Below are 288,358 nucleotides of genomic sequence, written 5' to 3' on the forward strand. Positions count from 1 at the left end.
ATTTTGTCCTGCTCTTTGTTAAATGCTGTCCAGTATTTCAATTAATCTAAAGAGGGGATAACTGTTGTTTCCTCATCCTCTCCCATAGAAACGAGAACTGAAGCAGTTTCAGTTTTTTTTGTTGTTTTTTAGTGCAATATATAAAACATGAACTAAAAGAAAGGAAATTATCTGTGGATATATCTGATAAGTTTAATAATCTCGATGGAGTTTAAAAAATTCCACCAGATGGAGCCATTATCGGATCATAGGAGATTAATCTCAGTTATTTAAACCAATCATTGGGGTGCAGTTGGGGGAAATGCATCAATAAGAAATCACGATTTCGGCGCACATAAATCATAATTAAACTAATTTAATTTAGGTCAATGTTCAATCTGGTATGAATATGATGTGGTAACTTTTTTCTCTGTACAACATTGCCAACATCTCTTGGAGCTCCCAACTACTTTTTGATGCCGATAAAAGCAGCAATTTCCTTAGAGACGTTTTTTTTTTTTATTAAATCGAGTTAACTTATTTTGTTAGAATCATTTAATTAACAAGCAATGTGGTTATGGTTTTTTTTTCCTTTTTTTTTTTTTTTTTGCCAAAGCTCTTAAGAAAAAAAAAGTTTTTCATGACTAAGTTTTTATACACTGTCGCTGTCTGCAAAGTCATTTTTGAAATCCCTTTCTATCCCGCATACAAATTTACCATTTCTTTTTTAACCATCTTAATTGCATATTATCCACCAAAGAAAGAGATGGGAAAACTATTTTATTGTCAGCTTTGGTTACTTAAACGAGGAAATATTAAAAAACTGGTAAACATCAATATGTACAGTATACGCCAAAATAATAATCCCACCTTAAAAGGGTAGTTTTGAAATGTAATCCTTGAAAATCAATAAATGTGTTTGTAATGCTGGCCCTTTTAGGGAGATGAATCAACCAGGAGAGATGCAGGTCTCCTTAATCGTTAGGGATGAAAGAGAGCTGGGGGAATCTCTCTCTTTCTCTCTCTCATCTATTTTTGTGCATGCACGTTACTCTGCCAGATAACGAAAACAAACTGTCCCCGCACTTATGTCACCCGGAGTTTATTTTGCCCCGATAGACAGTAGCTAATTAATTCTAGTGAAGGTTGAGAGCAAAGAGTAAACAGAGTGCCCCTGTTGAAGAGCTAATGAGATGGATAACGTGTACGATATTGCCCCGCTGAAAGCTTCCTATAATAGCGAAAGTTAATGAGTACACATGGTCATGCTTGACGAATTTCATTTGGAAAAATAAGCCACGTGATTCACGGTCATACAACGGGATAAATGTCAGCTTCAACTATGGCTGCTTCCGTAATTATTTTTCTTTCTTTCATGCAAACAGTGCTTTGGCTTTCGACAATAACAATTAAGTCAATTCGTTAAATTATCGTTTTTTTTTTAAATCGAGGGGCGTCGTGTCCTCCTTTTCGCTTCTAATTAATTTTTCTAATGCGGAAGTGTTTAAGGTAAGAATATTTGCAACACGATGTTAATGACGTTTTCACATGGTGCCCACTGAAATGAAGGCACCCCCCCCCCTAAAAAAATTACTGGGGTATTTTTGTATTTCTTCCCACATAAAATTATATTGAAAGAATGGCGTAAGAGAAATTTTAGACCTTAAATAAATAAATTAATTAATTAATCAATAAACTAACTAAATAAATTACAAATAAATAAACTAAATAAATAAATTTTAAATAAATAAATAAATAAATTACAAATAAATAAACTAAATAAATAAATTTCAAATAAATAAATAAATAAATTACAAATAAATAAACTAAATAAATAAATTTCAAATAAATAAATAACATAAATAAATAAATTACAAATAAATAAATTTCGAATAAAAAAATAAATTTAAAATAAATAAACTACATAAAAAATAAATTTCAAATAAATAAACTACATAAATAAATAAATTACAAATAAATAAATTTCGAATAAAAAATAAATTTAAAATAAATAAATTTCGAATAAAAAATAAATTTAAAATAAATAAACTACATAAAAAATAAATTTCAAATAAATAAACTACATAAATAAATAAATTACAAATAAATAAATTTCGAATAAAAAATAAATTTAAAATAAATAAACTACATAAAAAAATAAATTACAAATAAATAAATTTCAAATAAAAAAATAAATAAACTACATAAATAAATAAATTACAAATAAATAAACTAAATAAATAAACTTTACATAAATTTGAAATAAATCAAAATTTGGAACTAAAAAGTTTTAAAGGGACATTTATAAACAGCTTTATTTATGTTTTCAAACAAATGTTTTTAATTAAAAAATGACATATCTATTTATTAAAATCATCACTCACAGTAAATTGTTGCTGTATAATGTACTTCAGTTCAATGTATTTTTTAACAAACATAAAATATACACGTATCTGTCGAAATAAATTATTTTCAATAAGGAGAAACATAATTCAAAAATCACGTGAAGTGAGTTAGGATTAATTAATTAATTTAATAAAATATAAGAATTCATTGGCTTCTCAGTTCTAGTAGATGCCGATAATTTCAAAACTAATTGTGACATAGTAATAGTCTTTCCAAAACAGAATTTTTTTAGGCTCTCCACACACTAAATTTGCATAATTAGAAAGTTTAAGAGAATAAACGTAAACTTTTATTATTTAACTGTGTCATAAATATATATTATATTACATAATCTCTTTTTTTTTTCCAGTTACATTGTCCGTGCAAGTTCAGTGTGTCTAATACTAGAGGTACGCCGACCGGGTTAGCCGAGTGGGTAAAGTACCTGCCTGGCAACCCAAAGGTCGCGGGTTCGATTCCCGCCTCGGGCTTGGATCAAAGTACTGCAAAAACCTTGGGAGGTGCAATATGGCCACAGAACCCGATGCGCCAACAACTACCAAATCAAAAAAAAAAAAAAAAAAAAAAAACTAGAGATATACACCGATGTGTACTATGCTATAAAAAATATTGGGATCCCATTGGAAAATCACACGGGATGTGATTTTAAAAAAAATTGTCCATTGAACTAATATATGAAAAATAACGAAACTCGCCAGCTATTTAGATGGATCTCCTGAGATGTACTCCTTAACACTGTATCCAAAGCTTCTGGAAGCATTTCTGATCGGTTTATTTTGGAAATCAACTTGCCAGATACCATATTTCAAATAAATAAATAAAAACACCTCCCACTTGATGATTAACTCTTATATTAGAGCCATTTAAATAGTGTTTTTAATCTTTCAGCTATTTTTACAAACTTGATTTGTATTTTGATATACTCGTGTTTTTTTAATACTTTTCTGTATTGCACTTTTCTAATATGTGTTTGCATATTCCTTTTTCTCTAGAAGCAAACGCCGTCTGGGTGCATATAACTGACAGTCCTTTATGATACAACAGTATGCGCAGGGCAGTGAAAAACTCACTCACCTAAAGACAGCCAACGTACTATTAACTTGTGAGTAGGAGAACGTGCTCCGACATACTTAATGCATTCACACCAGAGTGAAAAGAACAATCGATTTGCTGTCACCCTCCTGCGTGACTACCGGTTGCTAAGCGACAGTTATTCGTTTTAGATATTCGACTTTTTTTTTTTTCTCTCCTCTACATATGACATCAAAAATAGCATTCGGCAATTTTTTTTAGAATTTTTCATTCAAAAAAATTAACAAAATAAGCGCATGTTATGTTATTTAAAAAATATTAAGAAAATATTTTTTTTTAAAACCGTTTAATATTTTTATATTTTGAAATGCACCTTAATTTCAGAAACTTTAAAATTAGATCCTAAAAGAATTCAAGGTTTTTTTAAATGTTAAAGCGAAAACCTGAAATTCATATCGATACGTTGATGTGAACCTCGATTATCCGAAGTGAAGGAGACCTCCTTGGATAAATTGAAAGTTCGGATAATAGAGATCAATTTTTTTTTATATTAATTTATTATTTACAGTAACTACAAACGAAGAGAGTATTCACAGAATACTTTTCGAAGTTTTAATAAAAAAAAAATAAACACTATATGCACCAAAAGCATGGTTAAATGGAAAGAACACGAAAAGTGTGATGTATGCAAATCGAATACATGGGATGGAAATTCTACGCCACCACGCATGTGGGTGTAAGAAGGATTTGTGAGTTGTTATCTTCCTGAAGAGAACTTGTTAGGTAAAAGGCTATCCACCAGAAGATTAAAACATCGATTTATCGCGGTCATGAAGCCTACATACGTCTGCAGTCCACACAGACGGAATGAACTGGCGTTAGATACCACGTCTAGATTTTCATCATGTGTCCATGGCGCTCGTAGGCGGTCGCTGAATCCCAAGAAGTCGATGTTGATATAGGCGTAACTCACACACGCACATTCATTCTTCAGACAGAGGATGATAACGAACCTTAGTTACACCGTGGCGCATTAGCGGGGATCGAGTTTGATTGACACTTTGATTCTCTGATTGATGAAAGGATTTATCTCCGCCTCCACCCTGTAATAGCAATTCTCAGAAAGGAGTCGTCATTTATATTTTAGCGTGGATTTATTTGGCCCTTGTGTCTAACGCACTCACTCGGTTTGCAGTTTGGAAGCGTATATACTAAATGCTTTTAGTGGATTGTTTTCAACTTATCAACGTCGACGATAGTTGATTAAACTCGACGAAAAAGATTCGGAATGAAGTGTCGCAAGGTCATCCACCAAAATCAAAACACGTTTCTCATCGTGATCATTTAAAAAAAAAAAAAAATCAAACTCAAATTGTGTCACAGACTATTCCAACAAACAGACAGATTTCGGTCACAATATAATGATACGGGTACAAATATTTACAAATAATAATAAATAAAGGCAACGCACACCCTGGTTGCTTCAAGTATCGCGGTGATGTCCTCGGAACGCGTGTACACAAGGACGATGTAAACGAAAAATAAAACGAAGAGGAAAAGAGAAGAAATACAACCATACCTCGATACCAACTTTCTTCTAGCTGCGAAGGAAATATATGCAAGAATCTAATTTATGTCCATTGTAGATCTTGCTTGGAAGAGAAATAGAAGATAGTTTTTGCTTTTTCTCCTGCCGAGCTGCAATCATGAAGTCGATATACATCACGTCGCAACAGCAAGCAAAGCCTAACAGCTCCTGTGGGATAAGAAATAGACAGAAGAGAGAACAATCGTGCAATATATTATGGCTGTAAAGTTGGACCATTACCGTATCATAAAGTTAGGCGCATGTTGTAGTAATATCCATGCATCATAGATATTGCTCTCGATTTGAACTTAAGAATTCCCGATGATCTACACCACTCCAGACATTGGACACCCTTATATGGTATAGTCGGAAGGTAGCAGCCGATTATCAAGAATACTCGATTCTTTGGGTTATAAACATCTCCATTTAGTGGCACAATTTATTTTACCTGGTTGTTCGATATTATTGGAGTTAGAATCAAATATATTTATCGATTGGCTGAGTAGGTGGATATAAATTTCGTATTTTTTCTTTCTAAATATACACATTTCCAGTTCCATCTATGAATCACTTCATTTACACTCTGCAGACATAATCCGTTAAAATTCCTATAAAGAAAAGACGAAAGAATTGTATATAAGGTGGGGAAGAAACTCATCTTGAATCTGTACTTCTCTACAAATCAAAATTCCAAGTTTAGCTAGCATCCTCAACTATCTCGACATCCATCTCTAGAATGTGTGTTTGCAGAAGTAGCGTATTTTTGATGGCTTCTATTTCTGCCACTACATCGCCTAGTAGCGTTTTCAAGTACCCTTTATTTCTTTTCTAACAACGCAAGCCTCCTTTGCAATATATCGCGGACGCTATTTTTGCCTCACTTAAACAGCCGAAGAAACAGTTATGGCCAGCTAACATCTCCCACAATGAATGTGCACAACATTTGTATGTGTAATATAAACCCTCCCTCTTTCTTCACAAGTGGCAGAAGGTGTTCGTTATACAAGTGTATTTCTTCAGGAAAGGCAGATTTATAGAACAACACGATGTTGGAAGAGAAAGAAAATGCCAGTGCATCGAAAATAAAATTTAAAAAAAAAGAATAAATACTTCAAGAAATGTTACAAAACGTCAAGACAAAATAAATTCAATTCAATTATTAAAATCGTTTAAAACAGATTCGCAACAATCGTTGGTATTGTTTTAGTACAGATTCGCAACAATCGTTGGTATTGTTTTAGTACAGATTCGCAACAATTGTTGGTATTGTTTTAGTACAGATTCGCAACAGTTAGTATTGTTTTAGTAAGATTCGCAACAATTGTGTGTTATATCATTGTTGTTTATTTCTAACAATTAGATATGATATTTATATAGTTTGTAGTTCTTAACAATTGACTATGGCGTCATTCTGTTGTTCGTTTGCTGTAATACTGGAGGTGATCAATTTCCGTCACTGTTTATTAGTTTGACAGGAAACAGATAAACGCCAAACGACAGAACGTACTTCCTGTGGGAATATAAAAAACGGGGTTGATTGAAAAAGAAGAGGAAATAACGAAATTCTTCAAATATTAAATATAAAAAAGCCTACAGGAACTGGTCATTGTCCTCTAGCTGCATTTGTGATAGCTCGTGAAATAAATACAATCTGCTAGACATCTGACGCCCATATCGACGTGACCTTTTGCGGCGATTTGCCGTCTGCAGTTCTGCCAAGTATCTTGGGATTGCTTCGTTAGGTTCATATGGCAGGTGGAGATTACGGCATACCAGTCGGAGAATAGAAAAGATCAGCAAGGCGAATGTTGAAATCATGGCGTAATGGCAGATTCACTTTCCTTCAGAGCGGCGACTTAGTGTGAAAACCAGATTCGTCCATCAAGAGAAAATGGCTGTCTTTGATAGAAATCCGCCCCCCGTTTAGGTTACATTTTTAAAGAGGGCTCATTTAAAACCTGACGAGAACTGACAGCTTTTTTATTAGTAAATAAGTCTTCGGTTTTAATCGGTATTAACAAAAATAGCTGTCAACTGATAAATTGTTGCATGACGTCATCATTTAACTAATGATTGTTGCACTAGTGCGGAAAACGCATGCGCTGTGGGCTACAGTATTCGTTTCTTAATGTACGGCAGGAGTGGCCAACTTAATTTGTGATGCGATCTACTTTTTTCCTTCAAAATGTGCCGCGATCTACCATCTCAAAAATTTCATTGCACAAGGTGCACAAATCGAGGGATGACTGTATATTTAAAATTCGTCGTGATCGACTGGTAGATCGCGATCGACTCGTTGGCCACCCCTGATGTACGGTATTGTATTCTGGTATGAAATAGTAAACAAAAATGACAAAGAAACGTTTTCTGCTCTCCAATGCCCGGTAACCAAACACACCACAATCATCCTCCCAGCAGCTACTCGATACCTTCATTAGTCAAGATTAAACTGTCCCGTTTCTCTCTCCCCCCCTCATAAAAGATGTAAAGTAGAACGGCCATCGATTCAGCCATGTTTTTTTCCATCTATTTTACATAGAGATGGATGGGCGCTGACGAAACACGAAAAAACCATCATTATTTTTAAACTGTAAGAAAACCCGGGATGGTTAGTTGTCATGAAGACATACATCTGTTTCTTTCTCATCTATCTCCTGACAAATCACTAGGTATCGGACCTTGATGCTCTCCTCCATTATGATGCTCCTCTATTAACTAGATTTGTTCCGTCTGACAAGAACTTTATTATGTTTGCGGTCTCGGCCAGTGAAAAATACGATATGTCTGGTTAATGGATTGTACTGGTCGTTTGTATCAAAGCAGACAGGTCATCTGAACCTGCTCCGATCTCAACAATGCAGGCGGAGACAGCGATTCACAGATAAGTTTATCGATCACTGAATGCCACGGATCTGTTCCTCTCCGCTCACTCTTAGTAAATCAAGGATTGTGTCTTTGTTGAAGTCCAAGAATCCTTTTCTCTCTCTGCTTCTAGATGACCAGCTACTGTTAGTATTTTGCAGAATTTATCCTGCTACTGTAGCTGAACTATCGATTTATATTTCTGTTTATTCCCCTAAAGGCTGGTGTGCAAGGGAATGAAAATTCCCTTGTTGAAAGTTCCGCACGTTGGAGAAGTTAATTAATCATTGAACCACGAATACACATTTTGAAGCAGGATTGAGACAAGCAGTCACGTGACACAAAATTAAAAATCGGACGGATAATTACATAAATGGCAACAAATTAGCATCAATCCATTCATTTCTCAACAGGAGACGTTGTATACAGCTTAATGTATGAGCACCTTGGATATCGCTAGGCCTATAGAACGTAGCGAAGTTTTATTAAAAATTAATTTAGAAAAATAATGTCTTGCCCGACCAGTAGTTTTCTACGATGTTTAATCCTCACCGTTTCCCGTTCTACTCAACTGATTTTTCTTCCCTGTTCCATTCTCTCTTTCCGTCCTTCTGATTTGCTTCTACTTTCTACGTGTCACCGAGCAAATGCATCACGCTGTTAATTCCCAGCCAACTAAATGAGACAGTTGCTATCACAACAGTAATTTAAATTCTCATTATAACCAATAGTTACCACTGTCCCTTGATCGCAGTGACTTCAACACCTTTCCATTCTTTTAACTTTGCGCCCGTCAGAATTGCACCATGCCTATTTTAAAACCACAAGTCACGTCCCATTCTGACTGTTAGAACGCCATCCTGACACACGATCACAAGAGCTGCTAATTAGCGTCTGAAGTTCGATATGCAGATGGGATCCCCCAGAAAGGTTGAAACCCACCCGATAGCTACTGTTTGACATCATTAATATTAATTAGCAGACGTCGAGATAATTTACTTTTAATTACGGTTTAAATTACTATGTTGCTCTTTCCCTTTCTCCCCCACTCTGAAAAACTCCAAGATATTAAACAGAAGCGGACACAAAAAGAAACCCAGGGGGTGGAAGAGGGAAGAAAATCGGATAACATGGCAAAAAAAACTCATTTTCTTTCTTTAATATTTTACGTAGCTATTGTCATTCATGTAATATTAAATGTCAGGACAATCTCATTTATCCAAAGGGGGAGGGAGTTGAGTTGCATTTATTTTGCTTACGCCTGTCATTATTTATATTCGTATTACATCAATGCCAACACTTTCAAGTCTACCCAGCTATGAAATTCGACACTACTGCCCTCTAGCTGTTATAATAAATGTTTGTAATAAATTACTCGCCGTTATTTGAATTCTCAGATGGGAAACTGAGAAAAACTGAATTTTGCGCCACCTACTTTTTTCTTTCCTTAAGGCTTTTTAATATTTTTTAAAATATGTTTGATGTCACATATTACGTAACAGATGCACGTGTTTCGTTGACATGGCAACTGTGGAAATATACAACCGGAAGTAAACAACAGGACACGCCCTTGAGCTGATATCAACAATTTTCTACTAATGGAAACAGAATGAAAATTTAATTATTTATTTCATAATTTCTATTTTTTCTGTTTTTCTATTTTAATTTTAATAAATTTAAATGCACTCCATTATTTCTTTTCTTTTTTAAAAAAAATATGTAATTTTTTCTGTCTGTTTTTCCTTTCCTTCTATTTATTTTTTTTTATTTCGTGAATCAATTTTACGATCTAACATTCTTGCCTTTAACCTCCCTCACTCGCATCTATTTATCTGTCTATCTATCTTTCTCTTTCTTCGTGTAACTTAATTTTCATTTTTTATTTTCAGCTAATAACCAGTTAAAATTCCCCCCTTTCCCTCAATATAGCGCTATCCTGACCACGACGACCTGTTACTTTCAAAGATTAATGGAATTTTAGTGGGCAGAACTCTTCTTGAGGAAAGAATCCCGATCATTTATTATCCCTTTACATCCTTGTGCCAGAGACCGATGATTGTTTATCGAAACGTATGACACTGTTTTCTGTGTGTGTGTGTGCCCTTCCACAGAGGTCTTATTGCTTCACACAAACTATTTATTGAAAAATTAATCATATCATCAGTTACTCCCTGTCTTTCCTTTCAAATAGGATTCAGCAATCACTGATGCGACCTCCAAGTGGATAGAAAATCAAGCAAAAAAATACGTAAAATGTACTAGACGTTCTCTGAAATATACGGAATAAAGAATTCAAGTCCAGGTTTGAACCCGTCTTCTAAAATCACGATTCTGAAATATATAAGAATTTTTTTTTTATCCAATAAACGCAAGATGGCGTTCTGATGGTGTTGCCCTCAATCTCAACTGCCCGTAATCTAGAATTTAAATAATCTAAACTTAAAAAAAAGACCAAATTAAACTTTTTATTCTATATTTATTTATTGTATTTTATTATACTACGTGCTATAAAACACCAACCGTGGGGTGTTTCTGACATACGTTAAAAATTCTGACACTCCCATCTGTCACTTGAGTTGGCAATGGTATTTCAGTCTCCTGCTTCTTGAACTTGAATCTGTGTGATGCGACAGTTGGAAGTGTCACTTCGAACAGCGGTGGCTACTATCTTCGAGAATATAAACGGCAGTCCAGAAATGCCAACAGATAAAATTCTTTTCGTATCCTTTTACGATTCCGCATCTCCACTTCGGCGTCCTCTTAGACCTGTGACCTATATCTTTATAAAAGCCAAGATGACAGATGGTCCGTCACAAACTTACCGAGTGACATCCGGACATATACTCTTCCACCCTTGACAACCCTACTTCAAACACTGACGAATGTCTTGTTTTCGAAGAGATGAAAGGTCATCACGTTTCTTTCTTCTGCCAAGACAGGTTTATGTTCCAAGTGGAAATCATCTGTATTCTTCAGGTACCATTTAATATTCTTTGTAAACAATAATAATAAAACTTACAGCTACGCAACAGTCATAAGAGGGTAAGCGAATAAATAAGATGAATTTATATATAGCTTCAAAACAGTTTATTCCAACAAGACTGGATTTTAAATCCTCGTCGCCATATTGGAAATTTTTACCTCCTCTGGAAGTCTCGAAAAGTTGTGTTTTTTTATTATCCTGGTAATATTGCTTATCTGTCGTTCGCTATACTTCTTTTTAAGTGAAAGAGGACATTAACAAAGGATAAAAAAAGCGAAAGCTAGGCGCTTGAAATTTCAACAAATATCTAGAAGATATTGACGCTGGTGGCAAGTCCATCCGAAATACCCGACTGACATAATCCTTACCAAAGAAAGAACAATACTTGAATGACACCTAGACGGAGACAATTGGGCTGTGAAAAGACACAAATTTAAGCAGCTTACAAAAGGATTGTAGTCTTACTTCTACTACATGAAGTCTCCTGTTCAAAGCCAGGGATGAACTGCCTCTGAACGCTACAGAAATGTCAATAGAGACGTACAGAAAGCAGCCTGTCTCGAATATTCTGTTATTAAACCTATTGCAGGAAATTGCTTTAGATGTCAGCAACTGATCAGAGAGGAGCCCCTCTAGTGGACAGACCTGTGTGAAAGAGACAGGATAGATATTCTCTTTTAATAATGTCTGCTTGCTGCCATTTCTCTGTTAAAAAAATAAAACCATTCAAATAAAAAAAGTGTACTTCCGATAACGTTTGTAATGGATAAGGGAACGTAGGGATGGTGATGTTTTTGCAGTGTTTTAGTCTTGGTATAAGTAGCGGAAAAATTATCAACCATTTTACTGGAAAACAACAATTTTGTATCGATATACAGTATTATAGGAAATTTCTATTTTTGTAGATGCATTATAATCAAGAGTACAAAATATTGTAATAGCTGACGAACTAATTAAAAGAACTAAATTTCCCTGCAATTAATGTGCTTGGGGCCTTCGAGGAGAAAATAGTACGACTGTGACATTGAAATGTCAAAGTGTCACGTCTGTACGTCACAATTCAATGTCACTGAAGATCCCCAGCTCGACGATTGGTGATGTGATCTGAAAATGGAAGCGGACTGATGCCGAAACCGTCACGAAAAAGACCCGGAAACCTCCGAAGCTCAGGGAACGTGGTAGGAGATTTCTGCAAAGGATCGTTCACTGGGAACACAGGTCGAAATTTTCGCAGCACACACACGGGCCTTCAGTGGGTTGATTGGGACCCATGTGAGCACCAATACAGTGCGAAGGACGCTGCGTAATGTTTATTACCATGGTAATACCCCGGCTAATGCCAGACGCCATCTAATTTGGAGTGAGGTTAGCCATTTTTGGACTGCAGACTAATAGAAAGCTGTTCTTTCAAGCGACCAGCCACAGTACATGATCTACCAGTCAAGATTATTGAACTCTGGATATATTTTTAAGAAGATCACAATAATGATTTAATAGGTGAGTCTAATATTTATCATTTTATCAATTAATTAGATCTAAATCCTGGTACAAGGAAGAATACTCTCCTCATGGAAGAAAGGCAATGAGAAATTGCAATATTTATGCAAATTTGATGGTGATAGCACCTTGTGCTTTTCCTTACTACTCATAGTATGACTAGAATACCTATTTCCCCTAACTTTCAATGCGCCTTGACCTACGGACAAGCGGATTCGACAGCGGTCTGAAAGCTGTAGCTTTCAGACCGCTTGTGGACGCCTTATGGATATAAATAAAATGTTGGGCTTCTTGGATATTTGGTATTTAAGTTGCGCATGTTGAGCTTACAGTAAATCCCCATATCTGGCCGTGTTTCACTATTGAATCTTAAAAATAATGCTCGAGATGGTGTAAGGTAGAAAAGGATTTATCTCAGCAAGAGAAAATTCTCAACCAGAAGTATTGATTGAATGACAAAGGATTTCGTGTCATCTTCTACGTTTATGCATGTGTTCCTCCATATGGAAAATTTTAGCCTCGCTTTTTGTTCTTGGAAAGATAAATTCCTTTAGTGTTTTCTCATCTCCGTTAAAGATGTTACACCTGGCTGTTTCTTTATCAACTATCCAGATTTATAGATGTCATAAACATTTAGCAATAAAGGTGTTCCCAAATTTCATAATGTTCGGTATATCAGAGGAGGCACTAAATATACGCGTTGGCCAACACTCGGAGATCGTGTTGAACGTTTCGTTGGGGGGAAATAATAAGGTTGACTTCATTCAACTTACAGGGGTATTGGTGGCACGTGTTTCCGTGATATGGCTTACAAACACACATGGTCATAATTTCTATTGCGATGTAATGAGACTAAGCCTCCAGAACTGAGATAATCTCCATAGGAACTGCGTGAAAACACTACTTTTGGCTCTGTGAAAAGCTTTTATTGGCGTTCTATGGATTCGAGTTGAATTTCATGACCTGCATGGCCAGGTTTATGTCTTTGGCGTGTGACCAGGTGGTTTAATGTGCTTGGAGTACACCACAGAGAAACATTTCCTTAATAATGCATAAACAAAATAACAGTTTAGTTCAGTGTTTCCCAACCTTTTTTTTACCATGCCCCACCTAAGTCTTTCTAAAATTCTGATGCCCCCTATGTAACGTTGGGAAACACCGATATACATATTTTTTATATTCAAAAATTGAATTATTTCCTAAATGAAGCCTAATTACAACTTGTTCAGGACACAAAACTTAGGTTTTAGGAAGAAATCATTAGGAAATTATTAAGAAAAAAACAGTAAGTAAATTTTCAAAACATATAATGGACAACTAAAATTCAAGTACAAAATAATTTATATGAAAGATTTTTTTATAATATTTTAATTTTTAGTAATTATTATTTAATTGTTTAATAATTTCAACATTCCATGTGAAGTCACTTCTAGATGAGTGCACTAAATTTAGTGAGACCCTTGTGCTTGATGCTTGCCGCAGAGAGATTTTATATTGGGCTCCAATTTAGTCAGCTTCAGTCTCAAGTCTCCCCGTTTTGTGATATCCAGTCGATTTCTTTTCTTTAGGAACAAATCATTTATGGCACTAAATCCACATTCAGCTAAATATGAAGATGGAAACGGTAACAATAGCTCTCTTGCAAAGTTGGTTGAATTTGGGTATTTAATTTCTGTTTCATCACAAAGCCATGCCATCGCTCCTTTTATATTGAATAAAGTTTTAACTGACTCATCATTTTGCATTTCTGAGAGTTCTTCTTGGTACTGCATTGATACATCAGACAAATCCACTAACATTGGTTGCATCATCCAGGTTGGAAAATCAATTTGTTTTAAATCAGAAAACCTTTCTTTTAAATCAGCGGACAGAATTTTCAGATGATCGACAATAACAAGTACAGCGGTATCAGTCACTTCACATTTTTGCAGCCAACGAAACTGTTCAAAATTTTTGTTACAAATATATTTTTGACATAATTCAATAAATGTAATGAAACCAAATATCTTCGCTTTTGCATCGACGAGAGTTTTATTTGTTCCTTGAAGTTGTTTATTTAATATATTTAGTTTTTCAAAGATATCGGCTAAATAACTCACAAATGCTTTACCATCGACCGTTAACAGATGCTTCATTTCAGGTTTGTCACTTAAAAAGTCACTAATAGTATCAAATAGTTCCATGAATCTTTTCAAGCAGTTCCCTTTCGAGAGCCACCTTACTTCAGTGTGAAGTAAAAGTCTCACATGGTCTCCATTTTGTTCTTCACAAAAAAGCTTGAAGAGACGCTCACATTTGGCATTAGCTTTAATAGCATTGACACATTTTATAACTGATTTTAGTACTTCATGAAGAACAGGCGAAATATTTTTAGCTACCAAGTTTTCCCTATGAATAACACAATGCACAAGAAGCATTTCTGGATTCTCATCTTTCATCAATTTTAAGCAGCCATTTTTCTTGCCCATCATATTAGGAGCACCATCTGAAGCGCAAGATGTTATATTTTTCATTGGTATATTATTGTCATCTAAGTAATTTTTTAGCTTATTATATATATCTTTGGAGGTAGTGGTGCTCTCTAATGATTTACAGAATAACATTTCTTCAGCAAAATTACCTTTATCAATATATCTCACATAAGTTATCAGTACGGCTTCACTGTCTCTCAAAGTTGATTCATCCATTTGCACTGAGAATTTTCTTGTTTTCAGCTTTCCAACAAGTTGTATTTCAATATCTTCACTCATTTCATCTATTCTTCTGCTAACAGTATTGTTATTGAGTGGCATAGCTTTCACGTCTTTGTCATCTTTTTCCAGAACTGTTTTAAGAAATGCTGATATTGATGGTTTGATTAAATTCTCTCCTATAGTATGATTTTTCCCAGATTTAGCAATGAGTAAAGAAATTTCATAACTAGCCTCAAGAGAACGATTGACAGTTGCAGTATGAGCAATAAACAGAGACTTTAATGTTGCTCTTTTTTCAAAATTCTTCTTTAAAGTTTGAAAGTAATCTAAATCTGAATTTACATGAGCATTATGTTTCGCCTTCAAATGCGCCTCAAGACGACCTCGCTTCATTGATTCGTTGGTCAAGCATTGTTGGCATAAAAGACAAAAAGGTGACCTTTGATCGTGGATAGCGGGTATGAAACCAAATTTTAAGTATTCCTCTGAATACTGACGAACTTTTTTTTTACTTGCACTACTCATTTTACTGCGCAACTGAAAGAAATAAATATAAGATAAATCAAAAACTAAAAATAAACTATGCATTAAAGTTAATTTAATTTTATTTTAATATATCAAAATTAATTATTAGTACGCTTTTTGAATGAATAAATCACACGAATTACTGAATTCGGGCTATTAAATCTGTGGTCTCTGTGAACAAGCAGATAAGTCTAATTTGTCAAAAATGAGATAAGTGCACTATAATAAAGTATTTATTATTTACTATTATGTGACACGCAGCTATCTTCGTTATTGTAGTTTTAGCGTGAGTAATAAATATTTGTATATTCGAATATATGCGTGTTTATATGAGAGTGTGAAGTTTATTTTTCCTCTCCTGCAAATTCGAGTTTTTGGACTTATTTGCTTATTTACTGAGACCACAGAAATACATATATGACAAATACATACCATTGTATATCACGGTTCTTCATTAATAATAATTCTGTGCGTGGACAAAGTAATTTTTATTTTAATCTGAGATCGTCAAACCTATCCAAATGTACAGTCACGATGCCCAAACGAGCGTTTGTATGAAAGGAATTACCTATTTCATATAACATGCTGAGTTTGCGGTAGGCTACAGTAGACAACCACTTTGCTTGCACATTGCATATGCCATAAGCAATCGTCCAATACAGTATGTACTATTCCTTCACTAGGCATAGTAAGCAATACTCTCCGAGCAAACTGTAGTTGATATTACTCCAAACTTTCAAGTGCAGCTCTATAGAAAGTACAACATTTAACGAATGCTTATTTAAAATTGAGATACCAACAATTCTTCTTTTGTACAAGTTAAATCATAGTAGGCGGTTGTTTTAAACTCTAGACGAGCAATTTTTGAATTGCCCCCCTGAACAATCAAATTGCCCCCATGTGGGGCGTGGGACCCACGTTGGGAAACACTGGTTTAGTTCATCGCAAAACCAGAAGAGTTATTTCGCGAACTAGTAAACAGCAGTCGTTTTAATAAGTATAGAAATTACATTAAGCTTTGCAACTTATCTTAAAGAATCATCATTTAAATAAATAAAAGGCGTCTAAATAAATTTTATTTATTATATAAAATTATCTTTATATTTTCGAATTAAATGAAATTATTTTCTCTTCCATTTTGAGTTCTTATAATTTCTTGACTCGTAAATATAACTTATTTGTTTTTATTAAGATATTTTGTAAATTGAGAAACTTTCACATTCTCGAACGATTTCGAATACGTAATGGCACTTTTAGTATACGCGCATGCGCATAAGCTCTAAAGAAAGATCGTGAAGTCTTTTATGTAATCAATGTCTTCATCTACAAATACGAAAGTGAAGCCAACAACTAGCCCATTTGCCCCTGTATTAGCATACAATGGCTGATCTTAGCTGAAAATGCTCATTATTAACATAACATGACAGATGGTATTAGCTAATGATCACTAGTGGGAAGGAGAATGGTGAACATTAACGTGTTGGCAGCCATTATGATTATGTAATGGTTTATATTAGCATATTAAGGGCAACATTAAAGAGGTAATGTGCACGTGAGACATCATAACGAGTTAAAGACAGACGGATAAACTTTGCTTTTCACACTTGCATTATATTCTTCGTTGTACTTTCGAAGATAAAGCAACTATTAAAAACACGGTGACGTTCTGGTATTTGGCTAAAATAGTGCGCAGTAAATATTTTGATTTTTAACTTTTTTTTTTTTTAGTTTAATAAGCACAAAGCATTAGCGTAATTTGCTTTTCAAAACTGCGCATGCGCGATAAAATCTCGAAAAAAAAGATAATAGAACTGTACATTGTTTTGTATGAACAGGAAAAGCTCGTGTTGTGTTGGGGGAGAACGCCAATGGAAAATCGTCGGTGTGAGTGACATCCGCGAAGCCGGGGTCAGCGGAGACAACGGAAGCTTGTTAAAAGTGCTTTTCTTTCTCTAAACTTGATTGGCAGGTTGGACTGTGCAGACGATGGGTACGCGATTCCCTTCCTAACTCAGACGCCGGATTAAGAAGGATTCGTCTGTGGTCTCCCCCAGGCATCATCCCTTCGACTGCTGTCCCTTTATTTATCCTCGAAAAGCTTAGTGAGAGGATATTTTCAGAGATGCACGCTGATCCTCTCAACGTTACAACCGTGGATGGTAAATGAACAATGTAGTGCCACCTGGTGTCGGAACTAAGAACTAAGTTAATTTTTTTTTATTGAACCACTGTAGCTACACGAATGGATCATACTTCCAATTTTAAAATAATAAAGAAAATGAAATTATAAAATTTTTGCTTACTATACATTGAATATTAATAAGTAGGCTTTATGAATGAACTAGTTGTGAACGAATATTTATAAACAGACTTCTTTTTACACGATATCCAGACACCACACTCTTCTTGGGATATATTTATTATTATTAGTTCATCCAGCATACATCATCTGTATTATTACTAGTTTATATCTGCCTTTGCCTTCAGTAGTAATTTTCAGAACTTAAAGGGAAGTTAAATTATCAGTGTCTCCCTTAAGGCGTTAATTAAGGGGTTATAGATTCCTTTGGTTATGGAAAAATACAGTGGTGTTCAAAGAAAGTGCATCACCTAGGAATTTAATTCTAACCATTTTTCGAGATGGTATGTTACATTAATGACTAACATCACAAATAGAAATGTAAACGAAAGATATTTATTAATAGTTAAGGCAAAGCTAAGTAATATTTGACAGGTGTTATCAAAATATTCCAAAATGAGCATTTGCAACCTTTATACGACAATTATGGCAAAAATGTTATCAGAAGCCCTCAATTTATCATTTTAAATGGAAAACAAAATGAAAAGTTCACCAGGCGCAAACTAATATTTAGTTGAACCGCCTCTGGCCCTGATGACAGCAGCACACAGTCTAGGAATTGGCAAGATCGATTTCTGAAGATAATCAACTGATAGTTCGTGGTTCCAAACAAGAATTATGGCTTCCTGGAGTTCACGAAGGGTCTTTGGTTTCTTTCTGGCAACTGCAGATTCCACACGATGCCAACAGTTCTCTACAGGATTCAGCTTCGGGCTGTTTCCTGGACAGCTAACAGTTGTAATGGACCGTTCTTCCAACAATTTTTTCGCCTGTAACAAATGTAAACACATTACTGTGGAACATCTAATGCAGAAATGAAGCTAAAGTAACTACAGAAGTACCTACTTACACTTTTCTCCCAATGACAAGGAGCAGAGTCGTCCTGAAAGATGCAGTTACTTGGCAGGTTTAAATGGTCTCTAATGGTTGGCAGCAATTTGCCTTCCAATATAGCCAGGTATCCATTCGCATTTACGGAACCTTTTATAAACGGCAGGTGATACGAAATGAACCCCCATATCTTTGGCTGGTAGGGAATTTCACTTTAGGCACCATACAGTCTGGATGGTATTCTTCACCACGTCTACGGCGAATCGTTTGTCTCCCATCAGAACCATACAGGTTGAATTTCTTCTCATCCCAGAAAATAACTGACTTCCACTGCCCTTTGACATGCCCCTTACACCAAATTAATCTGACCTTTTTCATTTTTGTGTGAGGAGGGGCGACAGAAGTGGACTTCTTAGGACGACGGGCTACAAGTCCATTTTGGAAGAGGCGTCTTCTGACTATTACTGCACTTGCTACCACTCCTGTATGTTCTTCCCATTCTCTTTTCAGCTCAGACGAAAAAGCTTTACGGCATAAGCGCTTCAAAATGCGGTCCTGTTTCTCCCAGTAGAGACTCGTTTGCGTCCGGTTCCTTTTTTTCCTATCAGCAGAACCAGTATTCTTGAGTTTGGAAAGAAATCTACTCACTGTCGACTGGTTACAAGACACTCTATAAGCAATATGAGGGGAAGAACATCCTTCCTCACTTAAAGCAACGATAGCACTCTTTCTTCGTGGCGTCAACTGCACGTAGTTCGCCATCCTGACCCAAACAAGGAATGACTGCAACTCTTGCAGAGTGTGCTTATATAGCTGACGCAATATTACGTCATCATTTACGAGTGTCAATCTTACCTGATGCAACCGGAAGAAATATTGTCATTATTGGACGACAGTTACAATTTTAAGGGGTGATGCACTTTGTTTGAACACCAGTGTATGTTCTGGCTGTAATTATATATTTTACTGGTGTCTTTGACGCTGTCTGTCATGACAGTATTCTAATGGCACTTAGGGAAATGCAATGTCCAATACTATTGTATCAAACTATACAACGCTGTTTAACTGGAAGGAAAATTATACTTAAGGCAAAGCATTTAAAATACGAGAGAAGTCTTCGGAGAGGCTGCCCACGGGGATCTGTATTGGGACCACTATTTTGGAACCTGGTGCTTAACCTATGGTTACAGTTATAGGTTCTAAACGCATATAAAATTGCATATGCCGATGATTTGTACTTTTTTTGCTGATAAGCAAAAAAGTACACTTACTATCCAAAATATTGATGTAAACGGTTCATTCCGACTTGGCTAAAGGTACGATTTAAATACTGCTCCATTAAAAAAAAAAGATGTTCTTTAGAGTAACCAAATAACCCAATACCTGTGTAAGTGGATTTTCAGATACCCACGGAAAAAAAAAACCCGTCCCTTCCACCTTTTGCCCGACTTTCCGAAACAGCTCACATTGCCGAAGATGTGAGAATGGAGGGGGGGGGAATACAGCCGGATGCAACCAAATGTGGGCCAATTCACAAGGGAGGTATCTATGATCGTTAATCTTTCCGGATGGTCATTGTTCCCTCATCGAATCTGCGCTGATCCTCTGACAAATGGCTCACCTGGGATATCCCTGGTGATCGATGATAAGATAATACCAGGAACTATAGAGGGTATCTTCGAGAGGGTCATGTGACACGGGAGGCTTGCTGACAACGACAGTAGGGAGAAGATCTCTGTGTTATTCCCGCTCACATCACCATACAGATCTAGAAGTATCGATTCATCCGCTAAATGCACGATAGCCCTTCGTTTCGACAACCCTATTTAGTTTCCAAACGCCGAATCCATAAACATGCGCAATTAATCCCAACTCTTTTGTTATTAAATAGACTAATAAGTATTAAAGCAGCGATGGAATCAGAGTCGGTTATAATTACAAGCTGCTCACTGGGTGCAAGGCTGAAATTGTCAACGCATCGTCTGCAAGGGTGAAATTGACAACGCATCGTCTGCAAGGGTGAAGTTGACAATACAACGTCTGCGAGGCTGAAATTGACACTACGTCGTCTACAAGGCTGAAATTGACACTACATCGTCTGCAAGGCTGAAATCGAGAACACATCGTCTACAAAACTGCTAATTTTGATTCAGTTCGAGCGTGCGCTACTGGTCACGTGCTATAAATTAAGGACTATAAATAAACAAAATTGCCGATTTCAGTTATCTGTACATTTTAAATGCGGTTTAAATTTATAAACCTTGTTTTATTTATTTTCAAAGCAGGGCAGCTTCCTCTCCCCCGAGTTTAGCTGTCTCTTTCCGCCCACTGAACTGTCCTAATCCCTGTGGAGGAGATGCAGACAGTTCATCGCAAGTCGGTGTATCTCCATCAAAGGGCCTTTTGGTTTCTGCATCACATCTGGAGGATGGTTTAAATCCTGCCGACTCCCCCCCACCACCAATACCACCCCTACCGAGTTCCGTCGCTGTTTCCCATTTCAATAGCATCGTTTCGTCGTCACTGGCACCGGACGTAAACAGTTAGCATTAAACCATTCGCTATCGAGCTTCTAAGAAACCCGCACGGCGTTCGGATGCTGCGGTCGCCATGACAACCCACGTACACTCGTAATAAGGGCAAGACGCGATATTTAAGATCTTCCTCGCATGCATTCGGGTTGTAATTTCTCGTGTCCAGCATCTTAAAGCGATGAAATAACAAAACGCGAATATTACGCGCACTTAAGAGACCGCTATTAAAGGGGGAGGGGGACAGGGGGTTACAGAGAATTCGCTCACGGAACGAGAAGCCATTGGTGCCACGAATACCTCCGACGCAATTAACATTGTTCCTAAATACTTGTCTTTAAGTGAACATCGTAATGACGGCCGTCAGTGGTCTGCGTCATCCCCCTGCCTCGACTAGTAGCGTCTCTTCGGGGCCCCCCACAACAAAAAAAAGTTGTACTCCCTCTCGGGAGGAAGGGACTGTCGAACAGTACCCAATTACGTATTCTGGTTTCATATAGGAAGCATAATTACGTCTGATAGTAAAGAAATGAAGAAAATCCTACCAGAAGTGCCCCCAGTGAGCAAATCGGTAACTATTTGTGCAAAACCCTCCCATTTGTAAAGCATTTGGTAGAAGCTGAAAATCTTCTCCTTTCACGTTTCTCTTTATAAAGGGAAGTCGACTCACCTGGGTGTAAAACTATAATGACCTGACGTCTATTCGCATCGGATATCTGCGCACTGCGGAATCAACAGACCCTTCGGTAATGCGGCGCGGAAGTTTAGACCGGAATCTTTTGAGATACTCCGAAATGGAGTGGGGATGGTGGGTGGGTAGAAACTGTGTAATGGGTAAGTTTGCCTCGGCAACAGACTCATCTTTGGTTAGCATAACAAGCGGACTGCGTACGGAGTCCCCGCTCGCAATACGATAAAGGTTACGACGAAGAAAGGCCGAGGGGTGAGGGAGGGGGTAGATATATAGTATAAACAGCGCGCATCCAGTTAGGGAAAAACGTGTTGAGATAAATTGCTGATAGAAATCGGAAATTCTTTTTTAAACCTCAAACTCGTTTTTTAGAGTAACCCTCCCGGATGCTGGTGGAAAAAAAGATGGCCACTGATAAGGGAAAAAGATTTGGAAGAATTTGAGGAGGGGGCGGATGTAGGTTAGGTAGCGTATTTCGATGTTTATTCCTCTTTCCTGTAGCATGTAGATGTTCTGTTGGTACAATTGTAGCAAGTTTGCCGCGGATATATTTTCGATCTGTGCGGAAAAGTTAAATCCGCAGATATCTTTTGAAGAGCCACAAAATACTGTTATATCCGCGGAGTTTTATTATATCGTCGTGTTATCTTATTATATGGTACTCTGTGGATGTGCTATTGTTACTCAGAATACCAAGTTCATATTGTGTTTATTATATCTGTGCGAATGTTTATGAGCCAAGTTGAATGTAGTAGCAGTAGCAGTAATAGAGGAATGTGATGAAAGAAAGCAAGCGTATGAGCTTATGTAGCATCAGCAAAAAAAAAAAAAAAAAAAAAATCACACCATACCCTCCAATTGCCTGTCCAGTTCCTCCTTAAATTTATTTAACCTATCAACTTCCACAACGACAGATGGAAGTTTGTTCCAGCAATTAACCACCCGCTGGCTAAAGGCAAATTTCCGCACATCTATTCTACATCTGTCCTTTCTTAATTTGAACTTATGTCCCCGTAGGTTGGTAATCTGAACAAGTGGAAGGATCCCATCAGAATTCAGCGTGCTCAACCCATTCAAGGCCTTATAGACCTCAATCAGATCACCGCGCAGGTGCCTAGTCTCCAGCCACTGCAATTTGCAGAACTTAAGCCTATCTTGGTAAGAGGATCCCTTCATTCCCCTCACCAATCTTGTTGCCCTTCTCTGTACACGCTCAAGCAAATCTACATCCTTCCTAAACTGAGGCCTCCAGACCTGTACGCAGTACTCAAGGTGTGACCTAAAAAAATCCTGTATATCATTGGACAATACCCCATGACCTACTCTGGCAGCCTGTGTGCATTGCCCAGAAAACTTCATATCTGACTGCACAATTACTCCCAGGTCTTTTTCATTTTCTACCACCTTAAGTGTAGTACCACACAGTTGGTACGTTTCTCTGGGGTTACTTCTACCCATATGCAGTACTTTGCATTTGTCAAGGTTAAACTTCAGTTGCCACTTCTCAGCCCATCTGACCAAAATTTCTAGATCCTGTTGCAGTAACACACTGCCATTACTGTCATTATCAACCCTGCCAACCTTTGTATCATCTGCAAACTTCGACACTAAGCCTGATATACCTTCATCAATATCATTGATAAATATACAAAACAACAATGGTCCCAACACCGAACCCTGTGGGACTCCACTAATAACATTACTCCACGAAGATCAGTGTCCATTGATTACCACACTCTGTCTTCTGCCACTCAACCATCCCTTTATCCATAGCAGCAACTTGCCCTTAATGCCACACTGCTTCTACTGTACAGCAGTCTTCCATGTGCAACGGTATCAAAAGCTTTCCTGAAATCCAAGTATATGATATCAAAATTATTTTTTTCATCCAGTTCCTTTGTAACCACATCATAGTATCCAGTCAAATTTGTCATACAAGACTTTACCATAACAAACCCATGCTGTGCCTGATGTTGTGCGGAATGAAAAACCCGATGGGACTACGTGGGACGCCCTACTCCCTGTAGATGCATCTTGAAATTTCAAGGAAACTACTAAACTGCCGGCAGCATTAGAGAACCCTGATATACAATGTCAGTTAATCATTTGCGCAGACGCATCAATTACTTAATTTCGTATTTAAAAATTAACTCATTAACTCATTTTATTTCGTAAACTCGGTTCATACCCTTCGAATGACGTATTTATCTTTGTAGATTCAAAACTCGAGGCCTATATCGTGAATAAATATACACTAAGTTGGCATTGCATCAGTACCACCTAAAACCTCGTAGGGCCATGTTATGGCCGTAACATAATCCGCACACGTCTTGGCACGTCCACAAGGTGTTGCAAGGCGCCCTGTTGATAGGGCCACCCACGCGTTGCACAATGTATCCAGTAATAGCCGCAATGCGCGTCTTACCCCCCACACTCCATACACATTGGAAGTTGGGAAGACCTTGACGCTGATCCATTCTTCCTTGCGAACCACAATATTTATATCCGCCGTTCCCGACTTTTATCCTTCACCAGCACATTCCTACATAAGTTTATATTCACGAATTCCCATCTTCAGAAAAAATAACAATCTGCAGATATTATTTTTGCGATCCGCAGTAAAATTATAATCCGCGGACATATTTTGAAATCAGCAGAAAATATATAATCGGTGGAATATATTTTGGAGACTAGAAATCTTGTAGTCCGCAGTGTTTTGTGATTGGATGTGTCTTCTAATTGGGAAAAAGTCCGCGGCTATATTCTGAAATCTGCAGAAAAACTTATGTCCGCGGATATGTTTTGTTAATCTGCGGACACTTTTAGTCCGCATACAGATATCCGCGGATTTTATAATAAACATTTATTTGTTTTATGGCAATGAAACCGTTTCTTTTCAGTAAAATAACGCTATTTTTCTCTCCGCGTTCCTTTCGCGTCGTCTGTATTTGGGCATTGTTTTTCACGGCTCACAAACGGGCCGGAAAAATGTTTGCTTAGTTCAGTAGGAGTTCATAAAAGTGTCGAGTTTACAGGAGAGTGGAATTGCGCTAAAGCGAGATTAATGGAACATGAAAATGCTTTTTATGTTATCTTAACAAACAGCCGTAACACGCAAATGTCGAGACACCATTCGAACGCTAACAAAGCGACCAAGAATCGTTAAAATAATAAAATTTCCGAGCCGTTAAATCGGCGATAAGAAATAAGGAATGGCATTCATAGTCTGCCTCTGGTTAGTCTCTTTCATGAAAGCCATTGTTGCGTCTGATGTGTTGTTGCGTAACAATGGCAAACATTGTCACTCGCGTCACGTGAAATAATAGCAATTGACGCAAAAATTTTTTTTATTACTTCTTTCGTCTGCAGTTTATTAAATCCCAATAATTATTGCGTTTTTTTTTCGTCTGCTTACGTTGAAAAAAATAATGAGTTCGCTGATTTGCTTTCAGACGTGTTATCTTGGCAAAAGGGATAAGAAATGTGGAAGGTTTTTTTTTTTTATTATTTTTTTTCGTCTGCCACCAAAATGGCTTTAAAGTAAGTAACTGTATCTTCTAATAAATAATGCATGCTTGCTTGGCAGTAATGGAGCAAATAACAACTGCTTAAATTGGTTGCCTAATCACCCGCTTCGGGCTATTTTGCATGGCGGTGTTGAGTTGAAGTTCGCGTTGTAAGTTCGCTGATATCTTCTCGCTAAGTCCAGAAAACAAAGTCGGAAAGGCGTTTAATCCAAATGCTCTTCACTTTCCCGACTCCCCCTTTTTTGTGTTTACATCTTTTTCTTTCTCTCATTCTATTCGTCTTTCTCAATCCTCAGTCACTTTTCTTTATTATGCTATTTCAATGGTTTTAAGCATAACGGCTTGATTATGGCCCCATGACTTAGAAGCCGAACTGTGTAGAATCAGTTTAGCTTCTAAATCGACATTTTTCGCTAAATTTAATAATAATAATAATACCGATGAGATGGCCATAACACTCGAAACGTCCAACTGGGTTATGAAACTGCATTACAGACAAATATATAGCTAAACAGCCTTCTTAAGAGACTTGCTGTTTATTTGCAATCACAATCATAATTTTATCGGCGAGGGTGTATTGTATATAATTTTGTAATGTTTTAATTTTTAATTTTTTAAAAAAAATTTTAAGAAAAATAAATAAAAATTAAAAGTAATTTTTAAAAATTTTAATTAAAAATACTAAAATTTTTAAAAAATTCAAATTTCATTATTTAAAAACTTAAAAATCCGTGGACACGCTAAGTAAAATACATTAGTTTTGAAAATATATTACCGGATTTTTTTTTTTGGTGAAGTTTTAGTGAACTTCCTGAACGCTGTACACAAGTTTTTGATAATCGAAAGCTTTAGACGAATGCTTACATTATTTAGCATGTAATTCCTACATCATCTATTTGTCTACTGACGAGATGGCAGTAATCCCAGAAACGGTCTGGTTATGGATAAATAGCATGATACTTTCTCTTACAAGAAGTGCTGTTTATTTGTAATGAACCATCAGGCCAGCTCGTTAGTGATCATCTCCAAACTGGACAAAATCAAAGTTTACTATAAACACTTTTACATTCGAATTTGAAACTCCATTAACATGTCGGCTGCCATTGCCAAATATTTCGCGCATGCTCCGAAGAAGTACTCAAGTCAAAGAATCCTGCAGCATCGATACAAAGTACTCTAAACGCAACCATCAGTTGAAATACCTTTCGGGACATTTAACAATGAACTGGTACAATCCTGTTCGCTACACTATGGATGTTCCTCTCCGCGCTACTCTACGCGTTCTGTTGACCCAAAATGAATGACCTCCTCCCACCCCGGCCCTCCCTCCCTCCCTCCTTCCCTCCCTCACGGTCCCTTTCAACCATCCTTCCCTTCTGACACGTAAAAGGACTGGGACAAAAAAGCCTTTTAAAGTGTCGTCTTTAAAGTGTGTTTTACCTGCAAATCCCAACAGGGGCCGCTATAGTCCTCGCGATCGTACAATCCTCGTGCCGCGCTTTAAGGGAAAAAGCGTTTCGCAGCTAATATTGTTCCGAAAAAAGCATATTTATTGCTCACCGATGCTTCAAAGATCTTTTCTTCGCTCTCCGGCCCTCTTCGTCGATATTGAAAAACTTTTCGGATTTTCTTTTCGCTTTGATGCCTCCGCAGCTAAGATTTCTGTCTTCCTCAAAACGCATTTCGGTGGTGCGATGCCGAATAAAATGCATTTCGGCCCAACACCCGTAAACAGCGGGAAGAACGTAATAAATCGTGCAGATAATGTCTGTCGACACATCTTGCCGATTGGACACACGGGTACAAGCGCGCATGCGTATTCATGGGATTAATACGCAGTTACAGTTCCACAACCTTCCCTTTGCCAAGTTACGATGAATCCGTTAAAGAATTTTACGGCACACCAATATGCCTCGGCACACTAACATTCCAATGCGAGACAAATAAATCTAGTTCCAGCTCATTGATATAGTTCCATTATATCGATTTAAAGACTCGATACAATTTTTGGTAACTCAAAACACATGGGAGCGCTGTGATTTCCGAATGAATAAAATAACTGAGGTTAAAATATAATTAATAAAAGCAGCAGATTTCTTTATTCTTTGGTTTTTGATTTATTCTTCTGTTAGAGACAAGTACACCGAGTGGACATAAATCAAGGGATACCTACGTAGTAACGGATAAGCCTGCTTTTCTCCCGGATAAGGGCAGTCACACGGCGGAGAATTGAGTCCACTAGTTCACGAAAGCGTTCCACAGGTATTTCCATCCATGCTTGCTGCACCGCTGTCCATAATTCCGTCGCATTCCTGGGTAAAGGATCCAAAGCTCGAATGGACCTTTTCACAGCATCCCAAACGCTCCACAGGGTTCATGTCCGGTGAACAGGAAGGCCATTCCGTGGTGGTAAAATTTGCGGAATGATCTTTGAACCATATTCTAGTTACCACGGCTCTGTGGGGAGGAGTATTGTCCTGCTGGAAGAATCCATTGCCTTGTGGGTGCACGATGACCATGAAGGGATGCAGTGGTCTGCAAGGATGGACACGTAACCTGGACCGTTCAGAGCTGGGTCTAGACGTACAAGAGGTCCCAACGTATGTCAGTTGAACACGCGCCAGACCATTACCGACCAGCCACCTGCCTGAACAGTTCCTTGTTGACATGAAGGGTGCATAGCTTTGTGCGGTTTCCGCCAGATACGCACCCTCCCGTTCTCTCGAAATAACTGTAAACGTGACTCATCGGATCAGAATACCCGTCTCCAATCATCCAAGGTCCAGTGCTGACGTTCTTTCGCCCAGTTGAGGCGTAGAGTCCTGTGTCGTGGTGTTAGCAGAGGGACTCTGGTGAGTCACGGTTCCCATAACCTATTGCGGCTGCTCATCGCCTGATGGCCATGGTGGAGACGTTTGTGGAATCTCCCTCGTTGAAGTCGACGGTGATTTGTGCCACTGTCGAACGGGGATAGTGCAATTTCTGTCCCACCTCCGCGATAGAGTTACCCATGCGTCGGGCACCCATTATCATCCCTCTTTCAAAGTCGGTTAACTCACGAAATTTATCCATACTGACATCGAATTACCGTCTACGTGAATTGCACTGTACCTATATACCTGCTAAGTGTTGGGTTCGTCCACTAGCGACCGTTGCCCAGGAACAAGGTATTCCATGAACTCTGTCCTATCAGTGTATTTTAGAATGAATAATGTGTTCTGAAGTTATGAAGTTTCACGCACTAACTTTGAAATAAAACTAACTAAACTAACTTTCCACATAGAAAACGTGGAACAGAAGAGAAAGGCAAATGTTGTGAGGTGCTGCCATCTACTGCCTACTACAAATACTAATTTAATTTTTGTCGTGCTACAGCGATGCATAAAAATAGTAGAGGACTATCAAACCTGGAATTGTGACTTCTAATTAGAGTGGTTTATTCTCTAAAGCACTGAGTGCACTAAGCACCACTAAGACAATTGTTTGATATTGAAATTCTCTATTAGTTCGGGAAAAAGCTTTACCCGAACACGGATGGATAGAAACTGATGGATTTCTAAATAAGACAGAGAGATTTATGTTCCTTGGGGAGCGGCTGTTCGAGTTCTGGGGATGCAAGCCTTGTGGAAGATCTTATTTATCACTGTTGGCAGCTAAAAATGAACGCCAGTACTACTCTTCAAATATTTCGTGAAATTTTTATCAAATGGAAAACATAAAAATAAAAAAATCATTTTTTAATGAACATGTTTAGAATTGTATACTGAATGGTTTGATTTCAACAACTTAATTACCTCTCTTTGATCAATAATACTCTTAAGGACACTTTTAAAAAGTTAAAAGTTTATCCAACTTTTTTGACAGATCTAAACTCGTCTATTAAAAATGTTATGGTTGGTTGCTATGAGTCAAATCTCTTATCTTTGAAATTATCAGTTTCACTGGTAATGATTTTGACTTCCAATCTAATGATATTCGAGTGATCAGTAGCGAGAGTGCAATAGCACTTTAAGTGGACCGTAGTTCAAGCTCGCGTGACCACTAAAATGCTCTTCATATCAAATCCAGATCTTCCTCCTCTACAAAAGTAATCTTAGTCAAATTTCTGATTTGATCGGTTCGCCTTCTGACCACTGGTTAATATAAATAGCAGAGAATGCGTTCTCAAAATTCACAAAGACCTAATCATCTTCCGAATTAAAATAAGCTTTTAAGACTTGGCACTATTCCAAATCTACCACAAATTATGCAAATTACGTACACATCATCAGGAGGCAGTAATTTAAAAAAGAGTTCTCTATTTCACAAGGCCCTCAAAACGAAAAATAATAGGATAGATTCCACAAATAAAAACCACTTGAGAGCCGTTTACAACGCAATACAAGAACATAATAATATGGGGAAATGAGAATTTGTTTTCCAAAGTCCGAAATTATCTATAAAAATTAAGATATGTTTAACATGAAGACGTTGGAATGAGTTTTTGCTTAGATCTTCAAATTCACTTCTATGAATGGTCCGTGATAACTTACATATTAAGAAAGATATTCTAATTTGGGAAGCTGTTAACTATAAGGAAGAGAAATTTCATTGGGGAGGGAAAAAAATCCAATCCATATAATAATTGAATATTTGCATATAATATAGTCAGATTGGCCGAATGGTCCAAGGCGCTAGACTTAAAATCTGGTCCTCATAAGAGGGCGTGGGTAATGACAAATGAATGTTACACCTTTGAAGCAGGAGTTTTCTTTATCGTGGGATAGAACATTCTTCCACGAATTTGTTTTATTTTTTTTAGTTAATGTGTACTCTCGTGTCTCCCTTTCGTATTATTATCATTATATTTTGTTGGCGCTCCAAAACACAAGTTTGTTTCAACCATACTCGAGTATTATGCGTGACTTATTAGAAATAGTATTACCCATATTGCAAGAAAGCCACAGACTTTTTCTGCATTGGCCAAAAGTATAAAGTAGATATGGAAATACAAATTACGCGTTTCCCTTCTCACAAAGTTATCTATCCAGTTGACCTTTAAATTTCTTCAAATCGTCAGCCTCGACCAGGGATGGATTGAGAGCATAAAACTGACCAGGCAAATATCCACAAGCGGCAATTAAGTTACGTAAGAATGCAAATTTTTATATGCATTCTGGCCACACCGGCCCACCGAGATTTTTCCCGATGTTCCGGCGGCCCAATCCGTTCCTGGCCGCGAATATCTGCGGAGGAAACCTGTTCCAGTAATCAATGGCTAAAAGAAAACTTTCTATAATCTAGTCTAACCTTCTTCCCCTGCAATTTAAATTTATGGCCCCTGGTTCTGGAATTCTTTCTAACAGTGAAAATTCCACCTTCATTCATTTTACTAACTACTCTCAGAACCATATAAACATCTCAAAGTGGGCGTCAAATCAAAGTTTGGATTCGAACACAACGCCTAGATCACGATGGCTGGACACAATTGGAATGAGGGTGTTGCCGACTGAAGGCTGGAGAGATGAAGGAGTTTGCTTCAGTGAATACACCATGAATTCGGACTTAGCAGGATTGATCTTGAGCCAGAACTGGCAGCGGTAAGATGTGACTGTGGTGAGAGTGTTGTTAATTTCTGCTTTTACCAGGTCTAGGTCTTGACTGGGGATGATGGGAGTGAGTATCTTGATGTTATTCGCATAGCTTGGGAGGCACCGAGAATGTGCAACAAGTGAGGAGATAATAGATGAAAACATAAGCCCCAAAAGGACCCCTCCTTGTGGGACTCCTGCAGTGATGGATCTTGTAAAGGTGCAACCTCCTGTATGAAGCTTTATAACTCTGTCATGCAGAAGAGAGGAACGAAAGCACAGTATGTTCCCTGTGATCTGGAAGTGGCATTCCAGGAGAGTGAGAAGTTGGTTTACTTGGACGGCATCAAATGTGCTCTCAATGTCTAAGTAAGAAATAACTAGTTCTTGCCTTTTCTCAAATGCTGACAAGATAGCACTCGTGGTCGCTAGCAGATTGGTGATCGTTGATCTGTGTGGAAGGGAGTAGTGAATTTGGGCAAGATCTGCTTAGTGAGGATGGGGAGTAAGGACTTCTCTAGAAGCTTCAGCAGGCTGGAGGAGTTGGAGATGGGTCGGCAGTGTTTAGGTTGCGATGGCGACTGAACTTTAGCTAAAGGTTTGATCAGTTCGTTTTTCCACTGCTGTGAGAAAAACTGGTTCGAGAGTAACTGGTTGAAGATAATTAAAAGTGGCTGAATAATGTACGGACTTAAGCATTTGAGCATGAATTGGGGAACTCCATCATCACCGGTGGTTGACGAGTCAGGTAGAGAATTTATGGCTACGATCAGCTGTTATTTTGTGATCTGAATGATATTCAACACTTCATGCTGGGTGGGCCCTATTGGTAGAGCCAGATCTGAGTTTGGCACAGGATTACGGTTAAATCTTGTGACGAAATCGAGCCACAATTCTGGGTAAAGTTGCAGAGGAAAGTGAAGGTTCACTTTCTTGCATGGAATTTTCCTTTTAGCCAGATCACGGTTAACATACAATTTGATTGCCTGAGATTTCAGGCGGTTGAATTGAGCCCATGCCCTTGAATAAACGATGGGGGTAATTGACATTTTGCGACCGTTTCCATGTGCGACGGAGCTGTTGCTCCAGCTGGAAACTCATTTTGAGTTCTGAATTCCACCAAAGTGTATATGGACTGATTGTGATTTTTTTAGAGGCAGCATATTTGGCAACCGTGTTGATCCAGTTTGTGAGAATGTTCACAGCTAGTTTTGGGTCACAAGTCTCTAAGGCCTCCCAGGGAATGAGAGAAGCGGCTCTGATTGTTGTTGTAGTTGTAGTTGAATTTTAGGAGCATCGGCGACTAAGGCCATGTTGCTCGGGGTAATTGTCTGTAAATTGGGTGTTCTGAGGTCGATTTTCTGTTTGGTGGACAAAAAACTCGATTTTCCAGGATTAAAAAACCACGCTACCTGTGCCTGAGACCGACCGAATAACTGAGAACTCAGCCACGTTGTGAAAAATACCCATAAAAATTCCTCCCGTCATCGACGGGATTCGAACTCAGGTCTTTTCTACTTTGAGTGGGGAGGACGGCGATCCTACCCACAAGGGCTCTGTAAGTTGTGTGTGTGTGTGTTCTGTGGTCGATTTGCTGTTTTCTGTACGAAATCCGTAGTATCCTAGAGAAAAAAACCAAGCTACCCTCCCCTAAGACCAATCAACCGCATTGTGAAACAGGCCCATAAAATTTCCTCACATTATTGACGGGATTCGAACTCAGGTCTTTTCCACACTGTGTGGGGAGGACGGCAATTCTACCAACTGCGCTACGCACGCGGGTAAGGATTGGTTAGTCCTGGAACAGGCTGTCACAGCAGTTTCATCTTTTAAACAAATGGCCTGGCCAGTTAACTTTTGAGGAGACCATCTGTGTGTAAGTAGTGCACTACCAGGGAAACTCATTGCAAAATCAAGTTGATCTGCTGTGAGACTTAAGATTGCATTATCTGTGCAGCTTAAATCCTGCTGGCGGCAGGTGGATAGCACAGCTTGTAGAATCGCCGTCCTCCCCCTACCGCGTGGAAAAGACCTCAGTTCGAATTCTGTCGATGATGTGAGGAATTTTTATGCGCCTTTTTCACAATGTGGCTGATTTAGTCGATCTCAGGCGAAGGTAGCACGGTTTTTATTCCATAAACTCGGTCTTTCGTCCAGCAAACAGGCGAATCGATCACAGAACACATGCAATTTACAGGCGTAATATCAATAACAACAGCAGGCGGTAAAAACAGAGTAAAGGACAAAGGTACTCCTGCATCTCATAAAGAAAAAAAAATACATGTTTTTTGCGTGGATTCTTAAAGATAAATGCGATTGTTGTTACAAGTGTCAGATTTTAAAGAATTCCCCGTTGTAGAGTGCTGGATTTTGTAGAGTTCACTGCATAGAAAGAAGAATCTTCGTGAACTTTTTAACTTAAAAGCATTTTCACTTTCAGCATTCAGCTGTACTTGTACGGTGGCGCTAGTTACTAATGGCCGCTTATTTTTTGGGGTTCAGTAGATTACGTTTTGTTTTTTGTAATTATTCTGTGGTAGCTTTCTGCAATTATTTGCGTAATAATAAGCTCCTGACCGATGGCTTGTTAATTTGTTTTTAAGTAATTGGAATCCATTTAAGGGTTCCATGAAATGCTTGTTTTATAGTCTTGCGCATTGTGAGACATGACGTACTTTACTTGCCAAGTTTCTTGGCAGAGATCCCTACGAGACGGATTTTACCCTTTAGCCTTAGGGGAGGATTTACTTTTTTGCTAAAACTGATTACTTAATTTGCATATCAATCCTTCTTGGAATTTAGCTGGTGTCCAATAATTTTCAGGTGAGGTATTATAAAGAGAAAAACACGGGGAAAGAGGGAGAGTGGGTAGTTTTTTGCTATTTCTAATATGACTTGGTTTAGTTCGATAAAACGTTCATTGGAATGAGTACTGAAATAATAGAAAGGAACAAAACTTTATTTTTGGCGAATTTTACATTTATTAAGAAATGTTAAAGTAAATGTTAAGTGGTTTTGGGGAACTGCACTGCAAACATTTTTATAGTAGAACAGAATTTAATCACCACCAAATACGGAGGATGTGGAAAGGTCAGGGAATGACCACCGCATATCCCGGAGCAATATGGCCTTAGTTGCTAATGCTCCTAAAAAAAAACCAAATAACAATAACAATAACAGAATTTAATATCAAGAAGGCACGAAAACTTTGTTAGTTCTTGAGACAAAAAAGGAAAAAGTCGAAGCAGGTATATAGAAAAACCATCATAATTAGTTCATTCTGCTCTGAAACAAAACAGAAATGATATACAAAACGTTTGTTTCACTGGATGAAAGTGTGAAAACTTAATTAAAAAAAAAATGACTGATTGCAGGCTACAAAAGGCCGCCCACAATTCTATATTAATAATCTAGCCAGATTCATCAATAATTGGCAAATTTAATCTGGGAAAAGCATGGTTTAAGAAAATACAAAATCTGGCACTAGCAAATCAGAATAACAATAAAGATAACTAAGCTGGAAAATGGAAGCTTGTTTGTTTAGTTTATATTTATTTCTGTTTGAGGTTGGATACTGTTTTGTCTAAGATGAAACCATAACAAACCTGATAATGAAAATTGGGGTGAAAAATGTTACATTTTCTTCTGGTATATACTAGGAGAAAAAAATTTCACCCCAATTTAAAAGCAAGTGCTCTAACAGATTATGCAGTAAATTTAATTTGTGAATTAATCCTGGCTTCTATAAACTGCATTCATTTTTATTTTATTTTCTCCAAATTTTGAAACATTTCTAAACTTGTATAAAGTGCCAAAATATATTAGAAAAGAAATATAAAACAAAGTTGTTTGATGTTTTCATAACATTTTACATAACTCCCTCTACAAAAGGGGTAATCATTAGGTTTTAAATTTGGCCAAAATGCATTACATTGATTTAAATAATTGCATACGTATAGTATATTTGAATTTGTTTATAGTTTATATCTTGTGATTTTGTATTGTAAATCTGTATGAATATTTACTCACATATAAACTTTTTGTTAGTAGTATATGAATTTATACATAATGCACTGTAATAATTGCAGTTCAAAAATAAATTAAACTTTGTTAGTCATGTTTCAGCAATAACATCAGAATCCATTAATACCTGTACTTAATCCTTCAGTTTGTCTGAAATTTAGTTATTGGAATCTAGTCTCATTGATGGTTAATCTTTAACTTAGGTATACTGTTGGGAATTTCTTTAATTTGGGTAGAACAGCTGTTCTGGGAATAAGTTGTTATTCTTACCACTACTTTGCCAATATTTTTGATAATAGCTTTGTAACATTTCACAGTTGCAGGGATATCTAATTTTATGATGACAATATAAATAAAAGAAAGCATTAGTTTGGCTGAAACAAGAAGAAGAAATGAATCACTTATAAGTTTATCAAGTGGAAATCTGCTGTACACCAATGGAAACAGTGAAAGGAGTGAAGGTGGAGTTGGGTTTCTGATCCATAAAGATTTTAAAAACAACATTTTGGAATTCAAAAGTACATCACCAAGGGTGTCAAGACTAATACTCAAGATTTCTAAGAGGTGCAAGCTAAAGATTATAATGATTTATGCACCAACATCGAGCCATGATGATGAAGAGGTTGAAGAAATGTACACTGAAATTGAGAGTCTTCTAGATGAGCAGAAAACCCACTACACTATTATTATGGGAGACTTCAATGCTAAGGTTGGAAAAAGGCAAAACAGCGCAGAAAGAGGAACTATAGGAAATTTTGGAATTGGTGAAAGAAATAAAAGAGGTGAAAGACTTGTGGAATTTGCAGAATCTCAAGGACTATCAGTAATGAACACTTTTTTCAAGAACAGGGTGAACAGAAAGTGGACATGGAAGAGTCCAATGGATTAACAACTAATGAAATCGACTTCATCCTCACTAACAGAAGATATATTGTGAATGATGTTACCGTCCTGAATAAGGTAAATGTTGGAAGCGATCACAGAATGGTAAGATGTACACTTGATATAGATGTAGGAAAGGAAAGGAAAAAACTGACTCGAGTAAATAATACAAAGGTCGTTGAAATAACAGAGGAGGAGAAAAAGCAGTATGTACTGGAACTTAAGAACAAGTTTGAGCTTCTGCAGATTGCTCAGGACCAAGATATCGATGAGGAATATTACAACTTTCTGAAAGTGATAAAGCCCAAGAAACCTAGAGGGAAACAGAAATCCAAAGAAGAAAAAATTAGTCAAGAAACACTTGTCATGATGAACCAAAGACGACAAATGAAGAACAAGGAAAACACTGACAGGGAGAAAATTGAGTATACTGAGTTATGCAAAGCCATTAGAAAGAGACTCAGAGAGGACATAAGAAGATTTAACACAAGAAAAGTAGAACAAGCATTAAGGGAAAACAAAGGATTTAAATCAGCAGCCATGAGCAGTAATACAGAAAGACAAATGATACTGAAACTGAAGAATAGCGATGGTGTACTTATAAACAGCAGAGAAGGCATAATTCAAATAGCAGAAGACTACTATAGAGAATTATACAAGGAGCGAGGGAATGATACCAGCAGTGGGGAAGATGGATTGCAAAGTAGCAACACATACGACATACCCGATATTCTTCCTGATGAGGTAGAACATGCATTGAAGAAAATGAAGAATCGGAAAGCCCCGGGTGAAGATGAAGTTACTGTAGAGTTGTTAAAATTGGGAGGAAGAGACATAACACAGAAACTGGCAAGGCTCTTCACAAAGTGCATTAGAAAAGGTGTGATGCCTAAGCAGTGGAATAATGCAATCATAGTTTTGCTGCATAAGAAAGGAGATAAATCAGAAATTGGAAATTATAGACCAATTAGCTTGTTATCCCATATCTATAAGTTGTTCACAAGGGTCATTACTAACAGATTAGAAAGAATACTTGATGAGAATCAACCGAAAGAGCAAGCTGGCTTTAGGACAGGATTCTCAACTACGGATCACCTTCACGTAATATCACAGCTAATGGAGAAAGCAAATGAATATAAAACACCATTATGCCTGGCATTTGTGGATTATGAAAAGGCATTTGACTCCATACAGCATAAGGCAATGTTTCGGGCACTGGAAAGACAAGGCATAGATACTCCATATATTATGATTTTGAAGAAAATATATGAGAGTGCTACCTCCTTTATTAGACTAGACAAAGACAGTAGGAAATTTAAAATTGAGAAAGGAGTTCGACAAGGAGACACAATATCTCCGAAGCTGTTTACTGCTGCCCTTGAGGAAGCTTTCAGAAGATTAGACTGGTCGCAGAAAGGAGTCAATGTGAACGGAGAGTACCTAAACCATTTACGATTTGCAGATGACATTGTGGTCATAAGCCACGATCCCAAAGAATTAGAGGAAAATCTTAATCAGTTATGCACAGTTAGTAAGGATTTTGGACTAAAGATGAATATGGCTAAAACAAAAGTAATGATGAACAAGTATGCCACGGAAAGGGAAATAATGATTGAAGGAGCAGTAATTGAAAAGGTGGAGTCATATACTTATCTGGGACAAGTTATTAGCTGTAATAATGATAAATGGCTGGAAGTCAAGAGAAGAATAAATTTTGGATGGATAGCATTCAGGAAATATAGTCACATACTGAAGGGCAATATCCCAGTTTGTCTGAAACGTAAAATAATGAATCAATGTATACTCCCCACCATGACTTATGGAAGTGAAACTTGGGCACTCACCAAAAGAATGGAAGAGAAGCTAAGAACTACACAGCGAAGAATGGAACGAATTATATTGGGAATCAGACTGTTAGATAAGAAGAGAAACACATGGATTAGGCAGCAAACTCAAGTAAAGGACATTCTTATCAAAACTAAAGAACTAAAATGGTCTTGGGCAGGACACATAGCTCGAAGACATGATGACAGATGGACTAAGAAAATAACAGAATGGTACCCAAGAGGAGTTAGAAGAAAACCTGGAAGACAAAGGCGGAGATGGATAGATGAAATTCATGAGTTTTTGAGTAGTAAATGGATGGCCAGTGCTCAAAACAGAAGGAACTGGAAAGTTGCTGGAGAGGCCTGCAGTGGATTGAAAATGGCTGATGATGATGATGATGAATGCAGTAAACTGTAAAATCTGGCACTTTAAAATCCAGAATTCCTTAAAATTTATAAAAATGACATTTTAAAATCCATTAATATTGAGAAATTGTTAATGTCTAATTCTTCTTCTTTAAATTTATTCAAACTACCCATTTGCCCACCACCAAATGGTAATTCATTCAAATAATCAATTACTCTCTGGCCGAAAGCAAATTTTTACTTATCTATTTTGCAGCCATTAGCTTCTTCAGTTTGAGTTTACTTCACCCCCATCGTGTCCATTGCCTGAGAAATAGAATACGTACCATCATTGTTAAGTTTACTGAATTCATTTAAAGCCTTAAACACTTTAATCAGGTCTCCTCACAGTGCCTAGTTACCAAGTACTGGAATTTGCAGAACCAAAATCTTTTGCAGAAAGAGTACCCCTTTGTGTTTTTAACTAATCTGGTTGCTCTTCTCTGCACCCTTTCAAAGAGATTTACATATTTCTTAAAACGAGGCTTCCAGACTTCTATTTGGTATTTCAGATGTGGCCTAACCATTGCCTTATACAATAGGATAATCATCTCTTTGTCCTTGCTGGAAACATTCCTCTATATCATTGACAAAACACCAAAAGCTGTTCTGGTAATCTGTCTACAGTGCTCAGATAACTTCATGTTGGACTGTACAATTACCCTTAGTTCTCTCGTTCTCCAGCACCTTGAGTGTAGTACTACCTAATTGGTATTTTATTCTGAGATTACTGTTTGCCTAAATGCAAGGCACTGTATATATTAGAAGTTAAACCTCAATTGTCACTTCTCAGTCTATCTGCGTAATTTATCTAGGTTTTTTTTGTCACTACCTTGATTCCTATCATTAGCCACCCTGCCAATCTTTGCCCCAGTATTACACTAATTTTGAACAGAAGGAAAGGCATTGTCAAAAAGTTAGTCAAATGTTTAAAAGATGAGACCACTATGACAGCCTGTTTCGGGAACATCTGATCCCTCATCAGATAGTAAGTGGTCTGCAGCGATGGAAACACAGATAAAACAGTTGTAAAGTTGTAATATAGCTGCAGTTATCTGTTTTATCTGAGTGTTGTCACTAATGATCACCTGCTATCTGATGAGGGACCAATTAATCCTGAAACAGATTGTCATAGCAGCTTCATCTTTTAAACAAATAATTAATTAAACTTTTGGCAAAGTTTTAAAGAAGTGCAATACCAGGACAACTTGTTACAAAGGTTAATTTGTTTCTGCTGTGAGAATTAAGACCATTGCATTATCAATGCACTGCTGGCCACAAAAGCAGATGAATGGATAAGGTAGTTCTGTAAACATTTTATAATTTGTCTGAGGCCATATATTATATTATATTATAATGCTCAGTGTGTATAGCATAAAAAAAAAATGCATTTAATTAAATTTATGGTTAATCTTTTCCATAAATGACTTGCTCTTGCACATAAAAAAAAAAAAAAAAAAATTTTTTTTTTTCTCTAGCCATTATTGCTTGTAGGCGAATGGCTAAAGTGGGGAGACAAAATAACAAGTAGCTCAAGGGTCCCTCACTTGGTTTCCACTATGCAATAATTCTGTAGAAGAGAAGACCTAGCCAGAGACTTTGAGCTGCCTGTTGTTTTTTGCTCTGCTATAACATTGCGGCAAAAATGAAACTTTGTGATCTTATTACTATTACATGTAAGAAATTGATCGAATTTCTCCACAGCGCATTATTAAAAGCAGAATGCCACGTAAACTGAAGATTGCCTTGTTATGATTGTTCCTTAAGAAAAATAGTTAAGTTTTTCTTATTTTCTGTGACTGTGTTCGTCAGTTGTTCATATTTAAGAAATTTAAGCGCTATTTATAGGACTATCAGCACTACATTTTATATTTAAAAGATAGTGCTGATGGGGACTATCTTTTAGTCAATATAAATATTTACAGATGTAAATAAGTTCACTTGTTAGTGCTTAATATTCATTGAAATGTGCTCCAAAATTGCCCATCTGTTAGGTATGCCTCTAAAATCTGGAAAATTTACTGTAATAATAACAATAATAAAATTCATTTTAAAAATATTTAAAAAGTTATGTCAAGCTGAACATTTTATTTGAAACAATAAAATGTTCAGGTTTTTTACTGTACACTATACCTGTACCATTATGGAAATAAAGACAAATCAATGCAGACTTTTTTTTTTTTTTTTTATGTGAACCCCAAACACGAGAGGTATTAGAACCTATAGTACTTAGTACTGTGCTTGGGTTGGAGATTGAGAAGACGAAAGAAGATATTTGTTGACATTGGACTTGAACTTCTGTAGATTGTAATTTTCAGGAAATACGTATGAAGGAAGGTTGTTCCAGAAAATGGCAGTTGAATGAATAAATGAAGAAGATGAAAAGTTGGTTTTGTGGGTTTGAAGTTGGACAGTAAATGGATGTTGGCTGGTGTCGGCACGTGTTCGGACTGTTTTGAAAGAGAGAGCGGGAATTATAGAAGCTAATTCAGAAGAACAGTGCCCATGGAAGTATCTGTAGAAGAGGCATGCAGCAGAAACAGTGCGTCTATGAGACAGCGAGTGGAGAGACTCTGTTAGAGATGAATCATTAATTAACCTAACTGCCCTCTTCTGAATGGAATCAAGAAGCCTGAGAGAGGTTTTGGGGGCACCACCCCAGATGTGGGAACAATATTCCATGGCAGGGCGAATTTGCGATTTATACAGAGTGAGTAGCTGTTTGGAAGAAAAGTAACGCTGAGAGCGAAAGAGAAAACCAAGTTTTTTAGATGCAGAGGAAGCAATATTTGTAATGTGCTTGTGCCAAGAGAGATTAGAAGTCAGGGTAATCCCCAAAAGAGATATATCCTTTTGCCTAGAAATTGGAGTGTCACTAAAGATAAGCATAGGAGCAGAAGAATCCTTTTTGCGAGATATAAGACAAGACTGAGTTTTAGAAGGGTTGAAATCAACTAAGTTGTCTTTGCCCCACTGGAGAATTACCTGAAGATCGGCATTTTAGGAATTGGTACCAGATTTTCGAGAAGTTGAAGCTGATTGAGCAGGACAAGGTTTCTCAAAATAGAAAGTTGAATGCAATGTGCTATCATCGGAAAAACTATGGATAGGATTTCCAGTCAATGGAAGAAGGTCATTGATATACAAGAGGAAAAGAGTGGGGGAAAGAACTGAACCTTGGGGGACACCGGCATTAGTGGAGAAGTTAGAAGACAGAGAGCCATCAACCATCACCCTCAGTGAGCGATCAGAGAGAAAACTGGATAACCAATTACTAAAAACAGTTGGCAAACCATAAGATGGAAGCTTGTTTAGAAGACCTTTATGCCAAACACGATCAAAAGCCTTTGAGATGTCAAGAGCAACTACTTGTGTTTCACCGAACCTTTCCATTGAATTAGTCCATAAATGGGTAACATAAGCCAGAATATCACCAGTGGATCGACACTGACGGAATCCATACTGGTGATCGTTGATCAGACGGAAAGTTTCTAGGTAGTTTAAGAGTTGGCGGTTAATTGATTTCTCCATTACTTTAGAAAGAGTAGAAGTAATTGCAATGGGACGATAATTGGATGGGAGGGATTTGTCACCCTTTTTAGGAACTGGCTGGATATGAGCAAATTTCCAAGCAGAAGGAAAAACACCTTTAGAATAAGAAAGTGAAAAAAGGCGGCAAAGAATAGGAGTAAGTAACTTAAGTTAAGTAAGTAACTTATCCTTTTAATGAGAAGTCTGTAGTGAGGATTGAAGGAAACAAACCATGCTATCCACATGGTTTGAGGTTAAGTGAGGCAGTGCCAATAAAATTAAAATTACTTTAATGCAGTACTTGCATTTTTACTCTAATAATGATTTCAACTTACCATTAGGAAATAAAATTTAATAACTTGATTGAAATTTCATTATTTAAATAATTCAGTGAAATACCTCCATTTGGTTTTGCATTAGCAATTTCTCCCTTGTGTAGGAATGGATTGGTCTGTGATGCTGGTGAAGGCTCAAAATTATGAACAGGTGATATAAGATTGTAGTTTGCATGCACAGCAATCAGTTTTGTGTCTGTGAGGAAGAATGGGTCAGCATCGAGATCTTACTGACTTTGAATGGGGAATGATTGTGGGGGCAAGACTTGCAAGTGCCAGTATCTTGACAATATGGTTAAATTCTGTTCTGTGGTGTCATGAGTGTGCTGTGATCAGTTCAACAGCAGTCGAATAACCAGCCAAAAATCACATATGTAGGGTGATTCACTACCAGTGCAACAAACTTGCAGGAGGTGTAGGGGGCACAAAGACGAATCGGAATCACATAGCATTGCAGGGTCCAAAATGCCTTTGTCATGCGGTAGAGGACGTTGAACAGGAGGTCGCGTGAACAGCGATCCTGCTGGAAGTCAGCATTTGCGAACCGGTTCCTGAGGCAGTAGAATGGACGAGTATTCAAACGTTGAACTGGCCGACATGCACCTCGCATATGGAGCTGCGGACTGTAACGGGCGCGCCGCTCTGCGCTTGTACCAGGAACGTTTCCCGCACAGGCGTGCTCCTCATCATACGATTTTCGCACGTGTGCACAGAAGGTTACGTGAGACTGGTTGTTTCACAAGAGGTACCATGAATTGAGAGCGAGCGACGAGGATGCCAGACAATGAGGAGAATGTCCTACGTCTTGCAGAAGGCAATCCGAGTACAAGTACTCGAGCGATAGGCCAACGATTGGGTATTTCCCAATCCACTGTTTGGAGGATACTGTCAACAAACCAAATGAGTTCATACCATCTGCAATGCGTCCAATCATTGGAGCCTGTGGATTATCCACTCCGGAGGACTTTTGCCACTTGGCTTCTTCAACAGAAACGGTTCGCAAATCTGACTTCCAGCGGGATTGCTGTTCACGCGACCTCCCGTTCAACGTCCTCTACCGCATGACGAAGGCATTTCGGACCCTGCAATGCTATGTGATTCCGATTCATCTTTGTGCCCCCTACACCTCCTGAAAGTTTGTCGCACTGGTAGTGAATCACCCTGTAGGTGTCCCTCATGTGGTTGATGCCCATGGTGTGCATCTTGTAGCACATCACAGTGGCCCACCTAGTACAATGTAGGAATAGCCAGACCAATATCCACATGGGCTTGTCAGTGTTTAGTGTTACAGGTCAAGTGGCACTGGGGGTTCCCCCCAACTCCATGCTATCCACATGGACTATGCATCCAAACTTTAGCTTGTATAGGCTATGACAATCGATAGCTGTCATGGTATCCATGCATTTTTCTAGACACAAGAAATTGCACTGTGGATGACACTTCAGCACCAACACTAGACTACTGACGGGAAATATGTCACCTGGTCTGATGAATCCTGTTTCAAACTCTATCGTGCTGATAGGTGTATTTGCATTTGGTGAAAGCAACATGAAGCCATGGCATCTAGCTGCACTGTTGGTGTTTGGCAGGCTGGAGACTTGTGTTATGATTTGGGGGACTGTTTTCATGGCATGCTTCGGGTCCTCTGATTGTTGTTAATCAGTGGCTTAATCGTAATGCCTACCTTTCTATTGTTGCTGACCAAGTACACCCCTTCACAATGACAGTGTATTCAGACAACTCCAGTGTCTGTCAACAAGACAATCCATGCGACAAGGACTGGCAGGTTGATAACTGGTTTCAGGAACATTACAATGAATTCTTCATCCTGCCATGGCCACCAACTCTCACCTGATCTCAACCCAATTAAGCACATTGGGACCTACTGGAGAAGGACACTCAATTCTATGACCATCCACCTGACAATATGCAGACATTACTGGACACATTGTGCAATGCATGAATAGCATCACATCACCCTGCAACACCTTGTGGAGTCCATGCATGAGCTGTATTACTGGCAAAAGGTAATGCTCCCCCATGATATATTAGGAAGATGTTTTTAATGCAAAGCGAACTCAGATTAAGTAAATATGTTAAAAACCCATCTAAAAATTCTGAGCAAAAACTTTATGCCATCAGAGTTTAATAAAATGATTGCACTTTATTAATTATTCTTTTGCTTCTTTACTTCAATGCCAACCAAGGATTGGATGTGTACGCTTCTGTTTCCTTGCGCCTATTTTAACTCAGTCAACGCTTACCTACTTCCCCCCTTTTAATTTTATTCAATTTAACAATTCAACCTAAATATTAACCACGCTGCCTAAGTAAGCCATCGCAGATTAATTCAAGGTGAGTACCGCTTTCTAAGCATTCGCTATCCTTTACTAGTCTATTAACACGGTACTTGAAGATCTCTAAAACATCGCATTGCACTTTATACTCAAAAAAACTTGGACTAATGTCTATTTCCCCCTTCTGCCCAACTGATTTTAAGCTGCAGTGAATATTATAATTGTCTTAGTACTGAAAATAGAACCACCTTCTGTGCCACTACTTTAAAACAAAAGACGTGGTCTTGACTAAGTTTCAATATAATTAGATGACAGAAATAAATGGTGTTGACAAATAATGGAAATAGTATACAAATAAATGCAGATATAGCCTTTCCATGAGAAATCTTCAGCAGGAAATGGTTTGAGGTTAAAGTTAGAGTGAGGCAGTGCCAAACAAGAGCAGCTTTCTGTAATTTTCATGTACCATTTAATAAAAGAATAAGCCGTAGTTAAGTCTGGGGCAAAAATTGCAAACTTTGAAAACTATATAAAGTCATTGTACATGTTGGACATAGCCTCTCACTTCAAATTGAAAAAAAAAAAAAAAAAAAAAAAAAGAATGAAAAGTCTGCTTGCCCACCAATGAGACCCCACTCAGAGTCAAAACCTGGGTCTGGGTAGTGGCCATACACTTTAAATAAAAAGCAGCCTACCTTTTCATTGGAGCAGTGCCTTTTATTTAGAGTAGTGTAATACCTAGACAACTTGTAGCAAATTATCTTCTCAATATCAGATTTATGCACTAAAACATAACAGCACTAAGCTATGTACAGGAAGAGGCTATGCTTGACATGTAAAAAAATAGTGATAGTGCTTGGCATGGGAGATGTTGGATCATTATCGTATACTGACGATGTGCTGTGAAATAGTGGATTGCAGGAACTTTAAAAATTCCAGAATAAATTAGATAAAAGTTGTAAGTGATTTGGCATAAAAATTAGTTACACATAAGCAAGCTATGAAAACAGAGATAAGAAAAATTTGGAGTGAGACTTAATTTTCATTATTAGTAATTTTGTATATCAGAACAATCTTTGATGAAAGTAGAAGATTAGAAATGGAAATAAATGGTAGCATAAGAAAAGCAAGAGGTTTAGGAAGCAAATTAATTTTTTTGTTTTGGGCCAAAGAGAAATTAGTTAAAAGAGTAAATTAACTGTATGTAAACTTTTTAGGCCAATTTTAATGTGTGGAACTGGGTAAGAAATAAAGGAATTTTCAAAAATTAGAATCTTTACAAATGAGAATTTTAAGAAAAAAACAAATTTTAAATCATATTGTAAATTTTAGACCTATTTATAAATGAGGAGATAAATAAGTTTACAATTATCCACTCTAAGATAAGTGAAGCAAACTTGAAATGGTTGAATATCGAGAGTGAGATGAATACAATAAGTATTCGCCCTTAATTTTCACACCAAAATGCAAAATACAATGTTAAAAATAATAAATGGAAATTTTTAATTGCATTTTTAAAAATTAAAAATGTTTACTTTGTACTTGCTTGCCATCCCTTTTCTATTGAATCCTTGAAGATGCAAAATGGAATTTCTGTATATTTATTCTTGATATGTGTATGGCATATGTATATTTTCTCAACTAATTTATTGTGCAGTTATTTTTAACTATTATTTTTAAAAATTACAACAGTTTTATCGTGCAGATTTAATGTTCCATAAGATTTTTTTTTTTTAATGTTTATTGTTGCATTACCTTTGTTACTTAAGATCTGCTGTTAAATAACTTGCATTATTCCTCTGCTGCTAATGTGGTGTCTGACAGATCCTACTTTTTAAAACTTTACTGTTATTTTTTAAAATTTTTAGTGAAATAAAATCCTCCAATATACTTTTGCCCACCAGTATTCTGTAACTGATTATACATTTTTGATATACAGTATTATGAATTTTTTTTTTTTTTATGTTTAGCAGGTGTGAGCAAAAGTGTCTGGCCATGTAGAATTACTGGAATCTCACAGATACTACATGAGAATAGACAACTCCTATTCTCATGTGGTATCTGTGAGATTCCAGTAAGAGCTTGTAGAGCTTTGGTTTTGCAGACTAAATGGAAATAGCTGACAAAAACATAGCCATTCACATGGCATCTGCCAGATGCCACACAGAAGTCTGTTTCAATTCAGGGGATGAGTGAACTTGAGAAATACGATAAGAACATTCTTTATTATTATTATAGATTTCTCATATTTTGTTAAACTCAATTACAAAATATTGAGATTTTGTAATTGAGTTTAACAAAATATGAGATTTGTAATATAATTTGTAATTTGGACCTCCCCTCCCCCCGTTTTACAATATTAATCTGTTCCAGAGACACCACTGTATCGTGAAAAGATCTCGGAAGTTGAAATCTTTGCTATATAACTAAGCTATTTATCTCTCTAAAAGGGCATTTTTATAATGGAAATTTATTAGTTTTATGCAAATTTATGTCAAATAAGAACAACACAAAAAAATCACTTCAACCAAAGGATACAAAAATAAAACACACAACCAACATATTAACAAATGCTGCTATTGGCTGAGAGGAAGGACCATGTGGTTTGGTCAGAGACAATCGTAACCCTTCATAAAATGAAATAAGTAGGTGCTGGTTAATGTGATCACTGGTTAGTAGAATCAGCCGCTTCATAGAATCAAATTTCAAGAAACCAATTCAAATCATTAAAATGCACTATACTTTCATCGTTATCATATGTTCGGCTATAAGAAACAATTTTGAATGCCTTTGTGATTTTTCTAAAACCCTTTTCTAAAGGTCACTACCATAAAACAATTTGCAGTTTGTGGTTTATTGGTTTTTTCTGTTGGTGCAATCTATTATTAGCAGGTAGTAAACTTGATCTTATTGCATTTGCAATAATACCGATAACTGGAATTCTGTGTGTTTTTACATTTATAATGGTGAAATGTGTTTCCCCCTTCAGTGAAATCTTCACTCATATAAAAAAAAAACAAATTTTCAGAATCTTCTCTTCATTCCTATTTTTTAAGCTTTGTAAACTTGTTACCTCACTTGCGCATATAATGTTTGTTACAATTTGTGTGTGCCGAGTTCTTTGTTATTGATTGCTCATGTTTTTTACTGTTTTAAATTTTACAACAAAAAAAAAAAAAAAGTCAGTGAACAGAAATTCACTTATTTAGTATGTATATATTACAGTATTAATTAAGCTATGCATATAAGCAAAAATTTATTTTTATTTTGCTAACCTGTGGAAAATATTCTTCCAATTTTCACGTATCATTTAATTTTATTAATATGTAAGGTAATAAAGTGTAAATTTGTGCTTTATATCTTTACTTTTATAGCCTGTGGATAATATTCCTCCTATTTTTGCTTATTAGAATCGCCGTTTAATAGAATTAAAATTCAATTCGCAAACGTGATCACAATGACTGGCGCTTACTAGATATCTTATAGTGAATGGTATATTAATAGGGAGTGTCCATTGTAAAGTGATTTGATTGTACAGTGAACCAATTATAAAGTGGGGGTCCACCGTATTTGTATAACAAATTTTGTTTTTCATAGCAAAAGGATATGAAGTCATATTAATCTGTTATGTAATGTCATTACCCTACCTGGCATATGAAGATTCATAATAAGCAATATGTAAAATATATCATTTCATAGTTAATATATACAATCAAGCCTCCCAAATCCAGCAATCTTGGATTTGCTGGATTTGGGAGGCTTGATATAACAATAAAACAAAAAAAGTGAAAAATTCTGCATTTCTGTACTGCAATTCATTGTACATTGTAATGCACAGGTGTATTAATAAAATAAATTATTTCTCCTTCCAAAATATACCACACACGGTTGACAAATCAATGCCAAAAGTTCTATATAATCACTTCAATGTTAAGTTCACTTCAATGTTAAGTTTCTTTAATGGTGCAACCTTTTCCATAGTACCCTTTGTAACAGTATAGTAGTTTTGCGACTTGTCAATTGTTTGGAGAGCTTCTTCAATTGAGGCCGCAGTTAGCTGATCTCAGGCAGAGGGAGTAGGATTTCCTTGTGAGTTATTCTGGGTTTTTCAGGCCACACAATATGCAAACCAGCCTGTGAACACACTTCTACAGATAATACATATGGTGTACATTACTGATGTGCCTAAAATCCAACAACAACCACTTTTTCCATAATAGATAATGACCCGTGTTTGCATTGTGAACTAAGACAATCCTCTGGACCACTTAATGTTTTTTTGAGCTGCTTAGTCAAATACAAAGGGATGAAAGTTACCATACACTCTAAATGCAGTTTAGTGTTCAGTGAATACATTATTATATCAGCTGAATGCTTTATATGTGAATCACAGGGCTTTACAACCCATTGCTATTTATCAGTGAGTTGTTACTCTCATTCATGAATAGCAGTAGACAATACTGTGACTTTCTAACAATTTTTTTTGCTGATGCTGTATAAGCTTGCTTTCTTGCATCATATGCCTCTACTAATGCTAATCATTTGCCTGGAATTAGTGGAAGTGCAGTAAAAACTTATGATTCTGAGACTATCTCCAACTTGTACAATCAGCTGTGGTGCACTGTATGGCGAATGGCCAACCCAAGAACTAAATTTATTATTGCTCCATATCCCTGGAGCAATATGGCCTTAGTTGCTAATGCTCCTAAAAACCAAATAACAAACAAGCAATTGATCAGCATACTCAATTATTGTTGTTAGCATTATCATCTTAGGCCATATTCAGTTGCTTGTAGTGGCTGCATTAGCTGCGTGGTCAAGTAAAAGGGTACATTATTTTTAGTACATGTGTTTAGTTGACTGTGGTTCAAATTTGCATGACTACAAAATATGATCTTTTGTATTTTTTTCTATCGTATAAACTCCTCTGACCTTATGTGATTATCCTTGAGTATGAACAGAAAATTTATTTCCTATGTCTGTGTAAGCATGTTGGTTGTTGTAGGGTTTTAGGTGCATTGGCAACTTCGGCCATACTGCACTTTATATAATGTTTGCAATTGTGTGTTCTGTGGTCGATTTGCTGTTAGTTGGATGAAAAACACGAGTTTCCGGGAGAAAAAACCATGCTACCCTTGCCTGACTTAGCCATGTTGTGAAAAAAGACCCATAAAGATTTCTTGCATCATTGACGGATTCAAACTGTGGTCTTTTCTGGTTATGGTTCAATTTGCATGTTGTGTGGGCTAAAACACCCAGGATAGTTTGAGGTAACTATGCTACTCTCTTGCCTGAGATTGTCTAACCTTAAGTGGAGAGGCCTTTAATAATTTTTTCATTGGGATTCAAACAGAGGCCTCTTCAAATGAGTGACAAGTGGTGAACACTGTACTCTCATGGAGGACATTTGCTGTAAAGTGAAGTTAGCTGTTTAATTAAGTATGTACTACATGTGTATATATATATATATATACACACTGCCCTTTGCCAACCGGGCTAGCCGGGTGGGTAAAGTGCCTGCCTGGCAACTCAAAGGTCACGGGTTCAAATCCCGTCTCGGGCTTGGATCAGAGTAGTGCAAAAACCTTGGGAGGTGCATTATGGCCACAGAAGCTGATATGTCAACAACTAACAAAAAAAAAAAAAAAACCACTGCTCTACCATTAATATCAAGGCATCCCTCCATGGATGGGGAAACAGGTCCTATGCATACAGTACGTCACAGAACCTGCTATAAATATGCACACTGGGCTTCAAACAGACAATTGCAAAAGTGGGCATGCAAGATGACACGTTCAACAGAATTGATCACCTCAACAAATGCTAAATGCTTAACATGGTGTAAGGAGCGAGAATCCTGGACTGTAGAGCAGTGAAAAACAGTCCTATGGACAGACAAGTTGAGGTTTGCGCTCTACCAGTCTGATGGTCATTCCTGAGTGTGGTGAATGCCAAGGGAACAGTTTCTTCCTGATTGTATCCTCCCAACAATGAAGTCTGGTGGAGGCAGTGTCATGGTATGGGAGCTCCTTTCATGGTTTGGCTTGGGCCCATAGTCATTATCGACAAAACCATGAATGCTGTGCAATACCAGGACATCCTGGACAATTATGCGCTTCCAACATTATGGCGATACTTCGGGGAAGGCCCATACTTGTATCAGCAAGACAATGCACCGTGCCATACTGCTTGGGTCGTAACAGAATGGTTTGAGGACATGGGTATGGACATGGGAAAAGTTGGATTGGCCAGCCCAGAATGCTCATCTGAATCCTATCGAGCATCTTTGGGGTATTGGATTGCCGAGTACGTGCATGTTGAAATTGCCCAAAGAACAAGGCCAAGTGGAGGAACATATCACCATTTATAAAAAGCTGGTTGAGAGTATGCCACGAAGATTGAAGGCCATCAATACAACAAAAAAGTTTCAGCACAAAATATTAAATAATACAATAAAAGCTCTTTTTTTTTTTTTTTTTTGTCTAAAAGCAGGTGTCCGGATATTAATAGTAGGATATATATATATATAATTATTTTTATTTATTTTTTAAATTTTATTATTATTATTTTTTAAACAATTCAAGAAGCCAAAATTCTGAAATCTTTGACATCACAGTTAGTAGAGTAGTAGGGATGCTCTACTCTAGTGGTTTTCCAAATTTTTGACTTACAAATTTTCAAGAAAAGTTTTTGTGAACCTACTTCCCATGCTGGTTGAAATCTTGCAGTATAGTATGCTCCCACTTATTTTATTAAGGGGGATATTAAGTCACAAACCATCACTGGCCTGCTGTCAACTGTTTTGGAACTACTGGATGTGTTGCAGCCATCTACTTATATTAGTTTTGGCCCTTTATTCCAAATATTTTTTACCAACACCTGCATCTAGTGAAATGCAAGAAAATTATAAAACATTAAATATCTTTCTATTATTGGGTCTAATGTAAAATGTGGATTGTAATGAATGACACCTATTGCACAATGAACTGCATCATCCAGTGTTCATTACAAAATAAGTTTTAAAAATACATAATTTCAAAAAAGTGTATTGTTTTTTATAAACAATAAATAACTAGATGAATAATCACTCAACAATAAATTAATGCAAGTGAAATCCTAGAGGTTTTTTTTTTTTTTGTGACATTAAAACACTGATGAAGAAATGAATTCTACAAACATATAACAAACTTATCTATTTTCTACATCTATTTCTATTTACAAATAAATACAACTGGTGTAGTTCCAACACAGAGTGCTACATTCGGTGATTTCAGTTAATCTAGAGACATTTTCTCATCACAAAACAAATTACTGCATCTCTTGCTTTTTTGATGAAAAAGGTAATTACCACCAAAAAAAAAAAAAAAAAAAAAAAACTATTTCTCAATTTAAATTTCAACATTTAAAATTGTCATTATAAAAATTAAGGACAATATTTTCATGCACTGTATTAAACAAATTTAACCAAACTAAAGCTTAATAAAGAAACAGCACATATGTATACTATACAATTGTTCCTCAAAGATGCCATAAATATTTTCTTTTTGATAAGGAAAATAGTTAACACTATTTGGAAGGTTGTAAAGAGGACAACTTTACAGCCTTCTTCATATAAAACCAGTGATAACCTGTTGTGATTATTCAACTTTTTCTTTTGAACATATTATCTTTACCTTATATTTTGTTAATTTTCAAATATTTAAAATTTTAATTTTGGTTTTGTTTATTTTAGAAAAAACAGCACTATTTATACACTCCCTTAACACATCAAAAGCAATTTTAAATCACTTATGTTTTCAGCCCTTAAATATAATTGCTAAATGGAAAAGCCATATATTAAGAATGTATTTCATATATAAAGTTGACTCTGCTTAATGTTGGGGAAAGATTACATAATGTAATTAAGAAAGACAAGTCTTATCTTATATTTTGCCACAGTAGTGAAATTTTTAATAATTTGCAACTTCGGTACCTGTCATAGCCAGAGCTAAGTCTAAGGCGCGAATGTCACAGGCAGCTGTTTTGGGGATGAACACTGATCAAATGTATTCTTTTAAATTAAACATTTTTTGTTTTTGCAAGAGACCAGAAATTAATAAGATAGGTAGAGGGGAAACTGCCTATGGCGTTACATACATATTAATATTATGATTGTATATTGAATGTGTTCTAAAGGTCAGCTTTTCTGTTTTTCAGGATGAAAAATAGAATTATCCAGAGTAATTCATGCATACTCCACCCTAAAAATAGTTTGGCCCGCCCCATTTGAAAAACTTTTTTCAAATTGGGCCAAAAATCTCTTTTCACTACAGACTTAAAACTTGGACCTTTCCAAATAGGAGACGGGTCAAAACTAACTGCACTGTTGGAGGTGAGGTAATCTAATGCAATTGTTGTTCCGATTTTTTGCATATTTTCTAGTTTTAGATTTTCAAAGTCAGTGTACAGTAATATACCATAACAATGAAAATTTCACCATAATAAAAATATTTCCACAATACCAAGTGACTTTAATTATGAATGCTTTGTAAATCTCATTTGCAAGAAACTATTTCTGAGGAAAATTCAGTACAACATATTATTTTAAACATCCACCATGCATTAAATATATTGGTTTACAAAGGAAAATGGTATGTGTTTTTAAGATGTCCTTTTAGTGGTATGGTATGCAGGTAAATTAAAAAATGGAGCATAGTAAGAAAAATAAGCATAACCTGCATGGAGTAAACTGTCTCTAATTTCTTTAAGGACTAGAGGTTATTCTGTGTTATGGTATCTCCTGTACAACTTCCTTAGTAACTATAAAGATAATAGAACAGGCAAATGTGGTAACTTTATTCCACCGAGTTTTTACTTTAATCTTACTTTTTAATATTTAAGATACTATGCTATTAAGTACAGAAATTTCTTTATTGTTCAAGCAATTTCTGAATTGGACAATTAATAGTTAATCAATAGGTAAATTTAATAGCTAATGCTAATAGTTAAATAATTTAGTAATCAATTACAAATAAATGAATAACAGCAGATACAGGCATGCATGAAATGCTATCATTATTACACTGTTAGCTTCATATACTAAGACATTGTTCAACAAATTAAACAGAGCAATATGTTGTTCATGTCTTAGTGTGTGAATATCCATTGTTATTTGCTTATTTATTAATTGATCACTATTTTGTTTAACTGTTAGCATTGTATAAAAAAAAAAGCTGTCCAATTGAGAAATTGTCCGAACAGTACATAATTGCATCTTAACTATTAAAAACGTCCCTGAATAATATTAACAATCACTGAAGAAGTGGTACAGGAAGTACCACAAAACATCTAAACTATGATATCATCAGTCATGTCCAAAACTCATTACTTAGAACATTATCAAGTTAAGAAATAAAGAAAAGGAAAGTACAGTAGTTGCTATGTGGAGGGAAAAAAAAAAAAAAAAAAAACAGAATGTGGCAAAGAATTCAGTATTACATCCTTCTGTTTTACTTCCTGAATCATCGTTCTCACATTCAGTACTTTTCTTTTTTTTTTTAAATTGTGTTTTGGTAGGCAGGTAGTGTTCATCAGTACCTTTCCACAAAAACAGAGTGGCAATGAATTTGCTTACCAGTTCCATCCCTCTCCAAAAAAAAAAAAAAGCACTGTTGAAGTTGAATAAATTATTAAGATATAAAACTACAGTGAAAGAAGCCTTATGGTAAACTCTTTCTGGTTACAATAAAGCCTTATATTTTTATTATTTCAAGGTCATTCAAAATTGCTTTACAAATGTATATACCCTTCTGCAGTACATATATTGTCCTTTTTTTTTATTATTGATCTTAAAGTTAACCCTTAAGTAAAATCAGTAAAAATGACTACCTCTGTATATTAAAGAAATGCAGCAGAACATTATTTAATCTTTTAACCTTGACTTCGCAGGCTTGCATGATTTCAGATATTTCTTGTCCTTAATCGACTCGGTCCATCCAGTACCTTTCAGCAAAGTGTTTCCTTGATTTTTTCATTGGAAATTCCAGAAATCTTTGTTAGTTATCATGCAAACAGGGAAAATGCAAGATTAAGTTGGGCCTAATCACAATAATTATATGCACGTGTTGAGAAAAACTCAAATTTAAAATTAGCACCATCTCTTGCATCCAATTATTGAAGTGCACACCATTACGTCAGCAGATCCAATTGTTACACTCTGGCTTGGTATTACCAAAGAGTCTGGCTGGTGTCCAAACTGTTGAAGCATGTGGGTTTTTTTGATTGATATTTTACTCATTGACATTCCAGATAATATTCAAAACTTACAAATAATGGAGGTGGTGGAGAACGTGTTTAAAGTGGCGTGGAGGTGTTTTATTTAAAAAAAAAAGTTTTTAATATAAAAAGTAACATTAGCTGATATACCACCAGTGAGTCAACACTAATTCAATCCATACTGGCAATTACTGGTCAGATGAAAGGTTTTGAGATAATGTAAGAGTTGGTGGTGGTTGGGTTTCACCATTGCTTTGGAAAGAGTAGAGGTAAGCACACTGGAATAATAATTGGAAAGGAGGGATTTTTCACCCTTTTTAGACATTGGCTGGTGAATTTCCATACAGAAGAAAAAACGCCAGTGGAATAAGAACGTGTAAAAGGTGGCACAAAACAGGTGCAAGCTCAGGAGTGTAGGTTTTAAAAACAAGTGGAGAAATGCTGTCAGGAGCTGGAGCTTCCTAGGGTTGCTCAAAATTCTTCTAACATCTTTCAAAGATCATAGGATGCACTGAGTGGAGCGTGTTTAGTGTGGTATGAAGTGATGTGCCAAGGTCATCAATATGACAGAAGAAAAGTAGGATTAATAAGTCAGCATTAGCACCATCAGGCTATAACATAGGTCGAAGTACACAAGTTGCAGCCAGTAGCTTTGGTAAGAGACCAGAAGGCTTGAATCACTTGGATCAGAAGCAAGTTTTCTACTCTTAGCCTTTTCAAAACAGAATTTGGTTCATTCTATCTTGAACAGCCTTAACCCAGTATTTGAAAACCAAGGTTTAGATAAAGGCGATGAGATTTTAGGGTGGGATACAACGTTTAATATGGAATATCTCCAGGTGAAGGTATATGTGTATGAAAAAGGATAATAAAGAAAAGAAAAGAAAAAAAAAAAAGTAGGAAGAGTTAAAACTAGATTAGGCAGCAGACAAAATTCATAGAAGTGTGTGTGTGTGTGTGTGTGTGTGTGTGTGTGTGTGTAACACCTGTCCTTTAATTCAACCTTGTTATACAGTTACATTAACAATTATTTTCTTTTTGGATTAATTTTTTTTTTGTTTTAATATTTTTAAATCTCTGTAGTTTAATTATTATTTATTCTATAATATACTGAAAATAGTAAAGGTTTGTTTTTGTTAAAAAGAAAGGTTGTCCACGTTACTTATTAAAAGGAGTGTATACTAGGTTTATTTCAAAGCTTAAGGGTATGGGGATTTGTTCCCCTGTATTTGTCTCGAAGCTTCTGATCATAATAGAACTTTGGCAAAAGTGTCTTTCCACAAAGATGCTAGGCTGATAATTTTAATTATACTATTAAAATTGCCAGCATAACTTTTTTTTTTTTTTTTTTTGAAAGACACTTTCTGGGTGAAGGAGATCTAAAGAAGTACTCCTTTGAATATAACAATAAAATAATAACAATTTTAATTAAATGTAAGGAAGCCTCAACAGTAACTCAATATAGTTCATTAACTCGATAACAAATATAAATACAAGACTGAAAAGGGAAGCTACTAAATGTAACTTTACTTAAAATAAGTTTTTAAGAAATCTTTTCTTTTTTTATAGAAATTAAAGATGCTTAAAATAAATTTTTAAGGATGAAACACTAACTTAAAAAAAATACCAAAAAAAAAAAAAAAAAAGAGGTGCCTGACATTTAGCATTGCAGCACTTTCTAGGGTAGACTGAGTAACATACTGATGTGTTTATTTGCAGAACTGAAAGCAAAACTAAATAAGCAACATGCCATAAATATGAATCTGAAAGTGACGGCAAATACACTAAGCAGAGTCAACTAAATTCTTGCAAATGATATGTTTTATAAGTATGTCCATTACTTTACCTTCTCACATAAACATCAATAAATCTACAATCTATAATTATAAAAGTATATTTTATAATTTCCTTGCTGATATCACAAATATTTAAACACTTACACTTTCATTAAGTTTAAACAACAGTATATGATCAGCAAGGAGGAATCAATTCACTTCTTTTACAAACTAAAATGCATCTCTTAAACATGGAAACCTATACTATTAAAATTTTGTAATACCCAATGACTAGATTGAAAAGCGTACTCTCCCAATTTCTTCAAAAAACCTGGTTATGAAAGTTAATATACAAGTAAAATAACTTTAGAAGTTAATAACAAAGTAAACAAAGTACAAAAGGTTTGGTTACAAATCAAAATTATTATAAAATTCACATACACTGTGACACTGTAATAAGGTAAAAACTTACACTAAAATCTTTCTGAATTGAGAAAATGATTTTGGTTATGATGTGCCCCAATGTTGTTCTCCACACAGGATTTTCTATGCATAGAATCCAAGCCAAAGACAGCTTACAGATACCACCTGTCCCAAATGTGATGATATATACAAAGCCTGTATTGTATAAAAATGGAGTAATTCCATCAGTTAGAATTTTCTGAATTACAGTATTTTCATATCTTCAGAGTTGTTGAAATATTGATTTGTTTTAGAGAAGTCCTGTTTGGCAACAATTCAATTTACACATCCATTTTATTCATCACAATATTTTTTTGTCCTAACCGTAGGAGTAAATTCATCTTTGGGCCACTGGTAAAACCTAAACTAACTGGAGACAATATTTATACATGACTATCTACAATGATTTCACCAATCTGTAGTGCCACCTCACTGAATGATGGACGTTCTTTGGGACTCGGACTCCAACAGTGGACGAGGACCTCCCTGAGAAGTTCAGGAGCACCATCGGGTGGTGACCATTTTAATTCTTGGTGTTTCAAGAGCTTCAACACTGTGTCATCCAGCATTTCTTCTAATGGTAAACTGGCTTGAGTAAAAAGCTCCCACACTAATACAGCAAATGCCCAGACATCACTCTTGGTAGACCACTCATCTTCAAACACAGCTTCTGCAGGGGACCACCGTAGTGGAATTACCTTGTTGTGATAACAGCAATATTCTTGTGCATATGTATCTCTTGATAAACTTGGATTACTGATTTTGATATTTAGACGGGAGGAAATGAGACAGTTTCTTGTTGCCACATCTTTGTGTATAAATCGATGATTAGATAGAAATTCCATTCCCAAAGCAACCTGGTGGCATATTCCTAGTATCTGAGATAATAATAATGGAGGTGGTCTGGGTCCTTTTCTAGGATTATCTTTTCTAGTGGCTAGGAGAAACTGCTTCAAATCACCCTAAAAGTAATGGAAAGATTACAAGATTAAATATTGCTTATGAGATTTATGAATATTTTACAATTGGGAGTATTCATCAGAATATAGATTATTAAACTTAATTTGCATTATAACAAAATTGTTAATCATTTTCCATTGTTGGAGTGTCATTACTTGTGTCTCATATTTAATGGAACAATTAAATTTTTTCAAAAGTCTAGCACAGATTGGACAAGTCATTGAGAACAAAGATATGTAGAATCTTAGACAAGAGTGACTATTTATTCAGATGACAGGCTGGACAATGGAGTTGAGATTGTTGTTATACAAATCTTGTTATATAAATCTTATTTTCATCTGCATAATTGGTAACACAGAAGTGAATGTTTTATTTTAGCAAAATAAAGCTACCTAATAAAATCCTAGCTTTATAGCTGAATTAGGAAGGCAATTACAATTTGTCATTTGTAAATAATTACAAATTGCAATTTTCTACCTAATTTTAAAAATCAAATACAAGAATCGTAATGCAAACTGATAGCTTCATTCAACGTGCATTAAGAAAATGCTGGTATAATTTTTTCCCAGATATCAACTTAAGCACTTGATGTAGTTCAAGAACTTAGTATTATTACACAGTATTACTTCCATCTGTGTGTTCCTATAAATATCACTATATAGTAATATAGTTATATTACTATATTACTGTTCCAAGGCTTTTACATTTACTTGGTCTTATTAAAGATATTATTACTGATTTTAATACTGAGGCTGTCATTTTGATTCTTTTCAAATAGCTGGAATTACTTATCATTGAATAATTGAGCAATTATGGGACCTTCTTCCTAGAGATATCTTTCAGATCTTGTCAAAAGAGTTTAAATTCAATTTATTCATTTCTTTGCTTCAGAAACTGCACTTTATATAGTTGGTTCCACCTACGCACACTTAGTTTTCACCATAATCTACTTGACTCTCACATTTCACAGTATGTTTCTCAGGTAAATGGTCTTCATCACATTCTACATACCTTTTCTTGGAAGAAATTATTCTTTGGCAGGGGTCCAGTATTTTATTCTATGAAATTAATTAATTTTCACCAAGTTGACATTTTCCCTAAAGAAATTTGCTCAGTAAGCTGATTCTTGCTGCACCAAATTTTAAAATTTTTTGCTAACATCACTCTTATTTCATCTTTTCTCCTATTCGGCTGTTACTGATGTTTAGCTTGTGCCCATTTCATTATGGTGTGGCTCGCCCTGGCCTCAGCTGCTCTCAAGTTCCAAAAAAAAATTTAAATCACTCACTTACTCTTTATAGTTTATTTGCATTCTATTGCTATTGTAAATAAATTCTTGATGGGACCACCCTTTCCCCCCCGTACCAATCTTGTTGCTCTTCTGTGCACCCGTTCCAGCATATCTCTATCCTTTCTAAAATGAGGCCTCCAGACCTGTATGCAGTACTCAAAGTACGGCCTAACCATTGCCTTGTACAATGGAATAATTGCCTCTTTATCCCTTCTAGCAAATTTCCTGTATATCATTGACTAAACCCAATGAGCTGTCCTGGCAAGCTTCCCTGCCACTACTCAGAGAACTTCATTCAATCAGATGAGAAGTTTCTTTGCCAAAAACTTCTCATTTGCCTGATTTCCTATGTGACTTCATTATAGACTAGTTTTATATCTACCCTAGACTTCTATATCACCTGTTGATTTATATGCATCCCATGTAATTTTCTTCTCTGCCACAAGTCTCGCCAGTTCATCTGGCATCCATTTAAATCTAAACCTCGAATAATAATCCTTAGTTGGTATGAAAAGCTTAGTAGCATTGTACAATTACTTTCCTGAATGCTTCCCATTTAGAATTTGCTGTTGGTATCATCAGTTGGTTCCGCTGCATAAAATTTAAAAACTGTCTGAGACCACTGTAGTCACCCTGAGGAAAGCAAAAGCCCTTCCCTTTATTCTTGATAGTTATGTCATTAAGTAAATCTCATATAAGTGCACTGTGATCACTGCCACCAAGTGGGTCTTTTACCTGCAGATTCTTAATGCATGAAAAATCATTGCTTATAATCAGATCAAGGGTACTGCATCCTCTTCTTGCCTCTGTAACATTCTCCTTTAGAAAACAGGCATTCAATGAATCCATAAGTCTTTCTAGTGTGTGAGTGGCCAACCCACAAATTCCAGTCAGTATCTGGAAAATTAAAATTCCACATTATAAGACATTCTAATTTACTGGCCCACTCTATTTCTCTGTATAATTGTTCACTATACTCATCACAGTTATTAGGCCTATAACATACGCCTACTCTAATTTCTGTTTTCCCGGTGCTTATATCACACTAAATTGATTCAACATTGCACTTACTACCCATGTTAACTGGATGCAGTGCCAACATTCTTCAATTAATATTCTAATATTCTTCTTAACTAAGAGCATAATCCCTACCCCCTCCTTTCCTTTCTGTACACATTGTACTCCTCATATTCAAATTCTGCATCCCTCATGTCTGAGTGACACATCTCCATTATCCCTAAAATGTCTGCATTTGGTGACTTAATCAGTACTCCACATTCATAAAATTTATTTACTATGCTTCTAGCATTAGTGTATATGATATACATGCACCTGTTTTTATACTTAATTGACCTAACAGCCCATGTATTTACTTGTTCAGTGATGACCCATGTCAGGGCTTGAAACATCTGACACCTTGCTTCCCAGGCCACTGCATGTTCCAGAAGAAGCAGCATGCAAGAATCACTTTCACCTCTGCCTGCAGCTTTAGTTAATCTATTAATCTGTGTATCCCTCCAAGCCAGCAGGTTTCTGACCCATCTAACACTGCCACAATGGCATCAGCAAATATTCTTGTATTCCTTCTATTTAAGTGTATCCCATTCCTGTAAAAACAGTTTTTCCTGTTAACAAGCACAGACCATGCTGAGAAAAATTCTATCCCATGAACCTTACACCAGGGCTGAATTGATTTATAAATATTAATACATTATTTGCACTTATTTTTGTTTAGATTGATGTTATATATAATTTTTTCCTTGTATATTTTTCCACATGAACTTGAATTTGTAATTTGTCATTTTATTATATATATGCTCCATCAAATAAACCAGGCACAATGAGTTTTCACTTTTGTGTTTCATTAACTCATAACAACTTGAATTCTGAAAGCAAGTATATTTATGACCAGGAGCTTTTAATCATGTTCCATTGCTACAAAGCAAAATGAAAAATTTTAACAAATCTCAAGAGTTATCAGAATGGCTGAACACCAGGGATAAATTTAGTTTAGCAGGGGAACAAAGTATTTTTCCACAGGAGCCCAATCTGAACCACTTCTGCACCTCCCTTCCCCCAAGCTGGCTAGAACCTCATGCACCTGTGCATAAATCTGCTCCTGTTGAACCATTCTCAGAGTGACTACCAAAAATTCTAGTTACACGTTAGCAATTCAACTGATTAAAAAAATCTCTCCGTCGGAAAGCCAATTCAACAAAGAGAGCAAACATGATTTTAGTTTTTTTTTCAATTCACCCAATGCAAACAGCAAAAATTACACGCAAAGAAATCATAAAGCAGAATTGTGAAAATTGATAGTTATGAAACTGAAACTTAAATGTCGAAGAATTCACTTAAGTTGAAATATGGTCAAGGAAGAATCTAGATATTCGAAATTACGATGAATTCAAAGATGGACTTGAACCTCATGATTTTTTATTTTTAAAACATTCCTATCCATTCATATTTCCTACCTATTGATTAGCAATAGGCAGGAAATTTGATCTTATTGCTTTTACATTATCAGTTTATCTACACAGTTGAAAGGTCATTCAGGAGAGTAAGGCAAGACCTGTATATTTATTTATCAGTTTAATACCTGTTTTTCATCTCTGGATGATAATTTTGCTAGAAGAGTGTTCGTAGGTTATTACAATTCATTTTATCGAGTAAGGAAAATATCTTTTAAGATATTGTCTGTAGTTAATGTATTGTTGTATATGCACACATTAACTTATACAAGTGGTTAAACAATAAACATCACATTCTAAAATTAACAGTTTATTTCTAAAAGGAAAATAGTGTTCAATAATTTGGAGATGCTGATTAGGGAAAGCAAACAGCAAGACCATCCAGTGAATTCTCAAGATTTAAATGGACAAGCCTTCATTGTGTAGCCTAGAGTTGAAGAAATGTACAGATGATTTTCTGTAATGACCTTGAGGACCTGTGGTTTTTTTTTTTTTTTTTTTACTAGAATTACTTTTGAGATTAATTTGAAGAGAATTACAGTATTCCACTATGTTGTTCGGGAATAATAAATTTAAATATTAGCTTGAAAGTCTGCTTCTAAAACAATTCCTTATTCTTCTTGTTAGATTATAAGACAATATTTTGCCTGCAAGTGTTATTCATCTGTTGGGTAATCAGTTGCTTATGTTTAAACTTCTAGACAGTGATATTTCCATGTTATGATGGAAATAGTATAATGGAAATCTATTCTCTTTGCCAAGTATGGCAAAGAGAATTGACTTTGACATCGTGGGAGGGGGTATTTAAATGCCGATTTAGACTTATCATCCATTGCTGCAACACATGTACACAATTTTGGTATGAGTAGGTGCAGATGTTCAGACTGCAGATGCATAAAGGGTGACTTCTGGTTTGTGACACATTAGTTCTTATGTGACAGAAGACCCCAGTATACAGCATAAAATTATTTTCAGATTATTAAAGTGATACTGAAAGTGAGACTCTTATCCCAAGTTTTACCCAGTTCCTTATGAATTTGCTCCATATTGATAAAGATGTGAATATCATTTTTGACAACACATTTGAAAAAAGTGAGTTGTACTGATTTTTTTTTATTTAGATAGAGTCCATTGGAATAAGATAATTATTTAGGTTAGGAATGATTTTTTTGACTCAAGGCTGACCTTTTGTAAAGAATCAGCTGTATTCAAGCAAATGAATAACTTGAGATCGTCAGCATAAGCCAACAAATCGGGATTTTCTGATAAAAATGGATATAATGTTGTTGTAAAGAGTGTTGAGGATAAAACTCCACCTGTATTAACTTTAAAAACCTAACTGTTCACCATTGCGGTTAACAAGCAGTAACCTGTTGGTCAGGATTACAGCCAAAACCTGAAAAAGATTCCCAGTAACATTGATATGAAACTGCATTTTGTGTAGGATAGTGTTTATTGAGAGGTTATCAGATGTCACCTTTACATCAAAGATTATTACATCCAATTTACTTTTAGAGTTAAATGCCCTTTGTATTTTGAAGAGTGTGGAGCAGGTTAGTTGATAGTGAATCTTCCACTGATAACATTATGTTCATATGAAGGGCAATGGCCAAAACAATGTTCAATTATTCTTGTATGGATCACTTTTTTGGAGAACTTTCAGTAGAAAAGAAGCATCCAACAGAGATTAGTCTGTAATCCTTCAGACATTTTAGGGATTTGGATTTTGTGACAATTTCTGGTTTGACATAATATGATTTCCAGATTAAGGGTGTAGAGGCAGTTTTTTTAGCACTTTGTTAAATATTTAGCAAAGGATATCAATAATGTAAGTATTATCAACCTTCAATATGAAGAAGGAAAATTTCTCCCTGCTAATTCTGGCTTAATTAGAATGTTTAATTGCCTTTATTGTTGACTCCTTATAAATGGGAGTTACTGCAGGGTTGAACTTGTGGTTTTTTTTAATACTCAAATTGCATTGTAATGTGGTTATCTTCATGATGGAATGACTCATATTGCAGTTCTCTACGTGTTCACAGTATACATGCATATTTTCTTTTATGCTTGCAAACTATGTTATAGTGTGCAGCCATTTTCATTTTTAGAAAATTGGCTTGCACTTTCTTGAAATTGTGAAGGTCTTGGTTGGCTCTGTTTCCCCCCCCCCATCTACGGAGCGCTTTTAATTTTTTCAGGCAGGTACTTTTTAACACAGTAGAGAACCACAGGTTCTGTACTGAGTTGGTTCTAGAAGAAACATAGATAGCCTTAGATGCTAGTTCATAAATTCTTGAAAGCATGGTAGAGAGATTGCTCTCCACTTCCTCAAGTGGGAGTTTACAAATGTCTTCCCAGCGTCTCCGTAGCCAGGCGGGCAGGAGCAGCAGTGCCTAGCACACGCCTCTTGATTAGACCGGGGTTCGAGCCTGTGACCACCAAATACGGAGGATGCGGAGAGGTCAGGGAATGACCACCACATATCCCCGGAGCAATATGGCCTTAGTTGCTAATGCTCCTAAAAACCAAATAACAACAACAAATGTCTTCCCAGTTATAAGAGCTTAAAAAGGTTGAGTATTTTCTTAACATTCAAAATTTAATGGAGAAAATTTTCCACAAGGTCACAGAATATGCTTGGGTATCTCCAAACTTCATAGAACATTTAAAAGAAGCAAAATTAGGTCATTCTTTCTATTCCTGGTATGTATTGGTTGCATGTTCTGATGATATAATTGATAGAATTCAGAGTAGAATTCCATCAATTATATCATCATAGAACTCCCAAGGAAAATTGTTTCTAAAATTGATTGACAACTTTAGTGAAGACCAAAGATGTTTATAGTTCCATTTTAAAAATAGCTAATCAGCAATTTATCTTATGGTTTTTTTAAATTAATATAAAAAAACTTGAATATAAATTTAAATTTCAGGTTAAGATGGTTTGCACATTAAATGGCAGCCAGAAGATAATGAAGTTGTAGGGAAGCATTGGAAGAAGGACAGTAGAGAAAAGAATGAGACAAATGCAAGAATGGTATTATGGAGGATAAATATGCTCTTAATAGAAGAAATGGGATGCTACCCCAAACAGTTGGGGAAAATCTTAGGGTGCTAAAGACTTCACTCATAATTAAATTCAAATAAAATTGCAACAACTCAATATTTTTATATATATCATATTTTATTTTTTAGCATTATTTTGTAGCACAGCTTTTTTATTTTATCATATATTGAAATGTTATGATAAAAAAACTACAAATTATTCATATTTTATAAATATGATATTTAACTTTGAAACTTACCCAGTCACTGTATTCTGTAATCATCAGAAAAGGCTCAGCATCTCTGCATACCCCAAGGAGTTTACTTACATTGTCATGGTTTAATTTGTGAAACATGTCCATCTCACGTTTGAATTCAAAATGCACATTCTCATCTCTTGTCTGCAGTGCTTTTACCATCACAACACTTTCACCTTCACCTTCACGAATACCTCTGGCTTTGGCAAGGAAAACTTCACCATATTCTCCATGGCCTGCAAATATTTATATTGCAATTTAAATATTTTGGTTTTCTGTGTGATGAATCTGTAATGAGCTTTGATACTACCCTAAAAATGCTGTGTTATGAAAAGAATAACATTTCATTTGGTTCTAATAATTAGGACATTTTGAATACATGAAATGCGACAAGAAAGTAATGAGATTGGAATAGAATAAAAATATCCAGTATGAATATATTTCTTCATCAGGCAACTAGAGGCACACTGAAGTGTGACACTGGCAATTCCAGTAGCCATGACCATTTAGAATTGCACTGTTATCACATGTGGACATGCTTTATGCATCATGTATTACTTCACCATCAGAAACTCCAAAATGGAACAACCTGTAAACATCAAATTTTGCATAAATCTGGAGTAAATCCAGCTTTATGCAAAATTTACACTTGAATTAGGAATCCAGATGAGATCCATAATTACCACAGAATTGAATAAGAGAAAAATTTGTGCTCCCACCTTTGGCATTTTTAGCCAAAAAATGTATTGCAGTGCTCAATCAACCGCTCCCCATGTATTCTCCTGATTTGACTCCTGCAGACTTATTTCTGTTTCCTAAGTTGAAATTAAAAAGTCACCAATTTGATATAGTCCTTGACATTCAGAAGAATGTGAAAGCAGAATGAATACTATTGAACAGATAAGTTTTCCAAATTTTTTCAGTTAGTTTGAATGCCGTACATGCATTTTTCTTTTATTTCAGTCTCATTACTTCCTTGCTGCATTGAATATGTATAGTGTCAATAACTGAAACAATTTATAAATTTTAAATTAAAGCGATGTTAAGCAAAAATTTAATTGTTACATCATATTTCAATGCCAAAAAGAGAGCTTTGACAAATTATATTGTGTTGTATCTAGAAATGGGATTTATTAAACTACATTCTGATTGAGGTGTATAAGGCCTTAATGGGTTGAGCATGCTGAAATCTAATGGGATTCTTCCACTTGCTCAGATTACGAACCTAAGGGAGCATAAATTCAAATGCCGACCGGGCTAGCTGGGTGGGTAAAGTGCCTGCCTGGCAACTCAAGGTCACGGGTTCAAATCCCGCCTCGGGCTTGGATCAAAGTATTGCGAAAACCTTGGGAGGTGCATTATGGCCACAGAAGCCAATGCGCCAACAACTACCAAAAAAAAAAAAAAAAAAATTCAAATTGAGGAAAGACAGTTGTAGAATAGATGTGTGGAAATTTGCCTTTAACCAGTGGGTGGTTAATTGCTGGAACAAACTTCCATCTGTTGTTGTGGAAGTTGTTAGCTTAAATAAATTCAAGGAAGGAACTGGACAAACTTTTAGAGGGAATGGTTGTGTGAATTTATTTATTTTTATTATTATATTTTTTTTTTGGCTGATGCTACATAAGCTCATATGCTTTCTTTCTTGCATCACATGCCTCTATTACTATTACCATTACTAATTTTAGAATTCTTCCCCCCTCAACTCTCAAATGTGGCAAATTGGTCTCAAAATTTACCAAACAAGGTGTTCCGCATATGCAGCGCTATTAATTCAAATGCTAGATCTTTAAGTGTAGCTTCTTATGCTAAAATGAAATTTGTGAGGGAAAAACAGTGGGATATATGCTATTGGACTACAATGGAAGAACTAAAAGAAATACCTATTCTAGATTATACACTGGTGTACAAAGTTAAGTTATAACCATAAAATCTGAGATACAGAAAAGAAGGTACTTGATGGAATTCTATCATAACTTTTGGGGAAGAATATTATCATATAATTCAGTTATAAGAATATGCACAAGAAACACGCAAAAGTTTGATGAAATTTACAGGTAAAAGTACTTTGCCGGGACATTTTTTACGACGCCAGAACTTCCAATATGACTCTGTTCGTGATTCAATTAGTGATTCTAAAGAAATAAGGTCAGGTTCTTCCCCCCCCACACACACTTCGGGAGGGTTTCAAGCTCCCGTGGGATTTAACTTCTACTCCAGACCGATAACATCCACTGTCTGTTTACCGAGCGAGAAACAATACAAATGCCATTACGGCAAAATACTTTTACCGGTAAATTTCATCGAACTTTTGTGTGCTTCTCGTGCAGGCTTTCTTTACCTTAGCCGAATATGCCTTTATTTTCATGATCATGACCAACTAAAACTGATGGCCCAATTTTGCATATTTAGGCAATTGGTCTCCCCAGCAGCAAAATAATTCTCACAGCCAACTTTCATGCATTTACAAGGTTGGTGATAAAGGCCTTGCTATAATAAATCCTACTCTACATGAGCATATATCAGTGCATGAAGGATTCTGGGTGGCTGCTCCATCTGAAAAAAAATATCTCTAGTTTGAAGGAATTTTTCAACTAGTTGTACTATACGTGGAAGAGCATTACCACTTATTGACAATGAATTCAGGTCTTATGGCAACATTGAAAGCCTCACATAGGATCTGATCCCTGAAAAGTCAATGTATTTCATTCAGAGGTGTAGAGATCAGTGTGGCTGTTTGTCATGATGCTTCATCAGACCATTGTCATGACTAATTACCTTTCCTGACCTTAGTGGGATGGGAGTGTATTCCATTTTCTCTCTAAGTGAGAACATGCAAAAAATATGTTTTAAAACTGAATCTCAATTTATCTTAACCCTTTACAATCCAGAATTATTTTCAGTGTTTTTCTTGTGCAGTCCAGCTGTAACAAATGATTTATTTTGGGTTTGCAAGCTGATCTATAAAACTGCATTGTAAAACATTTTAAATGTCAATTATCTGTGCGATTTTAGTGTGATATTTCTTAACTTTCAAAATCTTTGTTTTTCTAGAGCATGTCTCACAATACCAAAATATTTCTTTTTTTCCCTACTTCTACATACTACACAATTTTTCTTCTTATTTGGAATTTTATCTTTCATCACAAAGTGAGGATGGACATTTAATGTCTTCTTCTGCACCTGACCTCTATAGCCTTTTTGTAGAAAGCTGTTTATTTTGGACATCTACTATCCAAACAAGCAACTTCTTTTTAGAAGCTGCCTGTGACAAATGTTCTTTTGAGATAGATCTTGCTGTATTCATCAAGATGAAACTTCACAATTGAGACTTCTAAAACTTAGAAAAGCAACTTCCTACATCAATCACGTCATTGATATTTTATTAAATGAATAACTAGCACAGTTATGGTGATGTAATGGTCAGCTCTGTCCACAGCACTCATATTTCTTGTGTGTTCACAAAATTAACTGGCTTTTGCTCCCTCTTTAATTTCTTGTTGTTACTTTAATTCTGGTATTACAAAAAGCATAGGTATGGTTCTTTTATCTTCCTCTTAATGTATATTTAGTTCTTGAAGTTCTGTTAGATGGATACTAGCAGAATACTTCAAAGAATATTTTCAAAGTTATGTTGTGTAGTTTTTCATTCTAAAATTCTTTGGGTTTGTTATAATTCCAATCTATTTTTGTTGTTGTTAACAGAGCATTACAATTCATATTTTGTAAATGTTGATTTTAAATTACATTATTAATTAGAAAAAGAAAAAGCCCTTTAAGTCTGTTGGATATATTATTATTTTTACCTTTCCATATGTTGATTTATTTATATAGCAAATGAATTTGTACAGGATATAGAAAAAAAAGTAATTCTATGAGTTTAACATAAACAAACAAAAATTTTATTAGTAGACATACCTAATAACATCATAGTTTGTAGATCTTGTCTGGGAAACTGCAACTTATCATATGATGACTTGCTTCTCTTGGAATGATGAGAATGTGATCCAGAGCTATGAGACTGTAGTTCACCATCACTTTTGGTGGTTGTGCTATCTTTAAGATGATTTGGGGAATTTTTATCTTTCATTTCAGCATCTTGTAGAATATCTCCATTATCACATTTTGCAACTAAATATACATTTAAAATATGAAAAATTTTAGCTCTTAGAATCATTTTGCAACTAAATGTACATTTAAAATATGAAAAAAAATTACCTCTTAGAATCAGAAAAGTGAATTCAGTTTGAAAAAAAAAAAAAAAAAAAACTAGGACAAAGCAGTAAAATTTTCTGCTCAAAAAGTCATTAAAATTAATTACGAAAAGAGAAAAATATGTAAAGATGCAAGTTCCAATATATTAATTTTGTCTTTAAAGACAAAAAAAAAATAATAATAATAATAAATATAGAGAAATTGAGAGTTTAATTAGAGATGTATTGAGAATGGCTAAAGTAGAAGTGAACATCATGATTGGCAACTCCCTAGTTAAAAAAGTCACCCAGCGTAAAGATTTGGGCCTCACCTGGGATAAAGACCTTACGTTCTTGCCTCATTTCAATGCCACTTGGAAAAAAACACATGTTGCTATATGGGCAGTGAAACAGATCTCCAACTTCCATAACCAACATCTTATCACTAACTATATTCTCCAATTCCATTGTGTGCCTCAACGATATGGTCCTCGGCACCTCCATCTTACCAAACCAGGTTACTATCCCTGGAATACTGGATTTTAAAATGGCTAAATAAAGTTGCATGCCTACCACCTACAATCTCAAAATCTGTCATGCTTTCTAATCTAAATACCTTGGAAGTATCATATAATCTCCAGGAACCTCATGATCTTCGCCCAGCTTCTCTCCAGAAAATTAAGCTCACCTGATATCTGGGATATCATTGCTAGACCGTCAGGTCATAATAGAACCCATACCAGTGCACTACCATTCAGATCCAAGCTGCGCAGCATGACATCTCTGGATAGCATGTTTCCATTTAATTCCATGGAAATATTTAACAGCTTATCCATTGACTGTCAGAAGCTCTGCAAGGACAAAACATACAGATCTGCCTCTCTGGCAGATATGTATGCCCTGGTCAAACTGTAGGTGATATAACTTCCGGGATGCTATATTATCTACAATTATGTATTTATATGGTATTTATGTAATCAGATGCTGTTTTAGGCCATGTATTGTATCAATTAATTTGAGTACTCTGTACATAGATTGTAAATAGTATAGCAATATTTAATTATTCATTATTATCATGTAACCCATGTCCTCTAGCTGGATAGCTGTAAAGGGACATTTCTTTGGAAATAAAATGATATTAATAATAATATTAATGCACAAGTTGGCATATCAGCCAGTGTTAGCTCATCATAGAAGGAAAATGATGCCCAACCTCCTCATCTGAGAAAACTAAGAGGAGTATAGTAAGTCCATTAGACTGTCATCAGTTATCTCCAAGTACTGTTTCAGCAGATGAATTTTGGCAGAAATATTATTTTGTTGATGGTCAAAGCACTAATTAGACATAACACCGCATATCTGTGATACTAATTACTGCAAAATTAAATGTATGTGGAGATTTTCACTGCCACAGTAATTATGTATGTGAGGTAGCTAAGATATAGCTTGCCTGCTGTAATTTCTTCTCTTCTCTGCCCATATCCAAACAATATTTTGTGATTGCTTACTATCATAATTGCATTATGTATTTAAACAAACTTAACTGTAAATCAGGATATGATTTACACAGGAGACTCCCAAATTTTTTATATTTATTCACAGTATCCTGGTTCAGGCTATCTCCAAACTTTTTAGTAAAAAAAAAAAAAAAAAATTGTAATGGTTATTCATTTGTAGTTTTTATAACTACATCTGTATTGCTTTATAGTTATTGTCATGAATCTGCACGATGTTATACTAGTATTATTTCATCTAAGCACCATCCAGTATACATTTTATTGGCTACCACTCCTTCAATTTATTGTATCATTGTTTTTATATTGAATAATGGGCACTATTGAAATATAATCTATTTTAAGCAGTTTAAGTTGATGGCTCAGTGTTTTTGTGGTTTACCTTGGCTTTTTTTGTGAAACGCGGTAACATGTAATAGTTTTGCAGAAGCCGAAGGCTGAACACAGTATTCAAGGAATTAGGATACCTTGAATACTGAACACAGTATTCAAGGAATTGCGAAGATGGGAGAAATCCCAGGTGCCGTCTGACATGAACATACCTTATATTCAAGGAATTAATAATTAATATATAGAAAACCTCAGAACAGGGGAAATCTCAGCAGAAGGGGGAGCACTCCCTCCGTCTGATATTGGTTACTACAGTTCTGACTGAAGGTCTTTAAGAATTTTTTTGCCATTTCTGGTGGGATTCAGACCTTTTCCATAAGAATGATGAGTGGTCTAAGCATTATACTATGACAGAGGATGATAAAGAACTTCCCTTATAAGGGAAAGGAAGAAACAGCACAAACTTGCACTCAACAAAAAAGGGTCTAGTCAAGCATATAAATACCGAAAAATATAAATTTAATATACATGAGATGATTTTTAAAAAAATCAGAAAATTCATTTTAGTTTGAAACCTAACAAGGTTTCAAACTAAAATGAATTTTCTGATTTTTTGAATTTTCAAACTGTGCTAAGCACTTATGCACATCTTTTTTTATTACACATAGTTGCCCAATTTGGTGTTTTTAATTACACTAGTCGCCTATTCAGGAAAATGTTTTCTTCAAGTAGCCACTAAAAAATATGGATATACATGAAAAAATAAAAAATAAATAAATAATAATGCAATAAACAATAATTGCAAGTAAGGAAGAAGAGAAAGTAATATTTAAGGCATTAAAACATGGGCCATTTCAATTGCTATGACTTCACAAAGTGAATTTTTCCACTATATTTATTATGGATTTGCAGGATGTATGAAAAGATTGCTCTATGGTATCCCAATGTTTTGAAAATTGTTAATCGTAAGATATGTAAATCTATGCAGAAGCAGGTTGATTCCCAATTTTTTTTTCAGCTTCTTTTGTAACCTTCAGATTTTCCATACACACACAGCAAAAAAAATGTAATCAATTCGATTCATTTTCAGAGAGGTTTCCTCTCTGAAAATGAATCTCATCTGTTGTTGTGGAGGTCCAAAACTTAAATAAGTTAAAAGCAGAACTAGATAAGCATTTGTAGTGAACGGATGGGTGAAATGGGAAAGTTTTTTTTTTTTTTTTTTTTTTTGGCTGATGCTGCATAAGCTTAATTTCTTGCATCATATGCCTCTACTAATGCTAATGCTATTCGTTGTCTTGACCACCACTTCAAATGCATGAATTTCTTGCATTTGAAGTGGTGGTGAAGACATCGAATAGCATTCGATATCTTGACCGCCACTTCAATAGAAAATGAATCAAATTGATTACATTTTTTTTTGCTGTGTGTGTGTATGGAAAATCTGAAGCTTACAAAAGAAGCTGAAAAAAAAATTGGGAATCAACCTGCTTCTGCATAGCACAGATGGACAGAGAAACATGAGAGCTCACGTGCAGGAATGTCATTAATCCTCCTATTGATGTGTGTGTCATTTTGATTTCTCATATATGTTGATATTCCAAAGAGTAAATCCTCATAAGTTAAATTTAAAAAAAATTACCTATGGCAGTTTTTTTATTGTAAATATCAACTTTTTAGGCAAAAAAGTATGCATGGTATTGAATAAACTTGGTAATTTTAATACAAATCCTGAAATATCTAAGGTGGTTAATGGAACTACCGACTGACCCTGTATCCATAATGTAATTTCTCATTCAATTCCAGAATCTTAATCTAGACAAACAGCAAAAGTTATGGAACTTTGACAAAATTAAGAACTGCAATCCAGGTTCATATAAAATATGCTTAACTTTTTAAGAGAAATTTATTAATGTGTGTTAAGATATATAATGCATAGTTGAACTAATTTAATTACCTTTTGAATCTTCTCCCAGACTCAGTCCATTTTATAGTGTGGCTACTTTTTAAGAAAAATGAGACAACTGGCAAAACATCAAAAGAATCAGAAAATTTAGTTCTTGGACTGGCCATTCACTCAATTAATCCATCAGAATTAATTATGCAGGGTACGGATTTCACCTCAGATCCATAAAATTTTTTTACTGTACTCTAACTGCTTCTGCATTGATTACTCAGCTGACCACTTGCTGAATTGTCTGTATCCACTACTTGGGCAGTAGTTAGATAGTTCTCAGGCTACTTCAGTTTATACATAGTGAATATTAGTTGTGCTATAGCTTATACTTCAAGCTTTTCTTAGAACTCCATGTTTTGTCTGGCTTTATTCATTATATCTGCTGTACATGAATGTGCACCCAGCATGCCCTTTATACTGATTAAGAAGGCTGTTTTTCTTAAAACTGCCTAACTAAATTCCAAATGGTCTTTTTTGTTGGTGCATTTTATAAATCAAACTTTATAAAGAATTTTCTCTATACTTTAACCACAGAATTTCCAGTTTTATAGCACCCTTTCACGATGTTGACTCTCTTTGTACTGTAGGCCACAAATGATGGTTGGGGTTAAAATGGAGCAGTCAAAAGTTGCTAACATAAATTCCAAATATGTATTTAAGAGTCTTTAAAATTAAGTTCTAAGGATTAGAAAAAATAAAAAGGTTCAATATTAATTGAACCATTTTATTTTGATATATTGGATCACTCCTGATGTTTTTTGGAAATTATTTTAAGCTCTATTTTAAACCTGGCAACTTTTTCCCAGGAAAACAGAGCTCTATCGCAAGGTCTGTATAGTCACATATAAGGCAATATATACCATATGTATGTATACAGAGTGAATGAAAAGTCACTAGGACTTTTCATTCACATGCAAACTTACATAGAATATTTATTCCATTATGTTTAAAAGAATTTAATACCATATTCTGCATTACAGTTTTTTATTATTAGAAAATTTGATACCACTACAGTTTTGTTTACATGAGTAAGGGCTAGGCAACTTAGTATCAGCAAAAGTGCAAATAATGCAGCCAGATATAGAGTATGGGAGTCAGTAACAGCAGTCCAGAGATGGTGTTGAGCAGAACAAAGAAAGAATGCAACAGCGAATCCTAAAACCATTAATGGTTACCAACAAAAGAAGGCAATGGAATCTGTGGCTGATAAAAAGGTGCAATGGAAGACCATTCAGTTCTGTGTCAGATGAAAATTTTTAGGTAATACAGACATTTTTTTAGTATTAGTAGTGGCAAATCCACAACAACAGATGGAAGTTTGTTCCAGCAATTAACCACCCGCTGGCTAAAGGCAAATTTCCACACATCTATTCTACATCTGTCTTTCCTTAATTTGAATTTATGCCCCCTTAGGTTCGTAATCTAAACAAGTGGAAGGATCCCATCAGAATTCAGCGTGCTCAACCCATTCAAGGCCTTATACACCTCAATCAGATCACCACACAGGTGCCTAGTCTCCAGCCACTGCAATTTGCAGAACTTAAGCCTCTCTTGGTAAGAGGATCCCTTCATTCCTCTCACCAATCTTGTTTCCCTTCTCTGTACATGCTCAAGCAAATCTACATCCTTCCTAAAATGAGGTCTCCAGACCTGTACGCAGTACTCAAGGCGTGGCCTGACCATTGCCTTATACAGAGGGACAATCACCTCCTTTTCCCTGCTAGCAAAATTCATATATATCATTGACAAAGCCCCATGACCTGCCCTGGCAGCCTGTCTGCATTGCTCAGAATACTCCATATCTGACTGCACAATTACTCTCAGGTCTTTTTCATTCTCTACCACCTTAAGTGTACTACCACCCAGTTGGTATGTTTCTCTGAGGTTACTTCTACCTATATGCAGTACTTTGCATTTGTCAAGGTTAAACTTCAGTTGCCACTTCTCAGCCCATCTGCCCAAATTTTCTAGATCCTGTTGCAGTAGCACACTGCCATTACTGTCATTCACAACCCTGCCAACCTTCGTATCATCTGCAAACTTCGACACTAAGCCTGACATACCTTCATAAATATACAAAACAACAGTGGACCCAACACCGAACCCTGCGGGATTCCACTAATAACATTAGTCCACAAAGAGCAGCACCCATTGATTACTACCCTCTGTCTTCTCCCACTCAACCATCCTTTTATCCATTGTAGCAATTTATCCTTAATACCATTCTGCTCCAATTTGTACAGTAGTCTTCCATGCGCAACAGTGTTAAAAGATTTCCTGAAATCCAAGTATATGATATCAAATTATTTTTTGCATCCAGTTCCTTTGTAACCACATCATAATAACCAATCAAATTTGTCAGACAAGACTTTCCCTTAACAAACCCATGCTGTGTCTGAATTATTGCTGCAGTCTTGTGGGGACCATAAGAGTGGCTTACAAGGAGTCCTGAATTGATTCCAATGAATCCTTTCTTTTGGAACTTGGGGGGGGGAACCTTTATCACAGAAAAACAAGAACTCTTGATTAACTGGAGAAAGTTGTCATGAAAGTAACTGACAGTGTCCCTGTGGACCGTCTTTCATGTTTCTGGTACCAGTAGTTGTGTGTGGATCAATCTTGTAATTTTGTAGAAAATGTAGTGGTCAGATTGAAAAGGTTGTAGATATTTGTTGTCTGTATTGGATGTGAATATGTGTAAAGGCAAATGTCATAGAATTGTATAACAGACATCGTTTGATTAAATATTTTATGTCCCACAGTACTAAAACAATACTTTTTTTTAAAAAAAAATAGGTAGTGACTTTTGTCAAGGCTTGACAATTGTGAAAGCCCCAATTTAATTTTGTTTGATATTCAGTTGTGAAATTAGTCCTTGTTTATCAACTAATTGTGATGATTAGTTTTAAAAATGCATGGTAAAAATCTCCTTAATGTTGTTTTTTATTTGGCGTAAATATCCATTTATTTACTGCATATTAATCATAAATGTAAAGATATTTTTCTTTATTACGGCTATAAAATCCAATGAGAAGCATTAAGCTGTAATTAAATGGTTGTTATAATGCATTAACAATTAGCAAAGCTTTTCCCAGTCAAGTACCATGTGTTGTTCTTGACAACTTATGGAGTGAAACTTTTGTTGAGAGAGAGGTGTTTTTTTTTCTTGTAGGGCCACAAAAGGGCTATGGGAAGAAGTAATGGCATATTGTCAGAATACTGTCATCCTGTTTATTTATTTATTATTTTTTTTTGTTAGTTGTTGGCGCATCGGCTTCTGTGGCCATAATGCACTTCCCAAAGTTTTTGCATTTTACTCTGATCCAAGCCCGAGGCGGGATTCGAACCCGTGACCATTGGCTTGCCAGGTCGGCCTGTGAATCATGTGAACTTTGCTTGGGGAATTGCAGATATGTGTCCAGTATTGTAGACTGCCTTGTCATGCAAATTTTCATTCTATTAATTCTGCATAAGAGGGTGCTACATGTGTCAAGTGGCTGAAACAGCATTGAAATCTGGAGCATATTTCTTGCAGTTTGCACCTACTTTTCATTCATCTGTACATAGATGCGTAAAGGCTTGCAAAGGAGTGCTTTTCAGGAGTAAGTGTTTGGTTATCTGACAGTTAATAGGTAAGCAATTCTATTTGTTAAGTAATTTACTTGAGGCATTTGTTCATCATATGAGTTCCTCAAAAGCCAATTAATCTTATGAGCACTTGCCCACTCAAATCATTCTTGGGCATCCTGACAGTGATAAGTGTCAAGTATGCATTAAAAAGGTTTAATACCAGTACTATTCAGTGGTTGAATTTTATAGCTGAAAAGACCAATACTGATTTACACATGTATTTGTGTGCTAGTGACTAGTAACTCTGCATTGCATGTCACCCTAGAGTACTTAAACTTGTACTTAAATGCTCTGTGATCCTGTAAAGATCACATGGTCCTATGTGAGGCTGCCATTGAGTTTGATATTTTGTACAATGTGTTGAACAAAGCATAATGTTGTTTGATAACATCAACCCCAGGGGCTCACATCTGGTGAGTATGGGCTTGGCACACCCAGGGTCCTGAGCTGGATATCATCATTTTTCTCTTTCTTGGTGATTCCCTTCTACTTTTCTCTCTCTCTCTCTCTTAGGGTAACTCAGGAATTTTTTTTTTTGGCTGGTGCAGCATAAGCCTCGGGCTTACTTGCACCATATAGCTAATAATAATAAAACATAACTGGTCATGTCACTGCCACTATCAAAAGACTTGGAACACAAAAGCTGCAGGCACTTAGAACCTCATACATTTCTTACTTCTTCATAATTTCCAGAATTTTGTGACCCTTCAATAGCCTCTTCATTTTCATAGTGATTTCCTCTTATATATTCTTTCAACAGTCTGAAAAGACAAAATCTGGATGATATGAAGGGTGTGGGCACAGTTTCTAGTATTCTTTGTGAATTCTACTGTTGTCCAGTGAGCAGTATGGTGTTTGATATTATGCTAAATGGCACTTTTTTTTTTCATCAGGACTTATTCAAAAGTGTGTGCTTCGGTTTCTGGAGTAAACTGATACAGTGAGTTGCATTCTCCTTGTGGTAGGAAATATACATATAGAACTGTTTGGAATTCAGAAATAGATTTTTCTGCAGAGGAATTCTTCAACTTAATGCAATACTGGTAATCCTGTGGAAAGGTGACAAATGTGTGGAGTATTTATTTCCAATATCCTTTTTTATTCTCCGTAACTTTGTTTGCTTTTAAAATAAATGTGCTGATATTTGGTACCATGTGTATCTGTGTAATGAAATCTAAATACGCTACTCTTCAATTAAAAATAAGTGCAATCTGAAAATGGTTTCTGTACCTTCTTCAGTAGCCTCTGCTAACAGTCTTGCCTTTCTGCGAGCTCTCCGAAATCTGCACCAGATCATTAATCCAGTAACCAATATCATATACACAGCAGCAGCACCCAAAGTTATTGTAACAGTTTTAGTCATAGTATTATCTCCCTGATCACCATTGAATCCTCTTCTGATATGATTAGGATTATAATATTCAGCACCTGTATAAAAAGAGTTAAATTTGGTTATATCTGGCTGCTCTAAAAGATTTTTTAAAACAATCTACTTTAAATTTCATTGATTAAATTTAGCATTCATTACAACATGAGCATTAATAAAACATTATTAATATTAAAATAGTAAATATTATTAATAATATTATGCATTATTAATATTACTAATATTATACATGTCCCAATAAGATATTTGTGACTGCATAATTCCTAATGTGTGGCCACCCTACTGGGGAAACTACCTTTAAACACTTGTCTATCATATCTATTAATAAATCAGTCTCTGTATGCAAGAGGCGTTTTATGATGTTAACTGAGATGTGTTTGGAAGAACACATCCTGGCTAATATCATAAAATTTCAGGAAAGTAATATCTTTTAATGTTTTTCCTAATGCTCCAGTTTTTGATTCTCTCACAGGAGAATTTAAATAAGCAGACTTTCAGAGAAGATGAATTACTTAATGAAATTTTTTTTTTTTTTTTCGGCTGAATGTTTTTACATTGTTAACTAGAAAATTAAAAGGTTTTAATTTCAAGATAATGAAGTTTAATGTGTTGTTTTTCTTGGAGACATTGAACACCTGGTTTTCAAAACAATGTACTCAGTTTCCATACAATGAAATTAGTGATCAGTGTTTAACACACTCGCTGCCACCTAAATTTGAGAGAATGTATTTAATGTGGTGCTGCAATTATGGAATGTTGAAAAAAAAAATTAGCATTCTGACATTCTCAGGATTCCAAAAATTCATAGTGGTTGAATATTAAAAGTTTGGAATTAATTGCTAAAAACAAAAACTTACTTTTGTGCTGAGCTGTAAATCAGAACAAATCTTAAAATTTTTATAAAAATAAAATTTATTCATGTACATAAACTAATATCAACTCAGGCGCGAATTTTTTTTTTTTTTTTAGGAGCATTAGCAACTAAGGCCATATTGCTCCGGGATATGCAGTGGTCATTCCCTGACCCTTCCACATCCTCCTTTTTGGTGGTGATGGGCTCGAACCCCGGTCTAATCAAGAAGCGTGTGCTACGCACTGCTGCTCCTTCCCACCTGGCTACGGAGGCGCCTATCAACTCAGGCAAAGAACAAATAAAACTGTGACAAACATTGTTGCAAAGCATCCAATCAGTGTGCCAATACCAAGTAGTTGTTAATTTCATGTGCCTTTGCATTTATGACACTTGTCGGTTGACCGCTCATATGCATAATGACACAGTGCTTTTTTATGCTTATATGTATAAAGGTGGTACAGGACAAATAAGTACAAATAGAGTGCAGTGGGCACTATTCGTGCATGGTATTGAGCAAATATAGACATTGGAAGCTGGCATGCCACCCAGCGTAGCAAGAAGTGAGTATTTTGATTCTTTTTTGTTCATAATACACACAAAAAAAAAAAAAAAAAACACCTGCATATTGTGCCAGTTGGGAATTAAGTATCCTTCAAACAACCATGTAGAAAGACATGAGAAAACATCTGTCTCTTCTGTCCTTAAAAACTGCAACAATCAAAACACATAACAGTGGATGAACTTCGCAGGGTTAAGGTAAAAACTCACTATTATCACTCCACGTGAGCTCACATTTTATTAAAGCACATTTCTTGAGGTCACTGCCATAAAACAATAAAATCAATTTGCACTTTCTGGTTTATTGGGCTTTTCTGTTAGTGCAATTAATTATAAATGGGTAGTAAAATTGATCTTATTGCATTTGCAATAATACCGATAGCTGGAATTCTGTGGGTTTTTATGTTATTATAGTGAAATGTGTGTCCCCTTCACTGAAATCATCAGTCATATAAAAAAATAAATAACGTAACGTTAAGTCTGAAGCTATGTAAGTTGGGGACTTATTGTGACAAAAAATGTTAGACAGATAAAAAAACAAAAAAAAAAACTTACCATGCACTACTCGCATGTCCAATACGATGCTTCCGTTTATTTTGTACAATGCCGATTTTAAATCTAATAGCTTCCCTTTATTTTTTACAATGTCACATTTGGTTTGGTCACCAATATTATAGTGGTTCTTTAGAGATTTAACAGATACACCGTTTTCAAACTTTTGAATAATTTCAAGTTTTTGTTTAATTGAAATCACAACTCTTGCGTTTGCCCATCATTTTTGCGATTTCTAAACAAAAAAAAAAAAAAAAACAGCGGGGGTTGCAAGATAATAGGTACACTAATCTCCCAATGACAACTTATAACGCTGCTTCTTGTCGCTTATTTACTTACGACTTGAAAAACACCTGTTTATACCTATTCCATTTATTACTTGAATTTTATGATTTCTTGTTGTTTTTTTTTTTTTTTTTTCCTTAGATTTGGAATCTTGAAGTGTCCAGGTTAATCTGATCCCAATAAATCGAGAGTCTGCTGTATAAATAAGCAACTCCTGCATTTCTGGAAAGTCCATATCTTGGCTACTTTATTCACTTGATTTTTCACTGACGGCATCTGTAGCCATTTTAAAGAAAAGGATATGCAGGACAATATGTTACGAAATTAAATACCACCTGATTTATTTATGAATACAGCATATATTTAACTTGAATAGAGTATATATTTAACTTTAACCTTTGTTAGAATACATGTGTATATAAATATTCTCTCATGTAGACCCTGAGGAGTACACATGCATTTACATATATGCTTTTCAAGGTTAGGAAACATATGTATATGCTTGTCGACCTTGAAAACATAATATTTAAGGTTGACAAACATATATATTTGTCAACATAAACAGATAGTACTTTAAAGTACATTATTAGTAGTGGCATATGATGCAAGAAACAAACACTTAAAGCATCACCCAAAAAAAATCTTCACACATCACCTGTCCATTCACTTCAATAATTTGTCTAGTTCCTTGAATTTATTCAAACTATCCACTTCCACAATAATCAACCACCCACTGGCTGAAGGAAAACCTCTACACATCCATCCTGTAGCCATCCTTCCTTGATTTGAATTTGTCTCCACCTGTGTATAGCAAGAAGAATGTCATCAGTATTGAGCTTGCTCAATCCATTCAGAACCTTAAACACCCTAATCAGATCACCACTGCATTTTCTTAGTCATTTAAAATAATGTCAGTGTCTTCTTGGGTTATTGTCTTGAAATCTTATAGTAAGTGCTGCCATCTCTTATCTGTGTTTCTAAGTAATTGTAGACAGTTTATAATAGATGGTAGAAAAAAAAAGAATTTTTAAAATCTGAGAAGGAGCTTGAACATCTCAGCCACTGTTGCTTGATTTGGACCTGCAAGAAGCCAAAACTCTCTGGAATTCAGCCCCAGAAGTTGATCAAATTGAATCAAGTGATGCAGAAGATATTATGGCAACAAAAAAGAAGTAACAGAGTTTTTTTGCAAATTTTTTGATTTTTGACAATATTTAACTCTAATTTTGGGTAACCAAGTCAAAATAAGAAAAAATTTAATATTTAAAAGCATTTATGTACAAAGTTTTCACTTTTACAAATTTTCAAAATTATGAATTTTGAAATCTACTTCACAGGGCTGCTTGGTGGAAAATTCACACCACAGGGCATATATCTTTATTCATTTAATTATAATAAATTTTTGAAATTAGGAAGCCCATTTTGAATTACCTTGTTTATATAGGTTTACATGAAGAATGAAATAATTGTTAATTTACTGTAATAAATCAAATTAGTCACGACTTACTTCTTACTGTCAAACTAACTTCTGCTCTCTTGAATCCTCCACTGTTTCCAGCAGTGCATCCATATTTTCCATTGTCATCCATATGGACTTCTGAGACATAGAGGGTCCCATTATGGAGGACCTGGAAGCGCTTCTGATCAAAACCATTCAGAACATTATTCTTGTCCCACTGAATAGTAGGAAGGGGATCCCCTGCTGATTTACAGTGAAGCATTGTTGGATATCCTTCATATGCATCAGTATCAACAGGTTTTATGGTAAATTTGGGCATTACTGAAAGTAATCACTAATATCAGAAACAGACATAACAGCATATAATTCTGCATTTCCTTCCAGTTAGAGAAAGAAATTTAAATACTATTTAAAAAATTGATGAAATATAAGTGACAAAAAATTAGCATATATGAAAAATACTTTTTAACCTGCCTGTGTCAATATTAAATAAACTAGTGATTAAATAACATTTATAGATTTTACACTTTATTATAATTACACATATTATTTGATAATTTTTAAAATAGTGCAATTTGAATATCATTCAAATCACTTTCTATTACTGTATACCAAAGACAGTATAACAGAAGATAAAGTAAGTTATTCAAGAATATATTAATAATTTCAATATTTATATTTTAAAAGTGTACTTAAAATAACAGTGTTGATCAGTAGGATGGTTCCAGTTATTTTGTCAATGAAAATAACTGCAGTACTTAAGATCTAAGGTACCTATTTACACCCAAGTTTGTAGCCCACATATTCAGTCTTTCCTGATATAGGCACTCTTTAGCAAATCTCAACAGGTGGATTTGCCCATCTTTAGAAATTTACATGAATCTTTGTGTTTTTTAGCTGTGTCCTTCACACTTGGACACATTGATCTAAATGTTTCACAACAGTCTTATGCAGTGAGATTATAACTTCCTCTCTATAAGTGGTTGTCTGATAAATCAACAGGACACAGGACTTGATGTCTGCTTATATTATTGTAACCCCATATCCTTTTCTTCTTCTACTAGAGCACACTCTCCCAGAGAGTAAGTTATTTTCCAATTCCACCTTGCATTGCATTTTGAAACAGTAACCAATAGTTGCTGCTTACGTGGCCATGACTGAAGCCCATCTTAGTCATCCTGAAGCAGTGTTTCTTAACACTGGTCATTAATCACTCCAATCAGTCACTCTCTGGCTGAAAGGAAGTTTTTGTACATCTGTCCTGCAACCAAGCAAGAATTAGGATGCCATCAGCATTTGGTCTACTAAATCAAATAAGGTCTTCGGCACTTCAATTCAGGTCTCCTCATGGGTTTCAGCATTTTGGTAAAGGTACCCTTTTGTGCCCCTGACTAATCTTGCTCTTCTCTGCACCCTTTCCAACATATCCACATCTTTTCTAAAATGAAGCTTCCAGACCTGTATGCAGTACTCAATATGTGGCTTACACACTGTCTCATAGAGCAGTATGATCACCTCCTTGTCCCTGCTGGTAAAATTCTGGTACTTCACTGACAAAACCATGTGAGCTGTTCTAGCAGCCTGTCTGCATTGATCAAAGAACTTCATGTCAGACTATAATTACCCAAGGTTTTCTTTTCCTTCTCCACTAACTTGAATGTGGCACTACTCAACTGGTATAGTATTCTGGAGTTACCACTTTTCTTATGCAGTACCTTGCATTTTACAATGTTAAACTTCAGTTGTCCCTTTGAAGTTTTCTTCCGGCTCCACAGCCCTTCTCCACCCTCATTTTTGTTTTTCCAGTGCTTGTCACGCCAAACTGCCTCAATATTGCACTGGCCATCCATATCAACTTGGTGCAGTGTCTTAGATTTTGTGCTTCTTAACCAAGAGCATCTCCCCCCCATCCTATCTTGTCTGTCTTTTCTGTTCAGCTCTCCATATTCAAATTCTGCATCCCCTATGCTTGAGTGATGGCATGTTTTTCTGACACCCCTGCAATATTTACCTTTGACGACTTAACCAATACTTCAAATTCCTCAATTTTATTACCTATATGAATTAGTGTATAAGCAAGTATACATGTATCTGTTTTCCCTCCTAGTTACTCTAATGCATCCCATGTAAATGTTTGTCACATGAGAACTCTGCTGGCCTTGTAATACCCCACACCTTGTTTTCCTGGTTGTAGTATGTCCCAATAAAAGCAGCACAAGAATCATTTACACCTGTCTGCAGCTGCTGTTAATCTGTTATTTCATGTATTTCCCCCCCCCCCACAAGCCAGCAGATTTCTGACTCAATAGCATTGGCAAATACCCTTACACCCCTTCTATTTAAGTGTATCCCATTCCTGTAAAAACAGTCTGTCCTGTTGCCAAGCACAGACTGTGTTGCAAAAAATTCTACTCCGTGAGTCTTGCACAATCACTCCATGGCCAAATCAATTGACGCAGCTCTCATCATGTCCTATCCTGTCTGGGCAGAATTGCAGAAGCTTTCAATCTTAACCCAACTTTTGACTATTTTCCCAACATTGCTTTATATTTGTTAAGTAAATCCTCAGATCTCTTCCTCTTAATATCATTAGTACCAATAAATATGTACAAGAATATCATCTTTTGTGCTCTTAAAAGATGATAGCTGCTCTACAACATCAGAAACTTTTACCCCTGGCAGACATTCCCTGGTGGCACCTCCGTAGCCAGGTGGGAAGGAGCAGCAGTGCGTAGCACACGCTTCTTGATTAGACCAGGGTTTGAGCCCGTCACCACCAAATACGGAGGATGCTGAAAGGTCAGGAAATGACCACCGCATATTCCCAGAGCAATATGGCCTTAGTTGCTAATGCTCCTAAAAACCCAAACAACAACAAACATTCCCTGGTCCACTATCCTTTTTGTCCAAAACATTTCCCTTTTCCCTAATAATGGAGTCACAGACATAATCTTTAAAGGCCTTTTCCCCACACACCACATTTGCAGCTTCCATTAAAGTTTTCTTAAATTTTTGCCTTTCTTCATCTAAAGTTATGTTAGATTCAGGAATGTCATTTAAATTTTCAGCAAAAGTTTCAACATTTAATGGTTTTTGACAAGTCTAAGAGCTTTGATTTTAACACTTTTTTTATACCCCTTATTTTTGGTGCTAATACCATTTTTAATTTGTTCAGGACAAAGTGATGGTCATTTCCAATCCACTATATACCCTTTTATGTCTTCAATAATTATTCTCTATGGTGTTATAGTCAATTATGCTTTCTTGTTTCCATTGTTTCCCTCTACATCAATTTTTGGTGATATTTATGCTGAAATACTGTGTTTATAGTTAAGAGTACACTGTGTACACCCTTCTCTCCAAATTTTCCTAAAATTTGACTACAGATGTAATTGTCATTTCTTACCATTACTATTCTTTCTTTGTCATCACTTTCTGCTCTTTCTGAAATATTACAAAAAAAATTCTTGTTTCCTCTTTTCTTTAGCCTTCAAGTAGACTATATATGCACAGAAAAATTTCATCACCCAAGTTCATCTTAAATTTTTCCCACATTGGTCAATTGAACTTTCTTCAAAACTACTCGCAAAGCAAACACTATTGTAAACCTTTGTACTGTATCTCACTTTCAGAATAAACTATTTTATGATTATTGTTTAGCTGCAACTCCCTATATTCATCCTGTTGGTTTCTACAATACCTGCTGTCCTGTGCCATTTAAGCTTCTAACGTTGATGGTATTAAGAATATAAATTTTGATGGGTGAAAATTCTCATTATATTTTCCCAAAAGTATACATCTCCCATTTACACGATTTTTCTTAATGGGAAAAAACATTTATTTATTTGGTTCCTTACTTGGATTATTCATAAACCAAAGCCCCACGGCCTTGGTGATAAACCATAAATAATCATTCTTTGCACTTAGGAAAGTGGAAGAGGGGCCTGTAACAGCTAGTAAAACTAAACTTCATTATGTTCTTATACAGTTTTTTAATGCTTTCAGTTTGATCAATGTTTGAGTGTAGGAAACCAAATTGCAGAGGTGTATTCCAAAAGAGGAAGAATAAGCATAGAGTAAAGATTTTTGAAAAGAATGGGACAGTGGCAAAACTATAAATTCCCCTCCTCCCAGTTCTTTAATAGTAGTGAACTAACCAATATCATCATAACAACAGTTTATAACAAAAATATTAGCTGCTTACCAATAACATCTACATGTATAGTTGCATTGATGATTCCCTGAGAACTTGTAGCAATACAAGTATATTTTCCGGAATCTTCATTTCTTACTCCATTAAAATGCAAAGTTCCATTTTCATCTTGAATGTGTGAAGGCCACTCAAAAAATGGCTGTCCTTCCTTGATCCATCTCACAACAGGTTTTACAGCACCTCTGGCCTTGCAATAAATTTTTGTATGAGAGTCAAGTTCTAACTTCTTACTAACAGGAGGAGGAACAAACTTTAGTCTCTCTATAAAAAAAAATAAACCATCCATCATTAATAATTTATTCTTAAATTATCTCTTAATGTGAAAAATAAATTATAAATAATTTCACATGCATTGTCATTATATTTCTATTAATAGTGCTGCAGAGGCACAGCTTCAATTTTTGGGTCTTACTCCACAAAATAAAAGGGACTTAATAAGAGTTTTAAATTACATATTTTTGCACTATATATTTTTAAATATAATGCAAAAATATATCTATAATATTTCTATATATTTTTAAACACTGCTGCTTGTGGTTACTATGTAACTTTATATAACCATTATATAAGAACAACAAAGATGTTTGTAAAAATCATCATTATGTTATTTGCCATATAGCAGGCATATAAAAAAGGATAATTTATTATAAATGTCCTTTAATGGGTCAAGAGTAAAATAAATGATATTCTTGCCATCAAAGATCAAACAGGAAATAAAGCTTGAAAAAGTCAACCAATACAGGATGTCACTTAATGTTGACTTAAAGTTTAACACCAGTCATACCAAATTTTAAGGAATAAATAAAGTCTGTCCATATATATACATTAAAGTAATTGAAAAAAATAGGAAAACTCTGGAAAGCCAGTGAGATAATGTCTTTTTTACTTCCAGTTATTCCTCTGTATACCTGTTTTTTTTCACATATGGCAGACCTTCATTTCTATTTTATATATATATATATGCACATGTTTATATATTTATTTTTATTCAGTTTACAAATTCCCCACTTCTAGAGCCAAGGCATCATCACTGCTCTGGGTGATATGCTTTGCTGCTCTAATTCTAGGCATAATTTCAGTTAAAAAAATAATAATAAAAATAAATTTTTAGTCCTACAAGCACTAAACCTGAAAATTAAATTACTACCAGAGTAATACGTTATGATATGCTAGTGCAATGTTCAAATGTTATTTGTATTTAACTTACAAAAAATAGTAAGGTGAACAAATACCAATAAAAAAAAAAATTATATTATTTTGAGCCAGCCTTTCACAGAATTTGTTTAGAAACACAAATTTAACTCCAAAATAATTTAGAAATTATTTAAAAGCATTCATAAAAGCTATTTATCAAAATTAAAAATGATCCAAAAGCATTTTGCTGTGTGCAATGCCAGTAACTTATCAAAAGCCATAAGGCTAATTAATGTTTTTCATGTATAATGTATTGAATTTTTTAGGTAATTTCAGACACTTTATCTTACTAAAGTTCTCTAAATGCTCAGATATAAGTCCCTCTTCTCTCTATTTTATTAAAAAAACAGGCAGCCTTCAATTTGCTTACAGTGAAAATTCCCAATGTCTCACAATTCTATAATTGACAATACTGATGTTAACATAAGCAAGCTTGGAAGTTTTATTAAAAATAACAAGCTAGTAACACATTCTGCAGCCCACCCAGAAGAAATGGATTACTATAACAAAAAATGTAATCTAGATGTAACCAAACTATTTTGACTATCTGAAAAGCTATTGTTCAAGACATAGGTCAAAATAAATGACAAAAGGAGTGTTGAATTTAGTGACAAAACAGAAACTGTTCCTAGGGCTTGTCTTAGGAGAAAAAGAAGCATTTGGGAACAATTAGAAATGTTTTATTAGTAATATTACAGAAGCATTTTATAAAGGAATAAATAAATATTCAAAAATGTTTATTTTTATAAATAAATTATAAAAATTTATATGAAAATTAGTACGTAGTAAATCTGTTATTTGTTAATAATGTTTATTAGCAAAAAGGCCCCGTGTGTTGAGAATAAGTATAATGAAAATAAATCTTGTCGCTACTAAAGAAACGTAAAAGTATTACAATAAAATAATGTACAAAAACTTATTAAGAATAGCAATAAAATATATACAGATAAATGCTAAAAGTGATAAAAGTACTAAAAGCAATAAGAACAAAAATAAAATATACATAAGTAGCTTTCATCGTGATATGCCCCTTTATCAACTTTCGAAGTTGATAAAGGGGCAAATTGCTCCAAACTACTTAATGTGTATTTTATTTTATTTTTTAAATTAAAAATGTAATTGTTTTAAAATTAAAATGTAACAGTATTAAAATTTTATTTTAATACTTTTATAATTCTTTGGTAGTGATAACATTTGTTTTCAGAGTGCTTATTGTATTTTTTTTTCCATTTAATTTATTTCATGATAAGTAAGCTAAAAGGTAGGATATGAAAACTGAGTTTAGTTTTATGGACCCTGTTTCACCTGGTGTACAAAAAAACTTTCATTGGCAAAATCTACCTTTCTTTCTTTGTTATATTTTTCAGAAAAATAGCTAGGTCAACAAATACCAGTAATAATAAATATCCTTTTGATCCTGCTTTCAGTGAACATATGTTTAGAAACAATGAAGACACTTTACCAATAATTTAAACTTGCTTTGTGTTAGCTTTATATGCGGAAAAATATTTTAAGTATGCTTACCTTTAACAATCAAAGAAGCTCTTTCTGAACGCACAGCAGCAAATCCAGTAGTTGTAATTTCGCACATATATTCTCCAGAATCAGAAAGCATCACGTTCTTTACTATTAAGGTTCCGTTGTGTTGGTGCACAAGAAAATGTGTTCCCGTTTCTTTCACATATTTTTCATTTTTCAGCCATTTTACTGATGTTACAGGAAAGGGTGAACCGTTATAGTCACATGTCAGACTTGCAACTTCACCTTCATCCACTAAAACACTCACTGGCTGGAGAGTTATTGCAGGAGGTGCTAAAATAATAAAATTAATTAACATCTCAAATGCAAATAAATTCAAGCTTTGCTTATATTTTAGTAAATAAACATTACAGAAATGTTTTTATGTAACTGTACATATTCTTGTTATTTACCTTAATCTTTAAAATTATGGTATGCTTTCCGTCAGTATTTGAAATACAAGAACATTATATATAACCATACAAATGAATTAGAATGAGAGTTAAAAATAAAATAATGCCAGCAGTATGGCAAGACAAGAGCGAAAATAGTCTAAATTAAACTTAAAAATCAAACTAAACACGGAGGGTAGAGAGGGGTAACAAGAGTAATAATATTGCAGCAGAAAATCTCTAAGATAATTTAAAACATCTAATTATAAGAATAATAATTCATTAAATTTTGAAAGCTAATTAAAATAGAAATTTAACGGCGCCCCCTCTGACAGGCACCAGGTTCAAATTTATGTGAAATATTACCAACAGAGATCTAGACCACTACAGTAAAATAAGACAAAAATAAACCAAAAATAGACTGACCATTACGCCCCATCTCAACAGAGGACCACAAGGCCAATAATGGTCAGGGAATCGCTGCATTTCGATTGCTAGACAAATAAACATTACAGACCATAGTTCATTTTTCATATATATATAAACTGGTTAAGATTACTTTTGTCAGCAGTGTGGCTTTGCACTGGAGTGCTCGTATCTGTTCTATTTTTAATTTTCGCTGCATCAGGACTACTGCTATTCAGGCCCTCTGCATTGGCGGTTTGATCTGGGGACTGGATGGCAGACTGATCTTTCGATCGACTCGCCTTTGCGGTGATTTGTCTAGCAATCAAAATGCAGCGATTCCCTGACCATTATTGGCCTTGTGGTCCTCTGTTGAGATGGGGCGTAATGGTCAGTCTATTTTTGGTTTATTTTTGTCTTATTTTACTGTAGTGGTCTAGATCTCTGTTGGTAATATTTCACATAAATTTGGACCTGGTGCCCATCAGAGGGGCGCTGTTACATTTCTATTTTAATGCTTTCAAATTTAATGAATTATTATTCTTATAATTAGATGTTCTAAATTATCTTAGAGATTTTCTGCTGCAATATTATTACTCTTGTTACCTCTCTCTTCCCTCCCTGTTTGGTTTGATTTTTAAGTTTAATTTTGACTATTTTTGCTCTTATCTTGCCATACTGCTGGCATTATTTTATTTTTTTTTTTATTTTTAACTCTCATTCTAATTTATTTGTATGGTTATATTTCAAGCATCATGTAGAGGAATATGCTTTTTGCTGCCTCTGATGTTTGCTGTACCTTTTTATTTTATTATTTTTATCATGAAAGATTCAGTTTCTAACTATTTTAAATGTTATTCAAATATATATATATATATATATATATATATATACACACACACACACACACACATCACAACTTACTTTGGCTCCTGTTACAAATAATAATAACTTTTTTTTTTTATTATTATTTTGCTTGTTTAACCTCTAATCACAGAAACTAGATCCTTATAAGTAAATAAGTTCAGGTCTTTTAAAAAGGCAAGGAATTCTCCACAAACGCTTTTTTTTACTCAAGAAATGACCAGGTTATTGTGAGGAAAAAAGTTCACTGCACATGATGAGACATGGAGTTTTTTCTTCTATACATGTAAAGTACTTAGATTACACACAATTTACAAATGTAGCATATGATGCTTTATCTGTTCAGTGTTTACTTAGAATAACCCAAACAAAATCTCATGCAATTTAATATCATTCATTTAAGTTGTACGTTAAGCAACCACAGTAAGAAGGACATTCTCACATAGTCAACTGTAATACTGGTTAACTTTGTATGTTCATGTACCAAATAAAGATGTCTATATAAAAGAAAATAGGTTGGAATTACTGATTTATTATTTGTTATCTTTTTTTGGTATTAATTGATCACTGTTGATTTCTTAGATCATAAACTGAAAACCAAGTAATCTATGCTTTTCAAATTTAAAAAAGGCTTGAATCTTCAATAGACAGAACCTTATATATAAGGTTAGGTCGTACAGACTAACAGTTGTACTGATGACCACTTCATTGTTGATGAAGTGAAGAAAATAGAGTAAATTATCTAGTAATTTTTAAAAATATTATAAAACAGTAGTAATTTCAGTATAAAATAGATAATTGGTTAGTTAATGCAGGTAATCATGACTGTATTTAGCATCTATTAGAAGTCACAGCTTACTCCTCCTGATTAAATTTTTCCTGATTATGTATCCCAACATTACCAGTGTCAGTAGCAAATAGCTGCCATGCTCCTGCATCTGATATTTCCGGTCTCTCTCTAACTATGCAAGCCTAGTTTTAGATATGTTTCATAATGAAGATTCTTAAGAGTACGTTCATGGTGTATGCATCCCTCACATGGTGCAAAGAGCATGTGAGAGACAGGCACCATTTACCGTAATAAATGGTGCAGCTGCAGTCGTAGTTTTTCTCCAGTGTGAGGATGGAATCTGGATTCCATCCTCACACTGGAGAATCACTTAACGCAGTCATGTTATGCAAACATTGATTGTCTTTTCTGGGTACGGTATCTATACATTCACAGAGAAGTGTTGACATAGTGTGGCTCAGGACCATCTTCACCTAAGAAATAAAAAAAATTCAAAAATGTCTGTCAGGAACATTTTATCCAAGGAGACCAACAAGCAATCCTGAAGTTAAGCAGCATGAGAGAAGCAAGGCACGGTTTCAGCAAATGAATATCCTCCATGACACTAAAGTGATTTCACCATTTGTTGCTCATTTGGATTCAAGTGCTGTGGTAGACTGGCGGGAATTTCTGAAGGCTTCTTTAATTGGGCTGTAGTTAGTCAAACATTGGTGGAGGGAGTAGGGTTCTCTGTGAGTTATGACAGGTTTTTCAGCTCGCACAACACGGAAATTGGCTTGAAAAACACATAGTAGTAGACATGATACGCATGGTGCAATATATTCTAGGTCACTGATACACCTAGTACCCAACAGAAACAACACAGTAGCAGAAGAGCCGAGTGGGTAAAGTACCTGCCCGGCAACCCAAAGGTCGCGGGTTCAATTCCCGCCGCAGGCTTGGATCAAAGTACTGCAAAAACCTTGGGAGGTGCAATATGGCCACAGAAGCCGATGCGCCAACAACTACCAAATCAAAAAAAAAAAAAAAAAAAAGTAGCAGAAGCAGCATCAAGTGATTGATCTTTCAGTGCCCTTTGCTTGTTTTTTTTTTTTTTTTTTTTTAAGGAGCATTAGCAACTAAGGCCATATTGCTCCGGTATGCGGTGGTCATTCCCTGACCTTTCCGTATTTGGTGGTGACGGGCTCGAACCCCGGTCTAATCAAGAAGCGTGTGCTACGTACTGCTGCTCCTTCCCACCTGGCTACAGAAGCACCTAGTGCCCTTTGCACACAGAAATCCAAAGGATTTTTTTTTTTCAACTTCCCTCAGCAACTTTAATCCAGTAATAAGTAAAGTGTGCTTATAATGAAAGTCATCTGTGTGAATGATTCTAGCAACTTGTGCAACTATTAATGGCATCTGTGCTGCATTTTGAGTATTACCATGCAAGTTGCACATGAGCTAATACTTGTAAAGTGATTTTATTAGCCATATTTGTTTCTCTTCTGAATCTTTAGCACAAGGGCCTAATCTCAATCATGACAATAAGCGTGCTGTGGCCAAATTTGCACGAGGGAAAATATTTAAACTTTCTTTCTGTATAGCTATGGTGCAGTCTTTGCCTGCATCATAGCTATGGTTCAGGCAAAAGATGGCAGTATCAATATACCATTTATTACTATTTTAGACTTTAAACAGGTAACTCTATCAGTAATTAGCAACATTTCAAATCAATTACTTACTTGATACATAAAGGTATACACTATTCCTCTCTTGTCCTGATAGATTTTCTGCTACACATGTATAATTTCCTGTATCATCCTTTTTCACGCCATCAATAATGAGTCTTGTATCATCCACTCGGATGTGGCCGCTATCACTGATCACATGACCTCCTGGATCCTCCCACCATAATCGAGGAATGGGATGCCCTTCGGGCCTAACACAAGTAACTTCAAATGGACTATTTCGTGGTATCACAGTTAACTCATTAGGTACAAGACGAGGCTCAAAGGAATCTTCTTCAAATTCTTTTAAATCTATAAATCAATAAAATATTTTAATAAATTACTGTTTTTTTTTTGTTAGTGTGATATAAATTATTAAACAATTGTATAAGAAGAAATAACTTTGTTTTATACGTTAAGAATCATTATCGTAAATACCTTTAAACAGAACTGTCCCCCTTATGTCTTTTGATTTATTAATTTTTTTAAACATTTCTATAATTTTGGAACTTTAAAAGGTACAGTGGGGCCCACTTATATGGTAGGTTAGGTTCCAGACCACCACCAAAAAGTGAAACATAGCCCTTTTTTCACTTGCGAATGCATATAAAAGTCTAATAACATGTTTACGCTATGCTATCATATACTGTAAAGTGTAGCCATTATCAACCCACTGCAGGATGGAAGCCTCCTCAACAATTCATGCTGAGGGAAATGGACCATAATCTGCCACGCTGGTCCAGTGTGGTTATCATACGCTGTAAACAGACAATAAAACGGCGCCCTTCTCCGACTGGGTTGCTGAGCACATCATGCCGAAAAAGCAGAATAGTGAACATGGATATAATTGAAAACCGCTGTTTTAGTGGAATGCTGTTAAGCAGGACCTTAGTGTAATCACAGAATAAACATATGCTTGTATTACTTTTTGTACCATGTAAAATGCAAATGTTTTTTTTTTTTGAGCATATCACAAATTAAGAAGGACAGCTCAAAAGGATAACAGAGTAAATTTTAAAATCTGGCATCCTCAGGAATTGAGAGGTGCCAAATTTTAAGGAGATATACCTAGTAGTTGAGAAGATCCCATTTCAATAAATATTAAACACAAACACTTAATTGCATCTGTAAACATTTATGACTATTTTCTTCTTTCATCTATTTTTGCAGGCAGAAGGATTTAAACTGCATGGATAATATAATGGTTTTAATTCTCACAGCAGAACAGAGTTGCCTAAATATTACACTACTTTCAACAGATAGTTTTAGCTATATTATAACTTTGAAAACGGATTTTGAAACCGCATGGCAACTCTCATCAAAACACCTTATTTTTAGTTGTTTTGTCTGTATGTTGTTACTGGAGACCACCTGGCATATGATGAGGGCCCAGTTAATCCTGAAACAGGTTATCATAGCAGACTCATCCTTTAACAAATATCAAGCTATCCATTTGAAAGTAGTGTAATACCAGGGCAACTTGTTGCAAAGACAAGTTTGTTCTGTTGTGAGAATTAAGACCATTACATTATCTAAGTTTTTTTTTTTTTAAATTCTGCTGGCCATAAAAAGAGATTAAAGGACAATGTAGAGCATCTTATAAAAAAAAATTTAAAAAAAAAGAAACATGTCACTCTTGTTTTGCATGGATTCTTAAAAAGACAAATGCAATTCTAGATATGGGTGCCAGATTACTTCTTCAGTATATCCCGATTGTAAAATATTGATTTTTTTTTTTTTTTATATATGTGCCAGATTTTACTGTATTTGTGCAGCAAACGCATAAAAAGAAGAATTCAGTCAGATATATAAAGTTAGAATAGGGGATGATTATAATCATTAGTCAGATCATCATTTACTGAAAGGCCACAATTTCCCTTCTCAATGTCATAGGCCTTCCATAATTGTTCAATGATGTGTTTTTTTGCAGTTAGATATCCTTCTTGATGCCTTTTAATTGCATCTTTTATCATCAATGAGATGATAAAATGAACTCCTAATTTTTATTTATCAAAAGAGGCAGTACCAATACTAATAATTATCCTTGAATGGTTCATTAAACTAAACTTTATCTTTTGGCAAATGCAATGTATATATTAGCATTCAGTTGATTCCAATCAGATTTATTTCAATTAATTACTAAATTATAAGTAGAACACTCCAACCATGGATCACATGGCTGTGTTGAGGCATCACTTATGGTCTCTCATCTTTGAATAATATCTTCCACAGTGCAGTTTGGCAGGTTCAAATGAGTTGCAGATGCATAGAAAGGTTAGTGATGTCTCTTCCAACTACTATTCCACGCTGACCACAACCAATACTGCTTCTAATATACTGCTGTACAGGCATACCCATGAGATTTATATTGGTAACACTGAGCTGAAATACCTGCATTGGACTTCTGGCACAAGAAAATATTATTTGTGGATGGAGGAGTGTGAAAACTTTTGGTCATACAATGCATATAAACAATTAATATATTAAAAAAAAAAAAAAAAAAAAAACGCTGTACAATACTTTATCAGCATTTGAAATACTGAGTAATTTCAGTGTAATCTACCGTGTGAGTGCACAATACAAATCTTTACCTTCTTTTGCTTTGTTGTTATTCTGCTTTCTGTTCCATTCCTTGTGCCACTACAAGCATAGCACTTTTATCAGGTTTTTATTTCTCCTCTGTTTTGCTGGATTTACCAAATCAATCCTGAAACTGTTGAGAATCAATTCTGCAAATTTCGCACAAGCACTTTACTAATGTACCTGCATCGAGTTTTTTTTTTTAAATTACACTTTTCTGTTTTTTTTTTCACTGCATTACTCATAATATTGCATTGTGTCAATTCCTTATTGCACTACCATTACTACAGCTGTTTAATAGCCTCTTGTATAGGATTAAGGTTAAATAAACTTTCATCATTGTATAAGAAGCTGTCCATTGACAGAAATTTTTAAACAAAGATTACTTGGCGAGTACACCACCTAGATCAGCTTGGGACTCTTTTCAAACCACGAGAATTATCAGACCATGGAATGCTGAATTAAACGAATTCAAATGTAATAATAATTTATCAATTATTATTACACTTGAAAAGAGATCATGCACAATGAGTGAAGTAAATTTAAATGCAGCTGCCTGTCTGAGACAACTGAGTTGCATTTATGGATGAGCAGTAAAACCAAGTTCATTGTTTTGATGCATTTATATAATGTGGATTCAGGAAAAAAACTAACAGAAATGTATGAAAATATGTTTAACCCTCCAGCTGGTACAGCAAATTCAAATCCACCAGCAAACACTGGTGAATTTTAAACATGAATCAGTGCTAGATTTCTTTTCTTCTTTTCCTTGGTCGGATTACTCTTTCAAAACTTCTGATGTCAACGTTTGCTCAGATCGTGTCAGTGAAGTTATTCTTGAAGTAATGTAATCCTTTATCCCACACTCCACTTTAAAATCTCATCCTTTATCTAAACCTTGGTTTTCCAATAAATGTGCTAAGGCTGTTCAAGAGAAGAATGTTGCATATCGTAATTGGCTCGTTTCCAATTCTTCAGTTTCGTTTTCTGCCTACACCAAAGCTCACAACAATTGTAAAGCAGTTATTAATTAGTCCAAACTAGATTTTGAACAGGCTAAGAGTAGAAAACTTGCTTCTTACCCTAATGGTAGCTAAGCATTCTGGTCTCTTGCCTATTGGCTGCAACTTTTGTCCATCTCTGCTCCCACCTCTGTCAAAACTAGATGGTTCTATTGTCACTTCAGCCAAGGATAAAGCTGACTTGCTAGCATCCCATTTTTCTTCCAACTCAAGTGTTAATGATCTTGGTAAAACACCTTTCAACCATTCAATGCCTACTGTGGTCTTCCGTCAAAAATATGTCAGAAGGATTTTGACAAATCTTGATGCTAAGAAAGCTCCAGGTCCTGATGGTATTTCTCCACTTGTTCTCAAAACCTGTGCTGCTGAACTTACTCCTGTTCTTTGCCACCTTTTTCACTTTCTTATTCTAAAAGTGTTTTTCCTTCTGCTTGGAAAGTTGCTCATATCCAGCCAGTTCCTAAAAAGGGTGACAAATCCCTCCCATCCAATTATCGTCCCATTGCAATTACTTCTACTCTTTCTAAAGTAATGGAGAAATCAATTAACCGCCAACTCTTAAACTACCTAGAAACCTTCCGTCTGATCAACGATCGCCAGTATGGATTTCGTCAGTGTCGATCCACTGGTGATATTCTGGCTTATGTTACCCATTTATGGACAAATTCAATGGAACAGTTCGGTGAAACACAAGCAGTTGCTCTTGACATCTCAAAGGCTTTCGATCGTGTTTGGCATAACGGTCTTCTAAACAAGCTTCCATCTTATGGTTTGCCAACTGTTTTTTGTAATTGGTTATCCAGTTTTCTCTCTGATCGCTCACTAAGGGTGATGGTAGATGGCTCTCTGTCTTCTAACTTCTCCACTAATGCTGGTGTCCCCCACTCTTTTCCTCTTGTTGTATATTAACAATCTTCTTCCATTGACTGGAAATCCTATCCATAGTTTTGCTGATGATAGCACATTGCATTCCATTTTCCAGTTTGAGAAACCTTGCCCTGCTCAATCAGCTTCAACTTCTCGAATATCCACTACCAATTCCTTAAATTCTGATCTCCAGTGGGGCAAAGATAACTTAGTTGATTTAAATCCTTCTAAAACTCAGTCCTGTCTTATATCTCACAAAAAGGATTCTTCTGCTCCTATGCTTATCTTTGGTGACACTCTGATTTCTTGGCAAGTTGATATATCTCTTTTGGGGATTGCTCTGACTTCTAATCTCTCTTGGCACAAACACATTACAAATATTGCTTCCTCTGCATTTAAAAAACTTGGTTTTCTTTTTTGCTCCTGACATTACTTTTCTTCCAAACAGCTGTTCACTCTGTACAAATCGCAAATCAACCCTACCATAGAATATTGTTCCCACATCTGAGGCAGTGCCTCAAAACCTCTCTCAGGCTTCTAGATTCCATTCAGAAGAGGGCAGTTAGGTTTATTAATGACTCATCTTTAACAGAGTCTCTTCACTCTCCGTCTCATAGACGTACTGTTTCTGCTGCATGCCTTTTCTACAGACACTTCCATGGGCACTGTTCTTCTATAATTCCTGCTATCTCTTTCAACACAGTCCGAACATGTGCCACCACCAGCCAACATCCATTTACTGTCCAACTTCAAACTCAGAGAACCAAATTTTCATCTTCCTCATTTATTCATTCAACTGCTGTTTTCTGGAACAACCTTCCTTCATACGTATTTCCTGAAAATTACTGTCTACAGAAGTTCAATTCTAATGTCAACAAATATCTTCTTTTGTCTTCTCAACCTCCAACTCATGCATGGTACTAAGTACTATAGGTTCCAATACCTCTCATGTTTGGGGTTTTCCTTCTTTTTTATCATAGTCAAATAAATAAAATTCACACTGATGTAATTCAGATAAATATTTAAGATTTTATGTTTTGGTGTGATTAACTGGTTAGCTGTTACCAGTGTTAACAGCTAATAGGTTAATCAGCATTCAAAAAGACATATGTATTGGCTACCATCATAATATTCTTTACTAAGATTACTGCTTCCATTTGGCAACAACCACAATATGATCTGACACACCCTTTGAAATTGAATATTTTGTTCCATCTAGTTTTGATTAAACATTGATTTATTTTAATGATACAATTTTTGTGAAAAATTTTTATACCAATACAATTTTTGTTAATTTTTGTCAACTTCCAATTGATAATTATATAACGAGAAATTTGAGACATTGTAAACAAATTGTCATTTTTCTAATAAGTACTTACATGCAAGACGAAGACGGGCTACATAAATCTGCTGTGGTGCTTCTTTACTGATAACACTAATTCCTACACATCTATAAACACCTTCAGTGTCTTTATCTACGTGTCTAACAATTAATGTTCCATTGGGAAAAACTTTAAACCTGTAAGAAAAAAATAAGAAATAGTAAGAAAGGCATATGAGTTGGAAATAAAGCTTAATACATTTTAATTATGACCTTGAAAGGTGATTAATGACACATGAGTATGAATAATATATCACCTTTCCAAACAATATTACTGGAAACTCGTATGAATAAATATCAAATTATCATAATACAGTTAGACTGACATTTCTTCCAATATTAACTATAAGGATATATAAGTTATTTTTTACCATAACAATCATAAATGCAAGGTACTAAATATGGGTAGCAGTAATACCAGATTAACATGCCAACTCTGTGATACTACACTCAGGGTAGTGGAGAATGAAAAAGACCTAGAGGTAATTGTGCAGTCAGATATGAAGTTCTTTGAGTAGTGCAGACAGGCTGCCAGGACAGCTCATAGTCAATGATATACAGAAATTTTGCTAGCAGGGATAAGGAGATGATTAACTGATTGTATAAGGCAAGGTCAGACCACATCTTGGAGTACTGCATACAGGTCTGAAGGCCTCATTTTAGGAAGCATCTAGAGCTGCTGGAATGGGTGCACAGGATGGCAATGAGATTGGTGAGGGGAATAAAGGGGTGCTCTTACCAAGAAAGGCTTCAGTTTTGCAAACTGGGAGTCTGGAGACTAAGCACTTGCGAGATGATCTGATTGAGGTAGCTCATTGCCAATGTGATTCTAACTCTTACTGTGACTACACACATAAGTAAATTCAAATTGAGGAAAGATGGTTGCAGGACAGATGTATGGAAGTTTGCCTTCAGCCAGTGGATAGTTTGAATAATTTCAAGGAAGAACCAGATAAAATGCTGGAGGGAATGGGCAGATTTTTTTATTTATTTTTTTATTTTTTGGCTGATGCTGTAATGCTCTATAAACATAACATTTGCCAGTACTAATACTAATAATCATGTGTTATTTAAAAAAATGTGGCAGTTACTTCATGAACCCTACCCACATCAGGAACCTAAAATTAAACAGTATTCTTTACATACCATATCAATACAGCCAACTAATTTCTGGCACTATATTATCCATATTGTCTTAGATTCAGTCACAGGAGGTGTTCTTCTTGACATAGCTAGAGGACTATGAAATATCTTTTTATTTATGCTTATTTTGATTTTGATCTTCATGTTACATGTGGTTTAGAGTACAGTTTTTTAAATATTTTGGTAATAGAAGAAAACCAGTATGGTAAAATCCTCAAAAAAAGAAATTAAAAAGAACCTCAATATCAATGGCCAGAAATTGACTAATGAGAAAAAACCAATCAAAATGCCTCATGTTAAGATCTGTCAGGGAACATTTCTAGAACATTAAATTAAAATTATTTATCAAATAAATTATGAAAGTCGATCAACTTACTGAGAATTTAATGCAAACTGAACATGGATACTGTGATCTTGTTGTTATATAATTTTAGATGCATCAATGACACACACTGCATTATCTATTATTTCTATAAAAGTAGATGTTAACAGGAAGATTTGCATGTTGTGCAGGCTGAAAACCTTGGAGGAACTCATGAAAAAAACCCTATTCTCTCCACCTGAGATTGACTAACTGCATCCCCGATTGAAGAGGACTTTAAAAATTCCACCAGTCATGGATGAGAATCGAACCCAATCCTCCCGAAATGAGTGACAAGTGACAAAACTACTATGCTGTCGTGGACGACAGCATACAGTGGATTTTGTTATAATCAGAAGTTACTTAAAATGAGAAGCTTACAAAATCCATAAAATTCAAAAAAGTTGAATTAATTCGAAAGCTTATTTATACTTGAACTTGCTTCATAATCCTTGTAGTAAAACTGAACAGACAAATTCCTAGACAAATTAAAGCATGCAAATGAGAACCAAATACTTTTCTCAATAAACATCATTTTACATTTAATTGACAACTTTTTAGAACAATTGAGGATGACCTTCAAAAGACTTGTTATGGCTCCTGGTTTTATATTTCATTAACTTTGCCGATGTAAAAAGTGTGCACATTTCTTAAAAGGAAATATTAATATTTTAATTTTATTACTCGAAATATTTCGAATTAAAGCACAGAGGTAACATGCTGAGTTGATATAAATATGCATCTGGTATTAATTCAGCTATTTAAGCAAGCTTGGAGAAATTTTCATAAATATAATAGTTTAATCTGAAATAATTCACTTGATAATTTTAAAATAAGTGATTTTATGCATTTAATAAATTGCACTGTATTGCACATACACAAAAAAAATGCTGAATTTTTGCTTCATCATTGTGTTTTGAATAAATTCAAGGAAGAACTAGATAAATAATTGGAAGAGATGGACAAGTGATGTGGAAAGTTTTTTTTTTTTTATACTTTATAAGCTTGCTTTTTTATATCATTTTCCTACTAATACTATTCCAAGTGATTACATTAACATAAAAAGAAATATATCATTCTCGTTCTGAATTTCACATGCTGAAAATTCTAGACTGTTCAATACTCAAAAAATATGCACAGAAAAGTCTCAGATGAGTTGGATCAATTATTCTTTTGTTTTTAAAGTATAATTAATGTCTGACCTCTTCAGGATAATCGAACTAAGTTAAAATTAAATAAATTCTGTTATAATGTATTAAAGTAAAGAAAAAGACTTTAAATAGCATGAAAAAAAAATTAATCTATTTAATTTTAAAAAATAAATAATAATAACTTATACATAAAAATTTGGACATTTACATATGTATGTATATTCAGATAGGTATTTTACTGCAAATTTTATGTGGAAAAAATTTTTAAATAATTTTTTAAAATAATGTTCAATCGTATTTCCTTATATCACATTCTTCTTGGTTGTCTGCCCATTTCAGTGATGTTTCTTTTTGTTGACATTTTACCATAAAAAACAGAAAAATAATAAATCGCACAGTGTCGGGCTGATATTACTGTATACCAAATCAGGACCTAAAGTAAATATAATATGAAATGAAGAGAACAACATATGTCATGGAAATTTGGGTTCACGGAAGTGAATAACTAAGCTCATGGTTTTGAAGAAAACCCATTAGTCCTAATACGATATGTCAGCAGATATACAACGTAAAAAAAACCAGACATAAATACTCTTGTAGCGTAATAAACATTTGTCCCAAATACTACCATTGATTAAAAAAAAAAAAAAAAAATCAGCCTTTCAAATTATTCTGGATAACCAACATTCTACTATAATTAAAAAAAAAAAAAAAAAAAACACACAAATCTTATAATATTAAATAATGACAAATTTTAATGTCCTAAAAATGATATTAGGTACTTAAAAGTTAACATTTACCAATTCATCCCTTGATATATACTAATAATAAAATAGTATTACCTAGAAGTGTTAGTCAGAGGAACGTCACTGGACTGAGTGTACCATTCTGTAATAGCTGCATTTTCATAAAGACAGCTAAATATGGCAGTGTCACCTTTGCGTACAGTGGCATCATTTGGCAAAAGAGTAATTTTGGCAGCTGTTTCACCTATGAGAATATAAATTTACGAAGAGAGGAGTTCAGATTGAAAACCCATTACTTTGCGTCAATATATAATATTTATATGAATAAACATTTAATAGTTATTTAAACAATAATACTATTGCAAAATAAGTGCAAAGACATCACAAAAATTATCAATGTTGATAACGCAGACCTTTCACGTATAGTGTGGACAGACAGAAGTCATAACCACTGTGCTACCCATAAGGATTGGCTAAATGAAGCTCTACGTCAATAAAATATTGTCTGACACTATAATGTGATATAATAAATACATTTTTAGTTTGTCTTTTAATAGTTTTTTGGCATTTACCTATAATTTTGATTCTGCAATCCATATATACTTTAGTAGTTATATTTAAAGAAATGTTGAAATTATTAATTGTAAGTAATAATTTCAGCAACTTGTATTCACTTCCAGATATAAGTGAACATAAAAACAACTCATTAAATTAAATTATGAGAGTATTCTTTAGAAATTTCAGAAAATCTTAAGTGAAATAAATACAGATGAAAATTCTAACATACTTGGTAAGGTAAGTGCAAAATTGTCAGTACTATCAACCGAACCAACTTCATTGATGGCACGACATGAATAGATTCCATTATCCGTGGCAGTTAAACTGGCAATGTGAAGTTTCTTGTTGCGGAATGATACCCGTTCATTTCGGAATAGTCTGATCCCGTTATGAAACCATTCAAATCTTACTTCTGGACTTCCTTCTACCTTACAACGAAGAACCAGCTCATTTCCTGTTTGTAAATCACTTTCGCTTTCCGGACTTTGCAACTGTACTTTTGCATTATCACCAATCCCTAAATTAAAAAAAAAGAAAACCGTGTATCATCATATTAATATCTTTATAACAAAAAAATAATACTTAATAATGCATAAAACACACCAACATTTAAGTAGCTTAAAAAATGCTTTTATCAATATATCAGCAATATTAAATACCAAAAAAGGATTTATTTTTTGGATTTTGCACAAAAAGGATTCCATGTCATCTTGATAATGACTGTTTTGTTTTACTCATTTTCAATTGATGAAATTTTGCTGTGTTACTAGAATAATAGTCTTTTAGTGTTTGCTGACACTAAAAGACTATTATTCTACTGACACATATTTTGAAAATTATGTACTTATTTATTTTATATACATAAAGAAATGCCCAAGGAAATCCATTAACAATCATATGCACATCTCTAACTTAAGCATATATATTTTATGACTATGTTAAAAGAACCGAATCATTCTACATATAGTACAACCTTACTGATTGCTTATTTGCTAATTAGCATTATTATTTTCAATTTATTATAAGGTAAATTGTTTTTTTTTTAAATTTCACACTACAATACACAATATTTAATTTATTTATAAATCACACATCCCACAGAAAGTTGTCTTCCTAATACAGATAACTCTCGTATAACACGGTAGTTGGGTTCCTATAAAATGTGTTGTGCGAAGCCGTGTTATACAGGACTAAGAAAAAGTACAAAAGGGGGAATTACGTTCCAAAAGCTAACAGAAATACACTGTTTCATTAACAAAAATAAAACATTCTAGATTTCTTGTATCTTCTGCTCTCTTTAAAAAATCAGTAATCTGGGTTTGTTTGCTTTTGCTTGATAAATCTTTGTGAATTTCATTGTATGGAACTAAGCATTTTTGAAGCTCCCTTTTGAACTTTGCGCTCCTTTCTTTCAAGAATCTGCATTCAAAAAATAAGATTCTAATTGCTCGGCTAACTTTATGTCTTCCCGTATGCTTTTTAGTGTAAAATTTGGAATTTTAGAATTTATCTGCGCTATCATCTTCTGAATTGATTTGGTTTTACCTCCGGTGCCATTTCCACCAAATCCGCTTTGCCAGCCTCTTTTTCTACCAGTAATTCTTGAATGTCCTCAGGAATCATATCTTTTTTTATTTTTTTAAGAGCATCGGTGACTAAGGCCACGTTACAGGAAATTGCATGTGTTCTGTAGTTGATTTTATGTTTTGCTGGACGAAAAACTAGAGTTTCCTGGAGAAAAATCCATGCTATCCTCACCCAAGCCCAACTAACTCAGCAACATTGTGAAAAAGACCCACAAAAATTCCTCCCATCATCAACTGGATTCGAACTCTGGTCTTTTCCACTCGGTGTGGGGAGGAGGGCAATTCTATCAACTGTGCTACCGACAAGGACTTCAGTAATCACATTATCAAAAAACTTTCCCCTCCTACTGACGTAGCAAGTTCTACTATTTTCAGCACCCATGCACTCCAGGTCCTCACTGGATCTCTTTCACTGGACCTGGAGATTGTTCATCATGGGTTGCTTTACCAATTAGCCAAAGGAAGAGAAGTTACCTGTGCTGGTTTCACCACTGACCCAGCAAATAATAGAAACACTGAAAAGAAGAGACTTAATGAACATCTAACAGACACCTGGCAAGAAAGATGGCAGACCTCAACTAAAGGTGCTGTCACCAAAAGGGGGTAAGAGGCCCTGACATACCTCCTGGATGCCAGGGCCTCTTACCCCCTCACACCTGGCTGGTTTTCACTGGGACTCTATGCTACCTACCTCCTCACTGGACATGACACCTTCCAGAAAAAACTACATGACTTCAGAATTTCAGACTCACCCCGCTGCCACTGTGGAGAGGATCAGACATGAGAGCACCTTGCCCACAGCTGTGAAATCTACGACGACTTCAGGAGGATCTTAATAACGAAACTAAGCTTCAACCACCAAAACCAAGAACATCTCAACCTACAGACTGAAGAAACTTACTGAGCCCTGACTCAATTTGCAATGGACCTATTTACCAGGCAGAAAGCGCTACCACCATCATAGTATCCAAATCAATAGGTCAAAACAACCATGGCTGTTAATGCCTTGGACCAACTTACACGAGACTTGACCAACAAACCAACCGGAGTACAGAACCCAACTTGATAGACGGCTCCTCCGTAGCCAGGTGGGAAGGAGCAGCAGTGAGTAGCACACACTTCTTGATTAGACCGGGGTTCGAGCCCGTCACCACCAAATACGGAGGATGCGGAAAGGTCAGGAATGACCACCGCATGTTCACGGAGCAATATGGCCTTAGTTGCTAATGCTCCTAAAAACCAAATAACAAACAAATAACAAACCAACTTGATCCCTCACATCTCAAGTAGTCAACTGGTCTCCCCACTTGGTTGGGACAATAGTAGCAGTGCAAACAAAGAGAGTCCTCACATACCCTGACAAATTCCTCATCATTGACTCCTGGACCAACTTCACCCCACCAGACGTTACACATCTCATCAAGAAGAGACCTAATATTGGTCCCTGGACTTGACCATACTATCTTGGACTCCCAGTTTTGACCTCTCCACTATTCGTTATCATGGACTACGGGACCAGCCTTCAGTCTGGATGCGAGAGACTCACCAAATGGAGTCCCAATGACGACACCTAGACTAGACCTTCCCAAACATGACCCATCCACCAAGTTGTCAGCTTCTACTGACTGTGCTAGCCATACCCTGCATTTGCAGGGTATCTCTCTTTTCTTCTTCTTTTTTGTGGTTTTCTGCCCCCCCCCCCACTCTTCCCTCTGCTGACACAGTGTGACATTGAGCAGGTCAGACTATCAGCAGGGGCCATCTTCCCTGTCGGCCCCTTCCTTCTATTTCCTACCCTCCAATCTTCTGCCTGCCTTCCTTACTTTTCTCTTCTTCAACGGGATTTTTATATACAGTATATATATATATATGCCCCACAGGTCTAAATCTAAATACATCAAAATTATTTCCCGACCTATTTCGCACTAGAACAAGTTATCAGCAGCGAACATCCCTACGCTCTGTTAAAATTACAACCGTTGCTCAAGAAACAGTGATTATCTCATTCCCAAATCTGGTCCTAGCCACTGAAATCCCAGGAAAGTAGTTGGCAGGACCCACCAGAATACTCTAGCATCAGTGGTACACCTGGTCAGCCTCCCTGTGGCATGGTGTGGTAACGTTGGGTCCCACTAGGGACTTGGCGGCTAATAGACCGTAGGAACAAAGGGCACAACACACGATCCCCCATACCCTCAAATCTCTGGCCCGATACAACGTACACCCGCGGAGATGGGAGAAATCCTTTTCTCCCATCTCCGCGGGTCTTTGGCTTGGAAGAGGTTAGCAAAATCCATTTATTGAATAGTACGACGTCACAATCATACTTCCTGCAGGAAACATGATTGCAACAATACAAATATTTGACCACAACATTTGCATTTCCGTTACATTCCATTGTTAGGTGCCGCTATAGATGTTTTCACATCAAAAATAATTAACGTAAGCATACATACTTTAACAATGCAATTAACTGCCCGATTTGTAAAACATGGTCGCGTTTTTAAGAACGTTAGCATATATGCATAATGCGCGCCTATTGCCTTCATCACGCGTGCTAGCATGTAACAACTCAACTCTCAGGATGGATTTACATGGAATGTATATTTGGGAAAGATTTGTTGAGAATTTCAAATATTATTAAAATCGGACTAATGGAAATGCTACAATTATTATTTCTTTGTCCGTCCAATTGTAATTAAATTTTATATTTCGTTCTGTAAGAAAGATTTATCAATTTTTTTTTTTTTTTTTTTTTTTTTGGCTAGTGCAGCATAAGCCTCAGGCTTCCTTGCACCATATAGCTAATAATAAACTATGTTTCATGAAAATCATTTTTTTGGAATACAGTATAACCCCAGGGTGAGTATGGGCTTGGCACACCCAGGGTCCTGAGCTGGATATCGTCATTCTTCTCTTTCTTGGTGATTCCCTTCTACTTCTGACTCTCTCTCTCTCTCTCAGGGTAATTCAGACATTTATTTTTCGGCTGGTGCAGCATAAGCCTCAGACATCCTTGCACCATATGGCTAATAATAATAATAATATCACAATGGCTATCCATATACTGTAACTGAAGCACTGGATATGCTTGCTGACATGCGCAAAAACGAAATTTTCTCTGTTCGCGCATAAATATTCCTTTTTGCTCTAAATCGTGAATTATTAACGTTTGCTAATACGTCTGAAATGAAATATTTTTTTTTTTTTTTTTGTTGTAATGAACTTATGTTTTGCGCAAACCTCAGCAATTGATTTTTGCTGAACAGCATAATCATTCGATGGGCACGCTCTTTGAGGGGATTGGACTCAAATACGATTAACGCTTGTATTGATTGATTTGTTGTAAACTCCACTGACTTGCTGGTTGTGCCGGAGTATAAACAAGGATTTTAGGTACAGCTGAAATCCATCGATATCATGATAGACTGCCCGCTACCCACCTTATGATGGTGGTGGCGCGGCTGCCCCACTAACCCCCTTCCCTCAAGAGGAAAGTCCGCAGCGAAAACGCTGCGGAGTTTAGTCTACTCGCGTCCCTAGCTCTATCAAATTTTCGTGTACTCCTCCGTGTCGCGAAAGGCGGTTTGTCTGTTGTGAGGGGAAAACCGGAGTCAATCCCGGTGAAAAACCTCACGACCACGGTTTGAGATCGGCAAACTCAATGCTGAATTCCCCTGGGAAAATTCCCATACGGGCAGTGCTGGAATCGAACCCCGATCAGCTTTTCAGCAAGCCAGCAACGTTGCCACAAGACTACCGTGGCCCCGTATGCTCTCGCTTTAATTTCGGTATTTCACATCACATTTCTCACCAGTCGCGTGACGTCATTGCTAAACTTCCGTTACATTCCATTGTTAGGTGCCGCTATAGATGTTTTCTCTTCTAAAATTTAAAACCATACCAACTTGTATAAGAAGAATATATATAAGGCAAACTCTTGCTTTAACAGATTTCAGAAATAACAGTGTCCACTTAACTAGTCATGTCATGTTCCTCATTCATACATCAACCTGAGGTTACCCTATAGACAAAAGTAATTTAATAGAGACTTCAACGATATTTTATTGTGGTTTGGAGAGGGGGAAGTACAAATGGAGTGACACAGCAACAACCTCAGCCTATGGGTTAAAATAATAATACGTATGTATACATTGGTGCATGAAGTTCACTTTAACAAAAAAAGTTAAATTTTTTTTTACCAAGATATAAGAAATATAAAAGTGGTTAAATATTTTAAAGGTTTAGGTGACTTCTATTGTATTCGATTAAAAATATACAAACAAAAAATGCCTATTATGGGAATTGAATTGTAGCCCACAAAAGGGAATACTGACGCACATCTAATATGCCACCATGTCTCACGAAAATTAATGCTAAAATGCCATATATAATGGTACTCAAAAAAGCAAAGGCACAAACAAAAAAATTATTGTTACATTATGACAAAATGCCACTTATTAATAATGCTAAGGAGAAGGGACCTGGGACCGATGTCCCACCCAGAACATCCTTCAATTGTGTTGCGAGTTTTGGCAAAACTCCATTGAATTCAATGGCAATCGCTCTTTAGGTGTGTTGTGAATATAGCACCTTGTAAATCAATTTGTGACTCAAGTGATAAAAGACTAGGAACCATTGCTACGTCTAGCTGACTATTTTCTCTCTCTCAATATACATTATTGTTCGTTATTGAAGAGAACCATGCCTCATTGCTCTTGGCACAATCCAGTGGGCTTGTTTGTGTATAGGAGTCAAGGTGACAGACATCAATGCCCTTGTATGTTTTATAGGGGTCAAATAAAATTCAGGGGGGGACATTATGTAATTTGTGAATGGCCCCTTAGCTGTCAAGCCGCTTAATTCTCCATCTCCACCCCACCCCGGCGGCAGCACAATAATTACGCTAGTGAACGCATCTAAAATACAAAGTGAGCCCCCAACTCCACAACTATTTTGAAACTACTGTTCTGGTGTATACGAAAAAAACTCTTATGAGGCCAGGTCACTTTTTCATTCCTGTGCAGACATAGTTGAATACAAATGGGAAAATCTGAACAAATGTTTTAGGAAATAAAGCTGTGTGCAGGAATTTCGTGCATATTCACTTATTCACCACTAAAGGAAGCGAGTTTAATTAAACAGACTAGTGACTCATATCAATCTCACAAAGACAATTGATAAAGTGCTTTTTTGCACGCCACTTTTTGGTCGGATTATTTTAAGCAGTTGTTTCGTAAATCCCCCTCCCCACTTTGTCAGCTTCAGTTTCGAGGATTGGATCCGTTTTTGTCTCACTTCGGTCGTGATAAGCATTTTCAATCTAGTTGGACGCCACCCAGAAGAAAAAATTACAAGAAAATGGGCAGTAATGTCTGATGTGCATTCTACGAAAATTTTCTTTGCGATCGTTATTCAATTTATAGGAAGGAAAAGATGCACCACACAGTATGTCAGGGCGATAACAGGGTTTGCTAGCATGAACTTTGCATTGTGCATTTTCGAAAGCTATCCATTACTCATTCAGATTTGAATAATGCCTCTATTACTCATGCAGTGAAACGTATAACATGCTATGCTTTCATCCGTGACGTTTCATATCTCATATGTGTACTTTTAGGCTAGCAGAAAACAAATGTTTTTTTGCTAGACAGAAAAACAAAATCTTTAGCGTGAAGATCGCCAGAAATTTTTCTAGGGGTTTGGGAAGCACGGTGTAAAAAATAGCAAAAATAATAGTAATCACTACTAACCAAATGCAGATAGTTTTTGCTTTAAATCGATGTCTTTCTTTGAACCGCGAAGTATATCGAAATACTGTAAATCGAACATGTTTTTTGGATTCGATTGGATTTTGATTAACTACTCATTAAAAACAAAAATTAAAACAAGAAAGTAAATAGAATACAGTAATACCCCAAAGTTACGCGATAGGTGGGTCCGACGAAAATCGCGTAAGTCGAATTCGCGTAAGTCGGGGTACAACTTTGCATATAAATACATATAAATTTTGCTTAATTGGGACCAAGGACTAACAAAAACACTAGTTTAGAAGAAAAATATTAATAAAATTGCAGTTCTTTATACATATTAATACAAAATATGTATTAAAAAATAAATGACTTACGTAAAAAAGTTATTTCGATGTCGATGGCTTCATAAAATCTAACAAATTCGTCTGACGACACAGCGCGTTCTTTTTTTCACGCAGAATTTCTTCGTAGCAAGCTAATAATTTTTTTATTCCTTGCTTTGTAGCTATAACGCGTTCTTCGTTGGAGTCTGTTTTCTAAAATTTTTAAGCCCTTTACAATTGAGCCCTTTTCAATTTTCAACCTGTCAAGTTTTCAATTGTCGTGTGCTTTTCGCCGTTGCTTCATTTAGGCCTGTAGCACGTGCAATATCACATGGTCTTTCATTTCGCTCAAAGCGTTTCACAATTTCATATTTTTTCTCTATCGACAGAGGTGGACTGGCCATAAGCCTTACCGGGGAAACCCCGGTGGGCCAGTGTGATTTTGGCCATAAACCATAGTATGACGCCACTATAAATTTTCCCGGGTAAGAATTTTTGACCCAGTCCGCCTCTGTTTATCGATAATTGCTTTTCTTTTTCTCTCTGAATCTGCAGTGTCTTCACCAGGACGCTTCCTTTTCACACCTTTTAATTAAGTATTTTACTCATTTTTAGGGAATAAAGCGCAATTACAAAACGAGGAGGCACGCTTGATACGCAAGCTGCGCGCATGTAGCAACTGAATAAACAACACCATAAAGGCAGAGATACACTATTAACACCTCACATTTCTAGGGGTTACTACCATAAAACAATAAAAATCCAGTTGCGTTTCTGCTAGTGAAATCTGTTATAAACTGGTAGTAAACTCGATCTAATTGCATTTGCGATTATACCGATAGCTGGAATTGTGTTGGTTTTTACGTTATTATGGTGAAATGTGTTTCCCCTTCACTGATATAAAAAACATAAAAGCAGCAAAGTTGAATTTTGTTCATCTTTCGCTCTCATTCTCCGCCGTCGCACCGTATATCGATAACATATGAAAAACGACCTTGAAGATAGTGGGCGGCAGCGTTGCCAAACGAAAAAAATCAAGAACCGCGTAACTCCGAGTTCGCGTAAGTCGGGGTAGCGTAAGTCGGGGTATTACTGTACTGTACATATGTATTGTACTTAGTGGCGTAACTAGGGTGGGGCACGTGCCTTGGGCGCCGCCTTTTTATGGTTAAAAAATGCAAAAATTTCAAAAGAACAGTTTTCAAGGGGCGCCATTTTTTATTTGCCTTGGCCGCCATCAACCCTAGTTACACCACTAATTGTACTGTACGTTAAAATTCATTATTTGCATATTAGTCATACCAAATCAAGGATAGAAGTCCGAACAGAATTTTGCTTCTTCTCTTGATAGAGTAGGGCATTATAGCAGCGCAAAAGATATTCAATCTTACGGTGACCAGACGTCTGATTTTTGTGTAAAGGTATTTTCTAACTAAATATACGATGTTAAAATTAATAATATATAATTTTGTACGCAACATTCGTACATTTTACATCTGACGTCGACATGCGGGGACATTGCAATAAAGCATAAATATGAACTGTGTTCGACTTGCTCAATCATGACTTACCTCACATCGTAATGCAAACAGAAGAGGCCCGTTATAACGCACCAATATATCTAAAAGGACAATAACCGAAGGGGGGGAAAGTCTCGATGGCAAAATTGAATGCACAATATGCATGACATTTTTAAGCAGCAGTAATCGTGGTCGTGCTGATAAAAAAGTTTACTTAAAATAAAGAAAACAAACAGAACTATAGCGAAGAAACTATAGAAATTCTGGGCCTCAACGCGATAGTCCAATGGATTCGCCCTATTTTCTTAAACAACCATACCCAATCAACCGACGTGTCCTCTGAATTTTTTGGGCACCTCCGCAGTGGTACACCTGGTGATACTGCAGTTTCACCACTGCAAGTAGGTTCGTGTAAAACCATTGCACCCAGCAAATGCCACCACTAATTTCACGAAAAGGGCACAGTAAAACCACTATTTTGCCGCCCCTAGAGTGCTGACGCCTGAGGTAGAATTCTTAATATTAACATGGGCCAAGGTTACATGGCCCCAACTTCATAGTCCTCAAAACCAATCGATTTTTTCTTTTAAACCAAAGAGTATTCGAAGGAAGAATTAATTAAAATACTATATAGTGCTATCCAGCTTTCCTCACTCAATTTTATTAGCAATGCTGCCAAGAAGAATGGATCTAATCTTTAAATAAAATGAAATTCAATAACGAAATGTTAAAAAAAAAAAAAAAAAAAAAACAAGAAAATGCACATTACTTTTGTAGTGTATATTTTCTTGTTTATACTCCACCACAACCACCAGGTCAGTGGAGTTTACAATAAATCAATACAAACGTTAATCTTATTTTAGCAGTCAGGCTTCAAACTCGGTCCACCAAGAGCGTGTGCTGCTGCACTCCGCTACGGCAGGCACAAGCCAAAGCAATTAAGGCCATGAAAGGGTGCAGGACCAAGTAGACCCCACCAGTGAAACGTTGGTCCATAGGCACCAAGGGTCCCAGTACTTGCCAAAAAAAAAAAAATGTCCAATATTAAGCAACGACTGCCACCTGCCTGAATAGTGGGCACCATGCACGAGGGTCCATGGAGTCGTGGATTCCTGCATTCTCCATATTGTATCACATAGACGGGCAGATGGGGTGGTCATAATTCAGTGATCACTGAGTGTGTGTTGGCGTAGTGTTTTTTATTATTATTTTTTTATTTTTGAGCTTTCACCTTTCTAAACCTTATGAGATTTAGCGCTGTTTTCACAAATAGGATCCAAAGTCATAATCAGACAACCTTTTTCTTTATCATTCGTGGTGTTATTATAATACAAATATAAGACGCAGAACGTACAAGATATTTTTCAATATTTACAATGCACAGAATTTAAACTTACAGAAAGATATCGGGAAATGTATCTTTTTTGAAAAAGATTCCAATTGATGCCTGACGTTCTTTTAAATTACTTATATTACTTTAACCTTTTATAATGTGATAAATTCTTTCGTTTTTAATTCTGCCATGGTTAATTAATCTGTTCTGTAGAAAATATTTGCATAAATTGCGAAAGTTCCAATTAAAACTCGCATACGCTCTGGAGTCCAACAAAAGATTCTCAAATCTCGACAGTTTGTTGATGAAAGTGCGAGCTAAGCTCACTTTTAAATAATCTATTCTAAATGATAAAAATCTACTACTGCGATAAGATTTAGGATATTTTCAATTTAGAAATAGAATAATTTGAAAGACAGGAAAGGGGAAATAAATTGAACTATTTTAAAAACTCCTTTTTTAATAGGAGCCAGCGGAAAGCGCTGAAACACTATTCCTCCACAGGGATTTAATCAAAAGATTTCTCAAGCTCCCCAACTCCACACGGTGCTTTTCGCTTTGTAGCTCACTCCTATGGAACATGACACCGTCAGGAACAAGGAGGAAGCCGAAGACGAGCCGTCAATCAACGTCGCACGTGCTTCAGCTACAAACTCCATCTCCCATTACGATCACGCTAATGCGATGTGTCTAGTAGGGCAAACATACAGTTTACAGATTACACAGGATCTGAAGAAATCTATGACGAATCCGGTGTACGGCTGGTCCATTAAAAATAACTCATTTCTTACAGATACGACTCAAGGGAGTAAGAAAAATAAAATAAAATGAAGATGGATTCAATTTTCTTTTTTTATTCTTCTATAATATTTGCTTCATTCCAGTTCAAACAAATTGACCCGTGAGAGAGAGATATTAGTGAACTGGCAAATACAATTTAAAAAAAAAATGTCAATACAAGGTGCGTTGAGATAATGATCCACGGAGTCATATTTCAATATTATTACTAGCGTGTCATTCATTCAGGATTTTGATAACAGAAATAGATATGCATCGCGGGTCCCAGAGAATCAAGTTGAAAAAGAGACTCATGAAATCAAGTTGAATGCACCGCCTGGGAGTTCTAAGAATGTTCTGTTTTTCTCCTGCATTAGTAATACTAATGATGCGTTGATACTCAAAAAAGAAGAAAAAAAAATCTATCTTGGTATGTAGATAATGAAGACAGTATGGCCATTCTCTTTGAGGGAGACGTGCGACGAGAAATATAGTGAAGAGAGATATAAACGTTTCGTTACACTGCTATAACAAAAGTTAGGGCTCTCCAAAAGCTTCCATTGCACTGTCCTGTTTCTCCATCCCAACCAAAAATATATAAATAAATGCAGGAGCGCAACCGTTGGGAGGAAGAAGGGAGGCTGCAAGAGTCCAGTTGGATCCCCCAAAAATTCGTATATTTTATATATTATCAATTCAAATTATTATAAAAGCCCTACTGTTAGTTTTATTGCTATCCATTTTAAGATATTATCAAAAAATATATAATAATAATAAAAGGAAACTAGACTTAGTTTTCTAAGTTTATTTTTTTGTATGCGCAATAATAAATAAATATACAGTACTATAAAAGTAATCATAGAGATTTCAACATTCCACCAAAACAGTTGTGATTTGTATACCAGGAGTGGGCAACCTTTATAAATGGCGGGCCAATTTTTTTTTTTTAGCTTTCCACGATTTTTAGGATTATTAAAATATTGTCATAAACAGTTTTGTTATTTATTGTAATATTAAATTAAATAAATTAAATGCACGTACATATAATTAATTTTATTAATAAGAAAAACGAAATACAAATTCAAGATAAAATTACAAAATGCATATTAACAAAATACAAATACAATATATATTTTTTTATAATATTTAATGAGAAATTTGATACTGTTTATTTTTTATCGGTGAATGGATATCTGGATCGATAACAATAAGCAGAGTATTTTCTAAATTTACATCAGAAATTCCATTAATTCAAAAAATATATAAAATAAACGGCCCGCGCCGTTTATTATATATATTTGAAAACGACCGCGGGCTGGAGGTTGCCCACCCCTACTGTATACCTTAGTCATTTCATACGAAAAACGATTTTATCGTAATTTTCAAATATAAAATGTGTGCTTCAAGTTATATTAAGAGTGGTCAAAAAGTTCTGAGACGGTGCATAAAAAACATCGGTAAAAATTTTATTTTATTTTATTTGATTTTTCAATGTATTCACGCCGAAGTTCAATATATTTATTGCATTTAATCTGCAAAAGAAATTAATCCATCAAAATTTTATTTTAATAAAAATAAAACAATAATAATAATTCTTCGAGCTGAGAAAACCAAGCTCTTCATCATCTTTAAAATGAGTTTAACGAAGATGAAACTTGAGGTTTCTGAACAAATAATAGTCACTTGGACCCCAATCTGACCTGCACGGGGGTTGTTTAATTGTTAGAATTCACATTCAAGCATTTTATCATGTGCAAACCGGGATTCGTGCACTGGTGCATTGTCATGGAGAAGCAAAATGCGATAAGAATATCAGGCATGACCAGAATGTTCAGGTGTTGTTCATATACAATCTAAATTTCCAAAATTGTCTGATGTAAAAGTGAAAGGTGTTATATTTATTGGTCCAAAAGATCGGCAGGAGTTGGCTTCACAAGAACTTTCGAAATGCCTTGTAGAGAATAACTTTCTTGATAATGTTAAGGGTGAAAATTACAATAAACTAATTGACAAGCTATGAAAAATTACGAAAAATTGGAATGCCAAATGTCAATCAAGCTCCATTACTTTCACTTTGATCTGAATTTTTTCAGGCCAAATCTGGGCGATGTTGGTGAAGAGCACGGGGAGAGATTCCACCAGGACATACAGTCAATGGAGAAGAGGTACGAAGGAAGGTGGGCTGAAGCTATGAGGGATGACTATATCTGCTTCTTGGTTTCACATTTTTAAGGAACTTTTTTTTTTATTAATCCTTGAAAGCTTTTTCTTTTTTTATTTTAAGTGATATAAAATAAATATATATATATATATATAAAATATACACATCGCATGCACGCGACTGGCAATACCTGTCTGTTCCTTAATTGGCTTAGATAATCTACGTTGGTGATGATCCACTTCGGATATTCGATATTCCGGTAATTTTATAATAAACAATTTTTTTTTTTTATATGTCACGGACTTTTATTACCTTTAAACGTTTATCACCTTTTATTATCCTATCGCTCACCTTGTGAGCGATATTCCATTGCAGAAAACATTTTTTTGCTTTTAAAAAACCATTCCAGAAGAATTATCACATTCTGTTTAATGCGCGAAAATCTTTCCTTACATTAAGCTTTCCAATTTAAGAGAGAGAAAGTGTTCAGATGGAGTCCCTGTCAGGAAGGCAAATATGATAAATAGGCGGCTAAACTCTGAAAGGAAGAACAAGTTTCTAGGAACAAATAGGGTGTGTGAAGTGGAAAAGCAAGGCTACGAAAAATTCTTCGCATATTGACGGGATTCGAATCCAGGTCTTTTCCACCTGGTGTGGGAGAAAAAAGGCCTCAAATGATTATGCCACTGTACTACCTCGAGGGCCTTCTAGAACTATGTTGTTGTTATTGAAGGTTTTGGCACAACGGCTACAGCGGCCATATTGTGCTTTTCAAATTAATATAACAGTTTCAAGTTTGTAAGTTTTTAGAAGTGAGAGAACAGCCTATGTTCTTCAGAAAGGAGAAAAATTCATGTAGGTTTGTTTCATTTCCCAAGATATGCTTCATGGTTCCTGTAAACTTCTGTGAGAGGAATGATTCTAACCTTTTCTGCTGATAAGAGCAGTCAAGTTATGTTTTACTGAGAGAACATTATGGGGGTGAGTACACTGTTGAGGGCCTTCGTTTCTGAGAAGGGAAAGATGAGTTATACGAGTGTCTAGTGCGTGCTCTTGCATTCTTCTTTTCTTACTTTCCTGGTGCCGGAGGTCTAGGAGGATGGCTGGGTCTTAATTTCTCTAAGTTTATTATTGCTCTACCTTCTTGCCATATATTTTTTCACTGGGAATGATAGGTTTTTCATATAATGGTTTTGTTGTCTTGCACAGGAATCTTCATATCAATTACATTTGAATTTATTGTTGTTTTGCTGCTAGAACTAGGATCTTTGATTCTGTTAACAGTTTCATTAGTTTTACTGTAATGTATGTTTTTATCGAAAAATCGGTCTTTTTACAATTAATTATAAAAATTTATTTTAATCAAAAGTTGATTAATACAGTAGGTTTTGATTCCTAGTTCTTAATATTTTTATTTACTCTGAAAAACAATTTGGATATTTTTAATTAAGAATGCTGTATATTGAATTTTTCCTTTCGACGTGTCTTCAAAAAAAAGTTACCAAAGTAGATTCGAAGATTTGGGTTCCTTATCGAACAGACGGTTCTGCTGTTTTTTGTGGGAAATCAGGAAGCTGAGGTCCACCATTTAAGTGGATTTATTCTGGTCATCAATCATTCTGAACAGTTTAAATTTAATACCGAACTATATCGAACCATTACTTGGGAAAAACCTACGTTATCTGGAACACCACGCTGTTAACGGAATTCAAAAGACTACAGGAAAGGATTGCTAAGCAAAGTTTAAATTATAGTGGTATTGTTTGTTATCAGTGGAGCACCCACGGATTTCGACACCTTCCCATTTATACATATATGGATTTTTTTTTTGTTTTTGTTTTGTTTTTTGTAGAAGGCGGAAATCCGCTGATCTACCCTAGGTGTCTAGCATTACTTTATCAAGCCCATACAATTGAATCTGATATTGGTTTATCAACTCCACTTGTATAGAATTGTATATTATATGTCAGGACATAAATGAGATAGCATCGTGTCGAATTCGTGATATAAAGAGTTCTTGGATCGAGATAAAGAACCTTAGCTCTTCACTATATTTTTGTTTCGTACAAGATTTGTAAAAACGTTAAGCACCACCAAAAAGCAAAGAAACTTCAATTTCACACGAGATCTATTCAGTGCCAGAAAGGACATAAATTCATCCGCGAACTTTTAAAGGGTAAGCATTGGAATGATCTAACACTGACAAAATAAAAAGTCCGATTCTCATGTATCTCCCTTGACTTTAATGGGCTTAACTATTAGTGTTTTCTTCGGTTAAGTTTTTTTTTAAGTCTCCAAAGTAGTTAAGGACAAGAAATGTCCGTATATTATGTTTTTAATTGCGCGTCCATAGGCTAGTGTACCTGTTTTTCTGGATGAAAAACCTGCGTTTCTAGCAGCTATAACCGTGCAACCTTAGCCCAAGACTTGTACGGCGTGTCTGGGGAGGGGGAGGGAACTGGACAAGTCCGGATAAAAAATTCATTCCACCTTGATAGGAATATAACTGAGGCTGCTAAAACTGCACATGTGGTTTTGTCGATGATATACAGGAACTTTGCTAGTAAGGACAAAGATGAATATCCCGTTGTGTATGGCCATGGTTAAGCCACATCTTGAATACAAGTTTGGAAACCGCAATTTAAATTTTAGGAAGGAAAATTAATTGAAGTGCTGAAAGTCTTTAAAGGGTGATAAATTTAAAGATGGTTGCGAGATAGATGTGCGAAAATTTGCTTTCAGTTAGAGGGTGGTTGACAGCTGAAACAAACTTCTATCTGGTGTTGTAGAAGTAGGTAGTTTGAATAAATTTAAGAAATAATTAGCCAAAATATTAGAGGGAATGGACAGATGAGGCTTTATGAAAACTTAAAAACAAAGCCTCTGCAACAGATGGAGTCTGGAGCCATGCTTATTGCAAAGTTAATTACCTCTGCAAGCGATTCACCAAACTTAGCCAACATAATAGTTCCTATCAACAGAGAAAATTCAAGAAACCAACAACAATTCAAATCCAAACTCTCCAGACTCAGACAAAATGGACAGAATGTTCCCCAATGCATCCCTTCACCTCATAAATTATCACAATGTTGACTGCAAGAGGTTGCTCAACTCTGAAGCCTACAGGAGTCAGATTTCCAATCAAATGATGAGAAATAAAAACAGCTACCTGCCTGCAACCCAGTAAATGCATCCGAGAGCCAAATGTGATGTTCTGCAATATATATATGGAGGAAAATCTGGCAAACTACCTAAGAATTGAAAAATTTGCCACAGTGTTATCCGTAAGGGGCTGTTGCTAGTGTTTAATAAATTATGGCGAATATCATAAACGAATTGTTATATACAATATACACTTATAATAAATAACACCCTGCTATATCGCGTCTGACGTCACTGTAACAGGTGTGGAACTTTCCCATCACCACAATAAGCGATGATGACTACAAGACGCTAACGATCCACCAGGTTCTCAACACGAGTACACTAATAACATCAGGAGCTTATAATTTGGTACCATTACATGTGTTCTAATAACAGAAGTATAAACAGTACAGTACTTCCAAAATATAACAGATAAGGTAATACAAAATTAAAGATAAGACAGGTCAACAATACTATTACAGAGTCCTAATTACCATCTAGTGTTCTCTCATCCTCCCACCAACCCAAACTTAATCAATAATTCCGTCTGCCCTTTTCTTATTGTAGCCCTCAGCAACTTGAGAACTGTGAATCTGAAGTGTTCGTTATTTATGTACATTAACATTAAATCTCGTCTGTCACGAGGATTGTTTAGCAACATTATAAGCACAAAGTTTCTCGAAACGTTCATTAAGTCAGGGCTCTCTAAATAATAAGTGTTCCTGGTAATCCTCAAGCCAGCAATTCAGTTGGAACAATAAAGCACCCACACAATTAAAAACAGTAAGATTAATATTTATTAAGTACGATGTGAACCTAAAATAGACTGCTTCGAGTTTATCTCTCTGCTGATGTATTTGTGGAGCTGTCCTAATGATAAAAAGGATAAATTTCTATCCTTTTACGAGGGTCTAAAGGGGTTAGTTAATTATATTTTCTTGTACATTCGAGGAGTCTCTGTAAGGTTACAGATCTATCTCGTACACAATGTTCGACTAATTAAAATTATAATAAAGTTAAAGAATAAATTTATGCAAATGCGTTCTCTTCTATTTCGTGCAGCATAGCAGATTCTCCATATCTCTTAAGAGGATCACTTATAATGCTCGGGCTCTGCATGCATAATTCTACACAGTAGAATATATTTGGAGCTTTGCATATACCAGAAGAAGTCATCGAGCCAACGTATCTTCTTAATTTGTAACCAGAGTAATAAATAATGCAATTCAAGATGAATGAACAAACGCAAAGGACTGGTCTACGAAAGTGGAATCTAGAAATGTATAGTATATGTAAATATTTCTTAAATGCAAGAGTTTGTGATGGAAGAAGAAAACTTTGCACTTCCAATTATTGCGAGCGTTCATCTCAGGTTTCATCCATTTTTAAAGTCACTTTTGAATACGGTGGAAAAATCGATTTTTCTCATACAACGAAACGTATACTTGCTGAATGCCATCTACTCTTCAAGATAAATATTTTTAGTCGAATAATCAATTAAACAAAAAGCTCTCTTTATGTGATAGGTACCGCCTCAGTGCTTTTAAGGATTAAATTTGAATAGCTTAAAGAGGATTTTTTGTTTTCTTTTGTGTCATTTTTTAGGGGACTTTTTGATGAGCGTAAAAATTACATGAACGTTGAAAATAGCTAAAATCTCATTAATCTCATTTTTATACCACTGAAAGTAATTAAGCTTTTAGTATACAAGGCGTTTTATTTATTGAGCTGTTTCTTATTTTCTCTCCGTCATTAGTGGATTTTTCTTTTCTTTTCCTTTTTTTTTTTTTTTTTGTATATCAGACTGGTGATCCAGAAGATATACGACTTACCCTTCTTTGGGGAGAAAAAGCAAACGTGCAATCTTGCTTTCATCTAACGCAAGTGCAAGGTAAAAACTGACAGCTCACGCACATACACATATATACACCGGGTGCGTGAAACGAAGGGATGACCTATCACAAGACGAGTTTGGTTTGTGAAAGAATTTACATCACTGAAGACAGTACCAGAAATAATTCATATATATAGAAAAAGAGCATAAATCCATTCATTCCTCCAACAAACATAATATCCAATGCTTCAGCTACAATACACGGCATATGGATAGCCTATGTATGTGATATGTATAAAAAAATAATAATTGTCCGATTTTAATGAAATTCGGAATGATCCACACGCGGAGCGAAATATAAAATTCGAAATCGAGTTATTACATGCGGACGGACAGACAAAGAAATAATTTTGGGATTTCTATCGGTCGGATTTTAACGAAATTTGAAATGGATGAACAAATCTTTCGATAAATCTTTTTAAAAGGCTCAAATATAAAATTTCACGAAAATCCATCCCCTGGGAGTCGAGATGTTAGGTACGTACGGACATGGCGAAGACAATAAGCGCATTATGTATATACGCTAACGTCATCTTACAAGTACAGATCAACATTCTGAAAATCTATATCGGATCCTACAAATTTTGATATAGCGGCTAGGGATAGGAGTCGGAGGAGGGGCAGAGTTGGTGTTCATTGCTTCCTGCCTGAAGATGCCAGTTGCCAACACTACAACATAACAAATCATAACACTTATATAAACGGCTGGCCTCGGCATTTTTCCTCACTATAGAATATAGATGACCCAGCGACAAATGGGGGGAATCCCAATGTTCGTACAAATCTGAGCACATTAAATAAAATAAAATCTGTTTTAATTATGTTAAATGCAACTTTTGTAATTTTAATTTCTACTAAGCCGGTAATACCATATATAAATTACAGAGCTTCCACTTTCCGAAGTTGCTGGTTTGACGATATCAATCACAATCGCTCTGATATTATTGGACGATTCGTTGATAATCAAACTCTGTGATGTACGTTTCTCATTCGTTGTCCTTAATCATGACTAACAACTACTGTTAATTAAACTGTGCATATTTTTTGATACGCACGTGTCAGCGAATAACTTTAGTTTAAAACAAAAACACTCTTTCAGATTTTAGGTAACCTAACCTTCTTTGCTAACAAATATATACTTTAAAATATTTAATACTATTTGTTTGTAGAATTTGATGAAAGTGTTTTTAAAACTGAAGTCATCATATTCTAAAACGTAAAAGAAAAAAATACTACGATTTATTTGTCTCTTGACTTGATATTTATTACTCTGTGGAGCTACACATTTCTCTCTTTCGAAAGAAAGTTTATTCCTTTCAGAAAATATATGGTACCGTTGGAAAGGCGAAATCTGCTTGTCTTTTATTCGTCTGGCACACTGTCAATCAAACAACATGTCGTTTGCTATATTGACAGCTAAGAGGAAAGTTGAACCCGTTAGTATTAGATTTAATGGACGCGGGGAAGGAAGGAAGGAAGGGGGTTCTCATCATATAATGCACACAATTTATTGGGATGAACGTTTGAATTGCATGAGAAATAAAATCTGACCTTTTGATCAAAGTCATAAGTTCAGCGAAGTATTTTAATAATTCAATAATTATTTATTATGTTCCTGTCGTAAGTTGCAGTAAATAACTGACATAACTTCATGCTAAACTAGAATAACTAGGGTAGCAGTCGACAGAAAAGCTGCAGATCGTGTTGAAAAGCGAAGAATGACAACGCTTTTAAAACCATTAAGAAACAGGGATATCACAATGGTTCCAGTAGCAGATGGGAAAAATTTGGGAGTTAAGTATTAGATCTTAGATTCGGTTAAAATTTAAGAATAAGGAATTCGTAGTTTCTTTCCTCTGGCGAGAAAGAAATATATTTCAGAATACAGTGGTGGTCAAAAAAAGTAACATTTGTAGTGAAACGTATAAGATATTGTTTGATTACGGTCATTTTGTTTGTCGCAAAACAAAGGTATTGCATCAGATAACGCTTCTATTGCATTAGGCAGTAATTGCAAGGTATTGCATCAGCCGTTTCTGTAAATACGGCGTTGGAAGGGTATGCCTGTTCATTAGTATCCTGTTTTGCGGAGGTACATGGCTCCATATGTTCAGTTGACACCAAGAAAAAAAGTGTACTTGTTGCTCTTTCCCAGGAAGAAAGGGCTTTCTACGCGTGCTATCGCTGATAAAATAGGCTGACACCAGTCAACACTTTCTCGGGTGCTGAAATTAAAGCGTGAAACCGGTAATGTGAAGAGAAGACCTGGATCAGGCCGTAAGAGAGTGGCTACGCCTCCCCAAGATCGATATTTGAAACGGGTATGCCTTCATAATCGCCATGCCAGTGCTCCTGATCTAAAACTGGACTTTGAGATGGCCTCTGGTGTTGAAACAAGTGCACGAACTATCCAAAGACGGCTTTCGGAATGTGGTCTGCAAGCCTATCGGTCCAAGAAGAAGAAGAAGCCTTTGTTGACCCAACAAATGAGGAAGAAGCGACTTGCTTGTGCTAAAACGCATGTTTCATGGACAAAAGAGCAATGGGACACCATCATCTTTTGTGACGAATCGAAATTCAACCTGCATGGCTCGGATGGGAAGCGTTATGTCAGAAGAAGAAAATCGGAGGCATACCATCCTGACTGCATAACACCGACTGTAAAGTTCCCCGCCGGTCAGAGGGTCTGGGGATGCATAAAAAGCAAAGGGGTGGGGCGAATTAAGTTTATTAACGGAACGGTGAATGCAGAAACCTACACTGCTGTCTCGGAGGAGTGCCTGAAACCCGTTACTGAGGATCACCACACAGATCTCCAAAACTGCATTTTTCAACAGGACTCAGCACCTTGCCACACAGCAAAATTGGTAAGTTTTATGCCATTTAGATTTAATGATGAGTGTGTCTTCTTGTCTCACAAGGCTTAAAACATACACCAATGTTTTCCCTCTTTTTCTCCCTTAAGGTGCTGTTGTTGTTTTTTGGTTTTTAGGAGCATTAGCAACTAAGGCCATATTGCTCCGGGATATGCGGTGGTCATTCTCTGAACCTTTCCGCTTCCTCCGTATTTGGTGACGGGCTCGAACCCCGGTCTAATCAAGAAGCGTGTGCTACGCACTGTTGCTACTTCCCACCTGGATACGGAGGCGCCTCCTTAAAGTGCAGTCATACTTCAGAAATGATGTTTGTCTTCTTGTCTCACAAGGCTTAAAACATACACCAACGTTTTCCCTCGTTTTTCTCCCTTAAGGTGCAGTCATACCTCAAAAATGCTGGCATTACAGTGTTTGGACTGGGCCGGCAACCATCAGATTTGAACCCTATTGAAAATTGCTGGTACATAATGTTGTCTAAAATTGCTCAGAAGAAGCCAACAAGTAAGATTCAGCTGCAGGACAGCATTGTAAGGGTGTGGTACCACGAAACTGGGCAACCGTCCAATTTCGTGGTACCAACCGTACCACACCCTTCACCCAGAAGTTTATTAACTCTGTGCCAGATCGTTGCAAGGCTGTAATTGCAGCTCGAGGAGGAACGACAAAATATTGAGGACTTATTTTGCTGAATTACGTTAACTTGTAATTTCAGTTTGTACACGTAAATGCAATAAAATGTATGTTTGGTTGTTATGATTGCCATCTGCATGATTTCTCATATTTCTGTTAATTACGCATTTTACCCTTTGGGAAGATATTTATGGCAATTAGGTATGTCAGGTGGAGTCTTTTATTGGATTTCATTCACAGAGATATATATCACATCTAACAAATGCATTTCGAACATTTCTGCAACCGACAATGCAGCGCAAACCACATTAATTGCAAAATTCACAAGTGATGCAGTTTGTTTGTGAGCAACTGTAGCTTCAAAAGTTGAAGGTGCAATTTATGTTAAGCAATTTGTCTTTTGAATGAGGTGAAAGGCTACATTACATAACCCTTTCCTAAAAATGGTGATGCAAGTGAAAAGACTGGTGAATTATCTTAAGTTTCAGGCTTCAAACCAGTGAGGATCTGTTGAAATAAAGAAGTTTCTCTTTATAATTACACCGGCAATAGACCCGCAGACACTTTTTTCTTAATGTCTTTTGACAGAAATGCACCAATTTTCGGTACCATTCCGTTTTACTATCCAGCTTCACGAAAACATTCAAATGAATCTCGAAACGTTGTCAAAATTGTGTTAAGTTTGAGCAATCTTTCAGTTATAACGCTTCGGTATCTTAATCCACAACACGCAGAATAAGAGAATTTATTTTATCAATATGATCTTTACCCTTCTTTCGAATAAAATAAAAAAATATATATTATTATGTTAACTTGTAAGACAGAATCAAATACCATTCGTGTCTTATGGGTTAAAATTTGCAAAAAAATAATTATCTATTTATTATTATTATTAATTAATTCTAGCCACAAAAACAAATGTCCACAGTTTATTAAATTCGATGAAGGATCTAATCCATTTAATTGCTATGCAAAAATAATTCTAATATCAGTATTGGGCAATCCAAGTTGGTAAGCGATTGGCTCTCTAAAATCAAAAGGACTTAAAGCGAAACTGCGTGTATTAAGTATAATAATAACGTGCCAGTCGGCAGTAATTCATCTTTACAATGGTTTGCAGATATTGTACCTTGGTGAAAGTGGGTTAGGAGCTCATAGGAGAGTTAAAAAAAAAAAAATGACGCACACACAACATGCATACTAAAAAAGAACCAAGTGGCCATAAATTTTATTATAAAGTGCTCTTAGCTGTCTTCAACTGCGATTCACTCATTTACTAGACGCGCAGGTTTACATTATTAAGTTTACTTAACCCCTACCTTCAGGGCCACATGACTTAAGTCAACGAACTCTAAAAGGTAGCACAGAGAAGTTCTGGCGCACCTTTTGGGATGCATCAGTTGGTGCAGTGGTGGAAACGTGGAAAAACAGAGAATGGAAGACGCATAAAAGTTTCTACTACCAAATGCATATTTACTTATTCTGGAGAGTCTGAATCTCACTCTCTGTCGGGTTTATTTAAGAGGTCACGCACACTAATGCATGGAAAAACACACATCTCAAAGACCTAAATGAATGTTTAAATATGCTAGCAGTCGGTTCGAGCTTGAAAAAAAGAGTTTGGCAGTTCCGAAGCCAAATTTTATCGCTGGTTGAATATTTGAAACGCCATTATAAGGGAAAGGAAACGCTGTACCTTAAAGTATACTCACTATATCCGTTGCTGTCTTTCTTTTATCTTCAGAAATGTTTGCTTATATCCAATGATTTCTTGTCCTCCATGATAGTACTGAAGTTTGGTTGCTTTTACTTTGTTTGGAGTGATCTGCGTTTACGTATAATCGTTGACCGAAACAATTTTTAAGGGCCTCTTAAATCACAGCCGATCTCAAACGAAAGGAGTCTCCCTCACCAACCATGATGTATTTCCGATGCTAGCACAACAAGCAAATCGGCCAATGAATACACACTTGAACAGATAAAATACATCTAGTCTTGTCAGCATGGAGATTAAAGCCCAATATCTTCCAGTGAAAGACCCACGAGGATAGCACAGTTGGTATAACCACCATCCTCCTCACACCCTGTGGAAAAGACTTCAGTTTGAATCCCGTCAATGAAACGAGGAATTTTTTTTTTTCCTCACAAGGCGAGGATAACACGGTTTTTTCTCCCGGAAACTCAGGGTTTTCGTCCAGCAAAACAGCAAATCGACCACAGAACACACGCAATTTACAGACAAATATATACGGCGCAATATGGTCTAAGTTACTGATGCGCCTAAAAACTCACAACAACATCTTCCTGTACAGGAGAAGGTCTGCGGTACTGTAGAGGACCAGAAATGTCCGATAAGGAATGCTTTCTTAAACTACTTCAGATTAATTCGCAGACCACTACGGTGTTTACTTTTTTTTTTATGTGAAAATATCTACAGGGTGTCTCAAAAATATTGGTTCAAACGTTTAGGGGAGGTAGGTAACATCTAAAGGAATGTGAATCGCATAGGAACCCATAACCGGAAACGTCACGGGAAAGTAGTAGCAGAGGCACAAGAAGCAGAAATGACACAAGACAGCAAACATTTATTTGACATAATATTAACAATGGAGTACGAGATGGATGCATTTCATGATGTTACAACAGATGCTCCAAGGTTTCACCATGAGATGCAATGCATGCGTGACACCGACGCAGCATGGATTGGCGGACACGGTCGAACACACCTGGAGTTTCTTTGACAGTAGCAGCAGCGCAGACGAGTCTCGCCACGAGATCTATTTCCGTCTCCACAGGCGATTCATACACGATAAATTTGAGGGCCCCCACAGAAAGAAATCAAGGCTCGATAAATCAGGTGAGTGTGGGGGCCAGGCAACGGGTCCACCACGGCCAATCCATCGACGCCCAAAACGCCTATTCAAATGGACACGAACACACCTTCCATAATGGGCAGGTGCCCCGTCATGTTGAAACCAAATGTTGCATCTCACATTTGCTGGAACATCGTCAAGTAACTCTGGTAGAACTTGTTCAAGAAAGATCCAATATTTAGCGGAGTTCATGCGGGATGGTAACAGGTATGGGCCGACTAAGCAGTCACCGACCATACCAGCCCACACATTTATTGCGAAGCAATGTTGTGCCGCATGGGGGTGCACACTGTGTGGGTTGTCGTGAGCCCACACATGAGCATTGTGCTGATTGAATAAGCCTTCCCGAGTGCAATAAGCCTCATCCGTGAACAAAACATAGCCTAGAAAATTCAAATCTTGAACACTTTCTTGGAGAAACCACTGCACAAAAGCCACACGTGCAGGATGATCTTGGGGGAGCAGTAACTGAACCCTTTGGAGATGAAATGGGTGTAAGGAATCGTCGTGCCAGACATACTGTACACTGCAACAAGACACTCCTAAGGCAGAGGCAACGGCACGTTTTGCTGGTAGTAGGATTATTCTGGACGGCATTCAACACACTTTCTTCCATGGCGGGAGTTCGCGTCGAACGTGGTCTGCCCGCACTACTCCTGTTACCTCTAAATGACCCATAATCGCACAAATTTTGATGCACACGCGCAAACAAACGGTGGTCCAGTCCATGTCTGTCTGGGAAGCGTTCTCCATAAATTCGTTGAGCGGCTCGTCCATTGCCCTCTGCTAATCCATACACTAGGACTAGGTGCATGTCTGCCAGCTCACAGTTCGTATTTCGATGCATGCTCTTCGTGCGGCGACTACTGCTTCAATGAGTAAACCAGAAATTTTCCCTCTCCCGAACTTATGAACAGCGCCGTGTACCGACTTACGGTGATGTTTCCGGTTATGGGTTCCTATGCGATTCACATTCCTATAGATGTTACCTACCTCCCCTAAACGTTTATACCAATATTTTTGAGACACCCTGCATAGTAGCACCTAACAATGGAATGTAACGAAAGTTTAGCAATGACGTCGCACTAGCCACGCGACTGGTGAGAAATGTGATGTGAAATACCGAAATTAAAGCGATAACATACGGGGCCACGGTGGCCTTGTGGCAACGTTGCCGGCTTGCTGAATAGCTGATCGGGGTTCGATTCCAGCACTACCCTTATGGGAATTTTCCCAGGGGCATCCAGCATTGAGTTTGGCGGTCTCAAACCGTGGTCGTGAGATTTTCCCCTCACAACAGACAAACCGCCCTCCGCGACACGGAGGGGTATACGAAAATTTGATAGGGCTAGGGTCGCGTGTAGGGTAAACTTCGCAGCGTTTTCGCTGCGAACTTTACACTTGAGGGAAGGGGGTTAGTGGGGCACCCCCGCCACCATCATAAGGTGGGTTGCGGGCAGTCTATTTAACAGACATATTCTGCTGCATGCATTGCAGCAGGGCCAAACCCCAGAAACTGATTTTCTGGGGTTTGGCCCTGCTGAAAAATATAAATTCATTACAAAAAAAAAAAAAAAAGGTAGTTAATGTGTGCAGAGCATTTAATTTCAGGCGTGTTAGGAAACGTCTAACCATGTGATATATATTAAAAAAAAGAAAGAAAGAAAGAAAATAATAACTACTGGAATTCTATTGGTGTGATTTTAAAGAAACATAGGAAGGGTCGACAAATCTTTCTCACAGAGGGAAATATAAAATTTCAAATCCATCCAGTTAAGCAGTAGACAGACAAAGAAATAATAACTGCAGCCTTTCGATATTAGTTCGATTTTAATGATATTTGGATTTCTCAGCAAATCTTTCTAAAAGGTTCAAATGTAAATCCATCCTGAGAGTTGAGTTGAGTTGAGGGAGAAGCAGGCGTGGTGAAGGCAACAGGCGTATTATGCATATATGCTAACGTTCTTAAAAACGAGACCATATTTTACAAATCGGGCAATTAATTGCGTTGTTAAGGTACTTGCTTTAATTATTTTTGATGTGAAAACAACTATAGCGGGACCTAACAATGGAATGTAACGGAAATGCAAACGTTGTGGTCAAATGTATTTGTATTGTTGCAGAAGTATGATTGTACAGTATGACATTACTATTCTACAAATGGATTTTGCTAATCTGTTTTCACATAAACCATCTTTCGTGAGTTAATTTTTTTTTTAAAGTGCTGAGAAGTACGTGTCTCTGAAATTGCTGACAGCCACATTCCAGGTTACATTCCCATCGTGCAGTTTTGAATTATAAAGGTAGTAACGTAATTCATTTTATTAATTCAGTTGCTTTATTTGATCGTCTTGTGTGTGCAGGAAGGAATTTTTGTTTTTAACGAGTTAAACCATGGCCAGTGTGTTGTATACACTTTCAGAAAACGAGTGTTAACAGCTTTTCTATGATATAAGTTTTGATGATTCTAACAAACTAAGGTTCAGCGTGATTTCTTTACATATGAAATTTTTATTAGTTCCAAATGTTGTGTGATTCTATCTTTAATCACTCGAACTTCAAATTTAGAATATTTACATTCTGTAATGCAAAACTTCCCATTTCACAAATGCAAAAAGAAAAAGAAGAAGAAGAAAAAAAAAAGGAATGAGATCATGACATCGGTGAAGCAAAATCCTATCCAGTTTGATTAGATCTACCCATAAAGAGATCCAGTTCTGTCTGGGATAAATCTAACGTTACCATAAGACTCTTATAGCAGCGAAGTATATTTTTTTCTTTTCCCCCCCTGGTTAATTCGATCTACGACCAATCTAAAAGCTGTAGAGATAAATACATCGGCCAAGTCATTTGTAAAATTCGCCAGCTGGTTTTGACAAGTCATCTTTTCTCGCCAGATGACGTCTTGAAAAAGCACACACGCGGTAACGAAAGAATCTAACTTCTATTTTTCTTTTGTCCCTATTCTTTGATAGAGCTTAATTTCGTCTCATATATGATGATGACATACCATCATCGTGTAACTGGCAGCATTAATACTCTTGGGAGAACAATAAAAAATAAAATAAGGAAAGAGACAGAGTATATCATTTTTCGCTTCACTTTTTTCTCATCGTACTGCAAACACTACTTCAAATACACTTCAAGGAAAAAGGAAAGGCTAATCAGAAAATTTTCAACTGCGCTGCAAAAGTTTCGGCATGACGTCACAAGTCAAAGTTCATTTTGGTAGCTTTGCTTATTCTGTACTTATCGAGGTATATTCGTGTGGTCTCCATATGGAGGATCCCAAATTTTACATTAACAGAAAGACTTATACGAGATTAAAAACTGAACAAGAAATCTTTACCAAAACTTCACATTCGAAAATATAGATTTATTATGCGTGAGGGAAGAAACTGGGTGGTTGTCGAATAATAACTGGTCTTAAAACCCTCCCAGGAACTAAGAACACAATCTGACTTTTCTTTATCAAGTAATACCTAAACATACTGTCATTTATGTATGGAGATAACTCAAAATTTTACTTGGGAGGGGGGATTGTGGGATTTCTATTTAACCAATTCTAAAGAAATTTGGGATGGTGCGACAGATTTTCCCAAAAGATCCAATTATACGATTTCGTGAAAATGTAATCACTGGAAGCGAAGCTGTTGCATGTGGACGGACGGACGGACATGGTGAAGACAAGTAGACGTTTCATGCATTTATGAATGCACCTAAAAAGGTCTCGTGGAACATGGGTCCACCTTCTTGTTGATTAAAGCTTCTTAAAACTTTATTAGTCAAATAAAACCAACAATCTTTTATTTATTTATTAAGTTAAAAATTTTGCTAGAAGTTTCCACTTATTCACCAACCACCATTTCCTTCAGATAGTACGTCGCAAAGACAACCTAGATTATAGCCAGCATATTCCACTCGAACCAAACCACTATTTCCTCCTGTTTTTCTACAAATGTCAGGTGCCCAGCTATTACGTGCAGCCTGTTGTCGATACATATGAGTCACGTAAGTCACCAGGACGCAGTAAAGAAAGTGACCTTTGTCGGTTTTGTGTTCTCTCTGGGTGGTAACATCGATTTTTTTTTTTCTGTGCAAATCTACGTTGTCGCGCTGCCTTACTTTGGTGTTGCTAACAGCTACATCCCCAGTGGGAACATTTATTATATGTACTGCGTATTAAACTCGACAATCTCTTCTTGCATTCCTGAGAATATTTGAAAATATTTTGGCTGTCATTTAAGACAATCGCCGAATTAAACTGAAAAATTCCAGACATACATATAATTGTTGTTTGTTGGGTTGAGCCCTCGTGAACTTTACGAACTGACTGCAAGAAAGACGTTAGTGCTTCTATATATAGAAAGAAAGAGAAAGAAAAATAAAAAAACGAGAGCTAGCTAATAGATGATTTTGCGCAAATGAACATACGGAAAAACTTTGCCAACTCTTACTAGACATCTTTAACTACCACATTATAATTCCTCCCAATTTTTCTGTCGGTAAACAAACAGGCAGTCTCATTGTGTGACGCGAAGCTTGAAATATTTCACAAAGTTTCCAATTAACTGGGAAGCATGTCTTTCGTCGTAGTCTTTAAAAAAAAAGGCGCAACTTTCTCCCTAATTCTCAAATCTAAGGTTATTTGGCCCGGATATCGCCAAACTAATGTATATATTGTTGTGGAAATTACACTCCCGTCATGCATTTCGCAAGGGAAGTTAGCAAAATCGTTCACGCAATGCAGTGAACCTCCTTCAAACCAGGTAGCGAAACTACCATACCGTAGAGTGAACAGTGTGGAGGGGGGGAGTAGAATTTGTGGTTTGTCTCTGTTTAAACCATGCCAATGTGGTAATGTGAACAATAACAATAAAAATATAGTAATAATACAAAAAGCAATAAAAATTTATTGTTTCAACTATTGTCTTCACCACGCCTGTCCGTCTGCCCTTCCGCATGTAATAACTCAACTCCTTGGGATGGATTTTCATAAAATTTTCATTTGTCCAGCCATCCCAAATTTCATTAAAATCATATCAATAGTAAATCCAGCAGTTCGTAAAAACTGAATTCTTAGTGCATAGATTTTCATTAAAGTTTATATTTGTTACTTTTAGAAAGATTAGTCGAGCCTTTCAAATTTCTTGCAGCTGAAGCACTGGATATTATGTTTGTTGCCGTGCGCTGATTACAGAAATAAATGGGCAATATGGCGGATACCCAGAAACGATTTTTTTTTTTTTTTTTTTGTTATAAATCATTAATTATTACTACTTGCAAACGCGCTTGAAATGCAACGTACTGCGTACATTATATGTTGAAGTTTCGAGACCTCCTTCCTGATACCGTTCGAAAGAAAAGACCGGAAAAGTGGAATTCCAAAGTCTGGTTGCTTCACCACGACAATGCACCGTAGCAGTCGTCGCTACTTATACAGTACTTTGGCCAAACATGGAACTGCTCAAATCCAGCAACCTCCAATTTACCAAATATGACTCCATGTTATTTTTTTGTTTGTTTACACTGAAAATACCCTGAAAGGATGTCCATTTGACAATAAGTAACACGGCAGTTCAGCTTCCAACTTTATAGAAGGCGCCCAAGAGTGAGAATATCGTTGGTCCAAATGAGTAGCCTCAAAAGGATAGGATCTCAAAGGGGATTAAGTCCCTCCCCTGTAAGCGTGGTTTAATCTCACTATATTTTAGCATTCCGGATGCTTTTTGAAGAGGCCTCGTAGATTCAAACTATTGCATCTATCACTCGAGACCTTAAAACTTTTTACAGGGAGTGTACATTGACGATATGCTTTTTAACGTCGATTTTCAGTCAAGTGGAACAAAAACCTCGGACAGTAGAGTATCGAGAAAAGTGTGTTTTGTTAGAGAAAAAAACGTGCTGAGCATTTCAAGAACATGCAAAGAAAAAAAAAAAAAAAGTGACAGTATGCAAACATCGTTACACTTCAAGCACTGCACATGTGTCTCAAACTTTCTCTCTCTCTCTGCAGAGGTACTTGAAGTGATAACAGACGGAACGCAGCATGTGTGTGCCATTTATCACCGGGAGATTTTTTTATTATTTGTTTGTTTGTTTCCTTAACGATCAGTTCTTTCTCTTGTGTCGCCGTTTTTTTCTTCTTTTTTCGAAAGTAATACCGTAGAAAAATCCTCCGGAAGAAGACTGCCAGCAGATGGCAACAAATACATCCAGCGTAGATTGCTACATGAACGAAAGAGGACGAAGAAAATATTTTCAAATGAATGAAAATGAGAACGTGATGTTGCAGATGTCTCGGTGTCGCTGACTGTGATATGATGAATGAACTAGCAAGAAGAGCTTTCAAACGCGTCGCTACTAAGATATTTCCGAATAGATATTTTCCTGACCTGTCGCTATTGCCGTAGGCAGAATAATGATTGACAGTAGCCATAGCAACTGTCACCATAACGGTTGCGAATGTTCCTGAGTGCTTTGGGAAAAAATGCCGAATTCCATTTTAAAAAAGAAGCATCAGATGAAGAGAGATGCACGAAGAAGAGTTTTATGATGACGCGGGGCCATATTCGTGATGAATCTCTGCTAAGCATTAGGCAAACAGATGGAATAATATATCTTCATAACGATAAGCCATCTGAAGAAAATGAAGAGTTTCATTTGTTGAGAGTAACGAAGAGAGAGAGAGAGAGAGAGATGTGGGTTACTATCATTGGTGAAGCTACCATACTACCAGGTATATGAACTGAACGAGAGTTGTGAGAGGACAGAGTTTGTAGTTAAGTTTATGTTTACAATCGACGGACAGTATCTCTATCTTATAATTATCCCGTGAATGAGATATACCGTGCTGCCATCTGGTGTAAATTTAAATGCCTGAAACAAAAGTAACTCGCTGTGCATGCGCTTTTAGATTTTTTTTTAAAGAGAATTAATTATAATCTGATTGTCAGTTGTGCGACTGGTTTTCAGGCACAAAATAGGGGAAACAACAACAATTTTTTACAGTTTTTTAAAACAACTTACATAGCAAGAAAATGAAACGAAAATAAATAAATAAATAAAAATATTAATTTTTTTAAGGTCATTCCCCTAACCTTGAGGTCAGAATATCTTGAATAAAACAAGTACAATTAAGCGTTTCACAATAGCTAATCTACCGGAGTCAGCAACTTTTGCCTACTACATCTTTTATTTTTTCATTTTTGATAATTTGTTTAAAACTCTACTGTTTTTGACCAGTCAGCAGTTTCCAAATTTTGACTACTACGCACACTGCACGCAACTTGGAATGAATCCTGCGGATCTGTAAACTGAGTGTATCCTATGGTTGGGTTTGTTCGTTTGATGAGATGAAAACTCAAGTTTTTGTGGGAGAAAAACTCCATCTGCACTCGTGAGCGACATCTTTGTTCACTTCACGATTTCACTTGCAATTCCCTCCCCCAAAATATCGAAATAGAACACGTCAACACACCCGAAAACAATAGTGTAAGGAGGGGACACAACACCAAAGAGTAAGGGTTAACTTTTGTTTCCTCCCTTCAATTCAAAACAGAAATAAAAGATGATTTTTGTCTGTTGGCTTCCCCCCACCTCTCTCTTTCTACCCTATCGCTATGCATTTTTTTTTTTTGTTAAATTTCTTTTCGTATCACAGCACTTCTTTTTTAAATGTAATAACTTTTTTACATAAACAAACAAAAAAAAATGAACAAAATATTCCATAATTAATTGAAGAACTCATAATTACATTTAAAAATCTTAAATTACGTTAAAGTTTTATTTTAAGCAAACATTTCATGAATGACAACACCACAGTTCAGAAACACTTGCTTAGATCAATCCTTCCCCCCCTCCCCCACACACACTAAACAATTACTATTGCGACAAGCAATAGTAATTACTTTTCCTTCTCTAAAACTAGTTTACTTAGTAATGATGCGCTCACTCTACACACGCACGCACATGCGCGCGCGTACATGCACGAGTTAGAATGTTGATTGAATCAAGTTTATAAATATTTCAATTATGTTAAATCACTCTGTAATTTAAAATGTTTTTTAACGTTACCTGACCTTTAAGGACACTCCCTTTGGCAACTGGGCTAACAATAATCTTCTATATTTCATTTATTCGTTTTAAGTTTGGTAGTACCGCACAAAATCCAATTAAATTGTGAAATATTTCTGGAATGCAGAGAGAATACTACTACTGTAATTTAACTAATGAAAAATTCATCTTAATATCAGAGAATTCTGGTTATTAATCCATTTTGCATGAAACTCCATTGTTTTTCCTCCTTCGTTTTAAAAGGCAACACGTTCTTCGCTGGTGATCGAAAATAATGTTTCCCCTGTAGTCGGTGACGCGTCTGGAATCATGATAGAGAAAATTCAAGCGACAATTTATGGATTTATCGATCAATAAATGTTTCAGGAAGTCATTTGGATATCGACTGATACATTTCTGTAGAGTTACAACCACACTATATTCGGAAAAAAATATAAAAAAAAGTTCCCAAATCACCACATTTCAAAAACGACTACTTTTTCACCAAGAACGATTGTTGCTTATCAAAGAAACTGCGCGTGGAATCATGGGAAATCCATGCGCTACAGCTCATTTGGAGAAGATTTCAGATTTTCACCCGCCTGAGGTGAATCTCAAAGTGGAAAAATAGTCGGTTAGAATGTGAATAATGGAACTTTTTAACGCAAAAAAAGCAGATACTTTTCACGTCGAGTAAATAAGTATTTCAAGCGTTTTCCAGATTCCAGTTTAAATTATAACGGATGAATTATCTCGTTTACATCGCACGCAAATTATCATGACAAGCAAAAAAAAAAATCTAAATTCTGACATTTACATTTTCTCCGAAGCGTGTCAACCAAACTACGTCATCATCAACACCCAAGCAACATAATAGCGAGAAATCGATATATGGCAACAGCTTCCCCTGTTCTTGCGTGCCCACCTTAGACGGCCAATAGTGCACGCAAGTCTGATGTTCCCCTTCGTAGTAAAAGCGATATCGGAAACTCGGGGACATTAATAACTAACTTCGCAATGTTCGGACGGGTTTTTACAAATTTCTCCGAGAAGCGAATTTCACTTGAATTCAATATAGCTTCTTGTAGTCGTGTCGGGTCTGGAGATTGAAAATAAATTTTATTTTAATACTTCCCCTTCGTAAGGGCATTTGTCATAATTTTTGTTGAGCGTTGATGTGTCGCGTGAATTTTTAATTTTTTAGTTTTACAATATTTATCGATTTCGCATCCTTGGCCTTGATGATCGAGTTATATTTATTATTTTGTTTTTATGTCTTTTATGATTTTAGTGTTGTAGAATGTATTTTGTCCTTGGCGTCATACTTCCATCTATTCTATCCCAAATAAACAAATACAGTATACGAAACTTTGTCAACGGTTTCAATGCCTTATCACCTTACGAGGAGATAAAAATACGGTTAATCAAACGCGACATCTTGGCACATAAAAAAAAAAAAAAGAAAAAGAAAAAGGGTGTGGATAAATTTGTGCTCATTGGTTATCATTTCTTTGTCTCAATGCTGGTCCATGTCCAGATAAATCCAATTTCGTTAAAATCGGGCCAACAGTATTTTATTTTATTTTTATTTTTTTTTTTTTCAACTTATATTCTGTTAGTCCATGGTAATGATTGGCATAATCGAATGATTTGTAGTTACTAACTTCTTATCATCTGAATGATACAATTGGATTATTTAATTTTGACTATTAGTTAAGAAAAAGGGAATTACCTCTATGATGTCCTGTAGAACGCTTCTGTGCTGATACTCTCCGTCGTTGAATTAACTATGCAAATAATTTACACGAATTCCTCACACTCGTAGACAAAATTAATGATCCAATGCACCACGGAATGGGAGACCCGCGAACCCCAAACCCGACCTCAAAATACATCGAATCACCAACCGAAATCTTTGAATGAGAGAAGACAAGGAAATACTCAAACACCTGGTCGTCGTGTCCCCCCACTTACGATGATACCTGGAAACGATAGTGATTCACCCTACTGGTTGCCCTCAAAGATTTGGGTTGTTATTCGATGTATTTTGGGGTCGGGTTTGGGGTCCACGGGCCTCCGATTCCGTGGTGCATTAGATCATTGATTTTGTCTACGAGTGTGAGGAATTCATATAAATTATTTGCATAGTTAATTGAACGACAGGGAGTATTAGCACAGAAGTGTTCTACAGGACACCATAGAGGTAATTCATCCTTTTCTTAATTAATTGATATATACCGTAGAACATATTGAGCCACTGCAGCTCTGACATCTATTAATTAATTTGACTATATCATTCGAGTAAAAAATGAATGAATCATTCGAATGATATGATTATATTGAAAATAATCGATTGTACTCATCACTAATCCCTGGAAATATTTCAGGATAAACTCCAATTCCATAGCTTTTCAGTCCTCCCCCGCCCTCCCATCCTTACATAAATCTACGTTATTCATTTGATCTTTACCTCTCGGATACTGCTTGTATGTATGTAGCTAATGGGTGTCTGTAAAAGAGTATAAAAAGTAGCATTTAGTTATTATTAATATTTTAAAAAAGGGTAAAATAATTAATTAATTATGGTCGTGTAAGATTTTTCTTTAAGGTATCAACACTCGCTGCTTTGAACTGATATACTGTTAACCCCAGGGGCGTATTCAGGGAAGGGCAAAGGGGGAATATGCCCCCCTAAACATGCGTATATGTGTTTCTAGATCTATCTAAAAAAAAACAAAAAAAAAAACATAAACCTGGTCGTCATGCCCCGCTTACGATGATACCTGGATATGATAATGGTTTACCTATTGGTTGCCCTAAATACAAACCCTTATTCTGGTCCCCCGGAGGTTGCTCATTAGGTTTTTGGACGAGTTTCCGGCACTTGCCTGGAGGGACTGTCTTCCCCCCCCCAGCCAATAGCATGCATTTCACTACAGCCACAGCCTTCGACTTTCAGTCTGTCAGCATCTCAGAATTGATTGCTGCAGATTCCAAAGTTTTCTGGTTTATCTTTTTTGATACACCATCTGCTACTCCTTGATGATCAATTGGAAATGATCGAAAAAATTATTCCGCCCGTATTTTCCAGGGGAATGACATTTCAGCAGTCCCAAGGAAAATGGAACATCCAGATTGTGATCTACCAACTGAAGCAAAGCAATTTTTCTATCTAAACAATAAAGCCATTAACAGTCAATTTTATTCCAAACACGCGAAGACCTAATATTATGAGGCATGATGAATTCAGATAAGAGTCAAAAACCAATTTGTAATGGTAGTATTTTGCATAAAGCCATTAACTGGATAAACATATTTTATTTCTATATGGAACAGGTGACTAAACACGCATGAATTCCCACGTGATCTTCCTTAATAGCCAAAATGGATGGACACCAATTAATGGAGGAGAGAAAAGGACTGACGTTGTGGCTATTAAAATATGTGCGAGCTCCTAAAATTGATAAATTTACATTCGCTGTGAGATTTCTCCTACAGTGGCGTGTATTAAACGATAACGTATTCATGTATTCGCTTCCAACCCACTACCTTAAGTGATTTTAACTTGTAACAAATCAGTAGAAGTTTTCATTTTTTGGTCACTTTTTTCTGTCAATAATTATTTACAAGAGAAACGCGACAATTTGTATTCTTAGGATCAAAAGCGGTATTTGATTAATTTTATATTTTTTAAAGAGAACCGATAAATAATGATACTTTTAATAATTAATCTTTTATTTTTAAAAAATCATATTAATCTGAAATAAAAGTGTCGATTTCGGTGGCAAAAGTATTCCATTTTTCATTTGTGAAGTCTGGAAATTTATCGATCGTTTACTCCTTGTGCTGTTTATTCCGTGTATACTCTCCATTAGATGCAGATTCGCTTTCTTCAATGTCTGTGCTTTAAGAGGACAGTAATTTTTGTCTTTATTATAAGATTAAAGTGTGTATGGTGGGAAGGGGGGTACGCGACGACTGAATAACTACAATTTTTATTTGTAGCGTTTTATCATTTTTGACCGCGTGAGACAGAAATTAAATTACAATATCCTAGAGACTTGTAGGTTGAACCAGCCCTTCCTGAGTGCACACCAGTAACTTAAAGATTTCGGCTACTTGAAAGAGATAACTCGTGAGATACGTTCTTCGAATTACGTTCATCGTTCATTGGCCTAGCGTGTTGTCAACAAAGAGCATGCTAATACTTCCCATTGTTTGGCTGGGCATATTAACAGGAGATATGATCTTATCGCAAGCACGATAAGCTTTCTAGCTTATTAAAGAGACATTACTATCTTATTCCGTTTTTGCTTGGTACTAGATGAGGTATTATTGATTTCTTCAGGGCGCTGACAAAAAAAAATGAAATTCTTAGTTGAAAGAACTGCATGCCCTATATTAGGGTGACCAGCTGCAGATGGTCACAATGGGACAAAATGAGTTTTAAGCCTATAATTCGAGAAAGTTTAGAAACAAAATGGAACAATCAGAACTTCGCTATGTTTAGATAATACGCGCTTCTTCAGAAACAAACTTCGGAAAAAACAATGACCACTGACTATCAAGATCTCTTAAGACATCACCATTCTTCACTTTCAACTCTTCTAACATTTTTAAGAAAAGAAAAGTGAGAACTAAATACTAAGTTTTCGTCAATTTGAAAATTTTCCATATCAATAATATTTTTACGCATATCTGGCACTTTCTCCCAGAGTGGTACTTTTTAATAGCATCCATTCCCAAAATTTGAATTTAGTGAAGGGTTCAGCCCATTTTTTCAAGTATTCACAAGTCGTTTTATACATATCAAGTATTATTTTTAATAATATTACGACTTTTAATAATTTTTTATTTAATTTTTATCATTTTACAATTAATTTTTCAAGCTCATAACAAATTTTTCTTCAGTACGTTATAAAGTTTTAAATATTATAGAGATATTAAAAATTATACAGTTCGGCGAACTAGAAAAAACGCATCTTTGAGCAAGGCTAAGGGACATTGCAAGGCAGACTGTCCATGGGCTATGTGGAATTCCGCCTTTTAGCTCACAGGATGGCACAATGGGTGCACTTAAACTCTGCAACAGGTTGCTTATAAATATAAGAGAAGTAAGGGGAAAATATGCCCAGCTGTATCCTTATTATTATTTATTTTATTATTTATTTATTTTTAGAATCAGCTCTTGGTGAACTTAACACGTGAAACTAATTGATTTGAGGACCTTTTCCGAGCTAATCAATATAATGAGACTCAGATGCAGACAGGGTTTGGACGAAGGGGCAAGTAATTTCCTCCAACTCTTTGAGTTTTGAGACTCAGGTGGCCTGTCGTGGATAATTAATGGTATTCCAATATTGCTTCAGTTGCAGTGGAAGTTTACTTCGTCCTTAATTGAACACATTATAGTCTATTTATCCATGGACGAAATTTGGATAGTGCGAACACTTTCGAACAATATAATTATGGTGGTTTGGACTACCAGGTGGCAATTAATTGACTTAGAATTATGTACACTAGTTCCTTTATTTGAAATTTAAATAAAACAAAAGCTATATTTTAGAATTTGGAAATCATTTATCACGACACTCCGATTTTCGGGATTTTTAGTCTTTCTCTTTTCAGACATCGTCAAAATTAAATAAAAAAATAAAATAATCCTAGACTGCCCATAAAATAAAGACCCTGAAACAAATATGTTATAAAGTCTAGTGTCTGTCTATCGACGGCCTAAAAAAATATATGAAGTTGTTTAAAACTGGGTGAATGTTTTAACCAACGTTCACCTTCTGACGATGCTCATGGAGTACACATGTCAGAAGCTGCATATTACAGTATCATATGGAAAACACAATCTTACAAGAAAAAATAGGAGAAAATCGAAGAAATATATGAATATCATGATTGAAATCTGAACCAAGAAAAATTAATTATTTTTGGGATTCGAACCAGACTCCTACAAATTCTATTTATAAAGGGCAATTATAACCGATTTGCTTGTTGTGCGGACTGAAAAACCGTATCCCCTCCGCCTGAGATCAACTAACTAGAATCCCGATTGAAGAGGCCTTTAAGAATGCGTCCACTCTCCGATAGGATTCGAAAACTCTCCAAACGAATGGCAGAGACAGGTGTGATACTCTTCTTGTACATAGTGTCATTATGCAATCCTTTTCATCTTAATTTTGATATAAATAAAAGCAAATTTATTCACGCACCTTTTCTTCCTTCTAAAATTGATCTTCTACACGCAGTGCTGTAATTAACTTAGCTTTGTCTGTATGTAGACTTCATTAACTTTGATTTACAATATAATGTCGTTTACCGTACAATTGTTTTTTATCATACAGTTTTCTGACGTGGTCTGCCTGCTCACTTATATTACGAAAATCTAATAGCATTTTCTTAGATGCCAGAACTCAGATTAGTCACTTTTTTGAAAGGTGACGAGAAGCAGCAATATTTGGAGAATTATTAACTGAAAAAAGCTTAGAGGAAGCGGAACAAAATCAGTTTTCAGCTTTTATTAAGAGAGATAATATAGTTTTATTTAACTTATTTCTAAATAAAATACATAAGCTGATTTCCATGATTAGCAATTTCACTGCAGCGTCAAGTTTCTACAGTAAAAAAAAACAAACAATTTTTTTTTGTGTTGCATCTATAGCTTGCAAATAATCTAAGCATTCAGTAAACTTTAAAATCCGACACCCTCAGGGATTGAGAGGTATCCTTAGTGGTTGAGCAGTGTTAGAATATTTTTAATAAATACTAAACATAAAACAATGAACTTATTTACATCTATAAACATATATAATGACTACTTTGTCCTTTCCTCTGTTTTTACGGCCACCAGGATTTAAACTGCATGAATAATGCATGGTCTTGATTCTCACAGTACAGCAAACTTACCCCTGTAACGAGTTGCCCTGGTATTGCACTACTTTCAAAGATCGATTTAGCTATACGTATTACATCTTTGAAAACTGGTTTCGTATACCGCATTGAAGCTCACATTGAACTTCTTTACAACTGTTCTGTCTGCCAGTTATCACTAGAAAACTCGCGCTGTCTAACGAGGGATCAGTTAGTACTAAAACACGCTGTCGTATTAGTCTGATCTTTTAAACAAATGGCCAATTAACCTTTTGGCAAAGTCATGTTTGAAAGTACATAGTGCAATAGCAAGGCAACTCAGTGCAAAGACAATTTTTTTTTTTATCCCACTATGAGAATTAAGACTTGTGTTATCTATGCAGTTTATATATATTATTTTATTATTATTATTATTATTATTTTGTAAAATGAGCCAAATTTTAGAGTTTACTCTACTACAATATACAAAACAGCTTCTTTCATATTTAACAAACCACAACATAGACCATTTGAAGAGCTTTCACTATTCCAAGTATATCTGCCGATTCTCAAAAGATGTAGATCCTCTTCGTAAACATCTTTCTACGCACACTACTTATCGGTATAATAAAGACGGCAAAGAAAATGAGAGAAGGACGAAATACCGCACTAAGAATAGACAAGAGGAGATCACAATTGCATGCGGTGAGTCACTGATTCATCTGGTAAGAGGATTAGTGGATCGGGTCGTATAAAACGTTAGCGAATGGGATTCGCGGTACTTATATATGATGTGAAAGATACTTGGGTGAATAATTAGGAAGACATATCTGTCAGAATGATGAATGATACTCGGTCCGAAATGTGGGACGCAGATGCGAAAGAAAGGGAAATAGGGAGCACTGTTTTCTTCTTTTTTCCCCCTACCCTTCTCCCGTATTCTTCTTTTGTCAGGTCTGGAACTATGCGAGCTTAGAATGTCTTGTTAAACCTAATTTAGTACTTACATATTGTTACAGATTGGACTGTAGGCCCACTAGAAAAGGAAACTGCAGAACAAAGACGAAATAGATGTGATGAAAAAAAAAAAAAAAACAAGAACCTTTCACTTGAGTATGTTATCTTAACTGCTTTGGAATAACAGCTATTCATTAACACGAGGCCACAGAAGCTCCGCTGAAGTTTCTTAGATTCTCAATTTTTTTTTTTTTTTTTTTTTTTTTTCCATCGTTTGTTGAGGAAGGAGATAGTAAGAATTAATTTCCTAAAGGTTACACTAAAAAAAAATCCAATCAGCCACTGAACATAACATTGCACATCATACAGAGCTCAGCCAAAGAAAATAATTACACAAATTTGTAAAATACTCCGCACCCAATCACTGTGTGTACACACACATATTTTATATATATGGAATATTGTTCCCATATCTCAGATGGGTTCCGCAGAACCTCAAGAGAGCAGTTAATGAACTTTCTCTCACAAACTCACTCTACTCCTCTATCAAATACTTTCGATTTCCGCTGCGGCCTTTTCTACAGATATTTGCAGGGGTACTGTCCTGAATTGGCATCTGTATTCCAACTGTTTCTTCGAAACCAGTTCGAACACGTACGTAAACTGGCCAATATCTATTCATGGTTCAATTCTAAACTCGTTGAACAATTTTTTTTTCTTTACTTAATTTTTTCAACTTCTGTTCCCTTGAATAACATTTTTCCTTATTTATTTCTTGACAATTAAAACTTACAGAAACTTAAATTCTCCAATGTCGACCACCTTTCTTCAGCCGTCATCCTATTTTTTATATATACTATATATATATATACTATATATATATATATATATATTTTTTTTTTTTTTTTCGAAGTTAACAGAAAAGTACGTTAATACAGATGAATTTATTAAAATAATAAAAACAGTTACAGAATATTTGTATCAAAATATAATATTCAAAAATATTTAATAGTTAATTTAATTAATGAAGTCGTTTATGCTATACAAATAAATAACACTACACGATAATATGTACGCGGATATAAAGATAATAAATCATATGGTTACAATATTTTTACAAAAATTAAAAATATTATATATTTGATATTAAAAGAAATATATAATCCTTGATATAACCAAAACAGTACAATATTAACTACTCATCATTTGCATTGTCTTCTGCTCATGACAGTTGTTTACATTGGAAAATTTATTTTCATGCATATTATTTTGAAAGTATCGCAGTTTAAGTTTCGTATTTAAAAATTTATAAATACTATAAACCTATCCACAAATTAAATGCTTCTCAAAAGCGCAAATCTTTCTTCTTTTTTTTAATTACATAACATAATATGGCAGTTTTAACCTGCATAATGCTATAAATGACAATTCAAATTGCCCAAATATAATTTCATTTTTATTTATAGAACTTAAACGTACACAGTTTATTTAAATAAATTATGAAACTGAATTCAATAATAATAATAATAATAATAAATAAATAAATAAACTGTATAAAAATAAAGAGAAATTCTAAAGCGCTCACTGAATTATCCAATGACATTTCGTTATACAAATAGATAAAATCTGCGCTAAATGCGATTTTATTGGCTGGTATAAAAGCCATCAGCGAGGTATTAATATGGAGTAACATACCACCGTTTCAAAACGGTTTTGTCATTTCTATGATCTTGTCAAAGGTTACAATAAACTCTTTAATATATTAATTAAAAGTGTCAGGCGCCGACAGGCATAATCTCACCGATAGCAGAAGCGATCCTCCTAAAGTCATAAATCTTCTAGGGATTACTTCTACTATTATGGTCAGCAATTCTCTATTACAGTAAAGTTTTTCGTCCATTAAATATTGATGATTAAGCCATTATTTCTTTCGCTTTTTTTTATATTCGCAAGCAAAAAACATCTGTGCGAGAAGCAGTTTAAGGTAAGTTCACTTTTTTTTTTTAATTTATAAAAAGATTACCAGAATTTGAAAACGGTACGCCTCATAATTTAATTGCCTTTTAAGATTAAGCAAGGTTTTAGATTCTTTTAAAATTAAACAGGAGACTTGAAGGGTCAAGAAGCCATGCTCTATTCCTAATCAATTTACAGAATTCCAAAAGAGATATCCCAATTCAGCTATTGTCCGACTTTTAGTTACACGTATTGTATCGTACTGTACTTTACAGAACAAATAATTTTCGAATAATTCTGCTTCATTTATGTAAACATTGAACTCGTAAAAAGGCTTACTGACTCATTTAAAATTATTTCGTTTGTTCCTAAATTGTTTAATATTTGGCATTGGAAATTAATGTTTCTTTTCCCTTGAGTGTTTATTTTCAGTAATTTTATTAGTTTTGAAACTTCGATCCCAATGATATGCTTGGCTTTACTGAAGAATTTTTATACTAAATTATTTTCAAAAAAAAAAAAATAAATAAATAATAATAATAATAGGCTACAGTTGATGTACTTCTTTCACGAATTTCCTTGTTGTTGGGATCATGCAAATCGACCATCTCGAATAAACCCTCACATCTTTGAAATCCCTCCCTTTTGCCCACTGATATATCAATAAATCTTGCTTGATAAATAGCGCTTGCTTGTCACTTGACGATTTTCAACCACAACGGAAGAAAGTGGTATATTAATTCATCAGAGGGGACCTCTCCACGCAATGAAAGGCTCATAATGAAGGGCAAAGATGGTGAACCCTTATGGAGAAAAGCGAAATCCTTTTAGAAAGACCAGTTTGCTGATCATAAATCAACATTGAGGAGGAAATTCTTGAAGGATTGAAACCAGTAATGGTTGACGGTGATCCGAAGCAAATTCTGTCAGACATGCGATATTATCTTCCCCCCTCACTCAATCTTGGTTGGCATCGACTTTTTGTAAAAATTAAAAACAAAACAAAATAGGGATTCACTTCATAACAAAAAATAAATAAATTATAACATTTCGTACAAAACTCAATCTTTTTTAGGCTCTAAAATATCCGACTGGGAATTTCTTGATAGCTCAGTTCAGACTTTATGGCTGTAACTTAACTTTCAAACACCAGTACCATATGTTTGTGATTTATTTGTTTTTGGATTTTTCACAGGTGGGGACTTAGGATCATAGGACATCAGTATGTTGTGTTCGTAAATTGTGTATACTTACAAAGCATTTGACTGGATGAAAAACCAGTTTCCGAGGGTTAAAAAAAAAAAAAAGACCTTCGCCTTATACTGACCAACCTGGTCACGATATGCAAAACACCGATAAACGTGTTTCGCTTGTCTAAACGGGTCTGGAACACAGACCTTTAGTGTGGTGTGATATTTTTAAAAATATGTTACAACACTGATTATTTTTAAAATTCATTTTGTTACAGCTATTACTTATTTTAATTAATTCAAAAGTAAACACTTAAAGACAGATAAATTATATTACGTCCCGCGTAACTAGGGTGAGGAAGGTGGGGCATAGTAGTGGCCCAGGAAGGTCGGGCAGTACCCTGGGCGTCAAATTTACAGAGCGGCCATTTTTATGGTTAAAAAAAATGAAAAAATTTCCAATTTTTGCATTTTCCTAGGGGCGCCATCAACCCTAGTTACGCCACTAGTCCCGGGTTAAGTTTCAAAGCCGACTTAGAGTCTAGTCGGATTTCGATTGACGAAGTCTGTAGTCAAACCGCTGTGAGGAAATAGTTGACATATTTCCTCCTGAAACAGAGGTGTAGCTGTCACGCTGCGAGAATTAGCAAAGCGTAAAGGCCCACGAAGAAGGACAGGGGAGTTTGTCTCGAAACATTTTTTAAATAAATATTATAGAAACCTACTATATCAGATAATAATATTATTATATAATAGTAGGGAGCCACAATACATTATTTTTTGTGTGTGTAACGGTGGCTAGTGTTGAAAGATTATTTAGTAAATCAAAAATAATAAGACTACTAAAGAAATTCTATAGAACAAACGAGATTAAAGCTAATACAACTTGGACTCGTGCAAGACCCTAAATGCGCCTGTGGAGCTGACAAGGATTGGGCGCACATCCTTTATGATTGCCCCAAATACCACAGCCACAGAAGTACCCTTATGACTTAAAATAGGACCACTTCCACGTGATGAGCACCTTTTATATCTGAAGAGACCTACTACACGGCATTTGCGGACTTCGCGAAACAGGTCTTTGACATTAGGCGAAGACCATGATAACCCAAACAGTGACAATTCCTTTCCTCCATTAGCGACTTGTTTAGTTGGGAGGACTGATGACCCTGGTCTGTCAGAACAAGTTCCCTACCCATGTAAGATTATGAGAAGTGTACGTTAAATGATGGAGAGAATGCATGTGGTAATGAGTGCATTTGAATATGAATTTATTAAGTATGTGAGGGTGGATGGGTGCGAGTGAGTAAGCGTATTCAGTACAGTACTTGTTTATGTAAATTTGAGATAAAATATTGAATATGTTACAGATGCGAAATTGTATATAGTATGATATGGGATATTATATTATAATTGTAATAGTATTACTAACTTGTATGCAAATTATATGAGTATGTGGCTGTGTGTGTGCTGTACATGTTTGCATGCTAAAAACTTGATTATGTCTGTGAATGTAAACATGTGAGTAAATACAAAGTTTGCGTAATCCAGTTGGAGCTCTCTATCACGGCTGCAGTGGGAACACGCATGCTGTATCAGTAAACGCCAGGCGACGAGTGAGCTCTCTATTACGGCTGCCATCGTAGAGTACGCTTGTGAGCGAATGTAAGGTTTCAGTGGATGTCTATGCATCGCCACCGTAATAATATTACTACGGTGGCGACGGTCTATGTCCGTTTGGAGCTTTCTATGATGTCCCCCGTGATGGGAACAAGCATGAGCAAATGAAAGGACAATGTTCAGCCGAAGCTGCCTATCACGCACTGATAACTGCTCGAAAGAAAACATAGGAATGAAAGGGAAAAAAAAAAAATCTTGTCGAATGAATGAATGTAATATATGTTATAAAATTATACCCCTTTGCTAGATGTGATTGGTGGGAACGTGTGTTCTCTTAACCTGATAAAAAAAAAAAAAAAAAAAAAAAAGAAAAGAAAAAACTCTTAGCTTAAGTTCAGTAGGTTAAGATGTTTCAAAATGTGGCAAGAATGGAAGGTCATGTGTGTAAACTATGCGATGACCGAATAAACGCTTGTGATTTGTTACAAAAAAAAAAAAAAAAAACCAACAGGTGTGTGATGTAATATATATTGCATATATTATTCATTTTATTTATTATTCATGGGACGAATAACATGTCTGTGTTTAGGAGGATACGGTCTTGTCTCCGAGTGAAGGAAATGACTGAAGCAAGATAAATGTATGGGAGGAAGTCATTATTAATGTCAGATTGTTGTGCTCCTCTAAATATGTGTACAAAAAATGTATTCCGTGTATATGCTTGCACAATAGGTGGTGAATGGCCAGTATATATGTGTTGTGTGTGTGTGTGTATGCCTGTTCTGACAGGCCCCACCCCAACTTAATTACTGAAGTGTGGAACCAACTGGGGGAACCACTCTGCTTGCTGACATCATGCAGCATGATATGGGACTTGCTGACCGGCTAGGCCAGTGCGAGATTAAATTTATGTGCTGATAACCATAGCGGCGACCTTTCCTCTGTCATCCTGGTGATCGCTGCTCCTTAGCTGCTATGTGGCCAGAAACAACAAAACAAGACAGCACACTTCGCAGACATAACGCCATACTCATGTCTGGCCATTTTACAGAGTATTCATCACAGTGTACCATGGTGGAGTTGAACTAACGTTTAGGTTGTTGTTGTTGTTTGTTATTTAGGAGCATTAGTAACTAAGGCCATATTGCTCCGGGGATATGTAGTGTTCATTCCCTGACCTTTCCGCATCCTCCGTATTTGGTGGTCACGGGCTCAAACCCCGGTCTAATCAAGAAGCGTGTGCTAGGCACTGCTCCTCCTGCCCACCTGGCTACGGAGGCGCCTAACGTTTAGGTGCCGCCGTACATAAGACACAACACATGTCGCCCCCTGGCTCTGTGACTTTGGTTCCCTAAACCCATGGCTTTGGCCAACTCTAATTTTTCCAGGTGGGACTCTACCACCTTAAATCTTTCCCCGCTTAATAGTCCTCCCCTGTGGAGGATGGGCTCCCCCACAGAGTGCCCCTCTCTACATTTAATTTCCTATTTCTTGATGGAGACCTATCATCCACCCTCTTTACCTTCACTTTTTCTCCAAACTCAAACTATCACCCCTCCCCGAGCTCCTCTTCCAATAAAAACTTCCAGAATTTTTTTTTTTTACTGGGGCCCCTCCCTGGCAAACTCAGACGATGTTCAGTGTTCATCCCAGCCAGAGACCTTTCACATCCTGCTGCCCACTCTACCTTCTCGTGGTGCTGGATGGAAATTGGGGACTGTGGTGTTCCTGGGCCCCTAGACCAAGTGGCCGGAGGAACAACAGGCCAACTAAATGACAGTCTACACAATAAACACACACTCTCTGACCTTTACTGAAGTTTGTTATAGGGTCACAACGTTTACAATGCGGAGTAGGCAGTAGCGGAGTAGGTCACCTCTGCCTACCCACAGAGGCGACTCTCAATAAGAGTCGAAATCATGGTCTAGGTAATTGTATACATTTTAAATCAATAGCAATATATTTTGCTACTAATTTTATATTTTTCTATTGGAGAAGTGTTTCTTGTTTAGAGTAGTGCAGTACTGAGGTAACTCGTGATGAAATTGTCCACAACATGAGAACGATCCATTAAATAAGCAAACCCAGCTATGTACGAAAGAGGCTACGCTGGACATGTAGAATGAATTATAATAGAATAATAGTAGAATAAAAAGAGGCTACGCTGGACATGTAGAATGAATTATAGAGCTTTCATACCTTGAGGCTTTTGCCGTACACTTAACTGTGTGTACAGGCACATATAAATTAGGACATTAAAACTTGATAAAAGACCAATGTGAAATAGTAAATTGACAGGGCATGGAACACTTCATCATAACCCCGGCTTTCGCGGAAGGATATAATCAGCGTGGTTTGATGTACTTTGCCTGCTCATGAGGTCATATCATGGCGTCTGTCTCAATACATTCTGAGACACTGAGGTAGCTCTTTAATAAGGTCATTAAAATTAATTATAAGTAATCACTCTAAAAATAATGTACGTTATTATTGTTATTATTATTATTATAAGAAAAAACAATAAAAACTAAATTTCAATTTTACATCGCTTAAAAGTTAATATATAATACATTTAAATTTAAAACTTTACTTGATTCTTAAAACGGTTTCACATAGGTAACATCCAGTTTCACTCTACCACATTATGCAAATAATTGTTTATCCAGAAAGCGAGATTTCTTCTCTTCCTCTGTTCTATTAACTGGTATTAATTAATTTCCCTTAAATCTTCTGCATATGTAATTTTTATTTTACAAAAAACCTGACTTGAATATGAAGGCAAAAACGTATGATTAAACACACAAATTAACTTAAGTCTAGCATAAATATTTTTTATAATTCAAGTAATTCCTTTATCAAGTAGAACGAAATGTTTGTCCTGAGGCTGAATTAATTAAACCTTCTTCAACAGACCTACATTTTTTTCTTTTTCTTTTTTTTTTTGCACTTTCGATAACTTATTTTTAAACGACGAACTTTTAAAAAATGTAATTTGCGATTCCTTTAGTTTTTAAAAGAGTTTCAGCAATTATACGTTCGGCTAGAGATATTATTATACTGAGAGGGCTCTGCGATACTTTTTTTTTTTTTTCTCTTTTCACTTCCGCAGAAAGCCTACTATTAGCAGAATATATTAAAGCAGTAGTAAAAATATTCACTGATCGCTTTGCAGTCTCACATTTCGAGTATCATCCATTACTTGAACATGTACACGGCCTCATAAAACCTTATAAAAAAGCGAACACAAATTATCTTTGCAAAAAATAAAATAAATGAGATAGAGAAAGTGGAGGAAAGGGATGCTTCGCGGCTTAGAGAAAAATAAATGTAGGTAACACATCTAATAAGGGTCGATTACAAACCATGTCATGTTAAGATAGCAGCCTGTTGAAATAATTTGTAATTTCCTTGTCACTGACGTACTCTTTCCAAGAGAAAGTCCAACGGCATAATATTCAACGAAAGTGATGGCCAAAGGATCCGACATTTGGTGTAAAAAAAAAATCAACTTGCGAATCTATGGATTCGTAATCGGTAGATCATCAACTTTTCCAGCGTGCCCAAGTAATTGCTGAAATTCACAGCCATTTTGCAAAGAATGGGCCAATCACTCAGTCACGAAACTGACCTCACCAGGCATTTTGGATGAGTTCCCATACAGTGTGGACAGCATGGTGTAATAAAATCCTTAGCAGATGTGACGCTGACGTTGAAACACCAATGGTTCCGCGCTGAAGGAATCATCTAAATTTTAATATACTGTACATGTTTGGCGAATTAGTAGGCAGTTCTAAAAGTCTTAGAAGTTATCCAAGTATAATTAAGGACATTGCGTGTTTCTTTAAACAGTTTGTAAGAAGAACGATCGATAGTTGCGATGGTGGTTCTTTCTTAGTTGTTCAACAGTTTTTTTGGATGAGTTTAAAATTTGGCCTGAACTGACCATTCAGCACGCCGCACCCTCTTTGTGACTACGCCATTTTCACTAATTTTCCCACGTTGAAAATCTTATTAGCACAGCCTTGACGCTGTGCTAATTGAGAAAGCTGGGCCTCATTAAAAGCGTGCATAAAGAATTCAGTGATACAGTGTTGTTGAGGGGCAACCTTGCATCAGTGATATACTGTAGTTTTAATGACCAGCTTTATACGAATTTCGTTTTTATATTCTTAGATATGCCTCCATTATTTTCATGATTAAAATTCTGGCTATTTTTGATTCTGCTGGAGAGATTGTAGAAATACGTTTGATATACGGTACTTGAACTAGTTGGTTGATATCTACTGTTTCCCCAGATGCAACAGCTCAAATAAACTTTAGCTGGTTTTTTTTTTTTTTTTGTTGTTGTTGTTGTGTGTGTGTGTTCTAAGACAGACTGTCTTATTCCATCTTTATCTACAACCAACTCATTGAATTATTTATAACAGTGCTAAGATTCTTCAGCACCACTCAGTTGCCTCTTTATCAATTCTTCGTATAAACAAGCTACGATGGCTAATTGATTGTATCGACGCAAAAGTGAAGTTTCTTAATGTATAGTGCAGCTCTGCCAATTGACTATGTGCTCGGGCATGAAAGCGTCTCCCTCTCTCTCCATATCCCACGAAACAACCTTCGAAGAAGGTCATTAATCAACAGTGCTGCAAGGGTCTGGAGTCCGTTGAATGCCACTCGCGCTTAAGCACTTTGCCACTGTTAATCAAGCATTGCACTGGCTGCTAATTCTACACGATCTCCTGTACACACGACCAGTTAAGAATCCCTTCGAGCATTCTGAGAATATCAAATTTGGGAATTTTCCCACACTTGTTTACGGCTGAAGTCTCAAGTATAACACTGAAGAAAGATCAGTTTACTTCGTACTATATTTGTTCTCGTGCTTCAGAATTTCGACTTGAGCTAATCTAAGAGGAAATTTGTTAATAACAGCACTTTTTGTACGTTTAAACTTTTTTAAAAATAAAATTCAAATACTCTAACTTTTATTAGAAATGTCCATGTAAATGCTAGGTTCTTTAGATTATATGAAAGTTCTACCTTCCGAATTTTTTTGTAGTCAACATACGAAGCTCGTGATACCGTCTCCATTCAAGAAATCAAACTTCAAAGTTGTCGAAGTCTAGTATCTAGTGGTCGAGCTCTAATAATAATCTCTATGGCAGTCTGAAATTTTAAGAGATCCCTTATACCTTGGCACGCTATCAGTCAAACAGTACGTCGTCTGCAAGGTCCGTGTCTTGGGTTCCCTTAAGGCACGGGCCCTGCGGAGTTTGTTGAAATAAAAGCAAGTGAAATTTGGATGTTATGCTATTGTATTTTTTTCTAGAATGACCAAACGTGGTGGGAGATATTAATCTTTAACTTTTCCATGCAGAATAATAAAGCACTGGCGTCTAATTTCATAAAAGTGAAGCGGGAGTTTGCGATACGATATTATTATACTCTATCCTAACATAAACTATGGGCTTCGTATGCTCCTATTCTGTTTTGCCAACTGGGTTCCATTTCTTAGATCCGTCACTGATCGTCTACTTGTCGTTATTTGGTTCGGGATATTGGCAGACAATTAAAAATGAATGGTTTCCTTTGTCTGGTTGTATTCTTTGCACGTGATCTCATATACGCATATTCTAAGTATGAAGTCTTGCATGCCAATATCATGAGTCAACCTTAAGGTGCAGACGACACACTGTTCGATTGACAGCCTACCATGCCAATGAAAGACAAGGGCATCTTCGTATTAGGCACGATTATCGCGGTCTTTTAAAATGTTTCTGTTACCAATCAGCAATCTTGCGAAACCTAGCAGAATCAGTAAATTACACTGGTGTGCAAAACTTAAGGACCAACACTATATCTAAATGTTACAACCACAAAATCAAACGAAACGGCCTGTGGCGATTTTCATAACTGTGACCGTTCAAGTAGAAAGCTGGTGCACATGCAAAAATTTGAATCGTGATGAGAGGGCTCACATAAACAGATAAAAGCCGCAGTTCAGCAGTTATAAATAAAATAAATTTTCTGTTTATACTCCGGCACGACAACCAAGTCAGTAGAGTTTACAATTAATCGTCAATGCAAGTATTTATCGTATTCAGTAGTCACGGGCTTGAACCCCGGTCCACTCAAGGAACGCGTGCTATGCACTCTCGCTCCTGACCACTCGGCTACGTCAGGCCTGCAAATTACAGAATGGTGAGCACGATTGTTTTCATACAGTACTACAGACAACGAAATGGCCAGTAGACAACATCTGGATGACTTTACCGGGGTCGAATAATTGGGAAACTCGAGGAAGGTCGAAGTGCGAGGAGTGTGGCTGCAGAGTTCGGTATCGCCCATTATACATCGTCTCAGGTGCATGGTCGGCCTTCAGAACAACAGGTACAGTTTTTCGAAGGACCAGTGGTGATCGTCCACGAAAAACAACGCCCAATGATGACTGCTATATACTCCTACAGGCCAAAAGGGACCGACAACAGACAGCGGGATCCATTGCAAACCAGCTGCACAGGACACAGGATATCGCGGTTTACTGTGGCCAGGCGACTCCACAAAGGTGGGCTGTTAGCCCGACGGTCAGTACGCTGTGTCCCTTTAACAACTGCCCATCGGAGACATCGTTTACAGTGGTGCATCGAACACGAGGACCGGACAGCAGCGCATTGGGGTAAGGTACTCTTTACTGACGAGGGTAGATTCAGTCTCAGCAGCGATTCTGGACGTCATCTAATCTGGCGAGAGGTTGACACACGGTATCACCCCGCAAACATCACTGAAAGGGATCGATATGGCGGTCGAGGTGTTCTCGTTTGGGGAGGCGTTATCTTGGATGGACGTACACAACTCCAGATACTGGAAGGCGGTACTGTAACTGGTGCACGCTACTGTACTGAGGTAATGTTTCCCCATGTGCGTCTTGTCCTAGGTGCCATTGACCCCGAGTTCGTGTTTATGGATGATAACGCCACACCCCATCGCACTGAAGCTGTTGATATGCTTTTGGAAAGTGAGGACAGTATTCGTATGGATTGGCCTGCCCGTTCCATCGATCTAAATCCCATCGAACACATGTGGGACGCTCTGGGGAGACGCCTAGCGGCACGTCCACACCCACCAGAAATTGTTCACCAGCTGAAGATGGCGCTGACAGAGGAATGGACGATGTTACCGCAAGAACTTATCAACAACATTGTTCTAAGTATGGACAGGCAGTGCAAAGCCTGCATCGACATTAGGGGTGGCCATATCTCCTACTGAGGACCACCTCTCCATCTTTGGCAGTGATGCATCTGTAGTGCTATGTTGCCATTTTTGAATAAAGTCCCTCTGTACCGTTTTGCTTCCGTTGTTGTTTCCTTCATCATTTCTGTACCTCACGAGGTTCCTTTGGTATGCTTTTCCCATATCCAGGCCACTCCTATGAGAAGCTACAGGTGAAAACCTGACTGGTCCTTAAGTTTTACACACCAGTAAAACTTATTTCTGAAATAACAGTTCAGCGCTTCGTATGGCGATGTTTCTTAAATTTAAGCAAGATGAATATTTTCTTTTATCTGAAAAGCAAAATTGGGCTTATAATTTTATTTGGAATCCTTTCAGCACTGTAATGAAGTTATCGGTTTCAACATTTGACGAAAGAACTAAATCAAACACAGCCCTCAAAAGAGTCGCTAGCGTTCCAATTAGTGAGCACGTGATAAATGTAGTAGGTAAAGATAATTTATTACATCAACGATGATACAACTTCGCGTGTCTGGATGGGATTTATTTTACAAATTTAGTTACCGCCCTCTAGACTGATCCGAAAATTAACTGCTCGCATCCTGCGCAGGCATGCACATTTAATAGATAAATATCGTGTCGTTTATTATATTAAGGATGTACTCGGAGATCTCTTGAATCGTACTTGAGACGTTGAATGCACGTGTGTGGGCGCCAACTGAGTTTTCTGTGTAGCAATTTGCTGTTTATTTTACGAACTGTAATGAATGCGCAGTTTCTGTAGCACAAGATAAACTCCTTGTTTACACATAAATTGTTCCAAGCGTTTCTAATTTCCTCCCGGAAGCTCCGTAGATACTAAGATAGAATTTTACATGCATGAGGCGTGTTGGACACCGGTAGGCCATACGGAAGTCAAAATCCGTGCGTGCAAAATGTTCCGCACGGAAGATTTTAACACTCCGCCCCGAGTTCCGCTTGCCGACTGCCCTTCGAAGTCTAAGCGTGACACAAACTTCCTCCGCAGACAGCCTCATTTTGGCATGGAGCTCATCAATAGGTGTACACAAGCCAAACCCGGGATACGAGAGTTTCTTCCCCCCCCCCTTCTTGAAATGGTACAAAGGCGCCGTCTCACTTGACGTTCCTCTACGTCCTGCACTACATCATGACAAGTAGCCTCTGTCTCTCTGCACCATCCGTAGAGTGGAGGGGGAAGAAGGGATCCAATCAGTCCGTCACTGACAGGGCTCAGCTGAAACTAATCAACGAATCTTCGTTTTCCCCGGGGGGAAATGGAAGCCGCCAGAAGGAGGAAGAAAAAGACGAGGGATCGTGGAGGGCGGAGGGAAAGAAGAAAAGAAACTGGAGACAGCTCGCGAAAGCACTTAATTCGATTCACTTGCACAACGAAGATCCATGGGCTTTATAGACACCGTGTCCATTAGTGGCCAAATTCTCTCTCCTCTATAATCTGGTCTTTTCGCTTCGCCCTTCTACCTTGCAGTGATGGCTGAGAGTGGACGGGCGAGAAAAATTATCCACACGGCTATTTATCACATACTACACTGACTTGTGAATGAAACTCATCTTCCAGTTCTCCCTGCCATCGACGGTGAACTTAGTACTAGTCTGAGCGCCATCTAGCGTTGCTATTCTAGCAAGGTCGTACTGATTTCTAAATATCTTAGGGTTCGTTAAACTTTTGTGATTTAAAGATCCCCTTCTTTTTTTACCTTTTTCCATCTTGAATTAGAATTCCTATTTCAAAGATAAATCATATATCATTCGAAAAGTGTCAATCAGTGGAGTTTACTAAGTATTAACCAGAATTTAATGGTTAATTTTTAAATACAAAATTAAGTAGCTTATGCGTTTGTGCATTACGACTAACTGACAATGTAAATAATGATACTATAAGCTGAATGACAAAAGTGGAGCTCTCGTGGATAACACACCAAGTGAAAAAGACTCGAGTTCGAATCCCATCGATGACGGGAGGAGTTTTTATGGGTCTTTTTCACAACGTGGCTGAGTTAGTCGGTCTCAAGCGAGGGTAGCATGGTTTTTTCTCCAGGAAACTAGGGTTTTTCGTCCAGCAAACAGAAAACCGACCTCAGAACACACTAAATTAACAGACAATATACACGGAGCAACATGACCTTATTTGCCGATGCGCCTAAAACCCAACCACAATAACGGGGGAAGCAATAATGTGATGAATAAAGGAGTTTCATGTTTGTTTTTATTACTTTGGGTATATGTTGTTAAGGGGAGGGGCATCACGACCAAGTTTTTGAGTGTTTTTTTTTTTAGATAGACCTAGGAACACTTAAACGCATGGTTAAAGGTGGCATATGCCCTTTCTGCCCTCCCCCGAATACCCTCTTGCCTTAGGTTAACTCGTTAATTTACGCTATATTTATTTAACTTCGTGTTTTTTTATGCGAATACACTAAAAAACATAATGGTTTGAAATATTTATTTATTAAAAAGTAATATTTTTAATAACTTACATAAATTTACGCTATAATTAAATAAATTAAAAAATGCCATAGACACATAACATATATTGGGCAACTGCTTCCATCATGGGCCGTCGGGTTCAGATTAGCACTTCATCAGGCACTAGGCAAAATATTTTTCAAATCTATTGGGGTGTGGGGGGAAATCCTCATTGTTGTTAGCAACAACAGCAGCCTCTGTCCAAAAATTTGCGAACTGAGTTTAAAAAAAAAAAAAGCTTAAAAATTATTTGAAGCGAAATAAATAATGAAATAGCAAATTGATTATTATCGTACGATTTCTTTTTTGTAATGGGTTAGAATAATATATATTATATGATAACAGATGTTTTTCCACGATCTTCTAAAGTAATTTACTATTACAACTGTATTTTATCTCCCCGCAAATTCAAAAGCAGGAATTTGCTAATTCTTTTAGTTAGTTTTCAATTTTCTTTTAGAAAACTAAGATTATTCAGACAGCTGTGATTAATTGAAATTAATTCTATAAAAAAAAAAGAAAAAAAAAAAAGAACTGAGAAGCGATATTAAAAAAAAAAAAAAAGGTCAATTGTTAACAGTTATAGAAAGTACAATGAATAAAATGCTATAATAATTTTAAGTTGATCGGTAAATGCAATTATTTTAAGTCCTAACAAAGAACGTCAAAGCGAGACGAATATTGTTCATCAAAATCCAAGCTACCATTTCGTCGATAGGAACTTCATCAGGCTTTTTGTAAGGGTTTACTAGAGTAGTTTCAACTCATCCCCAAAGAACCGAACCAAAAACCGAGTAATTTTCTATGATTCTCTGCCTCTCCCAAAGAAAATCCTGGGTATTCCACTAGAGGGAGCAATCTTCTCGCTAACACTTGCCCTTTCTGGGATCATTTAGCTTCAAACCCAGACCAGGATCATACAATGATTTTTTTAAAGTGGTGTTATAGCAAACAGCCGTTTGCTCAGTATGTCCGTTTTGCATGGAATTGTGCCAAGCAAGGCTGGAGTTAGCATTTCCTCCTCATCTTTATCCAAAAGAGTAGGATTGGATTTTTCGAAACTGGTATTCAATAAGATGGTGCCAAGACATACCACGCGATTGGGGGTGACTGTTTTTGTGGAGCGGCTGTCCTTGAAGCTCTGAAAACCGGTATTTGAATTGTAAACCTGAAGTTGTCATCTGTGTTAAAACGAAGAGGATCCCATTAAGTCTTTCAAATATTTAGATGCCGTGTCACTTGAAGCTTTTCAGTGCTGAATCGTTCATGAATTGATTATATATATTATTAGTGTCATGCGCGCTATTGATCTCGGAAAGAGATGCGAGAGGCATTCTGGAGCGTTTAGTAGGGAGGTTTCACTTATTCATAACACTTTTCACACCAAGGAAACGGATCGATAGAAAGTTATTTTCTTAACTTTATAAAAACGGAAATCCTCCGACTGGGAAACATTAATAATGCAAATACTTTGACAATGCACAAATCACTTGGCCTCAGCTGGAGCTGCTGCAACACTTGTGGTCGCCGGTGTGCAAAAGAAAATTTTCATCTTCCCTCTGCCCCCACACACAAAAAAAAAAAAAAAAAGGTTGCTTGGGAATATTTGGTGAATCAACTGTACTTTGGCCATCATGCGACAGCACGTAGGTAATAATAAATAATCATTTATTGTTAAAGATACGGACAAGCCCATCACGGTTGTGTAGCTAGCGCCAGTAAGGCAACTAAGACTTTGAGGTGTCAGTATATTGTGTCCGGAATTGGGTGATTTTTTTTCGTTGGTTCGGTGGAAAAAAAAAAAAGTTTTCGGGAGAAAAACCACGAATCTTTTGCATGAGTCCGACTAACTCAGCCACGTTGTGAAAAAAGCCCATAAAAATTTCTCTCGTCATTAACGGGATTCGAATTCGGGCCTTTTCTACCCGGTCTGGGTGTGTGGCGATTATAACCAACCATTGTGCCGTACACACCTAACATACCTTGTTACAAACATTATCTTCGCTAATGTTTGTAATAACACAGCGCCATCTATACAACAGCAGGGGTAATTATTTTAATTAAATCCTTACTTAAATACAGTACAATATTTGTTTTCTAGCACTCTACCAGTGCATAATCCAGTTTATTTATTGTCCGTAGGGCGTAGATGTAGTTAAAACGTTCTGCGAATCTACTTACATGGTTTCCAGAGGTTCCATTAATCAATTGGGTAGTTATGGAGACACAAGAGTTTGAAGAATAACAAGGTAAACATTTATTACTTATTTATTGTTACATTATTTATTTATTTATTAACGCTTAATAATAAGTGTCGTGTGTTTTGTATTCTTTTCTACTAACATTTGCGAATTATGATATATTTTTCCCTTAAGGCGCATTCGCAAAATCGTAAAGCGCCTGTTAGCGTCAACGTGTCCGTCCACACGTTTGATACATTTTTCAGCTTTTGGATGTAGAAGCTTTTTTGGTCGCTTTTGTGCTTTCTTTCAGTTTTACTGTATACAGGGGCCGTCCCGGGATTTTTTTAAAATGTAGGGGTCCTAAAACGATGTTCAGGAAAGTTGATAAGCTTTAATCATCATATAACAGTAAAATAATAATAATAATAAATAAATAAAATAACACATTTTTATCATAAGGGATAGAGTCCTTTTAGCCCCTACTTGAACCCTCCCTGGTTTTACAGACTGATTTTAGTACGCAAAACTATGTAAGCTGGCTGTAGATATACTAAACCTCAGATATATCGACAGATGGACAAAAGATTCTTCGTTTTTTACATAAAAGTCGAAAAAACTTAATTCTCACCTAATATAAACGGTATCAGGAAAATTAACCCACCCTACGTCACGTGACTTCACAAAACGTGCTGCATCTAAAGTGCCATGTATAACTGCTGTAAAAATGATTGAATGTATCCACTTTTTGAATGTTCTGAAGTGTAAACGGAATTTTGAATTTAAAAAAAGTAATAGTTAATTGGTGTTTAAAAAAAAAGCAATTTATTGAAAATTTTCCAATTATGATTTTTTCACGCGAAAAATCCTTCAAAAAAAAAAATAATAATAACTGTGCGTGCATTGAACGAATTGTGTTATGTTAAGAGGCACTGCCACCTATCGGGAATAAGTACAAATGGCTTTATCAACAATTATTATTAAAAATAAACCTCTTCAGTTATGCAGTAGGGTGTATGCTCACAAGGTGTACCCGTGGCTTTTATATTCCTTAGTTTTTAGAATTAAGAGGAATATTACGCATTTTGAGACCGCCTATGACGAATTGCAATGCTTCGAGTTGTGGGAAATAAATATATGGAAGTTTTTCCAAGTATTTATGGAGAGCCAATGGACAACAGACTTATGGAGGTAAGTACAATAAAGATTAAAAAGAATAACTAATTAGGCTACTTCACTGTTGTTTTCACACGCAGTTAATTTTTACACGCAGGATGCTCTTAAATTTGCGAAAGGGCTGCACTAAACCGTGGACGACTAAGTAGTTTCTGGTTTGGATAACTCAGCCTTTTTTCACGAGGATATCCGGCGGGTATGATTAATAACACGAAGGGGCACGGACAAAATTCGTAGCTGTGGTTAAGATAATGGCGAATTGAAATCAAACTGTCTTAAAATAAAGTCTATGTAGAAGATAAATGAAGCAGAAACTAATGTTTAACACGCGTTTATATTAATGACGAAGCTCTTTCCCTTCACTTGGATAAACCGGAAGTCTTTTCCTCAGCATATCGTATAAATGACTGAATTATCCTTCAAGCTTTTTAAATCCATTACAGAACACCGAAATCTGCTTGGAGTACAGAAATTAAAATATCTCTCCTTTAGAAGTGCAGCCTGAGGTATAAAATGGCGCCCCCTGGTGAAGTCAACTTTTAGTGCCCAATACCATCGCTTTTATTTTATTTTATTTATTTCTTCGAGCACTTGGGCCTTTTGGATCATGGCGACCCTGGGCAACCGCCCGGTCAGCGAGTACCTCAAGTCACCTCTGCACCATCCTTTCCTCATCACTCCTTCCCTTCCCGGTCCTGCAAGCCTTTAAAGGATAAAATTTTTTTTGTGTGTGTGTGTGTGTGTGTGTTCTAAGGAGGTGGGTCCTTAATGGAGAAAAATAAATAATCCTGAAAGAATCGTTGCTGTCTTGACTACTCAAGTATTAAGAAGGTAGTCAATTACCGTATTTATACATGTAGTCTCGCACTTTTTTTATGCACCCTCATTTGGGGGGGGGGGGGATTTTAAAAATCCTGCAAGTTTTTTGTGACATATTTAGTATTTCCATTTGCAGCTAAATAAACGCCAAAAATTTGTGATTCTACTTTTCATATTCTTCAAGAGAGAGCAGCAAGAAATACCCGTACACTACATAACTACTAACGTTGTCGCCAAATAATAAATTATTTACCTAAAAAGAAAGAAAATCCGAAATTTAAATCAAGAACTGCACTTTTAAAAAACGTTAGCAATTTTCACAGTAAAATGAGTCGCTAGTAATGAAAGTACGATAACTATTTAGGGAAAGTTACGGTATTTAAAAGCCTCCATAGCCGAGTGGTCAGTTAGTGCAGTAGCACACGCTGTTTGAGCAGCCCTGGATTCAATCCCCCTACTGCCAGATACGGTCGATCTGCCAACCCGCACTGGCCCAACATGGCAGATTATGGTCCATTTCCATCAACATGAATCGTCGAGGAGGCTTCCATCCTGCAGTGGATTGATAATGGTTGCAAGTAGGAGTGGGGGCACTTTGAACGAAACTGACCAGGGGGGGCGGTCTGTCAATCCTCCCTTCCCCCACCCCGCCAACCCTCCCCTCTCCGAGCTCGCGGTCTGCTTCCCCCCTCCCTCCCCTACCCCCGAAACACTTTGAACCAATTTTGTCAGCGGGTGGTCCGTCGACCTACCCCTCACCACTAGGTGGCGCTGCCATCGAAACACTTTGAACAATTTCCAGCGGATGGTCTGGCGACCTTCCCCCTCCCCTACCCCCGAAACATTTTGAACCGATTTTGTCAGCGGGTGGTCTTCCACCCTCCCGCTCCCTACATACGCCGCCAGGTGGGGCTGCCATAGAAACCCATTTAACCTAGCTGACCATGGGCAGTTTTCCACCCTCCCCCTTCTCACCCCCGCCGCTAGGCGGCGGCACCGTCGCACACTGTTAAAACATGCATAGTGTCTTATGACGTCATAGTCCTTTGAGGTAATTCTTGGAATTCAAAGAGAGGGTTTTGTTCCCCCATGAATTTGAAAGTGTTTTTTTTTATATTGCTGCTGGATGGTATATTTTTAAAAGAATTTTAAATGAGAAGACTATTTTAAACGTTATTTTTAGGCAATAAATTAGTGCTATTCATGAACAAATCAATGGTATTATTTTAAGCATTCATGACCAATATTTTAAACATGTTAATTTTAGGCAATAAATTAAAGTATTCATGAACAAATCAGTGGTATTATTTCAACATAATTAAAGTAGTTTAACCTATGGTATTTTTTAAAGTATTCATGAGCAAATCAATGGTATTTTTTAAGTATTCATGAGCAAATCAGTGTTTTTTTTTAAGTATTCATGAGCAAATAAAAGGTATTATTTGAATATAATTAAAGTATTCATGAACAATATTTTTAACCAATGGTATTTTTAAGTACTCATAACCAACATGTTATTTTTAGGCAATAAATTAAAGTATTCATGAACAAATCAATGGTATTATTTGAACATAATTAAAGTATTCATGAAGAAATCAATAGTATTTTGCCAGTTGAAAGTGCTTTTAAATATAACTTTTAATGAAGACACAGAATTATAATGAACGAAGTCTTTTATTGAACACTGTTAACAAAATTATTTACAAAGGAATCATTATTCTGATAAAATCTTGACACAGCTCTCTCTTCAATATGCACAATGGAAACTAATAATAAAAATGAGCACGTGCTTGGTCTAACAACATGGATCTCAGTTCAGATAACATTGAATTTACAGCATTGAATATTTGATAAGAATCGAATTGTGAGAAGAGTCCTTTACCTTTCTTTTTCCCATCGAATTCACGAACAACATCATAAGGATATACAGTCTTTAAATATAATTCATAAATATCGATGAAATTTTCATCCTCGGCGCCGTTCAAGAAAGTATTGGTTTGGAAGAGTTTCCTTTTTAGGAACACATCACGAGCTTGATATAAACGTGAAACTATGATATCACCCATAAGTTTGAAGATAGCCGCTTCCTCCTGTAAAAGCTGTAGTCGTTTTTGAATGGATATGGTTTTAATTGATAAAGTTTCCACCTCTAAATCATCGAGTTTAACATCGTGAATATCGTTGTTATCTATATAACGAATAGTCAAAAAACCGTTCCCACACACTGTTGCCAGATTTTCACTTATTCTGCATTCGGTGTCTTCTTTTTGGTTCAAATATTTTGTAAATTCCGGAAGTTTCTTTAGAAACAGCATCCATTCTTCACACTTAATAACAATTACTTGAGAATCGGACTCCAACTGGACACAGGGTTTAAAATTTACAAATCCAACCCGGACAAGCCATTTTGAAGACACAGAGCGATAGAAACTGTAATAGCAAAACTTAGACGCCATGGCTGGAGAGAGAGAGAGAGAGAGAGAGAGAGAGAGAGAGAGAGAGAGAGAGAGAGAGAGAGATGAAACGAGCACAGATCAAAAACCCTTTTTAAACCAAATATCACACTAGTTTTCAGCCAATCAAAAAACAGATGCGTACAAACATGTTCAATCGTGATTAAAATCCTTTGCATGGCCTAACAAGTCTTATGATGTCATAATCCTTTTGGGGTAATTCTTCGAATTCAAAGAGAAAGGTTTTGTTCACCATGCACGGTATAACAAGTCTTATGACGTCATAGTCCTTTGGGGGACAACACAACTCCTAATTAAATAGTTTATTTTTTACATTATTTTAATTTGTTTTGTAGCCAATAAAAAAATAATTGCACGTTTATATGAGCGCAAAAATAAGTATTGTGATCAAATAAACAAGGGGTCGTTTCAAGCTGAATTTCCTTTCTTTGTGGACAGCCGATTTTTTCTAAATTAATTACAGATGCATTGGTATATTTTGACAAAATGTGTTTCTTTTCTTCTCCTTTCACATAAATTATACTACACTTTGAAGTGACCATATCCAACCACATCCTTAAATCTTTTTGTTGAATGAAACCCGAATTCCATGGTAATTGATGACAGTTTTTAAAAATCCAAATATTTTGTCTCTTAATTGCGTTTGGTAATTCATTCCAACCACATGGCGGGTACATTACATTACTAAATAAATTTTCACCGTCAAAAAACCCAACTTCCTTTATAAAATAATTTCCATCAGAATTTAGAAACATCTGGAAATCGATGACTGCTGATTTTTGACCCATTTCCAGGAACTGTCTGTGCTCAGTTGACGTCGATGTGGTCCCACATTTCAACATAAAATCGTCCATGTCGATAATCATACAGATCTTTGAAACATCATCGACAACAACACGTTCAATTACCTTAAAAGAAAGAGAGTGGTTATTAAAACAATTGTAGATTTTTTCAGTAATTTATTACAAATATAACCTAAAAGATAACGACACCGAATTGTTAAATTTCACATGTACAACTAAGAATATGAAAAAAAACTGTCGAAAGAATAAGATTACCATATTGACAGGCTGTTTAACTTTTTGGAAAGAAAAATAAAATATATATCACAAATGTTCATTGTCCCTGTCCAGCCTTTACACATCGCAATTTTTATGAATTTGGTGTGCATTATACACAATATTCTGCAAAAGGTTACATTAACGATTCGACAGCTAAAGCTTATCGATAAACAATAAAATCGTTGTGCTATCAAAACCGTATCGTTACCATGAAAAAATAATTTCTACTCTATTATTAGTTGAAAAAAAAAACTAAAAACAAATGCATGCTGTTCAATTACGATAAATCTAAAATTCAATCTAAAACAATGAATCATAAAGATCTTGTATTTATAAAAATATCAGCAAAAATTTCAAAATCAGCAAATTTAATTTCTTATTAGAAGGTTCTCGAAGGTATCAAAAATGCACTAGTCACACCTTTACACGTCCCATTTTTCGTATGAATTTGGTGGACATTATACACAATATCCTATAGATTAATAATTTGACCGTTAAAGAATGCGGAATTTGTAATAAAAATTTATCGATAAACAATAACATCGTTGTGATTTCAAAACCACCTTGTTACCATGGATAAATAGCAATAGAAAACACATTCACCTTATTTCTATTGTTAACAACAACAAAAAAAAAAATGAATTTTTATTAAACAGGTAAACTAAAGATAAAAATTCAAATATTATAAATAATACTTACAGCATTGGATTCCATATCACCAATTACAACTGACAGCAACCAAATAACAGCAAAAATCATGAAACGCAACAAGAAAAAGTGATCGTCTCTCCAAGAACCATCGGATTTATATTGAGCTTGTAATCACGTGATACAAAACTGACATTCCTGAAAGAGCCATTTCCAAGAAAGCCACATCTACAAAAAGATTTCAGATAAAGACAATTGGAATGGAAAATTATTTTATAAAAGAAACTATTTGATGGAAAAATTTTGTTGAACAGCGTAACACACATCCCCGAATAGCGTAAAACTCAAACAAATACAGCCAAACCTCGGAAAATCTAAGAAAAATTATGTAAAAAATCTTAGTAAAATGTTTTTCAACATTTATTTAAGATTGAGACCCCCATCGTAATCCACACAAGAGGATTACGGTGTCCCAGCAGATTAAAGCCTCATGATTCAAAAATATATAGATCGTCATCACCAACTCAAGGGCATTAATAATGATTATAACGTTCTTGGGTTTTTTCTCAGAATTCCAATAAGCTTACACATTAACATGAAAAAACAACGGAAACTGTGTACAAGTAATTAATGGACCTTTTAAAATTAGACAAAATGATCAGAAAGAGAGAAAATAATCGGCTTTTAAATACAGCCAAACCTCGGAAAATCTAAGAAAAAGTATGTAAAAATTCTTAATAAAATGTTTTTCAACATTTATTTAAGATTGAGACCCCCCACCCACACAAGAGGATTACGGTGTCCCAGCAGATTAACGCCTCATGATTCGAAAATATATAGAGCGTCATCACCAACTCGAGGGGATTAATAATGATTATAACGTTCTTGGGTTTTTTTTCTCAGAATTCCAATAAGCTTACACATTAACATGAAAAAACAACGGAAACTGTGTACAAGTAATTAATGGATCCTTTAAAATTAGAGAAAATGATCAGAAAGAGAGAAAATAATCGGCTTTTTCTTCCATGTACCCAAGGAATGTGTTTGTGAGATTTTTAATTAAAATTTGCTTACACATCACAACATTTTTGTGCTGTCAAAACATGAAATTCATTCATCACAGTAAAAATCAGGGTGGAAACACACAAAACATTGTCAAGAGACAGAAATATAAGAAAATTAAGTAAAAATATCTTAAATAATACAGCTTCAACATTTATTCAACCCTCAGACCCCAGCCACAACTTCACAAGTTCTTAACAACCCCCCTCAAAACGATTATGGTGTTAAGACACGCCTAAGGTTAAAAAAATATTAACCGTTATCATTGGAATAATCAATGAAATAATCATTGAAATAATCAATTTTAGATCTTTTGTGTTTCCAGGAATTCCATCATCACTCAAAATTTCAGAAATTACACATTTGGAACCAAGGGAACATATTAGAATTAGTGAAAAATAATAGGGTTTTTTTCAAATAAAAAAGCGTTTTTTGTCTTATTTACAATCAAAATTTGAAAATTTGCATGTGTGCGACATATAGACAAATAACTTTGCTGGTTTTTACCTAGCAAAACAGTAAAAAGATTATATTTTTAATAATAAAAAAGACTTTCAAAGTACTCTGAACAGTTGAAATGTTAACAATTTTTGGACCTGTTGTTGCAGCAGAAACATGAAAATACACACACCATACTGTAAAATTAACAATGACAACAGAAACTATACTTTTATGAATCTATCTGTATAACAACTGATGGATTTTCATATGCACACACTCATACAAAAGATGAGCAAAAGTAATTTGAGACAAAAATCTTGATTTAACAAAGCTAGACAAACACAACATACAAGATGAGGGCAAAACGCCATACATGTGTTCAAACAATTCTAAACTACCATATTTAAAGTGCGTGTTACAATAAGAAAAACCAGCAGTGTGTTACAATAGGAAAACTCACCACAATTTTCCAGACACATAAGTAATTTTGAATCTCAAAGCAAACAAGAGATCCGAAACCATTGTAATAGCAGTAATAATCACCCCCCCCGTTACAATCATCCTTATTGATGTATCAGCAGATACCGTGTTTATTACATAATTCTTCATTTACCAATGTAACCCCTTATTTATATTTGAAAAAGGAAAAATTCGAAGCAAACGCATGAAAATTTAAGATAATTTTAACTGGAAGCGTATACATTTGAATCGTCACACATTTAATTTCATTATTTCGACTGAAATTAGCCGATTTCTGCCGAAGGCAATTAGGCTAACACACACACTGTGTATGCTATTTTCACATTCACGCTGAACCAAAATAAACCTGAAAAATAAAAAAAAACAGCTGCAGATCACCGGCTATTTTACACACGCTAAGACCGAACAACACCAACCTAAGTCAAAGATGGGGTGCATAAGGAACAAACTTAAAACGGGAAAATTACACCCACTAACAATGCTCCTTTTTCATTTAACCCTGATCACTGTGGGACCACAAAATAGCTCGTTGCAAACGAGCTATTTTATTTAATAAAAACGCTATTTTGTGGTCCCACACTGTGGGACCACAAAATAGCTCGTTGCAAACGAGCTATTTTATTTAATAAAAACGCTATTTTGTGGTCCCACAGTGATCAGGGTTAAATGAAAAAGGAGCATTGTTAGTGGGTGTAATTTTCCCGTTTTAAGTTTGTTCCTTATGCACCCCATCTTTGACTTAGGTTGGTGTTGTTCGGTCTTAGCGTGTGTAAAATAGCCGGTGATCTGCAGCTGTTTTTTTTTATTTTTCAGGTTTATTTTGGTTCAGCGTGAATGTGAAAATAGCATACACAGTGTGTGTGTTAGCCTAATTGCCTTCGGCAGAAATCGGCTAATTTCAGTCGAAATAATGAAATTAAATGTGTGACGATTCAAATGTATACGCTTCCAGTTAAAATTATCTTAAATTTTCATGCGTTTGCTTCGAATTTTTCCTTTTTCAAATATAAATAAGGGGTTACATTGGTAAATGAAGAATTATGTAATAAACACGGTATCTGCTGATACATCAATAAGGATGATTGTAACGGGGGGGTGATTATTACTGCTATTACAATGGTTTCGGATCTCTTGTTTGCTTTGAGATTCAAAATTACTTATGTGTCTGGAAAATTGTGGTGAGTTTTCCTATTGTAACACACTGCTGGTTTTTCTTATTGTAACACGCACTTTAAATATGGTAGTTTAGAATTGTTTGAACACATGTATGGCGTTTTGCCCTCATCTTGTATGTTGTGTTTGTCTAGCTTTGTTAAATCAAGATTTTTGTCTCAAATTACTTTTGCTCATCTTTTGTATGAGTGTGTGCATATGAAAATCCATCAGTTGTTATACAGATAGATTCATAAAAGTATAGTTTCTGTTGTCATTGTTAATTTTACAGTATGGTGTGTGTATTTTCATGTTTCTGCTGCAACAACAGGTCCAAAAATTGTTAACATTTCAACTGTTCAGAGTACTTTGAAAGTCTTTTTTATTATTAAAAATATAATCTTTTTACTGTTTTGCTAGGTAAAAACCAGCAAAGTTATTTGTCTATATGTCGCACACATGCAAATTTTCAAATTTTGATTGTAAATAAGACAAAAAACGCTTTTTTATTTGAAAAAAACCCTATTATTTTTCACTAATTCTAATATGTTCCCTTGGTTCCAAATGTGTAATTTCTGAAATTTTGAGTGATGATGGAATTCCTGGAAACACAAAAGATCTAAAATTGATTATTTCAATGATTATTTCATTGATTATTCCAATGATAACGGTTAATATTTTTTTAACCTTAGGCGTGTCTTAACACCATAATCGTTTTGAGGGGGGTTGTTAAGAACTTGTGAAGTTGTGGCTGGGGTCTGAGGGTTGAATAAATGTTGAAGCTGTATTATTTAAGATATTTTTACTTAATTTTCTTATATTTCTGTCTCTTGACAATGTTTTGTGTGTTTCCACCCTGATTTTTACTGTGATGAATGAATTTCATGTTTTGACAGCACAAAAATGTTGTGATGTGTAAGCAAATTTTAATTAAAAATCTCACAAACACATTCCTTGGGTACATGGAAGAAAAAGCCGATTATTTTCTCTCTTTCTGATCATTTTCTCTAATTTTAAAGGATCCATTAATTACTTGTACACAGTTTCCGTTGTTTTTTCATGTTAATGTGTAAGCTTATTGGAATTCTGAGAAAAAAAACCCAAGAACGTTATAATCATTATTAATCCCCATGAGTTGGTGATGATGCTCTATATATTTTCGAATCATGAGGCGTTAATCTGCTGGGACACCGTAATCCTCTTGTGTGGGTGGGGGGTCTCAATCTTAAATAAATGTTGAAAAACATTTTATTAAGAATTTTTACATACTTTTTCTTAGATTTTCCGAGGTTTGGCTGTATTTAAAAGCCGATTATTTTCTCTCTTTCTGATCATTTTGTCTAATTTTAAAAGGTCCATTAATTACTTGTACACAGTTTCCGTTGTTTTTTCATGTTAATGTGTAAGCTTATTGGAATTCTGAGAAAAAACCCAAGAACGTTATAATCATTATTAATGCCCTTGAGTTGGTGATGACGATCTATATATTTTTGAATCATGAGGCTTTAATCTGCTGGGACACCGTAATCCTCTTGTGTGGATTACGATGGGGGTCTCAATCTTAAATAAATGTTGAAAAACATTTTACTAAGATTTTTTACATAATTTTTCTTAGATTTTCCGAGGTTTGGCTGTATTTGTTTGAGTTTTACGCTATTCGGGGATGTGTGTTACGCTGTTCAACAAAATTTTTCCATCAAATAGTTTCTTTTATAAAATAATTTTCCATTCCAATTGTCTTTATCTGAAATCTTTTTGTAGATGTGGCTTTCTTGGAAATGGCTCTTTCAGGAATGTCAGTTTTGTATCACGTGATTACAAGCTCAATATAAATCCGATGGTTCTTGGAGAGACGATCACTTTTTCTTGTTGCGTTTCATGATTTTTGCTGTTATTTGGTTGCTGTCAGTTGTAATTGGTGATATGGAATCCAATGCTGTAAGTATTATTTATAATATTTGAATTTTTATCTTTAGTTTACCTGTTTAATAAAAATTCATTTTTTTTTTTGTTGTTGTTAACAATAGAAATAAGGTGAATGTGTTTTCTATTGCTATTTATCCATGGTAACAAGGTGGTTTTGAAATCACAACGATGTTATTGTTTATCGATAAATTTTTATTACAAATTCCGCATTCTTTAACGGTCAAATTATTAATCTATAGGATATTGTGTATAATGTCCACCAAATTCATACGAAAAATGGGACGTGTAAAGGTGTGACTAGTGCATTTTTGATACCTTCGAGAACCTTCTAATAAGAAATTAAATTTGCTGATTTTGAAATTTTTGCTGATATTTTTATAAATACAAGATCTTTATGATTCATTGTTTTAGATTGAATTTTAGATTTATCGTAATTGAACAGCATGCATTTGTTTTTAGTTTTTTTTTTCAACTAATAATAGAGTAGAAATTATTTTTTCATGGTAACGATACGGTTTTGATAGCACAACGATTTTATTGTTTATCGATAAGCTTTAGCTGTCGAATCGTTAATGTAACCTTTTGCAGAATATTGTGTATAATGCACACCAAATTCATAAAAATTGCGATGTGTAAAGGCTGGACAGGGACAATGAACATTTGTGATATATATTTTATTTTTCTTTCCAAAAAGTTAAACAGCCTGTCAATATGGTAATCTTATTCTTTCGACAGTTTTTTTTCATATTCTTAGTTGTACATGTGAAATTTAACAATTCGGTGTCGTTATCTTTTAGGTTATATTTGTAATAAATTACTGAAAAAATCTACAATTGTTTTAATAACCACTCTCTTTCTTTTAAGGTAATTGAACGTGTTGTTGTCGATGATGTTTCAAAGATCTGTATGATTATCGACATGGACGATTTTATGTTGAAATGTGGGACCACATCGACGTCAACTGAGCACAGACAGTTCCTGGAAATGGGTCAAAAATCAGCAGTCATCGATTTCCAGATGTTTCTAAATTCTGATGGAAATTATTTTATAAAGGAAGTTGGGTTTTTTGACGGTGAAAATTTATTTAGTAATGTAATGTACCCGCCATGTGGTTGGAATGAATTACCAAACGCAATTAAGAGACAAAATATTTGGATTTTTAAAAACTGTCATCAATTACCATGGAATTCGGGTTTCATTCAACAAAAAGATTTAAGGATGTGGTTGGATATGGTCACTTCAAAGTGTAGTATAATTTATGTGAAAGGAGAAGAAAAGAAACACATTTTGTCAAAATATACCAATGCATCTGTAATTAATTTAGAAAAAATCGGCTGTCCACAAAGAAAGGAAATTCAGCTTGAAACGACCCCTTGTTTATTTGATCACAATACTTATTTTTGCGCTCATATAAACGTGCAATTATTTTTTTATTGGCTACAAAACAAATTAAAATAATGTAAAAAATAAACTATTTAATTAGGAGTTGTGTTGTCCCCCAAAGGACTATGACGTCATAAGACTTGTTATACCGTGCATGGTGAACAAAACCTTTCTCTTTGAATTCGAAGAATTACCCCAAAAGGATTATGACATCATAAGACTTGTTAGGCCATGCAAAGGATTTTAATCACGATTGAACATGTTTGTACGCATCTGTTTTTTGATTGGCTGAAAACTAGTGTGATATTTGGTTTAAAAAGGGTTTTTGATCTGTGCTCGTTTCATCTCTCTCTCTCTCTCTCTCTCTCTCTCTCTCTCTCTCTCTCTCTCTCTCCAGCCATGGCGTCTAAGTTTTGCTATTACAGTTTCTATCGCTCTGTGTCTTCAAAATGGCTTGTCCGGGTTGGATTTGTAAATTTTAAACCCTGTGTCCAGTTGGAGTCCGATTCTCAAGTAATTGTTATTAAGTGTGAAGAATGGATGCTGTTTCTAAAGAAACTTCCGGAATTTACAAAATATTTGAACCAAAAAGAAGACACCGAATGCAGAATAAGTGAAAATCTGGCAACAGTGTGTGGGAACGGTTTTTTGACTATTCGTTATATAGATAACAACGATATTCACGATGTTAAACTCGATGATTTAGAGGTGGAAACTTTATCAATTAAAACCATATCCATTCAAAAACGACTACAGCTTTTACAGGAGGAAGCGGCTATCTTCAAACTTATGGGTGATATCATAGTTTCACGTTTATATCAAGCTCGTGATGTGTTCCTAAAAAGGAAACTCTTCCAAACCAATACTTTCTTGAACGGCGCCGAGGATGAAAATTTCATCGATATTTATGAATTATATTTAAAGACTGTATATCCTTATGATGTTGTTCGTGAATTCGATGGGAAAAAGAAAGGTAAAGGACTCTTCTCACAATTCGATTCTTATCAAATATTCAATGCTGTAAATTCAATGTTATCTGAACTGAGATCCATGTTGTTAGACCAAGCACGTGCTCATTTTTATTATTAGTTTCCATTGTGCATATTGAAGAGAGAGCTGTGTCAAGATTTTATCAGAATAATGATTCCTTTGTAAATAATTTTGTTAACAGTGTTCAATAAAAGACTTCGTTCATTATAATTCTGTGTCTTCATTAAAAGTTATATTTAAAAGCACTTTCAACTGGCAAAATACTATTGATTTCTTCATGAATACTTTAATTATGTTCAAATAATACCATTGATTTGTTCATGAATACTTTAATTTATTGCCTAAAAATAACATGTTGGTTATGAGTACTTAAAAATACCATTGGTTAAAAATATTGTTCATGAATACTTTAATTATATTCAAATAATACCTTTTATTTGCTCATGAATACTTAAAAAAAACCACTGATTTGCTCATGAATACTTTAAAAAATACCATAGGTTAAACTACTTTAATTATGTTGAAATAATACCACTGATTTGTTCATGAATGCTTAAAATAATACCATTGATTTGTTCATGAATAGCACTAATTTATTGCCTAAAAATAACGTTTAAAATAGTCTTCTCATTTAAAATTCTTTTAAAAATATACCATCCAGCAGCAAAATAAAAAAAAACACTTTCAAATTCATGGGGGAACAAAACCCTCTCTTTGAATTCCAAGAATTACCTCAAAGGACTATGACGTCATAAGACACTATGCATGTTTTAACAGTGTGCGACGGTGCCGCCGCCTAGCGGCGGGGGTGAGAAGGGGGAGGGTGGAAAACTGCCCATGGTCAGCTAGGTTAAATGGGTTTCTATGGCAGCCCCACCTGGCGGCGTATGTAGGGAGCGGGAGGGTGGAAGACCACCCGCTGACAAAATCGGTTCAAAATGTTTCGGGGGTAGGGGAGGGGGAAGGTCGCCAGACCATCCGCTGGAAATTGTTCAAAGTGTTTCGATGGCAGCGCCACCTAGTGGTGAGGGGTAGGTCGACGGACCACCCGCTGACAAAATTGGCTCAAAGTGTTTCGGGGGTAGGGGAGGGAGGGGGGAAGCAGACCGCGAGCTCGGAGAGGGGAGGGTTGGCGGGGTGGGGGAAGGGAGGATTGACAGACCGCCCCCCCTGGTCAGTTTCGTTCAAAGTGCCCCCACTCCTACTGTTGCAGTTAATGTTACTTAAAATGATTTCAGACTCTGTGATCGTCCTAGTTCTTGAAATTGTAGTAATCTTACCCTCACCAAATTCCTAACTTCCCTATTATCGCCCACCAATTCTTATTTATATCTACCAGGTTGGCTTTTAGGCGCGTTAGCATATATGCGTAATGCGCCTATTATCTTCACCACGGCCGTCCGTCCGCATGTAATAACTGAGCTCCTAGTGGATGGATTTTCATGCATTTTATATTTGGGCCTTATAAAAGGATTTGTCGAGCCATCCATCCCAAATTTCGTTAAAATTAAACCAGTAGAAATCCGATAATCAATATTTCTTGTCCTTTTGCATGTAATAACTCTATTCCGAAGTGGATGGCGTTTCATGAAATTTTATATTTTGCTCTTTTTGACAAATTTGTTCAGCCTTCCAAAATTTTATTAATATCGAACCAATAGAAATCCGGCAATTATTCTTTCTTTCTTTTTTTTTTTTTTGACTTTTTCCCCCCTTAATGCATTCATATGGATTATCCAAATACTGTGTATTATCTATATGACATTTTTGTTGCCATGCGCTGGTTTGAGAAATGAATGGGCAAGGGTGGAAGATGCGCAGAAACGAAATGCTCTCAGTTCACCCATAAATGTCGTTGCTTTTTGCTCCTTTTTTTTTTTTTTTTATAATTTTTTTTTGTTTTGTTACTGCTCAAACGATTTCAGCTAAAAATTAATAAAAGGTTGATGCGACTTTTATATAGAGAAGTAAAAACTATATTTATTTACTCCAGTTGCAGCCATTGTTATGAAAGCGACGAGTACGCGAGTAAATACGGTAAACAGAACATTCGCAATGAACTACCCCAGTATTGCTTCATCCGTAGCAAAATAAGATAATTGGTTACTCAAGCGTGTTACCTGGAACAATTTTATTAGAAATTAAGTATCTCTTTTCGAGGCCAACCACCTCACACGATATCATTTGTATCCTTTCGGACTTCTTTATATTGTTTTAGTCACCCGCACGCTTCGCTGACTTTACTCGGCACACACAAGAAGCGTTAATGAGTGTCTTTTACCTCATTCGCCTCCTCGTCCGCTCTTAAAACGCCGACACGATCAACCAAACGTCACCGTACAAAAACACTTTTCGAAACGACTAAAGCACTTCAATCCATCGTACGTTAGGCCATTAAAAGAACACACACAGATGTCAGTAGCGAACTATTTTTTCTCTCGCGTCTTCCTCCCCCCCCCACCTCCACCTTTCCCCCAGAGGAAAAAAATCCACGCGAAGAAACCATTCTCCAAGATTACGTAGGACCATTGGGAGCACTATTCGGCAACCTCTGTCACTCCCGAAACAAACCTTTTCGGTCTTAAGATACGTCAACCGTAACCACTAATGCCGCTGCGTTCGGTTTTTATGACAGCTACGAAGCCGTAGTGTGTGCTTTGGCCCAACATAACCCAGCCATCGATCAAGTAATGTCTGTGACAGCAGGTGGTAATATGCGGTATAATACTCTCTCTCTCTTTCTCTCTCTGCCGCAGCTATAACTACGGGCGGACACAACAAAAGGATTACCGGAAAGGTAACAAAAAAGAAAAAGAAAAAAAAAATGGCTCTCATTATTGCGCTCGAATCTGTAACGATTCCAAAGTCCCGGTAACAAAAAAGAATAATAAAACTAATAGCGAGGTGTTCTAAAATATTAAGTTTTTTTTTTTTTGCAAGTGCACTTCGCTCAAGCTGGGCTACTTTTATGCCCATTCTCGTTCCATCGCGCGTGACTACGGTACTGCAATAAGTCACGTGCATTCTAAAAAAAATTCTTCGAATCTGAGGAAGTTGCATCTGTTAAGAATTATCTGAGCTGGCGTGTCTCTTCATCATTGGAGGAAAACGCGCACGTGTGCATAAATATCTCTCTCACACAGTCCAGATTTTTTTTTCTTTCTTTTTTTTTTTTTTTTTTTTAATGCGTGTATTTTTTAGCTCATTCGGTTGCGCTGAAGATAGCAAATTCGAAATGTTTTGCCACATCGGAGTTTCTGATATATAGTTATTCGGAACTCTCTCTCTCTCATTTCAAATTCAAAGGTAATGAATTATCTGATCTAAAGAAGAAAATAAAAGAAAAAAACTTCATATTATGGTCCTATTTTTATGAATTTTTAATAAAAAGATGTTAAAAATTAAATTTAATTTAATACCTGTAAAATTTATTAGTTAAATTATTATATTTAATAATTACTAAACGTATTCGGAGACCTTTTTATATGTATAAGACACATCTTTAAGATCTAACTGTACAAGGGGGGGGGGGGTTCAAAAAAGATCCGTACTCACCCAGAAGCAGTTGTGATAAAAGATTGAAACAAACACCATGTACAGTATTACACTAATTTAAACATAGTCACCACACAAAATAACTTATTTTTGCCACCTTTAAGTACACTTCTGCAGGCCAGTTTTGTTGAAGTCCTCTGACTGTCCTTCAAACCACGACTTGGCAGCAGAAATGATCTCATCATCAGCACCAAAGGTGCTGTTGATGAGATCATTTCTAGTGAGGTCCACGAAAAAGGGACTTTGGGGCAGGAAAGAAGAAATCCGGGGGTGCAAGGTCGGGGGAAGAAGTTGGATGCTTCAAACCTACATAGTATTCAGAAAATTATGGTAAATTTAAGGAAATAAACTTTAATTTCATTATCGGATTTTTTATATATATATTTTTTTGTTCCTTAGAGATCACCGAGTTTTTAAATTTTATTAAAAATATTTGTATGCTATAGATCCTTGAATAATTTAAAATAATAAAACGATACTTTTCTTTCACACTCTCTGCAGTCTTAATTTCTTTTTCTACAATATTTGGTTCATTGACAGATCCTTTTACACCCAGAATTTAATCACGAATTTATCTGATAGTTACAGTATTTTCTCTTTCGCTATAATTTCCTTCATTGTGTTTCCTAATGCAGATCTGATAAAAGAATTTGATTACCGGGTCCAGAACGTTGTTATTAGACAGAAAATTAATTCAGTATATTGGGAATGCAGTAATCCCTCCTGTTAGGTTTCAGTTAGCTGGTTAATTTGTATTGCTTAACCGGTCGCACGTTCTTAGTGTAGTGTTTCAGTTACTGAACTTGTAACGTATTTAATACAGTATATATTTGTATTTGGTAAGTGTATTTATTACTTAACATTTAAATGTGTATTAAATATTTAATATGGCGTCTGAAGTTTCTTCTATTATGTTAATCTGCTAATTTACTAATGGCATGGGAAGTGTTTGTTGATGTTCAGATTTCTGTCAGAATGAAACTTTTGAAATGTCGCTTTAAAAGTATTGTGTATTTTACGTTGGGTGGTCGGGGGTTAAAGTGAGGATCCTTGTACCGTAATCTATTACTCATATGTGGCAGCAAAAAAAAAAAAAAAAAAAAAAAAAATCAAAAATCGATTTCGAAACCTAACCGGTCAAATCCTATAAATGAGCGGATTATTCCATATTCTATAAAGAATTTTATCGTAATAAAAATCGCAGTTACCTTGTATAAAGTCATTTAATATGATTAATATGAACTTTAAAGTTAATGTAAGTGTAAAAATCAGTATTTCTCCTTTAATTTTTATATAAAATCTACATTTTAGACTTTTATTTTTCAATCTAGCGGAGTGCCACTAATTAATCTCTTCTAAAGACGCTAATTATTGGGGTTCTGTGTAAAGTGAAGCTTAATTACCAGGGTTCTGCTGAAATTCTATTTTAAAAGGAAGGAAATTGGCGCACGAGAAATTTTAAGAACTATTGGCCTAGAAAATGCGGAAATCAGGTGATATAAAAGCACTACTTTATAAACAACCGACAATCGAGAGCCAGTAAAGGTCGATTATCGAGGGTCCCGCCCAATTTATCGACTTAAGCGATGTAATAATTTATACACGGACTGTGTTTGTGTAGTGACTCATATCTGGGAATAGCTCCAAGGAAACCCTACGCCGGATGAATTGCGGTATTTTATTAATAATGTAGCCGAATACACAACACCCAGTAGGCAGACGCTACCAGTCACGTGACGTATCCTTTTGACCCGCGTTACAATAACTTGTAACGAATATACTGTAGTCAGTATGTGGGAAACGAGATAGCCGGAGAAAATGATAAAGATAAGAATATATGGAGGCAGAAAATAGAAGGCAGGAGATAAGAAAAAAGAAAAGGGAGGGGTTTTTTCGGTGTCTGCATTGTGAGTAATTTCCTTTGCCCCATTACGCGCAGCTTGCTCTAAATTGCAATGTTTAGCCGAGTTAAAAATACTGGGGGATCGATGCAACTAATGGCTTTCGATGCCCCTATTGTGTGTGCCAGTTTAGAAGAGAAAAATTCACGAAACACCTCGTGCAGACCACTTGATAATGCGTTCAGCATCTCGTGTGCGTGCACAGTTGAGAAATACCAGTGGCACGGTGTTCCCAGCTGCCAAAAAGAGCACGTGCACACCACACCCACTTTCCGATGAATCGCAAAGTTACGCTAATCGAAACACACAGAAACCTCGCTCTCTGTTGTTAGCTAACGGGCGCCAGACATTTCGTGCCCGGATGTTCGGAATAGGAAATAAGAACTGCGAGTGAGAATACCCTTTAATATCCCTCAAATACTGATTGATTTATGGTCATCCGTTGCTGTTTCTTTTCCTGCGACGAATTTAAAACAAAGTTACTTAGCTTTACTCCTCGACATAAAAATGCACTAGATTTTGAAATTATTACAAACTTCTTTAGTATTGCCAGTGAAAAACAGCAATAAGTATGGTGGCGCTGTACTTGCTGGGTGCAAAAAAAAAAAACCAAACCAAAAGACATACTAAATCTATATTTAGGAAGGTACAAAAATCAGAGGATTTTTTTTTTTTTTTAATCGCCAGTTAACGCTGGCCTGTTATTTTCGAGGTGGACCTCACAGATGTAGCGCCACCATTAAAAGAAAAGAGAATCCAATATCGAAGTTGTCTTCTATTTATAGACCCTCCTAGTATTTATAGAATTTTTATATTAACGTTCTAAAGTGAATATATTATAATAAAACTAAATAAAATCATCCTTCAAAAATCCACATAAAATCAGATCTGTTTTATATATATATATATTTTTTTTTTTTATTATTGTCTGTATTAGGGCAGTTGTATAATTTAATTATTAAATTAATTTCCGATTTTTAGTCTAATTTTAACAAACTGATAAAATGGGAGGGATTATTCGTAATTTTTTCTTATATCCATAAATTCCTTACGTCGCAAAATGTATATCACATTTGTATTAGTAAAGCCAAATGACAATAAAATAATAAAATAAATAGAATATTCCTACTACAGTATTCACATTCCCACAATGTAACCACCCAATTCTGATTTGAACTTAGCCAGGCTCACTGCCTCTGCCATTGGGAGGAAACCTATTCTAGTGTTTAAAAACTCTCTGCCTATAATTTCTTTTTTTTTTTTATAAAATTTATTTTGTAACAAAATGTAACATTTTCTGCAAGATCCGCATATTTATAAATTTTAGAGAAAATATCCGTATACACGAGTCCTCTCAGGGGCGTATTCAGGGGTGGGCATATGTCTCCCTTAACCAAAATTTTGAAATTAAAGAAAAAGAACGCAGAAGGCGTTCTAAAAAAAAAAAAAAAACTCAAAATCCTGGCCGCCATCCCCCCCTTCCCCCACACGATGATTCCTGGACCTGGTCCGTGCTCCCCTCCCCTTACGATGATACCTGGATACGCCACTGGTTCCTCTACAGAAGGAACCCACTGAAAAAAAGAAATGCAGCTCGTCAACTTCGAATTGTCTTCTTAATCACCATCTACTAAATCCAGGGGAACAACCTCCTCTGACCGTTTGGTCGTCCCGGAGTATAAACAGAAAATTTAAATACATGTACATAAATAAATAAATAAATTTTCTGTCTTTACTACAGGACGACCACATAAGGTTAAAGGAGTTCACAAAATAGAGAGAGTACGAGAACGGCGCCGTATTTAGTAGTCATGTTGGTTTGAACAACGGGCACTCAAACGCATGTATTTCTGTACCTTTTTACTTGACCACTCTGCTAGGAATGGGAGTTCCCTAACAGGGAGAGGATGGGGTGAGAGGCGACAATCACACTAATCCCCCCCCTCACGACTTATAAGCCAGAGCAGAGTTGTTCGTCAGTGATGTATACAGCTGGAGCTAGATTTCTAGCACTTATTACATGGGACGAGATACATCGAGCGAGAAAGATGCTAATGAAACAGGATAATTGCTCTGTTTTATTCATAATGGAGCTTTAGTTGTATGATATAAATTGATCTTCATGTTGACAGAGGCCTTTCTAGTTAGGTATGTAACTAAGGGAAGTTTGCTGAGTGGAGGCAGAGGGATTTGGCTTCTGTAGTTTAGTCACTAACAAACTGATGCAAGTCAACATTAAGGTACTGGACTAAGGTGCTTAGAATATGCATCTCTAAGGGTTGCATGTGGGATTCCCCACCCAGCCCTTTTCCATATGTTGGGGAATAGGATTTTCGATGAAAATCTTTGCTGTTAGAATCAAACAGATGGATTGCCCTAGTTTTTTTTTGGCCACAAGTAGCCTGAGGCTTCTCAAAATGAGCACTCGGCACTCGTAAGATCACAGTAACAATGGGACAGATTCCAAGCCTCTTTTGGCGCACATCACATCTGTGGGCGAATCCCGAACCAAAAACTCTATCTGAGTGTCTGGCTAAAGTTCAGGATCAACCGACAAATATGTTGACTATATGGACATTCCCTCAATGCACTGGACTGATGAGTCGACTCTTTACTCGCCAAGTTCTGTTTAACGTGCACAAACTGGAACTTTTTGGCCAGTGTAAGAATGTGAACATATACAGAAGGCGGCGTCAGTGCCCTGGAACAATTTAGTTGCTTTTGTAAATCTCTCTTGAAGCGTATGTCCGAGCTTTCAGCGGTCACATTGAACGTCCTCTGGTATAGCATCGCGCTCCAAACGGAATGTTCTGAATTACTACGTACAGTACTTCATTAAAGTTGGTAAACATAGACTTTAGTGGAGTACGATACGTAATGAATTACTGTATGCTTATTTCATTTATTTCTTATTTTTATCTTATGTTTATGGGCCGCTGTATTGTTCCTGAGCGATAATGACGTCACGAAAGTCCGTAGTCGAATAACTGGATAATGGTGCTTTAAATCCAGAAATGCCTCTAAACTTTTTTATTTTCGTATGGAATATCCTTGTTGAACTCCATTTCAGAATCACCTTGAGCCATACTGGAAACATTTAGACTCATAGAGTTGGCAGCAAGACAAGAAAGATGAAGGTATCTGACGTAGTTTGATTTTTTTCCTGGACTCAACAATAGAAAGGAAAGCATTTGCGTAAGTTTTTATTGATTTAGGGACAGCTTATGATAGGATTAGGAACAGCTTATGACAGAATAAAAAGGCCCCTGTAGCCGAGTGGTCAGGAGTGGGAGTGCACACGCTCTTTGAGTAGACCGGGGTTCAATCTCCTGACTGCTAAATACTGTCGATCTTCCAACCCGCACTGGACCAGCGTGACAGATCATGGTCCATTTCCCTGAATATGAATTGTTGAGGACGCCTCCATCCTGAAGTGGATTGATAATGGCTGCTGCCATGACAGGATTCCATATGTGGTTATCCTATGAGTGCTGTTAAAAAAACTGCTACCAATGGAATATAATAGAATTATTCGGGATACATATAATGCGACAAATTTTCAGGTGAGAGTTTGTCTGCAGTAAGTCTTGCACTGAATGGGAGAGCACCCTCCCACTTCCATCCTGAAGTTGGCCTTATAGCACAGTTTTAGAGAATCAGTAGAACCAAAACATCTGGAATGTGATTTTGGCAAGGCAAAAAGTGCAGAGGGAATTCTGATCAGGATTGACCATCATGCAATATAAAAAGACGAGTATTCCAGATACGTAGTGTGTGCTCTAGGGGTGGCGAAAGTGATGAGGCTGCAATAAAGACAGATCTCGGCATATGAAGTGTAGGCGAGGTAATGCGGTGGCAACGATACTTAGAAAGACTTTTTTTTTTTGTGGTATGAGGACAGCTATGCTGTACAGTGTTAAGACAAAATAGAAGCAATACGAGCAAAGGTTATAATATAGGCCGGGCTGCAGTTGTTGAGTAGAAGATGATCAGTATACAAAGTAAGGATAGAATGCAGAATTGATGTTGGAGATAACTTCGAGGTGGCTTCAGTCGAAGGGAAGTTTCAGAAGTTCAGATTTTGACATATCGCAAGGGGAAAAAAAAGTAGAACAGCTGGGAAGAGGGCGACCGAAAAAGATACAGCAAGAGGCGATAAGAAAAGATATGGGAAACGTGGGATTACAAAGGAAATGACTCTTGGATTACAAAGGAAATGACTTTTAACAGGAAGAAATGGATGGAGCGAACTCGAAGGCTCTCAAATAGTTGGAGAAATGACATTACAATGATGATCAGGTAATTTTTACCAGTGAGCACAAAATATAAACCGCAAAATTCGGATGCATCACCAGCTATGCATATGTGAATTAAGTGTCAAAGAAACTAAGGCTATGAGACGTTTGTATGCTGTTTGTAAATTGCAAGTATTCTTCGGTCGGTTTGCTGGACGAAAAACCCAAGCCTCCACGAGATAAAACCATGCATCGCCCACCCGAGACTGACTAACTCAGTCACATTGTGAAAAAAAGGCGATACAAATTCCTCGCGTCACTGACGGATTCGAACCCAGCCCTTTTCTACCCGGTGTGGGAAGGATGGTGTTTATGTCTACTGTACTACACGCGAGGGCATCAGCTATGCAGCTCCGCATAGTTCGTAAGCTCTTTTTCTGACTGTAGGCTGCCTCTCTCCGATCACTAAAGCATCTTTCTTATTACTTTGTTGCCCTTTTGTTGACTGTACTTTTTACCTTCTTTTCTTTCGGGATGTAATTTTTCACTGTTGCGCTTTGTAGCGAACATGAATTACTGTTATAATTTTCTTTCTTTCGCGTGCACACTTTTCACTGAATACTTTCAACTGTTCCTTAAAGTGAAGCTGCTGATTTTCTTCTTCTTCTTCTTCTTCTTTTTTTTTTTATTCTCCGAAACACGCAAAAATATTCACGCGCGTGTTCTTTGTTCTTTTCCGAAACAACGGTTGAAAGATCCAAATGACGAAAAACATCATCGTCTGTACCTGTTTCTTCGTATATGTGAGACTGGCTGCCCTTTTTCGTTTGCAATATGAGCGATTTGTTAAACTTCCGTTTCATCGCACGACTGCATTCCACTTCACATTATTCCAACTGGATGCTTGTGAGAGGGCGAGGAAAAACTCACCTGACAGGAAGGAGATTCGGGTCTCTAGTTGGAGGATTTCAAGTTTGGACAGTTTCCTTTTGCGGTGATCAATCTTGATTTCTTTGGTCAACGACTTCGCTGTAAAAGTTGTCTGTGAAGTGAAGAGAAAAGTTTAACAGAGATATTGGCAGAAATTCTGAAAAAGTAAACACGCGATGCTTGTTTATTTCCTCAAAGTATTCCAATTTACACGAGTGTTTCGCATTCAAGTTGGGGGAAATAAACAAGGGTTTCAATCCCAATTATTTGGTTTGGTACAAAAGTGTTTGCAACAATAAGAAATATCCATGCAGTTGGAAAAACAAATGGAAAATACAGACACTGAACAAAATATTAGTCACACGTCTCATTTTCCAATTAATAATGTATAATCCTTCCTTCAGCACGAATCATTGCATGAATTCTCGTTAGTAGGGATTCAACTAGACCCCTACTTCAACTATAGTTTATATCAATATTAGGACACTCTGTAAACAATTGAGCCCATAATTTAGGTTTCGTGGATGGCGTTGTGATTTCACTTTGTCTTCACCTATATGTTTTTTATAGGATTTAAATCTCGTGACTTGGATGACCAGTTCAAACACCCTACCATTCCCTCGTGTCACTTCGAAACAGTACAGTTATCATCCTGAAATACAGGAATATCGAAATCATGAGTGTGCCCGAATTATTCATCAAAAAAAGCACAATCTGATCATCCAGAATATTTGTATAGCTAGATCTAGTTCATAATACTAAAAAACATTTTCAATGCATCACCTATCTACCACAAATCTTACTATACATTGCACACGGTCTAGATGAAATGCCTCATTGCTTCTCCTGTGAACTCCGTACCATCGTCATTAGAGCACAGGAAAAATTTGGATTTGTCACACCACACCACACCAATCGTCAAAAGTCCATACCTTTTAGCCCATATTAGCAGGGCTTCTTTTATGCGCAACCGTTAAATTTGGTCTTTTTCTGGGGAACCTACTCCAATATCCATGTTTTTCAATTCTTTCCACAGTGTTCTCTAAGAAATCGGCTGATAAAGTCCTTGGTTAAATGTTAACAGCAGTTTTTCCTTTGTTTGAAATAATTTTTCGTTTACCATACGCGATATTGACGCCGATCACAATTTTGCTTCTGATTTCCAGCTGATTTCGACTCGTACCATTTCTTAAAAACCGTTATTACTGTTCTTTCGGAAACATGAGCAAAATCCAGCTACTTCTTTAACAGCATGTCCTTTATACCTACCAGAGGGTACCACTCCTTTTTGCAGTTCAGCTGACATATTTTCTGCAGCCCATCTGTCGTGATGGAAATCCTTTGTTCTTCAGTCACAGGTGGTATACATATAAATTGAGAAAACTGGTTAACCTTATACTCTAATTTCAGTGCTTCAAGCAAATATGCACAGAAGATACACGTGTTCGATCTGTTATGTACTCTCGCCTAAAAGTTTGGACTCACAGCTTATGACAACAGTTTTCGTTAGTTTTTTTTTTTTGAAATTAGGTACAATGTAAGGTTTAATATAAAAAACAACACACTACAAAGTATTCTCCACGAGATTTTAGCAATGCCTTACACAGACGTGGCATTTGATTAATTTTATAATAATGTCTTGACTAACATTATTCCAAGTGATCTTTCCCATAAATTTTGTAAAGATGGGCAGACTTCACGGACTTGAAAATCCCATAAAAACTCAATTGGGTCAGGCGATTGGGGTGGCCACACCATAATTTTCAATACCCCTTCTGTTGTTTAGTTACTAGAAAGTTCCTGCGGGTCATTGTCTTGTTGTAATATAAAATTTCTTCCACAAAGTCGAAATACAGAGGATTTTGCATTATGTTCAATGTTTATATAGCCTTCTGTTCTTAAAATTCCTTCAATTCTGACGTTGTCACCCGCTCCACGAAAAGAGAAGCAACCCCAGATCATGATGGAACCACCACCGTGCTTGACTGTAGGCATTAAACGATGCAGCACCATTTTCCTTCAATTTATCGTCTCAAATAAACTCCAAACTTGGATCCAAAATTTCAACATTTGAAAATTAAAGAGTGGAAAAACGTACCGTGTTCCACAATATGTTTTTCCGTTCTTCAGTTGTCCAATGTTGATGGAATAATTGTCCAGTGTTGATGGAATAACTTTCAGTTGTCCAATGTTGATGGAATATTTTTATTAAAATAGGACCAACTTGGTCCTATTTTAATAAAATAGGACCATTTTAGGACTATTTTAATAAAATAGTCCTAAAATACCACAAATGACTATATTTTTGCCCACGGTGTCTGTGTATACATGCAACTGGAAAACAATTCGGAAATATATTAGTGCAAGTATTTAACTGTGAAAAATGTTAGTAAGGTGAAGAGGACTCTCGTTGCCACTAAGATGTAATTGAGAATCAACCAGAAAAGAAAACCGCTTATAAAGACATTTCTAACCTACACCGTTCCCTACGTGTGAATAAAAACGGCATTTCTAAAGGAACACGGTCTCTTTTCAAGCTCCTTGGGACTTTTTTTATGCAATCTAAAAGTACTCCCTGTTTCCCTCCAAGATAAATCAAGGTGCGTTCAAAGAAAGAACGAAATCGAAGAGAACTGCGGGGACAGCACAAGAGACTTATCGAGTGGGGATTTTGTACGAACAACTCTCTGTTCAAATTCGTGTCTAAATGTTCCCTCTTTCCCCAGAAAAAGACGGCGAGCTTCTTAGAAAAGGCCACCACGTGCAGCGACAGAAAAGACGGATAAGACCAAGGTTTTACAGAGGGACTAATGGATGCCGGTGGGGCTGTGACAAATGGAGAGAAGGGATTAGCCCTTCAATAGATCTGTTCTCTTGATCACTGACAACGGACCGAAACGACCGAGGGGCGTTTCGGATAGGAATTGCCTCACTCCCTTTCCGTGAGTTTCTAAGATGGTTTTTGTCCTCAGTATCAAGACAGCTTTCAGCAGGCGTTAACTTCAAAGGGTCTTCGGGAATCCTTATAACACCTCAAATTTCGATTTGCTCCACCAAAGCGTGAAATGAAGACGATCAATTGGCTCGGACATCCAGTTTCGATCTCGTTAATTTCTTTTGAAAGCCTTTTATTTTTCTTATCGGTAGATAAGAAAAAGAGTCGGAAGTGAGAAAAAAAAAAAACACGGACCGAAACTGTTTTCTTCCGTAACTGTAAAATAAATGTTCTGGGATATCATCAGGGACCATTTAAGGCATTATAGCGGATCACGCTTAGATTTTTTTAAACTTCGATAAATGAAAAACTCAAAATAAGAAGCAATACCAGAGATTTAATAAGTTATTGGAAGGTAGACCATTTCAGAAAGTATCATCTGAAAATTTCTGATTCTAGTCGTACACACGGCTAGAGTAAAGTCGGGCAACCGCACGCTATTTGGCCCTCCCCATCCCAAGAAATATTGTAAAAGGCGCATAACGCATTTAACCGACGACCATCAATGTTCAGAAGTGAAACGCTGGGTTACATTGGACAACTTTTTTGCAATCCTACGAAAAACGCACAAAAAACATCAAACAGATTATCCTACAGAGTACATTGGCGTGATTTAAAATGCTAAATAAATGAGACAGTCTGATAGCAGAACAATTTTCGCCTTGACTACGAGTTGCTTTAATACTGCATTACTTTTAAACAAATAGCTTGCCAAAAAGGTGACATTTATTTAAAATATCAGACTGTTATGACAGCCTGTTTCCCGAGGGCCAAAACGGCATTAGCTATTTTTAATTTCAAAGCTCTACCTTCACACAACCTACCTCGTTGCATTTCACAACTTCGTTGCCACTATTTTGTCAGAGAATTGTCACCAGAGGTTATCTGATGAGGGGCTCATAATTCCCGAGGCTGTCGTAGAGCGTCTCTTATCTTTCAAATAAATGGCAAATTAACCCTTTTGGCGATGGTTTGTTTAAAAATAGTGTAAGGCAACTCGTGGTAAACGCAAAGTTCGTTTTCCTCTGAAAATTTCATTGATTTGTTTGAATATACGCAGTTTAAATCGTAGGCATTTAAATGCTGCCTACCACAAAGGGGAACGAAATAATCCTCCTACTCTTTATAAGGAGATTTAACAAATATTTCATAATTAAATTTAAAGTTCACTATTAAATTTACAGTGTGATTAGATATCGTTAAATGAGATTGAGAAACATTACTAAAAGTCAAAATATTTTTTGTTGTTTCTAATCTGCTCTGCGTGGTAGAGGTGCGCCGATTTGACCTGCCATAATCCGTGCAATTAAAAAATCATTATCCGATTGTGCAACAAACCGTTTTCATAATGGAAGATCTGAAGAGCGATGCTTCTGATAAGGTATCAAATAGTGTGAAATAGTACTCTCTTGCCATCTAACGTCAGTTTGCCGAAACTTGAGTGGTTGTAGGGTGGTGCTGCCATTCCACGAATTAAGTGATCAGCCTGGGTGTACAAGAATCTTAATTTTTACACTACAAATTTTGTATTTATAATGTTCAAGTTTTTAAGTTCCATATTTCAGATTTTTTTAATCTTTTAAATTTTTGAAGCTTCATTTTTAAATTTTTTAGATATTTTGAATTTCTTTTTGATGTTTTAATTCTTTTTTGATTTCGTTTTTTTTAATTTAAAAAAATCCTTAATTTTTGATTTTTTGTTTTAAAAATATTATTTAAAACGTTTCGTCGTTTGGATCTTTTATATTTCGCTTTTTAGTTTTTTTCTCATCTTTGGGATTCTGTTTTTCAAGTTTTTCTTTCCATTTTAGAATCATAACTATATATTTTTTTTCAAATGCAAAACCAAGTTCTTGCAGAGTGGAAACAGATCAATACCTTAAACTGTTTCTCTTTACCAACATAAACGGAAGACACCAACGTATCCTTCTCAGATATTCAGTAGATTCAAAAGCCACATAAACATAGAGTAAGTAGGCAAATAAATCAAAAGTGTGGTTATTCGTGGGTCCATATCAGCCGCATCGAAGTGAACATTTTTCTTTACGCTGCCACAACACATTACGCATATTTCAAAGCGATCGTTCTTATGCAAGGCACGAGAAGGGATCGCCAAAGTCCGTTTCTATAGTCGGAGGTGCCTTCTACCGGCACGGTCTGTTGACTTGGGTGTTGGAAGCATGTGGGAGAAGCCGAGCAATATTTCACTCGACGCCAAAAATGTCGTTGAATAGCGGTTTCCATTAATGTGGTCGTGTGTGACAATCCAATATTTCGTCTTGGTTACCGTATCCATAGGAACGAAGTAAATACTACCCACAGGGATTTTCCCTGGGCGAACATTTACGCAAAGCCTTATTATTGTAGGCGTGGCAGTTCCGAAAAGCCTTTATTTGTGTTTGTTTTTTGTATTTTTTTTTCCAGAGGTGTAATTTTATGTAGAATTTCAACATAATAATTCGTTTAAGTTCTACAGCACTGTCTGTGGCCGTTGCCCGTGTGTAGGGTGTTGCTGTATCCCTGAGTAGGCCCCTCAGGTAAGCGGGAACGAGGCTAATTCAAAGGGGAGTGTACTTTAAAAGGTGTGGAGGTAAGAACTCGAGTTAAAGATGCGTTTAGTGGGCCCAGGACCCCCTTTCCTGTATAGCCTACCAACCAAAGTGCATTAACGTTATTGGAGTCTGTCCGTGCATGCTAACCAGGTTGTCAGGTCAGGTAGGGAGACCGGGCCGCTTGCGATTGCCTCGGGGTTGAAATGTGCAGCAGCCCACTGAGATTTGGAACGCTCGTCTTCGGATATACTGCCTGCCTAAGGTTAAGGGGGGCGCGTCGATCAAAAATTTGCAACTTAGAAGCTGCCAAGATAAGACCGGTATACAAGGACACCGAGCAGAAAGATCGGAAGGAACCCGGTAGGGATGTGGCCTTGATTTTGCTTCTTCTTTCAGCGACATGTCAGATAATCATGTTGTGTTATCACTCGGGGCTGGTTTTTAATTGAACCAATTTATTATCGTTCGTAATTCCGTGTCATTTTACCGGACCACTGCATTAACCATCAATCAGTGCAGCGTGTTGCCAACAAAGCAACAGTGTAATATGATTTTCGCCTTATTGTTAAAAGCCTTTTTGAAAAAAACAGTCCAGACGTCGCAGTAAAAGTCCGAGAGAGAGAGAGAGAAAATGACAGGGTCACGTGATCGAGTGTTCTCTCGGTTGTGTCGTAGAATATCGATCGTTCCAATGAAAAGCTGCTATCTCGGTGTGAACATCAAGTGGTCCCTCCACCGTCGTCGTCTGCATGTTTATCCCTACGCCCCAGTAGCTGTTGAACAAGGGACGCCTAACAGCACGTGCAGTAACCCTCAAGGGTACGGATGTCTGCTGCTTCTCATCTCCTCCCCCGTTTCTTTCTTCGACGCTCAGCCTTTTATCGGAGGGACGGGATGGGAGGGTTTGAACGGAGCAGTACGGAAGAGGCGACAAAGGGCGAAGGAGGAAAGGGGGGGAGGGAGGGAGGAAGGCACGATCGACTCTCTTGCCGATAGGCAGATTGGTGCGTTTTGTAATTTCCCTGCCTAATCTTGTTCGCATTCCGTCAGTGTTTACTGAAAAATGGTACCGGCCAAGTTTTAATCTGATAACCACATACGGTGGGCCTTGTGGCTTTAACTGTTCGAAATACAATTACTACACACACAATGAAATTTGGAGTTTAATTATGTACACAATGCTCCTGCATTTATCACCGCTTTCCTTTTTAACCTGTTCACCCCGCAAAACAATATAACAGCGATATTCAATCCACTGGTGGCCATGACAGTATTGTTGAGCACGAGCGTAACAATACTAGGCGTTTGGTGCAGGTTATACTATTGTAACATTTCATGGGCGCACAAGACTTGCGGTCCATTGTCAGCAATTATTTTTATGTCGATTGCACTAATTGCAAACAATCGAATAGTCTAATAGCAGACGCCAACGGTTTGGGCGCTGTATACAAACTGATCGATTATTTCTTAATACTCCAAGCGTTATGCGGTATTAATTTAGTGATCCGGTTTTCCTGGTACAGTTGAAGCTGCTGATATCGTGCAAGAGCGGTTGCTTCGTCGAAATGAAAAGAGACAGGGCCCTATCATTTAAGTTTTTCAACAGATGCAACGTATCAAATTAAAAACGAGCGAGTAACAGGTCTTTCAACAGACTCTAGAGACATAAAAAAAAAACAAAAGCTACCTAAACAGACATGTCTGAGACAGACAAGAAGGGGGTTGCGATACAAACTGGGGATGGTATGCAGAGATTCCTATCAACGGCATCGATCAGTTACGGCATGAAAATGCACGAGAGGTTATTAATACAAGACCCCGCGGGTTTGGGAAGGAAAATCACAAGGGACGTCAAAGCGGCAAAGACTACCTTTGAACAGAGAGATGCGTAATCAGCTTTTAGCTGTCAAATCAACATAAAAACACGGGTGGAATCTGATTATTTCGAGAGAATGCCCGTGTGGACACAGGAAACGCCTTATCTGCGTTGCCATTATGATTCTGCGTTCTGACAGCTACCGAAGATAAAGCTGACAAGTAGTTTAGACACAATTAATGGAGGCAATGACCTAGTTCCTCCAGCAGACAGGGGAAACCTCCGGCACTCGGGGATAATTACATAGCCACCCTGGCTACGTATTATGCGGGGAGAAAACTCGCCGAAATAGCCCCCGGGCAATGCGTGAAGCCGATCTCCACTGTGGTCCTGTTGAAATCGAAGGTTTAGCATGGCTGGTTACGTACAATCAGTTGGAGTTGAAGGATGTGGGTGGGTCAGCCGGGCTCCGAGTAGGAGGACAAGTGATCCTTCACAATACCTGAGCCAGTTACGGTAATGCTGAAAGACGGATGTGGAGTGATGTTAGCTAGTTGCGCTGCAGATGTTCTGAACGTAAAGGCTCGGTGATCGAAAAGCCCAGCCACCGATTAGAGTTAAGCAGTGTTTATTTTTGTATTTTTCTGGTAGCTGACAACATCGAATTCTTTTCCCTTTGAATGCGATAAGTATGAAACCGCAAACGTTCTGTAGCCCTTTTACATACTTGTATATGACAATTCATCATTACCCAGAATAATTAATCATTAATAATTATTCATCATTAACAGGAATTATATGGTAATCCAAAGTGCTTAAAAGATTACAGATCTGTTCCGATTCTTTGCGATTTTAATTAAATTCTTTGAACAGAGCATAACTGGTATCAGTATTAAATTTAATCAGTATTATAAGGGCAAGGAAGAAGACTTTTTCTGAATCTGTCAAAGGGGAGGGGAGGGGAGGAATTTTCTCAATTATTCACACCTTTCTCATCGTTAAAAAGTGACCATCTAGTTTTGCTTTGAATTTTGCCAAACTCTCCGCCTCCGCGTCCACAGTAGAGTGGCAGTTAATTTATTCCAATGATCAACAACACTCTGCCCGAAGGTAAACTTCGTGAGCTCCAACCTTCCGTTACCCCATAAGAGTTTTTTTTTTTTTTTTATTTTAAAAGCCCGCACCTTCTAAGCAGTTCCTTATATGGACATCGATTGGCACCCTCACCAATTTGGTTGCCCTTCTTTGAACCCTTCTTAGAAGCTCTATGTCTTGCTTCATTATGGCTTCCAGATCTGAACACAATGCTCAAAATGCGGTCTCACTACCTTATACACAGGGACAGTGGCATCCTTTTCTTACAGCAGTCGTTACCGTAATGGATATCCAGTCAGAATATAAGTCCTGACATTCCAGAGTTGATCTGCAGCTTGCCAAACAGTACAAAAAAGATAATTTTCGGTACTCGAAACCACTCTGAATTCTAGACAGCTTCGATGATCTCAGATGGTTCATTTAACGTCTCGGTCGGTGCCATTCTTGTCAGCTCACGACAATTTCATATCCTGTGCCGGTACACCGTCAGGTGATCCAGACGAGGCAAATTTCATAAACGGAGATGTGGAGGACGTAATAGTCCAGTTGGTTACCACTTGACCCGATCAAAAGAAAACAGCTCGAATGACTTTTTCAAAAAAGAGGGTCGAAATTAAATTATGCATCTATCAACGGCATTAAAGTGAAAAAGGGACTGACACAAAAGGCATCTGGGCTTCTGGAATTTGCTGAAACACAACGTCCTACTGAACTTAATACCAGTTCCTCAACACACGTCGATGGTTTTGGCATCAGCACCTACTACTTACTAGAGCCATAGATATTCTTAGCCATAAATACTCCTGACTAAGAAAATGATCCTGAGATCATTGAGTCAAATCTTAGTAAATTCTCAAAAGGCATTTTCTACGCTAACCTGAATATTACTCAATGGGAACTATTACGTATTGAGGACAGAAACATACTTGTTTCTTGATCTTTGCCATCTGGAAGGACTGAGGAGAATCCCGTACTGTCCCATAGTGTTAGGTTACCAAACATAACATTGAATTATATTGTGATTTTTGAAGTATTCGAGGTATTGTTCCAGCATTTATTATGGAGTTGTTCAAGCAGCTGAAAATTGACTCATTGCTGTATTTCGAGAGCGAGGCATTTAGGAAGCAAACTGGTGGCGAGTTTTGGCACCTCATCCAGCATTAGAACCGATCTCTAAGAAGAAGGATGTCTGCAGTAGACTCAGCTGTGGCGTCGATGGAATGTGGATTCTATCGACGAATCGTTGATTACTGGTACTGGAACAAATTTCTTCCGCATGTAGTCCAGTCCAGGCTAAAGAAATTCAAAAGGTCAACTGAATAGTTTTCTACGTGAGGAGGGAGGCTCATAATTTGTATTTTTTTCTTTTCTTTCTTTTTTTTTTTTTTTTTTTTGTTTTGGCCAACGCAACAAAAGTTTGACTTCCTTGCACTATATGGCAAATACTTAATTTTTATAAAAAATTTCTCTTAAATCCACCTCAGAAGCCTACAGATGGTAACTGTTGGTCCATATGTATGTGACAGTAGTAGGGTTTTTTTAGGAGTATCAGAGACTAAGGCTGTCTTGCTCCGTGTAATTTCTATAAATTGCGTGTGTTCTGTGGTCGACTGTCTGTTTTGCTGGACGAAAAACTCAGGTTTCTGGGAGAAAAAACCATGCTACCCTCGCCTGAGACCGACTAACTCAGCCACGTTGTGAAAAATACCAACTGTGTTACCCACGAAGGCGTATGTGACAGGATTGTTCGCCGACGATTGTGCAAGTTGGTGATTTGCCTACAAAAACCTCTTGAAATTAGTTAAACAACGTGTGGCGGATGTGTTTCGGCAAAGCAGCTAAGGCTATGAGGCGTTAGTATATTACTTTTGTCAACTGTGCGTGTTCTGTGGTCGATTTGTTTGTTGGACAAAAGACCCACGTTTACAGGAGAAAAAGCCACTCTAACTTCGTCTGAGACCGACAAACTCAGTCACGTTCTGAAAAAAGTCCATAAAAATTCCTCTCGTCATTGACGGATTCGAACTCGGACATTTTCCATCCGGTTTGGGGAGGATGGTGATTATATTCACTGTGATACCCGCGAGGACAGCCTGTCAGTTGGATTAACAGTCTGGTAAGCCAGCACGTTGCCACAGCGGAATATTTTTTTATGTAAAACAGAATAACGCAATATTATTAAAATTTTTCGGTCAACGGTTTCTTCATTTAAACGACAATAAATAAAATAAAATAATAATGAGGTGTATATTTTTAACTGTGTCTTCTTAGGGAAAAGTACAGTTGAAAAAGTACTTCAGCTGCAGTCGTCGAGGCATTAAAATCATTTAAGCGCTGTAAGTTGTCATTATCTAGCGCTATTATTAGTCGATATTTCCACGCGCACAGAGGCATTTGTGCGCATCATTTGATCCTGAGCAGACACGACAAGGAGTCAGAGTGCGCACACAATAAAAGAAGGCAGATGCCACGTTCCGAGAGAGTTTCTTGCAAACGCATTCGATTTTGCCGTATCACCCCCATCCTCCCCTTTCCCTCAGAGGGCCATATTTCTCCACGTCGTAGTCGAGTGAAACTTTATCCAGGCCTACAGCGTCTCTTTTAAAGCTACGCTAATGCGGCTCCGGATTTTATGGGAGAGCGGAGTTTCTTTGAGAACACGTCTGGAGGGGGAGTGGCTTCGGATACGGACAGCTCCCGCAGCTGCAGCACAGATAAGAAACTCGTAAGGCTCTCTCCCTCGCTCGTGAAATATTCGATGTATCCCCTAATTAGTGGGCGTATTGCGTACAGTAACCGTTACCTCCGATCGGTGCCCCACATGTTCGAACTGCCGTTTGAAATCACAGGAACTGGATCTGTGAATTGGAGCAGCCACAGCGAGCGTGACTCGAAATAACTTACACAAATGGTCATTGTAACTGACTTCACATTCTCAGATTTGCATTGTTAGTAGTGAAGAATACGCCTTAGCAGAGAAGCAGCGGTCTTCGGTTGTCATTACGGATGGACAGTTCTCAACAATATTCTGAAAATACTTGTGAAGAGAATATTTCGGGAGTGATGGGGTACATTCTCTGGAATATTATTTCGTATTGTCTGCTCACATCGCTATTTTCCACAGTGCAACGCTTTAGTATAACTGTGTGGGTTTTTTTTTTAACTTTTTTATGCTAAGAATTCTCTTTCTTTCTCTATATATATGTATTTTTCCCCATCTCTTTCTATTCCTTTTCTTCATCGTCTGTTTTTCTCTTTTTTTTACCTTCCTCATTTTGCTCACTTTTCTTTTCCTTTCTCTTCCTTCTATGACTTCCCTTCTTCTGTATTTTTTCCTCATTCTGTTTTTCTGCTTATTTCTGTTACTTTTCTTTCTTCTCCTTTCTCTCTCTCTCTCTCTCTCTCCTATATTTCTCCCTCTCTGCTTCTCTCTCTCTCTCTCTCTCTCTCTCTCTCTCTCTCTCTCCACCCTCTTTTTATTTTGCCTATTTCTCTATTGCTGCTCTATCTTTCTCTTCACTCACTCTCTCCCCTATCTCTCTCTTTTTCTGAACTCCCTCCCGCTATTCTCTCTCTTTTTTTTTTTTTTCTATTGCTCTTCCTCTCTTTTTTTCTTCACTCTCCTATTTCATTTTCTCTTTACTCTCTCACCTATGTCTTCTCTCTTTTTTCTTTTACTCTTCCTCTCTCTTCTCTCTCTCTCCTTTTCTTCCCTCTTCTATTTTTATTTATTAAATCTGTTTATTGCTCTGCTTCTCTTCTCTCGTTTACTCCTCTGTCTCTTTCTCTCTTGCTCTTCATTCTCCTATCGCTCTTTTCTCTCTTTCATTTTCTCTTTACTCACTCACTCTCTCTCTTACTTCCATCCTTCTCTGTGACAAGCACGCTTTTCACAAAAAAAAAAAAAAAAAACCCAACCCGCATTATTTTTTCATCGATGCTAGCCATAATTTTTAAAAGGCGATGATGAATGCTGTTTTCATAACATTCCGTTTTCTTAACGGTAAAAATAAAAGCGAGCAAACTAGTCTTTCTTTTTTTTTTTACATCACGCTGTCCATGGAAGAGTTAACATCCTCATTTCTTTCAACCTGTCGTCTGTATCGAAGAGCGAACGACGACACGGTATGTCATCTATGAAATGTAACTGAACGATAAAGAGGCGATGGTTTGTACGAACTCCCCCCCCACATCCCCTTCTCCAAACACATCGTCATTAGCCACCGGCATAAACACCATCCTAGAACCTGACCGTGTATTCTGAGCGGCATTTTCGGAGCATTAGTTACAGATAAGGACGGAGATAAATCCTTCAACGGCTACTTCGTCAGATGACCCTACGGCGACCTCTTTATGGGACGCGCCAGTTTTAGAAGATGTAGTAAGGGAAGATGGGTGGGGGGAAACACGATCCGGAACATCTGCCTCGTTGTTTCATTCATGTAGACGCCACGCGAGATCTCTGTCTTCCGCGGACGACACGAACCTCCAAGTAATCCGCATGCCGAGACCCAATGTCGAACAATGGCCGAAACAATTAGAACAAACGCATGCTTGGTACTTACATAATATATTCAGCTGCGCCCCCTGGCTGGCAAGAGAGATACCAGTGCTGACGTTCATGGCTATGCACTTGAACTCTCCGAGATCGTGTTGGGGATCGACTCGGGTGATGTGGAGGTTACTGGTCGTCTGATAACGGCGGGTGCTGTTTTGGATCGCCTCGCCATCTAGGGTCCAGTAGAAAGTGATATGTCGACTGTTGGAAACTCCGCAGTTAAGGGTAATACTGCGTCCTTTGATTACGTTCTGGTCCTGCGGTTGGGGGTTGAAGTAGAAACTGTCTTGGGTCAGCACTGGCTTCGCAACTAAACAGACGAACACTGAAAAGAAACAACAAAAAAAATAATAAATAAAAATAATTGTGTATTTGCCAAAAAATAAAACATTTCAGTGAAAAACAAAACGCAATAAATACAATGACTATTAAACAATATTCTAGCAAAAAAAAAAAAAAAAAAAGCCTGATCTTAGTTCGTTATAGTCACATGATGGACGATAACCAATCATCGTCGTTAATCTTCATTTGTTGAAACTACAGAGGGAGGGAGTTTCCAGCTTGAAATTAAAGCAATACCTAGAGAAAAGCGCTTTAAGGGGAGGTGGCAGTCATGCAAAACGCTGTTCATACACTATCTGTAGATGGAATTAAACAATGGATTGGCAACGTACTCTGAACTCGATTTTCCACGAAACTTTGCCTGCATTGCCTTATAGGGAAACTGTAGCGACCACAGATCTCCATGTACCGTCTCCGTCATTGATTTTCCACGATTACCGCCTTTCGTCTTTGATTTTTTAACCTGGAAAGCGCTGTAACTGCGTTTTACTCTAAGAATATGCCCGGTGAAGAAGAAGAAGAAGAAGAAGAAAAAAAAAGTTGCACCTTTCAGTGAAATAAGTTAATAACAATAATCAACAACTCCGCGATGTGCTCAGTTACTGCTTTGGACCAGCTGCGGTCTTCTCCAGCCAATCAGGGACTTCCCCGAATCGATCAGAGTCTTTTGAAACGAAGTTAATCTGATAAATGGGGAGATTAAATGTGAAGCAGGCCGACTCCACCTTACGATGACGCTCATGCCGCGAGCAGCAGCTTGAAGAGTTTTTTTCCCCTTTATTTCTTTTTTTTTTTTTCGCCATCTCTTAAATAGCCCGGCCACCTGACACTTGTAAAAAACTATTTTTGTTTAACGCTGTCAAAATAACGACATCTCACTGTTTTTGCCTCGTGGCTAATGGGTTCTTAACGACCCCAATACAGATATCGTTTAAAGCAAAAAGCTCGTCGATACCTCGAATCAATTCAAAACGGCTCGAACAGATCGGATTTTCCCCTTAAGCTTATAGATCCAATAGATTTATATAAAGTTAAAGTTATCTTCGATGACGTCAGAATGTTGGCAACCAGTTCCTTGCTTGGAACTACAAGGAACTACTCAAGCATCGAAGCAAACATTTTTTAAATGTTATTATTTATAAAATTCGTTGGCAGACAACTACTTCTGTGTTTTTCTTCAACAGGTGGCGCTAGCAACTTTCTGTTTTTATTGCGATCGTTTGCTTATTTATTTATGTATTATTTATTTTGAATCATAATCTTTAGCTCTTTTAAAGTCGTAAAAAAAGAGCGCTGTCACAGTTCATTTGTCACGAACGTGACTCTGTATGAAATCCAACTCCTCTGGCAATATCTACAGGAAATTCTGGGGTTACGTTTCCAAAAATTGTAATAATTTTTGTAAACGTAAACTACAGAACGATGCAACTCCAGAATTTCCAAAATATAACAGAACAATGCGAATTTTTCCCTTTTAAACGACAAGGAATGGAAATCCGTTGCTTCGACAAGCTTTTGTGGAACAAGTTTGCAAAACGGCCCACTGTTGTCTCCTTAATCACGTTATTTATGTTCGCAGTGAGTATGACTAAACTTGGCTCGTGATGTAACGATACTTTAATTGTCTCTAATGGCCAGGTAAGTGGCGAGTGATGTACTCACAGAGAGGGTCTAATGGCTTAAAGATAATGAACAGATCGTCCGTGTCAGTGAAAAATCAACGTGTACTGGAACCTAACTAATGACTATAGAGATGTAATAGAAACCTGGTCTCTCTCGCTCTAAAGAAAACAAGACGAAAGATAATGACAGGTGGAGAAAGAGGGGAGGAGACGCTGGAAGAAGAAAAAGATAAATATAAAGGAGGAAAGGGTAAAAAATGAAAGAGATCGGCGAACAGAAAAAAAAAAAATGAAAAAGAGAATAGAAAAAACAACTAAAGAATAAAAAGAAGGTATTTGTGTTTATGAAATGACCAATTACAGTTCTGGTCTGAAACGCAGCTGGAAAAAAAAAGTATTTGGAAATTTTTTAAATTTATTCGTGGACAGTGGGATACAGAAATCATTAACAAGAGAGAAATTAAACAAGTTTCGAACTTTGTGTCGGTTTATGTAATATTGTTTTTGTTTTGGAACTTTTGAGTAACTGCTTCGGGTTTAGAGATGCCTCGTTCCAGCTGTGCACTTAAAGAAACACATCCAAATCATTAACCTTCAGAACATTGAGTTCAGTTCGTGTTGCTTCGTGACAATAACCACAGGACATTCAGATTCCACAGGGAATCTGTGGAAGAGTGCCTCGTCTAAAAATTCCAAAGAAATTTCCAAAATGTGGTCAAACTTATAAATCGCAAATCCGCCCTGCCATGGAATATTGTTCCCACATCTGGGGTGGTGCCCCCAAAACCTCTCTCAGGCTTCTTGATTCCATTCAGAAGAGGGCAGTTAGGTTAATTAATGATTCATCTCTAACAGAGTCTCTCCACTCGCTGTCTCATAGACGCACTGTTTCTGCTGCATGCCTCTTCTACAGATACTTCCATGGGCACTGTTCTTCTGAATTGGCTTCTATAATTCCCGCTCTCTCTTTCAAAACAGTCCGAACACGTGCCGCCACCAGCCAACATCCATTTACTGTCCAACTTCAAACCCACAGAACCAACTTTTCATCTTCCTCATTTATTCATTCAACTGCCGTTTTCTGGAACAACCTTCCTTCATACGTATTTCCTGAAAATTACAATCTACAGAAGTTCAAGTCCAATATCAACAAATATCTTCTTTCGTCTTCTCAACCTCCAACCCAAGCACGGTACTAAGTACTATAGGTTATAATACCTCTCGTGTTTGGGGTTCTCATAAAAAAAAAAAAAAAAAAAAACTATCATAAATGTAATAGGATGTTCTCTGTTCTTTGGCGGCCAACGAAGTGGTTGGCCAAAATAACTACAGACGAACAGCGTGGTTGCAGAATTCATTCTGTAAATTGATGCTGGCACATTTGAACTGCAATCCCAACTTTCTGCAACAATTTTTGTTCAGTCATTGACATTTTTATTATGGATTGTATACTGCATTAGCATCTAAGGCCACACTGCGCTGTGTATGTGTGTGCGCGCGCGCGCAAATGCGCGTTTTCACGGATCAGTGAATCATCGATGCACTAAGGAACCAACCAGCCAAAAATAAAAAAAAAACAGGTTCAGTCGGACGAAACTAAATGAATTTGTAGTGTATATAGGTGGTCAAGTTTCTCATTTGGACTAGGCCAGTTGAGAAAATGTCGAACAGAGGGAGAATCAAATGCGCAACTTTCCATGATTGCAAACTAGCCACAGATTTAAATTTATAATACGTACAACCGTATTAAATTAATCGCTGTGAGTGATCCACTTTCTTCGCCGAATTTCTCCGTACACGCTTTTCTGTCATTATCATCAGGCCATTCCAAAAATGTCCTTCAACCAAATCAGGAAACACGACAATCATTTGTAGAAAAGCGCGATTTCCCCTCCCCCCTTTCTCATTAAAGGGATGGTTAGTGGGAGGTAATCCTTCTCACCACCGCTCTGCTGGTCATCGTGCTTTCTCATATTTCTTTTGCCACCTAGTATCAGCAGCAACCGTCCTCTTGTCGATTAGAGTAATGGATAAGACCCCACCCCTAGGTTATGGCACGGTACTGTCAGCGGAGAACACGCCCAACAGCACCACACACCCAAGTCACCAGGTGTCACATCGGAGAAACATCACCTTCTACCCTAACAAGGAATTACGAGCGTGCAGCTTAATGGGGATAGGTAGACGCTAATGAACTAGATACGCCAAGCCAAGGACCAGAACGCAGACTCAGCATCTAATGACACGGCCATAATGTTTAACAGTTCACTCAACACCAGTGTTACTAAAAGATGGCGCTGAAGTCTGAAAATGATGAGGTGTTTTAGAAAGAACTAAGATTTTAATTAAAGAAGAAACTTAGTTGAACTTTCAATGTCTTGTGTGTGTTCAATGACCTTTTGGTCATTTTATTTTGTGTCCTACTGTACACAAAGCCCAAAAATGCTACTTCAACCATCGTTCCTTATTCCACCCCCAACATAACCGAAACTTCCACAAACTCCCGATATGTCGAGCATTAATATTTTATAAGGCCGAAGAGCCAAGTAAAGGACTTTGTCTCGAAGGCAAATTTGTTCGGTTCTGTGCCGCCCCTGAATATAAATATGTACACAGAAGTGGAACACTAGGTAGGTGGTTGCGTGTGTGTGTGTGCGCGCGCGGGCTTGATATTTATTATTTATTACTGCGCAAAAGAATGCACGAGTTATTTGGAACTATGTTCGTTGAAAAGCCTCTCTGTATTCACCAACCATTTTTCGTAAAGTGAATTATGCACACGAACAAAGATTACTCTTCTCTTACCACATCCCAACTACGAGAAAATCTCCTTCAAATAGCGCTGTTCTTGGAGTAACTATTTATTTGCTGTCAAACGAAATTTTCGCAGATAAAATATTAACATCCAATTAAATTCATTGAAATTATTCTTCGGTAAGTAAAATAATAATAATAAATAAAGAAAAGGGGGAAAAAGTTGCGCTTCTTTAACTAAGAAAATTTCTTTTCTTAATATTTTAAGTATCCATCACGCGCGTTGATGACGTCAAACTCTGGTATTTATTTAGTGACTGCAATAAATCTAAAAATACGAAAAATATAACGCGAAAACATATTCATCATTTCCATTGTAACTTTGGCTGTATGGCGCATGCGCATAATAGCGTAAATGAGAAACGACTTTTGTACGTCACTCTGGGACGGACAGTTATGAGGGTTCGCAGGGATGAGATTTTTCTTTCTTTCTTTCTTTTTTTATTTGCTTGAAAATCAGAATTTTAACGCGTTAAAATTGTGTTTAAATTATCAAATTACTTTGCCTTTATTTTTTATGGTTCCCGGTAATATTTAACGCTTCTCTGAACCACCAAAACTTTATAAAAGAACACGCTAAATGTGTCTGGGTTTAGTTGCCAGGAAATATGCAAAAGAGAATATGAAGATGGCATAAACAGCCTTCAGCACTCGGATGATGTTGCCAGAAAAGATAGGGGGGAGGAAGGCCGATAACTTGCTACATAAAACTATTTATTTGTGGTCGTCAGTTGATAAGTTTCCATTAAGTTACGGATAGTCACGCGCCTTCATTAGTCACCATAGAGGGCACATTGGAGGTAGATGCTTTTTATGTGGAGCAGTAAAAATGTTTATGGGGTTATTCGGCAGGAAATTTTTGCAGAAAGTGATAAAATTCATTTGGTATCTTATAAAAGTAGAAATCGAATTTGCGGGGAAATTACTTCTAAAAGAAACTTGGGGCTTGCAAAAAAACACCTTAAAGGTCATCTTTCTTTCTCACACCTCCGGAACAAACTATAAACCTATCCAATAAAGTTTACAGTGGTGTGAAGCCATCTACATAAGTACGTTGAAATAAGTCCAGTTAACTGGATCGCACTTATGAAAAGAATATGCAACTTTTTTTAAAAAAATCTTAATGCTTTAAGAAATCGCGGTGACTGTTCCTGGTAGTGTTTGTATGTTAGCAACAAGGAAACAAGCAGTTAATTGAGGCCTGTTGTAGCCAATTAGATAACGTAAAAAAAACAACAACTAATCATTCCATTAACCCTTTCTTTGACATTTCCAAGTCCATTTAAACCATAAGAAATCTTTCTCACATTTGGAAAAATGTTATTTTATTGTTTAAATGACCTTATTTCACTTACATACTGTCCCATAATGATGTTTAGTGTTCGATTTTAAAGCTTTAATGGCCGCCCTATGAGGCGCAGAGCTGCAGAGGCCCATAACTGAGCAGGAACTCACGACTATTGACTGTTTGAACCTCGCTAAATTTCAATATTCAATTTACTTTCACTGTTGCTTTTGTATACATTTTATGCAATATCTTCTGCATCAGACTGTTTCTCAAAAATTGAAACATTCCCCTGTTAAGACCTATGAGTATGAGACTACCTTTGTGTCGCCATCTTGTCTATACTGAATCGACTGCTATTTGTTGATAACTCACCTTCCTAAAAAAATCTTATGGATTTCCAAATGCAATGAAGTCCTAACGCTGCGGTGCCAAATCCCCTTTTCGGTAGTGGTCCAAATGTAGTAACTTTTTTCTGGGACACCCTGTATAAATAAATATATTTTGGCTCTAAGCCAACCGCAATACTTTCCAACAATGAGCACTATTCTTTTGGCATACACCCAGCTGCTAGTGACAGTTTCTACACCCATACATCAGAGAAAATGGTAAATGAATTTTGCTGGTACTCTTGATTCGATTGCAATATTACCAGCAGTCACGATATAATTTGAAATGGAAAATGTTAAATGAAAAAAACTGCAAAAACCAAAAAATAAACACAGAAGGAAAAATTAGCATATAAAATAACCGTACGTAATACTGAAAGGCTAAATCTGCAAATTGGGAAAAGAAGAAATTTATGATTGCTAACTGGACGGCGAAAATGCGAACCTGATCTTAAGATTGGGTGGGTTAAGAAAACAGCTTTGATAACGTTAATCACTTTCTTCTTATCTGCTCCTTGAAACTCATACAAACTGGAAGTGTTGATGCGATTTGGGGAGAGGATGGTCTTTGAATCAGATAAACAGCTGTAACTACTACAACGCAATTATGCATTCCACTGCGAAAAAAAGAACTTACAGATAATCAAATACAGGAAAACATTCTTTCAATTTTTTTTTTGAAGTTTAGAAAATTTTTGAAAATTATTTCACGTTCATCTTATCACAAATAACCGCGGGAATTTGATAATTTCATTAACTAAGGGTAGCATAGAGAGTAATTTCTTTTTTTTTTGAGAGTCCAAAGACTAGCCCGCAACAATATATAATTTGAGTCATCTGAGACCATTAGTGCTATGGCAACTCAGGAAAATTAGTAATAAATGATATCTGCGCTTATGCAAAAGTCTAACCCCCTCTTCCAACCCTCAACCGACGAAAAAATGGAATAACCTCAGTGGCCAACCAAGAGCAAACAGGAAATGCAATATAATAACCATCCATTAAAATGGTGTCTGTGCTTCAACTGCAGTCTTTAAACCGTGGCCAGAATTGGCCATTCTAGGGATAAGCCGGTTTTCAGGCTTATTAAAGAAATGATAGAGGAGCACCTTCAGATCCAACCACTCTTTCGCGCAAAAGCGGGAGAAGCTGGCGTTAAAGTGACGCATGCGCACGATTAACGATTACGAGAAGCGCAACGAAAAGGTAAAAACACCAAAAATTTCGAGATAAATTACAAAGGCACTCGCGCGCAGACAGGGCAACCATCTTTGGCCTATTCTTCGATCATTAACATTTCGCGGAAAGCGAGCAGTCCGAACCGCCGTTCCCAATGACACCTGACAAATGAATGGATTATTAAATGATGAAGTTTGGCGTGGAAACCCATGGCAACCACCACCGGCGAGGAAATGACCTGTTTGTGTAGAACGCTAGCGCCAGCTGTGCTCTCAACTAAAAGCCACTGCACTATTCCCATGTCGATGCAGGAGCAAAGATCTGTCAGACATCGAAAGCACTTGAACAAGTAGCTAAGGGACAAAAACTTTGCTCCTCGCATTTTGTTTGTATTCGGCGGTGATCAAGTTTGCCGTTGAAGTCCTCCCTCCCATGCGGAGAGTAAACTGTTTGCCATTCTTTGGACCGACAAGGAAGAAAAAAAAAGATTGGTGCAATGCAGCACCAGTTTTCTAAGTGGGAGGACGATTGTCTACCGGGTCCCTTAAGAGAATTTTTCTGCGGGTTTACGGATGACTTCTTAAACACTGCAGAAGTTGAGTTTTTCTCCGGGTACTTCGTTTTGCCGATAACAATCATCCGGCCTTAGCAGTGCAGCTTTACATCCACGCGCCAATTACACAACGTAATAAATCAGACTTAAGCGACTTCTATCACAGAACTAGATGTGGTCTACGTTCTTTTATTTCTGAGGCGAATTCTATCCAGCGAGGTCTCTCTAATGAGTATTTGCTTTATTTTAATAAGTTCTGAGAATTTTTCCATCCAGTTCGTTTCCGTTTGATCTTTCACGAAACTAGTTTCCTGACGTAGCCTTGAGGGGTCTTCAAAGAGTGCAGTGCGCTAGCAAAATCGATGCACGATATACATGTATACATCTCGGCTCTCTTTGATTATTAAAATAAATCACGAATTCCATTTAAATATAGCAAAATTCCAATTTGTGAGCGCTTAGAGTGTTTGACCAGACCGTTGCTTATTTGAAATAGATGATATCGGTCAAATAGCAAGCTTAATAATCTATGAGAATTTTATTACTGATACTATCTTTCTTTAATTATTCATTTCTAGAAAATTGTATTCGGTAGTCTAATGAAATCCATAGAATTTAGGAGCTGGTCATTGAAGTTATAACGGAAAACGCTGGTTTATATTTAATTAACATTTAATTTTAATTATAATATTGCTGAATGTATTTTGTGCTGTTTTCAGTAGACTATCCGATACTGCAAATGAAATTAAACTTTCACAGAAACACGAAAGTTTAATAATAAACATTCATTATATGGTATTCAATAGAAGTTGGTGTTTTGAATCTTTAAAGAAAACAATTTTTTTCCTCCAAAAACTATTAAAAACATTATTAAGAGTTGAAGAAATCTCTAGATCACAAATATTTATGTTAATAATACTAAAATACGGAGTAAAGTTTGACCTATCAATGTATTAAAAGGGCAAACCAGTGTGGTTACAAGCTAGGACTAAGGTAATATTTGCGTTTCGAAAATTATCTTAGGGAAAATTTAAAACAATTTTTTTTTAAAGATTTGTTTTTCATTATTAATGCAATAATTGCGAATTACTCCTACAGTTGTAAACAAATCAGTATGCGAACCTTCTTTGGTATAAAACAAAACACAATTCATTAAAACAATACCAAATCATTACAAAGTTGCTAATCTCTTTCTTTATAAATCAACTTTACAACTAGTTCTAACAAAAAACATTTGTTAGAACTAGTTGGGAAAGAAGATTGAAACAAAACCATGTATTACACCTTTTCAACCTATTTACTAGACAAAACGACATATTTTTGGCACCTAGCAATACACTTCCGCAGGCCAGATTTGTAGAAGTCCTGTGACTGTCCTTCAAAGCACGACTCGACAGCAGAAAGTGTTTTGCTGCTGATGATGAGGTGATTTCTGATGAGGTCCACGAAGAAAGGACTTCGGCTCAGGAAAGAGGAAGAAATCCGAGGGTGCAAGGTCGGGAGAATAAGCACAATACGACAATATTTCAAACCCACATTCGTGGGCATACCTCACTGCAGCGTGCGAGGAACGCAGGGGCATTATCATGGAGCAGACGCACACCTTTTGGCAGTTTTCCCCATCTTTTCTTGAAATTCCATTTTTTTGAAGCAGCACGTAGCTTTATAAGAAGGTTTGAATAATACTTCGCCGTCATAGTTCAGCCCTTTTGAAGGTATATATTACACCATGCTGATCCCAAAAAAATCTGACAACATCGCCTTCCAGCATTTGAATCCACCTTTGCCTTTTTGGGGGCGGTGATTCTGCATGCTTCCAGCGTTTTGACATATGTTTAGTTTCGGGACCATAGTGCTGGAAGATCGTATCAAACATTCAAGTTTCATCCATGGTGACTAGCCGTGAAAAAAAAAAAATCTCCTCTTGCTTTTCTTGGCACATTGACATTTCATGTGTGCATTGTGCCCTTTCCTTCTTTTGGTAAGGGGGGTAAGAAGTCTGGGAACCATCTACAGACACTTTACTCATATACAACTGTTGATGGATGATGTTTTCCATAGACGCTATACTACTTTGACTATCTGCTAGTTCTTTGACGCTAATATTCCAGGATTAATGCCTCAATTTTTGCAACTTTTGTTACAGCACTTGCTCAGCGTCTTGGGATTTCTTCATCATGTACTGAGGTTCTTCCACATTTGAATTGTTTATACCAACAACAGGTTACAGTGGTGTTGCATCGTATGTAACCTGGGCAGTCTTCTGCATAAACAGCGACCGTTTCTTCGTGGATTGTTTTAGGTGTTTTCTCTTGCAGAAAGAGGAACCGAATCACTGGTCTGTATTCCACTTTATCCATTGTGACTCTTCACTTCATTTAGCGCTGTAAAGAAATGGAATTGTCATATCGAAAACCACAATTTGTGTGGTTGCTAGAGTGATTTCCGGGTATTAAAAAATATATATATATATATATCTTTCTATCACAACTACCATTACTTCTGGGTGAATACAAATATTTTTTGACTCACCGGTACTTCCCAAATGGACAATGATAAAGTGCATAAATTAAAAAAAATATGCACTTTTTCCACCGCATGCGATGAGCACGATGGATGCTTTAACAGATCTTTCCTCCATAATAAGAAATCTAATACATAGGACCTCATAATTCACCATTACCTGTGATAAGTGAAAAGCCATTATCTCTTATTAAAATCGAATTTACTAGCGTGCCTGCACAGACAGTAACCTGTCGTTTTCATTATGTTATGACGCTTGCAAATCCTCAAGGAAATCATTCGTTAATTTCTAAAATTAGGAGAAAATCTTTATTTCATAACCTCTATGCTGCATTGCCAATGCTTTTTGACAACAAATGCGTGGAACATTGGCAGAGTATTTACCGAATTGGGCACAAAATGAGATTAGAGTGAGAGACTGTGTAAGAGTCAAAAATTAGGAATATACTTAGAAGCCATCTCAGAAAACCTGAAGAATGGGCCATTTGATCTCGACATATTTGTCCCATCCGAGTTGGTATGGACATGTGCGTGCGTGTGGACATGTGTTGTGTCTTATGTAGGGCGGTCCCTAAACATTAGTTCAACTCCACCGTGATACTCTGTGATGATACAAATCTCTGTAAAATGGCCAGAAGTGTGTGTGTGTGTGTGTTTTGTTTAGCTGTTTCTGGTCATGTAGCTACTGGGAAGCCACGATCACTAGGAAGGCTGCGACCAGTATCAGTCCAAGCCACGGGCAGGTGGGCCACAACTATGCGCGTACTGTCCTGTGCCAAAAATATAGGACGAAAGAGATCTTGCACTTATAGGTGAACAAGAGGCGAAACCTATAAATCTAGTACCCCTGGCAGCCCACGCCAGAAGCACCAGCAATCCTGCCCCAAAGGACTAATAAAAGGTTAAAATTAAAAGTGAAATAATGAGAAATCAAAATAGGAATGAAGACTAAAGTTCAGATATCAAGTCCAGAAGGTTTGTCTCCACACACTAGATATCGTAATCGTTAATGTGTCGAGCTGTTTGAAGTTCCGTTATTGGATGACGTAATGTTAACAGTAGCAAGGTTAAAGATCTGGAAAAAAGCTAACTCTTGAAGGATTTGGAATGAGCTGATTATCTGTAAAAAACTTTTCTTTATCAGTTATTTACAGGGTCCAGACATGGTCGCAAAGGATATCTTAGATCACTGTAGATGGGACAATGATTAAACAGATGTTCCCAGTCTTATCTAGAGCCGCAAGAACAAAGATCTGAATTTTCCACTCCAAAGTTGTATAGATTTGCTTTAATAGAGCCGTGTCAGGTGATTAAATGAGGTGATTAAATTACATCTTAGGGAAGAACCATTTTTTTGTTATTCTTATCGGCAGCAAAGGTAACATCTGGAACGAAGTTTATTGTGATAATTCCTTTTGTGGAGATATCCCATCGAATTTGCCATAACTTTATTAATTCATTCCAGCAGCGATTTTTCTTTCCTAGTGTCAGTATTTATGTTTGTAGTTATACTCGTAAATTCAGAGGGAATGTTGTTGTTTTTTTGTAACCGAGACCTTTAAAAGCTAACGGTCTCGAGGAAAAATCCCAGCCAGGACTTGAAGCGCCATTGCTGAAAATGTCCGGCAGACTCGCACAATAACAAGTAACACGAATTTCTGCATTGTATGGAGTTTGGATTGTAATTTCACGTTTTCATCTCTGTGGAACCACGCTATGTAGCCTTAGGTGCAAACACAGCATTGTTGTAAATATGTAGAGTTTTACGCTTCAGCCCCATTCCTGTCTTGAAACTTTTATTAGCATCCCATTGTATCTTTTAACTTTAGCAACAAGAAGATTGACTTGAAGTAAATCTTAATTTATCATCAATAATAAGACCGAGATAAATAAATAAATAAATTTTCTGTTTATACTGCGGCACGACAACCAAGTCAGTACAGTTTACAATAAATCGTCAATACAAATATTTATCGTATTTAGTAGTCATGGGGTTGAATCCCGGTCCACTCAAGGAACGCGTGCTATGCACTCTCTCTCCTGACCACTCGGCTACGCAGGCCTTAGCTTCTGTCACCATCGGAACCTGTGAGCCACTGATTTTAACTTTTGGTGGCCTTGCATAATTTAATTTATTCTTGAAAACAATCATATTGGTTTTGGTAGGTGAAACTTTCAGTTTATGAAGACAAGTCCATTAATACAGATCTTTGAGAACTATTTTTGCCTGATGTTCTAGTGCACAGCGGGACCCACCAGAGTTGGCTATTGTGAGGTCGTTTGCGTAGGCTATGCCGCTATGCTATGAGTATTTTCAAAGTGATGTAAGAGACAGCTGTCTAGCAGAATGTTCCAAACAAGGGGGGGGGGCCCAAGATAGACCCTTGTGGGCACCTTCGAGTAACTACTCTAGACACAATCTGATGCTTCCAGACCACAAGAACCGTTCTGTTCTGGAAAAAGCTTCGGACTGGATGATGAAACTGGAGAGAACAGTCTGCCTTTCTAAGTCTATCGAGGGAGCTCTCACACCAGAGCGAATCAATTGCGATGAGACTCTCCAATAACTTTCCTAGGTTGGCCAGTAAAGATATTGGTTGGTAAGATTTAGTGTCAGAAAAAGGCTTGTGCTGTTTAGGAATAATTTTTAATAGCACTATTTTCCAGATGTTGGGAAAAAATTCTAGACCTCACTTTTATAATAATAATAGAATAGAATCTGCGGTTTTAATTCGTGGAATTTTATCATAAAAGTGAGGTCTAGTCACATTAGGAATACTGAATTATTTCTAATATGATTTCACTTTTGTTTTCATATCGACTAAGTGACAGCTTTAATATCACTACCTCATTGAGTAAATTATTGACCACCGCCTAACACGTCCCTGTTACCTACAACAACAGGTACTGGCTTGCACGTGCCTGAACTTCATCCATCTTTCAGATAAAGGCGCGTTTACTAAGGTAGACCCACTTCTTCGGCCTTTTGTTATCTCTATGGTAATGAGGGAATGTAGTAGAATAACAATGAAAAACTACAACGGTAAAGGGAAGGTAGGCACCAACTTCTCCCCTCCCCCCACATACATACCCCGTACGGACGACACGTGCAGCGAACAATACCTCACCACGCTTTCATTCTTTGAATAACAAGCAGATGCAATTATCTGTGTCCCCCTTATCGGGATTCGCATCACGCGCTCCTAGGAGACCCACGGTTAACTTTGAAGTTACCGACACCACCCACCTCCCCACCTCTATTCTCCGTAGCAGGAACCCTCACTTTCCTTCGTATGCAGATTAAGTTAAATTTTCCTTAAGACTAAATGAAAATGCTTCCGCACCCAGGCTCGGTGTGTTTAAGCACACACTTACAACGGAGATCTTAGTACGGACGCATAAATTACACGCGCTACCTTCTTCCCAGTCCTCGAATACAAACGAGGCAAATGCTTAATTTATTAAGTTTGTGTTTGCACCGTCGGTTAACTTAAGAGAAGACTCGCCGACTGTAGATGGGATTACGTATTTGTTTGTTTCTCGTGGTATTGCGTTAACACCCACGCGCGAACATACCACTGCGCCTGGCAACCGGACCGAAGCTGGATTGGGAACAATCACCACGTTCCAGGTATCTGTTGGCCCGTGTTTCTTTAATTTACCAACGGTGCTCGGTAAAATCACCTTCCGTTACAGCACCCGTTCGTAATTGCTCTTTTCGAAGGTTAAAATCGCTTAAAATATTGTCAGCAAAAAATAGTCGCAAACATGCATCGTTTCCTTCGAATTCTAATCACCACATTGATTGCGGCTGAAAAGTCAACAAATACATCGTAGCTTGTCCATAAATGACTCATTCAGTTGCCATAACAACACGAGTTTCTATGACGATGAAACAGAGATTGATATTATTCGGTCACGGTTGACGCATGTGGACATTCGGACAGTTGTCATATCGAGCTCCACAAACGGTGAGATACAGAAATGCCTGGGGAACGTGGATTTCACAGGCTTGCATTGGGATTACTGGCAAGAGGAGCATCCTACCCCCCTCATTCCTCAAACTTGGGGCTATTCGATGGGAGAATGGTATCGCAATCCTTCCGTGTTATTTAGGGAAACAAAGCTGTAAACACCTGATATAGTTACTTATATGGATTAGCGTGGGGATAATCGATCGTGGCATTTTCATAAAAGATTATATGCAAATAAACATTACACCAGACTGTGATCTTAGAGAATGGAGAAAAACAGATTTTAAAATGGAAAACAGGCTGAGTAATACTGGAAGAAAAGGTATGTGTGTCCTAAGCTGTAAACAAAAGGGAAGCCTGAAAAATAAATAATAATAAATTAAATATTTATAAAATGTTGTTATCAAGGGCTAGCACTATTCAGTACATCCAAATAACAATCATCAAGAACTATTTGTTTCTGATTGCTACCTTCCAGTAATAGTAGGACCTAATAATATGACAAAAGGCCGAGTTAGAAAGAAGTAATAAACAAGAAATAATTTATCAGAATTTAAGAGCATGCTGGCAGAATAACGGCCAGTCCAACAGACTGAACAAATATAACACGAATTGTATACATAAGATAGGGGGGGGGGGGTAAGAAATAAGCGGAAGCTAAAAACGGCGAAGTAAGGGAAGTAATAGGATAGAAATACAGTAGTACCCAGTCCTTCTGGAATACTCTAATAGATCATGGGGAATAAAAATTTAGTATAGCTCTTATTGATAATTATTTGGATGCGTTTAGTGGTGCTAGCCCTTGATAACGCGCTTTCAGTGTATCCTCATGTCATAATTAGCTATAATAATTTTAGTAATATTTGATTTATTTTATTATTATTTTATTTTTTTTAGGCTTCTCTTTTGTTTATAGCTTAAGGCACACATACCTTTTTTTTTCAGAATTGACTAGCTGTTTCTCCATATATATATTTTTTTTTCCTCCTATTATTCCCCATATTCTCTCGCTCTCTCTCTCTCTGTCACTACTGTTGTCGATTTCGTAATGTGGAATATGCGTTAACTGATAACAGATCTAACAAGATGTGGGTGACCTCAACAAGCATGAATGAATCTAAGATGACCACAAAAGTCGAACTTCAATCTTTGCGGTGAATTAAAGATATCAAGAATCTCCATACAAAGGATCTTAAAGTGTATTTGATGGACGTCCAAATTAGTCCGGGCCCCTCATTGAAAATGGCTTTGACAGGCGTTTTGAAAACCTTTTCTTCGATGGTACAGTTACTGTTGACTGATATCCAAACATGTTTAAAATATTTTGTATGTCGTCCGCGTAGAGTTGTCACTGAACATTAGAGAGTTGTACAGACAACTTGAGTAGCCGAAACCCGCTAATTTGTCTGACTACTCAAGTTGTCTATCAAACTGTCTAATAAAGTTTCGAGACTTTAGGACCTGCACATTTTTTACTCCATGAACATTAGAGACTGAAATACACTCGAGAGATTCGCTAAGGTAAAAAAAAATATATATATGGACCTAAGGATAGACCTTGAGGGGCGCCTTGTTGATATTTGTATCTTCATTGTTACAGATAGCTGACAATTACAAACAGTTATTTATGCAGATGCAGTAAAAGGGGAACCGACCCTTTTAAAAGGCGAGAGCATGTGAAACAGAAAGGAATAGGGAATTTAATCATAATGCAATGGGCATAATTCTGTGAGCTGCTGGTACTTAATGGCTATCTACACTGTAAAGGATAAAAAATACAATTAAAAGAATTGATGATTCTGGTAAAGTTGGCCACTGATTAAAGAAACGAATTTTTAAATTGACATTTTAATGGGCATACTTGAACCTTTAAAATTTACTGCTCAGCTTAAAAAGACACAAACAAGTATAATAATTTCTTCAAGCAACCTCTCTTTCGCTTTATTTATTCTGTTATTTAAAAAAATTATCTTCATGACACACGCATACGTTTGGATTCTTGCAGTAAAATAAATAATCCGTCTCATGAAAATAAAGCTGTAAAATTACATACTGAACGAGCTGCGCAACCTGCAGTCACCAGAATACTAAAACACCTTTAGAAATGCGCATATTCACTATGCCCCCCCTTAAATTTTAAATTGCGCTTGATAAATGGCTGTTTGGGACGGTAGGCAGTACGAAATACTGCCACTTCCTCTCCCCTTTTTCTAAAACGAGAATGCAAACAAATCCTGGATGCCTAAAATGCCCGCGACATGAGTTAAGGTCAAGGGAAGCCACATCTCACGTTCTAATGAGTGGAGTGTTCGCAAACTGCTGTAGAAATATGCTGAGAACAGCAAAGTACTAACTTGAAACTGGGCGGTACTGTGGAAATACCTTGTGGCGAGCCCTGTGTCGGTGTTTTTAGTGACTCACCCGAACAGTGAGAGACATCCTCGTTAAAAAGATAAGCGACTCGTAGCAAAACTCCGGGGAAAATGGTTAATCGGGCTTTCTTGTTAGCCTCCCCAAAGAGGCTTGGGGTTAAGTATTTCCATTAAGGTAAACCATCATACTTCCCGTGAGATTTCCTGGTTTATCTCACAAATCGCCTTAATGGTCCGCTTCAAAGGAAAATAAAAATCGAAATTACAAGGGAATATTATCTGGGTTCGAGAGCAGTGAAAGGCGTATATAGCGCACTCTGAATGTTTTGAGTTTGTTCATGATAACGAGTATTACCGCATTCATATGCAAATCAAAAAAATAATTACAGTGACAGAAAAAGTAGCTATCTTCTCCCCTCCCCCCCCCAAAAAAATATATATTACGAATAACTGCTATATTTCCTCACCTCCTCCCTAAGGTCTACAAATCCCTTTTATTCAACGCTAGATTTTTCAGAGTAAAACGAACAGGCAGAATAAATAAACGAGTTCGGTGTCCAGGACTTCAATAACAATTATAAACATGTAATTCACGTTGATGCTGTGCTTATTATAATAAAAAAAGTTATAATCACGATTGATATTAATAAAGCGATAACAAGAAAACGAACTCTTCAAAAAGCAACGAATTCCATGCGCAGTAGGTAAACCGAGAACATTTCTTTTCTGCGCATCTCGATATTGCCAATTCATTCCTCCATTCAGCGCACAGTAACAACATCAGTTGGTAGGTTTCTTATTTGGTGCTTAATGCGCCAAGTCAAACAACATTCAGTGTTTCAGTTGCTGTACAATAGAGAGAGAATCTTTTTTCAACTGGATGAATTCAATGTGGATAAATAACTACAGTTGCTACTGTCGCGTCACAGCCAAAGGTCAGGGGCTCATCAGAATTCAATAATTAATTATGTTCACAACAATATAAAAGTAAAAATTAACCGTAGCACGGGAGAACTGGGTAGATGGCATGGAGAAGAGCACAAGCTTGTTCTTATTGGCTTCTGGGATTCGCGCGGGTTGCTAAGACCTCTTTTCTATAGGTTTTATTGGTGCAAAACTTATTCAAGTCGGCATCGAGGTGCTGTACTTCCGTTAGCATTGATCTGGAAGGAAGCGATTTGAGAAATGAAGTCTCCGATGGTTCGAGCAGAGCATCGAGGTTGACCAAAGTTCTGGCTTGGGTATTCGCCAGTAATACGAATCTCAAATGGACAGTATTAATATCTTGCGTGATATGCATGAAAATAAAGCAAAAGATATCTAATTACTGGATTTTATTCGTAGATTTTTAATGAAAATGGCAACGGTTGTACAAATCTTTCTAAAAGAGCTAAATATAAAATTTTACAAGAATCCGTTCACCGGGAATCGAATTGTTAGATGCCAACTGACAGACAGACATGTTGAAAACAGTGGACGCATTTACCCATATGCGAATGCACCTAAAAATAGACCAGACTTCATATTTCATGTATTGAATGGGGGAAGAAAAGAAAGAAACAGACAGACAGAAAGAAATAACATCGATAGAATGATTATAAATGCATGTTATACACGAATAAAAAAGGCAGAGACGAGCCAGTAAACAGAGAGGAAGAAAAGAGACGTGGAATTACCTACACAGTTTTCTATATACAGAGATTGTTCAGGTCTTATCTAGGATTGGCATCCACGTGCCTTAAAAATAGACGGACATCAGTTATGTTTAGACCAGTGGTCAGCAACCTTTTTCTACCATGGGTCACACTTGCTTTTTTTGTGGGCCATAACAGTCGATCAATAATGAAAACTAGTAGTGTAGATATTATAATTATGTAAAATGTAATTAATAAATAAAAATCATTCACGAAATTTGGTATTTTTAAATTCAATTCTAAATACATTTATTTATATACAGTAGAACCCGGATAAGAAATTCCCGCATAAGAGGTTTTCCCCCTGTACTAGATTTGGTTTTTTTAAGTCCCAGTTTCAACTCTATATGTTGTAATGTATTTTTTTCTCGCCTAAGAAGTTTTCCGGGTAAAAAGTTCGTGATAAAGAATGCACAGTGTATTATTATAATGACCTTTTCCTACTTAATACGTTTTTTAAATATAGAAATTATTTATTTTTATTATAAAAAATATTAAACAATATAAACATTTGGTAATCGAACAAGTTAGAGCCAAGCATCATTTTAGTTCGTAGTAAACCACTGAAGTAAGTGAAATGGCATCGTTTTTGATATACATGTGTGTATCTCATATTGTAAATGCCTTCACAACGAGTTGCCCTGATATTGCACTACCTCCAATAAGCAACCAATAATTGAATAATTATATCAGAAAAACGGCGCCTTAAACATTAAGATGACTCTTTTAATTTTTCGTTATATCAACTTCGCTATAATATACACTATCCTCTCAAAAGTATTTGCTAGTGTGTGACGTCAACGATGACGTCCTTGTTTTTCAGCCAGTAGCATTTAAGCCGAAGTGATGTTGGTATTTATCTAACATCATCGGGTGAACAAAATATTACAAAATTCCAAACGTATACCTGCATAGCCTACAAATACAAGGAAGATGGGATACACTTGAAATGAAAAAGCTTAAAAAAATCATTCTTGGTTATATATGTGATAGTCGCGCATGGGTTTCTCTTCCTGGTTTAGGCTGAGGGTGTCCGAACGCAAACCAATGTTAACTGGAGAATAATAATAAACTTCTTTGTAAGCAGCACAGATCTTTATATAGCACGCATCCTGTACAACAAATTGCCTCAGTATTGCACTATTTCAAATGAATACAAAGTGCGTATTAGAAAATAAAAAAAACACTTTTTTTTTGTATTGTGACACTTCTCTTACTGAACAGTGGTACTTTCGTAGGAAAGGAGGAACACGCAGATATCAGTGACGATATGAATGGCAAAAATGGAGTCTCATAGACGCAGCAGTGAACCAGCTTGGAGTTATTAATAGATAAGCGGTTTTCTGCGATCATTTGAAATCCCATGAAATTTGCATAACGTCTACAGTTCTGTATAACTATGTATATATTATTTCATCCACACCAGTGGTTACCAAGCAGTTTTTCAATCGTTGGCTTTAAAAATTTAACAAAAAATAAATAAAATGGAGAACGCCTAATGAAGGGCTGACACCACAAGTGCCTTTAATGGTACAGCATTGAGGTGGTACAAGATGCAAATACTATAGGTTCTAGCTTTCTAAATATATTTTTTATCAGTTTAAAATATAATTCGGGTTCAGAGGAACAAATGCGTATCAGTAAGAAATAATTGCAGTGTGAAAAAAACATCATCAACAACAAAAAACGATATTTGAACTCGTGATAATATTTGCTCGATATTTGAATTCTTCTTACATGGTTGAGACTTATTCAGTTAAATGATAAACGCCTTTTAACAAATACTTTACCAGAGAAATATTTAAGGGAAAGAAAAAAAAAAAAAAAAAGCCATAACACCGGGGGAGTTAAATATAGCAAGCTTTCACTTGACGTAAATAATGAACACCACCTCCCCAAAATTTTCCTTCACAAGAATCTATTGTAACTGGGATATCACCCCCCCCCCGACCATTTCCACATCACGAATAAGAAGAAAAGGGCACGTTTCTCCACCATAAGGGCAACAGATTTCAGCTCGCGGTACGAAGCAGCCTAGATAAGAATCAACAGGCGCATTTGATGTAACAGGACTCGGGTATACAGTACTGTGCCTTGCAGACGCACGAGATCCATTACCTTTCATATATTTGTGTTTCACCGTAGAAAAGGAAGAGGCGGCAGTCGGGGGGAGTAAGGTAGCGCGCTGTGAGTGGCGGCAACAGATGGGACGGGGGGGTTGCCTATACCTGTCATTACTGGCAGAGAACTACTCTATCATGTCTAATTACAAGCTGGTTGATATTCTGCGCAGCTGACCCGGCCTTCGCCGACCGAAGATAACAGGGTGGATCCAGGAACTCGAGGCCCCAGCCAGAAGCCTACCACAGGGACCTTGAGACGAAATTATCAAACATCTTGTAAGGACTAGCCTTTAAAGTACGTGTAGAGTTGGCCCAAAATAATAATAATAATAAAAAATACGGGAAGGTTTAGCAATGTGTAGTTAGAAGATAGTCGTCTAAATAATCCATGCAAAAAAAGCTAAGTGGCCCCAATTAAGGCACTGCAAAAATGCCAATATCAGAAAAATTGTATAACTTTAAAATGCGAGGGAAATCTTTACAATTACACCCCCGTGACATTCACTGATACTACTGACTGTAGCAATTGTTGATTGGCGGGTAATTAATTATTGAAGTCCTAATGGAACTTCCATATTTGCAAACTGCTACTGAGTATCGATTATGGACATCACAGAAAGCTGAAACAATAGAAACGAATGCGCAGACTCCAGAGTTCAATCATTTGCGATAGAATACATTTGACGAACCTTGATTCAACAATTCCTGATTGTGTTCGCTTTATGATGCAGACTAGTTAAACAGAAAGAGAGATTTCATTAAAACGGACAGAAATATAGGATCGAACAGAATCTGAAATTCGTCACACGTGAAACTTTGACGCATTTGTATCATAAAGCCCGTGCACATTTCAACAATGCCATATAATAATGCGCGAAAACGTGTACATTTCAACACGAGAGCATGACGCGCGAGAACTTGTACATTTTACCAGCTGTGACCGCTGCTTTGGACGTAAAGTAATTGGCAACAATAGTCCCAGTCGTCTGCACTAACAATCCTAGTTTTCTAATCAGTTTCCTAGCAAACGGTTCCCGCCCCTTAGGTGGTGTCGAGGGGCCGAAATGGCCCTTCATTATTCTTAACTGTGGCGATTCGCGTGGCCTGCAATCACTCCAGTTGTCTCGGATGCAGGCGGGCGAATATGGTCAACTGGTTTGGAATTAGAAGCATCTTTTTCGGGGGTAAAAAGCCATCGGCGCGATGTTAATTACCTCACACTCGCTGCAAAAATGGCGAAATTGTTTTGCTGTTATTAAAAGTGGCGCAGCGCAACGGACACTTTAGTAAGATGAAGCTCAACTCCCAACTCCCATTGCTCTGATTAGCTAATTATCTTTATGTGGCCCGAGCAGCATATTCTAATGATAGCACATCCAAATGACTGCCTAATTAAAGATCATTTCGCAGAATTACTGGAAAACCACTCATGGCCGTATCAAAGTAAGTACTGGGCGAGTGGCTGCAACCCTTTCATCTCGCCTAACCGCGCTGATTCCGCTATCTTGTGATGGTTTTCCCTTATTAGTAAGCCCTCGTAATTCCGCGCATTCTCTTTAATCATTGAAGGATGGAAACTTGGTAGCTTTATTAAGGTCCGCGAACTGTCGGCTGCCTAATGTAATTAGCCATGATATGAAAGTCCGGTAATTAAATCTCAAATAATTGAATACAAAAACTTAAATATTTGTATTTAAGCTTTACTAAGCAAACTAATCTGTTCTCTCGCTCGCGCGCTCGCTCTTAATTTCTTAAATATTCTTTATGTTTGCCTATTTATTCCTCAACTGCTATGTTTGTCCTCTGTGTGTGTTTGTTTGTTTCGCGTGCGAAACACACACACACTAATTATATTATTATTTAGTACCGTTAGTTATAATATTATTTTATTATAGAAATATTAACATGGATTCGGACAGATACTCACCACGACACGTGTTTATTATATATATATATATATATATATATATATAAAAAAAAAAAAGATAAATTAACCTACTAATTCTTTGTTTTCGGTTTCCGGGTCTTTTATTTAATTATACTGTCGTGGCCACATTGAAACCTTAAAGAAAGTTAACATTAGTACCAAATATTTGAGCAATGCAGGCATTTGGAAAGGTGATCCACACCTTAATTTAGTAAAAAAGTGGACCGCGGAATTCTGGGAAAAAGTGAGAACTCTTACCATGCAAGTGCTTTCGTGGTGCACGTTGAGACTGATACCAGTGGAGCAACATTTGGATACAAAGGGTTACTGGAAGTTGTTTCCAACAAGGAGCATCCCTTCTTGGCTGCAGTGTTCCTGTGAATGGGTCCTTCTAACAGGATACCGCGCCTTGTCAAAAGACCGCAATTGTAGAGAACTTAATTCACCCCTCATGCTCTAGGAACATGAGGTGAATTCAGCCCACTGCAATGGTCCTCTCACTCAACAGATCTCAATCCAACTGAACGTCTGTAGGATGAGGCGAAACGAGCTCCTCTGAGCAGACACCTGCAAGGATGCAACCATCCGATTTACAACTGTGGGAAGCAGTTGAGTAAAAATCTACCCGGATCCCCATTGGCACGTTTTCGATACTTCGGTGAATCCATGCCACGACGAATCCACGCTATTCCGAGGGGTAAAGAAGAGGGAGAGTAACCACCTTGCTCGTATGTAGGTTTACCTACTAAAGTTGCCAATCGATGTCCTTGGTACTTAGTACTACAGATTCTAATACTTTTCGTATTTTGGGTTTTTATAAAAAAAAAAAAAAGCATGTTTATTTGAGAATACTGTACGGTCGGTCTGCTTGTTATGCAAGACAGAAAACAAGCATTCCTCGTCCGAAATAAACTATTGAAGTCCACCAAGCGCCATCTTTTTCTTGATACAGGATTTTACTGTTGCAACTTAACTTTTCCCATTAGTGCATATTGTTTTCTACTTTTTATCACATATTTTAACACTAGCACTTTCTTTTAGTGCCTTTCATTTTTCTGTTCTCCCTAACTCCCCTTCTATTTCTTCCCCCCACCCCATCACGTGAAGCCCATCACTTTTCTTCTCCTTCAATCCACGTACCTAGCATGAGTCTCTCCAGTCACTGGCATGATCATAGACAAATAAAACCGAGATTCTTGGCCAGCATTCCTGTATCTCGTGCAGATAAACAACCTTTTCCCCGTTAAGGGCTATCATTGCATTTCCCATTCAGCTGCAACTGGCATTTCGAAGCGTACAGTATTTAATAGCCTCACGCACCAGCCAAGGCAGACGCATACGTCTGCTGTTTTCTTTCCGGGAGGAAAGAAGAGGAGGTGGGGAGGGGTTACGAAGAAAATTTGGGGTCTCTGTAGCGTCTAAGTCATTATAATTACATTTTCGCAATGACAGCACCAGCACGCAGCCCGAGGCCGAAAGGTCATTTGGATATTATAACTCCGTTAATTATTCTGTCAAACGAACCTTTTTTTCTTATTCGTCTCTCTCCTGGGGAACATAAAAACTCACGCGATTTCTGATTTAGAAAATGATAAATGATTGTGGCGCCCTCTTTGCGATCACGGAACAGGATTCGCTACTTCCAAGTCCGACTGCCTTAAAGATTACATTCGTTTATAAAACATGTGGAACGAAATGTTTGAAAATAATTAACTAGAGCATAACTAACAGAAGCGGCGAATTTAATGTTAAATACTAAAATTTATAATAAATAAAAACTGTTTAAAATTTTATAATTAAAACGGATCTTAAAAATTTCCATGTTCAGAATCGTTAACACGCTAACTGTCAGCTACCCAACATAGCGACAACCAAACTTGACATTTGCGAGCCCGAACAAAGGCGTGGAGTTTCTGAAACACCCCTTGACTCCCAGCTACCTTAGGAGAAGAGTGCCGCTCCTACAACGGAGAAATGAATGGAATCACACGAGGACCATATTACCCAGCACGACCCCCACCTACTTAAGCTTGCCGAGAGTCTAAGAAAAGAGGATCGCTCCATCCTTGAAACATCTCTGACCGGTTTTAGTCTTCAGGGGGTGTTTTGTCCTTTCGAATTAACCAGTCCTCTTCAGCCCCTCCTAGTTTGTCTCCTAAGCAGTACTCACATGACAAATTTCTGGTGTGGATAAAACGCTTGTCTTTGGAAGGTTTTTTTTTTTTTTTTTTTTTTACTGCACTTTTAAGCTTTTAGTAGTAATCTATGGTTTATTAAAACGATAAACTAATATGTAATGTCAGTTAATGGCGTATGATGGCGCACTGTTACTACGGAAACCATGTTTGTTACAGCAAAGTGCTTTATAGAATATTTCTTCGTGTTGGAAAATGTTAAACATTCCTGACAGCGCAAACCTTTCAAATTTAACAAAAGGGGAAATGCATATCGAAGCTGGATGATTTATATGCTGGTTAGTGCTACTAAATTACCATTTATTAAAATTCAGCCGAGGATGCTGTAGAGTCGACCAATCACTTTTCATACTTATAGGGGCAGCTGGTGGTTAGAACGAATTTTAAAAGTTTCAGGACGATATTGTGGTTTAAGTCAAAGCACAATACCATCCTCGAGATTTACCAGAGTCTTGGAGCATAGTTTTAAGATCATTTTATTATCCAGGTGACTTGTTTTTGAGATAAAAGTTCTGCACGATTCCCAACAGTATGATATTTGGAATGAAATAAAAATATAGGAATGTTTAAAACACTGAAATTAAACACGATACAGTCTGAATAGATCGTCATTAGAGTTTTCATTACTTGTGTTTTAATTTAAAATTATATTTTCAAGACTCTGAGTTTACTGGGTTTGAATAGTATATTATAATTTTAAAAAATATATCATCTAAATTATAGCTATACTTGATTTCCTTTGCATAGTGTAATTAAGCATTTCGCCATTTTTTTAAATATTTAGTTAAGCTAATTATGAATTCGATGAGAACTTTAATATTATTTAAAATATGTTTTAGAACTTTTATATTTTTTCAAAAATATGATCGAAAAGTCGTCTCAAGACACCTTTCTGTGTATTATTTGTTACCGTGTTTGTACTTCTGGCAAGAACATTTGCGTTCAGTGCTTCTAATATATCAAAAACAATTTCTGACATATCTTTTTATTGGGCTACAAACCAGTTCCGACAAGCTATTATTGGCAACGTTGATGCAAGGTAGGAAAAAGATTGTACATCACTATTCCTGGTCAAACTTTATTTAAACTATAACCCTAACACCAGATGGAAGTATTACTCTCTGGCTGAAGGCACATCTATCCTGCAACCATCCTTTTTCAATTTAAATTTATGCCCTCCCGTGTGTCATCAGGGAAAGAGTAAGGATTCCATCAGAATTTAGTCTGCGTAGGTCTTTTAACGCCTTATACACTTTCGTTAGGTCACCACATAGATGCCTAGTTTCTAGAGGCGGCAATTAATAGAACTTGGTAAGAATATCCTTTTGTGTCCCAAACTGTCTTGTTGCCCTTCTCTGCACCCTTTCCAGCAGATCCACATTATTCCTAAATGAGGTAGCTTAACCATTGCCTTATACAATAGGATAATCAATTCATCCCTGCTGGCGAAATTCCTGCATATCATTGACAGAACCCCATGTACTGTCCTAGCAACTTCGTTTTCGCTGCTGAGAGAACCGTCCCAGGTCTCTTTCCTTATCAACTACCATTTAAGTTGTACCAAACTCAAGGTATGTTATTCCAGGATTATTGCCCACCATATTCAGTACCTTGCAATTATCAATTCCCATTTTCCAGCCCATCTGCTTAGTTTATCTAGATCCTATTGAAGTAACGTAAGGTAAGCAAGCACAGCCGTTGTCAATCCACTACAGGATAGAAGCTTCCTCAACGATTCATGTTGAGGGATATGGACCATAATCTGCCACGCTGGTCCAGTGCGGGTTGGCATATCGACCGTATTTAGCAGTCAGGGGCTTGAACCCTGGTCTACTCAAAGAGTGTGTGCTACTGCACCCTTCTCCTGACCACTGGACTACGGAGGCCACCCTCTTGAAGTAGCAAACCCTAATTATTGTCATTAACCACCCTACCACCTTTGTATTTTCTGCAAATGTATACATTACACTTGAAATACGTAACGTCAATATCATGAATAAATATTAACAGTAAAGGGATCCAACTCCGAACTCTGAGGGTGTCTACTCAGTGCATGAAATACCAGACAATAAAAATACTCTCTGCCTTTTGTCACTCTCAACTAGCCTTTTATCCCCAGAAGTAACTTGACCAATGCCAAACTGCTTCACTTTGTACAGCGGTCTTTCATATGGTACAGTATTAAAGGCTTTACTGAAATCGAAGTATATGATATCAAAATTATTTTTTGCATCCAGTTCCTTTGTTACCGCATAATAGTATCCACTCAGATTGGACAGACAAGATCGACCCTTAAATCTCTGCTTTGATTGCCTTAAATTATTATCGACAAACATAAAACTGTGCGAAATACATTCGAGGACCCAAATGAAATCACTTTAAACGATACCCCTAGGCTAACTAATTAAGGATCGAGATAAAGTTTAAGGGTATGACAAGGATAGGTAGCATGTGATAAACAGTCAAAGCTTCAAAAGCAATTTACTAATCTGATTAAAAAAGGAAAGTTCCTGGATAAATGTCTTCTTTGTTCTTAGTCCTGATTCTTATCAACAAAATGAGACGGGACAACACAGCCCAACTGAAAGGAATAATGCTGGGTGTCAGGACAAAAAAAAACTCAGCATAGGGATCAGAGGGCATAATGTCTCATTAGAAGACAGTTGGACCACCAGAATGCTAAGGGTGGCTACCAAGAAAAGAGACAAAAGAAAGTGGCAGACCAAAATTAAGGTGGGTGTGAGAACTTTTGGACATAAGCTGTAGTAAAAAAGAAGAAAATAAAATTAATGGCGAGAGCTTGAGGGGGGGGGGGTATTGTACAGCAGCTGACAAAGAAGCTTGATTTATTACTAACTTAAATTTTCTGTCTATACTTTAGGAAGACCACATGAGGCCAGGAGTTCACACAAAATAGAGATAATACAAGAACATCACTGTATTTAGGTGTTTAAGTTGTCCTATAAGCAATGGGAATAATTTTATAACTTCTTTTTTAGTCAACGATAAAATAAAATGTACGGTTCTCTGTGATTTCAATTGAGGATAAATCCGGGAGGAATTTGTATCGTATTTCTTGTTTTTTTTTTTTTTTTTTTTTGTCAGATACTCCTCAGAGCTTGCCATAATTTAACCACCCATTACGCATTCCTCTACCAAGTCCACTTTCTGATGCAATAACCATAATGGCCCCTCTGGCAGTTTGTTTCTTAGGGCGCCACCGTGCGAAACGTGCACTAACATAGAAATACAGAAGACATTGTTTTAATACTCTGCAAGATTAGAGCCGACATCAACTGCAGACGGGTGTAATTCAAATAATGATTTAAAAAAAAGAAAAGGTAAAAATACACCTCACAGTATCACGTAGCAATTTGGTATTGTTAACAGACGCGAAAAGTCATTTGTAGCTCGGCTATAAGTCGTGTTCCCATCAGCTTTAATCTATCCTGAGACAGGACAGGTCCATTTTCTTCACGGACCATTACACTAGCGACCTACTGCTAGTGTTGCCCACTTGGCCACCAGGGGAGGCTAGGCGAATGAAGATGAAAGGTGGTTGTGCGTGATCAACTGCTTGTTCTAAAGAAAGTGGCCGAGGTAAGCTAAGAATCAAGTGTTTTTGGCTCGGTAGAGAACAGACTTACTTTTAATTAATAAATAAATAGTATACAATACATATAATCGAAGATCTAACAATAGCTCAAGGTTGATTAGAAGTTATGCAGAAATTGCCTGGAACATTGATTACAAAACACAAGATTTCTCTGTAGATTTCTTTGATAGGATTTCTAACAAAGATTTCTTTGTTAGGAATTTGATGTTAACATTGACTTGTATTATTATCTATATTAAAATCCGCTAGTGTCTAGCCATCCGCATTTCTTTGCCATAAAGCAACACTTTCTATTATCAAAAAATAAAAATAAATAAATAAAAAATAATATATATATATATATATATATATATATATTCGAAATTTCTGGGGTTGGGGGTTATTCACCGATTCCATGGTGTGCGTACGCCCCTGCATTCACTTAAGTTGTATCTTCGTTTGTCTGAAATTATTTTCAGTTCTGTAGCGAAAACAAAACATATTGGATAAGTCATTCTTTCACCAATTGTTTTAAAATTCATTTAGATTTCTCTGTGTCTCTCTCTTTTTTTTTTTTTTCTTCTTATCTTTCTATTGGTAACGGATCCGCTCTCTTGGCCTGTACCGAATTTCAAGAAAGATACTGTTGAAGAAATTAAGTTCGAAACTTCCGTTTGGGGTGTAGTTTTATTGCTTGGATTCACCAGTTTTAATTAATTTAACCACGCCGTTATTTAAAATTAGCTATAAACCGGATTCATTCGAGATGTATTTTAGGGTAGATTATGTTGATTCTTCTTTGGTGACTCATATATATTGAAATTAATACTTTCAATATATACCGAAAGCTGTAGGGACTGCAGTTATATGATTACTTTGTTTCTCCTTCACAAGGTTTTCTTTTTAATCGTAATACTAAAATTTCACGCAAAACACATGGAAAGGAAATACAACAGACTTTCAGAATAACGGCACCTTCGGGGATTCAAGGTGCCGTTATTTTGATTGGATTAAAATAAATCGAAATTATTTCGATTTTTCCTTTATCTAGAAAGTTTTATTTTTAATATATTTAATGCAGAAATAATGAGGCTAGATAAGAAATAGCGAGATTAAGAATACGGTTTTATTAACTGCATATTAAAAACATGTTGACGATCCAATGTTATATTCTGCCATTGATACACTCCTGCTTTCGCCCCGTTCTATTTTCTTTATTATCTTAAGTTTAGTCTGCGTGGCTAGCACAGTGGTATCGTAACCATCCCTCACCGGATGGAAAAGGCTCGGGTTCGAATCCCGTCGATGACACGAGGGACTTTTATGAGCTTTTTTCACTCTGTGGCTGAGTTAGTCGGTCTCAGGCGTAGAAAGCAAGGTTCCCCCATCCCCATAAACTGGGGTTTTTCGTCCAGCAAAACAGGCAAATCGATCAGAGAACACACTCAATTTACAGACACAATGCACATGGGTATATGAATTAACTTTCCGGGTGGCCCTAATGTAATAGTAATAGTTGGATTATATCAAGTTTGTCACTAAGCTTTAATGTTGTTCTTTTTTCCTTCTCTGTATGAGGTTTATTAACTTTAGGGGCTATGGTGAGGGGTGTTAATTTAAAATAAAAGGAAAACAGAGGTATAATCCGTGATGTCAGTACAGAATTCACTTTGAAAATGGCGGACGTAAACAAATACACTAATCACGTGACTTGCCGTTTTATTTTTTCGCTACTGCAAGGCATCTGCCCTTAATTTTACCAATATTATTACTGCGGAGAATTTTCGATTTAATTTGGAAGTTCTAGAAAATGATGTAAACATCTGATCTCAATGTGCCGTTAGCTCGAATGTTCCGTTATTTCGACAGTCTACTGTAAAAAGGCACTGTACAGGAGAAAGTTTGATTCATCAAGACTCACTGTTGGGTTATGCTCGTATATTTTTCTTTAGAAGACCAGCGGTGGATACTTACTTTTAACTTAAAATCCAACCATTTTGTTTATAAATGGCATCCTATAGAAAATACGACAGCGATGCCTCTTATTAAAAACGAATTTTTAAAATCTACGAGAAAAGTAAACTGGAAATGTTGTACACATAACGAAATAAAAATTCTGCTTTCAAGCACGGTATATTTTTCCTTCCATAACATAATTTTACCAATATTATTACTTCGGAGAATTTTCGATTTAATTTAGAAGTTCTAGAAACAGCGAAAAGAACTGATTGCTCTAACTGAAAAAAAAAAAAAAAAATGTAAAATGTCACACGAAGTGAAGAAAAGTGAGAAAATGGCAAATATTATTGACCGAAAGCTTTCTTCAGAGGGTGGTCTAGAGTGGAGTTCTGTCAGTAGATCTACAGCAGAGACCAATTGAGACAATGCTTTATCAGCAAGGTTTAGGAGCGTAGTGCGTGGTATTGATCTTGGTCGATGTTGAAGAACGTTCGGTCCTACGACATCACAAGCACACAGAGAGAGAGAGAGAGAGAGAGAGACAGAGAGAGAGAGAGAGAGTCAATAAAAGTGACTTTTTCTCTTAAAAAAGCGAAAAGGATCACCCTATATTTAAATGATGAAATGTTTAATAGTTATAAATTATTATTGAGGCGAGATGCGTGTATATTTTGAAAGAAACATCGTCCTCCTGACATGTTCGCAAAAGCGTCATGTTCACCCTTGAACCCTGATAATCACCTGCAGAAACCTATACGGGGGTTGCACATCATAAACTGCAAACAGCAAAGGAAACTGGGAGGGGGAGAACAGCAACGCATTGCCACTCTTGCTTAACCCCCTCTAACCCTCTTAAAATAATCATTCCGTATTTCCGTTCACATAGTAAGAACGAACGAGCCCCAGGGTAGTCACAAGGTCAGCCGACAGACCAAAGCTAGCCACCTCCCATTTCTAGGTGCGGTTGGTTGCTTGTTTACGACCCCTATACGTCTCTCCGGGTGCCCTCAAAAGGAAAAGACAATAAAAAATAGTCGTAAATCCGAAGAAATTCTATTTTCTCTGATGACAGTTGTGATAATGAACAATTTCCCTAAGTGAGACCCATTTTTGGTCCATTTTGTCTGCTGGAGCTGTCAGGACTTAGCCGGCAGTGAGATTAATCACTCACCTGTAGGGTGTGTCTTTAGTACCATGAACAACGTTGGCATGCGACACCTACCGTCCACAATGGTTACTTGTTCGGTAATCCTTGCGCGAAAAGCAAAATTGCACGAAGCCGTCCTTCACTGAAGATTGAAGAAACATCAGGGGTCGAGTTGCGAACAGTGGGGGAATGAAAACGGGGGATGAAAAGTCGGTTGAGGGCGAGTAACGTTTTAAAAACACACTGCTATCTTATCAGCTGTTCGCAAACAACTTTCTAAATGGGAGGCACTTAAACCGGAGTTTGTACGCTTGCAGTAGTGCACCACCACCACTTTGCATCAAATCGGCATCGCACACGTTGACTTGATTACAAAACGTCCTCCATACGATTACCCAAGACCGTATAGAGATGTAACAGAGGAGAAACATCCATTACAGTTTAGTTACAAAATGCTATAATTTTAGGCAAAGTTCTTGCTGAAAAGAGACGAATTATTTGCTGAGAAATTCCCATTAATTTTCGTTGACGAATCGCCTTCAGATATAAAAACAAGGAACTTTCTGAGAATGCAGTAAATTAAAACGCGAGCGGTTATTAATTGCCTTGTTTGTTTTGCCTTTAATGAAAAATGTTTGTATTTTTTATACCATGGTTGTAACCAAGCGTAATATACACATTGCTGCCTGAAGAATTACTGATGATAATCTCTGAAGTGATGCATGGATCTTTTGTTTTACTCCTGGTGCTCTGTACCTAACCATCTCCTCGCTAAAACTAAAAGCAAAAATAGAGCTTAACTGCTTGCAGTCAAATGTCATTCTTTATTAATCGGTCGTTCTTTTAAACGTCTTCAATATTTTAAGTTGGGATATTCAAAAATAAAAAAAAAAAACTATTGACGTATACTAGACCATAAAGCATGACAATAAATATTTCCAGGTAGGATTAAAAATCGTTGCTAATTACAAATAGAAATTACAAAATAACACGTAAGGCAATTTTAAAGTGTTATATGAAGAGTGGAGAATCAGTTTCTTATTATAAATTCTTAAAAGGTTTTTGTCGTTATTTATATAAGAATTCAGTAGGAAAAAAAAGTACAAAATAACACCGGGAATTATAAACTTTAAACCAATTTTAAAATTAAATAAAGCTAAAGGAAAAGTAGCTATTGGATGCTTTCCTTGACCTAGTTGAAAAGGGATTAATGAGTTCAGGTTTTAAGTCTTAAAAACAAATCGCTGAAGTGGAAAATCAAAACGAGACTAATCGTGGTAAATTTAAATACCAGAGATAGCTTTAAAAAATACCAACACATTAAAGTCTAACTTTGTTCAAGTCGATTTAAAAATAGTATTGATTTTGGATTACCAAAAATGCGTAGGATTTTACTTTTATCTTTGCATTAATGACCGGGTAAAAAACAAAAATAATAAATAAACTTTGGCCGCATCTGAAATAATTCCATAAAATCTAAAATCTTCAAACTGAAGAATACCGGTTTGTAAACAAAAAAAAATAAAATAAATAAATACAACAATAATCCATCGCACGCGCCAAATTCCAAACAATGTCAATTTCAGGTGGCGCGTGTTTCACATGTCAAATGCACGTGATCAGACTAATAGTAGGCATAAGATAATAGAACGAACAGTACTTACAAATATATGAACAAAGGCAATGAAGATCCATGACAATTACTACGATCTGCTTAGCCTTTCTTCAAGTACGGGGGTTATGACATGTTTTTCCTCCGTTGCCAACACTACACACACGCAAACACAAGTTACGGCAACCATCCGCCACGCACCCTCCACTGCTTGTTACCATATTGCAGCTATGGTTTTCCGCTTATCAAAGTAACCGCGTCTCTCCTCCCGGTTCCAGTGTATCAATCCGCAGGTAGAAGTAAGTGCGCGAAATGAACTCGATCCGTTGACGTTAGAATGTCAGCGAAATTAACAACGAGTACGGGGTGGGGTTAATAACGAATATCTGCTGCCCGAACAACCGTTAATCGGGCAGTTTACGGACAGATCAAACAGTGCGTTGATATCACGGCGCGACCTCCCAAACCCACATGGAAACTGGTGAAAGGAGTGCTTGTTAACTAGCAGTCTTGCCCGCTAGCGATTTGTAACAGGGACGCCACGGAAAACATACGGAAAGCGTGCTCAGTCACTGGCTAATTCATGAGGGGATGTCAACGGCCTTTGTTGCTACGTAGAGGGGGGGGGGGGCTTACGTAATGGTCAGTTATCCCAGTCGCTCCACTTTCCTTTAACAACACTCCGGACTGGAGGATGTTTTTAATCTCCACGGAGTCGGTGGTGATCAGCCAACAGCGCCCGCTTCGTACGGTTTTCATCTACATAATATTTGCATAGATAATGTTAGGTGGAAGGATGTAGATAAGATTTAAATTAGCTCTCAGTTTCTCGACATCTCGGAAGCATTGTTATGGTTGTAATGGAAAATTGCCGATTTTTAAGTAGGCACAAGTATTGCGAGTATCCCCCCCCCCACATCTCTATGGGATAATTTTCTATATATATTAGCATATCCGCCCCTTGCAGCTGTTTATTAAAAGGTACGGGAAGGGTTGTTGACAAACAGAAAGTGCTCGGTGGAATTCAGTCCACGATGAAAATAGAACGGACACTCGGAAGTGATTATAATAACATCGGGGCGCAGCTGTAATGCAGCGCCATCTATAGTCGTCCCTTTCAGTACGCTCGAGTATGCCATTCACGTACAAAGCAAACAGAGGGGTGTAATATAATACAGAACTGTTTGGGGAGCAGTACTTGTCGTTTTTCCTTCCCATTCCTTCTTCCTCTTTGACCCTACCCTACGGGGCGGCTGTAAACTTCAGCCACTAATAAAGAAGATCTGCACAGGCCTTAACAAAGGCGGCCATTGAGCTAAGAGTGCCTCCAAAAGTTCGCGTACAAAAATGCAATCAGTTATCATTTTTCGTGGGTTAATTATGGACAAACGATGCTAACAATATGCCAATCAGCGTGAGAACACAATGGGCACATTCTGCAGTTAGTTTTATGAAGAACCCGCATGCGCTGAATGCAACTTTAAGTTATCTGCCTACAGAGTCAAATTCTGCGGATGCCGGTTATATTACACACATACAGGTGTCCCGTGGCCACAATCCGAGGTTGGCTTTCAAAGAATTTTTTTTTTTTGTACGCCTCCGAGCATCTTTATCTCTCAAGCGTCTCTTCTGCCTGACCACTCGGCTGTTCGTTCTTGTTTGCATCCGAGAATTTACAAGGATTGACACAGCCTTGTACTTAATCATAACATCCGTGAGTATTGGCTGCCCTCATGAGTAACACATTTGGTATAATCGCCGTCCTCCCCACACCGGGTGAAAAAGGCTCGGGCTCGAATCCCGTCAATAACGAGAGGAATTTCTATGAGTCTTTTCACATGGCTGGGTTAGTCGGTCTCGGGAGAGGGTAGCAAGGTATTTTCTTCCAGCAAACAGCAAATCGACCACAGGACACTAACAATTCACAGACATTATATACGGCGCAATATGGCCTAAGTTGCTGATGCGCCTAAAACCCTACAACAACCAACCATCATAATCAGAAGTACTGGCTATCATGGAGAGGTGCTTTTGTGTAGTCTTCACCTTGAAAATAGTTACACGAAGCAAGTCCACCTGTTTTGGCTTGACAACCATTCGGACATCGGACAAAGATCCAGCTGGTGACACTTCGCAAGGAAGACGAAAGAGTTTCTTACCCTATACATCCTTTTTATTGTAAGTTTATTCCAACAACCTCAGTACCAATCGCAGCATCGCTGCTCTTTTCGATTTCGAACCCGATCTTTGTCTTAATTTGGTACATTTCAAAACAAATTTTTAAGATGGGGGGTGGGGGGTTTCAGAAACTTTGCTCTGGAGACTAAACATGGGTTTTCCCACTTCACGGCTTCAATAAGCAAAGTGATGGTATTGAACCGGTTGATGAGAGTCATATAGTTATTAGTATTAGTATGATATTACTATTGTATTATATTAGTAGTGGTACTGGTTAGTATTAGTACTATAAGATGCATGAGTTGAAGGAGAATTGCTTTTTTTATATATTTGAACAGCACCTTAACCCAACACCACGTCCAACCTCTACCATTAATACCCTACGAAACCCCAGTGACGTATAATGGTCATTTGGCATTTTTCGTACACTAACAAGAATGTCCGTGGACTTTTACGACCGCGTTACGAAGTAGTCAGCGACAAAATGTCCAGCTGCATGTAAGACCCATTAACGTCCAAAAATGTCCACAGTATCGTTGATGTTTTAGTTGCTTGGATACCGCACATCAGCGATAAGGCTATAATGCCCATAGTAAAATCAATAGTCGTATCTTTATATTAACGCACAAAATTCTCAGTTTAATATTTATATCTAAGAAATACAATGGCGTTAAGAACGCTGTCTCAAACAAGCGAAACGCGACTGCTTTGTTCTGATTGCTTCCATGCACAGTGGGAAAATTTTGGACTCTTCTTCTAGTTTCCACTTCTTTCATCAGCTACCGATTCATTGGAATTACCGGTTGATATAATTTCGGATAAGAGGATGTTTAATTTTTTTTTTCGTGTCTTTTTAGAACCATTTTTAGGTGATAACCGATTCCTCAAGTTCACTGCAACTTTTTTCACAATTTCGTGCAGTGACTTCTTTATCTACGTGTATTTTCTTCAAAGTATTCTTTTTTAACAGATTCTTCGATTGTATCCCCACCTCGTGCTTGCAGGATCTGTTAGGTGTGGTTCATTGCCCACCCTTGAGTTTCAAAAATAGCCTAATACATTGTGGTTGGTTGTTTTCAGATTTTGCTACACGGCAAGTAAGGTTATGAGGTGCAAGTGTATTGTCTGTCGATTGCGCGTATTCTGTGGCCGATTTTCTTATTTTATCGAGACAAAAATCCCTCTGTCTAAGAGATAAAAAAAAAAAAAAAACGTAACTTTGGACTACGACTAACTCGGCACCGATAACAGGAAAAAGAAAAAAATCCCCTTATGACAATATCGCTGTTTTCATAGTCCATTGAAGTTTCCCGTATAAACAAGTGACTCAGAGCAAATTATAACGAAAGAGTATGAGCCACACAAGTCAGTTGTTTTCATCATGACACGTAGAGCCGAGCTAACTGATTTCAGCAGGTATGTTAATATTTGATGTCAATGCTAGTTGTCCATTTGTGCAATTGCTGACAGCCTACACCATCCAAAGTCGATCGTCTCTAATGTTTTCATAAAATGAAAGCCAGGAAACTCACCCCCACGTGAGGATACTTGGAAGGGTTGTGTGATAATCTCGTCAGACATCCCTGCAAAACATCAACCAGGACCTTAAGGCATCAACAGAACAACGGGGATTGAGATCTATACGAACCCACTACCTACGGATCTTCACTCAGCTTCGGCTACTGTGGAAGAGCAGCAACGCATAAGCCAAACATCACTAACTGCAATCCACAGACTCCCATTGAACGGTACTACGAATGCCATAGTTGCTGCATAGAACAGTGTAAATCGTTTCTGTGGAATGACGAATCTCACTACACCTTATTCCGATCAGATGGGCTGGTGTGGGAATGCAGCACGCCTGGAGAATGTCTGCTGCTAGAGTGCATTGTGGTAACAGCGAAGTTCAGAGGATGTGATGTTATGTCATGGTGCTGGTTCTTGTAATATGGTGTAGGACCTTTGGTGATTGTGGGGAGAAACACGAGTGCCGATGTCAACCTTAACATTTTGAACAATTGCATGTTAACTGTAGATGTTCTTTGGTGCAGGCTGCTGTTTTGTTCAATAGGATAATTGCAGTACCACCGGTGTTGTTCGAGATTGGTTCTTGCACAAGAATTGCCGCGTACAGTGCTATTTGAACCCTAGGAACACCTGTGGGATGAGAAGAAACATGTCCCACATCGGTAGCTTAACTGTTCACTGTTCTGCAGGATAAATGGAGGACTGTACCCGCATAAGTTTATCGTTAGTTGAAAGACCCAAAAGAGCGGAGTGCGTCATAGAGACCAAAGGGAAGTCGATTCGATAACGAAGTGAGCGGCAATGACGTCATTGTGAAACCTATATGGGACACCTCTTTTCCTACATCGTCAAAGACAATCCGAGATGAATGTTACCTCAAAATACGAAACTAACCATTTCAGAAAGCCTGTTTATTCACTGTAAGCAATATAATCTTTTCAAGTTTAATTAAGAAAGCTTTTCAAGCTTTCTTAATTTCTCTACAATGACTTCTCGTGGTGTAAGTTGCCTTAATACTAATCCAAACAACTCGGCATAACCATTTAGAGTATATTTCTCCAAGAAGTTTTTAAACTTTTTTTTAGTTATGACAAGACAAAAGAATGACAAGTTTTTTTAGTTATGACAAGACAATTTACACGAGACCGCTGTCTTCCTTTGAGTTATAAATGGCATCTATTAAGGAGGAAAAAGAAGCTAGAGTATATCTTAATTAACAAATATTACTCTAAAGAAAAAACTTATCATAGGTTTAATGGACTTATCATAAATAAACCAAACAGTCCCATCTAAAAGCTATTTATACACCAACTACAATAAAAATAAAAAAATAGTAATTTTGGTAAAAAGACTCAAATTTTTTGGGCCTATGTCGATAATGGATCGCGGACATATTGAATGGGATATAAAGTTAATAGACATTGACCATTTTACCTGGTATTAATAATCCAGTGGCCGAAGTAACCGAATCACAGAGCTGAAAATAATTTATCACGTCAAAATGTAAGAAAAATACGCTGAGATTTATTAATAATGCAGTTCTGAACCACAGTAGAAAGGACTCTTCACGGTATTATGACGAAAATTGCTTCAGAACAACACAAAATGAAAAGGTTAATTAATTTGCAGTCAGTGAACAAGCAGTTACAACCTTCAGAATTATTTACATCGGCATGACTCTAAACAGCAGCGAGTTTGCGCCGTGGTACAACCTCATTAAGCCATCTCATTAATAATCATGAAAAAAGCTTGCGACTGTTGAATTGCAATGGAGAGATTTGCAAAAGCTTTTATATTTGAACCGCGCCAAGTCTCACGACATTTAATTTTTACCCTCCCCCTCGTAAATCACCAGAATCTGATAACGGATGCTGCGAAACGAGACGAGTGAATGTATTTTCCATCCACCAGATGAAAATCCATCTCTGGGAAGGAAGCAGAAGAAAAATGGAATCAACACGCGACTACTAAATATTAAGACATCTTCTCCTTCTTAAGATCCGAAGCCCTAAATGCATTTTCTTTTGTTTTTGTTCTGCATAAAATGTTTACGCGAAGTCGGCCCTTTTCTGCGGAGCACGACAGACGAATCAAATAATGACGGCACCGCGCGCGCGAGACGAAAATCCCCAGAAGATACGTGATAGCGAAATCTGTTTTCGGAAAATATCTCACGAGTCTGCCGAGAACGCTATTTCTTTAAAATAATTCAGTCGTCCAGCGGCAGAAAAGAATAAAATAAGCATCGGGTAATAGAACGAACCTTGTTAACCATGAAACCGATTTCGCGATGAAATGAAACTGTTACCGAACAGATCTGAGACGCGAGCAAATACACAATTGCTTTAGGAATTGGCTCCACGTTTCCTTACTTCTGTTGTTTCCCTTTGGAAACAGAGCTCGTCTGCATCCTTTAATTGATGTTGGTTTATTTCCCGCACGATTTATTCGACAATCTTATTTCTTAATTGCCCTTAGATCTTCCTAAACTGATGCCTCATAATATTCGTCTCTCCTTTGATTTCTATCTTTCATCATCTCGAAGATGATGCGGATGTTTGGATCCAAGATGAGATTTTGCTCATTCCCATCTTTTATTTGTGTCCTCTTTCGTTGATGGTAAGTCATTATTCGTTTGGCGAATATTTGACAATAAAATATTCGTATTGGGTTATTTGAATTTGCTTTAATGGCTTTTTTTTTTTTTTTTTTTTTTTTTCATTCATTTTGGGTTTTACATTTCCACTCTTTGTCTGTGTTTCGAGGCTGAATTCTATTATGTGTTGACCGTGTTTTTTGTTGTTGCTCTTTTGACTGCTGCGAAATCCATTGTGCTAAGCTAATGTTGCAGCACCGGGGAGTGTAATAAGTGAATTTATAATTTTTTATGATAAACAATAAATTGCATTTTTTCGTGATTAGTAGCTTAATGGACTAGTTGGGGAGAGCCTACTTTTTTTTGCCATTTCTTCAATTCCTTTGTCTGAATGTGACATCGATTTTATGCATAAATCTTCGAATTTCATTTTCGTCCGCATCTGCGCAATTTTCAATCGGGTATTTAATTGAATTTTATCAAAAGCGTTTGCCAAAGCGTTTTCCAATGGAACTTCTTCAGTTTTTCCATATTTCTGCCTTTTTTTTTTTCTCTCTCTCTCTCTCTCTCTCTCTCTCTCTTCACTAGCTGCAAATGTTCATCACTAGCTGACACTGTCTTTGAAAGCAGTATTTATCTGTAGTACCCTTTCATTAATTCTCTACCTTTGGGCTTGTTCCACTAGGCAGCAATTATTTGTTTTTGTGGAATGAATGGTATCTATCCCACTGTCAGTATGGCCATTTCTTTCTTTTAATTCTATTGGTTTTCACCTATTTTTATGACGTATTCTTCAACATAATGGGTCGTTTATATCTGCAAAATGGAATGACGATTCTGGTGTTTTTCTCTCTGTCCTATTTGATACTAAAAAAACGATTTCATGCGTATTTAGGATTGTTCTGTGCAAATAATGTTAATTGGAGAAAACACTAAGTAACTAACATTAATGTTAGTTAGTTTAGGATGTTTGAAAAGTACTCATATTGCCCACATGCGGTGTAGCAGTAGACGGTATGGGTTGCAGGCATATCATGGGGAGGTGGTAGGGGTACTGAAGAAAGTAAAAGGCATTCTTACCCGCTATAGCAGATGCAAACGATATTTTATACACTTCAGACAAAGACGTTGGATTGAATTTTGTGCGAAGCCGGGACAAAGTGGCCAGATGTTGGAGCTTATCTAGCAAGCTTTGGTGCTTAAGTAGGGAATCAGTATTCATGTAGTGGGGGTATTTTAAGTGCAAGATGGCGAAAAAGGACTGTTTTTCGGCAGGAAAGATTATTCTCTTCTTTTGCCGCTAAAGGCAGCGTTCTGCTGTATTGGGTGCCTCATAACCAAACTGAGCGACGACTGTGTATTCCACATATAAGTCGACTTCTGTTTTCTGCCTTGAAAATTCGTTTTTAATCATATATGCGACGCTCCCTTTTCTACAGTCATCTTTCGCATCTCACATAGTATTATATTACAGTAAAATCTCCATTCAGAACCACTGTCTAAGTTTTACTTGAATTGTTTTTGCCCTTTATTTTAAAAGTTTACACTGCATAGTGAAATGTAAAGAATGCGGTAAGCGTATATGGTACTCCCATGTGTAGAAGCTCAAAACCTATAGGAATAGATGCTTTCGCTCTTATTGATGCTGTATGCGCCCATGGAATACTTTGATTATCGAACGAGAGCCATTCCTTGTAGCCTGTTTAGAACTGTACTGCGAATTGGCCTTTCGATAAACAAGTCTTCTGTGACAATATAGTGGAGAAGTTTGGGTCTGATTCTGGTCAGTGTCTTGAGGAATTTCTAAAGGTCTTTTCAGTCGAAGCTGTGGTTAGCTAATCTCAGGCGGAGGAAATAGGGCTTTTCCGCGTTTTTTCAGCCCGCACAACATGCAAATCAAGCCACTTGTACACACAATGCATAATAACGCAATATGATGTGAGCCGCTGATGCACACAACGACAACCCAACTATAAAACCCAATGACAACAACAACTGTAAAGAATGCCTAAAAGAAAGTGCGCGTTTCTCTAAGAAATTGGCAATCTCGAGTTTTCTTTTCGAGAACTCGAAAAGTAAACCCCAAAACAATTCCTAACGAATTCCATGAACTGTGTTTTGTCTGATGAAGAAGGCGAACAAATTCTTGGGTACTGAAAAGTAAGAAATAATGTATGGACATATTGTAAATACAGTGCATGCCGCTTATTGTAATCAGGATAATGTTACCATTCGTTTATTGTTGTCACTTTTATGAAGTCTCTATGAGATGCATACTAATACATAGAGACTTCATAAAAGTGTAATCAGCGCTTCGGTTTATGTTATCCTTTTTGCCTTATGGCGGTTTTCGCACGGAGGTGATTATGTAACATCTCGATTTGTTCTTGAACTCGACACGTTTCCGTGTTCAGTTACTGCTGATGCTTCGTACGGTTGTCAGGGTTGTTACTCCACGAACGTAATTACTGTATCTGTACAGTACCTATCGGTTATTGTGATCAATTAAGCTCTGTCCCGAAGTGATCACAGTTAAGTGGTTTCTATTGTATTTGAAATACAGATATACAGTATATATAATTGTGTATCGGTATATTCCTTTCTGAACACTAAGCACGTGCCTTTAATTCAAGCTTAGGTTTTTGTATCGGTGTATAAGTCATTTAAGACGAATTTCGGAAAGCAGAAATGTTAAATAATCCTTGATTTCTGCTGTAGAATAACCAGGACTGTATGAAGCTTTTTCGTGCGGTCGGGGAAGGGACTCGAACTCAGGTATCTCTAAACAAGTTGTTGTTGTAGGGTTTTAGGACTGTTAGCGACTAAGGCCATATTGTTCCGTGTATACTGTCTGTAAATTGCGTGTGTTCTGGTCGATTTTTTGTTTGCTGGACGAAAACCCCGCCACCCTCGCCACTAGTAAACCCGACAGACCATCCTCAAAGGCTGCCAATTCCTGTTCTGGAAATTGGTAAGGGAGTTGCTTAATACATACATCATCGCGATTATCCGAAGATGAATTTTGTATTATGGAGATGAATTTTGTAGGTTCAAGGTGGAAATAGAGAAAAAATATAAGAGAGAGAAATAGAGAGAGAAAGAACCACGCTACCCTCGGCGGAGACCGACTAACTCAGCCACATTGTAAAAAAGGCCAGAAAAATTCCTCCCTCATCGACGGGACTCAAATCCAGGTCTTTTCCACCGCGTGACGGCGATTCTACCAACTGTCCTACCCACGATGGCCTCTAAAGAAGTAGCAAGTGGCAAAACCATTGTACCGTCATGGAAGACCCCGACCCTGAAGAGCAATCTCCGAATTTTCAGACGCCCCTCGTATAAAAGGAATACTCCTTTCTTTCTCTCTCTTTCCACCTCGAACCTACAAAATTCATCTTTGGATAATCGCGATGAGTATGTATTAAGCAACTCCCTTACCAATTTCCAGAACAGGAATTGGCGGCCTTTGAGGATGGTCTGTCGGGTTTACTAGTGGCGAATATTTTAAAGGTATAGGGGGGGGGGGGGTCTGCGTGTAAGGAATTAGCTGCAGTTATTCTTCAGCGTGTGTGGGGAGGGGTTGAAACACATAAAAAAAAGTACTAGTTTGTAAGGTAGGAAAACTTTTATGCCAAAATCTTGATTAGAATGGAGAAACGAATCAACAGTAGTTTGATTTGTCGCTCATAACCCGGAATGGCTGTGAGAGGAATAGAGAAACGCCAACAGCATTCGCTCGAAGTAAAAATGAAATTTTGAAAGCTATGGTAATCAGTATTACACCTGTGCTTGCTGCGTTGTCCGCATTTTTCAATGATTATGCTCAAAATCCAGTTCTTTAATTTAATATTAAAGAATTTTTAAAAATACTAATAATAAATAGGTAGGATTAAGTGTAAGTTCTGTGACAGCGATTTTTGGGGGTTTTTTGACGCGACCTTGGTCTTTGCAAGGATGCCAAATCGGGTTCAGTTAACATAACACACCTTAGATAAGAACCCATGTTTCTCCAAGATCCAGAGGCCTCTGGATCTTGGAGAAACTTGAAGTCTGCTTGAAATGAAGATAGGAATAACAGAAGTGTGGCAGTTTTTGACAGGCTGATGTAAAACCTCTTACAGCATCCAAGGAAATACATTAGAGTGTAATAAAGCAATAAATCCATGAAAGAAAAGGTTATTACTTTCAAAGAAATGACATACCAGTTCTTTTTTTCTCTTTGGAAACAAATCAAGAGAATGCATAGTCTTTCAAAGGTTTTTTCCGAAGAGAAACAAGTAAAAATGTGGCGTGATAATGTCCGGTAATCATCCGGTTAAAGTTTTTGCTTTGTGCATGAGAGAAGTGTCAGAAAGATGGATAGACGCAGAGGATTACAAAATGAAAGAGCAAATGCGAACTGGCCACCGTGCAGTGTTTCGAGAGGTTGGGAAATCGCCACACTTGTCTTCACGAACATAGATCATCTACAGGTCACCGAAAGGTAATCACCGATGGTGTACTACTCAGGGGTCGGGGACGAAGTGAAAAATGTCGTTTAATTTCGTTCCATTTTGTTGCTCCTTTTTTCGCCTGTCGGGAAAATTATTTTGTCATAAGAAGCGAAATTGATGATACACGAAAAAGTAGAGAACGAAACATATTTTAAAGCATTTGGGAAACAGTAATTCTTCGAATACACCCTGGCAGAATGGACAGCGCGTGCATGCACAAGATATCAAAAAATATCGGATAAGAAATGCAGTTTTGATATGCCCTACAGAATCTATTTATTATATTTGTACCTGTTCAAGAAAAAAAAAGTATTAACTTTGCTACAGTAGACTTTAAATTTAGCTAAGCGTGTATGAATGGCAGAAAGATTTATTTAAATAATTTAGTTTTAAATGTTTGAAGATTCTTGCTTAATTGACTTAATATGTCGTTTCTGTCATTTGTGTGACGTTAAGATTTTAAAACTCTCGTCATTTAGAAACTATGAAATATTAAATCAAGCACTCGATAGAATTTTTGAAGCAATAAATCTGTGAACAAGATGACTATGAAAGTTTAAAAATGTTTAGTGTCTTTCGCAATTCCCACAGAATTCAAATTTTCTAGTGAATATTTCTAAAAGATGAGTTATCCTTTCAGAGCTACACTTGAGCCATAAAAGCATTTTTAAGGTTAGTTTCTAGGCTTGTTTTTACAAATTTATTATTGATAATGATTTGAATACTGAGAATTTATTTAAATTCTGCTTTAAACTGCGCTACCTCATGGGCAGCACAGTTGGTAGAATCGTCGTCCTCCCCACACTGGATGAAAAAGACCTGAGTTCGAGTTCCGTCAATGACGTGAGGAATTTTTATGGGCCTTTTTCACAATGTGGCTGAGTTAGTCGTTCTCAGGCGAAGATAGCGTGGTTTTTTCTCCTGCCAACTCGGGGTTTTCATCCAGCAAAAAGAAAATCGACCACAGAACACACGTAATTTACAGACAGATACGTTGAGCAATATGGCCTTAGTCGCCGATGATCTTAAACTCCTACTACAACAACAGCTTTCAACTGTTAATTTTTCCTCCTGGATTTTAAAAAAAATGAAAATGAGACACGCGTTTCATGAATTTTTTGTGATTGAAAACAACAGTGGTATTTCATTATTTATATGTTTAGTGAATTGATAACAAAAAAAAAAGCCCCACGAACTCTTCAAAACACAACCAGTTTCGTATGCGCAATGTTTGAACCGAGAATTTTTCTTTATGATGTAGATGAAATGTATATATATTAAATAATCGCCAGGAGTTTAATTGAAATTTGGGGTGGCCCGACAAATTTTACGGACAGAGGGAAGGATGAGTATGGTGGTGACGACAGTTTTTAAAATTGTCGTCAAGATCTCCCATTTTTACTGAGTGAAGATGGAATGGTCTAAATAAAACTAATGAGTACTGATTATGAGTGCCATATTAATAGAACTAACAACTTTTGAAACCGCTCGAAGAAACTAAAAGTACCTTACAGATTGTAGTGGAAAAAAGAAAAAGAAAAACTTCATCCACCAAAGAATAGCTGTGGGTGGGAGCTTGATAAATGGTTATGGCTATTTTTTCGTTTGCTATTACAACGAATACAAGGGACCTTGTAGTGGTTCCAAGATTAGAAATATCACCACTTTCTCCATTAGCCGTACCAAGGAAGATTGTTAGAACGGACACTGCATCTGCGAAAGTGGAAGTACACAGATCTTCATTATCTTAGAAAAGCACGTTTTGGGCACTGTGCAAGGGCGCTAAACTGAATATTTTAGCATTCTATATACGGATAAAATATTTAAGTAAAATTTTATGTGGAAGGCATCTGTTATCTAACACAGTGTAACTATATTTCGTATAAATCCATGTGTGTAAATTACTCCTATCAGAAAATCTTGCTCTGGGTAATGGTGTACAGAGGTACGCGCATCGAAATGCCCGAGTATTCATCTTTCCTTTCGTTGAAAATCTGCTCCCTAATCAAGTTACTCGTACCTATATTGCCCTTTGAAGAACACTTTGCTTTTACAATGAAGCAAGGGTGAGCCTAGTGGCTACAATAAAGAAGTCGACCCCGGGAAAAGGAAGAAATAGTTTTTATTTCTCCTTAGCTTTATACAGTATGCATTCGTTGCGAAAGGCTCTTTCCACAGAACTTTCTGTCATAATACATTGCATTGTAATGGTACTATGAAACCCAACTTTTTCATTTTTTTCCCCACATATATCAAATGGCAAACTCCTGTCGCAGCTACCTAACTGAAAGAGAGAGAGAGAGAGAGAAAAAAAAATACAAACTTTTGAAGTTATATTTTCTTTATAAAGAGACCCTAAAGGAATTTTAAATTCAGGACGAACTTCTTGAGATGCTAAAAGTTCTGCATTTCTTTTAATTCGCTCGAAATACGTCTATAAATTTAATTTCTCCTCCTGTTCTCTTTATACAGCAAATACAGGATGATCATTTTAAGTGAGAACCCATTAAAGTGCTAATAACGTCTAGTAAAATAGTACTAGAGACATGAAATTTACAAGTTAATCCTTTACTCTCTGATGTTATTTTGTCATAAAAAACGTTGCAACATTTACCATCGTGATCACAACATGACAGCTTGACGAAACTGTTCGTAAATCTGCAGCGCGTTGGGACCCAGTCAATGTGCGACTCACAACATTGACATTCCCAGTTTCCCTGAGAATTTCCACGAGCTTCCATATCGTAGAATTTGATGGTGCCGTAAGACATAGAAATTGCCTGCAAAAATCACATTGAGTAGTTTTAAACAACCCTGTTTTGAGATAATGTTCCGTCATGAACACACGCCCCACTATGCTGAATGTCACGTTCATTTATTTCTAACAATGCTCATGCGCATTTGTAGATTTAAGGGTTGACGACAGATGGCGACTCCAAACACAGAATAAAGAATGTTACTTCTAAATTTAATGTCTCTAGCACTCTTTTACTTGAGGTTGTTCGCATTTTCATGGTATCTCGTTTATTTTTTTATTCTTTAGTTATAAATAAAAGTAATTTAGATATTACTTCCATGTCGTGATAGCATTTTATAGAACACTGTACTGTGTTATTATTAATAAATATTAATGGATAAAACCGTTTTATAGAGAAATAAAGAATTATTTGTTCTTAGATAAATCAGTGTTCGAGGTTTTGAATGACAACTTACCTAAGAACAAATAATTGAAGTAACGAACAATGTAATATTAGTTGATTCATAGTTTAGTTAATAAAAAGAAAAGAATTATGTCTCCTGAAACTGGAAAGAATGAAAGAGAAAAAAAAAGAAAAAAGACAGAAAATTCGAGATGGTAAGAAATACAGCGCTGTAATAGCTAACGTAGTTTCCTAAGTTCGCCCAACATTTTTCTTTTGACGTTCGCTACAATACATTTAGCAGATCATTTCTGTAATGGGTGTGTAGAGCTTGTAGGTCCAGCTTAATATGTTATTGTGCTTTGCCACAGAGAAAACAGATACCCCCGTGTTTATCCGAAACGGTTCGATTTAATAGAAAGTGCACACGCACACAGCAATAAATGCTGATCTGATCGGCTCTTTCGAACAGAAGAAAAAGAGAAAAATAAAACAAAAAAATTGTTTTTATGCTTGATACTTGACCAGATTCTTAAAGGAATGGTAAGAGTTACGTTGTCATTTTATTTTATTAAAATGCAAATCTCGCTGATTCCTAATACCGGATCAAAAATAATGCCATAAAGCTATAATGGATCAAAAAATCAGTTTTGTTACGCAGTATTGTTTTTGGCGAATGAATACTTCTATACTTTCTCTCTTTTTTTGTGTGATAAGGTGGTGTGAACATGAATAAAAGCTAAGGAATGAGGCTTATCATTCCTTAGCTTTTAGAATTACAAGGAAAATTGTACCTTCGTGACCGCCTACGACGAAAGACAACGCCTCTCGGAGGGGATGAATATACAGAAGTTCATCTGGTATTTACAGCTTTATTTCCCAAAATTAAGTGGTCTATTTCTTTTATATATAAAAACCAAGGGACAAAGATAGATTACAGATAAAATTCTAAAAGAAGCAGATTTTGATTTTGGAACGAAATGAAAAAGTATTCCTAAGGCAGATAACAAAGAAGGTGTGTGTTACTCTGATTGATTGACAGTTTGGAGTCAGTTGACAATAAACCCACCCGAGAAAGGGAGTGATTGATTGACGGGTGCTTCCAGGCAGTGAACACATAGCTATGATAAAGTTTCCCGTGGATATATATATATAACTGACAGTAAGATTTGGCGAATGATCGAACAGCCGACCAGTGTGATGGAACGCGTACCACGAGCAGTCAAAACAGAATATCAAAAAACTTGGCAGCGAATAAGCAAATCAGAGAATGGCTAAACCACGAATCGCTCTAATTCTGATGTATTTCGTTCCGATGAATTTGCTCTAATTAATGAAAATGTGCCAGGCTTTCTTCTCACAAAACTAAAAACGATGATGCAATCCCTCTTCTTCTCCAACTTTTCTGCTTTGAACTCTTCTACATGCTTCCACCAATGACTTTCTGAGGACTCCCACAAGATTATCTTTCCATCTTGTTTTAATCTGCTTTCTTTTTTCGACCTTATTTCGTCCATAGTGGCTTTCCATTTGTTTTCCAACTCAACAAGAATGGTTTTCTTTTTGTATAGGAAATTCTTTTTATTTCCAATAAGAAACAGAAGTTTGTTTAGTAGCACCACATTAAGATTCTTCTGTAGCCGCTGCATTACCCTAGGAATTTATGCCAAATGATTTACAAATTATTGCATATCCTGTATATTGTTATTTTTTCTGAATTACTGTATTAGAATGTATCCCCCTCTAGCCGATTGGTTGATCATCTTTAGTCCAATCTTAAATAAATAAAGCGTTCGAAAGGCCTTCTGTGGTAATGCAGATTTTTAATCTCTACATCTTATAAAAGACACCAGTTCGAATCCGTCAGTTATTGTTATTATCAGTTTATTTGTCCACAAAAACGCGGACTACTACGGGTCGGCTAGGTGCCAGGAGGTGTTCTATTTACAGATTGAGGTACGACGTACCACATGTACAATGGATTACAAGTAGAGTACATGCGGGCTCGACTCTGGATATTTATAGAATTTTACTTATAAATAAAAGGTTGAAATAATATGCAAAGTTTGAAAATTATACATATAGTCTGAAGTTAAAATTATTTGTATAAGGCATTATTGGTCAGGTGAAAGTGTTCATCAGATTTATCAGCTGATAACGGTTCTCTAGAGTTTTCTTTCTGTTTTCTCTGGATGGATGCCTAATTTGTTGAAGACCTCATGTCCCTCGGAGAATTCGGATTATTCAGACTTAGCCGCAGAGGGAGGCAAGAGTCAGAGTGATCTCTTCTTATCTTCTTTGGACCGGAGATTAATGATGATACAGTTGGGGCATCTATTTGCCTAGTTATAAGCTGTGATAATGTGAGGGCATTTCTTGCAGTCATCAGATGTCTCCAGGGAGTGGTGCCCAGATTTACTTGGAGGATGGATCTGGAAATAGTAAGAAGGCCGCCCACCACTCAGTTCATCCATCTCAGCAACCAATATTCCAAACCGAGGTACTTGTTTAAGTAGGAGGGAGTCGCAGAGGACCAAATTTCAGAAGCGTAGAGCAGTATAGATGTAATACACCTCAGGATGTACTGACAAAGCAGAGCTGGATTATGTAAACCCACGAACTCCTGTCGCACGACTTCTTCTTTCTTATCCTGAAGATTGGAAAGTTAGAACGGTCACATGCCTTTCAAATTTCAAATACAATGTGTTTGAACGGCATGCGACCAGGTGGATGTTGAGCACGAGTTATCATGAGCCCCTGGGTCCACAGAAGCCAGTCTACCAGTTTTTGGACTTAAAACTAGTGTTTTATCCAAAAACACATTGCAACTACGGTAGTTTTAAATCCAAATATCAGGGCGCGTTATTTTCAATTTTTAAAAAAAAAACTTGACAGCCACCACTGTGTGTGTGTGTGTGTGTGTGTGTGTGTGTGTGTGTGTGTGTGTGTGTGTGTGTGTGTGTGTGTGTGTGTGTGTGTGTGTGTGTGTGTGTGTGTGTGTTTTGGGCTAACTGTTTTTTTAAATCAATTTAAGTTATTTCGTTTTTATTTACGGACTTGTAAAGGCGAGTTCTCTTTCTTAATAATAATATTCTCGCCCTTTGAGAACTAGGTTTTTGACAGTATCTTAGTAATAATTCTTTGTTTCTTGAATGAAACGCATAAAAACAACAAACTTTTTACTGCAGGGGTATTACTTCCCGGACAGAATATTAGAAGCTCCAAAAATTTCCCAAATTATAATGTTGTAAGAAGCAAACCTTAGAAAATCAGAGGATGAGTCCTATAAGTGGGAGGTCAAAATATCGATTTCATAAAAAAAAATTATCCCGCAGTAGAGAAAATTACGACCAAGCTGTCTTTTCATGTCGAAGAGGATGGTGGTTTAAAGACCCCATGAAAATCCCACAGGATTAGAGGGATTTAAGTTGCACATCTACCATCCATCTAAACATCGTTCTTTTTTTCCTTTTTTTTTTTTGTTTTTCAGCATTGCTTAAATCTTAGATATCAGTATATTATCCTGAACTAAATATATTATTTTAAATCATATGCCACAGTTACATATTTGGGACCCTTAAAATTAGAAACATAATCTCTTATTCATAGCACGGAATGTATAATTATGAAATTATGAAAAGTAAAGTTTTTTGGCTTTTTTTTTTTTTTTGGTATTTCGAACAAAGTCGAACCATATTAATACATTTTTTTAGAAGAATGCTGGAAAGCGTTTTTATATTAATTTTCTGAATCGTGATGGAATTATTGAAAGGAATGTACTGACGAAGTGATGACTACGTTGAGAAATAATGCCAGAGTTACTTGTAATGTAAAGAAAGAGAGAACGAGGTGTTTACTCCGAAGTTTTCTCCCTGTATTTTAGAGAAAAAGAAAAAGGATTTCGCTTACCAGCTATCACACGGCGCCCTTCCTCGAATTATTCCATGTTTTTCAGTCCGTCTCCTTCAAAGTAATCTATTTGCGAAGTAATACAATTTGTCAAGCGATTCTTTGTTTTTAATGTAGTGCCTCTTTTGATTTCTGTTTGATCTCCCAAATGTCTTCAAGTCCCTTCGTTTGAGTTTAAATTTTAATCTCAGAAACGAAAAAAAAAAGTACAAGAGACCGATCAAAGGGTACGGAGAGCATCGGATCAAGACTACCCGCTGTAGTTATTAATAAAGTGGCTACTCACATATCTGTGTGAGAGGTCACTTTGTTAGTAACTTGCTCTTGGCCAGAAATTGGTACAAGTGGCACAAATTTCGCCGTGATTTGTCGTCTGTTTAGCCAAGTCATGGGTGGTGAATTAGCTTGCAAACTCACGCAACATTTTCATTTGATCTGACTGCGGATGGACGTCCTGAAAGTTTTGTGTATTCAACAGAGGTCAGTTCACTTTTGAATTTCGCAAAACACTCAAAAGTTAAGAGATAACTACAAATTAATAGTTTTTATGCTGCAATATTTACCTTTATATAACATCTGCCTTCGTGATCACAATGTCCATCTTGAACACTTTGATATCCGAGAGGTGCAGTGCATGTGACCCAAGGGACTAGCAGGATTTCTGGAACGTAATGTAGTTTGAAAAGGCAGTTATCTCTTAATAAAAATAATCCAAGAAGAAAATGACTGTTTTTTGTTTTGTATGAAAACCTCCAAACTCCCTAAGTACTATAGGTATTAGAACCTATAGTACTTAGTACCATGCATGGGTTGAAGGTTGAGAAGCCAGAAGATACTTGTTGACTTCAGTTTCTGTAGATTGTAGTTTTCGGGAAATAAAAATGGAAAAAGGTTGTCTCGGAGTACAGAAGTTGAAGTGATAAATGAAGGAGAAGAACAGTTAGTTCAAGTTGGACAGTAAATGGATGTTGACTGGTTGCGGCACGTGTTCGACTCGTTTGGAAAGAGTGTGGGGGAATTGCAAATGTTCACTGAGAAGAACAGTGCCCATGGAAGTATCTACAGAAAAAGGCATGCAGAAGAAATAGAATGTCTATGAGACAGAGAGTGGAGAGACTTTGTAAGAGATGGCTGATTAATTAACCTAACCCCCTTTTTGAATTTCAGTCTAGGAGCCTGACAGAGATTATCGGCACCGCATACATGGGAATAATATTCCATTGTAGGGCCGATTTGAGATTTGTAGAGTGAGTAGCTGTTCAGAAGAAATGTAACGCGCCAAAGAGAAAACCAAGTTTTTTTAGATGCAGAGGAAGCAATATTTGTGATATGCTTATGCTAAGAGAGAGATTAGAAGTCAGGGTAATCCCTAATAGAGATATGTGATCTTGGCTAGGAATCTATATGTCATCGAAGATGAGCATAGGAGCAGAAGAATCCTTTTCCCAAGATATAAGACAGGACTGAGTTTTAGAAGGATTGAAATCAACTAACTTATCTTTGCCCCACTAGAGAGTTACCTGGAGATCAGCATTTAAGGAATTGAAGCTGTTTGTGCAGGGCAATGTTTCTCAAACTGGAATGTGAAATGCAATGTGCTATCATCAGCAAAATTATGGATAGGATTTCTGGTCAATGGAAGAAGGACATTAATATATGAGGAAAAGAGTGGGAGAAAGAACTAAACCTTGGGGACACCAGCGGAGAAGTTAGAAGACAGGAGCCATCTACCATCATCTGCAGTGAGCAATCAGAGAGAAAACTGAATACCAAATTACAAAAAAAAGTTGGCAATCCATAGAATGGAAGCTTAGAAGATCTTTATGCCAAATACAATCAAAACCCTTATAAATGTGAAGAGTAACTGTTCGAGTTTGGTCAAAATTTCCGATGATTTTGTCCAAAGATGAATAACATAAGCCAAAATATCACTAGGGGATCGACACTGACTGAATCCATATTGGCGACCATTGATCAGATGGAACTCATGATCACTCAAAACTTTGTTCTGCCCATTGCTTGCTCTCCAAACATTGCCTTCAGCATTTCGTGTTTCCGAAGCTGTTTGTAACAGAAATTAATACAACCTTGTTCTTTCTGATCTACATTTTTTTCCCTCAGGAATAACAAAAATAAAATTGCAATTAGCGAGCAAACATGATGACGAAGAACATACCCTGCTGGAAAATTAAGGTTTGTGTTTATAGTCTTTTCGTGTAACAAATAGTAAGATTGCGAGAAAACAATAAAGGGCCAGCTATTAACAAGATTTAACTTCACACAAATGAAGGTAATTATTCGATATGTGAGACATTGTAAGAGTGCAAAGAACTTTTAATTAACCTGTCTGGAAGAGGATCGTTTTCAAAAGCTTTTGTTATGGAGAGTGTGCAGACACCGGCGAATATACAACACCATTATGAGACAAGGGAAGAATGGGGGAAGCATGGGATTAAGCAAAAGGTACGTTGACTAACGATATTTTTCAGTCTGGATGGCACATCAACAAATAACGCCGAAATGCGTTGAACACAAATACACACAGACCACGCTGTGGTCCCGAAGATTTATAACGGTCTAATCTAATAAGAAACCAGCGTGTCGCAAAGACAAATGATAAACTCCAACACACAAACCTTAGGGCGTTATTTCTTTATCTCTCGTAACGCAAGATTTGTGGCGATGCTTTTGCTGTTGTATAAATAACGAGACCGTCATCTACTCCACAACACGTCCGGGTCGGGTATAACACAGGTGTGTGAGTGGGCAAAACACGGCCAATTTATCATATCAGTCGGTGCCTACACCGTATGTAACCTCCTGTCCACTATATCATGATATATTGACTGGGCGGACTGGTATTTCGACACAAAGATGTGCCAATCCCCGTCTGTGATACCTTTTATTTACATCCGGTAGAAGATGTTGCCCATTGAAGTTCGCCGTCTGAGGGAGAGCACGCTATCTGTTGCCACTGTGCACTTTTTTGTAATCTGAAGATTAAGAGATGGCATGTGGTACTGAGGACGAGTCCTTCTGTTTGTCTGTTGACTGCAAGAAGAAGAAAATGAATGTGTGATTTATAAACATGAAAAGTGGCTCCATGGCTAACTAAGCCTAATGAATATTCAGTTGGTTAGGCTATATGCTCGTATTGCATGCTTCTGACGTACCTCATCTAGTGTAGACAACCTTTTTAAATAGGTCTGATTAATGAAGGCGATAATATTCGACCCGAGACAGACAAGTAATTTTTCAGCGTTAACAATACTTAATAGAAAACGAGTCTAATTTTTTTTTTGTTTTGTTTTTGTCTGAAACATCATCAGTCGGTGTTTAAATAGCAGCAGCATACAACATAAGTACACTTACTGTAATGAAATTTAGTATAAAATACAAAAATGCAGTGCGCTGTCCAGATAGAACTATTCAGACTTTTTGCACATGCTCTTCATCCAAATGATACGGTAAACGAATATGAGACTGGCGGAACGTGAGTTATCCGAAACAATGAAGCAACCAACACAATCTCTGCCTATATACACTGAGTGATCACTGAATTATGACCACTTACCTCATACCGTGTTGGGCCACCGTTCACACGGATAACAGCCGCTATTCGCCTAGGCATTGACTCCACTAGATGTCTGAAGACGGAGCAATATGGTCTTAGTTGCTAATGCTCCTAAAAACCAAATAACAAACAAACAAATATGTCTGAAGACGTCCGTTGAGATTTGCAGCCATGCTCTCTGCAAGGTTTTCCACAGTGTCGGAACAGATGACGGTTCCGTGTCCATATGCCTCACTTCCCATTCCAAAACATCTCACAGCTGTTCAATTCGATTGAGGTCAGGTGAATTTGGAGGCCAATCAAGGTGGGTCATATCTTCACTGTGTTTCTTGAACCACTCATGCACACTGCGGACCCAACAACACAGCACACATTATCGTCTTGGAAGATCCCGTTTCTGACCAAGGAAAAAAATGCAACATGGCTGGATGCACATGGTCTCCCAAGAGTTGCCGGTAGACCTCATAAGTGTAAGTTGGTCCATACGCAACAGACGTTCTTGTTTCTGTTACGTATGGACCAAGTTCTTGCCAAAAAAACATGCCCCATATTAAGCAACCACCGCCACTTGGATAGTGGGCACCATGCACAATGAATCCATGGACTCGTGTTGCTTGCGCCACACACGATGCCGTCCGTCGGTGTGTTGCATCAGGTATTTGGATTCATCCGACCAGCACACTCGTTTCCAGTCCTCTAGTGTCCAATCAGCATTTTGTTGAAATCAGCATTCGCCATCGACGATGATCAGCGGTATGGAGAGGATGTCTCTTGAGTCGTCCGCTGTGGAACCCCATACGTCTAAGCATGTAGCGCATCGTCATTTGGAATATTGTTCTTGCATCATCCATATTGTATTGTGATGTCAACTGTCCCACAGTGATGTGCCGTTGAGCCCGTGCAACACCCTTCACTTACTACAAACATCCCACCTTGCGTAATCCTTTACAGTTTTGTCGGCAGGAGGTGGTTTGACTCGTTCAACACCATCCTTTGTACACTTAACCGCAGTGGGCCGTGAGCAACCGACAAGACATGCCGTTTTTGATTTGGAAGCACCCGACTCACGAGCTCCGACAAGCATGCCCTTTTCAAATTCCGCGATATCATTACTACATCCTATAACTGCTATTTTATCACTTTGACTTGCACGACCAGATGCAAATTACCACTGCTCTAGCCTATGAAGCCAATTAACAGAACATGTAGAAAATTAACAGAACATGTAGAAAACGTGGCATAACTCGTGCAGCTTGCGATGAAGTGGGACAAAATTTGGTATGGTGGTGTAACATAGAATAACGATGGAATGAGAAGACAGCGAGAAACTTGGAACAGGTATGAAGGGCATTTATAAGGGTTTTATAAAATTACCAAAAAAGGCAACTTTACTGAAGTCGATACAAGACGCTCAAAAATATGGTCACATGACATCAGTACGGCGTATGATCCCTTCGAACGTCTAAACAGGCCTGACAGTGGTGAACCATGCTTGCTATAAGGGTGTCTATGAGACTGTGACAACAGATCCCGTTCATCCACCAGCGCAGACCTTAGCTGACCAAGTGACCGAGGAGTTGGCTGTTGGTGTGCAATTCGACATCCAAGGGCGTCCCACACATGTTCGATCTGATTTAAGTCTGTGATCATGCTGGCCACGGCAGTCGTTGGATATCTTCATTTTCAAGATGTTCCTCCACCGCTTGAGCTCTATATGCAGTGGTGTTGTCGTGCATGAAAAGAAAATCTCGGCCAACCGCACCCCTAAAAAAAGTCGCACATAGGGTTCGAGGATCTGTTCTCGATACCCTTATCAAAAACATGAAGAGGGGCCGTTGATCATTATTCCGCCCCCACCGTAAGTATCCCTTTCTCAGGTGTTGGAAGGATGGTACCGCATTCCTCGTTGTCTCCAGGTGAAATAACGTCATTTAGGGTAGCATGGTTTTCCTACCGGAAACTTGGATTTTTCTTTCAGAAAAACAGAAAATCGACCTTGGAACATACGCAATTTACAGACAATATACACGGAGCAATATGCCTTAGTCGCTGATGCTCTTAAAACCCTATTACAACAACAACAGCCGGTCCTGAATCGATCTCAAGCCCACATGTTATTAAACACTCTATATATGGCTAGTGCCGCTAAAATAATAATTTTAAATATATTTTTTCCTTTTTTTTTTAACACAGTACACATTAATAAAGCATTTTCGATGTTTCTCTTTCAACTGATTATTTGTGTTGTCTGGCTTTCAATTTTTCTTGGAGCGAATTCTAAAAATCCAATTAAACCGAGCTTTTTAATAACAGAAATGAAACCCTCAAGTTTTATTAAATATCTTAAACGCCGGAATTTTTCTCGTTCACATTTTCTTCGACCGAAATTTCACGTTTCTGTTACGAAATTTTGTTTCTGTTCCCACTGAAAAGCCTCATCACAAAAGCGAAGCGTTAAAGGGAAGAGTTTTTAAAATATTTCCACCAGTTGTCTTATTATAATTAATTACATTTTTTATTGTTATTGTTAAAAGCATATTCTCTGAATTCTTCATCGGCAAAAGTTTTCGGGACAATTTACGCTCTCATCCGCAGTTCAGCCACCAACGTAACTGACTGTTGCCATAGAAACGGGTGGTTCACATTAGCTTGTCTGGGAAGTCTGGCGTGATTCATTATGTAACTAATTCTTGTTTTTTCCTTCAGGTTAAGCTCGCAAAGTGGCCTTCTTTACGATGTCGGCTGCAGATGCGCAAAAAGACGCTACGTTAACTTTCACTTGTTAATACCCAGCTTTTCTCTGTCTTTCTCTCCTATAATTTGTGTGCATGCAGTTTAGTTATGACACTTTTTCTTCTTCCTTTCTTTCTTTTTCCCCCCTTCCTCTTCCACTTCCCCACCTCATATTTCAACCTTAATGTTCCAGTCGGCGGGAGGAAAAATTTCGCGTTTCTTATGTTGGTTTCTTCGAGGAATTTTTCCTGAATGTAACTTCCGGCTTAGACTGTACTGACGTTTTAATGCTTGCTTGCTTAAGTGCACATGTCAAAATCCCGTCTTTTTCTTTTCGAGACCAGGTTTAAATAAATAAATAAATAATAAACAAAGTGTAGAATCACTTCAAATTCACTTCAACATGTGATGCGTGGGCATCAGCTGATTATGAAGCGCATAGTGGAGCACTATTTTGATTTCATGTCATCATCTATTCCCTGTTCAATGGCGCGATGAATTTTGAATTCTGCTACTATCTTTCTACTCACAACCTTTTTTAATTCTATGCTAATGTGAAATTTTATCTGATCAAAGGGCAACAATACTTGTTACTTAGCAACACGTGTGGAATTGTATTGGATCAGTGGGCAACAATACTCGTTACTTAGCAACACGTGTGGAATTGTATTGAATCAGTGGGCAATAATACTCGTTACTTAGCAACACTTGTGGAATTGTATTGGATCAGTGGGCAATAATACTCGTCACCTAGCAACACGTGTGGAAATTTATTGGATTACCGCAACAATAATCGTTACTTAGCAACACGTGGAATTTCTATGGTGATATAGAGCAATAGCCCGGAATTTTACGTTGTCGTGGTGAATTTCCCTGTAGCGTGAGTGGATTGTTTAGTTCAATTATTGAATGGCATTTCTTAATAGCATTCCTAACATGTGATTATCTTCAGTTGAACGATCATCAGGTGTTTTCAATAGAGTATGGTAAAATCAGAGTACATTCACCAAGGCAGCATGTAAATTCAACCCACCCCCCACGAATTCTGCACTGCTGTAAGGATGTTGAGCGAACCGTGGCTACTACCTCTTCGAATGATAGCTCAGCACTTGACGTTTCTGCCTTGTTCCGTTTTCTTTTGCTGTTCTGCCAGTAAAGTGTTCATAACCGGACCAAATACCTTTCCACCATTACTTACGCGGCTGATATGCTTAATTCTGAGGGAAATGGCGAGTAATGCCGTACCCAGCATTGCAGCAATTCGAACCCCCCCCCCCCCCAAGTGCATGTATTGGTAACAAAGGGACAAATGTTTATTTTTAGACGGTCCCGATGAATTGGGGTCTGCTGACAGGACATGCGGGCAAACACTGGTGGCTGGCATCTTAATTAGACTTCCCTAGTTGTAAGCTGGTCGCTAAGGATAACCTAACGAAGGTAAATATTTGCTACCGACGTTCAGACACGTGATACACTCGCGCAGTTCATGTGCAGCCTCGCATATGTCGGATAGCCGGCATTCTTTCTGCAGCCCACACCGCACGGCTTCCTCGACATCCCTTTTACTTGCACGTGTCTGACGTGAGGGAAGTATTAGTCACTCTCTTCAGTTCCCCTTTTGTCCCTCCCACTCTTATCTTCGTTTCACTTCCTTTTTCTTCTTTCTGTGCGACAAATATTTTTTCTTCGCTCTTTCCATCTAGAAACGTGAACAGAGAAGACCCACCGAGAACTTCGCACAAAGAAATCCTCACCGAACTATGCAGGGGCGATTAGTTTTTCTGTTCCGTGTCCTTTAAGTTGCTCGCATAAATGTCTGATTCGGCGGAGGAGAAACCCAGCGGGACGTGCCCTAATCAAGTGTCTATATTCGGCCATTAAATGCGGATGGCCAATGATACGAGTCTTCCAAACTCATTCGTATATTAAATTGCCGCGAGCTTCATTACCCAACCTTACTGCAGTGTTTTTGTCAGTGAACGTCTAACTGTGTTCGTCCATTAATGCGTTCCTAATGGGGTGCTTCTAAGCACGATTCTTAAGATTTCTCGCAGGGTAAAATAAAGGAGCACATCCATCGAAATATGGGTTTTAAATGAATGCAGAGCTGGAAAACAATACTGTATTTGAATGGGCAAAGTAGCTTTAATCGATGTACGATATTGTAGTAAATAACCCTGTCTTTTAAGGAGTCCTCTTCTTTTCCTTTTGTGGGAGGAAAGAAATCGATGTTTAGTTTGTCTTTTTCCGAGAAAGAAAATATGATTTTAAGGGGGAAAGAATCCATTTAACGGTTTGGTTGCGTTAATAAAGTTTTCATGAGGTATAATTACAACAAAGAAATATTTGGGTTTCTAACAAACTACTTTTTGTAAAATATAAAACCATAATTAGTGAGAAAGATGGTCAGCGTCAGATTTAGGTAGTCTGTGGCCCTGGCGCCTGTATTTTTATTGGTCCTAAAAATAAGGTCGTGGCCCTGCCCTCCCCCATTACCAATGATAATTGTATTTTTCCGGGACCCTCGTGACCTTAGGCCCCTGGAGAAACTGCGCCAGTGCATGTCGTTAATCCGGCCTTGCCAATATGCCTTTTTTCATTGAAAAGAGCAAGAGAACTTGAATAAGTTCAGAAGCGAATTGAGCATTGGAATGTGCTAGAACTGTTCACTGGTGCTTGTGTAGCATACACCACAAGCCTATTATTCTAAAAAAAAAAAAAAAAAGGAAGTCTTTTAATGGAAAATAAGCTTGGGACAGGGAATGTTAAATTGGTCCATCGTAGCCACTAGCTGTGAAGGTGTTAGATGTCAAAAAAGTGTTACTGTATTTTGTACCTTTCATCCTGATATCAATATTTATCATCCAAATACTGTAGATATAACTTCTACATGCTATACAACGTGTGGATCAAAATTAAGTGTAATTATGCAACGAACGAATGACCGCAAATGTAAGTCAGATGACGATGCCTTCCAGGACCAGTGGGTAAGTATAGCTGTCAGATCCTCAATGAGAAGCAGGAACAGTAACTGTGGTATGTAGGAATGCAACCATTCCTTTTTGGCTGGCACGGATCACTACCGATAGTGCTCCGTGTCACATGCTTACTTTTAAGCCCTCGTGTGTAGCACAGTTGGTAGGATCGTCTTCCTCCCCCACACCGGATGAAAAAGACCTGAGTTCGAATCCCGTCGACGACGGGAGGAATATTTATGGGTATTTTTCACATCGTGGCTGAGTTAATTGGTCTTAGACGAGGACAGCGTGGTTTTTTCTCCCGTAAACTCTGGTTTTTTGTCCGGCAAACAGAAAATCGACCTCAGAACACGCAATTTTTACAGACAATATACACGGAGCAACATAGTCTTATACGCAGATGCTCCTAAAACCCAATAACAACAACAGCTTACTTTTAACTGACTTTTTGGCGTGTTTTTTATGGTGTTATATAGGGTAGTTTTAAAACCGCCAAATTCATACAATTGCATCTGCAATTGTATGAATTTGGAAAAGGTATGTAATGGAAAAGGGCCGGTATCGAATCCCGTAAATGACGCCAGGAATTTTTATGGGCTCTTTTTTTCACGAAATGGCCGAGTTATCAGTTCATACGAGGACAGCATGGTTTCACCTCCCTTAAATTCGGGGTTAACGTCCAACAAACAGTTAAATCGAGCGCAGAATACATGCAGTTTGCAAACACATTATATTGTTGCCTCATAGCCTTAGTTTCTTTGGTACAGTACTTAATACACATGCTGGAACACAAATAATTCGGTTTACGTGCAAACCTGCTGGCTAAGGCCAGTATGCGTTATAAGAGAAGTTGGAAGTTCCCGCCACTTTTTGCTAAACATGCTCGAATGAAGTATGTCCCGGAGAATGCCGGCAATTGACTAGGTGTTGGTATACTTTAATTCTTCGGTAGGGTGTCGACTGTTTACAAATGTTCGCTCTTTAAGACAATCCCAAGAAAAAAAAAAGCCGGGGGGGGGGGTGAGAGAGATACAGTCTAGTGATCTCTCTTACCAGAGTTCCCCTTAGATTTCACGAGATCTTCAAACACAGATTTCGCTGTCTGCTGTGCTATTATAAAAAATAAAAAGTTTCTGTTTATACTCCGGCACGACAACCAAGTCAGTAGAGTTTACAATAAATCGTCAATGCAAATATTTATCAGTCACGAGCTTGAACCCCAGTCCATTCAAGGAACACGTGTTATGGACTCTCGATCCTGACCACGTCAGACCTTGTGTACATTTGTGTTGTATTGTTGGAAATACCCTTTCTGACATTCCACATCGTCCAGTTGGTCTATGAACACCCCAAACATTTCTAGACATTGCTGGACGTTGATTTCGGAAATAGGACCTTATTTGCTCTGTGCTATGCTGTTTGTTGGTTACACAGGCCAATCACACGAAATTTTTTAATTAACTCCCACATGATGGACTTAGTTGGTAACTCACGTGTCTTGAAATATATTGCCTATATCATCGTCTAGCTTCTGCAAACGTATTGAGTTTGAAATAAAGCATCTTTGTTGTATGCGGCAATTTTCCATAAGCTTCCTATCTATCTTTCTACATTCAACTGAGAATAAATAGCAATATACGAGTTCATCTCTTTTGGGGATGTGCTGTTTATTAGAAATGAAAGAGCCGCGGAACTCATTGAAGAAGTTCACAGTATGCATGTGACGATGTCTTTTATGCAAAATGATACATAAATTATGCTACTTCTTTAAGCTATTCATTTATACTGAATTGATTATTTTTATATTTAAATTCTGTCTTTTAAATAAGTATTTTAAAAGTTTTTATTTGATGTATCGATTTTATTTTGTCCTTGCTGTTATAACTATACGTGTGTTCATTTTCAGCCATTTTTTGAAAGGTAGCATGGTTTTTTTCTGCCAGAAACGCGGGTTTTTCGTCCAGCAAACAGAAAATCAACCACAGAACACACGCAATTTACAGACAGTATATAAGGAGCGATATGGTCTAAGTCGCTGATATTCCTAAAACTCTACAACAACACAACCAAGGTTTCGAGAAGACTTGCACCCCAATCTAACTAACACAATATTTGTAAATCGAATTCGCCACGTTCCATAGGGGTTTGGAACCCCCTAATTTATTTTGTCTTGTGATGAATCCTAGACAAAAACCCAGTGGATGTTTGCCTGCAATTTAGTCGGATTCCCTTGAAAACAACCCTTCAAACGATCTTTATCAGAAATGCATTTTTAATCCGTTCGACTGCTGTGTGCGCTGGGGGTATTTTTCTGGTGTGTCGTCGACAAACCGTGGAAAGAAAGAAAGAAGGAGTATCATTTTCACGTGCAGAGGAGCCTCTTATTTTTGCATCAACACTGTCAGCTGTGTTCTGTTTTTACAGCTTTTCTCAGAAAGCTAGCATTTCTAGGAAGTCACACGAATAAAAGACAGAGGTGTTAATTTTAGCACGCGCGAACTTGGCTTTTAAAATTTTAACACTCGGAGCATACATGCGTGTGTCTTTGTATGTTGAAACCCTTCTTGAAAGTTATTTGCGCGATGAAATATATCACACGGAAAAATTTCGCTTCAAGACGCGAAATTAGAAAAGGAGTTGAGGTAATAAATCTGCCTGAAAGCTCTTCCCTCGCAAAAACAAATAATCAAATAAATGCCGTGCGCGAAGACTAAAGAGTTTGGTTGGTGTACGCTGGTGGGCAAAATGAGAATAACTTTTATTCTGTGAGGTATATAAATACAAATTCGGAGAGAAAAAGATAATTCATCATGGCTGGTAAGTGTGTGTATAAAAGAAGAAAATTATAAATAACGAAAAAAAGCACACGTGTTCTGTTGTGCATAACATCACTAGTCTTATGTTTTGCGGGAAAAGGTCTGAGTTCAGTTCTTGTTTCCAGTCGAGGTTAATAAATGCTTTCTACCAGACAGGTGGAACTTTTTTATTATTTTTTAACATCATGGCCGAGTTAGCCAGTCTCGAGAAAAGGTTAGGTCTCCTTGGGTTTTTCATCCAGAAAAATAGGCAAACACGTAATTTACAGAATATAATATAGTATTTAGTATTAGTAACGGCCGTATGGTGCAAGAAAGCCTATGGCTTATGCTGCACCAGCCAAAAAAAAAAAAAAAAAAAAATCCGAACAAAACAATGATAAAAACAAAAATTAAATAAATAAATAATAATAATTAATAAATAAATAAAAATAATAAAATGAAATTAAAAATTAAATAAAAAGGAAATTAATCCTATCATCCTATGCGCTTCCCTTACCCGAAAGTACTATCCAGATGACCTTTGAATTTCCCCAAACTGTCGGCCTCTACCACCCATGAAGGCAACTTATTCCAGTAATTTATAACTCGCTGGCTAAAATAAAACTTCCTGCAGTCCAATCTAAACATTTCCCCCCATAACTTGAATTTATGTCCCCTAGTTCTAGCATCATTTATAATCTTGAAAATTTTGTCCTCATTCATTTTACTGATCCCTCTCAGAGCCTTAAACACCTCAATCAAATCTCCTCTAAGGTGTCTAGTTTCCAAACTCTGCAACCCACATATTCGAAGTCTTTCTTCATAAGGACGCCCTTTTGCCGATCTCACCAGGCGAGTTACCCTTCTTTGCACCCTTTCAAGAAGCTCGATGTCTTTCTTTAGGTGCGGTCTCCATACTTGAACACAGTATTCCAAGTGTGGTCTAACATAGGCCTTATATAATGGGATTATCACGTCCCTATCTCTACTTGCAAAAGTTCGATAGATCATCGATAGGACACCATGGGCCTTCCTTGCAACCTGTTTACAATGCTCAGAGAATTTCATGTCTGACCGTATCGTAACACCCAAGTCCCTTTCCTCCAGTACTGGGTTTAGTTGAACTCCACCAAGTGAATAAGTTATTTTGGGATTACTGTTTCCCAGGTGTAATACCTTACACTTGGTTGGATTAAAGCACAGCTGCCATTTTTCTGACCATTCTTGAAGTCTATCTAGGTCTCTCTGAAGAAGCTCAGCTTGACAGTGATCATTAACTACTCTACCAATTTTAACATCATCTGCAAATTTAGACATCACGCCCTCTATCCCTTCATCAATGTCGTTTATGAAAATTAAAAACAACAGTGGTCCTAATACTGATCCTTGGGGAACCCCACTTCTTACATCAACCCAATCTGAGGAATAGCCATTTATCACAACCCTCTGCCTCCTGCCCTGAAGCCATCCTTCTATCCATCTAAGGATTTTCCCAGTGATTCCAACCTGTTCCAGCTTATAAAGCAACCGCTCATGTGGGACTGAATCAAAAGCTTTGCTGAAATCTAAATAAACAATGTCGAAATTATTCCCTAAATCCAGCTCGTGAGTGACCCTTTCGAAATAGCGAACCAGATTTGTTAAACATGATTTTCCCTTTACAAAACCATGCTGAGTATCCTTGAGAATTTCAATTCTATCCAAATGATCCTGAATTCCACCCTTGATCAATGCCTCCATGATTTTCCCTACTACTGAAGTCAGACTGACAGGCCGATAATTTCCCACTTCACTTTTAGAGCCACCCTTATGTATGGGAGATACATTTGCACTTTTCCAATCCAAGGGAATCTCCCCAGAGTCTAATGATGCTCGCATAACCAGCCTCAGTGGTTCAATGCACTCGCTTGCCGCCTCTCTCAAGATTATAGGGTATATTCCATCAACTCCAGGAGCCTTACTAGTCTGTAGGCTTGAAAGTTTTTTCATTAAATAATCTTGCGAAATTTCAATATCATTAATTACATATTTTTCAACTTCGCTCCCACAATTTCCCATTGCCACAAAAGGCTTTTCATTTGTAAATATCGATGCAAAATAACTGGAGTTCATCTGCAACGGCAGCTGGTGTATTTATTACTATCCCCTTTCCCTTACGTAAAGGTCCGATCTGGTTTGTCCTGCTCTTCTTGGCATTTATATATGTGAAGAATTCTTTATCCCCCCCCCTCTTTGCTCTGTTTGCTAGTGATTTCTCATAAACTGCCTTTGCCTGTCGAACCTTTTCTGTGGCTCTATTACACATCACCTTGTAGCTGTTATAGGCTTCAGTACTTTTTATTGCTCTGTAACGTTTCCACGCCACCTTTTTCTGCTCAAGTAATGTGGCAACTTCACTATTCATCCAACTTGGAACCCCTCTCGTGGAGTATTTTTTTAATGGTATATACGCATTCAAGGCATCTGTGATTAATGTTTTAAAAGCGTACCACAGTTCAATTGTATTCATTCTCTGCGCGATATCTACCCAGTTAATAGAGGCCATGTAGTACCTTAAGGCATCGTAATTTCCTTTTCTGAAATTAAAACCCATTCCTTTGCCTTTTACTTCTGCTACCTCTCTCGTCATCATCCACCGTAGAACTCCGTGATCACTTCCTGCTACTGGTTCCTCTACTGTCAGCCCTGTTATGTCATCTGATTCATGTGTGATGATGAGGTCTAGGATATTCTTTTCTCTAGTACTTTCCCTGACATGTTGATACAAATAACAGTCATCTAGTTGATTTAAAAATTTTGTTCCCCATGTCGAGTTTCCTTCCCATTTACTCCAATCAATTAGAGGCAAATTGAAATCACCCATAATAAGGCATTGACGCTTACTTGCCCATTCCATTTGCATGTAGAGGCTTTTGTCATATACTGATAGCTTAGTCTCCTAGCGCATATTCTAAATAATTGAACTTATTTTTATTGGCAAATCTACTTAAGTGGAGTTGTCAATAAATATAGCTATCGGTTTTGACATTATAATATCCACGGGAAGTTCGTGAGAAAGCTTTCCATCTTCATCGTGCATCTGCCTGATGGGTAGTGTCCTCTTGATGTGTTAGATAATCAATCTCACTAATTTAATGTAAAATCCTTAGCGCTTCTGCCGTAAAGGGCGTTTATTGTCTCCAAAAATGTAACATCAATTGCGAAGACAAAGCTTTATTTGTGTCAACTGGACTGTTCATAAGTGTGTGCACTCTCCGTTTATGACACGATTCGTGTGCACCAATGAACTAGAAACATCATTTGGAATGGTGTATCATTCAGTTTTGTTGGCTTTGCTGTAATGGAAAAAGGTCCTTTGGAATGAGGACTTCTGAAAATCGCTTTGTACTATGTTCAGTCGGACAATGCCTATCGGTTTGGGGAACGTTTCTAACTGCGGTGTATCTTCCAAACAATGAAGCACAGTGGAGCAAGCATCATGGTATGGGGTTCTCATGTTTCGTACTAGGTCCGTCGGTTGTAATATCGAAAATCCTCAACGACGTGTCTTATATTGGTATTTTGAGCAACTTTATCGTAGCCGCAATCTACAAATTTTGCAGAACTGAGTCTTTCATGTTCCAGCACGATAGCACTGACGCAGTATGGCCTTGTTGCCATAAAGCCCATAAACTAACAAACAGCACAATAGCCCTATCTCATAAAGCTAGGCTTGTATGCACTTGGTTTGATTTGCGTTGTGGCAGACCCCAGGATTTCTTCCAGCCTGCACTTGGTTTGAAACAATGGCCAGCCCAATCGTGAAACAATGGTTTCACGATTGGGCTGGCCTTCCATGGAGTCTAAATCTCAATCAGAAGCACACCTTTGGAGTGAACTGGGACGCTGGATAACAGCGAAGATATCACGGCCTATTTCGATGGTGGTTGCATTGAAGATGGAACAACGCTTAATTCCAGCTAGTTGCTATCGCGATCTGGCCGAAAATTATCTGCGATGTATCAGTGCTGTCATTCAGCCAAAGATGTACTTAAAAGCTAATAATTTTTTTTAATAAAAATCAGTTCTTTTGAGAGGATAGTTTGAATTTTTCTTAATACAAGAAATATTCCATCTCATTTTGGAAAACAAACCTGGAAATATTTGGCGAAGTTCCGTACACGTATTGTTGATAGGTAGGAAGCAGTGTCTTTCGTCATAAGTGGTCGAAAAATGTAAGAACTTCCTCATAATTCTAAAAACAAACAAACGATATGCCTTGCAGGGGTTCTGCTACATCAAATAATGTCATCATGTTCCTTACACACAGAGCTTCGTAAAGCTCCCTGATGAAGCAGCGTATAAAAGTAACGTTGCCTAAAATCCACGGAGAAGTTGTCTATTCTAAAATGTAAAATATTAAATAATCAAAACCGCTAAATTTGTCACAAAATACCCATTTTTTTAAATTAATGGCAATTTTTTATGGTTTTCTTTTACATATTTATTATTACTATTCTGAAGCATTTCATTTCGTGTTTGCTGATCTCATAAGCCCCTTTCGAAAATAGAGGAATAAATGAGGAAAATGTCACTTATTTTGTTGCAAATTTTTGAAGAAATCGAACCTTTTGTTTGATGTCTTGGGTTTATCAGCGTTGTTTAATTGAGAGTAAATTTCTCCTGCAGATAATTTCATATGAGACTTCTGCGTCAGGGCTCAAGGGTATTGGCCTAGCTTTCATCATTAATGCTATGAAACTCGCGTGTTAGCAGAGCCGGTTTTATCTTTGTGCTCTGCGGATACACCTCGAAATCTTCCTAAGCTTGTATTGTCTAACAAAGGTAATTCCTTTGGGCTTTGCCTTTCATTAATACCGAAAACCGACGGGCTTTTCATTCATCACTCAACTGCAGAAAGCCTCGGTGGATGATAATTTCTGTAGCCTTGTTGACGCATTGGTATTTCTCCGCTAATTAGGGATAAATATATAGCTAGATTTAACAAATCTCTTTCTCTCTTCAAAATATCTTTTAATATCCGTCCAATTTGGAAGGTATTTGCTTGTTTATGCAGAGTGTGCCACAAATAAAAAAAAAAAAAATCTTTTCATTATTGAAATAATTTATAGCTTTTGAATAGATATGGGTAAATATTTACAGTTTTCATCATTATAAAGATTAATTGAAGTACAATATTAATGGGTGGCGCCACAATCGACTACAGACTAAAATGGCGACTATACGAGTGAAAGCACAGTGCCTTTTATACCTTACTTCTGCAAATTTAGCGAGTGAGTCAGTGAGGTTCAGCGCAATCAGCAAAGTGATACCACGGAACCCAGAACGACAAGAACAGAATCATATTTGACAACAGCAAAGGAAGAGAGCCCATTAGAAGTTTGGCGCATTATGGCCTTTAGTTGCCGTTGCTCTGTAAAGCCTTCAACAGCAATAACAGTAACCCTTAGAAATTGTAAAACACTTTTATAGATGACACATTAAAAAGTTACAATAAGAATTTTTTTTTTTTAATTTGTGTATTTCATGCAGAAATTGGTTGTGCAGATGAAGAAACAAACGTGATATCAGTCATTTTTGAATTGGGGAACAAGAGGAAATTTTTTGAACAAGAGGAAATTTTCGAACAAGAGGAGAGCCTGCGCCTCAGTGCTATAAGAATCTCCATGAATTAATGTTGGTATTAGTATTTGCCAAATGCTACAAGATAGTCCTAGATTTTTGCAGCAACAGCAACATACAATAAAAAATAAATAAAATAAAACATTCTTACGTGTTCCACTTACTCCTCACGTAGATACTAATCCGGCTGAACTTTGAATTTTTCCAAGCTGTCAGCTTGAACTACTCAGGGAGATTAACTTATTCCAATGATTTACAACTCGTTAGCTAAATCTTCCTACAATCCAGTCTAAACTTGTTTCCCAGTAATCTGAATTTATGGACCCTAGTTCTAGAATCATTTATAACCGTGAAATTTCTCCTTCGTTCGTTTTACTCGCCATTTTCAGACCCTTGTTGACTTTAATAAGGCCGTTTCCATGAGGTTCCTGATTGCCAAGCTTTAGTCCTCATATTCAAAGTCTTTCTTGCTTTGGTCGCCCTTTTGTAGATCTCACCAAGCGCACTGACCGACCTTGAACCCTTTCAGGAAGCTCACTGTCTTTTTTTTAGGTGTGGTTTCCATACTTGGTGACAGTACGCAAAGTGTCCTCGCCATTGCTTTATACAGCGGGACTGCGATCTCCCTATCTCTACAGCAAATGTTTTATAAATTAGCGATAGGCCACTATGGGTCCTGCCTTTCCGCCTGTCTACACTATGTGATGGACTTCATGTCTTCCTGGATAGTAACCTCCAAATCTCTCTTTCTCCTCCCCTATTGCCTTTAGCTTAACTCCATCTAATGTCTAAGTTATTTTGGAATTGTTATTCCTAAGTGTAAAAAATTCCATTTTGTAACATTAAAATGCAGCCGTCACTTTTCTGTCCATTCTTAGAGCCTATCCCTGTCATTCTAAAGGAGTGCTGCTTGGCACTGGTCATTAACTGTTCTTCACGTCATCTGAAAATTTTGTCGTCATACCCTGTATCTCTTTGTCAATATAATCAAAATCAGGAACAATTTTCTCGGAACCGATCCTTTGGGAAACCCCACTTCTAACACACTATTGCAATCTGAAGAATAACTATCAATCATAACCCCCGCCTCCTGTCGTGCAACCATCCTGCGATCAATCTAAAGATCATACCCCTTAACCTGATAATATGATTTCGAAGAAGCGGCGATTATGATTTTGAAAAGTCTCTTTTTGTTTCCGTAAATATTGAAGGCTACAACTTTTATTCTAATCAGTGCTTGTGGCGGAAGACCAGCAGCTGAAGTTGGTGAAAGAACAGGGAAAACAACGAATCAGATGCATATTTGCACGCGTCCTTGCATTTTGAAGACGGTGGTTGGATTTTAGCTCAAAAAGACACCCCTACGCACCTCAGACTACAACAGATACGACTACTGTACTTCGTTAACCTTAATCTTTCTCGAATGACGCACACCAGGAAACAAATTTAAATTGAAAAAGGATGGTTTTAGGATGGATATGTGGAAATTTTCTATTAGCCAAACAGTAACTGATTGTTGGAACAAAGTTCCATCTGGTGTTGTGAAAGTGAGTTGGTTGAATAAATATTGGTTGATAACTTACTAGAAGGAACGGGCAAATATAACTACTATTACTACTGGCGTGACAACACAAGAATTTCTGTAGAGATGTCGGACAGTCACATCAAACTCCATAACAGTGGAAGGATGGTATTATACTCGTAAAATGAGTCTTGACATCCAGAGCGCAAACCGTTCATTCCTGAACTGGCAACAGTTTTAAAAAGTGAAGCAGAGTATTATGATTTTTTATATAACGACGGAACTAAACTTTGAGGAGAAAGATATTTCTGAATTAGTGCTTATGCTAAATCAGAAATTAGCATAAGAACTGTGACATAAGAGTGCAGTGTCCTTGAGTCTTTTTTGTTATTTTAGAAAATGTAATCCTGGCAGTAGAGTTTGGCACTTTCAGGGTCCTGGGCTAGAATACTCTTTGGAGACTATATGGTATAAGAATGTACAGTCATATGCATTTACTTGTACAACACCTAACAGAAATTTGTTCATTTATGAAGTAATTAATATTTGAAAATATATATTTCAAGAAAATGTCTCACTGATGAGAGTGTTAAGTCTTTTCATTGTGCCTTAGATATAGTCTTTCGTGACGGTGTAGTGGTTTCACCACTTGTCACTCATTTGAAGAGGTCTTCGTTTCCCGTCAGAGACTGGAGCAGTTCTTATAGGCCTTTTAAGTTGGAGGCTGGAGTTAGCTGATCTCAAGCAGCGTGAGCAGAACTCCTCTTACCCACCCCATCGTAAGTTATTCCGAGTTTTTCAGCTCGCAGGACATGAAAATTAGCCCGCGAACACACATTGTACAGACAAAAGACATGCTATCACTATTAGCACTATCACCTAATATGGGGGCCCTCGTGGGTAGTTGGTAGAACAGCCATCCTCCCCACAATGGTTGGAAAAGATCTGAATTCTAGTCCTGTCGATGACGTGAGGAATTTTTATTAGATTTTTTCACAACGTGACTGAGTTAGTCGGTCTCGGGCGAGGCTAGCATGGTTTTTCTCCCGGAAACTGTTTTTTCGTCCAGAAAACAGAAATCGACCCACGCAGTTTACAGACAGTATACACGGAGCAATATGACCTTAGTGCTTAGTCGCTGATGCTCCTAAAACCCTACTACTACGGCAACCGAATATTGGGGAAGAGAAGAGATTTGACGGCCAATTTCTTTACTCGTTATTAAGGTTGTTGCAAAATGGATGGAACAGTGAAAGCTTCAAGCATTTTTCTATATCGTGAACGATTCGCTAAATTTTCCAATAATAAAGATTTTTTTTGACATCTTGCACATTGTTTAAATGGACTTTTAACTGGAAGCTGATTTTTTCTATATCGTTGGAAAGAGGTATCAGATATCAAAATCTTATCGTTATTTTTGTCAAATGTTAATTTTATTTTTCTAAAAATGAATTATGAATGAAAATATCAATTAAATTTTCTACTTATTTTAGATAACATAATGTCCATATTTTAGTTTAAAAAATTAGAAAAATTCGCGTGACGTTTTCCAAAAATTAAAATTTTTCATTCAGAGTTTAAACAGTTTTTACGTATTTTTTAAATTATAGTTTTATTATTTTTATTATTTCAGATATGTAATTTTTTTGTTTTCAAATAGTTAGAAAAATTCGGGGAAACATTTTTAAAATTTTTATTTCAAAAATGTCTTTTTTAGGCTTTTTGCGTGAACACGTTATCCCTATAGTTCAATACGTATCTTGGTAACAGTATAGAAGTGGCTATATTTCTTGATATCCTCTTATTGCTTCCGCCTTACCAGGGTTAACGATTCCATCTGGGTATGAGTCATTTTTCACACGGTAAAATCTGCACGCTCATCCAACGTAGCCTATCGACGATCAACATCGATTCCTATTAGGCCTTAAAGCCTCGCTATCATTAGGTGGCTGGCCACTAGTTTCACGTTGCATTAGTGTTCGCGACGATTATCAAAAAACTCTTTCCAGTTCAGTGCCGATTGTCAGAAACAATAGCTGCACTAATGATACTGTTTTACTGCTAGAAACTACAGTATTTTTGAATTATCTGCGATTTCGAATGGAAAAAATTGCACTAGCCAACACGATTTTTACCTCCAAGAATTTAAACGCTGTTTTTAACCAATTTTTATGCGTTGATTTCGAAAATCACCATCATAGTTTCACATCACGTCACAGTTATTAAATATTGAGGGAGTTACGTTTTACCAAAATATGCCAATTTCGCATAATCTAGACAGTATTGTATGACATACTGATTTATTTTAACAGATATAAGCTAATTCTCTTAATTTTAGCAGTCGATTTTGGCCTCGGTTTTCTTGTGATAAACATAACCAGACTTCTACCTATGGTTCTTAGTTCAAATTCCGATGCAACAATTTACAATTTTAAGAGAGTACACTTAACGTTTTTGGTGAGGATTTTTGTAGGCTGTGCCAAGATTTTGCAAGTAACTCATTGTGTCAGTTCTCAGGTTTAGTAAATCTATCCTCCAAACATAAGTGGCAGACAAAAAAACTGCATCACTTATGAATTTTGCAAAAAATGTGTTTTGCGCTGCATTGCAGAAATGTTCGAAATGCATTTGTTAAATGGGATATACAGGTTTGTGGAAATTGAAGTATCCCTATGTAGAGGGCTCTGGAGCGAATTCTAAGGCTTGTACTGAAGAGAAATTTGGACAACAGGTACAATAAAGAATGCGCTTGTCATTTATTGGAAAACAAATTATTTACAACAAATTTGTAACTATATGGCGCTGTGGCAATACAAATCACTTGAACAGCGCTACAATTGTCCACTGTGTCCTCCATTTTGGTCAACAACAGTTTCCATTCGAAGAACAGCATTTTCTACAGCAGAAAGTAACATGTCAACTGGAATCATGACGTCTAATGCTGTCCTTCAGATCTGCCAGAGTTTGACATCCTTCCCAATATACCTGGTTCTTCAAAAAACCCCACAACCAGAAGTCCCATGGGGTGAGGTCCAGTAATCGGGGTGGCCGAGATGTCTGGAAACAACGGCTGATGACCCGTTCTTCTGTAAAGTGTTGCCTTAGCAATTTTTGGACACAACAGTGGATGTGAGGTGGCGCACCGTATTGCATGAATATGGTATCCTGAAGGCACCCACGTTGTTGCAGCTCTGGTATTGCGAAATTTGCCAACATTTCATAATATCGCTGTCCTAGACAGCGATATTATGAAATGTTGACAAAATCTGTGTGGTGTTCCCTAATAACGGGTTTCAGGCCCTCCTCCAAGATAGCAGTGTAGGTTACTGCATTCACCGTTCCGTTAATAAACTTAATTCGCTCCACCCCTTTACTTGTTATGCATCCCCAGACCATCTGACTGGCGGGGAACTGTACAGTCGGTGTTATGCAGTGAGGATGGTATGTCTCCGATTTTCGTCTTCTGACATATCACTTCCCATCCGAGCCATGCAGGTTGAATTTCGATTCGTCAGAAAAGGACGGTGTCCCATTGCTCTTTTGTCCATGAAACATGCGTTTTACCCCAAGCAATTTGCTTCTTCCTCATTTGTTGGGTCAACAAAGGCTTCTTCTTGGGCCGATAGGCATGCAGACCACATTCCGAAAGCCGTCTTTGGATAGTTCGTGCACTTGTTTCAACACCAGAGGTCACCTCAAAGTCCAGTTTTAGATCAGGAGCACTAGCATGGCGATTATGAAGGCATAGCCGTTTCAAATAACGATCTTGGGAAGGCGTAGTCACTTTCTTAGGGCCTGATCCAGGTCTTCTCTTCACATCACCGGTTTCACGCTTTAATTTCAGCACCCGGGATACTGACTGGTGGCAGCCTATTTTAGCAGCTATAGCACGCATAGAAAGTCCTTCGTGGAACAGAGCAACAGCTACACTTGTTTTTTCTTGGTGTCAACTGAACATATGGAGCCATGCTTACACCTCCGCAAAATACGATACTAATGGCCGTGTGTACCCTTCCAACGCCGTATTTATAGAAACGGCTGATGCAATACCTTGCAATCACTGTCTGATGCAATAGAAGCGTTATCTGACGCAATACCTTTGCTTTGCGACAAACAAAATGACTGTAATTTAACAATATCTTATACGTTTCACTACAAATGTTACTTTTTTTAAGGTGATGTAGTTTTTTTGTCCGCCACTACATAATAGAACGTATAATATTTTTTTTACGCTTGTATTACAAATTTGAATTATACATACTGTATATATTCCCTTTATTTTGACATTAAATGGTATATCTTTTGATGTAGACGTGGTAAGAGACTTTTTATGGTGATTTTCGGAATCAGCGCGCGTTTATTTCCTCCAGAATCATATATTTTCATTGCGGAGTCATGACAAAAAATATTTTTTGTTGGCTAGTGTTATCATTTTGTTCGTCTTACTGCATAATCAAAAATAATTCTGTAGAAGACAGAAATAATTTTATGCGGCAGGCGTCGCTGTCAACGAATGTTGGATCTATAACAGAACAAATTCATTCACTGCGCCTAAACCTGGAGGCAATAATGGCAGAACAGAGCAATCAAATCACTACCATTGTCAGAGGAGAAATCATAGAAGTATGGTCCCGAATGGAGCATGTTCTGGTAAATCTTCATGTAGAACATGAGAGAACGAAGGCTAAGCTAGAAGCTTACCTTGAAGGAAGGGGGAAAGAAATGCCACAGCGCCCCCTATCCTATACCCAAGCGCTGAGGACAACTCCAGATACAACCGCAAGCATCAAACTACCATCAACAAAGAAGAAAACACTACTCAGCACGCCACATCTGGTCATAATAAAGCCAGTGGAAAACTCGACAATAGACAGTAGCGAGGCAGTAAAAACTACCGTTGTCCAGAAACTGGCCAAGGACTTCAAAACCACAAGAATAAAGTCCATCCGAAAAACAAGAAATGTTGGAGTAATCATTGAAACAACAACCAAGCAAGAGGCTCACTCTATCATCACCAATCCAACAGTCAGTACCCTAGGTCTTACAGCAGAAATCCCTAAAAAGAGAGGCCCATCCATACGTATATTTGATGTGGGCAAGGATATCACTCCAGATAACATCACAGATGAACTCTTCAACAGAAACTTCCAAGAATTAACTGACATAAGTAATGCCAAGGAACACATCAAACCAAAATATCACACTAGCTCCAAGTCTCCCCAGCTATACAATTGGGTGGTGGAGCTTTCTCCACAGGCATGGAACATGCTCAAACTACAGGACAGAGTCTTTATGGGTTGGAGCAGTCACCGCTTCAAGGAGCACGTGCCTGTTCCAAAGTGCTTCCGATGCTGCCATTTTGGGCACACCACCCACACATGCATGCAAACCGTGTCTACCTGTGGGCACTGTGCCCAAAAAGGGCATGACTATAATTCTTGCCCAAACAGATCTACAGATGCAGTTTGTGCAAACTGCAAAGCAGCAAAGCTCGATGCAGCACATTCTCTCAGGGACAGTAAGTGCCCTGTTTATCTAAAAGCTAAGAGGAACCAACAAATAAAGACCGATTATGGCAGCACGCCCTAAATCATTCAACAGCAATATCATAAAGTTTATCCAACTAAACGCCCAGCGAGCCCGTGCAGTAAGTGCCCAGATTAGAATCAGAGCCGAAGAGGAAAATGCTGACATATTAATTCTACAGGAGCCATATACCCATTCAAAGCAAGTCAGGGGATACCCCCTGACTTTCAAAATCATACATACAGATGAAGATACGCCCTGGGCTGCCATAGCTGTCCGTAACCCTAACATCATGGTTACAAGAATTTCCTCCCTATGCACTGCATGGGCGGCGTGTGCCCATGTAATTTGCCCGTTGGGAGCCTTCTACCTCATCTCCCTCTACTGCAGACCTGGCCAAGATATCACTCCAACAATAAATTATCTACGTACAGTCCTTGCTACACTTCCCAACAGCAAGATTATCCTTGGGGCAGATGTAAATTGCCGCTCTCCTACCTGGTACAGCCTGACCACTGATCGCTCTGGGTGCCACAATGGGCAGCTTCTTGAAGATTTCCTGGCCACTTCTCCCTTCCTGGTTCTGAACAAGCCCAATAACCTGCCTACCTATTCCAGCACTCTGTGGGAATCCACAATAGATATCTCCATAGCTACACGATCCATTTCCAGCAAAATTTCTGGGTGGCAGGTCAATGAGGCCTGGACCACCTCAGATCACAGAGCTATTACATTTCAACTTACAAGATCCATTGATCCAACTCCACCACCTCACTACAATATTAGTCGCTATGCCATTAACAAGGCCAATTGGGAAATCTTTTGCTCCACGCTGCAGACCATGATCCAGAACCACAACTCTTCTGATCTTCCAGCACTGGACCCCAACCAACATCAAAAGCTCACAACAGAAATCATCATCCAGGCCTGCAATCAATCAATTAGAAAGAAAAGACCAATGCCTAATGCCGTCCCATGGTGGTCCCCAGAGCTGGAGCACCTTCGCCGAATTGTACACTCCAAAAGAAAAGCCTTTCAGAGAGCTCGTACCTCTTGTCCCCCAAATGAGGTCAACACCCTCCGTGAAGAATATCGAAGAGTCAGAAACGACTACACCTCCCTTATAAGGCAGTGTAAAAGATCATCTTGGGAACGACTCGTCAAAACGACTGGCAATACTGAACCCTGGGGGGTGGTGTACCGCATCACCACCAACAAGCTCCCGAGGGGCGAAGTTATCCAATCCACTCTCACACCAAACGGCACTATGACTACATCGTGGGAGCAGTCTATGGCCAATATTCTGGACACGCTTTTTGGTACAGATACTGATCCTCTGACAGTACAACAGCAAGAAATATGCCAGGCAAACAACATCTACTTCAACAATGCTGTAGAAGACCAATTTACCACAGATGAACTGCAGCAGGCTCTTACCAAAATGAAAGAGAGGAAATGTCCCGGACCAGATCTCATTGAACCCGAAGTCCTTAAAAAGACCGCCCAAATTAACATCCAGTTTCTACTCGACCTCTTCAATAAGTGCTTGTCCCATGGATCTTTCCCAGAAGAATGGAAAAACGCCAATGTAAAACTGATCATAAAAAATCCGTCTAAACCACTCCAACAACCAGAGTCATACCGACCCATTGCCCTTTTATACATGGTCAGTAAACTGTTTGAACGACTACTCCTAGTACGGCTCCAAGACCATTACACCAAAGCTGGGCTCCAGTCCAACTTCCAGTTTGGATTTCGACCGGGGCGTTGCACAGAAGACGCACTGCAAAGGATCATCTCTGCAGTCTCAACTTCTACCTCCAAATACTACCTACTAATAGCAATAGATTTCGCAGGAGCATTTGACAGGCTCTGGTGGGCAAGTATCCTTCGCAGACTTAGGCAAGCAAATATACCATTAAATTTATACAAATGCATCGAAAACTACTTATCAAATAGGAAAATTACAATCTCCTCAACGTACCGAAGAATTACCAGGTCAATCTACAGAGGTTGCCCCCAGGGTTCAGTCCTTGGTCCTTTTTTGTGGAACATTGTCCTGGATGAGCTCCTTGGACTGGACCTAGGTCCTGTAGGTATACAAGCCTTTGCTGATGATGTGACCATTTCGATTGAGGCTGACAGCAGAGCTTCTCTGGAAGCCAGAGGAAACCAGGCACTTCAAATCCTTCAGAACTGGGCAGCCCTACACAAACTAAGACTCTCACCCCAAAAGACACAATCCATTCTCCTGAAGGGATCACTGCAGCCTACTTTTCGTTAAAACTACTGGGAATAATACTTGACCCTAAGCTCACTTTCTCTCCGCATCTTGCACACCTCCACGCGAAAGTGAGAAACTACACTGCTCTCATCGCACGGGTGAGTCGTCGCGATTGGGGACTGAACCGTCGCACCCTTAAGATTCTGTACAAATCAATCTTCCTTCCCTTCATAACGTATGGATCAGGGGTCTGGTTTCGCAGGGCAACTCTTTACAACAACAAACGTAAACTGGGAACCATCCAGCGCACCATCCTTCTTACTATTACAAGGGCATGCTGCACAGTTAGCAACCCAGCCCTTCAGGTTCTTGCGGGCGTCCTTCCGCTTGATCTGGAGGTTATTCGAAGGGGCCTCCACTACTGTCTATCCAGGGGTATACCAGCAACTATCCTTGGACACTCCATCAATAACCTGAATGAAATCAGGCAGGAAAAGAAAAAAATTGCCATCCTACTACTTCAGACCTGGCAGGACAGATGGACTGCTACCGACAAGGGCAGAATCACCAAGAAATTTATACCTTATGTGAATGCCGTATTTCCTAAATCTCCAACTTGGTTTTCTCCTGGTCTTCATACCACCTACCTCATCACTGGACACGGATCAATAAACCATAAATTAACATCCATGGGAATCATTGACAACCCCTACTGTGCATGTGGTGAAATAGAAGACTGGAACCATCTAGTATATACCTGCCAACACTATGAGGACCTCCGCAGCATCCTGTTTACTCGTATACAAGATAACCCTCAAGGAAATGAACACTTATTCATCACAGAAGAAAACTACTACTATGAGTTTACCAAGTTTGCACAAGCCCTCTTCACAAGACGGAGCACCTTATTGCCAACACAAAATAGGAACAACCCAAACATCTGATCCTAACCTAACTGGCCAACTGATCTTAACCTGGATAGGATCAACTGGCGTATGGACCACCTCATTCCTCAGTGGCAACTTGCACACGGCTCTCTTGCTGTCTTATTTATCGTCCTTCCCGGGTTCCCCTTTCAACTGATGGCGCTTATTGCTCCATTGATAACCTGGAGGATACCTTCGCCTACATCCTCCATATTTCTAGCTATACCCTCCTTTCTTGCGTACACTCTGTACTTCCCCGACTCTACCTTTTTTTTTTTTTTTTTTTTTTTTTTTTTGTCTCCGTCCAGGAAGCTCTGGCGACCCTGGCGGAGACAAGCCAGAGAATAATGGGCAGACTGGCTACCTCCTAGTGGTGTGTGCGGGCAACGTGGAGTCCCACTAGGGGCCCTGCGGCCAAATGCCAGGACACACAACAGAACCTAACGCAATATGTCATATACAACACACAACACTTTTCTGGCATTTACAGTAGTACTGTATTCCTTCACAGCGAACATATGGCGCAGATGTGGGAAACCACAGGTGGCGCCTGACCCTAATACTATGCACACTATGTCAACGAATGTAACAAACAGCATAAATAGTAAGTCAATTTCATCTCGTGAATGAGAATTTGCTCACGAGATTTATTTGTGTATTTTTCTGCGCATAATAAAAAATAATTTTGCAAAAGAGAGAAATAATTCTGTGCTGTAGGTGTCGCTGTCAACCAATGTAACAAACAGAATAATTACTTACATAAGCAGAATATAATGAATTTTATTTCGTGTGCGAGATTTCTGTAATATCGAAGGCTATAAATGTTAAATAAATATTTATATTGTATAAATATTATTTATACAAATAAACGCGTGTGGGCAATTTATTTGTATCTACTGTTTGTGTATTTTGTTTCTGAATTACTCTTCATTTGGTGCGTAGCATTTCGAAGAACACAATGGCGCTTCGCTGTCTGTTTTCCTATCAGATAAAGTTTCTTTCAACTGCCGATAGCCATCTTTCACCATACCAGGGAAACGTGTTCTCCACCAAAGGCAACCTACTGATTTTCTTGCTGTCTAATTTAGGCTGATAACCTTTCCAGAATCAGAGTTGACATTGGTAGGAAATCTGCTTCCTCCCTCAAGGGTAGCTTTAGTATGTCAACTAGACGTCACTGATATCTCAGGAGATACGATGTTCGCCTGGGCACAGGCGCTTGTTGATTGTACCAGCTACCAATTGCCAGTGCCCAGAGGACAAAAGACTTTCAGAACCTGAGAATGAACCCTGGCATTCCGATAATGACAACAGCAGCATTTCCTTCTAGTCAACCACTCCTAACAGGAAAAGACTACTCGAAAAGTAGAAACGAGATCGAAACATAGTGAATTACATACGGTCCCCTGATTTTTCGAAAGCCTGAGTAATGTGTCAGTTTTCACACGGCGTACCTTATAATTTTCAATGCAGTGTGATTTCTGTGGCTGGTTTCCTCCTCCTTCCTGCATGTATAATACATATATACTATCTACGCATGTAATACAGAGACGGCCAGTTGGGATGAACAATTCTCTATAATGTATACGTAAAAAAAGTGGGGAGGGAAAGGACTTTGCTGTGTTTTTCGCAGTGTGCTTTAGTTCGAGACTACTGTTGTGGGTAACGCAGAGGGCAGGACTGTGGGCTGTTCTGACCATCTTTAGATATTCATGTATACTACACATAACGAAACATACCTCGGAATTACAATGGAAGTGTCGGCCCTTGGTTATCTTTCGTGCACGTTAGTTTCACGTGACTGGAACTCTAAGTGGACCCCATGTGACAGTGCAATCTATTCACCGCCCTCAACGAATTTCATGACTGAAAATTGAAATTTTAAAAGGAAAAAAAGAGAGAGAGAGATACACAACTCTGTCTCTCTTTCTGTTCCCTCTCCCATTATCTTTGCTGTTTTTATCCATCGCTGATGAGGGCATAACTTGCGCAGTTGGGTGCTTTTCCGTATACCACATTGGATTATTTGGACTGGTATTCTACGTATAATTCCAGTTTTCTGTTTTCGTTTTACGCCTTACAGCGCATCCCTCCCCCACTTGGTGTTCTCAACGAGTTTAATTCCCTGAGGACACTTCCTATTCGATACTCGCAGACTTGGGACACATTCGTTCTATTCACGTCACTGAAAACTGCGCTTCGACAGCCCATCTATCACTGCAGAGTATTTCCACGCTGCTTTTCTAGAATTAATTTCTTACCCGTTTATGTGTGAAGTGGAAACTATTTTAATAGCATTTATTTAGAGTGAAACTTTATGAAGAAACTTCTGAATATAAGATCTTGGTTTTTCATTACGTGGACACATTGGAATTCAGCTTCAAAGGTTGTTCATGGAGAAAAAACAGTTAACTCAGTTGACAAAAATTATATTTTGAACTGCTACAGACACTTGCACAAACAAGCACTTCATAACAGCACCCAATGACGCTTAGCTATGAATAGGCTACGGCAATCTTTCTTTCTTTGTCTCCCTCCCCTTCTCTCCTCAGTTTCTTTATTTGCCTCCCAAGTTTCTCCCTCCACCCTCTCTTTGTCTTCCTTTCATTCCTGTCTATTTCTGTCTCTCTATTTTTGTTTTCTCCCTCTCTTTATTCTTTCTGTCCCTCTTTTTTCCTCTTCTTTATTATTTCTGTCTCTCTATTTTTGTTTTCTCCCTCTCTTTATTCTTTCTGTCTCTCTTTTTTCCTCTTCTTTATTATTTCTGTCTCTCTATTTCTCTCTCTCGCACTCTAATCTCTCACATACATACACACTGTATTTTATCCATTCTATCTATCTATCTATCTCTCTCTCTCTCTCTATCTGTCTGTTTTTTTCTCTCTCTGTATTCTTTGTCTGTCCATTTCTCTGTATTCACCTGTCTCTGTTCTTTCTGTCTGTCTCTGTATTCTTTCTTTCTGTCTATCTCTGTGTATTCTTTCTATCTGTTTTTCTCTATGTGTATTCTTTCTATCCGTTTTTCTCTCTGTGTATTCTTTCTATCTGTCTGTCTCTCTCTCTGTATTATTTCTCTCTGTCTGGCTACCCCTCTCTCTCTTTGTCTGTCTGCTCTTTCTCTTTCCATCTCTCCACACAAATATATATTTTTTTTACGAAATGTTTTCCTCTTAAATATCCATAATCTCAACTTCTAGACAGAATTAGCAAATTCTGAGCGGTCAGTACATGCCACACGCCATGTGTTGAAGTGAGGGTATGGCGCCCAAGGTACCATACCCTCACCTCATCATTTGCTTTTGGCACAATGTTGGAAAGGGCGCGAGCGTTAAATTTTTTTTTTTTTTTTAATTTAAACATGAACAGTAGATACATTTTTCAACAAAATCTATTTACATTTTATGTACAAATGAAAAAAATATATAAAGAAAGAAAACTTTGGATAAAAAAAAACACCATTTCTACATTTGAATTTCGGGAATTCAGACAGTTTATTGGCATTGGATCAGTCTCATATTAAATTTCACACGTTGAAAGTGATGGACTGTTCAGTGATGCCGAAGAGGTGACCGCCACTGTTCCATTCACTGTTAAGGTCATTTACAGTTTCAGGTCTTTTATGGTGGAATTCGAGCAGAAGTCTGCTCTGCAACTTCCTCTGTAGGCTCCATTTGAGATGTTGCGCCGATGTGTCGACAGGAGGCACGTCGTCACTGCTTCTCGTGTGCTTTAAGTAGAAGTTGTAAATGACGGCCTTGGCAGCAATGAATAAGAAGTTGCAAGTGGTGTGTGCTGTCTGCTCAGAGTGAAACAGGTACCAGTAGTCCTCCGGAGTGTGGGTGTGGTTGCAGGCAAGCTTTGCTGCATCCAAAGCGTATTTGACCAGTTCCTTGTTCACAGGGCACGCCAGGTAGGTGTGTTCCAGGGTACCTCGAGTTGCGCAGAAGAGGCAGTAGTTTGAGGTGCCCGAAGACTTAACCCGAAGATTAAAACTACTGTTTAGCTTCACTGGGGTAGGAAGGATGTTGTGCCACAGTCTCCACTGGATGTCTGCATCCGATTTGGAACATTTCGTCCTGTACGGAAGGTTCCATTGAAAGTTAGATAGTGGTGAGTGGAGAGCGAGCGTTAAAAGATTTAATGTAAGTTCATACGATATACTCAGTTAGGGAAGGGGGGGGCACACTTTTATACAGCTGCCTGGGGTTTCGAATTACCATATCCTCACCGGCTCACCCTGAACAATAAACTGATTACTTGTGATTGGTGATCAGTTCCTTATCTGATAAGAATTAACGAAGACAAAGAAGATTAATTTTTTAAACTTGAAAATTTAGTAAATTTTTAAAACTACTGTTGCCCCACCAGCTCCCATCTTACAATAGTGTCTAATAGCGCGGATGCAAACCAAAACAAGTATCACGTAGTAGTACGAAACTCAAAGCATGATAATTGCGATTAGATGTGTTCATGCTGTAACTTCGAAGGCGTCTTTTAAAAATATCCTTAAAATAAACCATTCCACTGAGGACAAATGCATTTACTTTTGATTGCGTGATAAACAGATGTGAATCTGAGTGGTGACACGAATTCGCATCATTTATTAACGCCGTGTGCATTTCTTATAGGAACTTTTTACCGAGAATATTCAAACTAGGAAACCAAAGGAAGTTGAACTGTCTGGGGGGGGGGGAAGCGAAGAAAGAGAATACAGTTCTATTTTGTCTTCGCTAGAAAAAAAATGTATGGGGAGGGTTTGAGTAGATCTGTAATTTAAAGGAATGCAGTTTTCTTATGGTAGTGAAAGTACGAAAAACATTTTCAGTAAGAACATCCGAAAGATGGAAAAATAAAATATTAATATGCAAAACAGCACGCTGCTGATGAAAACGAGCCGTGTTTACTCAAGAGCTAACAGAAATCAAAGCACACAAACAACGGCGCATATTTAATCCACTGATGGAGTGGAAAGCGGAGAGAGAGAGAGAGAGAGAGAGAGAGAGAGAGAGAGAGAGAGAGAGAGACCGCAACCTGCCATAATGGGATGAAAGGGAAGACGAAGGCAGAATTAATGAGGCCCGAACGAACTTCAAAAGAGAAAATTCGACGGACTTACAGAGTCACTCACAGACAGGAATAATGGAAGACGTTTTGCTCTTCTTTCTTGCAGAGGAAAATTAAGACTGAAACATGCAGTAAATGTTAACGTGGTAGTTAGTTAAGTTGGCATCTCAGCCGGTGTATTCTGTGACACTTAGTAGAGCGAAAGACTCGGTTCGAGAAGAAAATCCCGCGGTGAACTGTGAGTATATCCCAATGGTGTTTTGAGTCCAGGAAATCCGGAAAACCCGAAGGAAAACGTCATAGCTGCTGACCCTTCGCGAAGTCACGCCATGAGATCACAGTCATTCTCTGACTCGACTTAAAACCGTACCAAGGACGATGCGCCCAGTGTTCAGGCAAAACAATTAGAGATTCATAGCATGTGCAAACGATGATTGGTATAAATATGACGACATTCGTTCCGATCAGTATATGTGGAAAACATTCAGGTCAACTCCAGAGTGAACAGTAATCGTGGCTTTATTGGTACATAAAGAAGCAAAGTACAGTACTGTAAACTTGTAAGAACAATTTTTGTCACCGTTCTGGTGACAAAACTTTTGCTACATGTACGGGAACGTGCACGGCGACGACCTTAATATGGTGTATTACCCCCAGCAACCGACAGACATGTCTGGCACCTGCGATGCGTCGATAAAATCAATGTATCGATGAGTTATTGCCGAATCAGCCACCACTCTTCTTCTGGCTCTACGTTGTGGCATTGTTGGTGTTAGTGCTGTTTCCAGCTAATTAAGTGTCACCGAAAAGTCCGGACGAGCTGAAGTATGTTTTCCTAGGGTGTCCCAGACGTGTTCGATGGAATTCAAGTCGCTGGAACAGGCACAACCAATCCATACTGGCGGTATCTTCATCTTCCATTATATTATTGACCAGGTGTGCCCTGCGGGGAGTGTTGAGCGTTGCCATCCATAAGAATGAACTCCTTGCCTCCCACCACCAACGTAAGGAAGGAACTACCTCCACTGAAATGATTGTGTTTCCGAAAATGTAGGAACACAGTTTATTGGGGTTCCTCTTTCACACCGCACTAAGGCCCAATGGGAATAAAGTTACAGGCAGTACCTGGACCCATCAGTGAAGATCAAACACCCAGTGCCCACCTTCTTCTGTTCCTATAATGTGGTAATCAATGGAATAAACACCATAGATTTGCTCGCATAAAATCATTATCTGTGCAGATTTTGGATGGTTTGGGTTGACACCTGTGCCTTGTCGCCGTTCCAAAGCGTCTAAGTAGCGTTCAAGCGTCGATTGCGCGGGCGAGAGAGAGAGAGGGATCTTGTCTTGGCATTGTTGATGGTTTACGACCTTGACATAGATGTCTACAAACAGGCGAGGTTTATTGGAAATGATTGCGCAACCTGCTGATGACACTTTGCGACACACACTTGACCATGTCTCAACTTGGCGTTGTGCCCCCCCGCCTTCAGTCTCCTGATGATTTTCCAAGCGGTAGTCAGGCAAATCCGTCTGGCATGACATTTTCAAATACTTCACTGAGATAGTCGACATGTGTGTTGTCTTTTACAGCAGTAGTTCCCGAATAAGATGTATCTGCGACATGGCTGAGTATTTTACGAAAAGGTCGCACGCTTGAACTTGCATCTTCTCGGCCTGTATTTGTTGGAGAACTTAGTAATATACCTTTGCGTGTCACTCTGTGAACGTGTGTTGTCAATGCAGCCACAATGAATGTCGATATGGTAGACTGCTTGGTGGACTGTTCAGTGATCCGCTAATTGTTTTGAACACGTCAGTTGTTTGCTCATCTTATGCGTTCCCGCTGATAACGTTTTATGAGCGTAATTAGAGGACAAAATGTTCGGCTGGCTTTGGTGGCACTGTTCTGCCCTGACTGTTAGTCTCTGTGGTTTTACATTATCGAAGAATTTTTAAAATCTTCGATAGTGGAAATATTTATAATTAGAATAAAATCAGTGGAATGGCTGCAGAAGGCGAACTGATGGGTTCGAGATCTCTCCTGTAGTCGAGCAGAAAAGACTGTAACTGAGAAATGGAGCCACATTATTTCTTTCAGTCTTTTTCGTCTTTTTATGGTGGTAGACTATGGCTGCATCTATTCGGAATTTCTCCGTACTGAGTGGTAACGTGTTTCTGAATGTATCGATAGCAGCGATGCACATTCGCATCTCTGTTTCCTTCCATCCAGAAAGGTGAGTGCGTGTACAGCATTATAAATGCTTCTTCAACTGTACTTTACTCGTTCTTGATTCGCATCACATCTCTCGAAAAAAACTTTTCGATCACTCGTAAAGAATGCTAACAAGAAAGGTAAATGCTTTAAAATCGTTGCAAAATTTGCTGTTTTAAGTTCCGTCATTGCTATTTTCGAAGCGGAGTTCCCCCTCTACAACTAAACAGTCATCAGAATCTTGGGTGATGCTCTCTGTACGTGTTTCATTGAGTATTCGTCTCGTCGGTTATGTCTCAGCGAAGCTAGTTTAAGAAGACTTGGTTCAAAGCAGTTTGTGTTAACACAAGTTAGTCAGATCACGCAGTCGGTCAGGTGACGTTTTCCATTTTTGTTTTCCTGTGGAGAAGGAAGTTAGCCCCTTTATCATTAAGAACTCCCTTCCCCTAAGGACAAGACAATTATAGAAGTTTAACTCCATATTGATCTTTTCCATACGAAATATGTTGGTCTGAAAACATTCAGACCAATATATTTCGTATGGAAATTGCAATGTGTCCTTCCACTATAGTTGAGTGGGGGGGGATAACTTCCCTTAAAATTAGTCCGTTCATTTTAAATAACAAGACGCGTAGTTATTTTTCTACAGGATGTTAATGCCCAGTACATGAATCTAGTCTAGACTAGCGTGTTCAATCATGGTGTCGCGTAAATATTAAACAGGGATAAAATAAACACGTAATAAGTACCTAAGCTTGAATTGGGGTCGTCTAAAATATGGGTTGTGAACAAGAAATGCTTGCACTCATTGGTGTGGAGCAGGGGTCGGCATTTTATGACCCACGAGTCAATTGGTGATCTGCCACAACGAGTTGGCTGACCCAGCTATTAAAATTAAATGAATAAAAAAAAAAAAAAAATAGGAAACTGGAGGATATAAAAGCAATACAAAAAAAAAAATGTATAGTGGAGGTTGTTCTTTAAAGCACGCTCAGTGAACTGTGTAAGGAAAACATGATTTCTTCAAACTTTGTAAGATTATAGGAATAGGAAGGACCATGTTTACGAAGATAAATAGATGTGTGCTTAATTTTTGGCCTCTTCGAAGTGCAGAAAATTAAAGACAAAAGTCTTTTTCCTTGGTTGGATGGTTTGTTTAGACTAAACACTCAGGTAATTAAGGCCATGAAGCTAATATTTTGTGTCCGCAAATTGTGTATTTTAAAGGATGTTCAGCTTGCATATTTGGCGAGATGATAAACCAAAGTTTCCTGACCAAAAGGCTATGATAGTCACTGTGCCGGTCACGTGGGTTCCCCCCCCCCAACAATGTTTGATTTCGAAGCTGCTGTCAGGATAGTGATATTTATTTTTGAACACATAGCGCAGAATTCTCTTTTGATAAGTTCTGCTTTTTTGTAAGTAGTTCAGTACCGAGGCAACTCGTTAAAAAGGAAAAGCAAGCTTCAGGTTGAAAGAACGTCCATTGGAAAATTCCTTTTCTATTTTCGAAGAAGTATTGTACTTCAAAATTACGTCTTGTATATAACATTCCGAATGCATGAAGTGATCTGCGGAGGGAGGTGCAATCAGAGGTTTCGATTTTCCATTCGAAATTTTGAATTAACCCGCCATATGTTGCAGAAACCACATAATTTACCCGATCAGAAATGGGCGCAATCCAGAAAAAAGGTTTAGTCTAGCTAAACCTTTTATATAGATTCTTTCCGCCCATCAGACGTACATCATCAACTCTTTTGCTTCATTGTGGAAAGCTCGTTGGTCCGACACAATTTTTATGGAACATGCACTGTCCAATGCTTCCCGAAGCGACTTGTCACTTTTGTTCAACACCGGGTGGAAAAGGCTTGAGTTTGAATCCCGTTAATGACATTAGGAATTTTTATGAGCGTTTTTCATTCCGTGACTGAGTTAGTCGGTCTCGGGCGTAGATAGCAAGGTTTTTTCCCCCAGAAACTGGGTTTTTTTCGTCCAGCAAAACACGCAAATCGACCTGAGAACACACGCAATTTACAGACACAAATACGGGTTTATGTAATCAGTTAGGGGTAATCCTAATATAATAATAATAATAATAAAAACAATACACTGATGTATTATAGCCTTAGATGCTTTGGCGCTGAACACACACACACACGCGCGAACTTCATAATATTTATTGTGGCAGTAGTCCACGTCCAAGACCTAACATCCAAAATCCGGTTAACCAGGATTTATACAAATAGGATAATCCGATTTACCGATAATTATCCAAAGGAAGATTACCCAAATCTTTTCCATTCTGTCCATTTCCCCGGTTTATAATAAACTTTTGCACATTCCAGATTGTCGACCTTTGGATCTAATCCATCAGCTAGTTTGAAAGACCATTCTGACCTCAAGTTGCTCCTCCACTAACAATGGCCGCTTCAATTCCGGCATTACTCAAGCTACGAGTAGTTCTAGGTGCCTGAAACTTGTCATAGCCAGATCCTGTTCTCACACCGCATTAATTCAGTACTTAGTATGCTTTCACAACGTGGCTGAGTTAGTCGGTCTCAGGTGAGTGTAGCATGGATTTTGTTCCCGTAAATTCGGGATTTTTGTCGAGAAAACAGAAAATCGACCATAGAACACACGGGATTTTCAGACATATTATATACGCCATGTTGCGTAAGTTGCGGATTGGCAACTGACGCAGCATGGCGTAAGTTGCTGATGCACCTAAAACCTTACAACAACGACAACAACTTCATATGCAAAGCTTTGTAAATGGACATGGCATTTTAATCGTATTCATTCTGTTTCCATGTGCACCGCAGTTTCTCTAATATCCCTGTTTAATTAGGAACAATAAAAAGCTATATCCAAGTCATTTCGTTATGCACCATACTCTAGTGTTTTTAACGCATCTCGTTCTTTACATTAACTATTTGTTTCGACAGCGTGTCGTCCCCTACGCACAAAATACTCGTTTCATCTTCGAAGAGATATTAGAGTTTTTCAGATTAAGTAAAACGCATTCAACTGAAACTCATCTTAAGAAGAATGCCTCGGCTTCCAATATATTTCTTCGAAACTGCTCTGGAGACATGTGGTTTATTTTAAGGATCTGACAGCGTTTGCTAGAGAAAAAAAGAGAGAAGAAAGAAGTAAATAAAGTTGAATGAACGGAAGAGCCGAGTACAGATAAAGGCAGTGTAGCCTGTTAAAGAAAACCGGAGAGTTATGCAGCTAATAAAATTCTCCGAGGAGACTTCACAGGACCAAATCCCAACCAAATCTCCGGAGGGACAAACACGTCGCAAAAATATCTCACACGTGGGTGGTTCCTGTCATACGTTGTAACAATGACTTTGTCAACAGACGCTCGCTAGAACGTCTCCTCTGTCCTTCCCGACTGCCAGCTGTCACGCAAGAGACGAGGAGCTTCCGGCATTGCAAAGGGGGGAGATGAAAGTGCGGTACAGGAAACCTAGGAAGGGAGGATGCGGCTCACGCACATCACACAAACACCACAGCCCGGATATGATTCAGGATCATCTAGAACCGTGCCTTAGATTCCTGTTCCCTCTCGCCTACTTCCACGAGAGGCTCAGAATGTATTAACAGAGTGTCCGCTTAATATTTCATCCATGATAAAGTGCATCATAGTAAGGAGGGAATACTTGAGAAGTTTTGTAGCAAACTGCCGAGAGAGCGCGATGCCCCTATTCAGAAACAGAACGAGAATTTTTACCGCAGAAGGTATTAAAGCGAAGGCTGCCTGCGGAAGTTGATCAGCAGCTAAACTATCATCTTTTGGTCACTGACTTTTAGAACATTAGGTCAATCGGCATGCTTTTTCCTAACCCCAACCTTTGACTTCTCTGATTAATGAATCCCAGCCACTCTTGTCCTGTGTGGTTTGCTAATGGAACGATCAGGAATTCAAACTTCAGCTGTTGGTTTAGAATTTCCTCCAAAGAGGAAATTCTAAACAACCAACAGATACCATATACTGATGCCTCGTGGTCATTTAGAATTTCCTCTTTGGAGGAAATTCTAAACGGTTACGAGGTGTCAGTATGTGGTACCTGTAAGCTGCACGTATTCTGTGGAGATCTATGTTTTTTTTGGATGAATATTGGATTCTGTGTTTTGCTGGATGAAAACTGGAATTTTTGGAATAAAGAAACATTGGGAGCACAGTTAGGAATCATGATCCTGATTTATGAAAATAGAGGAGTAATTATTTTCAAAGAATATAATTCAGTTTTGTAATAAGATATGATGAACTCCATTTCTCAGAAAACACGATTTGCTTTATTATTTAACTTTTGGACACGTGTATATACGTGTACAGAGGAGTAATGATTATGATTGTATTGTGGCTATATGGCATGAATCTTGTATGCTTGAGAGTTATTATAAATATCCGAAGTTCAGTGGGTTTTTAATTGTTAATTGCTTCTGTATATCAGTATTTTAGTGATTTTATATGCCATTAAAATGTTTGATCTGGGTTCGACAGATTATCAGTTCGAAAAATAGCTGCGGCAAATTGTAAATTTGCTGAAACTATTTTGTGATGGAAACAGCAGTGCATTTTTGAATTGATATATGACAGGAAATATCTCACCAATGGTGTATATGTACGTATAGAGAATGTTTCAAAGAGCCCGTCCAAAGGAATATTTATTTGCGGTTTAATATTTACATTAGACGTTTGAGTTGCATTTCTTGTGATATTTTATACCTCTGTTCGTCCATCTAAGCTCTGGCTGCTCGCCCGCCGAAGTTAATTTACAAAGTTTTCTGCATTCTGTTGTGATTTATATCCGAGATCTGTTTTGGTAAACAACTAACTTCAAATATTTTC

At 37.2% G+C, this 288,358-nt stretch overlaps 1 protein-coding gene across 1 annotated transcript; it reads right to left on the reverse strand.

Moving 5' to 3' along the window:
* Positions 1-57,197: 57,197 nt before the first annotated feature.
* LOC150084847 (inactive tyrosine-protein kinase 7-like) lies at positions 57,198-230,661 on the reverse strand. The gene is made up of 13 exons (XM_090375591.1): positions 230,525-230,661; positions 197,175-197,492; positions 102,730-103,017; positions 102,039-102,186; positions 98,540-98,679; positions 92,707-93,003; positions 88,538-88,825; positions 85,811-86,080; positions 81,651-81,927; positions 77,743-77,909; positions 68,807-69,019; positions 64,892-65,124; positions 57,198-57,826 (listed from the first exon to the last, which is right to left on the reverse strand). Exons 1-13 carry the CDS (start codon positions 230,553-230,555, stop codon positions 57,248-57,250), a joined length of 3,249 nt encoding a protein of 1,082 aa, XP_090231717.1. The 5' UTR covers positions 230,556-230,661; the 3' UTR covers positions 57,198-57,247.
* Between the last annotated feature and the right edge of the window lie 57,697 nt (positions 230,662-288,358).

The sequence above is a fragment of the Mastigoproctus giganteus genome, chromosome 6, assembly GCF_048544385.1.
Source record: "Mastigoproctus giganteus isolate SK-2022 chromosome 6, ASM4854438v1, whole genome shotgun sequence".
NCBI classification, from domain to species: Eukaryota; Metazoa; Arthropoda; class Arachnida; order Uropygi; family Thelyphonidae; genus Mastigoproctus; species Mastigoproctus giganteus.

Coding starts and splice junctions, on each gene's coding strand:
- LOC150084847 (XM_090375591.1), bottom strand. CDS start 230,555: ATGGATCTTCATTGCCTTTGTTCATATATTT. Junction 197,493..230,524: donor TTGCCTTTGTTCATATATTT/GTAAGTACTGTT, acceptor GTTTCTTTTCAG/TGTTCGTCTGTTTAGTTGCG. Junction 93,004..98,539: donor AGCCCGTCTTCGTCTTGCAT/GTAAGTACTTAT, acceptor ATTGATTTATAG/ATTTAAAAGAATTTGAAGAA.